General features: G+C 50.0%; 9 protein-coding genes and 1 non-coding gene across 12 annotated transcripts; 7 read left to right on the forward strand and 3 right to left on the reverse strand.

Moving 5' to 3' along the window:
- Positions 1-23418: 23418 nt before the first annotated feature.
- On the forward strand, positions 23419-60748 carry LRRC56 (leucine rich repeat containing 56). Its single transcript, XM_032188762.1, has 11 exons — positions 23419-23497; positions 30326-30386; positions 46570-46666; positions 47047-47244; positions 50710-50887; positions 52813-52869; positions 53865-53929; positions 55251-55381; positions 56129-56307; positions 58346-58727; positions 59488-60748. Exons 1-11 carry the CDS (start codon positions 23458-23460, stop codon positions 59678-59680), a joined length of 1581 nt encoding a protein of 526 aa, XP_032044653.1. The 5' UTR covers positions 23419-23457; the 3' UTR covers positions 59681-60748.
- Positions 60749-83092: 22344 nt separating this feature from the next.
- Positions 83093-101318, forward strand: RASSF7 (Ras association domain family member 7). 2 transcript variants are annotated; one of them, XM_032188581.1, is made up of 7 exons: positions 83093-83151; positions 95470-95623; positions 96494-97398; positions 98001-98169; positions 98523-98630; positions 101015-101167; positions 101263-101318. In XM_032188581.1, exons 2-6 carry the CDS (start codon positions 95521-95523, stop codon positions 101161-101163), a joined length of 1434 nt encoding a protein of 477 aa, XP_032044472.1. In that variant the 5' UTR covers positions 83093-83151; positions 95470-95520; the 3' UTR covers positions 101164-101167; positions 101263-101318. The 2 variants fall into 2 exon arrangements, with proteins under 2 accessions (XP_032044472.1, XP_032044473.1); XM_032188582.1 differs by lacking the exons at positions 83093-83151; positions 101015-101167; positions 101263-101318 and adding exons at positions 95259-95313; positions 99182-100820.
- Positions 101319-111529: 10211 nt separating this feature from the next.
- Positions 111530-136937, forward strand: PHRF1 (PHD and ring finger domains 1). Its single transcript, XM_032188294.1, has 18 exons — positions 111530-111599; positions 114715-114829; positions 115149-115268; positions 115592-115818; positions 116725-116808; positions 117788-117909; positions 120716-120813; positions 121373-121545; positions 123757-123886; positions 124263-124402; positions 125218-125405; positions 126306-126425; positions 128170-128324; positions 128752-131544; positions 132224-132300; positions 132891-133151; positions 134173-134301; positions 135977-136937. Exons 2-18 carry the CDS (start codon positions 114739-114741, stop codon positions 136109-136111), a joined length of 5043 nt encoding a protein of 1680 aa, XP_032044185.1. The 5' UTR covers positions 111530-111599; positions 114715-114738; the 3' UTR covers positions 136112-136937.
- A 2509-nt stretch (positions 136938-139446) lies between these two features.
- Positions 139447-146727, forward strand: LOC116489587 (malignant fibrous histiocytoma-amplified sequence 1 homolog). Its single transcript, XM_032188034.1, has 11 exons — positions 139447-139465; positions 140509-141385; positions 141759-142050; positions 142513-142699; positions 143519-143709; positions 143805-144292; positions 144863-145020; positions 145250-145409; positions 145874-145944; positions 146467-146573; positions 146710-146727. The coding sequence occupies exons 1-11, from the start codon at positions 139447-139449 to the stop codon at positions 146725-146727; spliced, it is 2568 nt and encodes an 855-aa protein (XP_032043925.1).
- A 964-nt stretch (positions 146728-147691) lies between these two features.
- Positions 147692-150704, reverse strand: IRF7 (interferon regulatory factor 7). The gene is made up of 11 exons (XM_032189029.1): positions 150624-150704; positions 150362-150524; positions 149893-150055; positions 149727-149812; positions 149532-149577; positions 149263-149385; positions 149017-149181; positions 148781-148906; positions 148340-148714; positions 148077-148195; positions 147692-147838 (listed from the first exon to the last, which is right to left on the reverse strand). Exons 1-11 carry the CDS (start codon positions 150644-150646, stop codon positions 147692-147694), a joined length of 1536 nt encoding a protein of 511 aa, XP_032044920.1. The 5' UTR covers positions 150647-150704.
- Positions 150705-154146: 3442 nt separating this feature from the next.
- Positions 154147-192522, reverse strand: SLC25A22 (solute carrier family 25 member 22). Of its 2 annotated transcripts, none has more exons than XM_032189155.1 (10): positions 192464-192522; positions 173990-174105; positions 171158-171283; positions 168893-168948; positions 165778-165868; positions 159301-159419; positions 158240-158411; positions 157772-157926; positions 156833-156908; positions 154147-156200 (listed from the first exon to the last, which is right to left on the reverse strand). In XM_032189155.1, the coding sequence occupies exons 2-10, from the start codon at positions 174007-174009 to the stop codon at positions 156047-156049; spliced, it is 969 nt and encodes a 322-aa protein (XP_032045046.1). In that variant the 5' UTR covers positions 174010-174105; positions 192464-192522; the 3' UTR covers positions 154147-156046. The 2 variants fall into 2 exon arrangements, with proteins under 2 accessions (XP_032045046.1, XP_032045047.1); XM_032189156.1 differs by lacking the exon at positions 192464-192522 and adding an exon at positions 179957-180016.
- Positions 192523-196588: 4066 nt separating this feature from the next.
- PIDD1 (p53-induced death domain protein 1) lies at positions 196589-208674 on the reverse strand. Its single transcript, XM_032188035.1, has 15 exons — positions 208413-208674; positions 206374-206787; positions 205612-205815; positions 204691-204745; positions 204279-204480; positions 203641-203769; positions 203174-203350; positions 202431-202578; positions 201917-202052; positions 201212-201362; positions 200176-200299; positions 199363-199436; positions 198786-198893; positions 197519-197724; positions 196589-196826 (listed from the first exon to the last, which is right to left on the reverse strand). The coding sequence occupies exons 1-15, from the start codon at positions 208672-208674 to the stop codon at positions 196589-196591; spliced, it is 2628 nt and encodes an 875-aa protein (XP_032043926.1).
- A 3175-nt stretch (positions 208675-211849) lies between these two features.
- Positions 211850-216707, forward strand: RPLP2 (ribosomal protein lateral stalk subunit P2). Its single transcript, XM_032189326.1, has 5 exons — positions 211850-211936; positions 212243-212366; positions 214207-214255; positions 215760-215858; positions 216261-216707. The coding sequence occupies exons 2-5, from the start codon at positions 212244-212246 to the stop codon at positions 216335-216337; spliced, it is 348 nt and encodes a 115-aa protein (XP_032045217.1). The 5' UTR covers positions 211850-211936; position 212243; the 3' UTR covers positions 216338-216707.
- Positions 214409-214541, forward strand: LOC116490413. The gene has a single exon (XR_004253370.1). It is a non-coding gene; the product is annotated as a small nucleolar RNA SNORA52 (small nucleolar RNA).
- A 4908-nt stretch (positions 216708-221615) lies between the features above and the next one.
- On the forward strand, positions 221616-238275 carry PNPLA2 (patatin like phospholipase domain containing 2). Its single transcript, XM_032188720.1, has 9 exons — positions 221616-221976; positions 231012-231244; positions 231457-231522; positions 234025-234234; positions 235112-235172; positions 236026-236193; positions 236609-236741; positions 237211-237333; positions 237977-238275. The coding sequence occupies exons 1-9, from the start codon at positions 221790-221792 to the stop codon at positions 238233-238235; spliced, it is 1440 nt and encodes a 479-aa protein (XP_032044611.1). The 5' UTR covers positions 221616-221789; the 3' UTR covers positions 238236-238275.
- The last annotated feature ends 13583 nt before the right edge of the window (positions 238276-251858 follow it).

Consider the following 251858-nt stretch of genomic DNA (forward strand, 5'->3'; position numbering starts at 1 on the left):
GCATCCTTGCAAAGGTACGGTATATATTGACCATGTGGGTACTGATGTGTGCGTGCAAGTAGTGTGTTCAAAATCCCAGCCTCTGTGTCTCCTGCTCAGACCTATCTTCCTACCCCCAACAGGAATGGTGCTAAGGGTTGTTCCCAGGAAAACAAGGAAAATCAGAGAAGTAAACCCTGAAAATTCACGCTTTTCACATGGGACTGCTGAGGGTGTGATCTCCTTTTCCTAGATTCCTGATTTATGAATGCTATATCCAAAGTGTGGAAATGTTGATTCTTCCTAACTGCAAGTGAAAATGATAAGAGCAATGTTCTGAATAAGTATATTGTGATGAGTCGGAAAGATCAGGTAATGTGTGTCTTTGAACAGGCAAATTTAATTTATGGACAGATGAGTCTGGATGATCGAATTAACCCGGTTTAATGAATTACTCCTTCTCAGTGGAGCTGTGAAAACTGTCTGTATTGTGCTTTAGTCCCTCGCTTTTTCAAATAAATCATATTAAGGCAAAGTAAACAAGTTTGGTTCAGAGAGTGGAAGGGCTATTAGTATGGTCAGTTACGATGGCCCTGCAGATGCCTGGTAAATTGTTGAATGGCAGGAAGTTAATCCCATACACTGGCCTGTCTGTGCCCTGGGTGCGTACTTAACACTAATGGCTGTGTCTTCATTCCCAAGCTCTTAGTTCAGCAGAAACATGCCATCATGCCTAACATACGTGGTACAAAGATTTGCTTTGGAAAGTCTGTGAAACATTCAGATGGTATACTTAGGAATGTCCCAGAGAATCCCCCCCAGCTCCCCCCAGAATTAGTAAGTATTCTTTTTTCATACCAGGGGCTGAATAGTGGAAAAGTAACAGGATGATGTGCTAGCACTGCCCACCCAGGAGAAGGTGAATGGGTTTGAATGGTGCATTGCTGCTCACCCGAGCATTGCACCGACAGAGCAATGGAAGTTGGAACATGTCTGCTGGACCCACATTATGACAAACCAAATGTCTAAGCTTTTTGGCCACTCTGCTGTGGAAATTTAGTCTTTGTTTCATTGGTTTGTTTCTTGGGTTTATTTATTAATTTTTTTGTTGGTGGTGTTTATTTTGTGTGTGTTTTAGCACTGAGAGCTGGAGGGGTAACCAGCCCTGGGAGAGCTGTTAGCGGTGCACAGGGTAGCCAGCGGGGTGGCAGAACCCCTTTTTACAGGATTCCCAGTCACGTGCCAGTCTGCAAAGCCGCCTTCAGATCCCGAAGGGCACAGCCATGCCCCCACAACCCCCTAATTTTTCCTTAATGCCCGCAACGGGCCCCCTGCCAGCCGTGCCCGGGGCCTACCCGGCGGCGGGCGGTTGCCGGGTGACGGCCGGCCCCGGGCCGCAGGTAGGGGCCGGCCCTGCCGCGGGGCCGGGCGAGGCGGCTCCCAGGGAAGGCTCCGGGGCCCTTCGTTTCACGGCTCAGCCCGGTTTCGGCAGCTCCTAACCCCGGGGGAGGCAACCCCGGCTCCTGGTGCCTCGGTCGGTCGCGGGGGTGGCAGCCCGGAGCAGCCGGGCAGCGGCGCAGGGCGGGGTTTGTGCTTTGTTATTAACTACTTTGCGCTAACTAGCGACAGAAGGCGGAGAGGGGTAGGGCTTAACCTGCTAAATGCCTGCTTGCTGTTAAAGATTTTCAAAGGGGCTTTTGTAGCGATTCAGTTGGTCGGCTGGGCTGCATCTGGCACGCTCCGAGGCTGGCGTTGCTGTAGCAAAAGGTTTGTTTGGGGCTGGTGGCGAGCCGGCTGTGCCCAACCGTGCCTTGGTGTTTCACGCTTCGGTAGAAAAAGATTTCGGTGAATGAACAGCCCAGGTCGCTTCCAAGTTGTGGAAGCATCCCTGAGTGTGTGTGTTTTTTTGTTTGGTTGGTTGTTTTTTTTTTTTTTTTTTTTTTTTTATGTTGAGCTTTTCCATAATTTTCAGGTCCTTCTGAAAGACACAACTTGCAAATGATGGCTGAGTAGGCATCGATTATAAAAATGCAGCTTCTTCGTATGGGTTTGAAGCCTTGTTCAGTTTCTTGCAGAAAGGGCTCCTTGTGTGTTCCTGGTATGCTCCTGGTATGTTCCCTACCTTAGGATCCATATGTGATACAGAGAGTGATTTAGGGAGGAACCCACTACAAGGAAGAGGCTTATGATGCAGGTGTTGCCCGTAGTTTTTAATAGACAGTAAATATACTGAACTGAATAGCTCAAGCTCTCCCATCAGCCTGTCAGTAAAGTCTGTGCTGTCATGGCTCTGCACCTAACCTGTAGCATTTGCTTGGAAAAATCACCATTCCGTGATAAATATGTTTCTCTTCACCTGTTTGTTCTTCATTCCAACTGCTTTTGCAAGGCAACATTTTCAGGTGCATGATACAGTGAAAATATATTCAGTGTTGCCTTTTACCTGTTACAGCCTGATGCCAAGGCTTTCTGTAACAGATTCTGCTTATTCTTAGAAGCTAGGAAATGACTGGTTTTTGAGTAAATAATTGTTCAGCAAATAAATTCTTTTTGTACATGTGTAGATTCTTCTGTACTAAATCCTTCATGTTCTTATGTTTTCCTTGGGAAACTTCAGTTACACTTTCATTAAGCTCTTCTAGGCTGTAGATCTTAATGTCCTGTTACACTTTTCAGACCTATGGAGCATGATCTTCTGTTTTAGCTGATGAAGTACTTTGTGTTATTAACTGTAGAATGCTCAGTCTGTGTCATGTTGTGGGTTTTTTTTTTGTGTGTGTGTGTGTTTTGCTTTTTTTTTTTTTTTTTTAAGACCATGTTCTTACTGTTGTTTAACCAGGATATGGAGTAATGAAACAAGAAATTGCACTATAAGCAAATGCGTCATTGAAGATAAATGGAGATGAATGACTGACTACTCAATGAAAGCCTCTACAGCAGTGGGATGGAAAGCAAAAGAGAAAGAGCAACAGTGCCATTGAAGGAAAAGGTAAAATAACTGAAAATGTATAAAAGACTGAAAATGCTTCAGTACTTAAAAAAAAAAAAAAAGGCTCCCATTTATTTTATTTCTCCATTTTATGTGTTTTTTCTGACAAATAATTTGCACAAGAGAACTTTCATTAAAAATGAAATGTTCAGATATGTCAGAGGTCAGGGTTGCTGTCGTTAACAGATTTTTTTTTTTTTATTATGTTTTTTCTGGTCTATGTGTTCTCTGTTGGCCTTAATACTGAGAACATGGGTAGGGAGATGAAACTTCAGACAGTGTGTACCATTTTTAGTGAGAGAAAAACGGTCAGTGCCCTGTGCTCCTCTGCGGGCTGTGCAGTGAAGAGTGGGAACTGCATGCCTGCACATTCCTGTAGGTCTTACCTCAAGAGATTGGTAAGTGGGTACATACACCTATGGCAGTTTGTTAATTCAGTTGTACACTGCTGTCAGTGGAAGAGAGAACATCAGACTCCGTCCTCAGCCCTTTGAAATCATCAGCCTGTTTTTCCTCAACTCTAGGGACCTGATTCCATCTGAAAGCAGGATTCAGATTCAATGCAAGACCAATGTGAGTTTAGTATGAGAGTAGGGTGATTAATTGTTATTACTATTAGTGTGTGTGTACTTATTTAACTGAAGCTTCTTAAGGGCATGGTTAAAGAAACACAATTAATTTCCAAGTTTGAAGTAGTATAAAATTTAATTCTGCAAAATAGTATCATTATGTGATAGACCATAAATTTGGGATTGCCAGATTTGTCACTAATGTGAATGGTTTAATATTTATTCAGGAGGAATTATGAATAGGTCATTTTTAAGTAAGAAAATTCACGAGCTTCTCAGAGAAATTAATGTGTAAATTTAATTTGCCAGTAAAATGGTTAGTGTCCTTATACTTTCAGTAGATTCTTAAGTTGGCTTAAAAAACACTTGGGAGGGAAACCTATTTTATATCAGTAGGACTGCAAGTCCCTGCTATAGTATAAATCATAAGTCCAGATTTGCTGTGACAGATATAATAAAAGCTAATTTATCTGTATTAAAAGAAAAAGATTGTAGACTCTGGCCAGTTCAAAGAAGCATTATGTGATTATTATTATTATTTAAAAAAAAAAAATTCAGAAAGCACTTTTCTTTTATTGTAGTATCTCACATGAAAGATTTGAAGTACAACAAACTCTGATTCTTTATTCTGCAGTTTTTGCACCTTGAGTTTTAATTTTTCAGCATTGAGTTCTAACACTACTTTGGTTTCTCTTTTTTTTAATGTTACTAGTATAAGTAATGTTTGGGTATGTTTTTGTTTTATTTTAATAGAGAATCCATCCAGGTTCAAAGCAATGAACATGGCGAGGAAAGGTGTATAGAATGGAGGGCTTGAAATAAATTACTGCTTCTTGGAAAAGAGCATTCAGCTACTGTGCTAGTTCTCTGAAAATATCATCTTGCAGCTGGTCAAAAAGAAACAGTGTTAAAACTTCTAAGAGAAGGAATCGAAAAGACTATGAATTCATGTCCTGTCTCTGTGCCTGTATCTTGAATCTTATGTGCAGTTCTGACCTTGGAAAGTAAATGGCAGAACTGAAATTGGTTCCATGAAATAGAACAAAGATGAGAAATGGAAAAGAGACAAAATAAAATAAGACTCTTCAGCTAGAAAAAAGATGCAAAAAAATGTATAAACTAAGGAATGGTGTGGATAGATGAATAGATTGTCCATAATTGTGTCTAACCATTTGTGACTTCATTTATAATTTTAGTCTTCACAACAACCCATGACAGTAACATCTACAATCTAAACAAATACGGTGCAAAAATACCCTTTTTTCCTTTTAAAAAACTGCTTTTTGTTAATCCATAGTCGTTGGATGACTGCTTGCCATAAGACGTGACAAATAACTGCTTCCCTAATTATTTTCCCTGGCTGTCAAACACAATACACCTTTTGGCTTGGGATGTTACTAACTAGCTGATTGCCAGAAATGAAGACAATATGTCAGAGGAAGGATTGCTTGGGACTACTTCTGTTTCTGATAGTATTTTTTTAAGCATCTGTTTCTGCCTAGAGTAGCTAGCTGGCCCTCTGCCTCGACCCAGCATGACAGTTATAACACAACCTAATTAGTAGCCTAAATTGATTTTATAAAGTCCTTTGCACTGTAAGTTGTCTGCTCTTGCTAAAATTTTAGGGCTGGGTGTTACTAAATAAGCTCCTGCACCGTCTTGCACTGCTTGGTGTTTTCCTATGAGTTAAATTAGAATTGGTTTCCTCTCATTCAATATACCCCATGTGAGCAACACATGGAAATCGGAAACATCCCAGCATTGAAAATGACTCTTTGAATGGCTTCGCATGCCATGGAATCTCTTGCTTCAATCAGTTTAATTACCTAATAAAACGGGCTGAAAATTGTTGAGGGGCAGCAGAGCACTTTAAAACTCAGAAATGCTATATGTGATGCATTTTCATCCTGCATAGAAGTTTGGATTTCAAAGGGCTCATAAAAGCAGTGCAACAGTAGCTAGAAAAAAAAATGTCTGTTTTTATTGTCCATTTCTGAGATGGAATCTGGGAACGCTTCTAAACGGTGGATAATAAAAACACTTTGAAGACCAAGAACAGTTTTTCTTCTTGGCACATTTAGACTGTCACCTTAAGTCCTGGGTCCAGGGGCCAGACTAGCCTGACAACAAGCAGCGATGTTGTAAGCTTGATCTGGTATTTTGCTCCTCCCTGGTACATCATTCACCTGTGCAGAGAGACAGTAGTGGATGCATCTCTTTACTTTGTGTCTCAGAAAACAGAGCAGCACTGTGACAGTTTTATTCTAATGAACGGAGAGAGCCTACAAGAGCTTTGGACATAAAGGAGAAAATGGGGAATGCATTGGAGAGACACCAGTGTACAGGTCACTCAGCTTCTTCAGGTGGGAGGGGATCAACTGATGTTAAAGTCTCTTGCATTAAGCCCCAGACAAAGACAGTAGGGCTAGGCTAAAAGCAACATTTATGCAGAGTGAGAAGGTTTTTTGTTTAACAGGACAAGATAATTAGGGCAACACTAAACCAAAAAGTATGTTTGCAATGCAAGGGAACACTTTCCTTCTTGATATTGTCCCTTGTCTTTGCAACACTGACATTGCCTTGTATATAATATTTTTCAGTGAAATTTTAATTCTCTGTGGGACATACAAACTTGCGCTTTAATCCTCTGCAACTGATGAGAGTGAATTTCAAACTACTTGCACAGCATGGCTACCAGCAGAATATGGTAGGATCAAGACAAATCAGCTGGCAAATGCGTTTAATCACTGACAAAAGCTGTATTTATTAAATACCTAGCTCTGTGCTAATAGAAGATATCCAAAGACCTCACCCGCTGGCACTAATTCAATGAGATGGTTGCTTGAATGATGAGTTAGCTGTAAGCCACGCATTCAGATCTTGATTATTTTTTATTCCCCCTTAAAATATGTTTTCGTCACGCTGCTTCTTACTTTTTAAATATATATTGCAGCCTGTGTATTTAGACAGTATTGTTTATTTTTCCAGATGTTAAACATCTTAAGTGGAGAGATCCCTGAAGATAATTTTTCTTTTAATGTACTCAGACTGGAATACAGACTGAAGGATGTGCAGTGCTGATCTTGGGCACTGAGGGTTGTCTGGCTGCCTTTCTGCAGCCCAGCTCAGAAGCAGTATGCTGGGATTCATGTTTTTAAGTTGTCTTAGTCAAATCAGAAACTAAACAAGAAACAGCTGGGCAACTTTTACCTTTACCCGTGGGACTTTTTGTTAACCAGACTCCCTCAGCATGCCGTGGCTGATTAATTAGAACAGGGACCGTCAGCCTGCTCGTAGACCACATGTCGTAGAGGTGTTGTAAAGAAGAAATACCTATTTTGGGGGCCTTGTGGGAAAGCCTTTGTTAATACCTTAAATGATACCAGCAAATACTTCTGTCTTAAGTGAGGTAGGTGATGAACATTTTTACTTGGGTACTCGCTTTTCACTAGGTGTAAAGTTATTCATGTAAATCTTCAGGATTAGGGCCTTAAAACAACAGTGCTGAGTTAGCTTTTCCTTTTGGAGCTTGGAGAGCATGTAGCACACAGATAATTGCCTGACACTTCAAGATGGCCCTGTGTACCCCAAAACTGGTTGTGATTTCTTAACCGTATTGCTCTTAATAAAGATACTCTTTCTACAAAATCTTGCTTTGTTATGTCCTCAGAGCATCACAACTACAGTAAAATACCTCGTATCTGCAATTTAAGTAACTGTTGAATATTTGCTTGTTATGTGAGAATACTGGTCCTTTTGAATGCTAGGAAGGTAAATGACGTGGCTGACATTTCAGAGAAAATAATTGCTTGGGTTATTGTCCTTTGAAGGTTACAGAATATCTGATGGATATTAGGATAATCAATGGAGTGTTAAACCTGAGACCAAATCTTAATTCATTCTGAGAGGATGCACGTATCTGTGCATTCTGTCTTCTGAAATAAGATAGGATATTGGAAATAAGGTCCAAAGAGAAAAATATTAAGCATTTTCTTATGAAAGCCTTCATTTAGGCTGGTACTATGGTTCAAATTAATATCTGTACATTGGGAATAATTAAAAAGAATAATTTACTTTAACAAAGCTGAAACTGTAATGTTAAGGACTGCTTAAAAATAATTATTTTCCCCAATTTTTGTCTCCAATGATATCTGTTACATTTAAGGTGTTGATGAAAGGTAAAATGGTGACGGGTTCTTCTTGTCTCCTCCACTGCCGAAAACAATCGTAGGAGACCTCCTGGCAGCACCTTGGGTGTGCTGTTTTTCCACAACGTCTGTTTTTAACCTACTGTTTCCACATCCTACCCCTTGCTTTTCTCCTCTTATGCTGATTGTGGAGAGGGGTGAGGACAGAAAGCAGAAGAGCCTCTTGAGACATTTCCTTGCAAAAGAAAATTATAAGAAAAAATGTATCCAGGGCATCTTGCAATTTCAGCCCAGGATTTAGGTAATCCATGCTCGTTCAGCGTTCATAGCCACGTTCATTCAAAGTGCATAACCACTTGCACCACAGCAGGTATCAGTGAATGTTCGTAGCCAGTAAGATGTTGCCGCTGATCCCTTCCTGCCACAAAGCTCTAAAACTAAAAACAATTGAATGGACTTTGGGAGTGTCTTTGACACGTAACAGCACATATAATAAAGAGCAATGTGCTTTTTATCCTGCTATCACAACATTTGACAAGCTGGTTCCAGAGTGATTTAATTTAGAGGCATTTCCAGCACACGTGATAAAAATTTCTCATCACCTTACAACCTCTTTGGCAGGATGTGGGAAAGTATTACCTATCTAGCTTTTTTAATAGATGCAATCTGTAGATATATAAAGGAAGAACTGGTGGCATTTAAATGCATTGCCTTTTTATTTATTACTGCTCTGTTTTGGAAGAATATGAAACACCTTTTACCTCACGAGTGTCGTCTCAAAGCCAGTCTGGGTTTGTAGTGTGGGCTTTCCTCTCTAGGGCCACTACTTCTTTGGATGACAGCGCAGTTTGAGCTCAGCTTTGTGCATGGAAGAATGCAAAGACCAGGAAGCTTCCAAGACCTTTTCCTGAGGACTAAGTGGGATGCAGATCCTGAGGCTTACCCACCATGGCCATGGCAGCTCTGGAGCAGGATTTACATGTAATACCAAGGGACCACTGGGTGCTTGTACAGCTTGTAACACCATAAATAAGGAGGGTCAATATGTTTGCTTCATGTGCAAGTTTGGTTGCTTGAACCAAGGCCTCAAACTGGCTGAAAGATTAAATAAAGCCACCATTTTAAGCATTTGAGTCATTCAATGTCATTGAAGTTGGTGAATTTTGAAAGATGTTGAATGGGAGGAGAATTGTACTTGATATTTCAGCATTCTCATAAAAACATTTCTTAAAAGGGCCATATAAATGGAATGTTTATGAACACTTTATAGTGTTTATGTGATCACTTAATATTACAGCAGCATTGCTGAAGTAGGCATTACCTCCTTCTGTTTAACAAAATCAGATGATTAAAACAATATCATCTACTCATATATGAGAAAAAAAAAAGATTCCCATTAATACCAAGTCAGATGTTTTATTTTCCAGCATTTTAAAGTTGCACCTGCTAAAGCAGAGTGCTGTGTTGCAGAATGCTTTATATCGCATAAATGGAGCAGGAACTGTTTTTGCCATTAGGGGTGGATTATTGTAACAGTAGTTTCCTGATGACATCATAGCAAATTCCAGCTGCCCAAACAGTTATTTTCCAGAAGAGGTTATCTGTAGTGCACTTGCACAAAATTACACTTAAAAGGACACTCACAGTTCCCTTAGGACTTATAACCCAGACCTTTGTCAAATCCTTAGTGAACACCAAATCCTTTGCGGTAAGTATGGCCCCTGCTGTAACTTCTGGTTCTGGATTAAACAAAAACAGGGCAGCAGAAACTAAAGCCTGCAGTGCGAGTTTCCTGTCGTGAAGGGGTGGTAAAATGGCTCTGAGATGTTTTTTCTTCTGGAGAATTTTTCGGCTGGTGACATAAAGATAAGGGCATACAGCTTGTGGTACCCTACCTGAAATGACACGCTCCTCCCTGTAGAGAGGAGCTTTAGGAAGCCATGGGTAGCCAAAGAGCAGAAGAGGATGGTGGTTTAGAAACTGGCTTAAGGGAGCAGAGATTCATTTCTGTGGGGGATGTTATCCTCCTTTGTTTGGGGCTAGGCAAGAAGAAATGAAATCAATAGGAATTTGCTAGGAGCTGGGAAAGAGGATCTGTGAAAGCCCAGGAAAGTGTTTCATCTCTACCACAGCAGAAAAAAGAGAGGTAGAAACCCACTCTCCTGGGCTCCTGTTCTCCTGCCTAAAATCATATGGGCTGTGAGATAATCTTGGTGTCTCTGAAGGCTAGCTGAAGATTGATGTGTTTTCTGTTTCCAGGTGACTCGGTATTCCAAAAGGGCTGGGTGGCTCGTGTGATGGCATCAATGCAATGCCTGCAGAGCTGCTAGAGGCAGCAGAAACTTACAACAATCATGTTGGGGGCTTTCAAATGGTAAACTGAGTATGCTGAATATTCCCTCGACCTTGGGGACTTTGCTTTTTATTTCATTTCCCAGTACGTCTTTAATGCACAGATTTATACATCTCTCCTAGGGTAAATCTTGGTTGATTACTGTTGTTTGTTTTTAAACAACAGTAGCCTAATTGTTTAGACAAGCTCTTTAGGTAATATCTTGAAGGCTGCATTAGAAATTATAATGCCTAGTCACATCATTCACGGGGTATTTCCCAGACTTTAAGGAAGACTTCAATAATACGGAGTCAGACATTTCTGGCAATTGCTGTATTCGAAACACATGTTAATACACATTTAATGAAGAATTCACAATTCTATCATTGACTCTTAGATAAATGTTGTAGGAAGACAATTAAGTCTTGGAGTTTTACCAGTTTGTTGGATCCTAAGAACATCAAATAACTCTTCTCTGCCAAATTTTTCTAGCAAATTACAGTATTCTGCAGGGATTTCTAATAACATGTTGTTCCAAGGCTCATTTAATTTTAATAATAATTTCTCTTAGCTTGGCTAATCTATGTATGTTGAAAGTGTCATACAGTTTTTAGTGGAGCTTCACAACGCACCCGTAAATTGAATAGCTTAGCGTTATCGTGCTCTCTGCAGGAGGGAGAGCGGCAGCGGTGGAGGAAGCTGGCAGATAAGCTGCTTGTTGGATCCGGGGTCTTCCAGCTCACTGGTCATTCATTTCTCCTGCACTCATTGATTATCTGCTCCTAGTTATCAATGCATAAGAGCCTGCGAAATCGAGACCCCTGATGCAAATCTCGCAAACACTAATTCACCGTCTTCTTTCATTGTTTTATTCTCAATGTTCACGTGCAGGGTAGGCCCCCCTCCTTTTCCTACAAATTTCTGCTATTACCCAAGTCTTCCATCTACTCATTGGCATTGCTTTGCTTTCCCGTTTATTTCTCTGAAGGTTTGTGTTAGGTTCTGTTAGCTTTCATTGTTTTTGGTCTCCCAGAGTCTTGCAGGAATGTTCTGCGCTACCATTCATATATATCCAAAGTATATCCAACGCAGCCATCTTCTCTGGGGAGTACATCTTCAGGTTCATGACTTTTCAGACCCCTTTAATAACAACGCAGGCCCTTGTGAGCTGTTCCCCTGAGGCATCAACTAACGTTGAGGTACCAATCTTAACTTTTCCCTATCCCTTGTTTTGAGGATGTTTTGAAGTGATGGAAGCACGTTCAAACGATTAGCTTTGTTTGCTGACAGTACCTCAATTTCATCCCAGACAATCTGTGATGAAAATACTTTTCTCCTTTCTAATCCATTGTTACAATAATTACAAGCAGCGGATCGATAGCAGGAAGTATAGAATTGGAAGTGTTACTTCAGGTCTTAGGCCACAAATTGATCTGCTTGTCAACGCGTAAGTAAGTGCTGTATCAACACATATTTCAAAGATTGGAGGGCATGCTGAAGTGTAATAGCGATGGGCTGAAGGAAGGAGAAAAATAATTTGTTTTATGCAAGTGTATTAACTCTTTACAGCCCAAATTTACACAATCTTGCTCTTCTCATCTGTTTTGCACTCATGTTGCATCAGTAATTTCTGACTATTGACCCATTTGGCTCCAGTAATGTACAGGATTATCTGGATAATAATGACTGCTTGAATTAGGAGGAGCCAACAGTATTACACATGATCCAATGTAAGTCTCTTATAATTGTCAAAGTATTGCAGCATTTGTGTGGCAGATATTCTAATCCAAGCCAGTTATTGAGCAAAATTTATTTTTCTTAGGGAAATAAAGGCAACACCACAAGACCTTCATATCATGTAAGTTTTTAGAATCTCCTTGGACAACTGATGACTGTTACAACTCAGTGTGGTGGCTACACCATAACTATGTGCTCTGAAGAACAGAGAGGAAAGAAACCCAGAAACTATGGAATTCTTCAGAGGAAGAAACATGTTAGAAATTGATAGGTTTGGTTTTGTTTCCCCAGAAAGTAAGAAACATGGTATTGTGAGATCACTTTTTCCTCTTAATGGAAAGAAGTGTGGTAGTTGTACTACTATGGGCATGCTGAGGTTTTAGAAGCTGCATGCACCACTGCTCAGCTCGTTTTGTGGTATTTATTTTATAAGCCATTAGAAAGATTGAAAAAAAGTTGTCTGTCTCTGAAGAATGTGTCCTTTTATATCTTTGAGAAACGAACTTTGTGATGGCTCAGAAGTAGCACACTTAAGAGGCCAGTTTCATCTTTGGGAATGCTTATCAGGTACATGCAGTGACTCCTGAGGAAGAATATTTTGGTTCCTCTCTTCCTAATGCAGGGAGGTACTGCAGGGAGAGATTTGGGGGATTGTTAGCTGTTCTTCTTCAGATAAGGGCTACTACTTTTTTCTGACTACTGAGTCTTTCAGATTTCTCTTGCCTGGGTGGAGATGAAGGCTTTTGACTGGACATGAGTAGTGAGAAAAGTCATCAGAGAATCACAAGGTGGTTTGGATTGGAAGGGACCTTGAAGACCATCTAATTCCAACCCCTACCAGCCCAAGTTGCCCAAAGCCCCACCCAGCCTGGCCTTGAATGCTTCCATGGATGGGGCATCCACAGCTTCTCTGGGCAACCTGTGCCAGTGCCTCACCACCCTCTGAGTAAAGAAGGTGGTAATTCTCAGCTCTCAGCCACCAGTGAAACCTCATCAGCCAGTTATAATTAGCTTGATTATTTAATTACTTTTCCAGCACTAAGAAAAGGTATTGCCTCACAGTGGAGAATTGGGGGGGAAACTGCAGGTGTCTCTTAGCTGAATGAGGAGGCTTTTTGTAGTCTAGCCTGTTGTTGATACAGCAGTGTTTCCAGCTGTGATGCTTCCTTGCTGCCAAGTAATAGTAAATAGCTGTATAAATCATAGCAATGCTTGTACCGTCTGGGTACAGCTGACTGCTTTTTGACTCGAGCTGGTATACATATGCTTAGTCTCTTAGTTCAAAGCTAATCGTTAATATTTCTGTAAAAGGAATAGATTCAGAAAAGGAAGAATAAACACTTTTGAAGTGTTTTGTCTTCAAACTCTGGATTTCATTCCTCACTTAAGGCATACACAGCTCTGTTTAAATTATACTTTATTTTTTTCCAAGGCTCCCTTCAGAACTAGCAGTCAGTAGCCATGGCCTGAGCAACCTCAGTATCAGCGCATGTATGTTTACCTTAGGCAAGGAAATGTACACTGCTGCTATTTGTGCTGCCTACGGGCAAAGCTCACAGGGCTGGAGAGAAGTAATGATGTCTCCTGGTGCTGACATTTGCAGCCTGAAGCCCAGCAGAGTTTTGCTGTGTGCTGCTGGCATTTCTAAGAGGGGATGGGTATCGGAAGCTGTAGGTATGCCATTGGCTTCTTGTACAGCTGCAAAAGATAGTTTGCTGTAAAAGCTCGTCGTAGGCTGGACAAGGCAGGGCTATGATAGCTCATGAGGGTGAAGAAAAAGAAGAATACATCTGATGTGGTGCATTGCATTGAGTTGTTTCTGATTAGAGAATCCTTTGTCTCTATAGGCACTAACTTGTGACAAGAATCAAAATAGCGTTTACTAAAAATAAATGTTTTTGCTAATAAATACAGGCAAAAATCAGCCTATTTGTTATCCTTATATTCAAAGCATATCAAGATGGAACTGAAGAGGAATCCTGGCAGAGCTTCTCGTCCGGCTTCAGCTGCAATCCGGGTGACTGACTTGAGTTGGCGAGGTAACCTAAATCCCCGTCCACTGATTAAGGGTGGTGGAGAGCTACTTATGGATGAATACCTTTCCCCCAGGAAACTGGTGAGTAGACATCCAATGATTTAAAGAGAAAAAAGGAAACTGGCATATAAAGAGCTCTATTAACATAACCTTCCAGCAGCTCTTGTGATGATTGCAGATTGTCGCATACTTGACAGACTTCTGCATAAAGTAGGTTCTGTCTTATGGAAATTTATCAAATGTTTGTCCTCCTTTCTCCTTGTTTCATATAAAAATATGCCCAGCGTGAATGCTACTGTCTTTATTGCCAGTTTTCTTGAAGCAGCGTGAAGAAAAGTATTGGTAGTACAATTATAATTTAAAACAGATCTTGTTAATGCTGTCTGAAGTACCTTCAATGTTAGCATTAGAAAAAGCTTCTTACATGAATCTTGTTCTACAGATTGAAAATGTAACTTTAAAAGGGCAACTTTTTTTCTGAATTAGTGAAATCCTCTGTCCTGCTAAGAAGCCAATTAAAATATTCTGCAAGTGTTGTAAACATTTTCTATATTTATCAAAGTGTGAGGTTTCAAAGTGCATTTGAAAGCTGTGTTCCGTTTTGACAAGGGGAAAATTATTTTGGCATGCAGCTTGTTGAATGAGAGTTATGTGTGGAAATGTCTAGTAAAGGAAGATCTTCTTGTATGTTGTGCTGTACTTGCTCAGGACTAATTAAGGGTGGAATCCTTTGGGAGCTAAAAGCTGAGTTGTAACCTTGCTTGGTCCTGCAAGAGGGAGGGAGAGCTAGGAGCAGAAGGTAAAAGGGAGAAGCTGCAGCTTTCCATGCTGCAGAACTGTGTAGAAATTTGTGAAACATGGATGGGGTCAAGGCTGTGTTTCAGATGCTCCCAGAGACTGGGGTGGTGTTCACTGCATCCATAACCCTCTGTGCATTCACATCCTGCAGGGGCCGTGTTCCAGCTGATGTCTCAAACAGCAGGTTTACTTACATGCCTTCCTAGACATTCGCCAATCACTATTTTGACTCTGCACTGGAGCTTAGATAGGAAGTTGTTCTCAGAATCTCTCTTCTCTTGGTACCTAACTCTTTTCCTAAGCAAATCACTTTCTGTAGAGTATGTATTTTAAACTCTCTGGAAATAAAATACAGCCTATAACCTTACGATCTATACCATTCACTTTCCTTTGGCCAATGTCAACCGCTGACAACTTCTTGTTTTTTTTTTAAAACTTGGCATGGAGTTTGACCAGTGTAATACGTTTGTGGCCTACAATACCCTGTATAAATCCAATAGGAAGTTCTCAGAGTAGTCTGTTTTCTTAGGGCATGAACCAAAGCCCATTAGAGTAACCAAAACAGCTGTCCTTTGACTTCCATAAACTCTGAATTAAACCCTTAGAAAGTTCTTTAGTTGGTAGTGTGTTTTTTTTCCTTTTCTGGAGCTGTGCCGCTTTTAGTTCACAGTAAATTGTAAGTAGAAAAGCATGCTAAGTCAGTGTTACCCAGTTTGTTATTTTGTCATGTTTCATTTTTTATACAGATCAGACATTAAATTCTCCTCCAATTCTAGCCTTTTTCTTAGTAAATGAAAGCAAATCTTTACGATTCATGTAATAAATTACCTCTTGAACTTAATCGGGTCTTGCCACTTTAAGATTGTGCATATTAACATTTGTAAGGGATTCACTTACAAAGACTTTTAAATGGCTGCATACTGTCCGAGTAATTTTTCTGGACAAAGTTATCTCCTGGCCCTGGAACCTGACATTTGTGTTGGCATAGACGGGATACTTCCTGTTGAGAGGAGAAATTATATGACATTGTCAAGGAAACATTAACAATGTTTATAGCTTGTTTTAATAACATTTCCAATTTATCTATTCTTTGACCTTTATGTTGATCAAATTGAGACTGCTGCTTCCATAAATTTACTTCCTCTGCACTTTCAAATGTAAAAATAGAGATACTTTTCAAACACTTCAATCTGGAAAAAAAAAAATCACGTGCGTATTTTTAAAGGAACCACATGCCATTGATAAGCAAATGGTTTGAAAGGATGTTTTGCTTGAATCAACACACTTACAATATCTTCTTGGTTGTCTTTCAGTTGTGAATATTTTAAAGTTATTGATTGTTTTCACTGAAGTGCTCTAAGAAGGAGCTAATAGATTTTTAAAATACATGCTCATTAAAGTTAAATTACTTCACATTCAGATAAGGACATAGGCCCTGTCTGTACCTGCATATTTTACTCATTTTGTCCTTTTTCCAGAGGGATAGCAGTAGCAGTCTCCATTTACTAAAGGAATTATTATTCTACGCTAGCAGTCTCAATTACTAAGGAATTTCAAAAAGGTGTGTGTATTCCTTCACCTTTTTTTCCAGTCGTCAGAGGAGAGCTTGGCCTTAAATGATTCCTTTATAAAAATGCTTTTTCCTTTCTTTTTTGCTGTGTTGAATGCCAAAGCACACGAGACAGACCACTACTCCAAAGCTTGCCCATTTTGCTCTTCTCCACAGCAGACTCACTGTGCTTCAATCTTACACTTGTTCACAAATTCTGTGTGATTCCATATTCTAGTCAGGTTAATAACATCTTCTGTAGCTTTTTGCTTGCTAGTACCTCTCCTGCTGTGATGTCACACTGTGGCCTTTTGTGTTTGAATACTCTTCATCCAAGCTACAGGTCATTTGATGCAAGGGTTGGTATCATTAGCTGTTCTTTTTTATGCTTTCTGCTGGTATCAATATCAATTTTCTGTTGTGCTGTTTAATCTTCATCTATATCAATAGTTGCTCTTGCTTTCCCATTTGTGCATGTGCTATTAATATTTCCAGCTCCCTTCTTTACCTCTTCTTTGTGCTGTGCTTGTGTTATTATCATATGATACAGAACACTGTGATTCTCTGTGATACTAGGGTGAGCAATTTTTTCCCCGTTTTCCCTTTATTCTGAAAACTGGTTATTAATGGAGAATATACTGCAATTAATTTTCAATTTTATTGAGGTTGTGGCATAGATTTCTCATTAAGTATGGAGGAACTGAAATTGAGTTTCACCTGTCTTGACTCAGATTTTTAACTATTAACCCTCCTATCTGTTCCCAGTATTTTGCAAAGGAAGGCTCTTTTCCTGACTTCCACAAGAAGCATTCAACTTCTCGGATTAAACTCATCTTACAGGGTAAAATGATCTTCCAGATATTGTCACGTTATCAAAAGTAATCGCTTCCATTCCTGAACTTGTCTTATCGTCATGGTTTGTATGTGATCTTTAGAGAACAAAGGAAACGTTCTTCTTATTTTGCTATTTATTGATCCTGCTCCAATTAATCATGTTTTTTAAACTTAGGAACATGTGTTCGGAAGTGGTGTTTAGTTTTGTTGCTCAGGAGGTTAGGGTGTATTTCATATGGTATGCACTCATCCTCATGGGGAGAAGAAAATCCTGGAGGGTCCTGGAACAACAGATTGGATTCTTACTGAAATGACTCAATCATTTCCTTTTTTTCCTTGGCAGAAAGTTTTCCTCGCAGTTGTAAGCTAAATGAATTTGAGAAGAAACTGGAATCAAGGGAGCAAGAGCAAAATTTTGCTAATTTTTCTTACATGGAGTCAACAAGATGGACCTAACTGATTTAATTTGGATCTTCTGACTCCTTCCTTACAATTGGGTAATCATTTAAAACTAACGTAACAAAAAAAAAAAAAAAAAAAGCTTCAAAGGGACTTCTGGAGGTCTTCTACTTCAACCTTCTACTACAAGCACAGCTAGTTTGAAAATTAGGTCAGATTGCTCAAGGTAGTAGTAAACATAATATTGTGAATAGGAAAGAAGCTATGAAGCCTCATTTAGTTTCAGAGCTTTCCTTTGGAATGTCCTTCCTAACTACCTTTACTACAGTGAAGGCTTGTACATGAGAGTGCTCATCCTGCTACTTAAATTCCCATGTTTCATGTCCAAATTATCACATTAGCAGTCTTTATGTACACATATGCATGCCTGTTGTAACAAACAGATTTTCATTTGCATATAGTAACAGCTGCTCAGCTGACAAAATTACAGAACAGAGCCTTGGCTTCTGAGTGGTAAGTGACACTACATTGAAATAATGGTTGCAGCCACTTGCTATGCACCTAATTGCTAGATAGGAGTAAGAATTAATATCAGTGTATGGTATATCCATGTGAGGGGAAAGTAAATCCTTAAACAAATTTGTAGCAAAAATTGATGTTAGGAGTATCTCCCCTCTTAAGTTTGTGATAGTTAGACAGAGATCGCTTAGCAACCTGTAGCATCGGACCCTTAATGGTGGTTTAAAAAAAAAAGGTGTCAGTACTGTGAACCCCCAGCATGGGTCAGGAGCTGGACGTTGACAAGGCAGGGATCTTGTCCCTTGAGCACACAGAACCATTTCCATGACTTGGGGGCTTCAGTATGGGAGAAAAGACATCTTTATTGATCCATCCATCAACAATTAAACTTCACAATTATTATCCTCATCTACCCTTTTTGTACTAGCCAAGAAGATTCCCAAGAAGTTCATCACAGACTGCATGCCAGGCTAATCTCTTCATCTGAGCTGGGAAAAGTGTGTCCTTGTATGTATATGCAGAAAGCAGTGAAATAAAGCTAAATATTGTAATTACAGGCATCTGCAACATGTAACCATTTCTAAAGGAAGATTATATGTAGGACCACAGAGAAGTTCTGTTCCCTTTCATTGAAAATCTCTTGACTTGGAAATACTTAAAACCTCATTAATGGCCTAGTAATTTTCTTCTCAGAAGAAATACGTTGTTGTACTTGTAGCAACATTTATTTATTTTATTTTTTGTGCAGGAAGAGATTATACTTGGATTGGGAATTAGAAATAAAATCCTTGTAAAAGCAATGAATGCATGAATCGACGTGAATCTAGTATTTGCATACAGGTGTAGTATTAAAAGAAAATAAGCTCACCACTCAGGAATTCCTGTGCTAGCCAAATTAACCAAGATCAGCAAAATAAACGCACAGCTGGAAATGCTTCTCTGACAGCTGCACGCAACATGCTCTTCAGCAACATATCTACTTTTCTTAGAGTATGTGAAAAATCTGGGAAAGAGCGAAGAAATCAGCTGTATACACCAGCTTTAATTGAACAGATATTATTTGCCAATTAAGGAATTTACAGAGAGGTGCAAGTGGGACTTGAACCGGATTTCCCTGCATCCCCAAGTGCCTATTCTGCCAGTTGGGAAGCTCTGCAAACACAGAAACATTTTTCACTTACAGTTTTTCACAGAATACTTATGTCTTTTCTTGTCAGTCAGAAGAAAAGCTTTCCAAACATGTTCTCCAGTTAGATATTGGCCAGACATTTTGCACAATGAGAAAGGTTTGTGAGCAGTTAAGGAGTTGCTTCATAAAATACTGGCAAAATTATTTACCAATAGCTTTTGCATGATCTCATGGAAAAGAGTTTTCCTCCTATTTTGAAGGAGGTGCAGAAATGTAAAGTGAACTTTGTCCATCTTTGTTTCGCTTCTCATTTTGTCTTTGAAGAATTGTGCATTGCTTTGCCGTGGAAATTCATCCTTTCAAATAAGCAATTTTAGGGTGGAGTGTAACACTCGCTGCACAGAATCAAGTTGTCAGGCCACAAGAAAGATTTTGGTATTTGATTCTTCAGAAAGCACCTGCCTTCTCCTTCTAACCAATGCTCACCTTAGTAGGCAGGTGGCAGGCAGAACTCTCTCTGGACTCGAGCAATCAACCTGAAATTATAATTCATTTTTTCCAGGCATTTTTCTGCTGTAAAATAACTCTGCGTGTATCCAGTTCTCTGCCTAGAGTAGATCCTCGGTCCCTTGCTGCAGCTGTAAACAACACAAGAAATCCCTAGATGGCACAGCGCCTTCATGTCTGTAAGCATTCCTGCAGCACAGGCAGGGAAACCTTCTGTCGCTGGCTGTCAAAACAGCCCGTGGAGCTTTGGGCAGGCGGTCAGGACTTGAAGCCACAGTAGGACACTTCTGAATTAGGGCAGGAGCTTGTTCTAGACCTGGCACAGTCCTAGGAGTGAAGAGCTGCTCAGTGCCTTTGCACCACTTTTACTCACATGGTGCCAGACATCTCTCTGTCCAAGCGGCTCATCCTTGTCAGTGCGTTTGGCTGGGATTTTTTTTACAACCTAATAGCAGTAAAATTCCTCCCAAATATCCTTCCTTTTAGATGTTGCTGCAAGTTCCCGTGCTTTGACATTAAACAGCAGTATAAAAAGGAGATCCTTATTATTTTTTTATTTTAAATGTTTCCATGTCCTTGCCTTAATCTCCTCCATTCCCAGTGCCAGAATTTTAGCTATGACATCCGAGACCTGTCCAGCTGCACCAGCGTGCCAAGAAATGGGTCTGGGGAGTGGGAGTGCCCTAACTGCCCACCCCAGGAGCTGCTCACCACTCAGCCTTCTCTTGAACTGCTGCCCTGACCTTCTGCTTGCCTACCAGCTTGCAGTCGCACCTGGGGTTCTTGTGCTTCTAGTGCAGTGTCTTGAAGGGAGCTCATATCCTCAACCTGAGAGCTTTTCGTCTTTCCTCTTTTTTTCTTTCGAGAATCTCCTCAGCATCAGCAGGCAGAAGGACAGTGTTTTTCACGGAGGTGGTTGGAAAAGCAGACCAGGGAAGCGGAGGCTGTGAACACGTGGAGCCTGTTGCATCTGCTTAACACATGCTTCAAGCAGCTATCAATAGTTCAAAGGGCTGCTGGTGGCAGCTAATAACCTTTTACAGCGTTGGAGCAGCAGCTCTGCTTGTTGCAGCACTAAATATTGATGCACTAAGGGACTCCTCTCTCAGCCAGGGGGGAAAGTACAAATAAAGGGTGGATCTGGAAGAGGAAAAGGAGAAAAAAGACGGTAGTTCCTAATACAAAGCAAAAGAAGATGGAAATGTAGAAGAGAATATAATCTTACACAGCTTTTATTCTTCAATTTTGAAAGAGGAGGACAAGGAGCAGAGCTGTATCTCTTGTGGTCAGAGCTGTGAAAGGAGGCTGTGTAGGATATTGCAGGGGGAAGGACGGCACAAAGGGAACTTGCAGAGAGCAAAGGAGAAAAGCAAACGCCCCTCATGGTGCCAGGGCCTTCTGCTACTGTACTGACAAAGTATATGACCCAAAGCTTATTACGTGTTCTGAGACCTCTTTCTGTTCTGTCTTTCAGGAAAGCAGGTACTCAGGCTACTTTGATGGGGATGAGGGAGGTGTTTTTTAAGGAGTTGGCTTTAATGACAATAAGTTTGCATCTAACTTCAGCAATTCGAGTGCATGGTTGTGTACCAGGATGTCAGCTAGCTCTCATTTCTCATGTGCTGTCATGCTAAATGACAAACTGTCATCTGCTGAAAAGAATTGCTGCAAAGTACGGCTTGCAGTGAAGGACCATGTGTTTACTTGGGGGAGAAAACTGTCTGTAGCTGGTAAGCTTGCTGCTTTGGAAGAAGAAAAACAGTTCTTCTGAGGACCACACCTGGGGATAGAAAGTAAATTTCGGGATGCCACTGAGCTCTGTCAAGTTTTCGCCTTAGAGCTTTGTTTCTTATGCTCTAGTGTGGTGGCAAGAAAGTCCAGAAACTTTCTTAGGCTCAGCCTGCTTAAAATCACAGTGTAAAAATTCATATTAAAAATAATTTTAAACACAATGTTTTAAAGGTGATTCAGAAGCAAACAAAGATTTGGGATAATTCTATTTCTCAGGAGTCCAATTCAAGGCCTCACAGAGGGAGCCAGGTTTTCAAAGAGGGCTGCTCAGCTGTTTCAGGAAACCATGCCCTTCTAAACTGTCATCTCAGCTCCACTCAGACTGTTTTGGTCCTTTGTTTGTTAGGGGATGTGGAGCCATTTGAGTGAATGAAATTGCAGTCACTTGTGAGCAATACAAATTTTACTTGATGAGCGGGAATGTTGCAACTGCCCTTTTTCCCTACAAAAATGAACTACATGTTCTTGCGGTTATTTTTTCCTCCCCAAACTCATAAACAGAGGTGGTCCTACACACATTCTCTTCTAATGAATCATTTCCCCCTTATTAGTGTTGGTCTCCAGATGAAAACAAGCTAAAGTATGTTGTAACTTTCTAATAGTAAGAAAAATTATCTCCCATAGGTAGAGATTATTTAACGTGAAGGAACAAAGTCATTCAACAGAGTGGCAAAAGGCAGGTGACAATACGTCTTGCCACCTGTGTTCTTGGTTGTAATGCTGAGGAGAAACTCAACAAAATCAGCCATTTCTTTGAAGCAGACTTTTTTAGCTGTAAGTCCTAACTCTTCTGGCACAGAAAGGTGAAAATCTAGCAGCTGTATCACTATCTGTAGCCTCAGCTCTTTCAGGCAGTCACAGTGACCTAAAGCCTTGTTCTCATCCCTCTGGAGTATTTCAGATCCTTCCATGAACCAGTAACCCATCAGGAAAAAGGGGCAGAGTTCCCTCCTGGTCTATTTAATTAAATTGGTTCAAGAAGGATTCACTGAGCACCCAAAGCTGATGCAAATGAAGCAGTGGGACAAGTAGTGGGGAAGAAAGGAGGGAACGGGGGATGAGAGCAATCTTCTGGCAGTGGTAACACATGAGAGGGTTTCAACTGCTTGTGGAATTGCAGCCTGGGACCATAGGACTTCACTGCAGTTTTCATTGGCTGCCCTAGAGCTTCCCTCTCTCATTTGTGAATAATTTCTGCTCGTTTCTGTCGTCATGCTTACCTTTGCCAAGTAGGTCACATTACTGAGTGGGCTCGCTCAGGCTTTTCCTTTGGAAAGTGGCATGCCAGGATTTTGGTTCAAGGCTGTCTCTATCATTTGTTGTGATTAACCTAGCAAACAGGTAGTCTCAACTGACCCTATATTAAGTACAGAGCAAAATCTGAATGTATGTGTCAATGCCAACTTCAGGATATTTAGGGAAAGAACCTGTGATAGTGAGTTGGATTCACACACACCCTTGCTTACTGCAGCAGTTGACCATATCACGAAGGTTTTGCAAAAACAAAAGGTTTTGGAGGCTTCCATTGACATTGCCTAACTCTCTTAAAAGAAATTTGTAATTCTTGTAATTACTGGTGTGTTCTACCAGAAAAGCAAACCTTTTAAGACCATCTTGAGCTAAAATTGTGTTCTCTTATGATAGTTTCTGATCAAAACACATTACTTAGCCTTTTACAGAGTTTTACTATCTAGCACCTTTTTGATTAGAGGTGACACTATGATAACATTTCTTATCTGCTGAGGATTTGTACAAGATTTACAAGTTTTTACAAATTTACACAAGTTTTAAAGTATGAACATGTAGTTCAAATTAATTTAATTGGCATGTAGGTCTTTTGTTTTGCAGCTTGAATATAATGCTCAGCCTGGATTCTGTGAGCAATGTAGAATTTATATGAAATTGGAATAATTCAGAGCTACTAGAAAGAAAGATCTTTGAATGCTAAATTTATTTTGATGTGATCACGTCTAGGCATTTTGACGTGGAGCACATGCTGACACAGCACAGCTTGAAAGCCTTTGTACACCTTTTTCCTCCTGTATCTGTTTTTCTTTCATGAGAATACACATATATCTCTGCTTATATTTACAGAAAGCTTTGACAGGGATAGATGATCTGCAGCAAGTGAAGGCCCTAGAGATGCGAGTAGATACAAGAGAGAACAGCTTGGGGAACTTCGGTAAGAAAACGATTTATCCTCTGCTTACTTTCTCAAATTTTCCTTTATTGTATCTTAGCAGGACTGGGGACTCAGAAATCAGCAGCTAGTGTGAAGTACTGTCCTGCTAGGGAGTTCTTGATCTCCCTTGTATCTCTCACTTGATCACTGTTTCCTTTTGTGAGGCACTACATAGGACTGAACGCTACAGCAATGGGATGAGTGACACCACTTCTGTCTAATGCCAATTAATTTGAACAAATTCTTCACAAATGACATGCCTCTAAGCCTTAAATGAGCATTTACTGATTACCTTGTCCCCTAGGGTACTTGATGCTACTCTAGCGAGACAGAATAGCCAAAGTTCAGTTTGTCTCCACTGGAAGATTCCCCTGTGGCTGAGATATCGCTAGTAGTATCAGGCTGCTAATATTTGCAGCAGCCTATATTTGCTTCCTGCACTGCCTCATCAAGCTGTGCTGGCAATTGTGCCTGAGGAAGCTCCTCTAGATACATCATCTGATGAGCCCCAGGAGGCCCTAATGCTTGTGATTTGTCTCTGTGTCATCATCTCTGCACTGGAGAAGTAAGAAAGTACTGAAGGAATTCCTTCTATAGAAGAGTTAACACTGAGTATATGAAAGATTTTTCCAGTACTGGCAGTCATTTCTGTCAGCAACATGTAGGCTTTCATCACAGTCAAGTCCATCTTCAGCTAAAATGAAGCAGAGTAACTACTGCAGGGTAATATTTTATGTGCCAAATGGAGTCACACCCCTGAAAGTGGGTGCTGGTATTTTCAGACAAGCAGTTCATTTTCCCACGCAGACCACCAAGGTATGCAAGTGACTATAATGTAACAGCTGAACAGCTTTCATGGGCGTTTTGATGACAATTTATGAAGAATGGAGAAAGCAAGTGCAATGGGGGGTGGGGGGGTAGAGGGGCGTGGGTATGTCTTGCATTGTACATGCCACTTTATATTGGTTATTCAGTTTATATTGCAGATAGGTCTCTTTATGATAAGTAGTTGGTAATTTAAGGTAAATTACATCTGTTTCTTTCGGAGTTCATGATCAGTCGAGTCATGTTTCCTCCAGTTGATAAGAAAATCTTATTATGTGCTTTCTACTAGTGCTCCAAAGTGGTGCTCCCATTCCTATGTCATTTTACATCAGATGTTACAAGCTAGCAAAATGTCTTACCTTATCCGTGACTTCTGTCATGGGATTATCTTAAATATGTAGTCCCCTCCATTTCTTCTTTTGAACTTTTACCTTACCGCCTCTTACTCCTTATGTGCTCACAAAACATACCACGCTCAATCTTGTAGATTTTCTGAAGTATTACTATAGAAGAAGAACAAAAAAATATGGATATAATTTACATGTCTCTGATCTCTCTTTTTCATGTGTCCTCCATACTTCCCTTTCCTTTCCATTACTGGAATAATTCCCTTTCTTTCTGCTCCTTTGGATAGGTTTTTGCAACTTCTACAGAATACAGAGCACTATTCCCATGTTGCAAACAATTTCCATCTTATGTCCAACTGTTTGCACCAGGAGTTGGACTTTGGAGGCTATAAAGAAAAATAAAAGGCAGCTCTGGGTCCCCACTGCTTGTGAGAATAACAAAACATCAACACTATCCTGTGTGTTTGTTTGTCTTTATGTGCATTACTGACTTTCCCTCCTGTGAAAGTCTCTTTGAAAATGCCACCAGATGGCTAGGGCAGAAAGTTTGTCACTTAATGCTTCCAGTGGTTTCCGGTTTGCAGTTTCTCCACAACTTTTCTGGGCAACCTCTTCCACTGCCTCACCACCATTATAGTAAATAATTTCTTCCTTATATCTAATCTAAACATACCCTCTTTTAGCTGGCTTATGTTGAGCTTCTCACCAACCACCACCCCCAGGTTCTTCTCAGGGCTGCTCTCAATCCATTCTCCCCCCCAGCCTGTATTTGTGCTTGGGATTGCTCCACGTCCCTTCCCTCCAGCGTGTCACCACCCCACACAGCTTGGTGTCATCAGCAAATTTGCAAAGGGTGCGCTCCATCCCACGGTCCATGTCACCAGCAAAGATGTTGAACAGTGCTGGTCCCAATATTGACCTGCGAGGAGCACCACTCATCACTGATCTCCACCTGGACATTGATCCGGTTACTAGAATGCACGTAACTCCATGGAACCTCGTAGCTCTTGAATCCCAAATTTACACAGAAATTTTCACTCAAGAAATGTTTTAAACTTCTTGGTGATGCACAGACTGTATCCCAAGCATTGAGGGTCTGCATCTCCTTAGCAAAATTTCCAGAGTGATTTAAAACTTGTTGCTTTTCTTATAAGCATTCCACTCATGAGATGTGATGAGCTTTACAGTGTAATCTTGTCAACCTTTCCCAATTTGCCAGGACAGCCTTTCCCCAGTGGTGTGACATAGCAGGAAGGAACAGTTATGTTTCTTAGGGACAGGGTGTGGGCTGAAACCCTAAAAGACTAATGTGAAAATGTTCTCATGTGTTCAGTATTAGAATAATGAAAGACTTCATGCCAGAACTTGAAATTGAGTCTTAGTGGGGCTGGGGGCAATTGCTGAAATCTCTAGCTATTTGTTTTCGGTGCACCTTGCTGAGTGACAGGCACAACATTGAACCTCCCTGGCAAGTCATATATCCAGCTTTGTGGAATTTGGATTTACTTCTGTGTTCTCTAACTGCATGTAGGCTTCAGCTTGTACTCAAACAGATGGGCTGTTTCCTTTTTATTAGCTTATCCCTTCAGTTTTGATTGCTGACAGATCTGGGACCGTTTTCATGACCAGCTCATAGAAATCCCTGTTGAAAGTAATGGTGGGATATAGTCATTTAAGACACTACATAGTTCTCTTATTTCTAAGTGATTTTAATAGCTACAAATCAAGTTACCCACAATGCTGTTCCCTGGTACTTATTCAATTGTTGCCTTCTGGCAGCCAGTCTAAGTTGATTATGTGTCTGGAGACCGCTGCTTCCCTTTGGTGAGGCAGCTGGTTTCTGCTGCGAGGGGACTGCAGAAGACTCTCTTGCTGCTCAGCAGAAAGCATTTTATCAAGGAAAAGCTCTGCTAAAGGTTCGGAAATAGGCATATGTTACTTTTCATACAGGGTTGCCTTATCTGTTTCCTTCTGTTCTATTTGTCAATGTTTCTTTGCAAGAGGCAAAGGCAGAAGACGTCCATCGGCAGGCACTGGCAGGATCTGGGGCAGGCCGGCACTGAGGCTGCAGGCACGGCTCCAGCACATGTTTCTGCCCAAGCTGCCTTTAATTGAGCTGGTATTAACAAGCTTCACTGAGGACATGCAACAGCACAGGGGTAGGCAGCCTCTCCAGGAATCAGAAATACATCCAGCAGTGAATTCATATTAAACCTTATGCTGATGCCTCTTTTTGTGAGGTTGTAATCTCAGGTAGCTAGACTGCAGCTAGCTCGGGTTTGTCTGCAGCTGCTGCAGTCTAATCTCCAGCTATATTGTCCATTTCCCCCCAGAAACGTGCAAAAAGGCACGCTTAGAACATACATGGGAGTAACATCAAGGTGATGTAACTTGATCAAACACAACTTAAGTGAATTAAATAGCCTGCTTAATTTACATATCAGGTTGCTGTTGCTGGAAAAGTGCAGCCTGAGTTCACATGCCTGTTCTGTACTGTAATGTCATCAAAACACACAGGTTCCCTGATGCCAAAGCCAGCATTTGTCAGTCCTTTCTTCTGCATATATTTTGCAGTAGGTCATACTCCAGGAGGCTTAGCAAGTCAAGCCAGGATGATTTTTTGCTAACAACAGAAAAACAATATACAAGGTGTTGCCTGAAGAATACATTGCAATATAAACAACAAGTGCAATTAATATACGTATTGTAGCTTCTGGAGTATAATTAAACCAGCAACCTGCCTGCTTTCTCGTTAGTCCTAATTAGTTATATAAATGTCACCTGCTATACTAAGGCAGCTCAGAGAGATATCTTCATTACTACTCTACTTGTGAAGTGTATTACTTAAGGCAATGCTGTTGAATGTGCATGTATCACTTTTATTCAGCAGTGCAGTTAGTAATCTGAGAATTGCAGTCTCTGGACCTAAATATAGCAGCTCTGAGGTAGGTGTTTGCAGAAGATTCATCTTAGAGAGTAATTAGACTTTACCACAAGAATGCTCGTTGTGTTGGTGGACCAAACTAATTTTCATGAACACATTCTGGGTACTACTTTGATTTAAGTGCTGTTTTTGTTTGTTTTAAATAAGTTTGGTTTTGTTTTGTTTCAAAGAAAATGGTATGAAGCACCTACCTTACACTTTGATTTCTTTCAATTCTTTATTCAGTTTTTGCTCCACTGGGATAGTATGGTTGAATAGTTTCACACTTGTGCGTTGTTGCTGGTTGCTAATTTCAAAGCCACATAGCAAAAGGCTAGTGAAAAGGAATCAAAAACAGGAGAGCATTGCTAGCCATTCTGTATTCTCAGATATTCAGACCAGCACTGTGGTCACCAGCACAGTGGGTGACTCTATTTAGAATTTAAATTATATAGTAGGAACACAGTTCAGAATGAGGAATATATTGGTCATACATTACATATCAGTATTTAAAGTTAATCATGTTGGTATTGTAGGGTATCTTTATATTCATATAAGAACGAATTGTGTCCTTGCTCTCAGGAAAGATGCCATGAGGGTTAAAATTAAGAAAATTAGAAATATGTTCTTGTGTTTGTATTGGACTCTTATTTTGTCATTCTTCTTTTACACTTTTTTCTCTGTATTTTAATCTTCTAGTTTCCAGTCTGTATGCAAGGAATTAGAACACAAAAAAACAAGCCAAACAAAAAAAAAATCAGTCAATGATTTTTTATCACTGCAGAACATTCATGTATCTAACAGAAAACTTAAAAGAGGGCAAAACCTGTGTAGCTGAAAAAAACATTGTTCGAGTCTTGGTGGCAGATTTTTGCACTGCTGCACATAGCTTACTTTTATTTTAGTCGACTAAACAGCCCGTTAGGGTTTAACACTCTACGAGTTCCCAGGGGTGGCTTGTGCCAAAATACAAGAAAATGTCCGAGATGGGGGATCGTGTTACAGTAATGAAATAACCAGATGTGAAAATTGTCTCTTCAGTCTGTAACGCTGGCTGCCACACCCCACTGCCTATTTGAGTCCTTTAATAGTATTTTTTTTTCCGGAACCAACCCTAAATGTATTCAGTAGAAAGCTTTTTTTCTTGAGCAAGTCTCTCAGTTTCTCTTGAGCTAGCCTTTTTGACATCTTAGTCAAATCTTCTGCTTCATACCACTTTTTAAAACCTGTTTGCTTTGTGATATTTTGCTTTTTAATATTTTGCAATAGCTTTTGCTTGAACCTCACTGGCTTCTGGGACTGAAGAGGCTAGATCCATCTTGTTCTTTCCTGAAATGCTTCAGGAAAAGTCAATTAATCTCTCTGTGCTTCAGGTTTCTTATCAGTAACATGATAGCGATCTTTTTTAATCATCTAGATTTTGATATATTTTTTTTTCTGTGAGGTCTTTCTTAGCACATGGATTATTTCTACAGAAATCTTTGCTTCTGTAGTGTATGTGACTGCTGTGAATAATTAACAGGGATATTAGTATCTCCTCTGTCAGGACTCTGAGGTATTTTGTTGCCATACCTTATAAAAACTTGCTCAACGTGAAAGAGTATGCCTTGCAGGATGGGGTGGTGTGTTTGTAATTTGTACTCTAATTTTTATGTACTATGGAATATGATTAAAAATAAGGCTAAAAACTGCACAATGTGTTTTGAATATTTAGTGTTTTCTAAAGAGCTTTGCAAAGAAATGAAGTTGTTTCCAGTATGGCATGAAATTCAATATGTGGATTATAATCACTCCCAAATAGCATTAGATAAAGATAATGCTTCTTCTGAAACATGATTTATTAAAATGTTTTTGCCATAAACATTGTTTTTCTGTTTGGGGAAATGGAGTGAACAACATGACCTTCTTTGTTTGCTTTTGAGATCCCACTCCTTTTTTTATCATTATTATTTGTTTTTCTTCTCTTTTTGATCCTTTACAAAGAGCTAGAGATAGAATGTCCTTCTTGCGGACACTGCTAAATCATCCTTGCCAGACAGGGATTAATTAGAGGGCTTATAAAAATATTTAAGAATAGACTTTAGTGTCTTAGTAACAATCCAGTCTGTCTAAAAATGGTGCTGCCTCTTCATGGTGACATATTAAACTGGAGGGTTCTCTGCTAATGGGAATGGGTAAAAATTTGCCCTTGTCAATAGCAAATGTTTCCTGTGACTTGAGATTATATCCAAATTATTCTGAGCTTGGAGGGATTTGGTCTGTGATTTTGGGTCAGAGATAATGTACATAAGCAACCAAAAAAGAAATTGTTTCATAGGAATAGAGGAAGATGTGGATGAAAATAATAATGAAGGAGTACTGCGTTTTTCATAGATATGAAACTTCTACAGTTGAATAGTGAACAACAAGGATTATGGGTTAGAATGAAAAAAACAGTCACCATGAAGCCAGTTTTTGTTGTTGTCTCTCTGGAAAGGTGCTGTATCAGGATTGTCAGAAAGGGGTCCAAAAATTATAATTCAGTAGTCAAGGTGACAATACATATCTGTTGCAAAAATGCAAAGGATGAAATATTTCCTGAGTGAAATAATCTCATTAATTTTCTTAGAAGAGGTCCAGCACAGATCTGGCAGAAAATGCATGTAAAATGAGATGCTTCAGTGCGTAACTGTCAGAACTTTCCTTTATTCTACTACCAGGTGTGCAAAATGATTCTTTATTCTCATCCTGTAGGTGCCTATCTACCTAATCTGAGAGAGCTGAAGTTGAACAATAGCTTGCTTGTAACTGTGAGGTAAGAAATGAATGATAACTGAAACAAATATATAAAAAAAATAACAGCCCTCAATTTTATTTAAATGATAAAATCTTCATTTATGCTGCTTTCATTTCTTCCACTTCCACATGCCATTATAATGGATTAGGCCCAGAATATATGCTCTGCAACCTCCTAAATTTAAGGATAGAACCTAAGCTGGAACAAATCAGTGTCGCTGCGGTGATGCCAATGAATTACCCTCTGGTCTGACACCAGGAATGTTCCTGCCATGCTGAAGTCCGTGGAAATTTGCTGTAAATTTGAAAGGCACTAAGATTTCACCTCTTGTGCGTGCATGCTTGGATTTCAGTGTGTTTCAGCCCTTGGGCTTTTATTGTGCACAGTAGTCTGTCCTATGCAGGTCAGACCAGTTCCTCAGCTGATGAAAATCTTCACTTGATTGAAGTCAGTGGAGCTGGGTTTACTGAAAGCTGCTGTGAAGCTTCATCTCCATGGCTTGCTGAGCTCCATGAGAGCATCACATATTTGCTCCCAGAGAACTGGGGAACTGGGAGGCGTGGGAAGGTGTAAGTGAAAACCTTCTCAATGAGAAGGCAGAACTGTCTTCTTTCCCCCATTTTGTTGTTTGTTTTACCCTTGATAGTTAATGTGTGATGGAGAAGTTCAGTTCATGTCAGGAAAGGGCTGTGTAAAAGATCATCTTTATGTTAAACAGGTCTGCTGTCTGGCTTTGCGTTGCTATCTACTAACTTTGTGGAAAAAAGTAGACATGTTACTAATTCTTGTTGGGGAGAACATGTTCCCTAATGGAAAGCAGCAAGAAATCCTTCTCTGTCCCATACATCATCACTAAAGTAGCTAACAAACTTTCATTTTTTATTACTGGTGATCATTATTAAGATCTTTGACTGAGCTTGTACTAGTTGCTAGAAGGAAAAAAATGTAGAAGAAAATTGAGCAGATTTGATCTGACAGCCATTATGAGAATGGATAACCTGGGCTGTCATTTGTTCTGAGTCAGAACACAAACTGCTTCTCAATCATAAATATCCTTTTAAAGAGAGGCTTTGAATCAGCGGGAAAAAATCTACAGATAATAGTCTTTAAAAATGCTACTTTATCATTCAGTTGTTACACTTTGATCATATTTTCCCTTGTTCTGATGATGAGATGAAGTATTTGCAGTCTAAATATTTTTTTTTTCCACTTTAAAATCTGTAACGTGGAAAAGCGATGAATCTACATTACTGCAAATATTTTAATGGCAACCAACCCTTGCTGGAAGCATGAAATTGCTCAATTTCTGTGCAGTAAGTAGTGAGTGAAGGAATTCTATTTTTGACAATATCAGAAGACATTATACTAAAAAGAAAAAAAATGGTTTGGTCCAAAAATCTGTATTCAATGGAAAATGTTTTAACCATTTATGTTAGTAATGAATGCAGGATGCAGTTCAGGAAAACTTTTGAATATGACCACCTAATTTATTTGACTTAAGGCTGCAGCAGGATTTTGCACCTTTCTTTGTATTGCAAGTCTAACTTTTTCCATGAGAAGATTTTGCAAACCGTCTTCTATGAGAAAATATGCCTCTGGCACTTGCTGCAGGTAATGTAGGCTCTTGAGTTTTGATTTGATCAATTATAATGTTGCTATGTTTTGGCTTGAAGTCTGTTATTGTGACAACTCCCAGACACACAGATTCCAAGCAAGGTCGCCTTTAAATACATACCCTCCTTTAAATAAGCATGCTTTCTATGTGCTAATTAAATGCAATTTTAGGGAAACAGGTAAAGGAAGAACAAGAATCTGGTAACTCTCCCAGTCCAGAGCTCAGTCAGTGCAGGACAGGAGCAGCTTTCATTTATTAGTTCCCATCTTCGACAATCTGTCACTGATGAACATAGATCACTTAAGGGCACAGCCTATGATGCAAGCACAGCCTGAGTACTTGAACTTTGTTTTTGGATGTCTGTATCATGTCAGTTTAATACCCATTAATGTAACGTTGCTGTCATGGCAGTAGCGATGTCTGCTACAGCTAACGTGGCGTAGCTGCTGCCATTCTAATGGGCTGTTTCCAGTTACTCAAAAACGTTTAAAAAGCTTACTTCCAAATTAAAATTGTTGATGCTTGAACTTTGCCCAAAAGCTGATTATTCTGTCGTATTCAACCAAACCCATGTAACTGATGGTTTTGAGGATGACAGAAGAATGTTCTTCCTTCTCAGGAAAAGTAATTCCTGTAAACTTTCTTGGGGATAAGGTCAGAATCATTGTGGCTGTAATTTGAAAATGGGCAGCAGATAACAGGAAATGTCTAGCAAGGACAGACTGTAGAAGATTGGTCTGTTTACTGAAAAGAAGGTAGGAAAGAAAAGCAGGCAAAAGATTGAGAGTGTTTGATGTATACTCAAGATGTTAAAAGTGAACATTCTTTTCATGCTATCTTACATGAGAAAATATAATGAAGCATTATGAACAAAAGACTATCTGTGTATGCACGAGTGGGTAGCAATACGGGAGACCTGCTTTTTGTCATTTGTTTTGTTCTCTCCTGTAAAGTTTTCTAATTATTTTAGGGTGAAAAAGAATTAAAATACCTCTTTTCAAATTTAAAATGGGAAAATTGTTTTTGATGGCAAACAGCAGATAGCAAGGTGCCAAAATAAGGATTTATGATCCTTGCTTTAGTCACAGATTTTTGTTATTTTATTTTTTTTTTTTTGAAATGTTTTGTCCTGTTTTTTCGTGGTAATTCCTGAAGAAGCTCTGATGCTATTGATTGGGAATGTGGTTGAGCTGCTTTACCTGTGAATTAATGGTTCCCCCCCACCTCCCCCAGAAGTTACTTTTGAATACTTGAAACTTAAAGGCTATATATAAGTGTAGGATATCGTTATCAACCATTTCATTTAATTCATAAGGAAAATATATCCAAGTTTATTTGCTGATAACCCACTTTGGCAGTTGAAGGGGAACATCTTTTTTTGGCTTTTTCTGGGTTTTTGTTTTTTAGTGGCCTTTTGCTAAAGGGGAACAGCTCTGGAATACTCAGTGTACTACGGAAAGAAATTACTTCAAACTCTTGTTAATTTTCTGAATTGCACTAAGTTTATTAGGTCCCCATTTGGTGACCTTTGCCCATCTGCTAGCAGCCAAGAAATTCTCAATTTATGAACTGATAATTGAGGACAAACATGGAACCTGTTCTGAAGAGAGTGCATCTTAAAAACCGCCTTTCTTTTGTGATGACACACGGTCCTTCTCTTGCTAATGTTTCCAGTAAAAGAGCTATATTTCAAGGCCAATGGAATTATTCCTTCTGCTTTGGCATATCTCCTGTATATTTTAATCCGATTGCTTTTATTCTTAATTCAGGAATGAATTAAGAGATATGTTTTAAAATGTTTGATAAAATCTTTATGAAAGGGCTTTTAAATCAGATATGGGAATCTCAGGACTTGGTTCCCATAAGGTTATAGCAGAAGCTGTTTCACCAGCTGAAGCACATTTCTTCCAGTTCAGCTCTGTGCATGGCAGCTAGCAGAGGACTGGGCTGCTCCCAGGGCTACTTAAGCAACAGTTTATAAAAGAGACTTCTTGAATTTCAAGTGAGATGAAAACCGACAGGGACAAAATAAGTATGAGGGTTATACTGAAGGGAAAGGAGTTTTCCTTCATCCAGATACAGTTTACATTTCTTCCCTGTGGTCTGCATTGTATTCAGTCTTGAATTGCTCTTGCCCTATTGCAAAAAGACTCCCCCAGAACGAGAGGGTGTTAATCTTGGGCAATTTGGGTCAGTAAGTCATCAAGGGAGAGCAGAAATGAGAGAGAGAGTTGTTGTGAAGGTTAAAATGAGCAAGGTGCAGAGTGCATGCAAATTTGTCAGTGCCCATGCTTTTATTCTGAGTGTTAAGATAGATATATGTATTTTACCACCAGCTCCAGGGGCCAAGACTGGCTTCATTGGAATCTGTGTATTCACTTTTTGAAAGGTTTCAAGCCCTCTTGACTGTGAAAAGATAAGTGAAAATGTGAAACGAGTGGCTTGAGTTGAGGGTATTGTTGATGATTTCATGACTTTAAGCAACCAGAACCAAACTAATTCTTTCTTAACTGGGGGCAAGGGCTTTAAAGCCAATGTTTAAAAATACCTTCATGACTTCAGTCAGGATCTTCAGGAATTTGCAATTAGCAATATTACACCCTGGTGCTCATCCAACAGAGAGTTTAGGCAAATGCTCACCTTTTAAAGTTGCAAGAAGTTTGACTTCGGTGAAACTGCTTGCCAGCTAGGACTGAACGTTATTCTAGGTGCTTTGTGGGACCTGGAGCAAGTTGCACCATCCCATAGCAGGCTCATCTGTAACAGAAATAACCCCAAAACTGAAAGTGCTGCTGATGGAGTGTCTGAGCATCTGCTATTCTTTGGATAGTTTTATCTCAAACAGATGTTATGGGACATCATTCCCTTTAATCTTTTTTTTTTTCTTCATCTTTCTTACTTATTCCTTTCCTTGCTATTTTTTCTCTAGTTTCCTTCTTGCTCTTCCAGTCTTTTTTTTTTTTTTTTTTTTTTTGCAATGAGGGAATTTTACGTCTGATATGTATGACATAGGTACTATGTATAAATACCTACCATTTTTTGTGCAACAGAGGTCAGCATTGCTGAGATAAAATTCCAAAATATTTTCTAAAATAATTCCAGATACTTAGTTTGTGTTAAACATGCCAGTGTTTGTCAATGTATGATCTGTTTGTATGACAGCAGTGCCTAGAGTGTTTAATCAGGGTACTGTTGCATTGTGTTGTGCTGACACACACAGTCAGAGAGCTGCTGCTCTGCTTTGGTCTGGGTGAATCTCTGTCCTTATTTCAGTGCCTACAGCAGCACTGTTTGCTTTTCAGCATGGAAAAAGCATTTATTTTCAAATGCAAGTTAGTTTATTTTATAAAATGTTTCTTTTGCTGCTTTTGTATAGCCAGCCTGAAAGTCTTGCAGCAGTTAAGGTTGCTGTGAAGTCAATCTTAAGAATATATTCTTTGAGAACTCAGTGTGCTTGCCAGGAGCTACGAAAGAAAGCATTTGAGTTGAAACTTAATCTCTGTATTAATAAGTCTTCTCTGTTTTAATGTCTGCGCATCCCTGGGAATATCATAAAACTTGGCAAAACTCCTGTGACCTCAAGTTTTATTTAGCAGTGATGGGTTTAAGTATTCATATTATTGCTATTAAAAAAATAATAATCATGATTTTGGGATAGAAATGCAGCTATTTTTAATTGACTGGATTATTTTCAGTAAAGCACAGTTAGCCAGTCTGTGTTAAGTCCTAGCAAAACCTGATTGCTTTGAGCATTTACCAGCATTTACCACCACTCAGGTGGTTGAAATCCTCTTATTTTCCCCTTTTTCCTTGTACAGCTTCCTCTGGGGTCACCTTCATTTGGCATTGTCCAGCCAAGAGATGTGGCTCACCTTGAGGTGAGCACTCAGTGAGCTGAGGATGTGCTGACAATACAGTGCTTTCCAGGACAGCAGACTAGAGGGGAGATGATGGGCGTTTTTCAGCTTTTCTCTTCTCTTAAGAAAGTCTGAGGATAGAGGCATCCTGCCTTCCTTCTCTGGCATTTGAGGATGCACAAGTGCTCCCACAGAAAGAATCCAGCCTGTACTTTCTCAAGTTCAGTGAGCAGAGAGAAGTGCATACAACCACACCTTTAAAAGCCACGTCTCTGGCTCTCACTATTTGTATACTATTTCTTTTCCTCATCCTTTTCCAAGAAAATACATGAATAAAAGCTTTTATCATTTCCAAAGAGCACCTTTGAAATTCTACATTAACCACTATTGCAGTCTTACAAGCATTGTTTGTGTGCAAGAATCATCTAGCTACGTGCTGATCCCTTCTAGTGAATGAGAACCTTTTAGGGGATCACAAACTCACCTGATTCAGGGCTTATGGGGGCATCCTTACTCTTTGAACCAACTGGAGATAGCAATGGCAGCAATTTACCCACAGACTAGAGGGAATCAAATGGTTTTGTGGCTGAGCCACTGGACCAGGATTTCAAAAATACAACTTAATTATGGGGTTAGCTATTGTTTCTACTGTGGGAACAGGCTAGCTGCAGAAATTCACCATGTTTTTCAATCTCAGTCATTTATTTTATATATTACTCAGGGGCAGACACAGTCTTTTCATGAGTTATGTGCAAGGCTTTTCCTGATGGGATCATGATCTCGGTTACATGCTCTGGACGCTACTATAATATGATAAATAAAAATGTTAGTGGTATCAAGTAGATTTCTGGCAGCAAATAAATGCTTTCCATGCCCTGTTATTAGGGTTTGCAGCTGCTTTGTTTCAGATGTCAGGGCTGGAGATTGCTTATGAATATATACACCTAAGTGATTGTTTTATTCAGTGATAAGAAAGAATGGTTATAACCACCATCTGAGAAAACCCAAAGAACTGGGTTGGGAAGCAGCAGTAATTACACCATTGCTGGTGGAGCTATCCAGGCTCCATAGTCTCTTTATCAGCTGTGGTCCAAGCAGCCATCAGGAGGGGTTGGCCTCACAAGTATAGGCAGGAAAATAATGTTATTGTCAGTGCAATGTGTTTGCAGGTTGCTTTGATTCCCTCCATCATGAGAGTTGCTTGTCTGCAGCTTGTTGGTTTGGACTTTTTTTGGGGAAAGAGAAGAAATAATTGGGTTCAATGGAAAATGGTGGTCTTGGAATGCAAGGTAAGTGCTGATTTGAAAAAGGGAAGGGTGGGAGGAGGAAATGAAGCTATTTGATTGTATTCATCAGTTGGTAACTGCCAAGCAATAAGTATACACAATGAAGAAATAAATAGGTTTTCATTGCACAACCGGTTCTTATAATCTAATTTCTATCAAGTATTCTCCATGTGGGATTTGATTTAGTTATTCTTATTTTCTGTGGATGCATTATTGCACACTGAGGGCCTGTTGCTATTTTTCCATTTGCACGCTTCTTTCTCTGTAGATTTATTTCTTATTTGCTGTTTGGCAAAGTTGTATCGCTTTGCCCTGAGATCATTGCAAACTGCATCAGGTCTCTCTGGGATGGATCAATACCTGCAAGAAGAAATACCAAAATGCCTTCATGTTTTAGGAAGTGAGATTTGGGATTCAGCTAGCAGGCATAACGCATGCACAGGTGTCCCTCTTTGCCTTAAGCTGCACTGCTTGTTTTTCACATGGAGAAGCTGAAGACAAAAGTTTGATAGTGAAACCTTCCACCCACTTTCAGTAACAGAAATTTTAGGAAGGATTGTGCATTTGACAGACCATTTGTACATTTCCTAGCTATCCTATCAATCTTTCCACAGACAGTGACTTAGAGAGTTTGCTCTGTTTATTGTTGTCTAGTTCATCTTGCCCTTAGGAATTATCCTATTAAGGTTCCACAAACTTTTTTTTTTTTTTTAACATCCTTGCTCTCAGCATCCAAAAGTAAATATAGTTTTAGAACACAATAATTGTTCCACAGGAATTTATTTAAGGGAAAAAAAAATGTTTATTACCATATTTTAAATTTTGGCAATAGAAACAGTAAGGAGGACTAGTATAATTTTCATCCTTTTTTTAGATAAACACATTAAAATATAGTTGCTAAATCATACTGAAGATTTAAAAATATTTGAAAATGTATTTATTTGTATAATGAGTCTTATTTTGTCATTTTTCTGTGTAAACAATACTGCCTCTATTGTCTGAAGGACCTTCTGTAAAGTTCATCTATGTGAATAAGCAAAGGCTGTATATTCTCAGTATTTGTTCTTAACCTGCAATAAGCACTACTTTAAACGACCAGTTTTTTCTGTTTTTTATTTTTTTCTTCCAAGAATCTCATTATTTTTACTAAGTAGTTTATGTTAAGTGGTATCTACTTTTAAATTCACAAAGCATGATAATTAGGGGATGTCATCTCTCCTTATACATGTTAGTACTGGATACCACTCAGAGCATTCTTATATTGAATTGTGTTTGGTTTTTTTGTTTTTTTTTTTTCATTTTTGCATTTCCAAGTGAAGTAAATGGTACAGAAGAAAAGTTAATTTCAACACAGTTTGAAAGAATCCTAGCATCACTTTGGTTGGAGGAGACCTTCAAGATATGATTCTGTGAAATTTATTTGTCTTTTAAACTATTATTTCACTTCCTACCATCCATGCTTAACAATAATACCAGCTTGGTTTTGCAGTATGAACTCGCTTATGCAAACATTCGTCAGTATGTCGGTTGGGAAACCTTTGTGTTCACCGGAGAGATAACAGAGAACCGCTAAAAATTGATGGTTTGAGTGTATACTTCTGAATATATATATATATATACTTCTGGGCTACCTGACTCTTGTCCAGCTGTTTTGGTGCGTATTTTTCCTTACTTCAAAGCCAAAAGTCAGCAAAATCAAACATAATAGCATCCGATAGGAATGCCTTTCTCGAGGTTAGTGTAGAAATTGTGGAATTTGCTGGAATTGGCATGGAATTTGCTGTACATCCAATCTGCACCTGCTTTTGCTGCACAAATTGGTGCACAAATGCATTTGCTGCACACACAGAAAACAGCTGCAGCAAATTGCTGATCGGGCTCCTGTGAAATAAGTATTGTGCTTCTGTCTTGTAATGTCCTCAGAAAGGAAATCTAATAAGGTCTCATCTGCCTCAGCAGTCAGTTTGGTGAACTGTGAGATCCCCCAAGGTTCTCTTCTGAATCTCCTTTGCTTGCTGTAAGACATCTGGAGGCCAACACAAGCACAGGAATTCTCCCTTGGAGTTATCATTGAAGGAAAAAGCCTTGACTCAGGACATATGTCGGAGAGTATTGTGACAAATCTGGAGTGAAGAGTGCAGCTGTATTAGAGGCTAGAAGAGAAGAAATTTGGAGGAGCTCAACTGGCATTTGTCAGTCATTCACAGACCCAAGCTGTAACCATATCAGTTCCTTGCCAGCTTCTGTGTTTTTTCTCTTCTTCTTGAATATATGAGCAGATAAAAAATAAAAGGGGAAAATGGTACAAAGAAGAAATGGCAGCTGTGGCAGAAAGTCATTGGTGCAGTACAAGCATGCCAGATCTAAATAATCTCAAGAACCTGCATTCCAGTATATTCAAATTAAATAATTTTAAATTACATCCTCTCTATGGATTTTCAAATCAGCCCATTTCTACAGTATCTCAAATGTTTCTTTCTTTAACTATTGCCACGACAAAAGATGAATAGGAACTCACAGCTGATCTAATTCTTTAGTTCTGTGTGGTCAACTAATCTAGAATTTCAGCTTTTATGATACTCAAGATTTTTTTGTTGTTTTTCTTGTTCTTTTGTTTTGTTTTAACAAAAAAGATTTTTAACAGCAGTGAATCAGTCAGCTGATTTGGATCTTTTACGAAGTATTCCTTCTGCTTAACCTGCAGCATTGAAAGCTTCAAGACTTGATTTTGAAAGATGAGCTCCACATTAAATCAAAGTTGCAATATATCTGTCGTTTGCTGCCAGAGCTCAGACCTGGAACGTACCGTGAAACAGGCACACAATTTGCAGAGGACTGCGGAGGTATTCATGCAGGAAATTTCAAGTGCTGTGGGATTCATTCCTGCAACGTAAATAACTCATTCTTTAACCACAGTTTCGTTATCCTTTACTATTTTTGTGTAAACTTTCAACAGTGGGAGTGGAGGACTGCCAAAACTATAGGAAGTGGCAGTAGCTCTGGGGCTAGACCGAGGGACAATTGATACGGGGCTGTGACAGTTTTATTTACTGCCTGTCTAAACTTTATTTGAAAATTTCCTTGCTCTTGTGGGGCGTGCAGTGCACTCAGTAAGACATAGTGCTGTGTGTTGGGTTTCTGCAGCATCTCTGTGGCACAGCTTCATATCGAAAAGGAAGGTCAAGGGCAGGTCTTGGCCTGTATAATCAGCATAGCAACCCCTACTGCTTCTACGCTGTGGGAGCTGAGGTAAAGCAACTGAGAGTTCATTGTTACCCATGCACTACCTGCTAAAATGCAGCCAGGTAACTAGGCTGACAAGCGATTTTAGTGATCAAAAGGCAATTAACACAAAATTTTGTTATCATTCCTGTGCGTGGTGTATATTGACAGGTTTGGAGGACCGCTCTTTGTGACTCTGGGTATGTTAGCTTTGATCAAGCCTGTTACTCTGCTCTGGGTTTTATGACAGCAGCTAAGAATGAAAGCATTTGAAACTGAAGCTACAGTTCGCTTTGCCATGCATATTAAATTTAACAGAAGTAAACACCTGGGCCCGCTAGAAACTCATTCCAGAACCGTGTGTATTGGTGCTCTGTTCTGTTTTCCAAGACCTCCGTCCTTTGGTCTCAACAGGGCTTAAAGGAGGTATAATCTGCCATGGAAGATGAAGTAATTGCAAGTTTAATCTTGCAGCTGCCACAGTGAGTTCAAAGAGAAGAAACAATACTGTATTAAAGTGTCTTAAGCAGGAGGAGAGGAACAGCCTGGAGATGTGGCTCAGAGGGGCTGAGATCTTCTGCTTTAGAGGGAAGTGCTGGCCAAAAGCACGTGGCCCCGTGATGATCGCAATGTCCTTTAGCAAGCCCATGAAAGCCGTGGCAGCTGGGTCTCGGTTTGGAGCAACCATGAAGCTGAGAAGGCAGAGTTGCTGACTGTACTGGGCTGGACAAGGCATAAAAACCTGAGTGCTCTCCCTGTTTTATCACTTGTGCATCACCAGGGGAGTTGTATTTCCTCCCTTGAGATCAGTTTTGCTGTCTGTGAAGTGTGAGGCAGAGATCCACAGGTTAAAAGTGTTATGCCATACCTTCATCCTCCTTTCAAACCTGAAATTAAAAAAAAAAAAAAAAAATCCTTGAATTAAAACAGTGAAATCTTTTTCTTGGGAGAAATGCTGCCAGTGCCATCAGCACTGCAGGCCATGTGGAAAACAGCTTTTTATTCCTTTGAAGGTTATCTCCCAAAAATGGGATAACAGACACCCACCCTCCTGCAAAGTCCCTGGGCAACAGGAGCTTTTCATTCACAAGGAAATATTTTTGTGAAAATAGCCATGAAAAAAAGTCACAAAAACAGAACTTCACGGCATGGTTGTCATTTAAAAAGACCACTGGTAGATGCAGGCTTTCTTTTCAGCCCTGGTGACTAAAACACACTTTCTTTCCTCTGTGTCTAAGGTTATGAATTGAGAATTGCCTGGCCAAGTCCTTTTTTTGCTTAGCTTTTGAAGTCTCTGACAGCATGTCTTGACATGGTTAGGAACACTTACTGAGAAAAAGCTCTGCAGTTCAGAAGGAAGAACGAGGCCACAGGATTAGGTGTTACGTTTCCCTGGCATTTCAGCCCAGAATCACGCTCCTGGCAGGAAGGACAGGCTGTGCTCCCTAGCCGTGCACCTTGTGTGAGGGAGCACAAGGTGCTAATGGCAACCTGAGCGCAGCGAGCTGCAAGACAGAGGGCATCCGAGCCAAGGGGCTCAGCACATTGCTACTTGAATTTGGAAAAGTTAGTACAAAAGCGAGCAAGGCTGCAGTCCTGCATCTCTGCAGTCAGGTCTTTGCATTCAGGTGAAGGTTGTTGGGCTGCAGGGACATGAGGACATGGCCTTAGCACTGCTTGCAAGGCTGGGGGCTGTCATGGATTTGATCAAGTAAGAGCAACACATGCGTGCAATCAGTTTTACAATTTCGAGTATTTTACAGCTATTTGAGAGTACAATGAAGCTATTATGTAAGCTCCCTATTAGAACATATGTTACTGATTTAAAGAACAGCCAGGCTTTGAAAGTTTTTTGCTTCTGATGTCAGAATTATCAGTACAACAAAACCATTGTGTACTGACATATGGGCCGGATCGTTGTTATCACTATTCGGTTTGATAAATTCAGCTTGATCTCTGTAGAGATTTTTTTGTCTTTGTTTTGTAAGACAGTAGTTCAGTCACTCTTTTAAACTCTTTCTGAACACCGGCATGTTCATTTTCTGAGTGACCTTTGAAAATAAATAATACCAGCCTGGATCACAATTTTAGATGTATTGCTACTGCAGATTGATTCAACAGATGTGTGTGTTTTAAGATATTGCTTGCAAGTTCAATGGATTTAGTGCTTTATTTATAGGTGAATGATTATAAAACAGTTTCCAAAAGAAATTATGGTCTTGAAGCTGACGGCTGTGCAGGACTGGGTTCTGTTCGGGGTGGTGCTGTCAAGTGTTTACTGGGTAGCCTGAGCTCAGTGGAACTATTCAAGATTTATTATGGTGAAACCAAGAGCAGGATTTGGCTCTCAAGGTCTGCTCTCCATCCAGCAGAATTTTGGCTCAAACGAGTCAATCCCTAAAGAACAAGAATGCTGGATTAATGGAAGAACATGTTCTTATTTCCCAAACTGTTATTAGGTGTTGTCAGCCAAACTGTTCCTTGCCCCTGTGCTCTCCCCCCAGTTTGGGGGAGTGATGACAGGATGGGAGCATCACATTTCATGGGAAAAAAATCCCATGGTTGCACACAAGTGGGGAGGGTGTTGCCAAGACCCTCACAGAAACCCAGAGCTGTTTGATGAGTTCCCTCCCCAGCAGCAGTATCTGGAGACAGCTGGAGCTTCAGTTGCAAACCCTTCTGGTTATTCATTTTAATGAAAAAATTATGATAATAATTATAAGTTCGTGGCTTCAAGGTGAAAGTAGGGGAGCTTTTGTTGATTTCTTAGCACTTTTAGGTATTAAAAGTGTGATTTGGTATTCAGTGCACGTTGCGTAGGCAAATGCGTATCTGTGTGCGGAGTAATTCCTCTGGAGGACACTGGCTTGGTGACCTCAGAGACTGTAACCCTCTGTTTATCACAGCCAGAGATATGACGTGCACATTCCCACCCCATGCTCTGCCTCTCCGCTTCAGTGCCCTGCGTGAACCATTGCAGAAGTGAGCAGGATTTATAGCTGCTTTGCCTATTAATTCCTTGCCCTTTTTGTAAAGTTAGCAGCTTCCCCATCGCTCAGGGTAGGACGCTCACCTCTTGGAATTGAGTGACCTGTTGAATGTATTAATGGGAGCTGTGTTTCCTCAGTAGTGTCCTCTGGTTCCTCCTGCGTGCTCTCTGTGCCTTGCACATCACCAGGGCAGTCCTGTGCTGTCTTACAACCTGCTGCCACAAGCTTTCTACAGCATTTCATCTTCTTCCTGCTAATCTCTATTTTTGGAGCAGGTGCTGTCATTTTCTGTACATTTGTACCGTACGCAACACAGGTAGCTTCTTGTCTCCGGTGTGTCTCATTAAGGTCAGTGCCAGTCAATGGTTTAGCTTAGCTTTGCAGCCTTACAGCAGCCACACTCCAGGGGGGAGTTATCCATATTAATTAATTTAGAGGGAGTTTTTTTCTGATAAAGCAGTGTGATTGACACAGCTTCCAAATGAGTCTTTTGTCAGTTTAAAACATTTGCAGGTGCACTGTGCTGCTGTAGCGCCTCTGACCAAAGATCACTCGTTATGGGCGCAGCAGCAAAGATCTGCAGGGCCAAAATTTGGCTGTGTGAACTAAAAACGTCAGCGGCTAACACAACCGAGTCAGTTAGGAGAATTTTGTTCCTGTCTTTAACTTGCAGCACAAGGTTTGCAGTCTGGGTTAGGCAGAGAGAAAGCTCAGTTCTGCTCTCTGCCATGGGCAGTAGGGAAGGAGGGACACCTGGGCACAGACACACAGTCACTTGGGGGGACACGGTCACTTTTAATAACCCTCTTATCAAATGCTGGGTTGCTTTGCAACATGCAGGAGTTCTGCCTTGTCCAGGTACCCAAGACATGCGAGATATCCCCTAATTCTTCTCTCTGGGCAGTTTTGATCAGTATAACCTCAAACATGCTACTCCTGATTTGCACCCAGGTTAGCTCTAGGAGAGTCAGAGCTGTAACCTATTCAATGAACAGGAATTGATCTGAGGCTCTGCAGCTTGCAGCATGAACTGTACAGAGTGAACCAAGTGTGCTTTAGAAATAATTGTAATTACCATATTTTTCTGGTTGTATCTGCCGTAGGAGAATGCTTGAAGATACATTAGCTAATAATTCATAGGGAACCTAGTGCTGCACGTGACTTTGCAGGCAGCATGAACAGGGACTGCTCACGTTCGTGTGCACTTGATTTATCTCTAGCTGGCAGTGGAATTGGAAACCGTAGCTGTCCCATTTGCACACGGGAAAATATGATTTAACTCTGGGACCATTGGACTTCTGAGTAGGAGCAGGGGACTGCTTCTTCAAAATGTATTAAGAGATCAAGGTTTTAGTGGTAGAAGGGATAGCTGTTTCTTCTCAGGGCCTTGTGTAAAACTGTGTAGGAATTAATAAATTGCTTTGGTTTGGCATCCTGTTTATTAACAGAAAAAAAAATTGTTAATAACAAGCATATTAACAAAAACTCCTTTTGTAGCAAAACACCTTCACATGAGAAGTACAAGACAAATAAAATCCCTGTCATTCCTTACTACACCGTGTGCAAAATAATAAGGTTAGGGTTGTTTCAACAACCTGAAGATAAGAATGACCGTTTTCATGTACCCATGACTGGTGGTTTACAAGAAAGACAATTCTGCCCCAAAATGATCCTGAAAATTGAAAAACTGATCGGTGCTTCAAGTGGGTCATGAAATGAGCAATGCCCTTCCTTCACATTACTTGTAACTGCCATATTTGCGTTTATTGATGTCTTGGCCTTGGTTGATGGTAGGTTCTGTTTTTATAATTTAATTTTTCTTATTATAGGCACACGGCTTACAAATCAAATAATAAATTTCTGTAACTATTGCTTTGAGAGGCATCTGTTCCTTAAGGAAGCTTTAGGACCAGTGTTTTGTTTATAAAATATGCAGTGTAAATGGTCTCTGGAAAATCTTTTTACAAGGTCTTGAGACATGAGGACATACGGGGATGCCATGGTAAACAAGGAGCAGCCTTGGACAGAGAGATGTCATATGGCTGAGGTTTTTTCTTACTTGCTTTGACCATTAGCTCCACAGCCCTGTCTGTACTTCAAAGGCTATAGAAGTATCCTTAAAGATGCTATACGATATATCCAGGTTGTGCTTACTTAAACCTGCAGCAGCCAGGAAGGAGACGATCAGAGGCACCACCAGTGTCTGGGGTCCCTGTAGCAGGTAGGGAAGGGATGAAGTGAGATAAATATGAATAATGCTGGTGGACAAACCATGTCACCTAAAGCAGAGGAGCAAAAAGGTCCCCCAGACCTGTTTATTTCATCCTGGAAGCTCTTTTTCAACTCTGTATTTACAAAGTGCCTGAGACAGGCATCTGGGGTTGTTTGTTTTTGGTTTTTTTTTTTGTGCAGCCATGCTTTATTTTGCCTTCTGCAGTCTCCTTTCTCCTGACGCAGCCTGCCTTAAGTGTTCTGACTGTGGACAAAAACCACAGATCATAATACCTCTGTCCCTACTTGCAAAAGCACTCATTCCTGACCTCTTGGGCTGCCTGCCTGTGCAATATCCCCGAAGCATGCAGTCTTTTTTGCTGCAAAGCTGCATCAAAGCTGCAAGAGGCTCTCTGAGGGCAGTGCAGAGCTGTTCTCTTTCCCTACAGCCCCTAGTGATGAGATATGAATAAGGGAACTGGTAGGTGTATTCCAAGATGAGAAGAGCCCCTGTGACCATACTGTTTTATCTTCTGCAAATTCTTTGAGGATGTAGCAAATTAGAATTTTCTGCTGATTGAAAAATAACCTTATCTGGTAAGAGTGCTGTTCCTTTCAACTGCAAAACACAAGAAAGGTAACTCCATGAAAGTACAGAGTGAGATGACTGTGCAGTCAGATCAGATATATTTGGGTTATAAACGTGGAGTAAATGGTGCCAGCATAAACAAACCTCACTTAATGAAAGAATTAGCTCTTGGAAGACTTTGAGTCAAACTGGACTGGAACTGACTGGAACTGGCACTGGACTCATTGGCATACAAGAACAAAAAAGTCTGTGGAAGAAAGGTTTGAATTACAGTTGTATTCTCCACCTTCAAAAGGTGACGGTTCTTAATGTGATTTCTTGTAAATGACATGTTTTGAAGCAAGAAGCAGCGGCCAAGTCTTAAGAAACATAAAGCAAGTCTCGAGTTCCTTTGTCCATTCAAATAGAGCCTGAATTGTTTCCTTCTTAAGGGATCTTGGAACCACATTGTCCCATCTCCATGTGCTGTGGATGGCTCGTTGTGGGCTCTCAGATTTAGATGGGATATCTTCCTGCAGCTCTCTAAAAGTAAGTACGGATGTGTCCTGCCAAATGATGATCCGATAACTATCTTCAGTTGATAATTCTCTCTTTAATTGCAGTCTTTGTTCTCTTCTCACCCTTTGTTTTTCTAAAGGACTTTGAATATATGCCTTGAATTGCACGTGTTGATTTAAAAGATGCTACAATATTTTTTTTACTTGAGGCATAGCATTCAGACCCTTAAAATGTCTGATGCAGCATAGTGTTCATTTCCATATTAGTCCTAGGTGGCAACAGCCACACTTGCAAAATGTTCACTTCCATGCTAATTTCATTCTGTGCCATGTAGTATTCAAATATTCTGCAAATCTTGGGTGTTACTTGTGCAAGCCTGGGGTTTATGTATTCTGCTTACTTCTGCTCAGGAACTCTACATAGCCTATAACAACATCTCAGACCTCAGCCAGCTGAGTTTGTTGGATCACCTTGAGGTTTTGGACCTGGAAGGGAACAATATTGAGGACATCAACCAGATGCAGTATTTGGGACTTTGTTGCAAATTGAGGAGTCTGACTGTGGAGGGTAATCTTATTTGTCTGAAGCCAAATGCAGAATCTGCAGAGGTGAGAACACGGTTTGTACACATTACATTAATTTTTTGCTGAGGTTCAGCCAGTGTCAAAAAAAACAAGAACAATTTTCAAACTCCTGCTGTTTATCATTTAGCCAATAAACACCTCTTCTCACAGCTTGCAGTGCAAAAAGGAGTCTTAAAGGAAGAGCAAGTAGGGTGTGGACACAAACTGTAGGGGTCCATCCTAGTTTGTAGGGGTTTTACAACAGGTTAAGGAGTAGCTGATGTTTTTCTTAGGGGATGTGCCAATTATAATGTCTCAATTAGATGTCTCTCTTTAGACTTTTGCATTTCTTCTGGAAAATCTCCTGTCCAACAGCAAGTTCTTCAGGACCACACTGCTCAAAAGCTGAAGTTGAAATGACTGGGAAAAGCTGTATTGTAGGAATTGCTTGTTGTCCTTTTCCTTAAAATGGTAAAATGAAATTATCAAAAACACTTTTTATAAAAACCTGAAGATAAAAAATATAGCATTTCACGTCGTACATATTGAAGTGATAAAATCAGTTCTGCAGGGGAATTTTGGTAAAAGCATGATATTATTTGTGTCACAGAGATGAAAACAAGTAATACATGATCTGCTTTGGGTTTCAGGATACTCCACAAGAAAAGTAAGGAAGATCTAGTTCTACATGAACAGTCTCAAAGCTTTATTAATCTCTTTCCCTGCTTTGAAAAAATAGCATAGGGTATTAATCCAAACATCTTGGCATCTACTCTGAAGGTAACAGGAGGAAAATCAGAATTTGAGAAACTGGGTCAAAAGAGACTGTTCTTCATTTTGGTCACATACAGTCAAATACATACCAGAGGATGGTTTGTAGCCAACACGCTATATACTCTCATCCATATTTTTTTGGAAGGTCATGAGCATATGCATACACATGGGTATGTAATGCACAGCATTCACTAGGGATGGCACATCCCATAGAGGCACCATAAAGAGCTGATAATGCGGGGAGTAAGAAAGCAGAGCAGGAGCTGGGGCTGTGTTTCCAACGTACCATGTTACATATCTGCCCTGTGCATTTCAAAGGAATTGTTTCCATACCGTTAATTGTCAGAAAAGGAGGGGTTTGGTGTCCAAGATTTGTCCTGGACTTAGTCTTGAAAACTGAGGTGCTATCACTAAAACTCAATCATGTAGTAGATAGGTGCATATTTTAAATCTCCACATTTTTTTTAGATTCGTGAGTTGTTAGTATTTTTGAGATGGAACTACTGGCTTGATCACATTCCTCAATAAAAGCAGCAGAAGGTAGGGCTTTAGTTATCATAATGTCATATTGCCTGTGATTTGTTTAGCTGAGGAAATCAGTCTGTGAGCTGCTGCAGCATGTTGTCTTGTAATGGGAGCTGAAAGAGGAACGTTACATTGTGGTGTGCCTTGTTGCATTAACCTGTGCTAACTGGTTGCCTCTACTTCTATGCAATCTGTTGCATTCAAATGCCAGCCAGAATTTGATGAGAGACTCTGCACAATAGTACATTTTACAGAGTGTAAGTTAACTGTGGACTCCCACATGTTGGGAAGCTGCTCTGCTCTAGGGTGGTTACAAAGCTGGCTCTGTCCCTGGCTGCCTAGCGCATCTTGTTGGGCATTGCCACTTTCTTGGTTTCATCTGACACTGTTTGCATTTCTTCAGGGTATAAAAAAGTCACCTAAATATAGAAAAGAGTAGATACAGACTCACTTTGGTGTGCCCTAGACGGCCAATTTTCATTCCTCAATCTCCTTGTTGTAGTGTGGCTCTTGCTACGGCTCTGTAAAAGCTCTCCTATTTATTTACTTCTCATCTACAGAATGGTCCAGCTAGATTTACTGCTCTTTCTTCAGACTGCCTGTTTGCTCTCTGTAATTTGATTTTCAGATGAGCTCATCTTCCTCTGTTATCTAAACCAAAAGCAACAACCTGATGATAAATTTTGTAGCCTCTGTTGCAGTAATGTACCATGAGTGTAACATGATGCTGCTCTCAAACAGGACATGGCTATAAATTGGCTCTAACCCAGGCTCTGTTCAGAGTACATGTGGTACGTGGTAACATGGCGATGGGTTGACTCATTTTCTAAATTAAGATTAAAGGCTCAGTTAGAGGAGTTCAGTGTCTGCCTCTTAACAACAACAATTACACGCTTTATTTGGTGAGTTCCCTCTGCCAGCCTTGGTGCTGCGTTTTGGGAGGGAGGAAGGGAGGGAGTGTACAGCCATCCAGCTACCACTGAAAGATTTCTGTTTATAATGGCTCTGAGTTGAAGGAGGACTTAGCTGTCTGGAGTTTTCTAATATTGCTCGTAATGTCCCGAAAAGCATAACATTTGTCTGAATAAAGCAATTGCTTTATAGGTAGCTGATCACTTTCAGGGAAGCCACCCATTCATATTCTGCCACTAGCGATGCACTCTTGCTTTATGCTTATTTGAGTAGGAAATGTATGAGATCACCATCATTGTTGCCATTTGTAATCTGAGACAATTTTCCATTGCAGTATTTCCATTGCAAAGCATCACAACCCAGTCTGCCCTGAGGTACTGCTAAGTTTTCCCAAAGAAGAAAGTGCCACGTGGAGATGCCTTTCCACTGCCGGCATCCACCAGAACAGCCCAGTTCACAATGTGCTCTGGGCACAATTGTCGCTGTTCTTCATTGACCTTGTTGCCTACAGGTCCCAGGCATTGTCACGGGTCCTTGAATAATTTTATTCAAGGTCACAAGCAGAAGGGAGCTGCATCTGTGCTTCACCCTTTAGGTGTCACAGTGAGCCCACATGCATTGGGGGTGACGATGTTGTTCTTCCAGCACACTGAAAAGCAACCACAAAGCAGTTTGTTTTAGCCTTTTGTGCACTTGCTATTGGCATGTAACCTCTTGCAGAAGAAAGTATGGTTAGAAATAAGTCATCTCTTCTAATGATGTATAAAATGATGTGTGGGTACCCTGAAGAGTGCCCCAGAAAGTCAGCGTAGTTCGTTCAGTGCACTGTAGCTTTATCCATCAGCAAGTGTAGCTGCACTCATAACCTGTTTTCAGTCTTCCTGTAACCTCACTGTTGATGCAACAACCAGAGAATCACAGAACCAGGCAAAGAGGCTGGACAAATGCTGCGGATGCCCAGGCTTTCCCATCAGTGGCTGCCTTCATTTTTGTAGCATACATATACTGTAACAAAGATAAAGACCAAAGTCATCAACACATAAACGGCAGAGAGGCATTTGGGCAGGAGGAATGTGTTTGCACTCAGAACATGTTCGTGATCAGTTTGATTAGAAATCATGTGAGGAGAAAGCACAGTGAGATGAAACTCCTGATGGTATTTATTTTAGTTGAATGAGGCAAGTAGGTTTACTTCATAGAAGTATTTCAGGTTATACATTAGTCATACAAATTGAACCCCATCATGCTTCTGAAGGACGGTCAGAACTGTTCAAGTGACCACTTTCTCAATTTCTACAGGAGCCAGGTTATAATTACAGAGCTGAAGTGAAAAAGCTCATTCCCCACCTGGAGTATTTGGATGAAATACCAGCAAGCCAGACTGCTATCCCTCCTTCCAAGAAGATGAATGAGGACTGGCTAATCATCAAGGAATCCATCAAGGAAGCTGGTTTAGCCAGCGACATTTCATGGTTAGGTACGTCAGATTTCCTATCAAGGTTCATTTTTCAGGTTATGATGTGTGAAAAAGAAAGATGAAGAGCAAGCTGGCCTCTTCAGAGCCAAAGCTTAATTATAGAGAAGGGACAAAGAACTTTGTCTTCTTCACTTGGGAGGTGGGGAAGCTGGGATTCAGTATGGTGCAGATTTAAATGAAAGCTGTCCAAAGCTGGCCACTAAGATCAGAGAAATGCAAACGACTTGTAAAGCATCAAGTGAATGCAGCAGTAACTGGGAGTCTGTGCTTAGCATTCATTCGGCATGATCAGAAGAAGCAAAGCTTGGAAAATGTTTCATCAACAGCTGTTCTCAGCCCTTTCTATGGTAGCAGTCAATCCCATGTCGTGTGGATGTAGCAGGATATCCTACTCCAATTTAATAATAGGAAAGGCAATTTGGTCACCACGCCTTAATGGTAGCAACATCCTAGCAACTGTGATTGTGTGGTCTTGTAATACATCTATTCCATTTTCTTTGCCTTTGTGATTAAGTCCATTACATTCATTAGGACAGAGTAAATGGTTTGAAAATAAATCTGTTGTCCCTTTGCCTGTAGCCTCGGTTATAGTTCAAATGTCTGTGCTTTTACATATCGTGCTGCATGCACTTTACCACATTCCATTAAATATTACAAAGTATTTCCTATAACTGCTCCTGTTGCTTCCCATTAGTGTGGGCAATGCAGTTAGCTTCCCAGCCCCCACGGCTGAGGTATGACTGCCAACTGTACTCCATTAAAAATTTAGTTTGTTTTGGAATAAGTACATATGTTTGTCATTTATTTAATCCCTGTAGGTCCAAATCATTAGATGTAGTAGTAGTTATGGTAGTGAAAAAATCCATTAAAATTTGATCCCTGAGTGATCCTGCTTTGGCAGCATCAGCTATGGTTCAGAGAACTAGTTAACAAAGTAGACTGAGAGAAACAATGGGGAACAAGCACATTTTGAATTCATATTGTTTTCTAGTGTAGCCAGACTTACGTTTTTGCCTTCAGCTATAAACTGATGAGTTCACTTGGTCAGGTTCAAGCATCCCCATATTGTCTTCTTTCCTATAGCAACGTTGACTCAGGTACTCTGCATATGCTGTGTGCTTCATGGCTTTGTGTGAGCAACGAGGTATTTGGAAGGCCTCTAACACTGAGCTCCTAATGAAATGGCCACATTATTACAGTGCTGATTGCTCCGCTGTGGAGCTGGTAGATGCTCGACATTTTAAAGAGCAAGCTATTCATCTAGGCACTGAAATGAAATTTGTTCTCCTATAAATTGGTGGCTGCACACGCTGCTGGTGCAGCTGTACTCTGCTCCCAGGACAGCAGGCCGTTGGGCAGGTAGGAGCTCACAGCTCTACCTCCACTAGCTGTTGTGTAATTCATCCTGTCCTGTACCATTATGAAACTAAATTAGTACCTTTCTTTCTGTGCTGGAGAAGTGTCTCTGAGATGATACTGGAAAAATATGTCACTGCAATTCCCAGATTTCCGTAAGTCATGGCACGTGGTTTGCCCTGGTTGACTAACAGCCCTGGGAAGGTGGCTGTCACCACCTGCATGGTGTCTGTGCATTAAGGAAAGCGTTTTAAGGCTTGGGGGCTTGGATTGTACCTGTGACAAGCCTGTAGTCATTCCGTGGGGCCAGGGGTGTGTTGGACAGCAATGAGGGGCAGCTTATTCCTGCCCTAGGCTCTGCATTGGCAGTGTGCAATGATGGTGTGGTTTACAGCCTGCTTACACTGTTGAAACCTTTCCCTTAGGTCCATGTCTTGGAGCTGTGGCAAAGCAGTCTGGATCCAGCCCAAGACCTCCCTCAGCTTCCAGCCCTGGAACTGCTCAGTGGTCTGCAAGTGCAGGAAGATGTAGCAATGCCCCCCTGTTTTATGGTGGCTCTCTTCTTTCAGATCCGATGGTTGCTGAAGATCTGTTTCCAGAAGATGACTCCAGTGATTTGACATATGGTAATATAATTTTTTAATCCTGTACTTTCCCACACCTCCACCTCCTTGTGAATGTTATTATTGCTGATGAAAGCCTGGGTGCTTTGAATAACACCCACCCATGCAACTGCTACATCAGGTTCGGCGCGTGTTTTCTTCCGTGGCACTTACCTGCTCTAGCGTGGGCTTTCCTTTACTTTCCCCTGCTGCAGAAGGTGCAAGTTATCTGGGCTTCCCCCTTCCCATACATCATGTCTTTTGTGACAGCCACGTGCTGCAGTGGTGCACCCTTGAAGTTCCCTTTGAGAGCAGAGTGTTCAACCACACCTTCACAAAAGCTGTCCTGCTCAGTCCTTTAAGTGACCTATCAGCCTTGATGGGGCTCACTTAAGTGTAGCTTATGTGAATAAATCTGGGCACATCTTGTTCAGTCGTTGTGATGTGGTCCATGCAGTGTAGTCCTCTAGAAAGGCACGGTGAGGCACATTAGCTCCCCAGTGGATTACATGCTGAAAGGTGCAGTGTGTGTACTGCAGGCTTTCAGCATGGCAGGGGCACTGCCACCAATTACCCCTTTCTTTTGGGTTTCCAGGGTTGGGTCAGTGAGAGGAGTCGGTCCCTTGACTTCACATACCTGATCTACAGGCTAGATAAAAAATTGTCTCTGCATAGCCACATGGGGAACCTGATCCTGCTTAAGATCTGGCTGAAGAATAACCCAGCAAAACAAAAAAATACATACTGTTTTATTCTGGCTCTGTTTCCTGATCTTACTTCCCATGTGACCACACCAGTGTTTGCACCAGCACAGTGGAGGAGGCAAGGTAGGAGCAGAAGGAAACAGAGAAACCGCCTCTTAGCATCAGCGTCAGGCCATGTAAGCTGGCACTGTGAACCTACATCCTGAATTATTACATCTCCCCTGTATGTAGGAAATTATGCTGACTGGTTTCAAAGACAGCACATTTTGCTAAACACCAGAGTAAAATATTTTCTTTTTCCTTTTTTTTTCTTAGGACTCAGCCAAGTTATTTGTGGGAACCCCGTCAAGGCCCTTCGTGCAAGGAGGCAAAAGCTAGGTGTATGTTTTTCTTGTACATGTACACTTCGCATTCCTGCCAGCTCACCCACATAAATTCCATGATAAACCGAGTTGCAACTGTGATTTCTGGTGGCTTACTCTCATGTACAGTCCAACCTCCAACACCTGCTCCCCTCAGCCTAACCCCCCCCCCCCCCCAAAAAAAAGGGAATTGTGCTTGAAGAGGGTGCAGAATCTTTTGCCCTGATGTTACAAAGCCTCTGTGCACACGTGCTAGTCCCTGCTGAGGCGGGATGGTAAAGAGCTGTGAAAGCACATGGGACCACTTTGGCCATGGAGTTCAGACTTCATTAATTTGTTTTCAACAAGTATTTAGTCTGGACGCAACCCCAGCCTGTGCTCCCTTGCACACGTGCCATGAGCCCCCAAATAGGGCAATTAGCAGACAGAAGTCATTTATGCCATCCTGGCTGGTCGAAGCACGGGGCAGAGTTGTGAATTTTGGTGGTATTTCTATAACAGCTGTTTAGCAAAAGATTTTGCAGGAGTTTGATGTTGGTGTAGGTAGTCAGGCCTAAAAGGTTGGGGCTGTTGACTAAATAAATATCAAGCCCAAGTTTGTTGTTCTCAGCCATGGGGTAGTGCTGTGGCCCTGCAGGTCAGCCTGTTCGTGTCAGTGGGCCAGTAACTTAGTGAGAGAACACCCGTGGGATTAAGGGTGGGCAGTCTGGCTCACCATGATTAGCTTTTATGGTCCCTGAGGTTCAGTACAGCACAGCCACATGTGCATAAGTTCAAACAGGCTGTGCTAAATCAGGGAAACAGCATGTACAGGACACCTGCATCTCTGCTCTGTCTGCAGCTTCTCTTAATGCTGACAACAGATGTTAAAGAACCGCTGGAAAAAATGCAGCCCTCCCTTTCTCTCTGCTGCCACTGCCCAAACACTGGAAGCTTTTCTGAAGCAAAAGTGAACATCTGATTGAATTACAGTGTGTTGTAAACTGGGATGTGAAAGGAGACTGCAGCCATACGCTGAGTGATGCAGTATCTGCAGTACTGGTCTTAAAATGCTCATTGGCATAGATGCTGCAGGCTTACACTTGTTTACAGGAGAATAATCTGCCAGAGGGATATAAATCAAACCTATTTGTTCCTTCCACTCTGGGTTCCTCCTGCTGAGGTCCTAAAACTATACCAGTGTACAGGGCAGCCATGAGGCTTCTTAAAATAGAAGAGGTGAGGGATGATCTCAGCACTCCGGAGGAACAGCATACAGATGCCTTCCGAAATACAAAGTCCAGAAACTGAGCTGGAGAAAGTTTCTGAGGTTATCAAGACTACTTCTGTCATTTTTCAGCCACCTGCAGTGAGCCCCTTGAAACAGCGCAGTCTGAAGATGGAAAACCCTTATGTCTCTGTAGGAGGAGAAGATCTGAGCCAGAAGGATGTCTTTTCTGAGCTCAGAGTATGGAGAGAACAGCATAAGCGGTGAGAGTGTGGGAGAATTCTTGTTATGCAATAGACCAGGGATTCACTTTCTGCTGTAAAATAAAATAAGCTCTTTGGCCACCTGGTGGCAGTTTCATGGGATAGCCCCTCATCTTCTGCCTTTCCTTCCCTGCAGACAGGGATGGAAATCCTTATGGTGGTACCCCTCCTGAGAGGTTTATGGGATGGGGAAAGGAAAAAGAAACCTTGGGGAGGTTCTGTCCTCTCAGAACATATAGGGTGGGCTTGCTTGCTTAGAGAGTATAAGGAATGACTTTTCATAACAAGTAAGATATTCTTGGTCCTGTCAGTGTTTGCATTCAGACAGTGAAAAAAAAAATGAAAGCACGTGAGGATTTTCAAAAGCATCACGCCAGCCTGACCAAATGGAAGGCTGAAAGGAAAATAACACCATGCTGAGATTCCCCCGTCACATAGACAGATGATAGTTGTTTTAGATGTAAAGATCACTTTGTTTCTCTGAACTTAATTCACATCCTAGTACTGCCCCATTTCACTTGGTTAACTTCAGGATGCTTCAGGTTAACTTCAGTCATAGGCAGCTTACATGCCTGATCCATTTAGACTGATTTTCCAGATCTCCAGGTAAGTGGCCAATCACTGTGGGTGACTAAATCCACAGTCTTAGCATTTGCCTGTGTGGCTACCCCAAGCTGCACTTAGCTTGCTGCATATTCTCAACTCAAAGGCTAACTAGATGTGTAATACTTACTCAATGTTGTCCAGGTGCCTGCAAACAGGTCAGCAAGACAAGGCTGGCCAAGCAGTGAAGATAACTGTTAGTGATGAAGAAGAGGATGAAGCCTTCAGCCTGGCTGCCAGCAGTGAGGAAGAGTTAAGGGAGACTTCTGATGAGGACCTCATTGATTCTTCCTGCCACTCCTGTGTCTCACAGTCGTCTTCAGGTATTGGGAAGGGTTGGCATTGTGTAGTGACAAGTGCTGCTAACTGTTCACAGGTAGATTTATCAGTACCTGCAGTGTTTTCTGAGATCTGGCATCCATGCTGTAGAGAGCAGTTTGGAAACCCTATTGTAGAGCCAGACCCTGAGTAAGCTGTTCTGTTGTCTAAGCAGGACATGGTGACTGCCCATCAGTTGGTATATTTCAGCACAGAACTAAGGGAAATAAACTTGATCTTCTACCAGCTTAGCATCCAGTTTAGAGGAAGGATATGCCTTTGTCTTTTACCTTGTGTAGTTGATTTGTGGCAGTCTCAGGTTAGTATAAAATACCGTTGTTCCAAATGAGCTATGTCTTACCCCAGTTGGCACCGATGCAAATCATGGTTGAGCTGATGATTAAGGTTCAATCACGCGGCTGGGAATTCTGGGAAGATGTTCAGGCAAGAGATTAAAAATGAAATGTGCTCTTTTACTCAGGAAGAAAGCCAAAGACCTCTCTGGAATTGCAGTTAGATGGTTGAAGGCAGGATTGTTGAATATCGTATTTAAGGCTATTAGAAAAATTAATAATGGTTATTCCAAATACATATCAGGTAGAAGAAATTGCAAAAGTATGACTTAAATTTATTTCTATTGTTAATAACCACATTTTTGCTTCAATAAGTATTAGCACATGAATTTGGGGTTTATATTTCTTATATGAGCAAAATGGATCAATAAAGAATTGGAAAAAGATAATAGTTTTGGAAAAAATGTAAGCATCATAATTAGTAAAATAATTAAATTATTCAAAGGCTCTCTGTATAAAATGTAAGGTGAATTATATCTCCTTAACAAGAACAGCAGCTGTTTAGAAAAATTCAAATGAATGACCTCTTGTCCTGTGACCACAAAAGTCTTCAACTATGATCTCGTGACCTCTTTAGATTTAATATGATTTCTTCAGATTGAGTATGATGTATTGTGATCTCATCATCTTTTTAGATTTAATAGACAATGCCCAAAGTACCTCTGTGTGCCTGTGTCATATCCCTTAGGACTGTAGAAGTGAATGGATTGGCTTAGATGTATGCGTTGAGATCTGTTGGAATTTGGTTATGAGATTGAGTGGTTTCAAATCTAGTATCACCCGGGGGTGGAGGGTCACCCAGATCACAAGCAACTGGCCATAAAAACCAAGGTTCGTACAAGATAATCACAAGCATTTATAGATGGGTATGTTTTGCAGAGCATATACATGATACAAGATTAGCGGTTGACTGACTGTTCAGCAAGGCAGTTAAACACACGCTTGATCTCTGCGACTTGAAAATATATTTCAAGGTTTGGAGAGGTATTTAAATGTCTCAGCACTGAACTTCAGAAGTGCCCCCTACCAGTGTGATTTTCTGACAGTGGAGCTTCTTGCTGGAAATAATCCTGACCAGGAAAGTACAAGTCATCTGAGCAAAACCAGTCCTATTTAAAAGTGTATGCAGCGTCAGATCTATATAATCTGCTCACTTTGGAAGTCTTTGAGTGTTATTTCAGGCTCTTGAGTCAGGCATACTGGTCTTTTAGAACATCTTTACTTAAAAACAAACAAAAAACACCATCAAATTCACGCATTTTAAAATCATACAGTGTGACAGAAACTGTTCAGTGAAAAATTTATATCAGATTTATATAGTTACCTAAACAGTAAAATACGTGTCAGTCAGTTAAAAGTTATAAAGATGAATTTTCTGTGCCTGGGTTTTGGTGGCACATTCTTTAGATAGTGTTCCTGCCCCGGACTCTGCACATCGGGTAATTAGGTACAGTTGGTTCTTTTAATAGACAAGAGCAATTGGATCCCTGCTGTGTACAGAATGGTTTTAAGCATATATGCCTGCACGTTCCCTTCATACATCACCAATACAATTTTTCTTCTGTGTATTTCACCTGAGGATTAGATGGGCTAAAATCTGAACAGAATCTTAGACCCTTTCATTCACTGGGTCAGCCATTTAGGAGTAAGACAAGCTGGTAAATTGCTGTGTTTCCCTGCCATGTTTCAGATTCATCACATGCTCAGGAAGGCACAGCGTCCTCCAGCCTGAGCCATTGTCTAATTCCATCTCCGCCGAAAAGCCCTTCGCCTGCCTCTCTAAGGGGTGTTGCAGCAAGATGCTGGAAAACGAGGAACCACAGGGTAAGGTGCCTAAAACTGCCTAGCCAAGAGGAGGACAGGCAGTGGACACAGCAATTCCAGTCAAGGGCTAGGGAAGAAACTTCAGCCCAGCCTCTGGGCAAGGAACTTGCTCTCCTGAGCCTGCACAGTGCACCAGCAGCACATGAGCCTTCACCCTGCGGATCTCGAGGAGAGCACCAGCCTGATGGGAGCATGGGCAGGCAGAGACCTATTTCAGGACCAGCAGCTGTTGGATCAACAAGCATCAGGTATGCATGCTGCTGGCAGCTCTGCCTGCAGGATGTCTAGTGAAAATAGAAGGGGCTCCACAGCAGGAAGAAGCAGAATTCTGTGCTGGCTCCGGAGTCCCCTGCCTGTTCTGTAAAAAGAACTCCTTTTATTTGTGCTGGCATTTATCTTCATCCTTCTAAAGCTAAATGAAACATTTTCTCATGCTACTTATAGCTTGAGCACTTGAGTTTTGTATTTTCTTGAAAAACGTCCCAGAATTTTCCTGTGTCCTTTCTGCTCCACTCTCATGTTCGCAGTGCAGGGCTGTTGTCTACGTCTGTGGCAGAGCTTTTTAGTAGTACTTGTTCAAGACTCCCTGGATAAATCCCAGAGTGAGTTCCTAATGTTCCACTGTGATTTTTCCCCTTGTAATTTACATCAATTCATGCTAGAAAGCACTTTGAAAAATCAAGTAGTCATTAGATAAGTGTCACATGCACCAAAACATGGTTATTTCTTGACCCTTTTACTGTAAGATTAACATCATATTGCTTCTTCAAAGAACTAAACCTGAAGAGTTATGACACCTTGATTTCTAAGTGAACGTAGCTATTACAACACAGTACGCACACAGAGCACGTGCCTTGTGTGCAAAGCTGCTGTACCTTGTGTGGATCCTGGGCCTGGCAGCTTTTGGTTCTGTTTTCAGAGTGGGAAACTGCAGAGCCTATGGGGAGAATGCAGATATCCAGCCCTGGAGTGCAATTTCACTGTGGTAGTTTTCTCTCTTTTTCTCAGGCCTGTCATGGACAAGAGTCCCCCCGCAGCGATCAACCATCACCTGCCAGTTCTTCGCTCAGCAACAAAAGCCTCAAAGAAGTTTGGACCAGCAAATGCAGTTTGGCCCCCGACTGCTAGGGTCACGCTGCAGAAGTTGCCAGACAGACCTGGTGTCTCGACAACGTCTCGGAGCAAGGGTCCCCAGTCCTAGAAGATAGCCTGGGTGTGTTGGAGCCATTTACAGAGCACGATCTTCAATCACTGCGTGCAGTCCTTACACTTGAAGGATCGATGCTGTCTTTCAGCTGTTTCTGCAAGCTAAAAGCAGAGCTGTGCAAGTAGAGCAGTTTAAACAAATGCTATGATTTGCCTCAATTAAGGCTACAGCTGGTCCAGAAGTGCTTTCTTTAAAGAGCACCTGCTGATCAACATAAGAGCTAATCAACCTCTTATTACAGAAAACATGGTTATTTTTGCAGAGTTCATGCACTAAAACAGAACAAGGCTTAACATATTTCCTCTCCTCTGCATCATGCGCTGCTCGGTGAGTGAGGCAGTGACACTAAACCAGACAGGGCTTAGAGCCTGCAATTTCCGGAGTGGGCTGGAGGAGGTGAGGGACGTGGGGCATTTCCTATCACACATGCCAGCCTGGCTTAGAAGCAGCCCCGTTGTCCTCAGTATTTAGGGACAAAGCCAAGGGTTCAAGAGGAATCCTTGACCTGAGTGTGTTGCAGGGGAGAGACACAATGCCCACATCCCCAGGACAGGAAGAGCCCAAGAAGGCCGGGTGGTTTCAGAGCTTAGCCCATTCGGTCTCCTTGCATTGCTGTGGAACCAACTGCTGAAGAAGTGACTCGTTGCTCTGTTAACACATTTATTTGCTCCACGGCTGCCTGGAAGGACTTATTTCATTTACTGTGGATAGGCATTGCACACCAGAATCTCATAAGTGGTGCTGACCTCTGCGAGCAGGCTGTGCCATGTCAGAGCCTCCTCTGTGTGCACTCAGGTGTCTCACCTCCAGTTCTTTAGGTCAAATAGCCTTTCCGATTCCATATGACCGTGTAATTTTAAATAATGCAGCAGCAAAGATGAGGCAGGAAAGTAAGGAAATGATCTCTTGTTTTTCAATAGGGCATCTACTTTATATTTGGGTGAGATTCAGAACAGCTGTTTCAGTGGCTGCAGACTGAAATGCTGATCCAAATGTCTGGGGCATGCAACTTCATTGAAGTTGCAGTCTGAAACCAAACATCATTACGTTTTTTATAGTTTAAATTACCATGTTAGATATATATGTTTTTAATCACTCGATAAAACAGTAATTACATGATGAGTTAATTAATTGTTTTATGTCTTCTTTCTACCGGTCAGCTTAAAGGAAAGGAATGAAATGGCAGAGAGAGCCCCAAACCTTCAGCTTGTTGTGGTGCTAGTTGCACCACTTTCTCATACAAAATAGTCTGTGGCTAGACACTAGTTTGCCCAGTTTTGGTGGGCACCAGAGGGAATTATCCACCAAAAAGCCTTAAAAACTCTGTGGCACATCATTCTGTGAAATACTATGGATGTAGGCAGGACTTCCAGCCAGATGTTGCCCAACAACAGTGCCTGTGTCATTAAACTGGCTACTGAAATTGACTCTTTGCCAGTGTCACTGGCTGTGACCAGAAACATCTGACCTTGAAAAGAAAGACGAAAATGGCAGCATAGTTTTCCAAAGCACTCTGCACCCTCCCAGCCTGACTGAAGTCCGCAGCCCTCCCTGGCAGTTGGCGCGGGTAACAATTCGCCCCTTCTCTGTAGCAGGGGTGAGGGGTAGGGCCATGTTCTCCACATACTCTGAGCCTCCTCCTCCATTTGCATCTTTGGTTTCAAAGGGGCTGAAAAAAGCACAAGTGGGTTTTTGTGCTTGGAAAATGGGGTGGCTTGACTGGTCTGCCCCTGTGCATCTGCAGATGTGAAACTCTGGGTGTGCATTTGGAAAGTACTCCCAGAAGTGCCCGTGAGCTCTGCTCTCAGCAAACGCAGCTTGGCTCTGTGCAGTTGTTGGGCAAGGAGCTTCACTGGGGTGCAGGAGAGGGCTTGGAAAAATGATGAGGAAAAAAAATGATTTTTTGTCCTTGCATTCCAAAATTACCATGAGCTGGTCAATGGTTAGAGGGTAAAAATGCTTGAATAATTAGTAATATGTGTATGGGTGTCATCAGAGCAGTCCTCACTACATCTGCCTTCTGTGTCATCATTTGTCTATCACGGAGACCCCTAATCTCTTGTCCTGCTGCCTGTCCGGGTCGACCCAGCCTTGATCCCTGCACCATCTCGTGGTGGAGTAACTCCTCGGGTGTGTGTGTGGCACTGCGGGCTGGGTGTGCGAGACATGTACTTGAACCATGTTCAGATCAATTGTTCTTGTGTTCTCTCAGCGTCACTATGGATTTTTTTTTTTGTGTGTCCAAAGGTGACTTGAAAGCCAGAGGAGTGAAGAGGTTGGCAGGAGCGCTGTGGCACCTTGCAGCAGGTACAAAGTGTGCTCTGGCAGGACTGTCCTGCAGCACACAGCAGCAGTGCCAGGAGCTAAGGCCCTGGGATATGCGGGGGATCTCTTGGCCCCAAAGGGAGGTATATGGGGGGGGGGGGGGTCATCATGGGTTCTTCTGTCACTGTTTCTTCTGCATTGATTCCTTAAATACGGACAAAGTCTCTTAAGGAACGAGTCCTTGCCTCCAGCTGGATGGGACCAGTTTTGGATGTCAGTTTTGTCTGTCCCTCCACGCCCGTGATGGCCCAGGAGCTGCCGCTGCCTTTAAGCATCGCTGCATTAATGGCTTCTGCTGCTGGCTGCCAAACTGATATTTAGTGTACGAGCAGAAGAGAGGGGCGAGATCTGCTCCCCACCACCACCTGTTAATAAATCAGCACCACAGGGAAGAGCTTTCTGCCAGAAACGAAGCCTCTTCAGCGCGTGCTCCTGGTGGGTCTGTTTATTTCTCCAAAGCACTTCCCGCTTAGCGGGGGCGAAGCAGCCCTGCTCCCCTGTGCCTTTTTCCTCCCTCTGATGCTTTTATTACAGTTGCTCTGCTCTGGCAGAAGCCGTCGTGCTCTGGGATAAGGAGCAGCTGAGGTTTTGCTAAGGGAGCAGAGGCAGCTGCACTGCTTGGGGCTAAGAGAAGAAGGATTTGGCCCCAAAGTGCTGCTGCTGGGCATGGGCTGCTTTGTGCTTGGAACAAATTCCTCTTCATTGTGAGATGTCTGTCAAGGAGGAGAGAGCCCAGGAGACATCTTCAGGGGCATGACTACTCAGATGGTTTGTGCTTTAGTCTCTGTTTATAAAGTAGGGTTTGAGGTGGTTTTGACACCTGCTTGGTGCCATGCAATGCTACAGGAGCCTGTAGCAGAGGCAGCCGAGCATCCTGCTCCATTCCCCAGCTGCTCTGGAGGAGCGGCACTGCAGTGTGGAACAGGTGGTGCTTGAGGGCCCCTCTCCAGTTTTCATCTTTGTTTTTCTCCTGCTGCCTTTGGGATGATCTGAACCGGGCAGCCTTGCTGGAAGGGCAGAGAGCAAGCTTTTCCTTCTGCTCTGAAAGAAAACGGGGTTAGCTCACAGACAGCATCGTTTTTTAAACCTCACTGTTCATCTCTAGCAGATCGCACTCCAAAACCCTAAATTGTTTTACGGCAGGCTAGAGGTACCAGGCCCCTGCCCCTCAGGAGGGCCTGCAGCTTCCCTGGGACCGCGCTTTGGTGCGTTGGGCTGGGCTGACCCAGGCTCAGTAGTTCAAAGCCTCCGAGCACTGGGTAGGCAGGGGGTTAGAGGCACAGAATCCTGGTCCTGAGCCTGGTGGTTCACGGTGACTTCCCAGCCAAATGCAGGAGGGCACTGCCACACACGAGTTGTCCTCCGGGATTAATTGGTGACACGAGAAGAGGCTGGGCTGCTGTGCAGGGCCGCGGAGGCCACTGTGTGTAATTACGGGGTGTCTGGTGGCAAATGAGCTTGGCAGATGGAGGAAGGCACAGAGACAGCTCTGCCATGCCCTCAGTACCTGAACCATTTGCTGCAGGGAGGCTGAGCCATTTTTCCCCATAACGGCTTGCAAAGCTGCAATAGTTCCAATAGTCTTTGGAGAGCTCGGCTGTAGGGTCCCGTGGTTCACCTGGGTCTTAAATCCCAGAGGTGGAAAATAAATGACCAAAATAAGGGGTCAGGTTCCTGGGCGCAGGGCTGCGGTGTTATTTGGAAGCCTAAAAGCTGCTGAGGGGAGCGGGGCTGGAGCCGCAGTGAGCCGAGCCGTGCTTGGTGAGCAGGAGGAATAGCTTGGGACGGACGCTAGAGGGGAGGAGAGAGTCTCGCAAGCTTTGACTTGGAAAAGTAGACGGGGAGACCAAAAGCAGGCAGTCTCGGAGGGTTTGGGGTCCACGTTCCCTTCCCTGTGCCTCCCAGCCCGGCCTCTCTGGGGAGGGATCCCGAGAGGGCAGGGCACCGAGGGTTTGTGCCAGCACAAACAGGTGCCCATGTCACCTCGAGGTGACCACCACCCAGTGCTCATCGCCTCCGTCCCTGCCATCTCCCTGCTGGGATTTCCTTTGTGCATTGCTCCAGCCCGACCCTCGCCCATCCCTGGGCCTCATTCTCGATGCTCCAAGGGATCTTCAGCAGGATTTCCTGGACGAGTTACCAAATCCTCTCCTTTTCAGAAGCTCGGGACCCTCTGGAGGACATCTCCTGGTCTCATCCCTGTTGGGCTGGGGCAGTGTTAGGCAGAGATTAAAAACATTGATTGGTCTTGTGGGGTCAAAGCAGCAAGTGAGTTTTTCCCCTGGGTGGTCACTAGGAGTTATTTGTCTTTATTGGGGAAAAGAAAAAAAAAAAAGAAAAAAAAAAAAAAAAAAAAGAAAAAAAAAAGCTAAAATGCTGTCTTTTCCCTGATCGTCCTATCACTTTCATGGTATCTAGTGTCAGATTGTGGTATTAAAGGGCAAAAAGAGAGGTGTTATTTTTCCCTTTCAACTGCTATTGCACAATACTGACTTTTTTTTTTTGGATTATGAACAGTCCAGGGGAAGCTGGAACCCAAACACAAATCTTCGGATTAGATTAGTGGCCTGGAAAAACAAAGGAGAGGCCCTTGTTGCTACGGAAAGAGTGACGGCTTCACCTTAAGATCGAGCAGACTTTGCAAAGAGGGGTTAGCTTGTCTTTTTTTTTAATATATATTTTTCTTTGCAGTTTGAACAAAGCAAACACACCAGCAGAGATAAGAGCTTGCGAATGGGTCAGCCCCAAGAGGGGAAGAAGAGGTGGAGCAGGTCAGCTGGCTCAGGGGATTTACAGGGGAAGATAAGCAAAAAGAGGGAATGTTTCTGGGAGGTCCCAGCTCCCAGTAACCACTTACATTCAGACACTGTGTGTGCCGGACTGGTGGCACCACCACTATTTGCACTGACAGTGTCTGAGAGTCTTGCAGCCCTTGGCCGGTTTAGCAAGGTGGATCAGGGTAGAAGAAACAGAAATTGTGAGGAAGGAGTTTTATCATAGCCCTTGTGACAGTGCTGTCCCACTGGTTAAACATAAATAAATGAATATGAATGTGTTGATGTGTATGTGCAGAGCTGCTCCTTCGCTCTGCAGGCCCCGCACGTGGCTCGGCAGGGATCCCGGGATGCCGGCAGGGTTTGCCTGGTTGCTTTTAATGGGCACTGGGGCTGTTCCCTGCCACATACGATTTATTCATGTTCTGGATCACGGAGCTTGAATGGTCTTTCCTATTTCCAGTGCCTCTGCCGTGGCCTCGTTTGCAGGGTGATTCATGAGGCGAGCTGCAACAAAAGCTTTCCTCCCCCTGCCCTGCTGACCAGCACAAACATTGTCCCTTGTCATGGGAGCCTCTGGCTTTTTGGGTCCCCAATCATCAGTCAGGGTGATTTGGGGCTCCTGCATCACCCCCGTATCCTGCTGCTCCAGAAGTGATGTCCAAGAGAAAGCTGCCCCCAGCCTGGCCGGCTCTCTGTGCTCAGAGCCACGCGGGGCAGCATCCCCTCACCTGCCTTCATCCCCATGCCATGGCTCCTGCTGTGATGTTGACACCCTGGGAATGGCTCCACATTTCCCAAGGCGGCCTGTCTGTTGTTTTTTTTTTCCTTAACATGAGCACATCACAATAACAGCCATGATTGGATAAAATGTTTGTTTTCTGCGCAGCACAGAACTGAAGGGCGGCTGGCACTGCTCCTCGCCTGCAGGCTGTCAGTCCTCTCCTTATTTCCCCTCTCGGCAGCATCCCCGCAGCAGGATGCCCGCGGGACACATGGGATGCCCCATGGGACCGACTGTGCCCAGGGCAGGTGTTCGGGTGAGGCTGAGCACCCGGTGCTGCCATCGCCCAAATTCCTGCCCCCTCACCACACGGCGGTGCCAGGTGCTGCTCTGCCCCCCTGGCTCAGCCCTGCAGCATCCCGCCTTTTTCTTGTTTGTTTTTCTCCCCTTCGGAGCTATTTCTTTACCTCCCATATGCCATAATAATTACAAACGATAACTTCACAGCTGCTCTGCTATTCCGGGCTCGGCAGAGCCGCGCGCCTCCGCCTTTCCTCCCTCCTACAGCTCCAGGTCAGCGTCTTGGCCCCAGCGCTCAGGGATTCCTGTGATTTCTTCGACTCCGGAGGATCTGGGCCCTTTTCCCCTCCATTGCCATCTGTCTCCCCCCCCACTCACCCCAGCACTGCCAAGGGGGACGGGGCTGCAGCATCCTCCTGTTACCATGGAGAGAGGCGAAGCAGTGAGGATTCAGCCCCCCAGCCCTGAATTTAAGGCCTGTGAGCCTTAATGCTGCTGCCTGGGGGTGACAGCAGCCGTGAAATGGGGCTCATGGTCAGGGGCTGTGTCCTGCGCCAGCCTGGGTTGACACAGGGAATGTTCTGCTAAAGAGATGGGGATGGCGAGGGGTCAGGGCAGCAGGCAGCGCTCCTGCCTCAGGAGAGAAGAGGCACGTGTTGCGTTCCCTGTTACAGACCTCATGGCTGGTGGCTTATGAGCACTGAGAACCCAGACTGGAGGTACAGGGGGACAACGAGTTTCTGCTGGCTCCTCCAGAGGCAAGCGCTGCCATCAGTCCTGCCCCAGTCACCAAGCATCCTCACCCCAGAAGCACAGCTCCAGCACTGCTGAGTCTTGGCAGAAATGTGTTCAGGGAGTCAGTGAGACGTGTGAGGTTCTGCCTGGCACCAACGTGCCCACGAGAGGCTGCTCCCTGCTTCCCAAGCCGTGCGAGACAGGCGTCTCCTCGCCTCGGTTTGCCAAAATCTGGGTGCGCAGCACTGATTTTCCAGCTCCAAGAGCCCTGCTGGAAGCCCTTGTTTGAATCTGGAGTAGAATGGGTGACATCAGGGGGTGACATCTCCTCCCTGCCAGACCCCACCGGACACCCATGCTGGGTCTCCCCGCAGGACAAGGCAGACACAACTCCTTGAGGTCATCCCAAAAACTGAGAGCAGGCAGGGGGGAGCAGGTCTATGCACCCTGAGGCTTTTCGCACAGTGGGACTACCACAAAAATCCCCACCAAGACTCTCCTGCAGTGTCCCAGCTGCCTGCAGAACCCCGTGGGGGCAAACCCCCTGTGGTGGCAGCGCCACGTGCATCGCACACGCCTTCCCCGGGGAGTGGGCAGCCCACGTGGGAGTGGCTCGAGAAGCCTGAGCCCCCGTGGGCGCGAGCTGCAGGCTCCATCTGGCTCTGCTCTCCAGCACCAGGAGGTGAGGGGCGGGGGGACACACGTGCCCCCAGCGGGCAGGTTCCTCTCAGAGAGCCCCAGCCCTTCACTGGTGCACCCGTGAAAGGGGATGGATGTGTCCCGGAGCCTGACAGAACCTTGCCAAAGCAGGGCAGCTGGAGGGCTTGCAGATGCACGGGGTTAGCTCCAAATCCAGGCTGATCTGCATCGAAATTGCAGCCCTTATCTCCACCCCAGCCTTGCAGCAGGGTCACTGCAGCTAGCTGGTTGTTGGTTTCTTAGCTTCAGTCTTCTGGATCATGTGCCACAATTAATCTGGTCTCTCAGAGGCGGGATGAGTAGGAGTCAGAAATGAAGCTGTAATCGTCTGTGCCTTTGGCACGGAGGGAAGGAATCATTTTGCAGTCTCATCTCCCCGCCGGTCGCTCTAGGAAAAGCCTCCATCGCTTCAGCGGCGCTGGGAGAATTATCCTAGCACAGCTAACGGGGCTAGGCAAGGCTGAAGGACGTGGGTGCAGAGGGAAGCAGTGGGACATGGGCCGTGTCACTGCTCCTTGCCTGGTTTTGTCTGAGTTACCAGGGGCGAGCACCGGGGCTCTGTCCCCAGGCAGGGTGACCAGGCTGCCACCAGCTCCCTGCTGTCACGTTGTGGTGCCAGGCTGCTCGTCCCCGGCACCGTTTCCTTCCCATGTCACCCGAACTCGTCCAGCAAACACGAACTCCAAGGCCAGGCCTGGTCTGACGCTTGGCCTCTCTTGCAGTGGGAAATATGAGGTCCTCCGGGGGTCTGCTGCTCCCCGTGCCCTGCTGTGCCAATCACTATCAGTAGAAGGCCCAGTGTGGAAAACAATTAGGCCGGGAAGGCCTAACGAGCCCTCATTAACATGCCTTCGGAGCGGGGTTGGCAGAGGAACTCGCACCTCACTGGGAGCGGTTCCCTCCACAGCCCATGGGGAGGGGGGAGGTGTTGAGGCCGAAGGCTCCAGAGACCCTTTGAATGTCCCCAAAAAGGGACGTTTCCAGTGCAAGCGGCCATGCCTGTGTCTGCAGGGAGTGGGCTCAAGTGACCGGGGTCTCCATCACACACCCTGGGGGCATTTAGGCTGCCCAGGGGGCTTCACAGGTGTCCCTGCCCCACTGTGACTACAGCAATGGGTGTGAAATGAGCCAGGAGCTGACATCCACACTGGGGACGTAACAGAGTAATGTTCCCTTCAATTTAATTAAGGATTTTTTTTTGATGAATTATAAATTAACCTGAATTAAAAGACCATTTATTTCAAATGAGAGCATGTACAAAAAGATTCCGTGCGGTTCCACTAAGCTAATCTAAACTTGCACTCTTAATTATTAGGGATTAATTTTCCAAGAGCGCACGCGATGTTTTTGCTAATGTAAACACCAGTCAGATAATGTGGCAGGCGTTCGGAAAGTGAACAGTTTTTGTCTTCTACGGGGTGCAATACTTGATATAAACACGTCGCTCAGGCATTTTGTATCACTGCCTCATTCCCTTTCCCAGGCAAGAATAAGCTATGCCAATGTAAATGGTACTGCTTTCATTTTACAGGGGTATGTATATGTTTGTCCTTAATAATAATAATAGTAATGATGATGATGGATGAGTTGTTCTGCTGTAATTACTCCAACAGATTTAAATCAGTGCAACTTCTGGGCACTAACAAGGCTTGAGCCTGTGGCCAGCAGATGATGGCAGAGGCACCTGTGACCCGTTTCTGCCCTTGCTCCTCCTGCCCACTCCTCTCCAAGCTGTTAGGTGCTTTCTTGCTGCTCAGGATTGATGTGCCCATACCAGAGCCAGTGGAAAAGGCTGGGGAAATTCCTTTCATCTCTGCAGCACCTCGCTTGGACAACCACATCCCCTCCAGAGTCCCCTGCTCCCCAGACCTTTGATCCCCCCTTGATCCCATTGTCTGTGTTGTCCCTATTCCATTTTGGTGCATTTGTAGCCTGTAACAGGTCCTTCCCTTTGTTTTTATCCTGGGCAGCATGTATAGACAAGATAACATAGAAAGAACAGAGAGCAAACAAACCTCACTGAGGTCAGTTCTCCTCTGGCTTAGTGCGTGTGATGGAGGTAGGGATGGGCTGAAACTTCCAGCCTCTCTGAAGGCATTCATACAGCAAGGACCAACAGCACAGCTTGGATCCTCAGATGAACTTTGTTGCAGGTAAAACCCCAACGTGAATCTGTCTTGACAAACAATAACTCTTTATTTTGTTTTTCTAAAAAAATGTTTTTCAATAATTTTCCTTCCTCTTGGCCCCACCACAAATCCACTCTCCCCACTCTCTTCTAATCTTTTCTTTGGCGGCTAAAACTATTATCTTTATTGTTTCAGGGCTTGGCTTCTTCCTGTTAGATCTCCTAATTGGATTTCTCCTCTCCAATCTACTTAGTCTCTTCTGTGCGCCCAGCAAAACCCTTTAACCCTTCGACACCCCTCCGCCTCGCTGAGCCGGCTGCCCTCGGATGCTCTCTTCTCCCGGCATGGCTCTGATTTAGCTCCTTCTTGGCAGCATCACTCGTTTCCCCCCCTCTGCGAATAACTGAGCTGTGCTTGATGTTACTTCAGAGCAGCTCCTCTTCCCACTTGGCACGGGCACGGCTTCCCTAAGCGACGGCTGTCCTCCCTCGTCTCGCTGCCCAAAGACAATGTGCTGCTTCCTAATCTCCTTCGCTATCTGCGGGCTGCAGGGGGGGCACAAAGGCTTATTTGGTTTTAACCAAGAAATAGCAAAGTGACCCACATCACCCTCCAGAAAGGCTAGCAGCAGCTCCGAGGTCACACCAGGGCCAAGCAGTGCTGCTAAGAGCTGGAGGGGACGGATCCGTCAAGCCCAGACTCTTCTTTTCCCCTCCAGGAGATGTGAGGCCATCTGATTTTCTCCTTCTTTCCCCAACCCGGACCAAGGTTTCCAGGAGAAACCTGCTGGTTTGAGGTGTCACAGGCGCAGGGGACAGCTGAGGACAGCTGCAAGTGAAATCACCCAGAAGTGACAAGACTTTGGCTGTGACTAACAGAAAGCTGGAGCTCTGCTCCGGGTATCAACTGAGGCAGGAGGGTTTCTGAAACCAAGCCTGGAGGTGCCAGAAGTGGTGGAATAAGATCTTCTACCAGCAAGGCACTGAGATGTGAGCGTGAAAGGAGGAAAAATAGGGAGAAGCGGTACCCAAGTCCCTCCTACCTGGCCTCTCAGCCCAGGTCCAAGTGCCTGGCTCTTGGCAGGCCTTGATGGACCTGGTCCCTCTCCTCTTTTCCTGCTTTTCCAGCTTCTTTGTGACCTCAGCACCTTTGTGCTTGTGATGCTGGAGCGTGTCGCCATGGTTAAGGCTGCTATTCCCAGCAGGAATATCATCCCACCTGTGAGATGGATAGGTTTGGACATCGGGGTGTGGATGAGCGCACACGATTACCCTCACTCGCTGTTCCCACTGGGCAGGTGGAAAAACAAATCTGCCAGGTACAGAAAGCCCTTCAGGGGAACGGCAATGGGGAGAGCCCTCCCGTGGAGGAGCTGGTCCGAGGGAGAGCGGGCAGGGATTAATTTGCTGAGAAAACCTACAGCTTCAAACCGGGTCTGTTTGAAGGGTCCATGTGGAAAAATGGTGGTCAGGGTTCCCTCTCTGTATCCTATCCTTGTGCTGGCAGAGCTAAGACAAGCTTGATCCCTGGGGCTTTCCTGGGCTCTGGTTGCTTCGAGCGCTCAAGGAGCTTGCAAGTTCTCTCTCTCTCTTTTTTTTTTTTTTTTTTCATTTATTTTTTCTTTTTTTTTTCCGAGCTGGGGGGCTCGAGAGAGGGACAGGGTCACACCTGTTGCACAGAGCATTTTGCACTGTTTAAGTGGGAATATGGAGCATGAATTGTCTGTTAAAATAGTAATAATAAGTTTAGGATTTTATGGGGGGCCTTACAGTGTTATAGGCTTTGCCTGTTAGACCCATTTATGGGATCCGTGAGACTAAATAATGCTTTTTGTGCCTAAATAACAACTAAAATGGTTTCTCTGAAGAGTTAGGCACTGAAGGAATAAGCACTGCCTGTTGCTCACTACGAGCATTGGCTTTTGTTTGACTGGGATCGTGTTTTATAACAACCCTGCTCAGTTTGCAGTGACCCCAGCAGGCAATCACACCGCAGCTAATAGCAAACTCACTGGCAGGGGCTTAACGCTGGTATTTGCTGCTGACGGTGGATGGTAGCTGGTTGAGGTCTGCGGCGGTGATGTGGTGATTAGGGTGGGTTGTTGGTCACAGCACAACCGGGTAATTGCTAACGATGAGCTAGTGAACTCCCAGGTAATTGCACCTTACCCAGCCAGGTGTGTTGTCACCAGCCGTGTTATAAAGGCAAAGCTGTGAGGTGTGTGAAGGGCAGTCATTGTCTCCATGTGACAGTGCTGAATCACGGCCAGAAAATGATCCCTTCCCCTTACCAAGGAAAATAATGCTTGATCTGTTTGTGTTTGCTTTATTAAAGAGATAATACGCTCCTGGTAAGTCTTGCTTGTATGTCAATTTGTGCCCCTTCCTTCTCTCCTTATCCTTTAAAAACTGCTCAGAATAGAGATGTTCTGCTCCAGGACACGTACCCACATCCTGAAAATAGGTCAGAAGGGGAAAAAGAGGCTTCCTTACTGCCTCTGCCAAGGGGCAGCACGGATCCCACCTCTGCTGGCCACCAGCAAGCCCTCCCAGATGCAGTACCTGGCTCACTCACCAGAAGGATTCAGCAGAAACCCAGGCTTTCCTCAGCACCAACAGCCCTAGGTCCTAGGAGAGTAGGCATCACTAACGAGGTTATTAGAGGGAAACGTTAATTCTACTTTTAATGAATGTGGGATCTGAGAGAGCTTGTGCGGTCACTCGCTAGAGCCCCAGTGGCCCTTGGGCAAGGTTTCCCAGCCCTCTCTGGGTGCGTTTGGGCTCCTCAGGATGTTATCCATCCTGAATGGACGTGGAGCTGGGAGTCCTCACCTCGCCCCCAGCCCTTGTGTCTGGGGCTGTGTCCAGCTCTGCATCGTCCCCAGCACCAGCAGCTTTGGCTCTTTGTGTTTGTCCACTGCGGTGGAGAAGCCCAAATTGCTTTGTCCTACACCGTCTGCTTGTGGAGGAGAGGGGTGGAAGCTCAATCCCTATAATTGCCACCCTCCTCTATCCCAGCAAGCAGTAATCACAGGACCTGTAGTGACACCAGAGTCCTCTAAAGCTGCTGGAGTCTTCACCAGCAGGTCCTGTGGGGCTCTGGGAAAGGCGCCGCCTGAATTACACCCATTTCACAGCCGGGAGGAAGGAAGCAGAGAGGGGGGCAGAAATGCGAGCAGGCCTTGTCACGCGCTGCCAGAAGCAGAGCAAACAGCAGGTGAGGGCAGGGGCTTTCCCCAGAGAGCTGAGGGCCAGTGGTCCTGTGCTCACCCACCCCACGGAGCAGCTCATGGGGGGGGTCTGCTGCCGGGAGCGCTCTGGTGCAGGGGCTCGTTATCTGCTGGAGCCTTCTCGTTTCACCTCATTATTAATGCAAAGCGGTGTCAGCGTCTTCACGTTACTTGTGTGGGCTGGTTAACTAGTGCCAAACTGGAGCAAATCCCTTGGAAGGACAGGACTTGCTCCCTAGTACCTAGATGAGCACAAGGCCTAGTGACACTGCTGTTGAGCCTGAGGGTAGCGAGGTGCAGGCAGAGGTCTGAGCACACAACTAAAAGGCAGGGTTGATCCGACCCACAGGCCCAAGGCAAATTATTTGGCTTTTCTCTTTCCCATTCCCTCTCCATCCGCTTTACAACTCAAAGATATAACTTTTCCCTCACATGAGGGCAGGGGAGAAACTCGCAAAAACGCCTGCTGAAGTGCTCGGGAGATGAAAAGCAGCAAATGATAAGTTGTATGGGCAATATAAACAAGCCTGGCTACAAATCTGCCGGGCCAAATGAGGGCCGAGGAGGGTTTCGCTGGTGGGTGGCACCCACCCCCTAATTACAAGGCTCGCCTCCCGCTCCCGTCACGGGGCAGCATCCTCTTGGCTGTAGGGTGGCTGGCCCTGTAATGCCAGAGTGGAGGTAGGTGGGGAAAAACTCGCCGTGCCGGTCACCTCCAGGGGCAGGAAATCCCCTTTGGCGGAGGTCGGTGTTTGCTGAGGGTCAGAGGTGGTCCCCTTGTACCCTGGGCAGGCTGGTACCCCGCAGCCCTGGGGGCTGCGCGATGCTCGCCGTGCTGCAGCTCCGAGTTACAGGGGACGTTTGCAAAAGGAGAAGCAGGCAAAAGGAAGCAGGAGCCTCCTCTTGCATTGCACCTCCCTCTTGACCTGGTTATTCCTGCCGGCCCCTGGCAGAGCGCTCCCTCTGCCTCCCATCCCGCAGCTGCAGAGCCAGCAGCCCTGCTTTGTCTGCTCTTGCTTCTTGTGGGGTGAGTTTTTCCCAAGTCATTGTCATGTGGGCTGGGGGTCCTGTAGGATCTGGGGAAGTCCTTCCCATAGCTGCTGTTAGATTCATTTCCCCTCTCTGACACCTGATTTTGGGGGGAGAAGCTCTGGCATTTACTACTCTGGTCCCACACCAGCTTGTCAGCTGTGCACAGACCTGTGAAAACCCTACTGGCATCATATGGAGAGACTGCTCCAACTCTTTATAAAGAAGCACAGCCTCAGAGTGAAGTGTAAGCTTTCAGAAGTAAATTTTGGGTACTCCGCTTTTTGAACCTTTGCAGTGTTTCTGGGTCACGCTTCCAGTGTGTCTTCACAGCGGTGGGAGCTAAAGCCTGGTGGTGTATGTGCTGAGGGAAGTGAGACACCCCTATCGTCAGCTCCTGTCGGGGCGAGGAGAAACACAGTGGCATCATCAGGGCTCCCGGATCTTCTGAGATCCACCAAGTCAGGTGGCTTGGTCCTCTTCCACGATGCCCATGGCTCTCCGTTCCCTGCTGCTGCTCGCGTTTCACCTGCACTCCTGCCCTGGCCCTACATAGCTCTTCCTTCAGGCAGAGCTCTGCAGAGCACCTGGAATAGGTTTCCTGGGTCTGGCTCCTTGTTTTGGCTGAGCACAGCAGCAGTTTTTGGCCTGGGCAGGGAGGCAGCCTGGGATCAGGGGAAGAAGTTGTCATTCTGTGCCTTCTGAGCTTTGTAGGTTAAGTAAAACCATCCGGAGCCAGCGGTGTGGAGATGTGTAGGTGCCTAAAGGTGCAGGCTGGTGTCTGAGCACTGCTTATTTTTAACCTGGCTTCGACACCTCTGTACTGTGAGCTTTGCAGCAGCCTCCTGAAGAAATCCTCTCCTCTAACTCAGCCCTACCCCTTCCTACAGCCTTTCCCTGCTGCTTTCTGCCTGGAAAAGCCTCCTGGGGCAATCAGCACCCCCCCAGGAGGGTGGCGCACAGAGGGTCAGCTCAAAAGCAACTGAGCTCTGAAGAATACCTCCTGCTTTGCTAGGAGATCTGGGTTTTCTGCTATTCTGTCTCAGAGCTGACAGCTGCTTTGAGACAGGACGCTGGGATGTTGGTGTTAGTGCAGGATGGTTGTGCCAGCCTCCTCCTGTTGGTACTTCTACCAACGCTGCACATTAAGTTATTTCTTCCAGATTTTACTGGCCTAAACTGGAATTTTCTATGGATTTTTTTTTCCCCTACTAGGAACACTACTGCTTGAACGAGGTATACTTTTAAGCAGCCAGTCGGTGAGCTTTTTTTCCAAAAATCTCCATTTTCCCTTGAAGTCAGGGCACAGCTCCGAGCACCTGTCTCTTGAAAATCAGGCCCCTTTAAGATATCTTGGGCTGCTTTGAATCACTAATTGCTTCTGAATACTTAGGCCAAATGTTTTATCACTTCAAGCTCCCATAGCAATGCAAATCTATACAGCCAAGCAGCCTCTCTCTATGCATGGTGGGGATTGGTATAGATAAGGATTAAAATGGAAACAAATTCAGCCCTGGGGGTCCTCTTTGTTCCTCCCTGCTCTTGGAGGGGTTGCCAGGGCTACATTTGTTCCCTCATCTTTTTGGATGGGATCCAGCGCCCCTTGAATGTGAAGGAAAGACCCGGAATGGCTGGAGAGGGCTGGATTAGGTCCTAGGTACATACATATTTCATTGGCCATGCCAGGCTGGGCATTGTTTTTGCTCCCTGGCTTTACAAAGGTGGTGCTTTCTGAAACTCCCCCTCCTCGAGGGCGACGTGCTCCAGCATTCGTCCTGTCTGAAGCTTCTGGCTCTTGGGTTATTTTCAGCTTTTGCTGAATACTGCTAGTATTTTCCCAGCATCTGCCTGCTTGGGGGAGAAGGGGATGTGAGCAGGACCTGCCAGAGAGCTGCTTGAAGGTGCCAAATTTAAGGGGAGAAGCTGCCGTGGCACGTCCTGTTTGGGTCGTGGCGTGTGTTTTGGGGCTCTGCTGGCTTCTGAGATTAGTAGCACTTTGCAGAGCCTCTTCCTTGCTCAGGTGCCACTGACATCTTTAAATAACCCACAGCCTAAAGGTGAATTGAGGTGGAAAATCCAGGCAAGCAAGGCCGAAATCCTCCTCTCTGCTTGTATCTCCTGTTATTGGATCTGCCTGCTGTACAACCACGTGCTGGGGATGGCTGTGCTCAAAAACTGCCAAGAGCTCAGCGCTAGGGAAGTGAAAGCCAATTTATTCACTTTCCAATAGAAAGGAAGATACATGCTGAACGTGCATCTGTCGGATGATATTTCTATTTCAGGAATGCTGTTAAGTGGAAAAGCAACTTTGTTTGCATGATTTATGTAGTTACTAGAAAACCTTGGGTTAAGTGTGCAGGGATGCTTTGTAGGCATCAGGTACCATTTACCCTCAGCATAACATATAATAAAACCTATCGTATCTTTCACTTTCCACGTGAGATGCAGTTGACTGAGACACATTATCTGACCTCCTCAAGTACTCTGGACATGAAGAGGAAATAAAGTATCTTGACAAACCTTGTAAAATCAATAGCAAATAAGAAATTAGTCTTCTGGGGGTGATAGCAATTCATCTTTAAAATTAAACAAAAACTGCACATCTTTGTCAGTGAACGGAAAAAAAAAAAATCTCTGCTCCTCTCAGACTATTTAGGCATTATTTCTGTATTTCAGTTGTTTATAAGGCTCATGTAAGACTCATGTAAGTCGGGATAGCTACTGTTATTTTCATTGCACTTCCAGCACAGACAGCACTTCCAGTATAAACAAGCAGCCAGCCAAAGCAGGTAGATGGAAACACTTTTCTTCCTATTTCACAGTTGGGAGAGTTTAAAAACTCACTGCTCAGGATTTATCTGTTCAAGAGAAACTCTAGAGGCCTAATTCCCTGGAGCTGCTCAGGTGCTTTCCCACCAGACTAGGCTTTCTAGGGAGGCACATGGGAGAGAAGGGATCTGCCAGCCCCCTGTCCCAGGCAGTGCTGGGCTTCCATTCATCCCTACTCCCCAAAGAGCTTAAGAGTTGTGCCCTTTGACTCGATGGGACTGAAACCGGTGCTTAAATCCTGACAGAGGCAAACACACGTGTGATTATCTTGCTGAACTGAAACCTTTGTGTGTGCTCTGGCTCCTGGTGGCAGCACTGCGAGGCCAGGACGCGGGGTGCGACAAGCAGGCGGTGGGGCAAGCAGATGTGGGGCTGGCTGTGTGTGTTTACGGGGATTTTACACTGATGCAGAACAACAGGTGGCTGCTGAAGCTGGTAGAAAGCAGGAAAAGGTGGCCCAAAGGGTGGATGTCGTGCTCCTCCCCAGCCGCTCCCGCAGGCCCAAGCCTCTCCGTGCCCTCTCTGTGCAAACAGGGCCGGGAAGGGGGGAGCCGAAGGGAGAACAGGAAAAACCTGCTGGTGCGAGGCCGGATTCGCATTACCCAAGCTGTTTTCAAACAGGTCACATTCGCTTTGGTTTCAAAGCAGCTGAACGGCCAAACAGCCTCGAGATTGTTTTCAGGCCAGGTTTGACCTGGGCAGAACGCGCTCGAGTCCCTGCAGGCCTCTGAGGTGCATCGCTGTCTCCCCGCACCCCCAATCTAGTGCCAGTGCGAGGCCATGCTGGTGATTTAAGCCTTCCTGAGCCACCGTGTTTGGCTTTGTGTTTGCCAGGGGCTTGCACGCAGGCATTTTCCCTGGCCTGGCTGCAGGGTGGTAACCGCACAGGGCAGGAGTGCTTGTACCTGCCTACCTGGAGGAGGCTTTCAGGCAGCTCGCTGGGCGTGAGGAGCGAGCTCTTCTTGGGAAGAAGGAGGAAAAAAAGAAGCTAACAGAGCCAGAGATCAGATTGTCCAGGGCTGTATCTGCTTATGAGGCAGTAACAACAATAATTTACCTTTTAATCGCAATAATTCATCACAATTCTTTGCAGTTACTTCATGAATCCTCGCTGCTTATCTCATCCCTCTTGTTTAGGGATCTGAAAGCGCTTCATAAACATTAATTAATTATTCCTCCACACCCCTGCAAGCAAAGCAAACATTATCCCCATTTTGCAGCGAGGGTAGCTGAGCTCCCTTAATGAGGTAATAGTCGAGCAGGCATAGAGGAGCTCAGAGAGCCAGGCCCTACGCTAACTTCTGCCACCAGCGTGCTGCTGCATGGGCGCTGGGGACATCAGCTTGCAGGAGCAGACTGAAGGATGGGCTGGAGGATGGGATGCCCCGGGATGGGTGTAATTATTTCAGGGAAATGCGACGATCATTTCGATCATCCGGAATAATTCAAATCTTTGGCCCCTCAGTACTGCATTCACAGTCCCTGCTGAAAATCATCGCTGTGCCACCACCCTGGCCTTGAGTGCTTGCAAACTGTGAATGGTTCTCAGGTGAGAGGAAAGGCACAAAAAGGGTGAGGACTGATCCTGCCCTCCAGCTGTCCCAACAGGGTGATCGCTGCCAGCTCCCAGCCTCCACCAAGGGGACAGGCACCTGCCAGCGTGAAGCACCCATCGTTATTCACAGGAGGACTCTCCCTTTCTTAATGACCACGTTAATGACCCTAATCTGTGAGTGTGAAGGCCGTTAATCCTGCAGTTGTGTGGGCTGACAGGGGAAAATCAGAGACCGTTCCCTTGCTGCCTCCTCGTGCATGCGTCAGGTTGCATCCCAGCCCAGCTGTCCCCTACCAGCAGTGTCTGGTCCCACTTGTGCAAAGGGCAGGGAGGAGGCTCTGACCCCTGTGCTGGCTTGGAAATACCCAAAGTCCAGGAGTTAACAAGTCAGGCCGCCTGTCCCACACGTTTTGGCTCCTACAACAGGGCCCAGCTGGCACTTGGGGCTGTGACACGAGTGGTGCCATCACAAAGCAAGGCATTAAAGCTCTGCTGAGCTCTTTGATGCCCTTGGTCCTTGAGGAAGGGGGAGGCTGGCACAAGAGCTCTTTGGTGGATGCAGTGAGCCACAAGGATGTAACTTCAAGGGAGGGTCTCCTCTGGAAATGACAGGGAGGACAAGGCAGCGAGGGGCTGCGTCAGGCCCCACGGTAGCCAGTCGGAAGGTGTTTTTTTTTCTCCCAGTTGACTTCTGGAAGCCGACTGGCTCCCAGCATCAGAGCGGGAGGAGGGTTGTGCTTCATGGGCAAGTCGCGGTGAATTAAACGTAAATGAATCTGCAGCTTGATGGACAAATCAGATCAGTGCTGGGAAACCCAGCTCCCCGCGGGGGACGGATTAGTGATGGGTCCTGGTGCATTTACGCGCCGGGAGGGAATGAATGGGCTGAGAGGGAGGCAGCCAGGGCTGCGCTGTCTGCAGCTCGACAAGAAAGAGACATCAGCGGGCTCAAAGAAGAGAGGTCAGCCCTAGATAAACACTGGCTCGGTCCCCCATCAGAGAACCACTGAGGCATGAAGAAAAACTTTAACAGCTGCAATGCTGCTTTTGAACCTCCTAGTAAAAGGGGGGTCGGGAGGTCAAAACTTTCAATGCCTCTGGGAAGGGGAGAACTTTTCCCGGCGAGGCTTTGAAAAACCCTAACTAAATTAGCATGACCACACTGCTAAAGGCTTGGGAAACCCGGATGGCTTAGGTCGCAGGCTCCCCCAGAAGCGGAGAGGCAAGGAGCTGTTGCATTCCCATGCTCAACAACGTAATTAATGGGGCTATTTCCTAGGCGAAGGCAGATATTGAGAAGCCTACCCAGCACCTGGCTGGGAAATAAAAGCCTGTGGGATGTACTCTGTGTATCCTTTCTCCCCCTGCTTTACCTCCTGACACCACTGCCCTTTCCCCTTTCTGTTTCTACCTCCTTATTTCTGTCTCTTTGCTTATATTTGCTGTCTGCTTGGCTTTCTCTGCCATTCCTGGTGTCACGCAGCACAACTCACTGTGGAAGTGGAGAGTTTGGGCGAGGGGGAACAGCGATGAAGCTGCAACAACCCAGAGCACACTCTCCCCTGGGGCTGCTGGATGGGAAACGAGAAGCTCCATTCTTAACAGCATCACTTTTTTTCTACTTTTATTGCTTTCTTTGTCAGAAATGGTGAGCCCTGATCCACACCCTGAGTTATTCATTCCACTTTAAATATAGATTTTGCTAGTACATTTTCCAAGAGCTGTTCTAGGAGAGAGCAGACAACACGGGTTTCTGGTGGATGATAGCAGCAGGGACCTTGAGCTTGCTGGCAATTATCCCATCGCGTGTTTTTTTAGCAGCACTGCCCTCAGCTCAGCTCCCGTTCACCTGCGCTGAGTTTCCAGGGCACCGCTTTCTGCGAGATCCTTTGCAGATCATCCCCCTCCGCTGCTCCCACCACCGCAGACAGGCACACGCAGACTCTGCAGCTGCTGTTATTGCTTTTGGAAAAAGTGCTGTATGCCTACAAGGTGCAAACCAAATACGTAGGAAGACCAATGTAGCCCTGTAGCTGTAAACTTTGCCATCCGGGGCTGCAATCCTGCAGGCTGCTGGTGAGCATCCCCCATTCTTATTGCAGCTGCAGGAGACAAGGGCTCAGCAGCTTCTCCAGGACTGCTGCAAAAGCAGAATGAATAGTTCATTGAATAAAGCCATGCAGGAGGTGTATCATGTTGCAGAGGCCTGCCCTTAAAGGAGAACAGCTAATCTTCCCACTAGGGCCAGCCGCCTTCCTAAAAGGCCCAAGCAAGACCAAGCAGGGCTGCAGGTGGATCAGCAGGGACGTGGTTCCTGGTGCACCCTCTGTCAGCTGCAATGGCTCTGCGGTTCCCAGCCCTGTTTCAGCTTTGCTGCGACGCTGCGGTATCTTTTATTTTTCGTTCCTCTTGTTGTCCTAGAAACAGAGCAAAAAATTCTTTCAGGCAGGCCCTTTTGTTCCACTCGAGGCAGCATCTTCTGCCTCTCAGTGAAACAACGTGCCATTACATAATGAAATCCCTGAGAGAAAAATAGCAGCGGGTTCAAAACCTCCTAAAGAAACCTGAGAAAACTTCACGTGCTCCAAACTTTCCACAAGTCCTAAGAGTGATACATGCCTGAAGGGGTCAGTGGGCACTTCCCAGCCCTGCTACAGGTACGGGCTGAGCAACACGGGGGGGTGAAATGGGACGTGGTTGGGGGGGTTTTGTGTTCAGTCCTGGCCCCACACATCTTGCTATTTGTTCATCCTCTTCTCCTTGGAGCGGGAAGCAGAAAAGCAATCTTTCTTCTGGCTGAGACATCACTGGGCTTTTGGTTAGGAACCTTTCAGAGGCTTTCTGGCTAAGGATGCTGGTGAGAATGCTAAAAACATTTGCAAATATTTCCATAGGAGTGCACAGCCTTGCCCAGACCGGATCAACGCTGTCAGCCCCCAGAGGTACCAGACACCCAGGCAGTATTGCCCAGGTTTGCCCTGCCTGCCTTTAAGACAGCCTGTCACACAATTACATGCAATGGTTTATTTATGGCCAGATCCAAGGTCACCGTCCTCGCTTCTGGCTTTAAATTACAGCTTTCAAGGTTGGGGGGGGGTCTGCCGAAAGAAGCAGTCAATGTGCCACATGGCACATGGCAAGAGAAAATTACTCCTGTTATCTCCCGAAGCCAGGGCTCCCTGGAAATGCTGAGATTTGGGGGGTAGCTGTATTTATCAGAGAAGGGAGGCCTTTTTCTGGGGAAATGTGCCCTTCTGTGTGCTGAGCCAGGCAACCGATGCGCCGGGTAATTTATCCGTGGCAGGTGAGGGCAGTGGCTGAGGCAGGGCAGGACAGTGACACACATTTTGGGAGGCTCTGCAGGACCAGAAGCAACCCCTCAGGTCTCAGGTGGGCCATGCAGCCCTCCAGGGGGGCAGGAGAGCTGTATCCCGTCTTGAGCTGGTCATAGCAGCCTCGAGCTAGGTGAATACTCGGGGGATTTAATTCGCTGTGAGGCCAAAGCTGCCAGCGAGATGCTGCTGCGGCCCCGTGGGATGCCAGAGGGCTAGCAGGCGAGGTAGAGGCTTGTTTATTTTTCGCAGTAATAGCTTTACCTTTACAAGAGATTTCCAATCTTTTTACAAGGTGCAGAAGGTGAAAAGATTTAAAACTCAAAATCTTTTTATTAAAAGACAGGGAAAGACAACCGTCCTAACCAGTGGCAAGCGAACCTCTGCTCAGCTTGCATCTGATGAGGATCTGAGAAGATTATCCAAACTAATAAATAAGATATATATCTCCTGAGAAGAACTTTTGTTGTTTTCCCATATAGATCTTTGTTTCTTCTGCACCGTGAGCTCTCCAGGGCACGGCCTCCGCTGCAGATTGCCAGGTGTATTATCTGATTTGGGGAGATAATAATTATGGAGAATATGTCAGAACAACAGAAAACTTCATCTCAAAAACCAATTAAAGCTGCCGAGTGACAACTACATACTTAGGTATTGCATCATGTACTGATCCCAGGGAGAAGCAAGCGGTTAGGGGCGTCCTGAGCGCGGCGAGGTCACAGAACCAGAGGCGCTCAGGACGCCTGCAGAGGCCGTTCTGCACCGTGGCGTTTGCTCAGCTCTGAGGCTCAGCACCCAGCCCCGTGGCCTCATGGCTGCAAGCGGGGACCAAGGGCATCGGTGCCGACCTCTCCCCTCGCTGCCATTGACTTTTGGCGACATGAGGGGTGTTTTTTGGTGACATGAGCAGTGTGCAGCGCCGGTTCCTTCAGCAGGGAGGGAGGCCCAGCGCCTCTGCGAGGCCTCCGGCATGTCAGCAGGCACCTGCTTCGTTCCCCAGACCTGCCCAACCTGTCCTTGCCCCGGCGTGCCTGCTCCTCACAGCACATTTAGGGCTCCCCAGCAGCCAAAACGCGTGGGCCGGGGGTGCTCTCGCCCCTTCCCCTGCCCAGGCTGCCCCCCGGGCCTCCACCTGCTCCGGCCTCCACCAGCAGCCGAGCAGCTCCGCGGCGGGGCCGGTCCTCAGGAGAGCCTGGGGTTTTAATTGCCGTGATGAAGGAGTCCTGCCCCGCCGTGCCCGTGCTGCTCGGGTCGGCAACAACCCCGATCCCTGGGGAAAGCAGAGGCTGGAGCCTCCACGCTGGGAGATGGGAGGCCGCCAGTGGTGGCTGGTTCGGAGGGCGAGGGGTGGCACAGCCACCTCCTGCTGGAGCCTCCTCCATGCCCAGGGCTCCCCTTGGCCTCACCCGGGCTGAAGCCCCTCCAGCCTCCCCGGGAGGCACGGTGGAGGCTGGGTTGGCGGAGGCTGCCCGGGTCTCCCCAGGCTGAGCTTCGCTGCCCTGTCCTCCTGAGGACACAAACACGAGATCTGATGCGGTCGGTTTCCCCTCGGTTTGCTTATTCCAAAAAAAAAAAAATAATAAAATAAAATTAAAAAAAAGCCAAAATTTAAGAATTGGAGGCCAAGGGGAGGGGGAGGGGCGGGCTCACCTGGGCGGGGGGGCGTGGCCACGGGGCAGGAGGGGGGCGTGGCCACGGGGGAGGGGGCGTGGCCAGGAGGGCGCGGCGTGAGCGGCGCCGGAGGCTGCGGGCGGCTGCGGGGGCTCCGCGTCCTGCCCGGCCCCCGGCGCGGGGCTGGGCTGCAGGTGAGCGCCTCGCCCCCACCCCCGGGCAGCCCCCGGCCGCCCTGCAGCACCGCCGGCACTGCCGGCACCGCGCTGAGCCTCCGCGCCGGGCAGCGAGGCCCTGCTGCTGCTGGTACTGCTCTTACTGCTGCTGCTGGTACTGCTGCTGCTCCTGCTGGTGCTGCTCCTGCTGCTGCTGGTACTGCTGCTGGTGCTGCACCAGGGCTCGCAGCAGCCCCGAGGCTCGCCGCCTCTCGCCCTCGAGGCTGCCGGAGGAGCTGGTGCCAGGGCCCGGCGCGGCGGAGGCAGGTGGCGCTTTGCCAGCCTCCGTCCCCGAAATAAGTTGGGAGCAGTCTCCCGGAGCAACCCGCAGGTATTCCGCTCCTGGCTGGCGCTGGGGCTCCGAGGGGCTGGCTGCGGGAGGCTCCGAGCCCATTATTGGGAAGCTCTGAGCCCATTATCGGGAGGCCGCGAAGCGAAAAGAGCCGCCCCGGCGAGGCCAGCCTCCCTCGTTGGCGCAAGGAGGCAGGGAGGCCGCCATCCGCTGCTCGGGGCCGTGGACACCGACCTCTGGTAAGGATGGTAGGGATGGAGAGCAGGGGCTGGGGTGGTTCGGAGCAGCTTTGGGCTGCGCAGGGCTGCTCCAAGCACTGGGGACCCGGTGTCACCCGCGTTGTGGTGGCAGCAGGACCTTGGGGACAACGCCGCGGTGCACCTGATGTCCCCAGCGCCTCCTGCCACCAGCACGGCGCCCTGAAACCCGCCTGCAGGAGCAGCGGTGCAGGGCAGCGTCGAGTGAAGCAGCCACGGGGGCTCAGCTGTGTGTGTTTGGGGTGTCAGCGCTGAGCCTAGCCACAAACGGGGTCCGCGGCCATGCGGGGAAGCCGTCTGTCTGTCTCCCTCTCCTCTGCAGGGAGGAAGGGCAGAAGCGTCTCCAAATCCGTGGCGCAGAGAGGGGTTAAATTCCTCAGGCACTGGGCTAGATAAGCGCTCGGCTCCTGGCTGCATACTTCTGATGCCTTTGGTGAACTCCAGTGGCACTCAGCAGGTTGTTTTGTAACTTTGCTCGTAGCGCGCTGCGGGTCCAGAACCAAACTGGCCTCTGCCTTCTCCCTGCCCTGTGACAACGCTTTGCACTGCACCCTAAAATCCCGGCGGGGAGCTCGGGCGGGGGTGGCGTTGCTTTTCCTCCTGCTCGAGCAGAGCAGGTGCATCAGCACAGCACACGATACTCCCCCTGGGACAGCATCGGCAGCGTTTGCAGGGGTTTCTTGCAGAGCGGTGACCAGAGGGGATCCGAAGAGGCGAGGGGAGCTCTGGCTGCTCCCTGAGTAGAGCCGGGGCAGGCTCCAGGGGATGCCGACAGCACCGTGCACGAGCACAGGGGCTCAGCTGCAAGCGGTGCTAAAGGCACCCCCAGCCCCGAATGCTGCTCGCCTTGCTTATCTGGCGGTGCTGCAGGGGTGCCGTGCAGGTTGGATGGGGTGGAGGAGCTCACCCCTCCCCGGAGCCAGCTGGAATGCCAGGAATCCCCCTCCCCGTGTCCCCACGCTGCTCCACCGACGTGGTTATCTGCTGCGAGAGCCCAGGCATGGCGCCTGGCCCCGCTCGGCACGCCTCCCTGCCGGCCGCCCCACGCTCCCCTGGAATAAATAACGCGGAAAGCGAGGGGTCCCCACGTGCAGAAGCCTTTTGGCAACTTTTTTGGGAACAGCTGCAAGGCCTGGAGTGCGCGGCTTGCAGCATCCTGGGGGGATGCTCGGGGCAGCCTCGGCAGGGTTTCCTCAGCCTCGTGGGGATGCAGGGCTGGGACGGGGCCGTGCCATGCTCCAAAACCCCCATCTCCTGGCAGGAGGGTCTGGTGGCTCTAAGAAACAAACCCTGCTGACCGAGTGTGAGACAGCTAAGACAGCTAACAGGGAATTAGCTTTCCCTGGATGAAAAGGGGTGGGGGGAAAAGGGTTCCCCCTCTGAAGAGGGCAGCCTGAGCAACCGTCTGTCCCTGAGATTGTAAGCCAGCAGCGGTACCAAATCCACTTTTTATTACTATTTTTTTTTTCTTCTCTTTGAGAAGAAAAGCAATTCAGAGCTGTGCTCGGTAGCTTTGGATACCTGCAGGCCCAAGTGAACGTGCTGGGGAGTTTGCCAGCCTTGACCAAACCTTTTGGCAGCGGGCTGCGGCTGGTGAAAGCAGGGAGGCAGCGGCGGGGCTGAATCATCTGAGGGCACTTGGTTCCCTGCTCTCTGCAAGGCAGCTTGGCCAAAAAAGGTAGAGCGGTGTAATTAGCGAAGATACCGAGGTTATACCTGGTGCATACGTGCTTGGATACCAAGTGGAGACATGTCGTGGTTGCCCTTGCGCCACGCTGCAGAGAAACGCTGCCCGAGTGTGTCAGCTGCAGGCCTCGCTGGCTCATCCTCCGTGGCTTTCCAGCCTCTCTGCCCCGTCCCCTTCACCTCTCCTGCTGGGGGAGGAACCTCAGCGGGGGCTTGGAGGTGACCCAAGTGTTCCCCCTGCGGGCAGGGGAGCGATGCTGTGGGACCGCGGGCTTGAGGTGCCTGTGCTCAGCACCCTGCCCTAGAAAGAAGTCCAGGTGCTGATCGGGGACGGGCTGGCCTGTGCCTGGTTTTAGAGGTGGGAGGGATGTTTTCGGAGCTACCTCTGTGCATGTGGTTTTTAAGAGCATCTTTTTAAAGGATGTTCCTTTATCTGTTGCAACTTGCCTGTGCCCTTGTAAACCTGCGCAGCCAAATTAAGGCGTAAATGCATCTACACGCAGGGTTTTCAAGAAAATCCTATTATCGTAAATGATTGCTAACCATTTTATGCCCGTCCATTTTTCAGGTGCCAAGCTCATGAGCTTCTAAAAGCAGCTGATTATCTTGCTTTTTGTGGGCTGGAGTCAGCACTTTCTTGAGGGTGCTGGGGTGCTTCCAGCTGCCCTGGGCTAGTCATCTAGAATAACTCGTTGCTTTAAAAAAAAAAAAAAAAAAAAAAAAAAAAAAAAAAAAAAAAAAAGAAACCTCTTACCTGAAGACATGGGTGGGTCAGCCCTGAGCTGGAAGTGTGGAAGTGCTGGGGCAGGCGAGCGCTGCCTGGGTTTGGGGTGGTTTCCTCTGCCTCTTCATAATCCCCATTGCAGCACAGGACCTGCTGGAGCTCTCGGTTTTAGGAGCTGTGTGCTAAAACCTCCCCACGGCCCCAGGGTGCCTCCTGCGTGCCCAGGAGGACTGAGGATGGGAAGGGCTCTGGGACCAGTTCCTAAGTTGAACTGGGTCGGGTGTCGCTGGTGCCACGGCACTCTCAGCAGCATTTTGGGGCCAGATGTCCTGTACCGCGTGGCTGATGTACTGAGGGAAGCTCTGGAAGAGCAGTTTTTTAGGGTTTTGCTGGTTCTGTGATTCCTGCCAGGGATTGCTTCCCCCAGGAGGTGCGAGTGCCTGCTGGGGAGCTCGTCCCTGCCTCTGTATGCTTGCCTGAGGCCGCTGGTGGTGTGCGGGGAGTTGGGCGAGCACCAGAGGCATCTCTACAGGATAGAGGCGGTGTGGCTTTGGAGGCTTTGTGCTTGCTCTTTTCACGTGTTGATTTTTTTTTCCCCTGAGTTGTGTTTGGAGGTGGCAGCGCTCCTTTCTGTGAAGAGGCAGATACGCCTGGGCTGGACGAGGAGAGGCTGCTTCGCCTCTGGTAGTTCGGGAAGTGTTGTAATGGTGCTTTGGGAATCGCGGAGGCTGTGCTGTTGGACTCGGTGCTGTCGCTTTTGGCTCATTTAGGCTCTTAATGACCTGACAGCACAGACAAGTCAGGGTAAAAGGCTCTAAAGGCTCGGTTTCCAGAAGCGACCTGAGATGAGCCTGTATCGCATACAGCTTAAACACCTAAACACTTATGGGGGGCAAGGGGGAAATAAAAAAAGGATTTTTACCCTTTTGAGCAGCCCAACCTCTGCTGCTTCCATTTTACTTTAAAACACCGTCTTGTAGAAGACAGCGACGTGGACCCCCGACGGATGGCTCTGCTCCCTGCCCTGGCCCTCGCCAACGTTTCTTTCTGCAGAGCTGTTACCCGAAAGGCAAATGTTTTTTTGCAGATAGCCCCCTGCGTTTGTGCGCCAGATAAGGGACGGAGCTGGCTCTCTGAAGATGCACCCACCTCCATCTTAGTGCTTCAGAGAGCTCGTTATCTCTGCGTGGGTTCAGGTTGGGACTGACGGCACCTTCGCCTAATTAATCACACGCGAGGTGCCGTGAAAGCAGAGACTTCCAAAATACACAAGCGCCTTATCAAAAGTTTCAGCCTGGATTAATTCCGCCTCTTTTGTTTGTTTCGCTCCGTGTCTGTGTGAGACAGGGAGAAAGAAAGGAGCAATTTCAGCTCCCCACAAGTGGTCATTAAAGGCCTTTTTAATCCTACGGGGTTATAAATAAACATTGGTGGCGGCGTGCACCTGCATATTCATTAGTGCATCCTCGGCGCTCCCTCCCGAGGCCCAGCGGCACGTCCTTGGCGCGCGGCTGCTCTCCGGAGAGGGAAGGAGCCTGGGTTGCTCTGCGCGTGGAAAACAAGCTGGAAGGTTGCCTCTGGTTTTGTAGTTGCCAGTTTGATCGTCTTCTCTGCTACCATGAGGGTTTTGGTGGGAAGAGGATCGCTGGTGGCAGTTCCTCTGAGCCGTACGGGGATGCTGTGACTTCAGGGAGCCACAGGTGCTGCTCTGCCTTCCCCTGCTCAGACGGCAGCAAAACCAACCCCCTAACTCAGGGGGCTAAGCGGTGCTGCTCTCAAAATCTCAGGTTTCTCTGATAAAGCAGCAGATGCCTCTGGTGGATGTCTCCACGTTGGCTGCCTCTCCCTAACACTGTCCAGACCTGCTGTCAGGATGCTCTCTCGGTTATCTCCTTCCCCTCTCTGTTCACCACAAGCGGTGACTCCAAGCAGCGTGAGGACCCTGGGTGAAACCAACATTTGGAGCAGCAAGGAAGCCAGCGTGTAGGGCAGCAGGAGCAAAGCCGTGCCCCAGAACAACGTGAGATGGCTGCTTGAGGAGCAGAATCATGGGCAGAGTGACCCATCTAGAGAAATGATCCATCCTAGTGGAGCTGATAAAGCCAAACGTTTGGAGCAGATGCAAGAAGTGGCCAATGGCCCATCAGAGCTCTGCTGCCTAATAAGGGCTTTTAAAACTTACAGGACGTTAAAGCTTACAGCTGGTTCCAGAAAGCAGTGTGAGTAATTGAAGCGGAGCAGCAAAAATATCCCTTTAAAAGTTTTATAGGGACCATTTCCCCCCACCTTTGGCTGGGGAGGAGCAGAGGAGCAAGCAGGTAGTTTGGGTATTTCTGAGCATTTCCGAGGCTGAACCGGGCTCCTGCATCTCAAGATTTGCAGCATTCCTCCTGCATCCCGTGTCATGATAAATATAAGCTGTTTTCTGTCTTGGGGAATGGTCTGTGTGTAATAACAGGGGAATATTCATGAGTTGCATCATGCTTTTCGTCCTGGCTGCTGTGGGAAGTGGACGCGGTGGAGATGCTGGGGTTCCTGGCAGATGCACGCTGCAGTTACGTTGTCTGATACCCCTCAGAGCCTGGCTTGTATGAGCTGCATTGTGAGTGCTCCCCAAAAACCTGTCCCCTAAAGAAGAGTTTTTGGGCATCCCAGAGCTGCTGTGCTGGGGCTTACAGCTGGGCAATGTTTGCAGGTTCAGTGTTGCTTCTGACAGCTGGAAAGCAAGCTTTTTTTAATTATTATTATTTTATTAAAAGTTAAGGCAATAATTTCAGGAAAGGAATGGAGGGGTGCAGCCCTGAAAAGAGTTGAGTTCCTGTCCTCAGGGCTGATCTGGCTCAGTCTGGATCCCAGCCTTGGCTGGGAGCTGGACACCTAAATGCTTTCCCAGCCCCTCCTCCCAAGGGCTTAGCACCTGGGCGGGCTCATTGCACAAGAGAAAATGAGCATGGAAGTGCAAGGTCTGGCTTACATGCAAGAGCCTTTCCTCTCTCCTCTCTAATCTAGATGCTGCTGCTAATTTTGCTTCACCCCCTTGGGAAGAAACTGCTAGGGATTCACTCTCGGCTGCTTTCATGAAGGCGCTCTCTGCTCATGTGTCTGAGGTTGATCATAATGATTACAGCAATAGCAGGTGCTGCTAATGTTTCCCTCGTAAACCTTAATCTTTATGGCTGGCTTTAATAGCCAGCCTTGCTCTTCTCCCCCCGTGGATAGCTGCCATCAGTGCTGCGTGGGAGAAATGCACCGCGTTAAGGTGAGGAAGACGGCTGCGTGCGTGCATGCGCTCACCCATTACAAATCCACCTGGCCAGCTCTCGGTGTTTACAGCAGTAGGTGTTATTTTTTTTAAATTTGCTTTAATTTATAACGAGCTTTCGGTTGGTGCCATGGCCTGCACCAGCCAAGACTTTGCTCATCTCTGGGCTCGGGATTTGCAGCCGTGTGCTTGGCATGGAGCCCGCCCGCATCGCTGGTCCATAAGGAGGTTGCTGGGGGGGCCGTGTGGCGAAGTGAAAAAGAAAAAATCCCCCTCCTGGCCCTGCAGCGGTGATTGAATCAAGCGGCAGTGTTTCCTGGCGTGCCTGCAGTGTTGTCGCTGCCCGCGATTATTGACATTTCGACACGGCTCCGGCGTTGCCAGCCGGGCAGGAAGCGGTTAGTCATTAATTCACCCGCTGGCCTCCATCAAGGCCGCCACAGGACCCCAGGGAGGGTGTCACGGTCACCTCCCGCCTCGGTGGCCACCCCGCTCCCCTTAGAGGGGGCCGCTTGGATGCGATCTTGGCTTGGGTAAAGAGAGGTGGGGGGAGAAAAGCTGGGTTCGATGCCGTGGCAGACCCAAAATATGGCAGCTGGGAAGGTGGGGCTGGCATGGGGTGAGGCTTCTGTGGTTTTGGGCACATCAGTCGGCCTGCTGGGGCTTGAGCCTCCCTCGCCCAAATCCCTGCCTGAGGACATGACCCCAAGGCAGTTTCCTGGTCAGGAGGAGCTCAGGCAGCCCCCGGCTCTTCCAGGCCTCATGGGTCCGCCCCGGGCACGCTGGCCTGGGTTTGCTCCTCCCTGTCATTTGGGAGAGGAAGCGGGGCAGAAAATCCCAGAGCCTCTATTTTGTTCGTAATGGGGGGTTGTCGCTTGGGACGGGCATCCAGGGCGCCGCTTAGGGAGCCCTTGTTTGTGGCTGTTGGTGAATGAGTCTCGTGGCAGTGCTCGCGCAGGCGCGTTGCTGTCCCTGGAGCTCGCGGCGGGTTGGTAGGTGGGCAGGCAGGATCGATCTCTTCCCTTGGGTGCCCAGGAGCTGGGCTGCTCCCTGGGGTGGGGAGGGACCTGGGGAAGCATTAAATAGCTGCTGGATGTGTCAGCGCAGCAGCTGATCACGGGCGGTGAGTCACTGCCAGCACTCAGACATGCAGGATGGCAGCACGTGGCTGCTCCTCCACTCCTGCCGCCACTTGCTATTGACTTGTGTGGTGTTTTTTTTTTCTTCTTCTTCTCCTTGAACAGTTTCCTGTGCTCTGGGTTCACACGTGCAGGTTGCTTCCTATATGCCTGTCTTCTCCAGCTCTCACACCTTTCCTCTTGTCCCCACCTCTTCAGGCTGGGCTTTGTCTCCAGGTACTGGCCACAGTCACCCCAAAACCACCTGGACATGGTCCAGCAGGGTGCTCCTGCCCCAGCCCCAGCAGCTGGGTGTCTGAGACCTCCTCGTTGGGCTCCTTGTCCGCTGGAAGCTCCCAGCGCTGGTGCAGGACCTTGAAACCTTGCAGCATTTTCTCAACCTGCTGGCTTCGGTCTGTCATGAACAGTTTGGGGCTGGAAATGAAGAGGCAGTGGCCCTCTGTTTTCAGGCTAAGGGAGCTGCGGTGTGGGGTCAGGGGACGCTGAGAAGACATGTGAGAAGTTCAGGTTGAAATCAGGAATGAAATGAGGGCTGTTTGGGCTGGCTGCTCCAGGTGCAGCTTTCCCATCTTCTCTAACTTCTCTCATATGACCTCCAACTCCCTGCTCACCACAGGGCGCTGGGGATGCTCCTGCCTGCATGCAGACCCCTTTCAGGGCCTGGTGGCCAGGGGTCAGTGTGGGACCCGGAGCTCAGCGATGCTGGGCAGGTGAAACTGCAAACCAGGCGAAACCCTGCCAGCCCCGTGGGCAGGAGCCGGGCACAGGGCCGCTGCTCAGGTTAACGAGGGAAGAGCAGAGCAGTCCAGGAGGATTTCATCCGTGTTTATCAAGCACGGCAGCCCTAATTACAGACTTCAAAAAAAAAAAAAAATTGTGTGCGTTTGAATTCAGATCCAGAGGCACTCCTGTGGCAACCGTGGTGCAAACAGGGATTTCAAAGCCTGGCCGATGGGCTCTCTGCAGACCTCCCCCTGCTCTGGAGGGGCTTTTCAAAGCGGGACTTACTGACGGGGTTTCTCCCTGCTGCCCACGTTTCGGCTTGTCGGTTGGTAAAGCGGCGTGAGACCCCGGCACTGGGGCTGGGATCCTGTGCTGGTGCTTTCTGGGTGCCAGCACCGCTCCCTATCCCCAGCCAAAACCCTGACCTGTAAGCTGGGCAAAGGTGAACTGCTGGTCTGCTGGCCGTTTGAAGTCCTAATGAGATTTGCCCAGAAGCTCTGCCTGTGCTGTTGCTTTCCTGCCAGCCCAGCCCTAGCCCCTCACCAGCCCCTGGTCTCTTGGCCAGAAGCTTCTGGGAGCCCCTGCAGGGGACAGGAGGGATCCCTGCAAATCGGTGGAGGGACGTGCTTCTGTAATCGGGGCAGCCAGCTGATTTTCTTGGCTGGCCGCGTGATGTTTCAGGTCCCAGGAGGTCACGATGCCATTGCGAGCAGCTGTGGGGTGTTGATGAGCCGGCTGGGACATGCCCTGCTCGTCTGCAGGGCACCAAACCCAGCTATGCAAAGCGTGCATCCTCTCACCTGCAGAAATAACCCCTCCGCCTCCTGCTGCTTTAGCAGGTCCTGCTGTCAGCCGAGGCTCGGAGCACCTGCAGCCTGCCCAGCTCCCTCCTGATCGCCCACACTCAGCCTCGCCACTGCCAGCTCCGGGGAGCGAGCTTGGTCAGCCAAAGGGTGAGAGTTAAAATTCGGCTGTTGCCTCTGCTGCAGAGCTGTGTCAGGCTGCAAAACACCTCAGTTAGCAGGAGGACTGATTGCTCCCACTTTTAATCAAGGTAACCTGAAGCTGGCTTCAGACCCTGAGCTTTAAAAGCAGCCTTGATTTATGTGAGGTTGCAGCTCTGTTCGAATAGAGTCTGAACATTTTTTTTTTTTTGAGCTTTTTTTTTTTTTTTTCCAATTTAGACTAAGATGCAGCAAAAAATAAAGCTGCAAGATCTGGGAGCATTAATTTATTTATTTTTTATTTTTTTCAGTGCCAGCATTTGAAATTCCAACTCCCAGTTAGGAAATTTGTCGAAGAAGTTGTGTGAATCATCCATACCATCAATTTAGGACCGATCACATGGGAAGGGAGCAGAAAATTAGTCACTTCGTTAATCTGCTTCCAATAAAACTGACTTAGAAAGACACGGGGGGAGGTAAAGCATAGGAGCAGCTTGTGAGAGCGGCTGTCACGCGTCCTCACACCGGCGCAGCAGCCACCTGCTCGATTCCCTGTGCTTTTTTGGGGTGGCCAGCGAGGTCTCACAGTAAGGTAAAGGAGGAAAATGTGAAGGAACAGCCTTCTAATTGCTATATGCACATGTTCTTCTGACAGTAAGGGAAAAAAAATTTACAGCTAAGAGAAGGCAAATAACTTCATAGGAGAAATTAAACAGCAGTGGCTACACAGGAGGCGATGCCTTGGGATGAGGTGGAGGTTTGTGTTTTTGAAAGCTGTTATAGGAGCAAGGATAACGCTGCAGTGAAAGAGCAGATAAAGTCCTGTGCATAATTATGGAAACAAATTTATTTATATTTTTTTCCCAAGTCTGGAGTGAACTTTCAGGGAAAGGAGAGGCCGCGGGGCTGGTCTGGGTTGCAGCATGTTGGCGATGCTGATGGAAAAGGTTTGGAGAAGCCAGGAAGAGTGAGCGTGGTCTGCGAGAGCTGAGGAATCGCTGTCCCTGAGATCCAACGGCAAGCTTCAGCCTCTCCCTGGGTACAAACTGCTCCCTGCGTTGCTGCTGGGGGAGACTCAAAGGGTTGCCTGCCCAAGTAGCCCTGTAGGGATTTCCACGAGATAAGCTTCGAAGCTGTGTTACCCACGGGCACTTCCCCGGCACAGCACAGTTTGCTAGCTGCTGGCGTTGTTTTTGGTACAAAACACTCCTCCTTCGGCTCTCCCTCCAGCAGCGATGCCACACCAGGGCTGAGCTCCTACCCCAGCCCCTGCGTCACCACGGGCAGCTCGAAGCCGAAACTCCTCCGTAAGAGGAAAAGCGCCTGCTGCCGCTCCCTGCTTCTCAGTTACGTGCCACTCGCCGTGGGCCGGACGCTGGTAAATGATTGCCAGAGGCTGGCTCTGCACCCAAACGGGAGCCTCTCAGCCACGCGGGACCCACGGGCGTCCCGTCCCGCTCCCGGCCCCACCATCGCTCCTCACCCCTCATCTTGGGTCACCCCTCGTCTCAGCAGCCGCCAGTGCTTCATGTCAGGAGAGGTGAGGCCGCTGCTTTTCTCATAACACAGCCAGCTGCTTATATTTATTTTCAAACCACCCACTCCTGGCCTCCGCCGGGGCCGTGGGGTAGGACGGGGGAGGAAAAGCCCGGCTCCACGGGTGGTTTTGGCGCTGGCGGTGCCCGTAGGTGGCACGTCGCTTCCCAGGACACCCTGCCACCCAGTGCTGGCCTTGGGGTCCTGCGTCCCGGCACAACGGTGTCATTGGGGCGGCAAAACCCAGCCGGGTGGTGCCCGAACGCAGCAGCGACGCTGAACTTTGCTCTGTGGCGGGGGCGGGCGCTGGTTTCGCTGAGAGTTTGTGGCCATGCAGCGGGGCAGAACTTTGCTCTGATAGGAGCCTGGTCTCCACTTCACCAATACAGCATTTAGGGGACATTGGTGGGAGAAAAGGGCAGAGTCTGAACTCCTTGGTGCTGCCAAGGTGAATAATTTTGCCCATGGTGGCTGACCCGCACCCGCTGCCCTCGGTCCCTGCTGTGTTCCGCGGGTGAATCTGGGAGCAAGGGATCGATAGCGCTGCTGCGGCTGACGGGGAGGCTGGCATTGGATCAGCTGCTCCCAAGTGCTCCCTGGGGGATGGATTTGGCTTTCGGGTTTGTTCTCTACCAAGTCGTTCTGCCCCAGCACCGCCGGATCTCGTGGTGGGAACAGCGCCGTGGGGTTGTTTCATTTCCTAGACTCCTCCTTTGTCTTCCTTGTGTCATGGCCGAAGCCTCGTGTTGCTCAGGGTGGGAGCCTTCGAGCCCTTGCTTTGATTCCTCAAGGTGTCAAAAATAATAATAAAAAAGCTGTTTAACCCAAGCTAAAGCTTTTCTCCCCGCACTGACACCTGCTCCTTCAGCCTGCTCCTTGCAGGCGCCCCCTGGGGCGATATCAGCGGTTGTGGTGTGTCCCCAAACTCTGGGGAACTGGGGAGACTTGAGAGCTGGGCTGGGTTTGGAAAGTAGTTCAGGACCCTTTGTGCCTTCCTCTGCCCAGGTCCTTCAGACAGGCTTGATGCTTGAAGGATCTGGAAAAAATGTTTTGAGAGTGTTTAAAACCAGAATAAACCCAGAGATCTGAGTTCTTTGCAGATTACATTGGTTTAATTTCATTTGTTAAGCCTTGCGGTCGTTCGGCTGCTGGCAGAGGCAGGAGTGCTAAACGAGATTTTGCTGCAGTTAATTTTCCCCATCTCTTAATCCCTCTCAGATTAACAGAGGGGAAGGTAAACAGAGCACAACGTGCGCCATCCACACCTCTCAGTTTCCCTCTGCACAGCTGGGAAGGGTGGGCGGGAGGGCGGCCAGAGGCTTCTCTGCCTTTTAGATATTGTTTGGAAAATCCCCAGTGCCGCACTGCCAAATTGTTGGGGAAATAGCAGCGAAAGTCCAACAAATCCATTAGAAGGCTGCGCTCTCAGCAGAAATAGGCAGGGTGCTTTCTGGCTGCCCAGACCCACCACGCACACGGGCAAACCCCCGTGCCTCTCACCCGGCGAGGACGTGGCCCCGCTGCCCAGAGCTGAGCCGTGTATGGGGTTTTTGGTGAGACAGCAGGGTTTTACTGCAGGTGAACACTGGTATTTTAGCAATAATGCTGTAAATCCGATCTGTGAGCAACAGCAAGCGTCTGCTCCAGGCGTCCAGCAGACCTAAAAGCAGGGCTGGTGAAGCATCGGCCCTAGACCAGGCTCAGCACTGACTCCTTGTGTCTTCTCTCCCGCAGGGACCCCGTCCTGCGATGCCCCAGTGTGCCTGAGGCCTGGCAGCCGCGGGGATGGAGCTGAAGGTGTGGGTGGACGGCATCCAGCGGGTGGTCTGCGGCGTCTCGGAGCAAACCACCTGCCAGGAGGTGGTCATTGCTTTGGCGCGGGCCATAGGTGAGTGAGCTAAAACAAAGCTCTCGAGACCAGAGCAGACTCCTCACCCTCCGTTCGGCATGGCCGTGTGTTTGTGTCCCTCCTCACGGAGGCTTGCTGGGGAGATGGCCAAAATAAATAGCTTGCAGGCGGCGTGGACAGCGTGCCTGGATGCCGGTGCCTGCCGTGCTCCCGCCCGTGGTCAATCCTGCCTTCTAGTGGCTCGGCCTCAAAATGCTGCGATCCTGTTTGCGCGCAGGCTTTGCACTGCCGTGTTTCCCCTCCGTGCCAGCTTTGAGGTCGAGCCCTGCAGATCAAAGCCCTCATACCTCCAATTCCCCTCGCACGCCTTCCAAAAAGAACAGCAGGCTGATGTCTCCTCCACCTCCGCTCTCCAGGGCGTGCGTTCTTCCAGGCTGAGGGAACAGCGGGGCAGCTCCAGGTGGTGTCCTCAGCTTTTTCACACACAGAAATGTGACTGCGGAGGCGCTGAGCTTCGCAGAGAGACACCCCGTCCTACAAAGAGGGGCAGCATGGCACCCCGTTAATGGGGGGATGACTCGTGCCCTCAGCTGCTCGTGCTGTTGGGTGTCCCTGGGGAGACAGGTGGAAGATTTGGGTGATGGCTGGGAGATTCGGTGGGAAGGTTTGGAAAGGGAGGAAAATGAATTTGTGTGGGTTGCAGCCTGCTTCCCCGGCACCATCCGCCCCCAGCGCTCTCACTCATTTTGGTGCCCAGAGCACAACAAAAATGCCCCGTCCTTGGTGGGTAGGGGTGCCTCCGGGTGCTTCTTGGGGAGAGGGAACCTCCTGGGTGCAGCGGGGACCTCACTGACCCCTGCTCGCAGCCACGGCTTTCCCCCGGGTGACGTGCTTGTGTCCTGCCCTCAGGTCAGACGGGGCGCTACGTGCTGGTGCAGAAGCTGCGGGAGAAGGAGCGGCAGCTGCTCCCGCTCGAGTGCCCCTTGGAGTCGCTGGCCAAGTGCGGGCAGTATGCCAATGATGTGCAGTTCATCCTGCGCCGCACGGGCCCCAGTGTGGCCGAGCGGCCGTCCTCGGAGGGCGCTCCCCAGGCTCCCGAGAGGACTTTCATCCGGGCCAGCCTGCCCATCAAGCCCCGCACCGTGAGCACCGAGGCGCCCCGGCCCCGCGAGCCCAGGAAATCCATGACCTTCAACTTGGGTCCCGTGGGCTCCGGCGAGCTGTTCGCCAAGAGCCGCTGGAGGCAGCACGCCTGGGAGGGGATGGAGCTGAAGGACGGTGGGGCCGGCCAGCTCTCCAAGGAGGAGCTGTTCAAGACGGTGCTGCGGCAGCAGGAGCAGCTCAGCTCCTTGGAGGCCCACGGGGACACCCTGGAGACGGACCTGCGGTTCTGGGAGCACGGCCGGGCCCCCAGCCAGGAGGACGAGATCCTCTACCTGGAGCACCTGGTGCGGAGGAACGAGACGGAGCTGGGCGAGGAGGAGTTCTGGCAGAGCGAGCTCCGGCTGGAGAAGGAGTGCGAGCGGGAGAGGCAGGAGCGGGTGAGGAGCCTGCGGGCCAGCCTGGAGGAGTACACGCAGAGGATCTACGAGCTGAGCGCCCGCACCGAGGCCCTGCAGAAGGAGATCCAGTGGGAGATGGCCGAGAGGGCCAAGAGGGGCAAGGAGAGCCCGGTGCCGAGCCCCACGGACCTGGAGGACATGGCTGCCAAGATGAAAAGGGATCTGGAAGCTAAAGTCAAGCAGGGCACGCAGCTGGAGAGCAACCTGGCCAGCGTGGAGAAGGCCCTGGAGGAAGCCGAAAGGTCCCTGCAGGTGGGTATGGCCAGATTACCTGGCCCTGGGGGGTGAGGGACCCTCGCGTGGGGTCGGTGTGGCCAGGCAAAAGGCAGGGATGGGCGGTCAGTGTCCCCGCTGGCATTGCTGGTCAGCGTTGTTTTTATGTCCGAAAAAAGGAGTAGCGGAGGGGAAGCGCAGGTCTCGGCGGTGCCCAGGCACGAGGCTTTTTGGCACTGCTCCGGGCTGGCTGGCTCTGAACCAGGAGCTGAGCTGTGCCAGAACTGTCGGGCTCGAGGCACTGAGACCTGTGGTTCTCCTGTCCCACTGGGGTCTGGGTGCTGTGTGATGTGCTGTCCTTGTCCTTGCTGCCCGAGCATCCCCATCCCCATGCAGCTTGGGGTTGCATCCCAGAGGAGCTGGCAGGCTCCAGAGCCGTCTGGGGGCCTGTTTGCAGCAGTTTGCCCAGCACTGCGTGGCTGTTGCTGGCCTGGAGTCCCCACAGGCGGTGGCGTGGCCTTGTCCCCATGGGAGACGAGTCCATGACATGAGCCAGGGAGCGGGGCTGGGGCCTCGGGAGGAGGCGCAGAGCAGCGTGGGGGGCACGCAGCTCACCCTGTCCCCCCCAATGTGTTTTGCAGGCCCAGAACCAAGAGCTGGAGGAGTTAAATAAGGAGCTGAGGCAGTGTAATTTGCAGCAGTTTATTCAGCAGACGGGAGCCACGGTGACGGTCGGGCAGGCCAGGTCTGAGGAGGACGCCCAGCCGGAGCCGAGCCCGCGCGAGCTGCCAGCCTGCCGGAGGAACGGAGGTCAGCACGCCGGCTCGGCACGGGGGGCTGCCCTGCGACCCCAAATGTCTCCCCAATGGCCCCGGCTCCTTCCTCCTCCTCCCCCTGGGCTCCATGCAGCTCAGCTCCCCGGGATCCGTGCCCGTGCTTTCATGGCATGGCCCTCAGGACGGGGCGCTGCGGGGATGGAGGCCAGGCCGGCAGCATTGTGTTAGGGATGGGGGAGAGACCGAGAGCGGCTGCACAGCCTTCCGTGGAGTGGGGGACAGGGGAAAACGGGGATCTGGTCCCTTCTCCCAAGGGATTTCCACACTCTGCGAGTCCCAGGTGCCCGGCGAGCTCCGCCTGAGCTGGGTGTCTTTCCTCTCCTGCAGGGTTTCCCCCCTCCGGCAGCGACTCGCCTCCCCGCGTCAGCACCAAGCAGCTCCTCGGCCATCCCCGGACCCTGCCGGAGCCCCTGGTGTCCAGCCTGAACCCCGAGGGTGCGTACATCCCCGGGGAGGGCCTGCAGGAAGGGGAGAGGGGTTCGCTGCGTGAAACGGGCCGTGGCAAGCGAGCCTGCGTGCGTGTGCTGGGAGTGGGAGGCCGGAGCTATTTATAGAGGCCATTAGGGGAGCAGTGCCTGTGCCCGGCCAGCCTGCGAGGCGGTGAGCCCATTGGTGTGGCATCCGAAGCTGTCCCCGGCGTGCGGGGCCATCTGCGGTCCTCGGGCACGGTTTCCTGGGATGCTGCCGGCGGCTTTCAGGCCGTCGGGGGGGCCCTGCAGCGCTGCGGGGGGAAGGCCTTGCTGAGGTTAGGATGGGGAGGATTCGGCTTCCCATTTCTGCCCACCTCGGGGCCAAACCATCCGTCCTCCATCTCACCCGACGCTGTGACCGTGGTGTCTGTGTGTCCGTCTCTGCTGGGTGTCGTGCTGCAGGCGCACGGTGCTCACACACGTCACGTCTGCTGTGCTGTGCTGTGCTGTGCTGCTCTGTGGGAACACTCACCCGCTGCCCTGGGGTCACGCCGTTTATTTTTGTCTGTCTTGCAGTCCTATCAACCAGGCAGAGCATCTGGAGGTAGAAGGGCACAGCCAGTGGACGATTGATTGCCTTGCAAGTGTAACTGTATAAATAAACCCATATTCCATATATATATATATATATTATATTTTTTACTGCTTTATATCGTGAATGGATGTGGATGGCCAGACAGAGTATTTTTACAGACTGTACTATAAGACCAAGACCGACCAGACAAAGCAACCCTCTTCCCCTGTGGATGAAACAAGCCCCTTCTATTTTTTTAAAGTGCTCTCCGTATTTAACACACCGTGGCAGCACTCACATTTCGTGGGGCTTTCCCAAAAGACCCGTGGTGTGTTTTGAGAAGCCCTCGTCCATTTGGCTAGCGGGGCAGAGCTGCATCGGGACAGCTGGGCTGACATCTCCTGTGGCAGAGACCTGCCCTCGGGCTGCTTCTGAGCCTCGCCCGATGAAGCAGGCGAGGCGAACAGCGGGACCTGGTGCCACGTTTTTGGTGTGCTTTCCCCAGCGAGCCCCAGCGCTGACGACGATGAAGGAGCTGCCGGAGTCCGGGCCGCGTCCCATGTCATGCTGCGGCATTCCCTCAGCTGTGCTCGCTCCAGAGCAGCCGACCCCTGCCACGAGGCACGCACCCGTCCTGGGGCCAACCTGGCTGCCTGCGACCACCAGCACCCTGCCCTGCCTGTCTCACGCAGAAGCACGGCGTGGATAGTCCATTTGCCAAGCTGCCCTCCTTGGGTTCGACCCCCTGCGGATGTTTGCACCACCTGGAGGGGCTACGTGCTCCCCAAATCCTAAAGCAGCCCCAAGAAGCCCTGTTTTGGGGCAGAAGAGGGAATTTTCTAGGCACGGCTGCCCTGCTGATGTCTCCATCCTCGCCACGCACCTGCTCCAGGGTGGCTGCCTCAGCCAGAGACTTTTGGGGGAAGCAGAGAGCACAGAGATGCCCTGGGACGGGTTGGTGGGTTTTAAAAACAGCCTTTATACTGGCCAGGGGGCTCACGAGCAGCTTTTTTAGACAACTTTCTGCCCCCCTTTTTTATTGTAAGAAACCTGTACTAGAAACCCCCTTTCCATGGTGCTAAGAGGGAGGGAGAAGCGAGCAGCCGTTCCCCGGCCACAGAGGGGACAATCAGGCTTCGAGGAGACAGGGACACATGTGGAGACTTTTTTTTCTTAAGGCCACTTAGTTTTAAACTTGTTCTTAAATCAGTACTCTGCCAGCAGGATGAGCCCCTCCCTGGCTGCCCATGGCCAGAGTATGCAGGACAGAAGCGCTTTTGGTGACATTTCACTGAATGTTTTTTTTTTTCTTGGTTTGTGTTTTTTTTGTTGTGTTTCTTATTTTTTTTTTCCTTGATGGCCAGTAGTTCCTCTTGTTTCTGTTCACCTGTCCCACTGGGTTCTGCTGCATTTTTAGTTGTGAAGCCAAAGCGGCCAAGGGGGCCCGGGGAGGGGACAGGTTTGTCCGGGGGGTCCCAGCGCTCCGGTGTCTTTGTTTTCCACGTGTCCTCTCCGTTGTATGCAAAAAAAAACGTGACTTGGACGCTGTGTTCACTGTAAAACACACTTTCTGTGTATGAATGTATCCTGCGCGCTACGGCATTGTCTGGTTTCAATTTTCAATAAATCTTTTGGAAAGGATTTGTGTAAAGCGAGTGTGCACGTGCTGCTGGAGCCAAGCCGTCCCCGCGGCAGGTACGGGGCACGGCGAGCGCTTCACGTACCCCACGGCGGCCTCTTTCCGCAGGGAATTAAAGCCGTAAGTATTTTATGACTGAATGCTGCTTATGCACATGCTGCTCTTTTTTTCCCCCCCCCCCTTTTCTATCACAAAGTGCTTTACAAACAGTGGATGAAGCTGGTGTCCGCCGAGAAGGCAGCCGTCTCCAGGATGAAACATGGCAGCTTGTTAATAATGCACAGCAGCGGCGCGGAGCATTTTAGGACGGGAGGAGAAGGGGACGGCACGTGGCTGCAGATATGAGCAGGTAAGGGGCCAGCCTCCCATTCACCTTTACGCCACCCCATCAGTTCCAGCGGCATGGCCGGGTACACGTGGTAATGCCGGCTCTCTCCCCACCAGCATCTCCCCGAGGGAACCCGAGGGTGGACCAAGGCTCTGCTGCTCTCTGACCCCGCTTGGACGTGCTCGCCCGGCCCTTTTCGGAGGTGCCCGCGAGCCCCCAGCATGGCTGTGCCACCGCAGCGGGCTTGGGGACGGCGGCTGCTGGCGTCCCGCAGGATTTTCCCTGTGCTGCAGCAAGGGGCGGCTGCGGGCGAGTGAAATATTCGTGGGGGAGAGGAAAGCTGTCGAGGGCGGCGTGGCAGAGCCCCCCGCTCGCTGCGTGAGTGCCTGCTGCCCTTCAGCAGCTGGTTACGCGGCATTTAAGGATTAGTCTGCTTCGTTTGGAGGCCGCTGCCAGTGCCGAGTCTCCGATTAGTCCTGAAGAACAGCGAGGAGATGCGATTTCAGGGTTGTCCTTTTGGAACTGAGATTTTCTTCCCTTTTTTTTTTTTTTTTTCTTTCCCCTCGAATCGCTGGAGTTGGAAACGTGCGTTGGGAAAAAATGTGTTAAAAATACGTTTGCTCCGTGCAGCCGCATGATGAAGTCTGTCCCCTGCGGCCAGAGCGCTGATTGCTTGTTTTTTGAACTTCTTGCTACTCTTGCTTTTAAAACAAGACTCCGAGGGAAGTGCTGGGGCATGATGGAGGTTGTAAAGAGCATTTCAGTGCTGCTTGTGGAAAAACCCCAAACCCTAGGTTCAGAAAAACTGCTTGCCTTGGACGCAGCCAGGTTTTCCTCTGGGGACACGCGGGCTGTTTGCCCCTGCTTGGCCGAGTACCTTAGCGTTGGCTGCCTCGTTTCCCCCTGAACCAGCCCTGAGAACTCGAGGTGTTTGCAGAAATGGTCAGCGTGCCTGAAAACCTGGCATCTGCGGGTTAAAAAAGGGGGTTCTTTCCTTTGGGGACCCTATTTGTAGTTCTGCTGTGTGCAAAGCAAAGAGGAATAAAGAGAAAAGCTTCGTTGCTGACAGCACCTCCTGCGGGGGGGGGAACCACAGAAATAATTCAGCGGCGGTGGAATCTCTGATTCTAGCCCTGCCTTACCGCTTACTGGGTGGTTGTTTGGGTGTTGTTTTGTTGTTTTGAAGATGGTTTTCTGCGGGTTTGGGTGTCCCTGGGGAGAGAGCGCTGCAGCCACGTGCTAGCCCTGGATTTTCAGCCGTCACCAGCGCCCTGAACATCTCTGCGCTGGGGGAAAGGCAGCCCGAGGGCTGTCCCGCGGGGCACGCTGCGTTACCGACACACGGGGCAAGAGCCTGGTGGCCTTCTGCGGATAGATTGATTTATTTTTCTCTACAAAACCAGCAGCCACAAAGGCGGCGAGTTCCTTAAGGTAATGAACGACTGACTGCATCCAGCCCCCGGACCCCCGCCCTGCCGTGCCCCCGCCACGCGGCTCAGCGGCGGTGACCTAAATTCGTCGTGGCATGAGGGGCCCCGCGCTTCGGGGAGGCGGTGGCACGCAGTGGCACCCCCTGGGCTCCCGAATTTGGATCTGGCCAAGGAGCACCAGGCTGCTTATCCTGCATCCAGTGCCGCCAGCCTGCGCTTAACGCTGCGCGCGGTGTTTAACTGGGTGAGGCTCGCCGCCCGCCGCAGCTCTCTGCCTTCCTGCTTTTATCTGCTCTAAAGGCTGTGTCAATAATACATTCCTGCCATTGAATATTTTATTGATGATTTGACTTTTCGCTGCTTGCAATTCCCATTTCAAGGCTGCATGATTGTTCCTAATTAAAATTTTATGCCCTGGGAGAAGCCTTCTTGCTACAGTGGAGATGATGCTGTCCTTTTCTAGGCCACTACTGAGGGGTAGGAAGGAATTACTCATTGTGAGATTAAAACAAAGCAAATTATTATTTTTTTTTTTTTTTTAAAAAAAAAAAAAAAAAAAAAAAGCAAGCCCAGCATACGACGCCTCCTGGAGAGTGAACAAGTGAGTGGCAGGCGAGGCAGCGATCCAAGTACGTAGGGTGGCTTGAGGATGCTGCGCCTGGGCGAGCCACAGTCGTGTCCCTGCATCCCTGGGGCACCGCAGGCAGCAGAACAGCTTCTTCCTTCCCCTGCCGTGGGGTGCGGCTCGCTCACTGCTACCCAAACACCCCAAATGAAGCACAGGGTGCATCTCCCATGTGCAGCCTTTTTTTGGTGGTGTTTCCTGAGACCTGTGAGGTACCCGCAGGCTCTCTCAGCACAAGGCACGGGGCAGGAGCGGAGTTCAGCCACAGGCTTGGTTCAGTCACAGGAAGCGAGTTCAGCCGCTTCCCTGTGCCACCCCTGAAGCTGCTCAGTGTGTGACAAAACCTGATTTATTTTTCAGTGCTGTGTGACAATGATTCTCAGTTTCTCACCCATCTACCCATACTGTGTCTGCTCACAAAGCCAGGCATCCTCCTCCCTAAAGGCAGCTCGGGGTACCAGTGCTGCACCAGGCCAGGCTGGCTTCTCAAAGGACAACTCTGCTGCAGCCACCTGAAATGTCCTGTGAGCAGCTGCGTGTTTGGATGTGCTCCCCGGGGTTTGGGTGTCCTGGTGGGTTCTGTGTTTTCTTTTTAAATTCATCTAGAGTGCTAGAAGCATTTCTGCTTCCTCCCAGCCCCTGGATTTGGCAAGCAGCTTTTAAAGCACACGCTTCAGCACCAGTTATATAAGGAAAGGTGTGAATGACTGGAGGAGAAACTGCCTGTTGGTTTTGCTCTCTGAATGATGTGCAGATGCTCTGGTTGTCGCTCCCGGGTGTGCAGATTCTGGAAGGGCAGCTCACTGAAGCCAGAGAAGGGAAACTACCTGAACTGGCATGTGTGCACGTCTCTGTCCACGCAGAGCACTGCCTGTCCTCACAGTGCTGGCTTTCCTTTCTGTGTCTCACAGCAAAGACCAAGCACATTCTACCTTGCCCTGGAAAAAAAAAAATCACAGAGCACTAGAGGAAGCCGGGAAATTTTCGTGTTTATGGATGAGCAAGTTTCTTTCCCAACGGAACCTCCTGCCAGCAGAAATCTTTTTTTTTTTTTGAGATGTATTATATAAGTCCCTGCTTACATGTAACTAACCGGCTTCCTCTTAAACAATTCATGTAGCCCTTCTTTTCCTGACAGGCCAGCTTGCTTCTTCGGAGAGACTCACAGCTTTGATTTGCCCCTGGCACGCTATCGACAGAGCACGCTAGGTGCTTCCTAGCCCAGTGCACGACAGGTTACAGCTGCTCGCTTCCCTCTGTGAAGTGCTGAAATAGAAGAGCGAAATTTTTGAGGTGCACAGAGTCCCTTTGGCTTAACAGGCCTGCTTGACTTTCAGCATCTGCCCTCTCCCCAAAATCTTACCGCATCACTTCTCAGCAGGACCTTTTAGCTCCTGGATGCTCTGGTTACCGAAGTATCACCTTACAAATCTGGTTACTGGCTGCTGAACAAGCTGAACGCTTAAATGAGGGGACGCCCCAGCCCTGGTGTATTTTCTCATCGCTCAGGAGCACTCTTCTGAGCAGCCCTGGCTCCACAGGCTCCACATTTAGAAAAGGCTCCCGGGCTAGGGCAGGGGCAAAGGCACCAGCACTAGGGTTTTGGCTTGAGAGACGGCCAGGTCGCAAGGGTACCTTCCCCCTTCCTTTTCAAGCTGCCTTCTCTTGCTAGAAAGGCAAAATCGGAGATGGGAGGCACGCAGCATGCGGCACACATCAGACAGGTACTTCACTGAGTGGGCACTGTCTTCCTCTACGTTTGGTCAGGGTAACCAAAGCCACCTCACGGAGCTGCTTGGCTCTGTCCTGAGCCCCAGGTTAGAGTAATGAGCACCCAAACACTGGTTTTGCACCATTTATTGAAGATTTCAGGTGACAGCACAGCAGGTTAGTTTTGAATCATGCCAGAAGAATGTTAAAAACAGGAATTCAGCCGTATGCTTTCCCCAAATACTGAAGAAAAACACACAAAAAAAGGGAAAACAAACAAACCTCGTTTCAATCCCTCGCCTTTGCTTACTGGAGCTCAACAGGATGGTCTCGTAGGTAGTGGGAAGCTGCAAGTTTTCATAGTGAGTGCTGCCTGATGGGAACTGGGACAAACATTGCCAGAGCAACTGGGCGACCTGCAGAGCCATTTCTGCTGGTGGGACCTCCAGCAGTTAGGCAGCGGGCAGCGCGGGGTTAGTTCTTCAGAGAAGCAGAGCACCTTCGTTTTCGAGCGTGGGTTTGTTACCTGTGAAATAAGGTTGTACAGCGCTGGCAGACTTCAGTTTCAGCATGCAGATGCGCTGTCAGGACACAGCCACCCTATGCAGGTACTGGTATCTTGCAGGTTTCCCCCCACCCTGATCTCCCCATGGCTACACCAGTGCCCCTTGCCAGCTCAGAGAGCTGCAGCTCTGCAGCTGGAAGCGCAGCTGGGGAACAGGAAAGCTGTCTGGGGCTGGGAAAGCTGAGAATTTGTTTTTTCCCTGTCAGACATGACCCGTTTGGCTCCTGAGCAAGTGTGAAAGCAGCTTTGGTAAACTCAGGCAGTTCTCCTCACTTTCTGGTGTGCCTTGACTCACCTAGTCAGCACGAGGCACGCAAGGAACTGATTTTCCTTTCTGAAGAGCAGATGCTCCTCTGGGACCTGACGGGAGAAATGTCAAATGAGCACAGGCAGGGGAGATGGGGACAGGCAGAATTTCTCTGTAAGCGACTTGCTCTGTAGGAAGGATGTCGCTCTGCTTTTCTGTGTGGTTAAGTACTTACTGAGCAGAGTGCTGCTGAGTCCTTCAGGAGATTATGCCTGTACAGCAGTCCAGGGTTACATGCCAGCAGCCCAAGCAAGAGAGGCTACCTTTCAGAAAACCCTTTCAGGAAACCTGGGAGGGCTGCAGCGAATCCTATCTGGTTATTATTAGCTTAAGCAGGAGATAAAGCCGAGCCATGCTCTAAAAAGACACTTTTCAACCACCCAGCTCCTTCAATGGGCTCAAAAGCGAAAGAGAGAACTTTGCTCAAGAAGCAATTTGCCTCGTCACTTCCTCGATTTCAAGTGACAGCTGCCCTGCACAGCTGGAGGAGTCCCTGCCCGTTCGCCTTCCTGCTCCTCAGGCCATGAAGTCAGAGTCCCCCGCGTGATATCACAGCGTGAGCGTGCAGGGCAGCCCGGCTGGGACCCAAACACCCCCAGTGCCTGAAGCAGAAAGGAGGGAGCAAAGGTGAGGGGTGGGATGGGAAGCAAGCAACAGCAAAAAAGGAAAGCAAGGCTCCTTTCTGCTTCTCATTTAACAGATTACAGAGTCTCTCTTTAAAGGTGACTCATCCAGGGCAATACCAGGCATGGTTTCTTCTATTAACACACCCTTGGCAATAGCAGTTCAGTTAGTCACTGACTGGGTATCAAGACGTCACCGGCTGGGATAAAGCGCCTCTTTAACTTGGTACGGCGTCCACGAGCACGTATTTACTTTGGAGACGAGCAGGGGCGGAGAGAGGGGGGGTTAAAAAAAAAAACCCTCTCTCCTTCCCCCGGCCGCTCCAGCCCGTGCAACTTCACCACCAACTCCTTGCCTCGGCCGCCCGCTGTTGCTGGGCAGTCGCTCCGGGTGGGACGGATGGATGGACGGATGGACGGATGGATGGGGGCTGTGAGGCTTGGTGTGGCTGGTGATGGGCAGTCACTCACAGGTCGGACGGGTGGCGGTGAGGCTTGGCAAGGCTGGATGGACGGACGGATGGACAGATGGACGGACGGCATCTCCTGGGTGTGCCGCAGCCCTGCGAGGCGTCGTGCCGGCGAGGCGAGGCGCGGTGAGGCGTGGTGAGGCGAGGCGGCGGCCGCCCAGCGGTGCCCGAGGAGCAGGTTAGCCGCTGTCACACGCACAGTGGGGTCGCCGAGAGCACAATGTGCGTTAGTCAGTGGCTCACCTGCTCCTGGAGGGTGGCGGCGGGGCCCGCCTGCAGCGCGGGGCAGGCAGCTCCGGGACCGTCCCGCCGGGGGCTGCTCCCCCCGGTGCCGGTCCCGCTCCCCCGGCCCGGCCCGGTCCCGCCCGTCCCCGTCCTCCCCGTCCCGTCCCTCACCTGCCCCCTCCGCTCCGCGCTGCCCCCGCCGCCGCCGCCGCCAACTTCTCCCTTCTGCCCCCGGCCCGGCCCACGCCGCGCGCCGCGGCCCCTCGCCCCGCCCCTTTCCCATCCGCAGCCAATGGCCGCGCCGCCCGCCCGCCGCCGGGACACGCCCCCGAGGCGCGCCGGCCAATAGGAATCCTCCTCCTCTCCCCCCCCTCGCGGCTCCGCGCTCCCTCGTTACCTACTCCCCCCCCCCCCGGTGACAGCGCGTTCGCTTCTGCACGTCCGTGAGGCGGGGAGGAACCATTCGGCCCCGCCGGCCCGCCCGCCGCGCTCACCCCGCCCCTTCCCCGCTCCTTCCCCGCTCCGCCGCCGCTCCGAGCCCGCCGAGCGGCCCCTCCGCGGCCCGCCGGGAGCCCCCGGCCCCCCCCGGCCCCTCCGTTATCCCCCACAAGCTCCCCGTGTCCCTCCCGGTCCCCCCCCCCCCTCCGTTGTCCCCCCCCCGCGCCGGCCCTTGGTACGCTCCGCGGGGCCGGGCCATGAGGGCAGTGGCGGGGCGCACGTAGGCGGTGGGGGGGGGGGGGGCCTGTGTGTGCCCCCCCACTGCCAGAGGGACGTTACCTGCTCGGCATTAAAGGCTGAATTTAACGTGGATTGAGGGTGTTTGGGTGTTGTTTTTTAAAAAAATTCGTCCTCCCGTTTTGGGGTGGGGTGGGACGGGAGTGGGTGTGGGTGCTGCGCCTCGCTGTGGTGGCACCCTGAGGGGGGACATGGCTCTTGGGGGGTCATAATGGCACTAAAGGGGGACAAGATGGCACTGAGGGGGACACAGCACTGAGGGGACACACAATGGCCCTGAAGGGGACATGATGGCTCTGAGGGGGACACAATGGCTTTGAGGGGGACACAATGACTGTAAAGGGGGACATGGTGGCTCTGAGGGGACACGTGATGGCACTGAGGGCTACGGACCCTCACAGCGCCATCACAACCCCAAAACACACCACTGAGCCTCCCCTCAGGCTGGCTGGCCCCCAGCACTTTGCAGCCCAAATGCCTTTCCCCCAGGGACGGGCGGTGAAAGTCCGTTTTCCCCAGTCCCCCTGGAAAGGCCGCTCTCCCTGAGCCGTTCCCCACCCGGCAGCACCCATACGTGCAGAATTCACACTCAGGCACCCCTCAGCAGCACGGCACCTTCCCCAAAACGCCTCCCAAAACACCCCCCCCAGCCCTCTGGAGCTTTGCAACATGTCACCCTCATGCAATGGCCTTCGTGCTGAAAATCTGTGAGTGCCTTAACGAAGAATTGCTGAGCAGCAGAGATAGATAGGGCTTTATGGTGGGTGTGCCGGTGTCCCGCGGAGGTGAGGAGCCTCGCTCAGATAGACGGTGAGTCGGGCGCTGGCTCCTGTCTGCCCTGCCTACACGCCTTCCTCAAACAGATCCACCACGGGCTGGACACGGCGGGCACGTCTGGGGGGACACCAGGGGGAGAAAAGGTGATGGGGAGGTGAGGGTGTCTGCAGGGCACCCTGCCACGCCTGGGTCCCCGTCCTTTGTAGGGTGCCAGCCGTGTTGAGCAGCGTGCGACCTGTCTACTGCTGGCGGTGAGAGAAAGCCTGTTGTGTGCAATCGTGGCTGCTGGCCCCACAGCGGCATGCGATCTCGCAGAAGACACCGGCTCTGCATCCCTTTTAGAAACTTCCTTGGCAGCTTCTTTAGGTTTAGTGGGAATTCAGCAGCCTGCCGCTCTTCAACTTGGTCCTGGTGTGGTTTCCTGCACAGCCGTGCACCCGATGCACGTCCCGCACACGGCTGGGGGCACGCCAGGATTCTCCTCTCACTCGCAAGATTTGAAAGCAAAACCTTACAGCACGCTGCGATTCTCTACCCAGCTTCCCTACGTGATTTGCTGGAGTGCTACAAGTCGACGGCAGCTCTGGGCTCTACCGCATTGCCAGAGGGGGAGGCCGGGGGGACAGCCCCTCTCCTGCGTGACAACCCGCATAATAACAGCCTCTGTTGTTTTCTGTGCGCTATGTGGGGGTTTTGTTTTCACCCAGCAGCTGTACAGAGAAAGTCACGTATTTTATGTCTCTCTCCGGCGCAGGGCTCGCACCCAGGCGCGAGCAGCGCTCCTCGGGAACAAAATCAGCCAACGAGCACGCTGGCCCCAGCGCCCTCCCGGTGGGCTGGCGTTGCCCGCAGCAGGGTGAGCCAAGGCAAAAAGCTGTGGAAAATACTCGTTTTGTTTAACAGTGAGTATCCGGTGTGGAGTAAGGTGGTCAGGTACTGCCCTGACACCTCCCCGCCAGCACTGCTGCTGCCAGTACGGGGCTGCCTGCACGGGGAGCAGCTGCCTGGATCCTCCAGTGGCTCCCATCTGTGAGCAGCAGCATCCTGTGCTGCTGTGCTCCTCTGCATCCCCTGACTCTTCTTTACATTTCAGGTTTTGTTAAAAAAAAAAAACAACAAACCTTTCCCCACCCGGGGAGAGGCTGTGCATGCGCAGCGGAGGAGCGTGCTTCACAGCGGTGCTTGCACAGCTGGCTGCTTGCAGAGCCAAGTCCTGCACGTTGCTGTGGCCGCCCTGGGTACCGTGTTCAACTGTGCCGCGTTGGAGCAGGGGCTGGGGCTGTGCCAGCTGGAGCTGCGGTGGGCAAACCGCTCCGGTGCAGCCCTGTGAAAAGCAGGATGGGTGTTCGCTCTGGCACTGCCATCTTTCGTGTGCTCAAGTGAACCGCGAGATGCCCCCAGGCTCGGAGGACGGTCTGCTGCTGACATTGCCCTTGCGAGCCTCCAGGCCCCGGGGGGCTTTGCAGAAATGGTGGCTGGTGCTGCTTGTCCCCACTCCCCCCTCCGGCTCCAAACACGCGCTGTTCAGCTCGTAGCTCAGCCCTTAATCTCTGGGATGAAATTTCCTGCTGACATTGACGGTGCTGTGCGGGTAGGCTGCTGGAAGAGCCCCCAGTTATCCCAGCCGTGAAGCTCTTCCCTTTGTTCCCGGCTAGCTTTTAGTTGACAGCGCTGCCAAAAAGATGATGCTTACAGTGGCTTACGGGGAGCTACGTCCTCTGATAACAGGCAGAGGCTTCCCTGCCCGTGCCACAGGGTGCCCCTGAGCTCTGCCTGCCGCAGCGTGCCACTGCCAGCTGGGGACTGCCCCCAGGAGCAGGGGTGGGAGCAGAGGGCAACGCGTGCCCTTTCTACCTCCAGGGACCAGCAAATTGGCAAAATGTGATTAAAATTTCATCCCTTAACAGCACAGGGCCATCGCTGCCTTGGTGTGGATCTCTTTCCAGTCTGGATGGGCTGTGCTCAGCAGCTGCTGCTGCTTCAGTGGGGTTTTCGCCCCACAGCCACCCTTCGCTGACCCACAAGCGGGCTGCGGCGCTGGCACAGGTTTCGCTCCGCTCTGCGATTTCAGGAAAAGGAGCTTGTTTTCTCCCCCTGTCTCCTTTCTGACAATGAGCCGAGTGTTTGCGAGGACACGCACACAGCTCCCAGCCGCGTTCATCAGCCGGGGCCGTGCTCCTTTTCCCTGAGGCCAGCCGAGGCGGGCAGAAAACCGTGGCTGAGGGAAGGGCACTGAGAGGGGGGAATATCCTTCCTCCGTTACGTGCCTGCCATCACCCAGCGGAGCTGGAACATTGGGGTTGGGATCAGACACGCAGAGTTAGGAAAAAAAAAACAAACAGCCAGGATCCCAGCTGCCTCGAAGACGAATGTAGAACTTGTCCGTGTGCTCGTACGCCGTGCGTGTGCCTCCCACGCCATGGGCTTCACTCCTGGGAGCACAGCGTGTGCCCAGCTCAGCTCGCACCCTGCGCCCTGACTGCGGTGTGAGTGCTGGGCTAAAGGCTGCACGGGGACAGTCGCAGCTGGGGTTTGTGTCACCACAAACCCGTGAGGGCTAATGGGGCCAAATGGAAACTCAGTGTAAAATCCAGGTGTGTTTATGTGCACTCTGCACGGCGAGCACTCTGAGCCCTGTGAGGTAACAGGAGGGCTCTGAGGGAAGCACACCACTCTCCTCTTCCTCTCACTTTTTATTAACGCGCAGTTTTCCCCATTTCCCCATCATTTCCCCATTTCCCCATCCCTTCCCCATTCCCCTCACAGCGCCCCCCCCCGCCGCCCCGCAGTGGTACACCCCGCCCCTAGCCCGCCTCTCCCCGCCTCCCCCCCCCCTCCCCGCCCCGCGGTGGTTCGCTCCCGCCGCCGTTTCCCCCCCGTCCCACCGGCGGGGCCGCGACCCGGAAGAGCTCCGGGAGCGTTTCCGGCCGTGCCTCCCGGAACGGCGGCGGCGGCGGCAGGGCCCGGGCCCGGGGCCTCCTCCTGCGTGAGTGGGGGCGGCTCCGGGGGGCTGGGGGGGGCTCCGCGGCCTCCTAGGGGAGCACCGGGGCCTGCTCCGGGGGCTCCGGGCGCTGTTGCCGGGGCCTGGGGGGGGCCCCCGGGCGCTGTCAGCGGGGCCCCGGGGCCCGCCCGCGCTGCTGAGGCCTGTGGGGCCCCTGCCCCGCGCCCCGGGCTTGGTTATCCCCGCTCCCAGCCCCCGGGGTGGGCTTGTGGGAAACTGCGGCCTCCGAGCCCCCGGGGGGCGCTGGGGGGGTTGGGGCCGGGCCCTGGGGTCTGGGGTAGGGGCAGGGGTAGGGGAAGGAGTAGGGGTAAGGGTGTGAGCGCGGCCGCCCCGCGGTCGGTTTTCAGGTCGGTTCCTCAGGGCTCCGAGTGGTGGGAGCCCTCGCACCGTTTTGGTATCGGGCTTTAGGAGTTAATCTCTTTTGTAACGCACACGGGGGAAAGGCTAAGCGGGATGCAGGCCTAGAGGGCTTTTTGTAAAGCTTCCTGGGCACGTTAGGCTGGCACAGGGCTATAGGGCGCTCGTTAAGGTGCCTGCTGTGCCTGCACAGCCCCTCTTAACGTCCCTGTTCGGAGGGTGCTGGCAGGTGCCAGGTACAGCGGGCACCCTGTGTATAAAAACATCCTTTACAACACTTTTTTTTATTGTTATTTTTTTTAATGTAGCAGGTGAGTTTGTGAGCATTTGGCTTCGATTCCAGGTGTGTGGCATCTGCCAACTTGAGACAGAAAAGGGTGCGCTGGGGAGGGGGAATAATAATAATAACAAAGCAGCTATGGCAATGCGAGTGCATGCTGGAATATTTAGTAGCCTTCGGTTTAGTTACAAGTGCTCTCCGGAACAAGGCTGCGCAATAATTACCCCTGAAATTAGATCAGCATTCAGTGAGGAGACCCAGCTGGCTCCTTCTCTGCCTGGGCCCTGTCCCCAGTGCCCCTCCTGCAGGTTAAAACAAACGCCTTGCCCAGCAGATCTCCTGCCTCTAATCTAGCGCATCCCTCCTGGCTGCGGCGTGCTCTCAGCCGGTCAGAATCCCCATTTGTGGCAGTCCGTGGGGTTTTAGAAAGCCGGGGTGCTTCTCTGACAATCCCCTCTTCTAGAGGAAGCGTTCAAACAAATTGCTAACGCAGCTCAAGGAAAGTGCTTGCATTGCCTTGGAAATAGGGTGGTGCTCCAACACATCCTGGCCCTGTGTTGGACTGGGGTGACAGCTGCACTTTTGTACGGGTTGGGCAGCCCTGACGTGTGCCATAAATGTTGACACATCTCCCCTGAGAAGAAAAACTGGGAAGTGCTGCTTGTTGTCCTCAAGGAACAGGATGAGCCATCGTATGGAGAGCACAGCCCGCCTCGCTTCCCTTTTCCTTGAGAGCAGCTCAGGTTTGAGAAGTTTGTTCACGCAGTGAGATCTTTACCTTCACCTTTGCCTGGCTCTTCCTTACCTGTTTCAAACTCTCCACAAATCAGACTTTTGTTTTTGTTTTTTTTACTGCCCAGACCTTGAGGCAACCCCCCCTGGTTTTGCCAGCTCCTCAGTGGCTGGGGAGATCCATGGCTGCTTGGACACGGTGGTGGGGTCACAGAGGCATTCCCACCTCCTGCCAGATGAGGAGGTTTGGGACAAACACAAGTCACCCCTCGTGAAATTGTGCTGCTCCCCAGCTCCAGCTTTGTGAGCTCCCGTTTGGAAGGTTCCCTCGTGTTGTGAGCTCACGTTTGGGAGGTTCTTATGTAAGCGGCTTCGCTCTGAATAATTCATCCGTGTGCAGTGCTGGAACTGGCGCGTTTCTGGTGGAAACCAGTGGTTCTTCCCAGTTTGGTTTGGGTACGTTGCAGCGACTGCCTTTTGATGAGTCTGCGTGTTTTCTGCCAACGAAAACCATTTTTCTGCACTCCTGTGAACAGCCACGAATTCAGCTAGGAGTTTAATCCTCTGCTTAGGCAAGATTCTCACCGAAGTTAGGAGAAATCCTGACCAGGAACCCGCTCGTCCTGGAGCTTGATCTTTTTAGCCTTTTTTCCTGAGCAGCGAAGGCTGCGTTTCCAACTCAGCCCGCCTTAGCAAAGGCTGCATTTGTAGGGCTCTTAAGTGCAGAGCTGTGCTACGTGGCTCAAAAAAGGGAGTGAACGAGTGAGGATGTGCTTCGAGAGCTTGAATAAAACATAACGTTTTGTTCCAAAAATGACTTTAATATGTAAGCTGCATAATGCAGAGCAGGGAGAGGGGGAGAAGAGCACCCGAAACTTCTTTGCCACGTTTGCAGCAGAATCCAATTTCTCCTCCTTGCTGAGTTGTGACAGCAAGCTTTGTGAGTGTCACTTAACTGTGTTCAGCCACGGCTTGTTTATGGAACAGCGATCCTCCTTCCCTGACGCTTTGTAGCACCGCGTGCTGAAAGCTGTGGTTTGGTCGTCGGTATGGATTTGGATCAGGAGCCGTCTCGGTATCTGCCAGTTTTATTGCCAGTCTGCTAATGCACTGCAATTAATTTGATTGCATTAATATGCGCCCAATGAAGTGGCCTCTTTGCTGCGGTTGTGTGCTCTGAGGCTCTCCTATTTCACGATGGAGCTGTGAAAAGGCCTTTGTAGAAGAAGACCTAAAACGCATCCTCTTTGTTCTCGTTTCGTTGGAATTGAGCAGGATGAAGTGTCTTGATTCGAAACCTCTACTTTTCATCCTGTCAGCCCTCATCCGAAGGGCAGGCTGACCTCTGGCCCCTTTCGATGCTGCTCCTTACAGCTAGTATGCAGGATGGTTTTGGTGTTGGCAGGTTTTCTCCCCCTGCCTTTAGTGGGGAGGTCTGGCTGTGCTTTTTTTTTTTTTTTTTGGTCATCCAAGACAAAGCTGAATTCTTCCCCTGCACTGAGTTGCACAAGGAGCTGGTTTCAAGGGAAACTGGGAAAACTAAATGGGTTTTCTTCCTCCTCCTGCTGTAGGAGCTGCTTTCCAGCAGCACAAAGCCAAACCTCTGTTGTTGTAGATCGAACCAGAAGAAAAATAAAAAGAACGAAGTGTTGCTCAGTGCCTGTGCGGTAGCGATACCCTCTGTGCTCGTTTAGGTGCTGTGTTGCCTCACCGCCGTCTGCCTTCTTGCAGGGAGCGGATTCCCAATGTCCTGCCATGGATGATGACAGCCAGGATGAGCTGATAAACAAGAACGCCGCGCTGGGCAAGGGCAAAAGGCAGAGTCTGGCACTCCTCAGTGAAACAGGTAACCAACCACAGGCTCTCTGTGCCTCCACCTTTCCATTTGGAGGTCTGAGAACCGATTTTTTTTTAACCTCCCAAAAGAAGTGAAGCTGTATTTGTGACCATTTTTCTCTTTGCCTGAAAAATGTTTTGTTTTACTTCTAAACGCTGCATCTCATGCCACTGGCGTGCTTCCTCTGAGTTGCCCCGAGCTGCTGGCTTTGACACTACTGCGAAGCTCATGAGGAAACCTGGGGTTTCACTTCCTCTATAACATCCTGAGCAGGAATTCTGGTGCTGTACTCGTGTTTCAAATCCCCCTCTTCTTTTTTCTTCCTTAGAAAGCAACGGTGGGAACAGCTGCGAATCAGAAGATGACACCGGGAGTGAGGAGGAAGATGACTCTGAGGAAGAGGGAGGTGAGGAGGACAAAGAAGAAAGTGAAGATGAAGAATTAGAAGGTAAGGGCTGTTAATGTGCACAACAGTGTTTTTTTTTTTTTTTTTTTTTTTAACAACTGAAGGAGGAGCGAGATGAAAGTTTCCTTCCAGAAAGTAACCATGAAACATAAATCCATGCTGCTCTGTAGAGTGGTGCCCAGAACCTACAGTAATAAACACGGACAATGCCCAATTTCTAGCTGTTTATAGCATTTGTATGTTTGACGACTATCTACTACCAAAAACGGTGTAGTTACAGACTAACATCGCTTTATGAATCCCCCTGCACTTGCCTCCCCTTGCCCTGCAGCATGTCAGTTTTTTTTCCTTTCTTGCTTTTTAAGATTGCGAGGATGACGATGAAGAGGAGGAGGAAGAAGCTGAGGCCACTGGAGGGGGAATGACTGATGCTCTGAAATTAGAGCCACACCTAAGCGTAGCAAATGTTTCCTCTGATGAGGATGGTGAAAACTGCCCCATTTGCCTCAACACGTTCAGAGATCAGGCCGTTGGGACTCCTGAGAACTGCTCCCATTACTTCTGCTTGGACTGCATCGTGGAGTGGTCAAAGGTGAGCTGCTGGGACTTGATTTCCTGCAGCATTATGATGTGCTCTGTTCTCTCTGATCACACTGTTCTTCTTTCATGAGAACAGATCCCTGTAATATTTATATTTACTTCCTTGAGCTTTTCTACACAGGCTTAGGTGACTGCTTTATATGCCAGGATTCATGTTTGAGAAGTGTGGATCTGTTTCTTGTACCCGTTCTGATGTGTTCTGTTCTCTGAAAGCTGTGATACTGTGAGCAAGTGCATTTCTAGGCATCTAAGAATCTTGTTTTCAAGTCAAGACACCAACAGTATTGGTTTTCTCTGTGTGTGTGCGTGTAGACATATATTTATCTCTCTAACTTCTGTGCTGTGACAGCAGGATCAGGGTCTGTTGCGACAGCAAACATTTAAACCCAAGAAAGACACAGAAGATTACTAAATCAGCAGTTTGCTCTGAATTCAGTATTTTTCAGTCAAAGTTACTGCCACTTAACTGCCTAGTTCCTGTAATCATAGTCCAGGGTGAGAATTACACAGTGCCTGTGGTAATTAACATCAGAGTTACTGAATGGATTTGCAGGTAATTTTGAGTTGCTCATTTTACCCAAAGAAAGAAAATTTCCTCCAACGTGAGCAGTATTTTAAGGCCATGTTTGGAAGAACTTTGATATTCCTTTGGAAATTGAATAATAATTAAATGATTTCAGTGATATAATAAATGTTTTTCTAAAAAAGTGTCTTCTCTGATGAAAAAGGTTGTTTGACAGATGTCAGATTTAACTGCTTAAAATGTCAATACCCGTAGCTTTTAAAAATGCTTACTACGTTAATGCTGGTCACATTAATAATTTAAATTTCGCTTTTTAGGAATGGAATCAAGGTGTGTGTATTAATTGTATGGGAAAAATATTTTGTTTCCTTCTAGAATGCAAACTCCTGCCCAGTGGATCGAATCCTCTTTAAGTACATTAGCATTCGGGCGCATTTTGGTGGTAAAATCTTAAAAAAGGTAAGCTTTACTACTGTAGTACAAAACCAAAATGGCCACAAAAAAGCTATTCAAAGGCTTACTTTTTTAGCATGTGTGTCTGATACTTGGTAGCCGGGTGAATTATTTCCTTCCTGATCTGAGATTGCCTTTTAAGGCACTGTTATAAATTTTCCTCATCTTTAACCACATTTCCTACATCAGAGTGTGTGGATTGAAGTGTGCTGGCTCAGAAGGCAAAAAGGATTTTACAGCTGTGTTTTTGTATAGTTTGCCTCTAAGCTGTTCTGCACTGATAAGCCAGTTCCCGAGGGGAAAGTGCCCACTGTTGTGCAAGTACTGTACAATACCAACAGGAACAATGTGGGTTAAACGTACCTGACCTGTTCCTTATGTCTTGCTACCAGCTCTGTTGTGTAGCAGCTGGGTTTGTAAGGGGAGAGGGAGGTAGAGGAGGCTGCAGTTGAGCTCGTAAAGGCACAGGTTGAGTGTGGCGATGGTCTCTCACAAAACAATATTGAAGAGTTGTCGCTGTCCTTGTTAAATCAGTATCTGAAACGTACCGTGTTTCGGAGGGCATCTGAGTTCGTTATGTTTTCATAAATTGAAGGTTTATTATTGCTTACATTTTAACAGAGGTATGATTACTGAGACTTAAATAAATGATAATTTAGGAAGGGAAAGATAAGCTTGCTATCTTAGGTTTTATTTTGGGATTTTTTTTATTTGTTTGATTACTTTTGATCTTATTCAGGTTCCACTGCTTCTTAAAAGAGTTTTCTGTGGTTGTCAGCATCTGACAATAGACAAGCCAAGCTCAATAGATCTCAAAGTATTTGATCACGTCTGAGATGTGTTGAATGAACTCAAATGAAGGATTGGGTTTGTGGTGGCCACTTGGTTCACTCATGTTTAGGTTTTGCTGCTGTTACTGCTCATGTGGCAATGGATTTTAAAAGTGGTGCATTCTGCATGCAACCTGAATCCCTTTTTTATCCAGATTCCCGTTGAGAACACACAAACTCAGGGTAACGATGGAGAGGATGATCCAACCTTCTGCGAGGTGTGTGGCAGAAGTGACCGTGAGGATCGCCTGCTGCTGTGCGATGGCTGTGATGCAGGGTAAGAAAGATGTGAAGGGAGTACAGCACCTGTGTGATTGACACTTGCATTCTTTATGCCTCCCTGAAAAGGTGCGTGACTTGTCCCAGTTGACTAGGCTTTAATGTTGCGTGCGAGAGCTTGAGATTTACAGTTCCATGAAATGTTGAGATATTTTCTGTATAGCCACATCTATTAGATGATTATTTTAGTCTTGCTTACTGCTGTGTTTACCTGACATCTTTTTTTTCTTCCTCCTGGAAAAATAAAATAACTTTTCAACTGCTCAGTAGAGACACCAAGGAGCTGATACGTGACTTTGGGCCTATAGTCTCCTGCTAGAGTTTCAACTTGTTCTACTGTTTGAATCAGTCTTGCAGCATTGTCAATTTGATGGCAGAAGTCCCCTGTTGAACAAAATGAGATGCTTCTTTGAATGAATTGGTAGAATAATCTCTTAAAGGTGGCTTTTATCAAGCTTACAAGATAACTGGTAGGTTTAGTTTTGTATTTGTGTTCTGTAGCCTCTGTGCATTGATTCACCTTCTAAACAGAAGACACAATCAGGAACACTAAATATTGTTAAGCGTGTCATCAATACACTGAGCAACAAGTGCAGTTTAAAATACTTGGGGGGGAAAAAAATTTGGCTGAGATCATTCCTAGGAAAACGTGGTATGGCTCGCTTCAAACCCTGGTTTTATTCCTACACGTTCTCTCTGACCTGACACAGCATTGAAAACTTCATCAGTTATTTTTTCCATCAGGCTTATAGCCAAAGGAGTCATCCTGTCTTTCCATAAATATGGAAGATAGCACTGGCTTCAGAAACACTATAAAGTCCTGATTTTTGTCATTTTAAAGAATTGACTGGAAGATGGGTATCAAAATGAAAAACAGGGCTAGCTTTGTGGCCAAAATTCCTGAATTCCATAGATGTCATTTTTCTTATGATTTGTGAGGACTGAGACGGACTAGTAAGGCAGAAGATTCCCTAGTGGCCCAGAAAAGAAGTCTGAAGCCAGTTCACTACTGGCAGTCACAAAGAGTCCAAGAGAAGTGTAGAGAACTTGACTGCTGATGTCTTTTTTCCCGCTGTTTTGCACAGGTATAATCCTGGCCAGAGTGCTTGGGTGCACAGAGCATTTGTGCTTGTGAGTGGGTGGGCACATGAGTACATGTAAATGAGACTGAGAGAATGAGTGTGAATAAAATCAATTTACCTCTGAGTTGCTTGCAAAGCAAATATCACCTTACTCTTACATGAGGTCTGGCACTGAGTGTTGTTATGATGTTTTTGTATGTGATTGGGTTCTTTCAATATCTGGGGAGCTCTTAAATAGCTGTTGCAATAGGTTTTCCAGTGTCCAGGGTTTTCAAATGCTACTTCAGAAAGCCCAGATAATATAAAATGCGTTTAACAAAGCTCTTGCTATAAGGACTTTTGTTACGACTTCAGCCTGAACAATGTTACTTGTCAGAATACCACTTTAGGGAAATTATCTCATACCTGGTAGCTGGCAATTGGAGAAAAAGCTCTCCTTTCCCAGATAAGGAAAATACTTTGCTACTCTAACATAGCGATTTTTTGCAAACATCATTTTTCAACTTCCTCTTCTTGTGTTTCTGAAAGAGTGTAAAATCTCATCTGCTCAGATGTGCTCTTCCCTGCAATAAGGACGTGATATTCCATTTTGTGTTTATAATTAATACATTTTAGCATAAACATAATAGCAGGTTTTGCAATCTAGTCACAAATTGAGTTAATCACAACTTCATGGAACAGGTTTGAAAGACAAAATCTGAAATTGGAGCAGTGGGTGGGAGGTGAATGAGCAGTTGCATTCTCTCTGCAGTTTTTTTTGTGCATGCATCCTACTGTTGCTCGACTGGGGATCTTGTTCTATACACTCGGTTTTGATGGGAAGCATCTCATTTATTGGGAAGCCTGTTTGAGTTCTTTTTGGCAGTGTAACTTGAAGATGAGTTGCTTTAGAAATTCTGGGCTACTAATGTGTTCCTTTGTGTGTGTGTTAATTTAATGGCTGAAAGTGGAATAGAGTGAATTATGGAGCCAAAATTGGGTAATATTAAAAGGTTTTCCAGGATAGCTTCTCTTTGGCTAGAAAACACTTCAAAATGCTGAAGGGTGGTGTTCTCCAGGCAGCAAGCAGGTGTATGAAGGCAGCCAGCTGCACAATGCTCTGCAACCTAGTTCATCTTGTGCAGAAATCTTCATCACTAGGTGTTTTCTTAATCAACAGCTGTGGGGGAGGGATGAAATGCGTTTATTTAAGATAAGGCATTGCAGCTGACCGGTGCCCAGTCATGCAAAGTAAAATGTGCATAACTCTCAGTTACAGTGATGCCGCGTTGGTTCTCAGGAAATTGATGTCGTTTCCAGATTGTCTGTCATGTCAGTGCTTCACCAGCTCCTTTGTTTTCTCTTCTCCACCACCAGTTTTCTCTTCTCCACCACTAGTCTTGGCTCTGGCCACTTGTTGTGTTCGAACACTTGTTCAGTTCAAATGGTAAGCACGTACCCCACCATGAGGGTTAAAACAGGCACTTTTCACGGAGTTATTTGGGCCTAAAATGATTTAAAAATACATACTAGAATCAAAGACCGTTATACAACTATCAGGTAGCGTCGTTTCTCTGAAGAATGGTAGAAGAAGATACATAGGCTGTAGTTTCAGGCTTACGGAAATGCATCCGCACTTGGGGTTATGGTCTTATCTTTTCTGTAGTTAGACATAAAATACTCTTTTCCCTTGGTAAGGAGCACTTTGTTTGATTTTTGTTTTGTTTCTTTTTCTTTCTCAAGGTATCATATGGAATGCCTTAACCCACCTCTGAGTGAAGTCCCTGTAGATGAATGGTTCTGTCCGGCCTGTGCTCCCATGGGTATCAGTGCTGCTGCAGGTGAGGGTTTGGTGGTGTGCAATAAGAGTAAACAAGTTTCTCCTGACTTAAATGCTGTGAAGCATGTCTTGTTTTGAAGAGATGTTTAACCCCTGGTTTGATCTGCTTTAGAATAACTGTTGGGCATTCTTCTCTTGAACCTGTTGATTGATACGGGGTTTTTGTAACTGCAAATCCAAATTTTAATAAAAAAAAAAAAATAAAAATAAAAAACCTACGGAGTTTCTTCTTATAAGCATTCTTCAACCTTTCTGAAGCTAGCCCAGGACCTTAGTGCAATTGCATTGCCATACACTGCAAATAATTTATTAGCACCCTGATCTCAGATGATTGCCAAAGTGGCAGTGTTCTGTTTTACCTAGAAAACCTTGTTTCTGTATCACGGTCTGCAGTAGTTAGTGTTGGTGGTGTCTGTATTCATTTCTTTTGGAGAGGATGAAGTCCATGTTTGGAGGCCATTTGGCTTAAGAAGGGGAATGCAGATTGTTGTTGTTGTCCCAGATTCTCGAATGCTTTCACCTGTAGAGAGAGAAGTGACCTGGACATCTTTTCTTTCAAGATACAGATCACGTGAGTGAAGAAGAGGTTGCTGCCCTCGTGGCTGACGTTATTCCTACCACTAGCAGGCTACGTCCTCACGTCCGAACCCGAGCTATAGCCAGGACTCGGCAGAGTGAGCGAGTTCGGGCAACAGTGAACAGAAACCGGATAACAACTGCACAACGAATTCAGGTATGTAGAATTATTTGCTAACGAGCTTCTAGAAGAACCTTGTGGAAGAGCTAAAATGCATCCCACCCCTCACATAGCTCATCTGTCTGAGTGCTGACCATCCATAGCAAAATGGTCAGTAGTTGTGGAGTTCTTGTTTTTTATTAATTGAGACATAACACAAGAGGCTTTGCAGTACACAAGCAAGATTGTCTCTCTTTTGAAATCTGTAGTAGCTTCTTCTCTTAATCTGCATTTTTATTACTTCAGCCATTAACAAAATTATATTCTTATTCCCAGCAGATGTTAGTTCATAATTTGTGCACCGTTCCTATTTTTTAGTGTGCCTGTTTATTTGAGCTTTGTGGATTTGCTTGTTTGTCCTCCTACCCCCTTCCCAGTAGCAGTTGGACCTGTTGGCCACCTTCAGCCAAACTGGAGGGGAAAAAAATATTAAGTTTTACTTTTTTGACAGTTAGCCTCCTATTAAGCAGTGCAAACCCAAATTCTAGTGTCCTTGCTGATGTGGTGGTGTGAATTCAACCTCATTAATAGATTCCCCAGAATCTATGCAAAATCCCTGAGGTACTTGAAATCCTTTACTCATGGACCTGCTTACTGAACAAATAGAGACGGGTGAGGTGACGCTGTCTGAAATAATTGGGATCCTTTAGGTAACAATTACTGTGCTGCAAAGTGAGCACTTTGAAACTGGGGATCTCCTGCCTGGCCTCCCCTCTGGCTTTAGCCAAAGTACCTACCCTTCACTTCCATAAATATAAGAAGCCTTAATTTGCACAGGAACATATTGTGATTTAGAGCCTGTAAATAACCTCTGTGGGACTAGTGATATGTTAATTGGTTTTTCATTAGTGCCCTGAGATGGAGAAAGCCCTGAGCAACCTCGCTTGAATTCAGTGTTGTCCCAGCCATGAACAGAAGGGTTAGACCTCCTTAGGGAACCCCTTGGTTCTGTCCAACTTGAATTGCTCCATAGCTCTACGTAAGCTATCATCCGACAATAACATGCTCTTTTGGTTTTGACTGTATTGCCTTTTTTTCCAAGGATAAGAAAATATATTAAAAAAAAAAAAAAAGAAAAAAGAGTGGATAAAACTAAATGTTTCTTCAAGTCAGTCAGTTGGCTGTGGATTTCAGGCAGGGTTAGGTGCAGAGGCTTTTGTTAGAGTGTGAAGTACAGATAGGCAAAAGACAGAGTTAGTGGTGAGAGGTCTGGTGGCTAAAGGTTTCCTGTATAATCCAGTTGTAATGGTCAGGTGAGAAAGAAAAAGAAAATGTACTTAAGATTGTGAAGTGCCTCAAATTCATGAGCAACACTTCTATATTCTGTAAGTTCAGGCAGAAAAATAACTTTCCTGAAGGGTGGCTTGAGGGAAGCAAAACAAATGCCAAAATCTGGGCAAGAAAATATGTAGGCTTTCTTGTCATCTTACTTTCCTACTGGTTGGGAAGAACAACAGACTGTTAATTAGCTCTCTGGAGTATGCATGTTGAATCTGTCATCAAAATCATTATAATTGGAGGAGAGAAATTTTTAGCGAAACCCAAATGGTCTTTATTATAGCTGTTAATACAGGCTGAAATCAGTGCCTTAGGTTTTTGTCATGTCTGTCCTGCCACTGTAGCGCTGCTAGAAGGAAGGAGGGAGGGGGGTTAGAGACATTCTAGGAATATGGTTGGCATGGATGTGACGTGCTTAATGTAGCTTTTGAGAGAAACCTGCTTGTCACCTCTTTCCAACCAAAGGAAGGAACCAGTGCCTCAGAATCCATACACTTATTTCAAATATGTTAAACATATTTGAAATGGGGTCGACCCTTTTGTGTAGAGAGGAAGAGGAAGGTGAACCTTGGTGGGGTAGCTGTACTACGTTGGCTTTTTGGCCTTCATGCTCATCATGCCTTGTGTGATGGGCCAGAGGTCAGTTCGGTGGACTTGTGGAAGTTCTGCTGAGTGGGAGTACTCTGTTAACAAAGTTGGCATTAAGCTAGCCATGGCTTGTGATGGTGAGGGAGCCTGAAGGGCAAGCAGGTTCTCCTTAATCCAACAACCAATAGGTGAGAACAGTGCCATAACTGCTTTACTGGCAGCTTGGGCTGCCATCAATGTTTCTCTCCTGAATGTCAATTCGCTTTCTCTTCAAATGCTTTTATACCGAACTTGCTGCTGATCTTCAGATACCTGTATCATCTATCTTCTAATCCCCTCCAGCATGTGCCGAGGTACCTCATGTCCTCTCTTCTGGATGAAACAATTGAGGCAGTTGTAGCTGGCTTGAACACAGCCATTTACCAGCGTCCTCTTACGCCGCGGGCTCCTGCTAGACAGAAAAGAAAAACAGGTAAGGGCATCAGAAGCCTTCTGTGGCTCCCACCTGCAAGAATAAAAGCTTTGGGAAAATAAGCCTGAATCATAGAAAATTCTTTAGAGCAGCTGTGTGCTGCTGCACCTGTGCAGCTACAGAAGTATGCCCAGTGCGTATGTACACGTATAGGTCTGTGTAATCCCCTCCCCAAGATGTCTTTTCGTTGTAAAGATTACTTTTAAATAAATCCTGATGTCTTCACTCTTTTCTGCTGCACTGTTTTATCCTGCTGCAGCACACAGTAGATCACTTTCAGCTGCTTTGTGTGCCATGGGGGTATGGAAGGGGGAGTGCAGGGTACAACACAGCACCAGCATTTAGCCAGGTACTTGGTTGTCTTGTGTCCCATCAGGTAGGAGGAAGAAGGTAGCAGGCAAAAAAAGAGCTCAGACAAAATCTTCTGTTGGGAAGAAGACGTCAGGGACGCAGCTGAAGAGACGCAAGCGTTTAATGAAGAAGAGAAGAGGGAAAAAGATAAGAGTAAGATCGCATGTGAGTCTCTGCCAGTATCAGAATCTGCCAGTTTTCTGCTGTTTTATCTATCAGAGGATTATATCGTGGTATTCCGTGGAAAAATACAGTTTTGTAATGATAGCAGGTAGGGCTTTTTTTGTGGTGGAAGTATGTACAGGATGTTATGCCCAGGGTACTGCAGAAAAGTGTGTGTACCTAGAAATGAATTGCAACTTTCAAGCAGGCTTGCTGGATTTGCTAACAAATCCCGTTACCTGAGCTGCAGGGATCACACTAAAGCGCGTCCTGCAGGCTTTGTGTTATGCTCTTACCGTTAAGCTCTCGTGTTTACTCGGTACTGGTGTAAGCTCAGCTGAAATTGTCACCACCCACTTCTTTTAACGGACTGTGGTAATTTGCATCTGTGTTGTTGCAAACCACGTTAAGTACATGTAAGGGCTCACAAAATCCCTTTCAGTTGTGGGTAGTGTTCTCGGATGAACTACACTGAATACTCTGTACCAGCTTGACTTTTGTCCTCAGCCACCTTAGCTAGAGGTTACGTTCTACAGACAGCTGACCTCCCAGCCTTTAATAAGGAAGTGACAATTTTGAGTGACTGTCTTACAGATTTGTAGAAATTTCCCTTGTCTGATCATTTAAGTTACTATATGCAGTCTCTGTATGGAGTGGCATACAGGCTGTGGTATGTTCTATAAATGCTTTAAAGCAAACAGAAAATAAATGCGTACTGCTTCTGCTGCTGACAGTAGTAACCTGATCACTGCATTTGCTAAGTGAAGACTTTGTACCTGCCTCTAGCATACAAGTAACCCACCTCTGTATCTGTGCAGGTAAAAAATGAGGTTTCTACTCGCTCCCGTATTGCACGAACTCTCGGTCTTAGTAAACCCGTGCGTGGGGCCTCGATTCCTTCCATGTACAAACCAACGGAGCCCTCACTTGGTCTGATGAGGGCAGACATTGGTGCAGCTTCTCTGTCTGTGTTTGGAGATCCATATGAGTTGGATCCTTATGAGAGGTAAGATCCCAGGTCCCTGACCACAATCCAAAGTTAATTTCACTAGTGTTGAGTTGTTTGCACGTGTGCATGGATGTATTCCTATCTTCATGAGTATTTGAAACCTGGGATGTTAGGATACAGGAGAAGTTCAAGAACTGGGTTATACTTTGGAAAGGAGCTTGTGACTTTCTGCAAAAAGTGTAAATCTCGCACCCGAAAATGACTTGGGCTACACAGCTCACAATAATGTAATGGTGTACTTGTTCTTTCTTCCCCCCTTGGCTGAGTTGCTGAGCTCTTAAAGAATCAGCTGCCTTTAAAGGGGTTTGCTGAAATAAGCCGCATGAAAATCTTTAATAAGATCTATGAGGCTATTTAAAGGCTAGAGAATGAAGGAGCCAGATCCTAATAATTGTTTGTTTACTTTAAGTAAAGGTAGCTATCATTTGTTATATGATAAACGGTGACTTCGTGTAGAATTAGGTGGACCTGTGGAATTTTTGATGTTTTTCCTTTCCAAATCTCCCCTTCTTCAGATGCTTTAAATTCAGGAGGAATCTCCCTGTGCCATAGTTTGTATCACTCTTAAGCTCTGAAATTTGGTGAGGGAGGTATCTGAAGTTATTGCTGGTGAAATTTAATTTTCTACTGAACAGACCTTTTTTGACAGTCTCTTAGAAGGAAACTACCCATTTAATATTTAAAAAATCTCTCACGAGATTCAAATGTAGAATTCTACTGTGTAACAGTACGCAGTAACTGCTGTTACACAATTCTGCTTATTAATCAAGAGAAAATAAATATATGGCACAAATCTTTTTTTATGTACCATGCTCTCTAACAGTACATCTTCTAATCATATTATCTGCTTCATCCATTTGACAGTAATTTCAGGGTGTGTGTGTGTTTTATCCACAGCAACGAAGAAGTTCCAGCAAATCCAGATTCACCAGTGAGTGCCAAAAGGAGAGTTCTCTCCCAGTCAGCTCTGAGGTCTCACCGTCCAGTAGCTAGACCTGTTTCTGTAGGACTTCCCAGGTAAAAATCCATCAAGTGCTATTTTTATTTTTTAAATTGTATAATGACTCTAAGGACAGGTGATCGTTCTTATTGAACTTTTTTCTTACCAAATGTATTTTGTAAGTCTTTCAAGTTGGGATTTCAAATATACCAATGGGGTTGCAAAACAATTCTTAGTCTCATTAACTCTACAAAAACAATCAAAATGTCCTGCTCCCGTATCTGGGTAGGCAGGGGAAGCTAGGTGCATATCCAAAGGAGGGAAGGAGGGGTGTAGCCACATCACTTTACTCCTGTCATCTGTTGGAGCTCAGAAAATTGGAAGAAACTGTTTGTTTGAATCTATAATTGAACAATTGCTCTGCTGTCTGACAGGTGATTTGTGTGTACTTGCACGCACACACGTGTGTGCACCTGCCGCTACCAGCCCCAGTGGGGTTTCAGGACTGGGGCACAGGATGCAGTGCAGAGAGGTTGGGCACAGGGAGAGGGGTGTGGTGAGAAGAACAGGGATGAGGAAAACGTCTGGAGCAGGTACCAACCAAGTCATGGAAAACTGCAAGGCTGAGGGAGCTGAAGGCTAGGAGAAATACAGAGAGCTCATCTTAACCTGTTGAAGGGCGTAAGAGATTTATGTGGCTGTCTTCTAATGCATCTGACTTAAAGCAAAGGTTTGTTTCCTGGGATTCAGATAGGAAAGGTACAGAAATATCCCAAGTTACCATGGAAATGTTATCTCCATCCTGAAGGAAGCCTTCCAGAAAGCTTTCCATGTCCTCTGAAGTAGCTCAAGTAATGTGTTCAGCTGAAATTCAGCTTTCCTAAGGGTTTGATTCGCCTGAACCACAGTGAGTTTCCTTGTCCAACTTAGGTGGCCAATGCTTTTAGCCCTCCCATATTCTCTTTCTGTTGTATGCTGCAGATTTTTGGTGTGTATTGTTTGGAAACCTTGCTTTGTTGTACAGAAATGAAGTCTAGCTCCCTGAAAAAGCCAAGTCTATTCGTTCCATTTTAACGCTTCTGGGTTTTATGCTTGTCTTTAAAAAAAAAGAACTCCACTAAACACACAAGCAAAGAAAAACAAACCACCAAAAGCACTCAAACCTTTTTAATCCCCCCAGAATGGTTCATAAAACATTAATCCAGTAAAATCATGCTTTAAGCCCAGAGAAGCTGCAGTTAAAACTATTTTCTTAAGATTGTGTAATGCATAAAGGGGAGTGTTTGTTATCCCACGTGTAGGAATACTGCTGTTATTTTTCAGTGTACCTACCCTACTGGTAGGCACTGATGTGCATTCCAACAACTTATGCTAAACACTTCTATGAGGTGCGTCAGTGTTTGGTTTCTTTTTAGATAGTAGTGTAGGTCTGACTAACACAGTTGTGATCCTGTTTTGGTGGGGAGAAGAGACAGCTGGGATGGAAGTAGCTCTGCGTAGCACTGAACAATGCGCTGTCCTGATATGTGACAACGTTGAGCGTCATTCTTAAATAAGATGAAAAGCATTTGCTTACCAAAGGTCTCAGGAAGCACATAATCATACCAATCTGTAAATACTTTTACAGATAAGTAAATACTTCAACTTCTGTGTCGGAGAGAGATGGGAGCAGAATTATTCTAGTGAAGCCAAAACTATCAGTGAACTTCCCTGGCTGACCTCTGTTTATACCGTTGGTTTTGGTTTCTTTTTAATGTAATGTGTGTGTGTAGAACAAGTGCTGTAAGAGTAAAGGAAATGTAACCCCTCTGAAACATGCAGAAGCAGTGTACCTGCCTTGAGTCCTGATCACGAAGCAGAAGCTGCCCCCGTGCCTGATCTATTGGGAAGTATCCTGTCTGGACAGAGCTTCCTCATGATGAGTAGTTCTGACGTGGTCATCAACAGAGATGGTTCTCTGACAGCAAAGAAGGCAGGTAAGGGTTTGGCACTTGCTGTTGTAATTAGCCTGTTTTATCCACGCCTGCCCAGGTCCTATGTCAAAAGTACATGCTCCATAATATATAACCTATATACTATATAGTAGTATATAACTGATAACATCCTATGTTAAAGTCATTTTTATCAGTTGGCGACTACAGGATAATACTCACAAATCTAGTGAGACCCACAGAACAGAATTATTAATTTCTTAAATATTGGCATTTACCTCAAAGGTGCCATTGTCTGACAGTAACCCTTGTGCGTCTGACCGAAATAACTGTTGGACTGCCTTATTACTGTGTGGTATGTCTACAAACCAAAATGGAACTTAAAATAATTACCTCTGTACTTCTTTTCATGTTGGGGGGGAAAATGATAAATACGCCTTGAAAAGCTTAATTGTTTGCTTGTGTGCTGTAGCTCCACTTCACAGAAAATCAGCAAAAGACTCGAGACCGGATGATGATTCGGGACGTAAACCCCAGCTGAGTACAGTGCACTCAGGGACCATGGCAAGCAGCTCCATTCCTGGACCTTCAGTTTCCTCGGGGCTGAATACTCGCACTAGACCCACCTCATCAAGTTTGTTTTCATCACCTTCACCCTCCCTCAGCAGGGTTGAGCCCACAGCAAACCCTGCACAGACCACGTCAGAAAAGGCAACTGTAAAATCGGAATTTTCAATGACGCCCAGGTCTGTTCAGACTCACAGTATAGCTAGCTTGAGTGGGCATGGCTCCAAGTCAGATGAAATGCCCAGATTTAATGGGAACTCTAAAAACTTTGCCCCCACCAATTCATCTTCAAAGCCCCCGAGCTGTAACTTGAATTCTGGTTCTAAGGCTGTAACTGTGAGGCAACCATTAAAACCACCTCTCAAGAGAGTTGACATCTTTGAGCTTCCCAGGATACCAAAGATTAAAAAGGAAACCAGCAGCAAGCAGGTGGAGCCAGAACCCACAGGAAGCCAAAGCTGCGACATCCCCAGCTCCTGCATAACGCAGCTGACTGGCAAAGAGAGCGCTAATCAGCCGGGAAAGGGCAGCAGGGTGGAAAGTCAGAAGTCAAATGCCAAGGAATCTCAGCAGCAAACACGTACGAGCGGGGCATCTTTTTCTACCAATGCAGGTGTGTATAGCAGTTCATCACTTCTGGGCACTTCGAGGAGCAAAGGCCCGAGCTCTTTTGAGAGTTTTAAAATTAATATTCCTGGAAATGTAGGGACTTCCAGCAGACTGCCTAACCCAGGGTTTTGTAACACCTTTCGCCCTGTGGATGAGAAAGTGCAACAGAAAGAGACTCCTTCACCTCTTTTCTCAGTTAAGAAGAAGCAAGTCAAAAGTGAAATATACGATCCCTTTGAGCCAACAGGGTCAGACTCGAGTTCAGCAAGCAGTAGTCCTGAAAGGCTCGGCTCAGGGATCCCACTAACTAATATTACCCGGACTATTTCCATCGAAAATCCAAAAGTTCAAACATTTCAAACTGTTCGTCGTTTCACTCCTTACACGGTAGAAAATATATTTGGGTCTGGTGCTGAATCTGATGTACCGTCTAGTAACACGGAGTCTCATGAAGACGTGCCAGCAGAAAGCAGGATTGTAGAACAGATCTCTGATACGGAGGAACGAGACAATATGGATGAGGAAGACTTTCTAAGCAGTCCTTGCACTTCGTCTGTCGTTAAGCAAATCTCTAATGCAGAGCCTTTAAAGGAAGAAGGTAGAGAGGGCCCAAATGTGTTCTTTAATGCTGAAGAATTAATCAGACCTAGTATTAGTGTGAAACTAGAACCAGAAAGTCCCTCAAAGAATGATGGGCAGCAAAAAGGCCAAAAGACGGAACAACCAGAGAAACGATCACGTTCCAGATCCTGTTCAAACTCTAGCTCCCGGAGCAGGAAGAAGGTGAAGAGGAAAAAAGCAGTTGTCAAAGACCGTAAGAGATCCCGATCAGGGTCTAGGGACAGAGCACGCTCGAGGGACCGAAGTTCCAGATCTACGTCTTGGTCAGGTGGAGAGGAGCACAGCAAAACACACACCTCGAAACCCAAGAACAAGAGGTCTTCTACTGACCGTTCCAGCAGTCACGAGCGATCCAAAAAAAAGAAAATGAAGGATAAAACTAAGGATAAAAAGGCAAAATCTTCTTGGTCTAGGGAGAGAAGGAAATCGAGGTCACGTTCAGGTAGTCCTGGAAGTAATTCTGAGTTTTACGAAAACAGGAAGAAGAAAAGGCGGTCTCGGTCAAGATCTAGACGGAGGGATCGTTCCCGCTCAAATAGCACTGAAAGGACTAAGAGGCGGAAACACAGGAGAGACAAAAGCTATGAGAGGTATGAAAAAGATAGTAGCGTGAGGTCCAGAGAGAGAAAGAGATCAAGATCCAGGTCTCGAGAGAGGAGAAAGTGGAGGTCTCGGTCTCGGTCTGCATCTCGATCTCGGGAGCACAAAAGCAGCAAATCAAAAGAAAAAAGACCACGATCGAGATCACGTTCCAAAGAAAGGAAACACAGGTCAAAAGAGACCTCGCTTCCTCCCCAGCCAGAAAAAGATCAAAAGCCTCCAGCTGAAGATGTACCCAGCTGTCCAGAGCAATCCCATTCCTTCAAACAGGAGCCGAAGGAAGAGCTAGTACTGGAGCAGTTTTCCATAACCATCCAACCCAATGTCAAAGTTGAGGAAGTACAGGCTGAGACCTCCGTGCAACGGAGGGAGGCCCAAGAAACTATAAAGGTAGAGCCTATTTGTGAGGAAGTGGCAAGTGAAGCTGCATTCCTTGTGCCAGAGATCACAAACAGCTGTGTTCCAATTGGTAGCATGGATTCTTTGGCTGAAACTGAATTAATGACTAGCAGTGATCCAGCATTGCTTGGTAGCTGTAGCAATACGAACCTGGAGATTACAGTTAAAATAGAAAATACTGCGCTGTGTCCGCCTCTGATGGAGCCACCTCCGAAGAAAGAGGTTATCGTGCAAGTTCAGCCTGAGGCTGAGCCAATTCAAAGCTCATCCAAAAGCAAAATAACAGATTGTGTGAGAGAGGTTAAAGATGAGTGCCTTGTGTCAACGGAGAAAACCAGTGATTTCACTAAACCTGAACTGGAGGTGGTACCTCAGGGTCCCGCGTTGAAATCTAAAGCACCGGTGAAAAGAGTGACCTGGAATCTTCAAGAGGAAGAGAGCGGTGCGTTGTCTGCTGGAAAAGCTCCACGTAAGTCTCTTGGGGAAAACAAGCAGCAGTTGGAGCAGGCTGCATAAGGCTTAGGGTTTAGGTGCCTGGCTAAAGCTGTAAGTGTAGTAGCTCTGTCATCTGAGCTGGGGTGATGCTGTGGTTCCCAGTCCTGAAAGCCTGCGTTTTGCACCTGCCAAAAACACGAGGTGAATCGCGTTAATGAATCGTTGCTGTCACTTCAGCAGCTTGACTAGCCAGTGGCAACTTGTTTGGCTGTGAAGCAAGTACTGCAACCTGATCTCTGAACTGGCAGCCTGCATTCCATGCTTCCTGCGTTTAACTAGAATGATTTATCCTTCAGAAGTTAAGATTATTCAAAACTGAGTAGTGCTGCAGATCTCTACAGCTTGCTCCTGTGAGCTCTGCTAAGCCAAAGCTGCTCGGAACAGCTCGACTTTGGTGCTCTGTGCTGTGGGTATTGACAGTTGTGTGCTTCTCAGTTCCTCTCACAGAAACCCACTAAAAAACAATTGCACAAGTGAATGATAAGCACTCTTATCAGCTTTAAAATGTTGATGATTACTAAACTAAGTCCTTTAATAGCCAGCCTTGTTGTTAGAACCATCTCCACTATTGGTTTTTTATGTATAACTGCTTTGAATCTTTGACCCACAAGGTTTATTTTGTTCTCTTTTTTTTCTTCTCTTGGGGAACCTAGGGATGCCGTTTTACAAACTTCAGCGAGCAAAAGAAGGGGCCTGGAAGGCAGAGGACTTGAACCAAACATTAAATCAGGTGCAGTTAAATGAGCCTCCTCCAACCAATTATATGATTCCCGAGCCTATGTTTCCTGACCTAGATTCCTCTCAGGTTGGTTCCTATTCTGACAGCCCAGTGTCATGGAAGGCATCCCACCTCATCTGTGCCCTCGTTGTACGACACCCTTCCCTCATGGCAGAGCTCGCCTTCCTCTGCGTGTAGTGCATTTCATGAAGCCCATACGCCTCAGCAATCCTCCAATCATTTAATCTTTCGAGCGATTCTTACAGCTGAAGAAGCACATCTCCCTTTCATTCTGCACCATGTGTGCAGCTTTCATTTTCAGCACTTCCCTGATGAACAACCATGTTGCTCCAGAAGCTTTGAGCATCTTGCTAATTGCAATCAGGCTGTGAAAAATATATATATAAAAAAATATATATAATAATAATAAAATGGCCTGGTGGCACTGGTGTGTGCCAGCCTAGCTGAGAGGTGGACTGCAGCCTCCCTGATTCACTCTACTAATGACTTGCCTGTTTCAGTGGATAAAAATTGCTCTGAAAATACCAATCTGATGCTCTCTTTCAAGGACAGGCATTTACAAAACGGTCTCTGTTTCACAGGTGTTCTGTCAAAATCTACCTTTGACGCCACCTCTGCCCTCGAGCCTCCCCCCCTACGCGCCCGTCAGCCAGCCCACGGTTCAGTTCATCATGCAGGGCAGCCTGCCAGCGCTTGGCTGCGTGGCGGGGCAGAGCCTGACTCCAGAGCCGGGCAGCCTGGCTACTGCCTCTGAGCCAGGAATTCAAGCTGCTTCTGTTGGAAATGCAGAAGAAAAGATCAAAGTACCGAAACCTCCAGTGGATAAAACGAAGAATGAGGAAGTGAGTAAATGCTCTCAAGTAGCAAATGCATAACTGGAATTGCACATGCAGGCCACGGTCCTGTTAGTTAAGATATTACCCGTTCTTTAGAAATTAGAAATAATATGTTAATAAGCTGCTTATTTGGAATTTTAAAGGTTTTTTTATGACTTAAAACCTAGGTTTTATAACTTTCTCTGTACCCTCTCTGAGAGGGGTGAAAGCAGCTAATTTATCCTTACAGTTCTGAAACTTTCTTGTGTGAATGTTTGAAAGCTGCTTTCAGAAATCCAGAATGTCCAAACTCCAAACACCTGGTGCTCTCCTCTCTTGTTCAGTTTTGAAATGAGCATTAATTCTCATGACAGTCCTATGGAGAGGTAGGACTGCATCCTGCTGTTAATCAGCACTGAAAAAACCATTAGAGATCTAACAGTGCTAGTCCCTTGCTGCTGAGTTTTGGATCTGCTGTACAGACCATCTGCTGTAAACTCACATTGCACGTTAACAGAAGATCTGTCATTTAGCCAGTTATTCTATTTTCTATCATAAAGTTAAAAACAAATTGGTGGGAAGATGTTTTCAACTGAACCTCCATTTCAGCAGCAGTTTCTGTGAATTTGTCTTGATAGAGTATATTCTTATGTCAGAGTACCTTTAGAGCTATGCGAAGCTTTGTATTTACGCCTCTGACCTGCTGCTTTTAGATTTTTAGATTCTGACAGCCTCTTTGATTGATGGATGTTTACTCCAGAGCTGTTGGAATGGGAGGAGGAGATGAAAATTAAGGTGTCGTGTTTGCTTTTTTAAAACGTGTTCTCTAAGACAGAATAATGTTTCACAAAACAAGGTTTTCTCACTGCATGAAGCGTGTTTTGTTTCAAGACTGCAAGGTACGGTAGAGGAGATTGCTTTGAGGCTAGCTCTTGGTTTGTTGAAAAGTGAAATGGGTATTTTCATTGTCTGAGCACTTCTAAGAAGAATAGGTTCTGAAAGTATTCCCAGGCTAAAACAAGGTAATGAACTTCTCTTTGCTGTGCAGTACATGAAGAAGCTTCACATGCAGGAAAGAGCTGTGGAAGAAGTGAAACTTGCCATTAAACCTTTTTACCAGAAGAGGGAGATTACGAAGGAGGAATATAAGAACATTCTTCGAAAAGCTGTGCAAAAGGTAATGTTCCTGTGAAGGGGAGGAGCCGTGCAGGTAATTAAATAGTGGCAGTACTTTGGATTGCACTTGCAAGCTTCAGTAATTATGTGGTGTTACTGAAATAGCAGATTTTTGGACTCCGACCTGGACTCGACAGTCTTATGGTGAAGTTGCTCCAAGCAGGACTGAGCAGTGTCATTGAGAGCTGTCAAGGCTGACCCTTTTATAATATGTTTTCAGCGACATGGAACATTGAAGCTTAAGCTGCCTGATCTCAGGTGTTATGTGGCACACGCCTTGGGTGGGAGTTGTTAATTCCCTTTCATTGAGAAATTCAGCCTGAATTGTCAAGCTGCTTCTCCTAAAGTTAGAAAATATTTTGTGTATTAATTCCTTGGACACCTGTGATGTCCCTGAACTTTAGAAGAGGGCTTTGCAATTTGGCTGACGCTGACTTTTGTCTCAAATCTTAGTGCTGACTAGATTGTGGCTGGAAAAAAATACCTTATCAGCAGACAAATGCATGTTGTCTTGTGAAAGCAATTAATGCTCTTGCGATTGAGGCAGGTAAATGATACCCTGGAGAACTGTTATTTTTCTCCCTGCTCTGCCTTCCTGCTATCACTAGGAAATTCCATCGTAAACAACAATTCCTGAGATAATGTCTGCAATTTCACATCTTCTGCATGACCAACGTGAAAAGCAAATCCAGTTTGTAGAAGACCTGAGCAAAACCAGTTGCAGCTGAAGTCCCTGTGAACAACGATTAAGTTCTTAGTACTTTGGGAGAAAGTGAGCAGACACTACATATCTCAGAATTGCCCTTCAAAAGTGCCAAATTCTTTCAATCTGAACATCACTTCCTCAAAACCATCAGAAAAATGGGAAATAAACATTAATTTACCATGTATTATATAGGATTTGCTGGACAATTGCAGTGCAGTTTGGTATGTTAATTAGAAACCACAGAAAAGCCCATGATAAAAATGAATAATTCTACTTTGAGAGATGCAATCAGTTAGTGCTCAGTAGGGAAGTGCTCGGGCTGCTTCTGGAATGCATGAAGGAAAATATTACCAGTGAGCACTGTTCATCCTGAGCAATGGTAGAGGGGTGGGAGTACAACAGTATCCAGCTCTTGAGGCTAAATATTACATGTGCAGAAGAAGGCCAGCTAGGGTTACAGGGTGTCTTTGTTTTCTTGAAGGGACTTCTTAACTAGTCTTTGATCAAGCGTAACTTCTGTGGTGTTCTTTAATACAGTTTGTGTGGGGATAGTAATGTGCTAATGATTTCTGCAGAGATGTGTAAGCCATCATGCCAGGTTGCTCTGACACTTGGATATATCAGAGCTGAGAGCTTCATTATTGCAATGCAACAGAGGCTGAACTCTCTCAGACAGAACACAGATGCAGTTACCACAGCGAGGAAGGGTTTGTGACTTGCCCGAGTGCATTTAGTCCAAGATGCATTGTAGGTTTTACAAATAACCATAGAGGGTTAGACCTACCCCAGCGTTGGCTGAAAACACTCTTATTCTTGTTGAGTCTTTCACTTTGTGTCCTGGTCTGAGAGTCTAGGAGCCTATGAAGGAATCAGTTCTCCTGGGAAGTTCAGGGTTTCTTGATCACTACTTGTCTGCCTGAGCTGCTGTGATACCGTTAAGTGACTGAATGTCTTCTCTAATCTCTTGCAGATCTGCCACAGCAAAAGTGGAGAGATCAACCCTATGAAGGTAGCTAATCTGGTGAAGGCATATGTGGAAAAATACAAACATATGAGGAAACATAAGAAGTCTGATGGTGAAGATGCACGTGAAGTGGAAAACTGAGAGTAAGCTGCAGCCAGAATGACTTGAATTGAACTCTATGAACTGAGAACATTATTCCAGAAGAAATAACAGATCTGCAGTAACATCTCATCAAAAATAAAATGCAGAGAAGCAAGATAGGATTTATCTGCTGAACCTACTTTTGAATTGTTTCCATATGGGAATGAGCTTGGGTTTGTTGGTTTTTTTTTCGATTACCTACAGATGTAGAACTCAATAACAATCAAATGCCTCAGACCAGCAGAGTAATTCCAAGGGAAACACAGAAGAGATTGATGTTTGGGACTCCCGGATTGCTACCATTTTCAGGGTTATTTTGATCACATTTTTGGCCCGTGCACCTGTCTTGCTAAAAGTTTGAAACTGGACACCACTTTTCATATACAGTATATTGAGAGCTATATACTGTTTCCCTTGTGTTTATTTATCAAAATATGGATTGTCTTTAGAAACTTCTAATTTAATACTTGAAATGTGGTATTTTTAGCCTGCTCGATGAGGAGCGAAGCTTTACTCGCTCTGTCATTTGGGGATTGCAGAAATGAGCTAACCTTTATAAAATGACTTCAGAAACACTGCTCAACCCGTGGTGTTTATTTACATCCTGTTGGAAATATCCTGTTAGTGAAAAGTTTAATTTTGGGGGTGGGAGATTATGTTGCACTTCTGTAAATAATGCACTGATGGCTGGTTTTGTGTCTGCCTTTCAGGAAAAATGAAACAAAAAGCAAACATTGTGAATTTTCAGTAACAAGCTTGAGGGACAAGGTTGAACTGATGTACAAAGCAGAAATGTGACAGAATTTATAAAGTTATTTTGAACGGTTTTAGTCCTATAGCAGGTGTCATTTGTTTGCCTTTACAGCTGCCCCTTTCCGTGACCATTCTGTATAAATGTGTACACAAAGGAATACTGGGTTTCTAGGAGAGGACTGGATTTGGATAAGTAAGTGTTCCTCCTATGAAGGAGGGGGAGTGCTTTCCTTTTCAAGAAGCAAGGACGTCTTGCATGTGTAATGGCTCTGTGTTGCTTTAAAAGCACTTTAAAAGCACTCCTTGTTCACACATACTGTAGAGCAACTACTGTTTTAAATGGTCGTCTGAAATACAGCAACTTAAAAATATATTCAGCACCTTTTGAATATGACAAAAAGCTCCTTTTTCCTGTGTTAGGAAGAGAGAAGGCATTTTAATAGGGAAGCTGGAGAAAAAAACAGTAAGTTGCAACTTACAAAACAACATAGAAAGTGGCTTTTCCTTTCAAGGGGATCTGAATATAGGTGGCCCGTTAGACCAGATATTAGTAACATTTGTGAAGTGCAGATAGGAACTACCCTCTTTGAGGGTCTTGCTGCTCTTCTTCAAAGAGAAAGTAAGCTCTTGGGAGTGTGTTTTTGTTTTTGTTTTTAATGAATCAAGTAACTTTTCAGCTCTTATTTTTCCTGGTGAGCATGGGAAGAGCTCACAAAAAAGAACTCCCATCCATTGCTGGCTTTCCTGACTTTTTAGCAAATGCTGATCTCTGTCTTGAGCTTTGTCGGCATATTGTAATTCTGATAGGTTCTAAGTATCTGTTCTGTGTGTGTGTTTGACTGTTTAAAACAAACAAACAAAAACCTCCACCAGTACTGCCTGACCTCCTACACCACTTCACTGCCACAATTTGCTATCTCACTATCCTAGAGCTGTGCTTAAGGACAAGCCCTGAGCATTTTGGGGTTGGTCTTCCCTGGTCTGCTCTTTGTATGAAAGTGCAAATTGAATGGAGGGGTTGATGACTTCCAAGATTTTGGAAAGAAGCCTCTTTTTTAGGGAGAAGAGTTTCAGTTTTACAGTTAAACATGTAGCTAGAATGCATGCCTCACAGGTGGGTGTGGGGTTATGAACAGAAACACTTCTGCTAGGTTTCTTGAGAAAATAAAGCCCAGAAGCCTTTATGGTGTTGATGAAACAAAAATGAGAGTGTTATCCAGTTGAGTTTCCATATAGGCTGAGAATCAGACACTTTGGGATTTATCAGAGGAACAATTCAGGAGTGAACAGCCTGCACCTGACAAGAGGTTTGAATGACAAAGCTTGACCCAGTAATGGAAGCAACTATGTTGGTGACCAGGAAGACAATAACTTCCTGCTTTGTTCCCCAGACAGATTCACTGTTTTCAGTTCTTGGTTGGTACTAGTCTGAATTAGCTGCAAAGGTAATAGCCTGGTGCAAGATATATCAAATGTGTGTACAGTCTAGGAGCTGTTAAATTTCACTCACATCTGCACCTGCCCTTGCCTGGAGAAGCATCGAAGCTGAAAAACACGCACTGTGCAAGTGCTTTCCCCTGAAGTTGTGTGAGAAATAATACTGGTTCCTTCAATCTGCCTACTGTGAAAAATAAATTCGTGAGATTGCCTCTCCCAAGGGCTGACTTACATTGAGCGACGTACCTTAAAATGCCTTTCTGAGCATGTTATACAAAACAATTTTCCTAGTATACTGCATATTCCATGTGCGTTTTTTTTTCTGGTTGACCTTCTCAGATCAGGTGCTGCCACCCATTCAGTGGAAGAAATCTCATTTATTTGACGTGCGCAATGACCTCCTGTTAATGTTCTTCCCCTCCTCTACACCAGTGGTAACACTTAAGCTAAAGAGAAGTTCCTTTAGCAAGCACAAGGATTGCTGGAGGTTGACACGAGCCCTGCTCTGCCACCGTCTTCATCCCACAGCGTTCCCAGCGCTCGTTATAGGAATGAGCTCCCTGGCTTGTGTCAGGTAATGTTGAAAGAGGTCACTGTCCTCCTTGTAGGGGTGAAGGCCTGTCTTACACAGAGCCCTTGTCCCTGCATTTTAAGAGAAGAGTGTTCCTTTGGGGTTACAATGGTTTGGGTGGTGTACAGCACTCTGAGGCCAGGATCTTGGGTGGCAGCTCGTTTCCGTGTGGGAAATGCTTCATAATTACAAAGCAGTACAGGTAAGTACCCTTGCCCCACCATAAGGATTTAAAAGCAATTAAGTTGTTCTGCAATTTAGCTGTTTTCCTGACCAGTAAGAGAATGCAAATAGGTGAGAGTGTGAGGAAGAACTGATCGGAGTCCTCTACGTTACGGGCAGCTGAAAACAGGAGGCTGGGATCCTCCCGTCATTTGTTGAGCGTGGTGATCAAGGGCTTGGTGTCTGCCCAGGCGTGCTCGAGCTGTTGGGAGCTGCTCTGGGCATGGATGGAGAAAGAGAGGGTGGGGTTCCCGTGCAGAGCCCGGGGAGGCGGGGAGCCACACAAGAGGAGGAAACGAAAGGGGGAGGCCGAGCGATCGGGAGGATCCAGCCGGTGCTGCGCTGCAGGGCCATGGCCCAGCCCAGAGCCTGTGAGTAGTTGCCCCGGCTCTTCGTGCTGCCCACGGGGCCCGGTTTGGATGGTGGTGGGAGCCCTTTGGCTTGTCTTTCTGGAGGAGAGAGGCGAGAAGAGGTGTTTGGGAGTGGGTCAAAGCTGGCTTTCCAAGCAGGCTCGTGGCACGCTGCAGGTTTAGGTGGTGATGCTGAAAGCTCCTGAGTCCGGCATCTTGCGCAAGGGGGTGCCACGCGCGGCGTCATCCGGCGAGGAAGTGAAACAAGGGAGAGGAGAACGAGTTCATCTCTATTTGCTTCTAGTCCTGACCCCCGGCTCTATTCTCACGTGCAAATCCCTCTGCCATAAGCACCCTCCTGTTGGGGCTGCTCTGGCTCGAGGCCTTCCGCAGCTCCCATCTCCTGCTCCCTATCCTCTGGGACACCCCTGCTCTCCCTGCCTTATTCCCTGGCCTCCTTGGGCTGGCAGCAGTGATTTGGGGAGTCGGAGCCTGCATCTGGAGAGGGAGGATGTGAGAGAGGAAGTGTCTGATCTCGCCAGCCCTGGCCTCAAAGCATCATTGCCTTGGCTGTGGTCTGGCGCTGGGGGCGGGTGGCAGCACAAGGGTGCTCTGGGCAGGTTATCTGGGGAGCAGCTCTCCGCCACGTGCCGGCTCTGCCCTGCCAGCCTGCTGCTGAAATTAGGGCAGCTGCATCTGCTGGCACAGCTCTCACAGTGCTCTAATGAGAGCAAAGCTGTTACTGCGACCCTGGGGCTCCCGGCTGAGATGCGGTGGGCATCATTTCTTCTACCGCTTCCCCCATCTTCAGGCCCAGACAAGATCCTCTCGTCTCGGCTTTGTTCCCTCTCCTGAGCGAGGCCAGGAGCTGTGGTCACGCTGCTCAAACAGCTCTTTGCGCTTAGCCTCAGCTTTGTCTTACTGGACAGAATGGTCTCAAATTTTGCCAAGCGCAAGGTCTCAAGAGAGCAAATGATCTGCCCCTGTGCAGCTGAAAGGCTCTCTTCCAGCAGGCCGGCAGCTGCGTGGTGTCCTTACAAACCTTTCCTGTCCCACGTGTCCAGGTCCGGAGCAGGACGGCTTGCGGGAGGTGACTCTCTCCACCCAGAGGCTGCGGGTGCTGCCCCCAGCAGTCCTGAGCAATCCCGCACTGGAGAGCCTTGACCTCGACAGGAACAAACTCAGGAGCATCGCCGGCGTTTCTAAGCTTTGCAACCTGAAGAAGCTCATACTGTCCAAGAACGAGATTGTGGACTTTCCCAAGGAAATCCAGAGACTGGTCTGGTTAGAGAAGCTCGAACTGAATCAGAACCAAATCCGGGTCATCCCAGAGGGGATTTTCTCTCATCTCCCCAGGCTTAAGCACTTGCGGCTGAACAACAACCGTCTGGGTGCTCTCCCCAGGGACCTGGCAGCCTGTCGAGGCAGCCTCCAGTACCTCAACATCTCCAACAACCTGTTTCGAACCTTCCCCCAGCCTGTCCTGCAGCTGGCAAACCTACAGGAGCTCCATGTGCAGAATAACGCCCTTCGCCAGCTCCCCAAGGAGCTGTTCCAGGGGCAGTCCCTGAAAATGTTCAGGGCCAACGGGAACCCACTCAGGGAGCCACCCAGCGAAGTGTGCGCCGGTGGCATCCAGCAGATCCTGAATTACTTCAATCAGCTCCAACACGGTTCGGGGCAGGAGGACAAGAGGGTCAAGACCATGTTCCTGGGGGCCTCGCTGGCAGGGAAATCCACCATCTGCAAGAGCCTGAAGCAGAGACAAAGCAAACTGGTGCCCAAGGAAGAGCGGACGGTTGGGATAGAGATCAGCGAGTTCCGGATCGATGACTTCACCTTTCTCTTCTGGGACTTTGCTGGCCAGCTGGAGTATTACATGACTCACCATGTGTTCATCACCCCACAGGCACTTGTCATCCTTGTCATCAACCTCCACAGGTAAGTGCTGAATTCAAGGCAGAGTGGGAGCAGACCAACGAACCTGGGTTGGGCAAGCTTTTCCTTTCCATTTCCACAATTCTTGCCAGTTCCATTGTACCTTCATAGCTGTTCTCTGCTGGACTAAATAGATCTCACTCTCCCCCTTTTTGGAGATCACATTTTTTATTAAGCCACTAGATCTGGCATCACCTTACTAAAGCCCCATGTTTTGAGAGGTTTAAGCATTAACTTCTCTTGTGGCAAGTGATCCCAATTTATGTGGTCCCCAGCTTTGCTTTCTGCCTCAGAGATTCCTCTTCAAGGATTCAGTCTTCAAAGGTTCAGAGCATTAGATGTGAATTTGGGAATTTTTCTCTCTCTCCCTCCCCAGGTACCAAACTAACGATGAAACGTTCAAGGACCTTGTTGGTTTCTGGATCAACAACCTGTCCATGCGAGTCCCAAACTCGGTGGTGCTTCCTGTGGGAACCCACGTGGACTGCTGCCAGGAGGGAGAGGTGGAGGAGAAGAGGTCTGACATCATGTCCAAGATCGCGGCCATGCTGGTGGAGAGAAAAAACAACCTTGCTCACTTCATCAACAACCTGGAGGACAGCGAGGAGCCTGAGTTTTATGTGGACCAGTGGGAGAGGCTGAAGGAGATGGAGAACCACATGTTAACCGTAGGGCCAATTATTGTGGATTTGCTGCAGCTATCAGGGGAGCTGGGCAAGCTCGCAGGGTTTGGGGTGCTTACACAGGCCCGTTTAGTGGGGTAGCTGATGCCGTGATGGTACCTCGTGGTCTGCGTTCACCTCTCTCAGAATGCTGCTGGCGATGGTTGCCCACCGCTGCTGCATCAGACTATCCCCACAGCAGCTCCATGGGGCTGGGGCAGACAAATTTGGTTTGCAAGCACCAAGGTGTGGGTGGGTGGTTTTCTGGGGCGGCTGCAGCACAGGGCAGGTGTCCTTCCTGTGGTGCTTAGCACACTGTTCGGTGTGGCAAACCTCCGAGGATGCAGAGCTTCACTGGGCAACCAGGAGCGCGGCTTGGCTTCCCTCAGCAGGGTGTCCACCATTTTGTGTGGCCCTGGCCTCCGCCGGTCTTCCCTTTGGCAGGTGCGTGTGCTTTTTCTCTTCCAGATCTTAGACTTAGTTGCTGTCAACTGCACAAACAACCATGACATCAAAAGGCTCGAAGCCACGATTCTGGAGCACGTGAGGAACGAAGAGCTCTTCCCTGAGGTGGTCCGGGTGCTGCCGCCTGTCTACCGGCAGGTGGAAGCCGCCATCATGGATATCGCACAGGGCGAGGAGGTGGCTGAGCACGGTGAGCGGTTTTGGTTTCCAAACCTATGCCTTGCCAAATTTATTTTAACGCCCCTAGCCCCTTCTCTGTGTCTTCAGCGACAGGCCTAGCAGGCAGCCCTGGCTCCTCACCTACATTTCCAAAGCAAAAGAAAAAAATTTCCTGCACCACCTGAGTGCTCTCTGGCTCCCCTGCAGCTGCAGGGCTAGAGGATGAGGAGCAAATTCCTGTGTGTTGTGGAGATAAGCCACATTTTGTTGTCTGTGTCCCTGTGCTCTCTGCATGACTAAATGACACTGAGATTAAACTTGCCATTAGAGGTCTTCTAGTGGGAAACAAGCCATGCATTCAAACACTGAAAAAAGCAGAATCAGCCTCATGTTTCAGATGCTCCGCTGAGGTCCTGGCAGGCACCAGCGCTGAGGCAAGGCAATGCCATGGGAACTGGAGGGTGGCGGGGCGAAGCATTGCTGCTTCCTGCACGGTGGCTTCGCTACAGCGCCCCAAGGGACGTGTGTGCAGCTGGGGACGCTCCCCTGGCACTCATCGTGAGCGGCGGCGGAGCTGGTACCTCCCTGGGGATGCCTGTGCACACCTTTCGCACACCCTCTGAGCTTTGCTTCTCAGGCCTCTGCTGCAGCACCACAGCAGGACAGCCCAGGGTGGGCAAAGTGCCTTGCGCCGTGGGCACCGAGCATCGCTCTGGTCCCGGCTGCTGCCCTAGGGGTGGCACGGCCTGTGTGACCATGGGTACTGGTGGTGCTCCTTGGTACTGCAAAGCCTCCGGCTGCTGGCTTGGCAGCTGTGGGCAGCGTGCTGAGCACCAGCGTCTCCCTCTAGGCATGATGGACCTCCAGTACCTGCTCAGCAAACTCTCCCTGCGCGAGCACCTGGCCAGCCTGGACAGAGAGCTTCTGCAGGACATCTTGCGGTACCTCCACCGCATCGGGCTCATTGTGTGGTACGAGGAAATCAAGCACCTGGAAAGCACGGTCTTTCTGCAGCCCACCTTCCTCATCACTATGTTCAGGGTAAGCACGGGGACGAAGACCACGATCTCTGCACAGCCTGAGCTCAGCAGTGCTCCTCTTGCTGCAGCCTCCTGTCTCCTTTTCTTCCTGCCCAGCTCCTCGTGAGGTACCGCCTGGTCCAGCAGCTGGAGAGCATCTCCGTGGACACGCTGATCGCAGAGCACGCCACCATCAGAGACAGGTCCAACTGGGTGTGGACCTTCAAGTCAAAGGCAATGCTGTGCCACCGGGCAGTGCGGGCTCTGGTGAAGTACCAGCTCTGTTCAGAAGGGATGCAGGACGTCTTTGAGGAAATCATGGGGTACAAGCCCCACAGAGGGAGAGGGAAGCTCTTCAGCCTCCTGGAGCACTTCGAGCTCTGCCTGGAGGTGAGGCACGCCAAAGCTCTCAACCCACAGGCCTGCGAGTTTGTGCCTGGGAAGCTGTGGGAGACCACGCGGGGCCAAGGGGAGTCCTGGTACTTGTTCCCAACCTACCTGAACCAGACCGAAGAGGTTGCTGAGGTGTGGGGAGGAGATCACCCCGAGGACCTCCACATCCGTGCCTACTTCTCACCTGAAATACCTGAGGGTTTCTTTCAGAGGTAAGCAGTTGTTTCTGGCCGTGCTGAGGCTGGCGTTGGGGTTGGTTTGGTACACAGCAGCTACGACAGGCTCTCAGCTGTGGCAACCATAACAGCTGAGGCACAAGGCCAGGACTCAGGAGACCATGGTGGGACCTCAACTCTTCCCCACGTACGTGAATCGTTTTAATATTTGCTGGCTGGATGTGAGCAAGGAAAACAGTCCTTCTGCTTTACCTTTCATGCAGGGTGGTTTTTGGCAGGCCACAGGGCTAGTCTGCCTATCCAGGCACTTGGAGATCTCCCAGTCCCACTACAGCAGAGAGCTGGGAAGGGTCCAGTTTCCACTGGGACAGTTCCAGTTTCCGGAAGGTCTCCTGGGGTTCTTGACTTGTACCCAGAGTTTTATCTGGTGGCCAAATGTGGAAGCAGCTCTTGGCTTAAGAGGCTGCTTGAGCTTTTGAGGTCCTCTTTTGTCTTCTAGCTCGATTCTGGCTGATGTTGGCTCTGTATTTCTGAGGCCCACCAGGTGCCACTCTTTCTCTATGTGTGGGAGGAAGGAGATTAAAGCCCCAGGCAATCTACCTGCAGGTTCCTGGTGAAAGCTTGTTCCTTCTACTCCACACACTGGGTGGCCAAGGTGACCTGCCTGCTCATATGCAACGGCAAGCCTCTGCTGATCAAAGAGAACAACCAGAGGGCGTACAGCTACCTGGAGCTCCGAAGCAGAAAGCCAGCAGGAACAACGGGTAAGGATCCCTGTCCCCGTGCAGCCTGTGTGCTGCGCTGGTGCCATGGCTCCCAACCAAAAACCTCTGCAGAAATTCCCTTTGAAGACGGCTGGAAATTGGTTAAGGTGAAAAACAGCCGGCACACATGTTCTGATGGACACAACCAAACTGGAAATGATCCATGTTCACCCAGGCCACCGCTCTGGGTGGTCATGAGTAACTGTGACTTTCTCCTTCTGTCTGGAAGGATTCCAGTTTACCTGGGACTTCCTCATGGCCGTCGTGTTCATCGTCCAGAAGCTCTCAGAGGAGTGGCCAGGGCTGCACATGTGCGTGAAGACGCCTTGCCGGACTGCTGGCTGTCCTGCGGAGCTGGTCTGGCCAGACATGGACGGCAAAAACGCTGTGTATGTATGTGCTGTCTCGGCAGGCACGGGGCTGGAGCCTGATGGCTGCTGTTGCAGTGCCAGGGAGGCTGATCAGCTTTTAAAAGATGTGTCAAATTCATTGCAATGCTGCTGGGCCCTGTGCTGCCCTTCTGAGCCTGTGCCACACAGGTGGTAGCATTTAATGGCACGAGAAACTCGAGCAAGGAAGGAAAGGAGAAAAAAGTTGAGACTTGGGGGCTTAGGGAAATGTCACATAATGTCCTCTCGGGCTTGGTCTGGGACAGGGCAGTGCCAGATTTCCCCCATTTCATAAGGAGCCGGGGGCTCAGGCACCCAGGGAGGCAGCCCCATCCCACCAACCATGGGGCCCTACATCGGAGTGGGAAGAGGCATCCTTGCCCACCGCCTTGGCACCATCTTCCATGGGAAGTGCTGAAGGCAGATCCTGCTCATTCTTCTCCTCGGGGCTTTTTCCCTTACAGGACGAAGGAAGAAGTTAAAACCTGTGGAACGTGTGGTCATCGGTTTGGAACAGAGCTGCTCTTACCAAAAGGTGAGCCTGGAAAGGGCAGCACCACAGAGCAGCCAGACGAGAAGCAGGGGCTTAAATGGGAGGTGTGGGGGTAAAGGGGCATGTTTACTGTCTTTAAACGGTGAGGAGCTTGTAGGGGAAATCCCATGCCCGGTGCCTGCTCACTTCACGGCCCTCTCTTCCTGGCCCAGCAGTGGCAGCAAGCAGCCTTTGTGCAGTTCGGTGGGTTGCAAACCCTTTTGGTTCGGGGCGTCTCACCCCATGGGCAGGCCCTGGCCACCATGCCGACGGTGGCTGTGACAGCCAGGCCTGGGAACACGGGCTGTGCTCCCCCTTCCCACTGCCCTTCGTGCCTGGAAGCACATCCCCCGACGCCCAAACCGCAGCAGTTTTTCCCCTCACTCTGAGCCCAAAGCAGCTGCTACTCGCCATCCTGTCACCAGTGGGGCTCCCTGTTTATCTTTAGGGTTGAATAACTCAGTTGCTGGGTTTATGGGAGCGGAGTTGCCTAACAGCTGACGGTCCCCTCCCGCGTCCCCGCAGTGCCCACGCACCCGGAGGCACCCCCGGCGCAGCCAGCCGTTCACTACTACGTGACCAGCTACGGCACCACCACCTTTGGACCCAGCAGCATCCACGTCAACCGGCAGGTAGGTGGGGGCCGTGCGTGGCAGGTCCCCTGCCCGTGTCCCCGTGCCACCCTCCCCACACAGCTCCGTGCGGCTGGCTGGTCCTGCGGCGCTCCCCCGTGCTCTGTGTTGCCGTGACTCTACGTTTTGTTTCCAGAACATCTCAAGTGAGTAACCTCAGGCCAGCAGGGAGGTGCTTGTGGAAGACATAAATATTACTTTTAAGGCAGAGACAAGCTGTCCTCAACGCGTTTTCTTCCTGGCTTGCAAGTCCTGCATGCATCCCTGATGCATGGAAATAAATACATAAATAAATGCGTCCTTCATGTGTGGGAAGTCGCCTCATCTCCGGGGGACAGCATGCTCACAGCTGCTGCCCTACGAGCCCAATGTCAGCAGCTACGAGATAAAGCACAGCAGCTTTTGGTGCCCCAAAGGTTAATAATTTAGCTGCAAAGGCCACTTCTGGTTCTTGAGCTGCACGTCAAGCAGCCTACTCCCTGCTGCCGGGGTTAACCCGTGCCTCGATCCCTTTCCCAAAGGGGACGTGGTCACTGTCGGGCTGTGGCTGGCCGGGGCTCTGCTGGGACAAAGCTGGCCCGGGGGCTTCAGGGCACGAAGGGCTCGGGGCAGATGTCTATGCAACACCAGCAAGCAGGAAGCACTTTTATATATACATATATTTAAACTTAAAAAAAAAAATCAGAAAAATAAATCTATAAGTGACCACACTACAAAAACCCAGGTTAGCAGCTGCCCGTACTGGCTGAGAGGAGCTGAGTGTCAGTTCCAGCACCGGCCGGTGAAACTGTTCTTGGGGGTGGAGCAGGAGGGAGCCCACCTCTGATGGGTAAAGTGCCGCACAGCCAGAGCAGAGGCTCTGCCAACCACTTCTGGAGCTTTTAGAGCTGCTTTCTCTTGGAGGGCGGGACGTGGCTGGCCTGCATGGCCCCAGGTGTGCTCTGCTAATTCTCAGTCAGCACCTGCGGCCAGAGCAGGGGTGCCAGAGTGCCCAGGGAGAGCTTACGCAGCTCGTTCCTGCTGTGCAGCGGTGAGATCAGTCCGTCCAGATGCAACAGCACCCGAAAACACTCTGCAAGCACCGCAGAAGAGGCCGGAGGGGGCAGGGGCAGGGGCTGTCAGTCTATCTGCATGTTGTACTGCTCGATGAGCTCGTAGAGGCTGAAGGAGTCGGAGAGCTGCAGGCTGACGTTGCCGCTGTTGAGGGAGGAGGCTCCCTGCCGCTGCACCTGCTCGTACCAGTGCTCGCAGAACTTGGGCACCAGCTGGGGCAGAAAAGGGGCACCGTGTCCTGCAGGCAGCCCTTGTGGCCCCGTCCCCCTAGAGCTGAGGAAGGAGGCACCCAGGGCACCCCTGTCCCCGAGGGGCCCACTCCACATGTACCCAGCCCCACATCGCCCCCAGCCCCTGAGGGCTCCCCCCCCAGCTTCCCACCTCCCGCGGCCCCCAGGAACACCTCCCCAGGCTGTAGGGGTGGCCGTCAGCCCCCTCGGGGCCGCTCACCTTCACCAGGATGAGCTTGGACTCCTTGGGCTTGCAGTTGGAGAAGCACTGCCCGAAGCAGAGGAAGATGGTGAAGTCGGGGGAGCGCTCCCTGCGGTTGTCGCGGAAGTCCCTGAGGTCTGCAAAGCAAAGGTCGAGCTTGGCTTCGGGGCGAGCCCAAGAGACGGCAGCGGGCACCGTGGGGACAAAAGGGACGGGAGGGGTCGGGTGGTGCCCAGCCTGGGGCTGCCCCCTTCCCACCACCTCCACCCTTCCTTCCCTACCTGTGCAAAACCTGTGGAAGTCGAAGATGGAGGTCTCCTGGTCCCGGCACAGGAGGTTGGGTGGGGGTTTCCCGTTGTCGAGCTGCTGCGACAGAGCCCAGAAGACCTTGCACTTCTTCAGGCGGGTGGCGAAGAGCTTGCCAGCGCGCTGCTCCAGCCGCAGCCCCACGCCCAGCAGCAGCTCCTCGGTGTACTGCCGCTGCTTGCTGTCGGCCAGGCCCTCGGGGCTGGGGAAGAGGACGTGCTGCCCCGGCTGCAGGACCACCACCGGGTCCAGGGACTGGTAGGTCAGCAGGCACTGCCTGTCATTCACCACCTCCTGGTGGACCGTCTTCCCCCGGTAGTAGATGGTGACATCCAGGTGCGGGGGGATCCCTGTGACAAGCAGCAGTCAGCGGCGGCTCCCAAAACTTCGACCCGCTCCCTCCTCCAGCCCCTCACCTGTGTCATCCGTGGGTGGCGCGGGGTTGGCGTTGGGGTGGAAGAGCAGCTCCTCGCCCGCGGACAGCACGGGGACAGCAGGCTCCGGCTCGGCGGGGTGCGTGTGGCACGGCAGTGACACGGCTCCTGTGACAGCACGGGGACAGCGTCGGCCTCACAATTTGGGGACATCCTCCCCCATTCACCTCTCACCCCATTACGTTGGTTTCCCATGTCCGGAGCCCTGCAGCACCCACCTGGGATGGTTTGCTCCCCCAGCAGCATGTGCTCCGAGGGGCCGTAGGCACCCAGCGGGGGCTGCTCCGCCACGGGCCTCCACTCCTGAAACACCGTCGGGGGGAGGCAGCTGCCTTGGCCAGGGCCGGGCTGGAGCAGAGCATCCTTGTTGTGCAGGACGTCCCCTGAGGAGACAGCATGGGTGGGGACAGGGTCACCCCCACCCCTCTGCGCCTCCCCCCGGCCCCGAGCAGGGCCAGTCTCACCTGCGGGCGGCCAGGGGGACGGTGTGGGGTCGGTGGTGGAGATGTTGCAGTGCTGCAGCACCCACTGCAGCATGTCCAGGTCCTCCTGCGTCAGCGACTGCGTGGTGGGAGCAGTGGTGCTGCCTGGGGGGGCATGGCGGGGGGAGCTTTACCAGCCATCGGCGACCCCAAATTACAGCCCCCGCCAGCCAGCGGCACCCCGCGGTTGCTCGGCTCTGGGGCAAACCCACCCAGGTGCCCCCCCCACGAGCTGGGGGACCGGTGCCTACCTCGGGGGACGATTTGTAGGGCCACATCGTGGTGGTTGAGCTCCAGCTGCAAAGGGAAGCAGGAGGGGGCTTTACTGACAGGGCCTGGGGCACGGGGTGGGTGCTGGGCTCCAGTTCTGGAGCACCCCAAGGATTTGGGGGACGGGGGATGCAGGCCCTGGCTCCTTCCCCTCCTGCCATGCTGACCCCCAGTACCTGTGGCTGCTGCTGTGGCTGCTGCTGCGGCGGGGCGTCCACCACGGGGACCCCAAGCCCTGTGTCCTGGCCGTGCTGGGGGGCAGCTGGAAGGAGAACGGGGTGAGGGGGGCGCCCCGAGCTCAGCCTCCCCTTCCCTAATTGCTCCTTGCGGGCCTGGGCTCACCTGAGGTGACGGCGAAGACCTTGTGAGGGTCGTCGCTGTTCTTGGAGTTGTCCTTCAGCAGCGTGAACATGTGGGTGCTCCTCAGGGCGCAGCGAAAGTTGGTCTTCCACTTGGCCGGGTCCTCGGGGCTCCCTTCGTACCTCCCGCTGGCCTGCGCCCAGGCCTGGGGGGCGCGGGGGTGAGCGCAGGGACCCCGGCCCCGGGGGCACCCGCTTTGGGGGACACTGGTGCCCCCTCCCCAAGTCCGCCCATCTCACCCACCGTGGAGACCTCACGGTCACTGCTGGCCTACACCTGTGCCCCTGCCTCGTGGTCAGCCCGTCCCCCACACTGAGGAACTTGAGGTCGCTGCTGGTGGCCTCCATCTCACCTCCCGTGAAGGCTTTGTGGTCTCTGCTCCCTGCACCCCCTCCCATCCAACCTCGACAGCCCAGGCGGGGTGGCCACCTCTCCCCTCCCTCCCACCCACCTTGAAGATCTCGATGTCGCTGCTGGTGACATCCTTCCTGGCGTTGTGCTTCCAGGGGATGCGGAAGACCTTCTGGGCCGGGTTGGTCCAGCAGAGCCCCTGGTACAAGCCGCTGTCGATGGCGTTCAGCAGCCATGGCCCAAAACGCAGCTTCTGGGCGTCCCTGTGGGGGCACGGGGCCGTCACCGCGGGGGGCTCGGGGCTCGCAGCCCCCCGGCCCGGTGCTGGGCCCCCTGCCCGGCAGGCGGAGGCTGCCGCTTACCCTTCGCTCTCCGCTGTTGCCATGGTGTCCCCACTGCCCTCACTCCCCTCCCAGAGCCCCCAGCAGCAGCAGGACTGGCTGTGGGGTCCCGGTGCCTTTCCCCCCAACCTGTTGGTATCGGGGTTCCCTTCCGCGGGTGCCGGCTCTTATAGGATCGGCAGTGGGAGCGGCTTTCCTGGAAATCACGTGGGGATCCCGAAACTGAAACTGGCTGCTTGGGTGGCTGGGGGGGGAGGATGGGTGGCTGGCTGGGGCGTCACGGCACCGAGCTGCAACCCCTGGGGTCCCCTTTCACAGGGTCTCCCCCTTCCCCTCCCCATCCCTGTCCCCATCCCCGTCCCTGTCCCCACTGTGCAGGGGGCTTGGCTCAGGATAGGGGTGCACGGCCCCCCGAGCACCACCGGGGTGATGGCGGGGGGTGAGCAGGAGCAGCTGCCAGCCCTGTTGTGCCCACCTGAAAGCAATTAGTGCCCTCGGAGGTAATTACTGCGCTGACCAGTGCCGCGCTGCAATATCTGTGACTCCACCCCTCAAACAACAACAACAACAACACAGCAAATCCAGGCCGAAAGCTGCACTTGTAAAAGCTGCAACCCCGGGGACGGCAGGCCTGGAGGTGATGAGGGCTGGCAAGGGGGTCCCGGGCAGGATCAGGCCCCGCTGTGCTGGGGGGGAGCTTGGGGTGCTCAGTGCGAGCCTGGCCTTGGCGGCTCCCGGCCCCGGTTTCAGTGCCGTGGCTGTGGTTTCCGTATCCAGTACAGCTGCCGGCTGCTCTCGCTCCAGCCCCAAAGAGCCAAGGCAAGGGAGGGCAGCACCCCAAAATGGAGTAATGGGGCCGGCCCCTGGATGCCCCAAAACGCCCGGGTCTGGCTGCGCCCGCCGCCACCGGGGCTTTCCAGGTGCACTGGCGGCTTGGTACAGGCACGCAGGGCTCAACCTTGAGGCTGGAAACTCCCGTGCCTCCTTTTTTTATGTTTGTTTGCTCGATACTTATTGCGTGCCTTCTCCTTTCGGGCTGCCTGGGTTTGCACGCTAAGGGCATGAGCAGGGAAATGGAGCTCCTGGGGTGAGGGCTCCCCACACAGCCCGAGGACAGCACAGCTGCAGCACCACAGAGCCTCCTGCCACCTTGATGGAAATACCAGGGTTAAACATTAAAAAAAAAAGAGGGGAAAATAATAAATCAGGCCTGATGCTGTGCATCCCCACGGGGACATTTCTGATGGGGTGACCGCCTGCAGCTGCTGCGGCCCCGCAAGCCCCTGGGAGGGGGATGGAGGCTGGGGGCAAATTCCCTGTGCTGGAAAGGGGAAGTGGTGCCCGGGCGGGCTGCAGCTGGTTTCCAGTAAGTGCCGGGGGCCCGTCACAGAAAACAGCCCCCCCTGCACCTCCGGGACTGGGGAGGCCACGCGTGAGACGAGGGAAAAATAGGGAATGGCATAGCTCAGGGCAGTAGGGCTGAGCACTCGCTTCTCCCTGAGCCTGGCCCAGCTCTGCGGGGAGCGTTTAAAACCAAGAAGCCCCCGGGGGCAGACAGGCAAAGGCCTTGCCCCAGGCCTCGAGTGCTGACACCCTGGGGCCCAAGCACCTGCTCTGGGCCCCTTTCTCCTCTACATTTCTCTCTTGTGAGGAATTTTCCTCTTCCTTTCCAGGAACTTCTCCCTGTTGCTTAAGAGGAAGTGCTGAAAGGCTCCTAATAATTTCTTTGCTCCCCAATAATTTCTTCTCCTTCCTTGCCAGGATTTCCCCCCCGGTGCATTGTACAAAGTTCCCCCGCTGTCCCTCTCTGTTGCCCTGCAGGAAATTTCCCTGTTACTTCCCAGGGACCCCTTCCTTGTCTTCCAGGAACGTTCCCCGTGGCTTTGCAGGATATTTCCCTCCCATTGGTTTTTGGGAAGCTCCTCCCTTGCTTCCTAGGAGATTTCCTTGTTCCTTCTCAGCAAATATTCACCTTCCTTTCTGGGAAGCTCCTCCCTTGCTTCCTAGCCTCTTTTGCTCCAGGAAATTTCCCCTTCATGCTCCGAAAAAATGTCACTTACTTACTAAGCATTTTCCCCCTTCGCTTTCCAAGGATTTTACCAATTTTCCAAAGGTTTTTTGTTTGTTTTGTTTTTGTTTTCAGAAAGACATTTTTTATTTTTATTTTTTTTTTAAATAAATGTCATTGTTGCTTCCTAGCACTTTTTCCTCTTTGCTTCCCAAGAGACACCCCGTATGGTTTTCTATATCCTCCAGGAATTCCCATTGTGTTTTTGAGGAAATGCCCCTGTTAGCTCCCCCATTACTTTCTAGGCACACCACCTATTGCTTTCTACAAAATTCCTGATGATTCCCAGGAAATTTGGCCCTTTGCTTGTGACGAATTCCTCCCCCTAGAGCTTTCTAGGGCATTCCTACCTCGTCTTGCAGGAAATTTCCCTGTCACCCTGCAGGATATTTCACTGTAGCTTTTAAAGATTTCTCTCTTGTTTCCCCAGACTTTTCTCTTTTGCTTTGTAGGATTTTCCTCCCCCTGCTTTAGGACATTTCCTCCTTGCCTTCCAAGCAGCTGCACTTCTCAGCGCATTTCCCCCCTTTCCTCCAGGGCAGTTTTTCCTTGACCAGACCAGGCACTAAGCACCAAAAAGCTCCAGATCCAGTGCCAGGGCAGGGACAAGGTGACACAGGACTATGTACGACCAAAAGGGCCCTGTGGCCAAGGGGAACCCCATGCTGGAGCAATGGGGTTAGGTTGCTCCAGGTGCCACCCCTGCTGTCCCCTGCCCTGGGGACACGTCACCTGCAGAGAGGGGAGCAGAGACCTGGCCAGGGCGGGCAGAGCTGTGTTGCTCTCAGCACATTTGTTTGCTTTTCTTTCTTAATACTGGAAAAAAAAATAAACATTTAGAGGTTTCTCTGAATAGGCGATTAACTGACTGGAATCCCCCCACTCCAACCTGTATTTGGCTCTTGGCCGGTGACAGCCTGCGGGGTCACAGCCACTGCCACCTCCCGAGCCCCTCAGGTGCCCTCCAGCCCTCACCCCTCCGAAATGCAGGGTGGGGAAAGCAGGGAGGAAAAGAGCTCCGAGCCCCCCCAAACTTACACCTGGGTTTGGAAAACCATAAACGTCGGCCTCTCAGCAAGTGGGATTTGGGGTAGTTTGCTGCTTTCTGGTGTGCATCCCACCTCCCTTCCTTATTTTTGCAAAGCTCAGGCTGACTTCTTTCAATTTCCCCGTGAGGCACCAGAGGAGCTGGAGGTTTCAGGAGGAGGGAGCAGTTCCATGAAGAGGTTTTTAAAAGCATCTAAAAGAAGGGGAACTTTCCCTCGATTTCAGCCCTGCACCTGCACCAAGTTTCACCCCCAGCTGCCAACACTCAGACAGCACAAGGGGGGGGTCCCTGGGTCACCAGCTTTAAGGGGCAATCCCCGTGCAGAAGGGCGAGCAGAACCCCCCTGCTTTAGATGCAGGGTTTCTCTGAGGGACCCTCTTTGTGAATCACAAAGCAGCAAAGAAAAAAAAAAAAAAGAAGAAAAAACAGAAAACCACAAATCTTTCTCTTTTAATCCACCCAGAGGAAATCCAGAGCAAGAGCAGCATCACGGCACTACACACACCACAGACATCTATCGGACTCAGAGATCATCTCTGCACAGATTCCTTCCCAGGTACAAGGAAAAGTCATAAAAAAGGAAAGTGATTCACAGAAGCAAAGTGACAAGTAACGAATCAGCCACAGAACAACTTTTTTTCTAAGAGAAAGGGGACACATCTAGGAAGAAGGCCCTCAACGCACAGCTTTTGAAAAAAAGACTAACCCAAGGACATTGAAACAGGGGTGGTTTTCTCTCAAACATTAAAAACATGGATTTTTTTGTTAAATTAATTTAAATATACATCTGAAACACAAACACCAAGCAAGCGCCTGGAGAAAAAAAGTGAAAAGAAGGAATGAAAAGTGGATTTGACTGGTTTAATTTAAACATCAAGGTCAGGTGGATTGCAGCAAATGGAATAAATAATGGAGATCACGCTGGGTTTGACGATCTAGCACTTAAGATAATTTAAGCTAGAATTAATAACACAGCCCAAGAGAGTACTTAGCAAGGAAGTCCTCTGACAAGTGATTTGAGCTGGGCAGTATCCCTTTGACAGCGTGGGTTCTTCAGTGTGGATTTGCTCCCTGCCACCCAACAGCGATCGCGACCCCAGGAACGAGCAGGATGATGAGATTTTGTGGTCCACAGGCCTCCATCCCGTAACCACGCAGGTGCCAACAGCTCCTCGAAACAAAACCAGACCTTGTGTTTTCACCTGGCGAGGTACAAACAAATGCACAGCCCTTACAGTGTGGCTCCTGGAGCTTGGGCCCTATGGAAACAGAACAGGTTCCTCCTTTCCTGCACATGGGGCCAGGCCAGAAAATGTGCACGGCTAACCGTGCACCCGCTGCGGCCACCACTTGATGCTTGGGGCGGGGAGCCTGAAGGAATGTGAGTGGTTTCTTTTTACTTGGTTGGTTTTCCCTCCCCACAGCCCCTGCTTATAAAAAAAAAAAAAAAAAAAAAAAAAGTTGATCCCAAGTTCCTCTCCCTCCCCTGCCTGCAGCCAAGCAGTGAAGCACCTTCGGACGTCCATAGGATCCCACGGACATGTTCCCTGCAGAGCAGCCAGCTCGGCTCTGCGTCTCGCTGATGTGCGTGTGACACCTAGCTGGGAGGGAAGTCCCTTTGCTTTAAAACAGAAATCATTACAAAACACTAGCAACGAGCCTCTTTCCCTTCCTCCAATCTCCAAAAGATTCAACTAAGTCTAACTCAATTTTGAGCAAGGGAGAGGGAAGGGGCGGAGGTTTCCAGGCCAAGGAACTTGCCAGCTCCAGCATCCCCTCCTGCCGCCCCTCCAGCAGCACTGGGCCCCCTGTGCAAAGCACCTGCCCCAGCTGGGGCCCAGCACAGCCAAGGAGGGGCTGAGGGGACATGGGACACTGCTGCCCCTCCAGCTCCTCCTCAGCCAGCTGCAGCCCCCAGGAAGGAAGAGGGAGCTGAGGTGGACGAGGGCTCAGGTTATTATTTCCCCGTCCCTCTTCCTTCCAGATGCTGGGAGGAGACTTAGGGGTCTGCAGGCCCAGTCTGTGCTTACCAGTGTCCTTAAGAATGACAATTAAAAACAAACAACAAAAAAGGAAAAAAAAAAAAAAGAACAAGATATGCATAATTAGGTATTGTCCGTGGCAGGAGCAGGAGGGGGCAGGTTCCAGGTGAAGACAGAACAGGGACTCTCTCCCTCCCCATGCTTGCTCGCCTGGAGACCACCTCCACTCGGCGCTCCGGCACAAACCCTTTGTGCTGTTGCTCTGACACCAATCGACACGGATGACAGACACGGGGATGAATTGGGCTCGGCAGAGGACGGGCAGGCACACGCAGGCATGCCGGGGCTAGGCCCGGTGCTTTGGGAGCATGTCCAGGAGGAACTCGGCGATGCCGATGAAGTAGACGACTTGTGCGATGCCGAAGAGAGGGGCGATGACCAGGGCTCGGCAGTACGCCCCTTTCAGGAAGGCCGTGGGCCCTTCCTTCTGCCAGATCTTCCTGGGGAGAGACAGCACAGCTCAGTGTCCACCTCATCCCTCCACATGGTGGGACAGCCTCTGGCTTTCCACCTCCCCCCATTACTAAACCCAAGTCCCCACACATCATCTACCTCTCCTCACAGGGCCCCATTCACCTCTCCGGCCAGGAGCAGAGGTGCCTGCACAGCTCGGGATATAAAACCAAGAGAACCCACTGCTGCAGCCAGTGCTTGGAGCTCTCCCGAGAGGGATACGAGGCTGAATGCTGTCAGATTTTCAAACAGGGCCTTGGGAGGCACAGCCACGCCAGTGCCTCCCTTTGCAAAATTAAAAGCTTGCTGTTGTGACGGCTGCGGCTTGGACAGAAGAGGGCCCTTTGCTATATTTGCATTGCTTAAAATAGGAGCAAGTTCCCTTTTATGTACCTATATATATGGCCAGTATATATCTGGTCTCGTATATATTTATATACCTATATACACAGGTATCTGCATATACACACAGATATCTGCGTATGTGTGTATCTGTTTGTTTATCTATCTATATCTAGGTAGATAGAGGGAACCTGCAGTGGGGAAGCAGCTGGCTGGGTCTAGAAGCAGCACCAGCAGGTGCCGTACGGTCGATGATCTGTCCCACAAGGACACTTACTTGGTGCAGTCCAGGATTCCTGAGTACGTGTCCTCGTTTACTCCCCTCTGCAGGGACTGCAGCCGTGTTTTGATCACTGGGGAGAAAGAGGAGAGACAGCGGTGAGTGAGTGGCTGCCCTTCCACCTGCAGTCACTGGTTTCAAAGCAGGCAAGAGCCAAACCTGCCAGCAATGTCTTTAAGACAGCCAAAAGGAGATCACTAGGAACAGACACCATTTTCATACATTTATCAGCAAAATGGGGAAAAGCAAACCCATTGCTTTACAAGCAGACAAAAATAAAACACAATTACCCAAAAGCTAACCACCCCTTCTCCTCACTGTGACCTAGGAAGCCTTGCAAAGCTGGCCTAGCTTTAAATAATTCCAAGTCAGTATTCGCATACAAAATGGTAGCTCATTTTCAAATGCTCAGCTCCGTCTGGAAGAGCAGACCAAAGCATCGAAAATACATGGTGCTGCTCTTAGATGTCTTCCCACCATGAAGCGTGTAATGTTGAGAAGAGTTGCCTTCTGCTGTTTTTCACAGCAGAGCCACCAGGAGGTGTCATTTAAGGCAGATGTTGTGGGGCAGGAGGAAAGGGATACTGCCCACGACCTCTGGAACGCGTGTGAGCGGCTGGCATGGCATCGCTGCACGTGGCAACGTGCCTTGTCAGGGGCACATCCTTCAAAGAAAGGCTGAAACAAATGGCATCCTCTTCCTGCTGTGCCTAGCCAGCACTGCGAAGCTCTGTGTAAACAGCAGCCCAGGTCATGCCCAACTGCAGGAAACACCTCCCGCTGCGGGAGGCAGCTCTGGCAGCAGGGCTCCCTTCCCACACCTCCCTCAGGCTCGCGGCGTGTGGAGGCAGGCCTGGTCACCCTCCTCCTCACCTCGGCGACCCCAGGGCCTCTGGCAGCTGCTCTGTGGCTGCAGGCGGCCAGCGGAGCACTCACCATCACAGGGGTTGACAGCCACGGCGGCCGTGCTGCCAGCCACGCAGCCGGAGAGGAAGGACACGTAGAAGGGGGCCTTGACGCTGGGGTCCTTCTGGCCCAGCTTGTTCAGGTTTGCAAACAGCGGGAAGTAAACGATGGAGAACGGCACGTCCCTGGTGGAGGACAGGAGGAGGACAAGGATGAGCAAAATCAGCGTGAGAAAGTCAGTGAAACTCGGCAGGGTCAAAGCTGACTGTGTGGGAGGTTCCCATGCAGGAAGCCAAACGATGCCACCCCTCTGATTTCTCAACGCCCAAAATGAAGACCCCAGCACACTCAGAGGTCAACATTTTTCAACTGAAAGACGTTCACAGCCTGCCCCCCACTCCACCAGGCCTTGCTCTTGTTCTGCCCTCCTTAAATCCGCGTGTGAGCCCAGGTAAAGGGTGTCAGAGCGGGCGCTGGGCCCTGCAGCCAGCCTCCTACCTTAGCAGCGTGGCCCCCAGGCCCTTGTAGAGCCCCGCGATGCCCTTGCTGCGCAGCAGCTCCCTGGTTATCTGCGTCGCCGTGGGCCGCGCTTCCACCACCGGCTCCGCTGCCCCCGCCGCAGAGGACGAGGAGAGCTGGGCCTGAGCCGCCATCAGCTTCTTCTGGGCCGCTGGGGAGAAGCAGAGAGAGCTGCTCTGCAAGGTGCTCACCGTGCTTCATGCCCCTGCTCTCGGCCTCCTTCCCTCGGAAGAGATCAGCAGCTCGGCAGCTCCTCGGCTCCTTCCAGGAGCCCTTTCAGGCTGCGATGCGTTTCTGCTGTCTGGCCAGGAGGTGGAGAGCACATCAACCCGTGAGCAGCGCTCTGGCACGCCACGGGCCCCTGGCCGCCCGGAGAACAGGCTGTTCGGGCAGCGAGAGCCTCTTCTGAGCCCTCAAACTGCGGCTTAATTCCTTCAAACATTTCCAAATGCTACACACAAAGAGGATAAGGCCTGCACTGCAAACAGCAAGCAGAAGAATGGGAAATAAAGCTGTGATTATTCAGAGCCTGGCCCCCAACTTCTTCCAAACCCAGCACGCCGGGAGCAGTTTATTTACCGGTTCAGCCACAGCTGCTGCTTTTGTCAGGAGGAAAATATTGAGCAAGGGGAGAGAAAAATCATCTGCTAAGGACCCTTGGAAGCTGTTACGGGGGTGCTATCACACAGGGGGCAAAAGAGAGAGAAAAGACACCAGAAAACACAGGGACGGATGAAGTGCCATAGAACAAGGGAGGATGCTAACCCCTTGGGGATGCAAAAGAACTAATTAGTCTTAATCACGCACAAGCTGAGCACCCAGCCACCTCCGCTGTCTCTCTCCACCCACCAGCAGCGTTTGCTGCTTCACTCCCCAAGCCCTGAGCAAGAAATACCACCTCTTGTAGCCATAAGGGCCTCTGCAAGTGGGGGAGGAAACGAGTTGGAAAGAGAAGGAGGAGTTTCCACCGCGACCTGAGACACTTCTGGCCCGGGAGGGTGGGAGGAAGGAGAAGGGTTTCGGAGGCCAGGCGCACGCACCAATTCGTCCCGCGTCCTGCAGCTGGATTTTGAGCATCTCCATGGGAGTGGTGACGATCACCTGGCAGGTGCCTGCGCCGCAGCCCGCCAGCATCTCCCTCAGCAGCGTCAGCTTCTTCCTGCCCAAAGGAACAGAGAGGCAGTCAGAGGAGGTGGCAAGCATTCAGGAAAAGCCACAAGCCCACCCCGACCAGCCCCAGAACCCCAGGCGCCAAGGCTGCATGTTGTCACGCCGTGCCATCAGGGCACAGCCTTCAGAAAGGGGCATGAAGGGAGACAAGCAGCTTTCCTCCTGCCGGCCTCATCCTCTGAGCACTGACAGCATCCCCACAAACCAAGGCCACAGGCCGAGGAACAGGGCCAAACAATGCAAGTTACTGCTTTCGACTTCTCCGACAGAAGCAGGGTATGTGAAAAGTGGATCTGAGAGTAGAGGAGGCAGCTCCCTGTGGTTTGGCACCTCCTCACCTCACTGCCTTTCCCAGCCTGCGTCCCAAAGGCAGGAACAGCACCAAACTGCTCCTGCCTGAGGGACGAGGGATGGGGCAGGCCCCCAGCACTGCAGCACTGTGCTTTTCTGAGAGCTGGGGACATCAGGGGCATGTTCTTGCCTTACAAAACATAGCTGTCCCCCTGCCAAAGCCACGAAACATCCCAGCTGAGACTCAAAGAGGAACTCAGAAGGCAAATACTCAGAAAGGGTCATTTTTCAGAAACCGAGGAGTTCTCACCCTACAAAAATCTCACCCCCGACACCAGAAATCACTGACTTCATTAAAAGAAGAAAAAAAAAGTGCTTAGGATCTGTTCCTTTTTTAAAAGAGGAAAAAAAAAGCATAGCTAAATCACACAGACAGAGGAAACGGGCTCCTTTTTTGTTGTTCTAAATGCAAGTAATAGCTTTACTTCCCCCAGCCCTGCTCCTGCAGCAAAACCTCACCTTAAGCAATGTGAGGCAAGCCTCATGCCGTGGCAAAGGCAATCTGCCAGCAGGACACCCTATCCCCTTGCAAAACCAAGCCAGGGGTTTCATACGCAAGCACACACCGCACAGCTGCAGCGCTGCGTGCCAGAAGTTTCAATTCCAGCCCTATAGGAAAGGGAGAGGAAATGCCTTTCAGTCTCTGTTGGGTAAGAGGGAAGCATAGGTTTTGAGCCTGTGACTCTTTCCTAAAACGCCACGAACGTGTTATTGATGACGAGACGCACGAGCCTGAGCCTTCGGATGAATCCCGCGGGTGCAAACTGCTGGGTATGAGCACAATGAGCAGCGTCCGGACTGCTCCCAGGAGCTGTCAGCACTGCGTGCTGAGCAGCACACAGCATGAGGGATCTGCTCGGGGTCCCCCAGGCTGGGCACGCTGCTCTGCTCCGCTCCCGGGCTCCCTCCAGCCCCGCTCACACCGCCACAGGGCACCCCAGGACACGGCAGGATGCCGGGAGGCTGACGGCGCACGGCGAGCCTGCTGCCTGCCACGTCCACTGCGCCCGCTCCCCCAGCTCTCATCTTCCCCAGGCAGGGCACCAGAGCAGGGGATTAGAGGCACAAAGCCACGGCAGGGATTACCAGTCCCTAAATATAGAGCTCTCCTTTGAGGCCGAAGAAAGGAACATTTCACAGCCCTCCCTTTCCAAATTCACCCGCAGAGCTGAGCCCCGCTCCCTGCTCTGTGAGGCAGAGCATCTCCCGCTCCAAAAAGAGCCCTGGGGCACACAGCTCCTGCCTTTCATCCACGGGAACACCTTTGATACCCAGTTCAAAAGATCAGGAAGCCGTGCCCGCGTGCTTCTCTGCGGAGCAGCACCCCAACCCACAGAAGGCAGCACAGCTCGGCTGAGCGCCGTGGAGCTGCGCCAGCACGACCCGGTGAAGGATCAGCGTGTGTGGGTGTGTTGGAGAGAGATGCTAAGCAGGTACATCAAAAGCAGCTAGAAAAAGGGCTTCCGGCTTTTCGTTTGCATCTCCTGGGAACCTGGGGAGAGTCCAGGAAGAAAAAAAACCAACAGACCAAGATAAGCAAATCTTCTGTCAGGAGGCTTACAATTTGCCACACAAGGGTCAAACTTCCATTGCAAGACTTCACCAGTCTGCACATAAAATGAGTTGGAAAAGGGTTCGTTTCTGGATAACAAGGGGTTTCAGCTTTAAGGCACCACGGTCCTTGTCCTCAGTGCCTTAAAGAGTGGCACAGCTCAGCCAGCTTCAAAAGCCCCAACCCCAGCAAGGAACTAGCCCTACAAAGGCAGGACCCGCCTTTTATCCCAGCAGGAGGGTGCTAAATCTAACACATTCATGTTTGATATAAATTTCAAAAATATAAAGTTTCAAACTGGAGCCGAAAGAGCATAAGACAAAGTCAAAAAGCAGAAACTAAAGATTTTTAGGGCTTTCCAAGAGGAATGCAGCAGTCCAAAGGCAGGACCTCTGAAAGCATCAGTACGTCGATACCAAGGGGCAGCAGACTGCTGCGCGTGGAAGTGAACGTGGGCAGAGCAACGCTCCTGGGCAAGCTGAGCGTGGGCACAGCCCCGTGTTTCGTCACAGGATGGGCACCTGGGACTTAGCAAGGACACTGCTCCCGTCGTGGGTGCCTGCTGTGATTACTCAGCCCATCTCCAGCTCCCTCCAGGTTACCAGGCGAAAGTGCACTTACTTTCTGGCTGACCTTTGGGGACTACGATTTCAATGCACTGTAACCCCCTGTGCCTCTGTGTCCTAAATAGAAGAGCATCCCCAAAATAGTTCTCCCTGAATAGACACGGTAAGATTAGCAGCTCTTAACTTGCTCTTTCTCTTAAGGAAGGGCTGGATCCTCCCTCCTACAGGTCCCCGGGGGCTGGATGAGGGTTATCAGCATTAAAGACATGTCTGGACATCCAGAGGAGAGACTGCCTTGGCCCGTGAGAGCGGGCAAGATGACACAGCAGCTCAGCAGCAGGACTAATGGCAACATCCTTCCTCCTTCCTAAGCCAAAAGCCTCTCTCTGAAGCCTGTCTACGTGTATTTTGCAGCTTAAGGATCAGCCAGCTGCTTATACAGATGCCACTGAAGAGGTGGTCTGAGTATTTCAGGAGAGCCTGAAAAAAGAGTATATGGAGGAAGGAGCCCTGGGGAGCTGTACCAGCCTGCAAGGGAACAGAGAACAAGCTCCAGTCTCCATATCTGCATGGGAGAGCAGGAAAAGAGCCCTGTCTCTTGTCTCTCTTGGCTACTTCTCCAAGCAAAGCTAGAAAGGAAGAGGGACAGAAAGGAAGAAAAATTGCTGACACTGGCAAAGAAACGACGCAATTGTACCGGCCTTCCTAGGAACCTGAGCTGCTCAGTCAGCAGATTGCCAGCAGATTTGCTCCACAACAGCAAACAAAGTGAAGGTAAAGATTAAAGATGACAGGAGAGGTTAGGGAATACATAACACACCTTGAGGAGGAGCAGCAGGAAACCCATCCAGGAACACTGAATGGAGTTTTTATGAGCAAGAAATCTCTTTTATATGAAGACATGAGACACATTTTACTACAGCCAAGGCAGAGTATTTAACCATGAGCCTTAGAAATGAGCAACAAAACCTGGCAAACACGTGGCAAACAACAGCTGTCTGGCACTCAGCGCTTGGGAGATAAACGTGAGACCTTAGAGGACACTTTAAAGGGAGCGGTGTTTAGGCAGTGCTTAACACCCGAATTCAAAGGGGACAAAAAAACTATGGGCAACACTTGCATCTATAAAAGAGTTTAGGGGTCTCTCGATATGGCCAGCTTCAGAAAGCAGAGAGAAAATCTTATCTGTTTCCTGAAGCCTAAAGGTAGGAACTTTCCCCTCTCCCTCCATCCTCTGAGGCAGGGAGCAGCCAGCACGGAGCACAACAGGAATGAGGACCCGTGAAGACTTCTGTGGGTCCCTCCTGCTTGTTGTCCTGGGGACTGCAGAGACCCTAAGGCCAAAATAATCACGAGACGAGGCCACGTTAGCAAGGAAGGGGCTTTCCAGCACTCACAAAACTCGCCCCAGCCTCCTTGGTCCGAAATGATGAGGACAGCACGGGAAGGCGAGCGCAGTAAGTTTTGCTTCCTCTGGAAACGAGAAGTGCTAGCAGCAGGCTGCCACACTGGCCTCAACATCAGAATAGAAACAGGAAAAGAAGCAGAAATGAAGTCCCCTAGCCTCTGAACACACATTTCTGGTACCAAAAGAAGTGGAAAAGCACTGGAAAAGGCCACCTGAGTTGATCCCAGGGTGGAGAGGCCTGCGGGGAACAGCCACCTCGGGGAGACAGCTCACCAGCAGGGGCACGGGTCCCACCTGCAGTCCTGCAGCCCCAGTATCCCACCTCCTGAAGCATCCAAGAGCACAGCCAGAAAAAAAAAAAAAGGGAGTCTAGCACAAACCTGCAGCAATGCATCCCCAAAATACTCGTTCAGCAATTCGCAGCCAGGAGCTTCCTACACCACGGGTGTTTTCCATCTGGCCTCTTGGAAACAGGCTTTGTGCCACTTTCTTCTTCTAGCAGTTTAAAAGCAGGTTCATTTCAACACAAAGTGTTTCAAGGGAAAGAAAAAAGCACGCTAACAGTTGCTGCATGTCTTGAGGCTATTTTGGGTCATGCTGGATTTGCTACATCCTCTGTTGCCCACACGTGCTTCTTCCACTTGCACGTGGAAGACACACACAGCAAATTTTAATCAGCAAATAGTGATAAAACATGCACGTGTTATCAGACACAGATCTGATCAACAACGTATTTCAAGCAAGACAAGTGCTAGAAGCTTAGCCGTGAAGGCATTCAATGTCAAATAGGTCTAGGAGACTTCTGCAGCTCTCCAAGTCAGAAAAGCACCAGCCCTGACGGCAATCACATCCTTTAGGATGCTGGTCTGAGAGCACGGCATGCTGTGAATGCACAGCCTGCCTTGTGCAAAAAGGGCTTTGGTGAAGCTCAGCCAAGATCTTGGTGGCCAGGAAAAAACACTCACTGTGAAAAAGCAGTGCTTACACCGAGCCGAACTCCCTCAGCTGTACTTCACACCGTTTAACCATAATTATATACCCATAAGTGAAGCCATATCCATCAACTGACACACCGAGCAGCTTTGGTCCTCACCTCTCTACCCCCAGGCTATTCTGTTGTTTGTGCCTGGGCTTTGGTTCAGTTGTGAAAGAGGTATCCCTGCCCTGAGGTGTGTTAGCAGGTACACAACCTACTTCACCCTGAGCAGGAGGAGAGGCGTTCAGATGCTGTCCTGCCCTGTCTTCTATCCAAACCAGCCCGGGAGGAGGGGACGGATGCATCTCAAGGGAGAAACCTGCCGACTGCAAAGAGCTTGAAAGATCAAGGCAGGGATTCAGACCCAGCACTTGGGAGCAGCAAGGAGGACATCATCACCTCCCACCCCCTGCACAGGGTGCACGGGGATGGATGCTATTTGAAGAGGCAGACAATCGCAAACAGCTGCGAGCCGATGAGTCACGCAGACACAGCAAGTGCTGCTCAAAAATGCTGCAGAACAGAAAGGGAGGTGCATGAAAGGCCCAGATCCTCAACCCGTGACAGCCTGCAAGTGCCCCTGAAGTGGTCGAGCCCCTCTGACCTGCAGCAGGGGAGGTCAGCACGGCACGGGGAGGTGTTAAACCAAGTGATTGTGGCAGAGCTCTGCGTTTGCAGAGTTAGGCTCATATCCTAGGCAGGCTGTTTTCTAACCCTGTCACTGAGGACCTGAGGCAGTGCCCTTGCTGGGCCCTTCACTGGCTGTTGCTGGAGAGAGCTCTTGGCCTGAAGGGGGACACAAGCGTCCTCTGAACTGCAGGGGAAATATCTTGGTGAAAACAGCATTAAATATTCAGGATCCAGCCCCTCTCAAGTGCCCAGCTAGCATCTTTTACTGCCATTTAATTCACAGGAACTACCCCCACCCCACTCAAACTGAACAGATAATCCTACTCCTTCGGCATTTACATGCTGGGCAACACTGCCAGTGAGTGCCCTTTGCCAAACCTGGGTTCATTCATCACCTCTTCTCACCTCCCTGACATTATTTTCAAGCTATAAAAGGATGAGAGGAGAGAGTTCGGGGTCTCCAGAATTTGGGTTGCCATCTGTTTGAGCTACAGTCACTGAAGAGCCAGAAAGAGCAGAGCAGCGCCCACCGGGACGCTGAGGACACGGGGCCTCCCGGCAGCTGCCTGAGCAGCCATCCCACCGGGCTCCTCTCAAACACGCTGCTTACAAACCATGGATCTGTTAACCTTGACTAAGATCTAGGACTATTTTTAGAGGCTCGAATAAAAAGCAGTCATCCAGTGAAGTGCTTTTCGCTTCCAGTTTTAGATATGACATCCTTCGCTCAAACGCAGTGGCTGGCTGAGCTGCCCAAGGTCAGCACATCACCCCGTTCCACCTCTGCCCGGACATCTCACCAGCCTTGTGCTGAGGGCCGGTGGCCTTTCAGGCGGATGCTAAAGGCCTGCAGCCCCTGCTCACCCATCTTTGGAGAGGTGATGCCGGAAGAAGTCGTTGGCTGCCAGCTTGATAGCCTTCTCTGGTGTCACGAGAGTCAGGTTCACCGCAGCTCCTAGGAGAGGAAGAGAGGAAAAGTCCATTGGAGAATGCAAAGGGAGGGCTGAACAGCTCACTGCAGCACTCGGGAACACGTTGCAGCCCATGCTAAAAAGCAAGGCCAGCTGGGAGAGAGCTCCCAACGGGATTTAGCCACACAGAACACCTCTGGAAATGAGTGGGGTCCCTGCCTCCCACCAGGCTGGAGTTTTGGAGAGCTGTGACACGGCTCTGCTCCGTCTGTAACCTGCTTCTTGACCCCCACCACGCCTCCTTGTCCCCCATCCAAGGATGCATTGCTATGAATTCAGAAGGGTGGAGGACCAAGAAAGGAGCACAAGCTGGATTAAAACCCAGTCCCAGCTCCTTTGCAAATACTTTGTGGTACCGGGAAGCACAACTTTCCCCTTGCATGTGCTGCTGCCTTGTCTCTGAAGGCCACCAGTTCCTCTGCAGAGGCTCCAGCCAACTCTGCACCAACTCCTGAGGTCTGATGATCCCGTTTGTACATCACCACTGGGTGTCACCCTCAGAGCAGCTGCTCCGTGGGGCTGTTGAGCTTTTTGTCCCCACGAGCCAAGCCCTGGCGTGCAGAAATTCCCTTCCCAGCCCCATGGCTGGGCTCGCTGGGGACCAGGGGCGCACGATCCTTCGCTCCCCCCCGCTGAACTCCCTTTTGTCCGGAGCACCAAGCAGCAAATCCCTGCATTGTGCCCGCCACAAAGAAGAGCTGGGGCCATGCAGCCGGGCATTAGTGACATCCAACAGCAGGGCACGCAGCCTGCAAGCTGCCCCGGGGGAAACTGGCCGCCCGGCTAGTCCTGTCTGGGCACACGGGGTTTTGCACCATCAGGTTAGCGCTCCAATATTCTCCTCCCTCAAAATCTTACGGCTCAAAAAGTCCTGCAGGGGATGACTACGATTCCCCTGCCCAAGCTGAAGCACGCTGAGCTCCAGGCATCTTGGAAAGCAAAGCAGAGCTTTGCTTGGTGCTTGCAGACAGCATAAACACAGGCTCAGGGCGACTTCTCCATGGCAGCATCACATGGGCATCCCTGAAGCCATCTCCTCTGCTCAGAGCACACATCTCCACCGTGTGGGAAGTCACAGCAAGAAAACGGCTGTGCCTGGGCACTGCGACGTGGTTCTCCCTCTGCCCACCACAGCCACAGAGCAAGGCTGCGTGGCAGCAGGCAAAAAAGAAAATACAGGCAAGACAGGGAAAAGTTAAATGAACCTGGGTTTTCTCCTCCATCTCTGATACTATCAGCAAAGCTGCTTAGCAGAGAATGGATAATCCCTGCCCTCGATAATCCACAGCAGCATCGAGCCACTGGAGGAGGAGAAATTAGATACTTCAGCTGCTGGCTGTCTGCTTTCCAAGGTGTTTTCTACCTCTTCAAAAAACCTCACAGCTCTTCAAGTTAGCTATGCCAACAACCGTGTGTTGCTAATTAAAAGCTAATCGTGGCCTATAGGCAACGCGGCATGGACCTGAAGCAATGGCAGGCAACCAGAACGCGAAATAAATTGCAATCATTAAGAATAATGCACTTTGCAAAGGAGCAGGGAAGCACCACAAAGAATGAAATCGGGTAGGGAGAGGTGCAAACAGCTAGCTGTGTGCCAGCAGAGCCTCCGAGTGCCCTTTTCTCCCCGAGCCTCAAGTTTTGTCATTAACCTCACTTTTCATGGAAGCCCTAGGGAACAGCAGGGGGCTTGAGTCACTCTTCTGACCCCGGTGCAGGACTGATGCTCTTGTTTGTGATCCCTAAACTGAGCTGATTCACGAGCAGGGGAGGAGGACAGACCTCACCTTGCTGTACCACCTCATGGAAAAATACGGCTCGTGCTTCCTGGGATAGAAAACGGAGGCAGCTCCGCACTGAGGATGTCAGAAACAAAGCAGAACTGAGCAAGAGGGGGAGCGAAGGGGCAGAGCCAGGCTCATACAGAGATAATTATCCCACATATCTATAGGATACGCCGAAGCCTGGAAAACTTAGCATGACCCTGGCAGTCCAGGGTAATTTTGGCAGGCAGTGTGTGAATGTGGGGGGTGAGACAGGAGATATTATTAGCAGAGGCCAGGGAAGGCTGACACACCGCTGTGGCACTGTGCTGGGAATACATTCAGCCGAGGTGCAGCTAAACACCACACGTCACCCGCAGCAAAGGGCATTTCCCAGCCTGGCCCGGGCCGCTGGCTGCTGCCAGCCTGGCTGAACGGCTGCGCTCAGAACAGCCGTGGGACTTGTCTTCTACACCAGACAATTCCCTGTGAGCTACTCCAACAGAGCGGGGAGCCTCTGTCAAACGTACCCCATGAAGGTATCACACGGCTGAAACAAGAGCTTGGGAGTCACAGAGCAAGCTGCTGGGGCACGGGGGCAGAAGGAGGGGGCAGGAAGCAGTCCCACCGTCTGATTTCCCTCTCCCACTGCCTGCAAGGCTGAGCCAGCTCTTTACCTTCTTCCCACAAAAGCAGTCGTGCTTCTCACGAATCTTGGATGTGTTTTACCTCTGAGAGGACTGAGAGGTCTCTCCCAAAAGCCCTGATGACCCCACCATCTCCCCTGTAGGTTCCCAGGAACAACTTCTTCCTTCCGCTCCCCAGAAATTGGCCTGCAGCTGGATTTTTATGGCCAAAGCCAACACAGGCTTTGTTCCTGGCTGGGAACCCAGGAGCAGCCCGCTGCTGGGGAAAGCCAAGGGGCAGGCGTTGTGCTGGCACTCAGCACGGAGCGTGCCAGGGCTCCTTGGGGTTATTTGCCCCCGGGAGAGCTGCCCCAAAGCAGCCAATCCATCCCCAGCATCCACCCCACTCCCCCGAAACGCCCACCAGCCAGTTGGGCAAGAGCTGCTGCTGCCTCAGCAGCCAGTGCCACATCCCATGTCCCGTGTCCCATTTTGGGTGGCCGCAGCGTCCACGTTTCCTCAGGAGCTGCGGAGTTGCTGCTGACAGCAAGGCGTCAGCCCAAGCCGAGGAGGCAGATTTACAGCAGGTCAGCACACAGGGCCCTGCCTCAGCTTTTCTCACCTCTGTACATGCCGAAGTAGCCCTCCGAGCGGATTGTCTTAATGAGGCAGTCGGACCTGCGAACAGAACAGGGAGAGATGAGCCCCGGGAGCCCAGAGGCAACAGACCAAATCTCTCAGAGCGGTTTTCATTTCCAACCCATCAGCAAAACCCCGAGCCGGGCAGGGCCGGGCGTCAGGCGCTGAATGCCCCATTGTTCGGCCCCAAGCCCGACTTCAGCCCCTAATTCAGCGGGGCTTTGAAACCCCCGTCTCGCCCCGCACGCGCTGTCTGCTTTCTGGACACACAAAGGGAACAATGCCGCTGCGAGGGCTGCTTATCCAGGCTCCCCGTGGCACTGCACGCGAGGTGCTCTGATGATCAGATCCCCGTGCGCGTGTTTTTCGATCCGGCTCAGAGAGGGAAGCGGGGAGGGGGCCCAGCCCGCCTACTGCTCCGCTTACTGCATGAAATCTGACGCAGGGCACGCAGACACCGGGTGCCCTGAGCGCCCAGCCAGCCGTGACCTCCCCCTCGGCCCAAAGCGCTGACTTCCAGCACGCTGACGGCCAGGGCAGGCAGCCGTGGGCAGCTCCCAGGGGAAAGCTGCCACCTTCTGTGCCCCCACGGCGTTCCCTTTTAACCTACAAGCTCTGCGGGCTGTTGGAATTGCTTAAAGCCCTTTGAAAGCATGGCTAAGAAATTCAGGTCCTCCACGGCTGGCTGGAGGTTGCTCCGGAGTCTCCGGGAGGGGTCGGGTACTTGCTGTGGCTGCAGCAGGAGGGAGAGGTGTGCACGCATGCATGCACGTGTCAATTATTCAGGAGCAACAGGCTTTTTTTAAGGAGCAACGAGCTGATTAAAATGGGAATATGTTTCTGAGAGACTTGGCAGCATAAGGAGGAAGGCTCACGTCCGCTCTGCAGTAAAGCTGAGGTGGGAGAGAAGGAAATACAGATTTCTCTCCAGGGCTTTTTTGCCTGCTTTGGCCAAGACGGTTTCTAGGGTAACACAGTGCCTGCAAGGAGCCCATCCCGCAGTGCTGCCGGCCGAGGCAGTGAGCCTCCCTGCCCTCCAGTACCCCCGCATCCCTTGGAGCCCTGCCTGTCCCACTCCCGCAGATTGCACGCGCCCCTCTCTTTCCTGGGGGCACCCCCACGTCCATTCCCAGCCCCAGGACTCGGGGCACCTCTCTCCTGTAACCCATCGGGCCCTTCCATCGTGCTGCTGGAGCAAGGCACCTTCCCCGAGCCAACGCTGCTGCTTTGAGCAGGCCGTGGCAGGGAGGGGAGCGGGAAGAGCTGCCTCCACCCCACGCAACCTGCCATGGATCTGTAAGGCCTGAGCAGCGCTCCCAGCCCCCTGGGCTGCAGCAGGGACACGGAGCCCAGCCTTGCTCCCTTCCTCTCAACGCAGGGAGCGTTTCCTTCCTATTCCCACTCTGCTCCAAAATCCCCTGGGCAGGGAAGGGGAAAATAACCAGTGTGGAAGGGCAGGGAGCAAGTGGCACTGCTTCTGAACAAAACAGCACGAGGATAGGACACACATCTTCAGTGCCAGACCCCTCTCTCCCCTCAATGACACCAGTTTTTGCAAAGCAAGGCCTGCCTCTGGTTCCTGAGCTAAAGCAGCTTGTGCTAAGGGCAGCGCACGCTCCTGCAGCAGACACACAGCCCTGTGCACCTCACAAACCACAGGGGAATTGGGAGGGCTGAAGGCATTTGTGCCTTCTTCTCCTACAGCCTGCAGCATGGTTTTTTGGACACAAGACCTCATCATCCCGAAACCCTCTGCAGCCTGTGAGGCTTCAGAAGGGCTGCACTGCGGTGCTCCAGCCCAGGAATGGGTTACTCTGTCCTTTTCAAAGCTGACAGCATAGGAAAGGATTGTTCCCTCTGATATGACAGGCACAGAAGTGGAAGAGAGCCAGAGACTCCCTCGTGCACCTGGCTGTGGCTTGGCGGAGAAGTGAACCAGGCTCCTTGTGCTTTGGTCCCGAGCCCCCCCTGCCCTTTTGGCCGGTGCTGACAAGCAGGGAACACGCTGCTCCCCAGCAAGGGACACAAACAGACATTTGCAGATCTGCAAACGTGAGATCTGCAAAGATCTCACCTGCTGGGCTGGGCAGCCGTGATAACCGCTCTGTTTGCTCCAGGGCAGCGTGCTCTGAGATGGTCCCCTGGCTTCCCGGGGGAAAGCCGAGCTCCTGGAAATGCTGAGCTCAGCTGGCAGAGGTAACAAGGAGGAAGGGTTCCCCAGCGAAAGCCCCGCGGACGCAGTACTCACATGCTGGTGTACATCCGCTGGCCATTCTGCTGGTTCTGCAGGCGAGTCTTTGCCAGGTCAATGGGAAACACGCAGGTGACCCCGATCAGCCCAGCTATCCCTCCATTGATCAGCTTGGCAGGTAAACTGCGAGGGGACAGGACACAGAAACAGATGTCTCAGCGCTGGGCGTGGAGACTCCGGGCTGCTGCTCGAGATCTCGCCGTGGGGAGCAGCCAGACGAGGGCTGGGACAGGAGAAGTCCTGCCCGCCGGTGCTAAGCAGGAGCTCGGCGCTGCAGGAAATTCCTTCCTGCTCCCTGGCAGCCAGAGCTCCTTCCTCCTCCCCAGCAGCCCCGCGGCTGGCGCAGCTGGAGGAAGAGGTGCCAAGGATGGGCAGCAGCCCCAGCTCAGCCCACACCCAGGAGCCAGGCGGTGCTGACTGAGATTAAATCAGGCACGGCGTGTGTGGAAGCCAGGCCGAGTCAGTGCGTGAGCTCAGCGCTGGGCCAGACTGAAACCTCACCAGCCTGAGACTCTGCTGCCTCAGGGATCTTTGCACCACAGCTGGAGAAGGGGAGAGATGTGCCTGCAAGCTCCTGTGCTGGTTTTGTCTCAGGACACGGGGAAATGTCAAGCAGTAAGCAAGCTTCACAGCGTTCTCATCTAACCCCCGGTTACACTGCAAGGGCAGGCTACAGATCAAACAGGAGTGCATCAGGATGGAAGCTCCGTTGGACAGGAGGGTATTTCAAGAGAGGATCACATCAGCCTCCCCAAATTCAGCTCTGAAGTCACTGCTGGCAGGTTACAAATGCTGCCCGTGCCTCTTTCCAGCCTCAGAGCTGTCACCACTTCTCTAAGTGTCTCCGAGACACGTGGGGCAGGCAGATGCCTGCTCTCAGCCTGCTCCAACAGCGAAATCATCCCAGGGTTTACATCAGAGGGGAGCAATGCACAGGCACACGGCAAACACCTTGCCTGCTGGCACACCGGGGCCAAAGATTCACCGATTTCAGCGCAGACCCCAGCACAAAAGGGGGATAGTTTGATAAATCTGGGCAAGCCAAAAACCTGAGGTGGGGCAACATGGGCTGCAGGGCTGCACAGAGCTTCTCGCCCTACGTTTGGATGAGAAATCCTTGCTCACCCAGGCATGCAGCTTCCCCCGGGAGCACTGCAGAGGGAGCCTGGTGCAGACAGCGCGTGGCGGCGGCTGGTGAAACCCTCAGATGAAGTTAGCCGAGCACAGCTGCGGGAATGCAGTGCCCTCCGCCTCACCTTGCAGCAAAGTGCTGCTGTGGCTTTGGGTCTTTTGGTGTTAAGCCCATTTTGCTTTAGCATGACAAGGGGATGTGCCATCCCCCTGCGCTGCAAGGGAGGAGGCGCTCGGTGTGTTCCCCAAGCTCAGAGGGATGTCCTCAGCTCGGCTGGCTGTGACTGCCACAGACTCACGGTCCCACAGACGGCAGGGATGACCTGAGCAGGAAAAGGGGAAGGAATCGGGGCACAGAGAGGAACCTGAAACCAGGGATCAGACGGAGCTGGGCACCACAGCTGAAGCAAAACTTTTTTCCTTATGACTGAGTCACTCCGTGTTTTACCTTGGCGCTCTCTGCTCTCTCCCAGGATGACTGCCCTGTGCTCTCTCCCCTTTTTACCTTCTACATGGCCCCTGCCTCTCACAGCCCACGTGCACAGTGCTTGTGGTGCCCTGCTGGGGCTACCAGGGACGTGCACCCGGCAGGATTCACGGGGGTGAATCTCAGCTTGCCCTTCGTTGGCATAAGAGCATGCCAAGTGCTCTCCAGATTGGGTAACTGGCGGCAGGCAAATCTAGGCACATGAACACCCTGCAGTGCTGCCTCCTTATCAGCACAGCTCAGGACCGCCTTCATTTGCTGGAGGATGGTGGGCAGGAAGATATCCTAATCATGGCAAGCCCTAAGATGGGGCAGCCCTCTGTCCTTTAGCCTTCAGCTGTCACCAAATCCCAGTCCTCTGTCACCAGGTCTCATTCCCCCACTGGTCCAGGCTAGCTGCTTCCCTCCTGTCCTGAGCTAATTACCTAGATAGGCAGCTATCAGAAAAAGGTGATAAAAAAAAACAACCAACCAAAAAAAAAAAAACAAGCAAGAGGAATCCCGTGGCAGACAGGAGTCATTCATCTCGGACAACTTCACAACCAGCAGAAAGTTCAACCCAGCTGTAGCACTGGCACAGATCTTAGGGAGCTAAGGGGAAGATGGTGTGAAAAAACACATCCCAGTCCATCCCCAGACCGGACTCAGACCCAGCCTTTGCATATGCTGGATCTTAAGCTCCTGCTGTGCACTTAAGTGGCACAAATTATTATTGGTACTTCATGTTCCTGCAATCACTCAGGCGTTGAGTGGGTTTAGAAGAAGGGCACAAGGCTGCATCCACACGGACCTTGTACTGACAAGCACTGGATCTGCAGCTGGTCAAGGAGCCTGCTTTGCTCCCTTGATGTCAGCAGCTGAAGTCAGCAGGTCAAGCTGACCTTTGGAAGAGGAAGCAGAAAGCAATGGGTTCATGAAAGGTCAAAAGCAGAGGAGGGAAATAAAAAGCAGTGAGAAAAATAGCTTGAGAAAGCAGAGACATAACAACATGGCAGACAAACTAAGAAAAGGCTGAGGAAAAATAAGTGATGAAAGAAAAAAAAAAGAAGGTAAGAAAGGAGCAGAGAAGGAGTTAAAGCTCTTTAAGGTCAGAAGAGATGCTCAGGTGTTTTTCCCCAACCTCCTGTATCACAAAAGGGATTGAGTTGGAAATACTTCAACAGAAAACTCCAAAGCACAGCCAACAACTTAACATTTTTAAAAAACGTTACCTGATCTGTTTATCAGCCATTTAATTCCAACTTGATCTTGTTAAGAAATGGATTTGTTCCTTCAAACCGTTCTTTAATTTCTTTTTCAGTCACTTCTTTTCCAGTTTGGTTTCTTCCTGGGAAAGGAGAGAAAGACACCAGAGAGACACAGTTGAGAAGGGGCACTGCTCTTCTTCCAGCTCAGTCCTACTTGGCAGGGCGAGACAGGCTGAGGAAGGAGTGAGTTGGGAGAGCACCTCGTCTCCTTTGCTAGAGGAGACTGAGCTGCTGACTGGGCTCCCGAGGGAGCCGTGTAAAAATACGCCCGCATACACATAAATATAGATGCACAACTGGAAGGAAGAGCTGCCAGAGCCGTCAGGCTCCAGCAGCACGTGAGGAAGGGCTGCAGCAAGGCAGTGCCCGAGCTCTGCCTGGCAAACAGGAGAGCGGGGCTCATCGTCCTCAAACACCAGGACCCCCGACCCCAGCCCTCTACAGGTCCACACAGCCACCCCAAGAGGATCAAATGCTGTGAGACCCCTTCAGCCCCTCCCTCCAGCACAGACACACCACTTCTGAAGGACAGAAGCAGAGGAAATCCCTTTGCCTCGGGATTGAAATTTGCCCCTTGATTGCAGATGATTTCCTAAGCCCTGCAGGATTTCACTTCCAGCAAGGTGGCTTTCAGGATGACCTGCTGCTGCTCTGGAGATGCAACCTGAGGGCAAGAGGCTCTCCTGAGGGTAAAAGCTCCCTGAAAGCCTAACCCCGAGGCAGGGGGAAGGTTGCACACTCGGTTCAGTGCTGACCTGCACCACTCTGTTATGCCAAGTGTCACGGATGGGGCAGAGGGAGAGCGCTTGTATTGCCCCAGTTTGGCGGTGTGGGACTAAAGCTGCCTTTGGCAGCCCCAAATCCAGCCCCAGCCCCGAGCGACCAGCACACGGCTTGCTAAGGAAAGGGGCTCCTCTCCAAACACTGCATGCCGACCTCACCTGCTGCATCATGTTACCTTCCTGCTCTTCCACAATCCCTCTCCAGAGAGTTTGCCTGATCCTGACTGCTCTGAGGAAGCAGGGCTTAAAAACATCCAGAGCTGGGTGCAGCCTGCACTTCCCAAGCGAGAGCTGCTTGCACCTCCCTGTGTGCGCTGTCACGTCTCCCAGAGCAACTTCCTTCAGGTCGGCTTAATCTGATTCCCCATCGCCTTAACCAGAACAAGACCAGTAGACAAAAACAAACGCAGGCAGGCCAGCTCCAGCTGAAAGCCTGTTATCCCGGCGTAAATAAGCCCTGAACCATGAAAGCTCGCTTGATAACATCTACACCCTCCACAGGATGTTTGTGCTCCCCGCGCAGCAGCTCGGACAGAGCGCGCTGGGCCATCCTGACCTGCCCGGCTCAGGTGTGCTCCTCCTGCCACGTACCTGAGGACCACGTACCCAGCACCTGGCTCCACAGAGGCCTCGATGTCCGTGGCCAGGGGTTTTTCATGCACTGAGGGATTTTAGTGCACCGAAGCAGAAAGCTTGCGTGAGCTCTGTTTGTTTAAGCGCGGCTCCAGCTTGCACAACAGGCGCGGTGTGACTGCACACGTTGCCTCAGCGCCTTCCCGGAGCCTGCAGGATGTCCGAGCCCTTTAAAGGGTGGTGCAGGATGAGGCCCTCGGTGTCCTGTCAGGGAAACTCCTGGGGAGAGCCAGACCCCAGGGCAGCACAATAACTACTGCAGCCCGAGAGGAGCAAAACCATCGGCGGGGAGGAGAATGCTGCTAGTCTTATGGGACGATAAAAAAAAAGAAATCCAGGACAACATCATGCTTTTATCCTAGGGAGGAGAGGCACGAGGAGCCTGGAGGATCTGGTACAGGCGGGCTGTGGAAATGAGAGCCACCAGAGGCCTGCCTTCGAGTGGGAGAGGCTGGGGAACCCCAGCGGAAGGGGGTCCCGAAGTGCCCGTGCCATAATTACAGCAAGGAGAGCTGCGCAGGCGATGAATTACGTGGCGGTAATTCCTTCCTAGAGTGCTGTTAGCACAGCTAGGCGTGGATTAATGCCCCATTACTCGCACACCACGACGTCCCTTCTCCATTTATTAAAATGATCAAGCAAATTAGTTTTAGAGCGACGTGCCCGGGGAAGCACCTCCGTGCCAGGCAGAGAGGCGCCGTGACAGCCCGCGCGGCCGTGCAGACAGCCCGGGAGCGCACTCGAGCCTTCCCCAGCTCCCGAAAGCACAGCTCCAAAGAGCGATGGAGGAGCCGGACTGAGGGTACCACAGCACAGACGTGGCCAGCTCTGGATGCACCCAGTCCTCGCAGCTTCCCGTCCTTGCTGCACGCACATGCTCATCCTGTAAGGTTTTCTCCAGGTGGCCAGCTCTGCAGCCCTCAGACCTGCTGCTGGGGGCTGGACTCTGAACCTCTGTGTCTCCTCGCCTTATCACTCAAAGAAAAAGTGCTTACTCCAGTAAGCATCCCATCATTATATCGTAATTCTAGGATTTACAGCCCAGGTGGGGGAACGGACAGGCGGATTTTCCCCTCTGCTCCTCTCTAGGCAGGTGGCAAGGGAGGCTGCAGTCGGCTGTCCTCAGCCTCACTGAGACTTCAGGGGTCGCAGAGGGGATGGGGGAGGCAGAAGGAGCAGGGAAGGGCGCAGAGCCTCTTCCACAGCACCTGCACGCAGCCACTCGAGCCATCTGCTCATGTTCCCCCCTACAAGCACAGGATCAACTCGACGCAGAGTCCTTCTCCCCATATTTTTAAGCACAGCTGAAGCCTTAAATCTGGGCTTTGATCAGGAACCTCGAGCAGCTGCAGCACCCACAAAGCTTGGATGGAAACAGAGGTGCCACCGCGCTGCCCCATGGCCGTGTGTCACCACCACGTGCCCGCAGCTCTGCCCCTCTGTCCCATCCTGCTCTCCCCCTGCCCAGCTGAGAAATGCTGATTTATCTGAGCACACACGGGCTGCCGTTTGGAGGGGAGACCTCCAGCCAGCGTTATCTGGCGCTGCTGCCGAAAGAAGCAGCCCTGTCCTCTCCCAGACATGTGTTCCCGGCCCCGCTCCCGTGCCAGCACAAACATTTGCGCAGGGCGGTCAGGCAGGGATGACAGAGCTCGAGGCCAGCACATGCTGGAGCTGTCACTGAAAGCAAACACTTGAACTACAACCTTGACTGGAAAATAAACAGCAGAAGGGGAAAACAGGACTCCCTGCCACGCACTCCCATTTGTCTGCAGAGCAGACACAGCTCCCCGGCCCCTCCGTGCCGCGCTCCACGGAGGCACTGCAGCTGCAAACCCACTCACCTCGTGGTCAGAAGGGATCCCACAGCCGGCCCCGTCCCTGCCGAGCCCTCGGAGTGCCAGGCCCGGGACAGGTCCCCCTTGGCCCAGGTGAAAGCAGGACAAAGTCCCCGCGGGGAGGTGCCGCGGGCCCGCCTGCCCCATTGGCTGCCCGCACGGTGGAGGGGGCAGAAAGAAGAAAAAAAGAACGAAAGAGCAGCAAACTCTGCCCCAGCACCTGCCCGCCCTGCTCCCTGCAAGCTCCCCCATGGGTGCGGGCTGCCTCTCCATCCCTGTGCTGCCCTCGTGGCGACAGAAATGCCTGGGGACAGCTCCATCGTGCTGTGAAGACATGGGGTAGTGTCCTGGGGATGCAGAACAGCCCTCAGGGTGAGGGCACAGCACAGGGGCGTTTGGCCTGGCAAACACAAGAAGAGGCAGCACAGACGAACCTGGATGTCCCCGGAGGGGAGCCAGGCCTCCTGATCAGCCGCAAAGGCTCCTGAGCTCTCATTCCAGCTCATCTGCTGACTTGCTCTTTGCCTTCAGACAGGATTTCCAACCGCAGCCAGCAGGCTGAGGAACACCCTGTTCTCCAGACAGCGTTTGGGCTTAGGAAAAACAAGCCACGAACACAAAGTGTTCAACATCTCGGCAGAAGTGCCGCTGCCTGCCCAGCCCCGCGCAGCTGCCCATCCATCGCAGCAGGAGAGGAACCACGGCGGGGAACAGGGGCACACGGGGTGACCCTACAGACCCTAGGACTACGGCCACGTCCGATGCTGTGCCCCGGAGCGCAGGCTGGGATTTACAGAGCTAACCTCCTGCATTTCGGACAGCTCCTCATGCACAAAGGCAACCTCTGTCAGCTCCCCGCGGCGGACACAGGAGCGTGGACAGCGCAGCACAGGAGCCAGAGGGACACAAGCCCCTTCCAGGCGTCTCCTACCGTAACGCTTGTAGTGACACGGCGAGACAAGGCCAGAGCACAGCAGCAGCAGAAATTCAGGCCCAATTTTGCTCGAATACAGCAGAAGGATCCAGCCTGTGGTCGGCAGACACCTGCAAATCCATGCCCTGATTCACAGGGATCTTGAAAAAAGTGGCTATGGAGCAAATAATCCGTACCCAGACACAACGAACAAGCTATGGGGAAGCTCCCAGAGCCAATGGTTATCGAAATTAAGTTTGCAACAGCCGATGGTATTTTGCAGCTGGAGCAAGGAGTGGAAGCAGAAGCTGGCTGACAGACACTGAAGCAGCCCAGACATGACCACGCTGGTATTCAGGCGAGTTCACAGCTCGGACATCTCGAGATGACAGCATGTGTGCTTGTTGCCAGTGAGCCCCCTTCCAAGAGCTGCTGGAGGAATCGTGTAGTCACGCACCGAACCGGTGTGATTCGCACACACTGTCACGCCGTCTCACTCCGGAGCAGTTCCCCACACCAGTTTGTGTGAAATTACAGCTTTGGAGAAACACGGCGTTAGCTGGAGAAAGCAAACTGACTGAGGGGAAAAGAAATCAGAACTTGTATGAAATCTGTCCTTTCCACTGCTCTGCGGCGGCCTTGTCCATAAGGAAAGGCAGAGCCGGAGCCTGGCGGCACAGCCAGACCACTCCTCTGAGCTGGCAGGACTTGCTGCACCCTGGGAAGCGACGTGGTGCAAAGCCCTCGCCTGGGTGCTCTGCCAAGAGACTGGCAGAGTAGAAAAAAGGTACAAAGCAGTAACTAAAAACTACCAGCCAAGGAGCCCAAGGGAAAACGAGGGCTGGATTCAAGCTCGCTCAGTAGGAACGAGGCAAACAGGGCAGAGCTGAGGACCCGGGGTGTGAAAGGCCCCATTCATTCCCCACGGGCAACAAAACCCGGGCTCCTGGCTCTCAGCAGATGGCTCCCCTCTGCAAGAACAGGCCTTCAGCAGCCCTGCTGGGGGAAAAGGAAAAAAAAAAGCATCTCTTCTGGCCGCTTCGTGGCATTACCTCATCAGAGCACCACCTCCACACCCCCGGAGCTGTTCCTGTCCGAGTCCCCCAGCGGGGGCTGCAGGAGAACGGCAGGCTGGCTGCGGAGCGAGTGCGCAGGGCGAGCTTCCTTCCACCTACCCTGCCTGCTGCTAATTCCCCTCGCAGCCCTGCTCGTTAACAAAAGCACAACACAATAAAAGGGAACCGCACGCGGATACCTTGCCCAAATTCCCTCCATCCTGCCCCATCCTGAGTCACCGCCAGCCGTTAACTGTTGCCATGCGCCGAGGACACGGTTATTAAATTAATAGGGGCTGCTTAACCTGGCTACAAATATACACGAGCTCTTTGTGCCTTAGCGAGCTAATAAGGCATGTGCTAATTACATTAATTCAAACAAGCCCAGCGTGCCCCCAGGGCAAAGGGAGAGAAGGGTGCAACAAACCCAGGCTCTTTCACAAGAGCTGTGCAGGAGGGGAAGGCGCTTGCCTTGACAAGGCTGCAGGAGGAGCAGCACAGCAGCGCTGCGACTCGGCCCTACAGCTCGCCCAGCCCAGCTGCACGGCTAGCGGGCAAAAAGCCCGGCTCCTCCATCCAGCCCTGGGTGCAAGGAGGGAAAGGGAGACGGGGAAGGAGGGCAGGAAGGGCAACGCACGATCCCGGCCAGGCTGGGGTGTGCTCAGAAAGGAGCCCCCCCCTCGCCAGCCCCCGAGACGCGGGTCCCTCACCTCTGCCATCACCGGAGGGGAGCCCTCGGCGCTGCCGGCCACGCTGCGGTGCCTGCCTGCAGGCACACGAGGCAGGGAGAGGAAGAGGAAGAGGAGAGGAAGTCGCTCGTATTGCTTTGCATCTCCAGGGACACGTGCTCGCCGAGCCCTTTGCAAAGCCTGCGCATGTTCCTGCCAGGGGACACTAGGGGACCGTGACAGAGCACAGCAGCAGAGGGGCTCTTCCCCTCTGCTCCCGCTCCTTCCAACACCACGTGCGTGTGGCAGCAGCAGAGCTGTCCCCAGGAGGCCCAAAGCAATCACCTTTCTCCAGCAGCAAGGACCACGCCGTGGGAGCTGCGCAGCGTTTTAAAGATGCTTTCTGTCCCCAAAGCCAGCAGCTCCTAGCAGGCACCCCGAGGGACCCAGGGCTGCAGGACAACGCGGCTCGTCCCCTGCACCGAGCCACGGGTACAGGCTGCACTCAGCCTCGGCAGTGAGCTGGCAGAGAAGACGCAAATATTTTCACGAGGAAGCCATGCGAGGGGTGTTTAAGCCCCTGGAGGGGTTTTTAGCCCTCTTTCAAGCCGTGTCAGCCTGTTTCCCAGCAGAGGCTGTGGTTACTCAGGCACCAGCCCGGCACAAAGCCATGACACTGCCAAAGAGGAGGGAGCTCTTTGTCCCCCAGCAACCAGCCAGACCCCTTTCCCACCAGGCCTTTCCCCTGGCTCCCCATGCCAAAAAAAAAAAAAAAAAAAAAAGAAAAAAAAAAAACAACAAACAAACAAAAAAGCACTGATGAACCTCAGGAAAACGGAACAAGAATCCCTCCTGGGAAGCCCAGGACATGAGCGCCTCTGGGTGCTGCACAAGGTGCTTTGAAGACCTAGAGCCCCGTGGGGGCTGTGGGACAACTGAGGGCTGTCACTCCCCACGGAGGGCTCCCCTGTGAGCTCGTAGACGCTGGTGTGCAGCCTTCACGCCCGGCCACGGCTGCGTGGCTGCTGCCTTCTGCACCAGGATGGGTGTGGAGAGCAAAGAGGCTAACACACGGATGTTCTCCCAGCCTCCCAAACCTTTCCGACGACGGCAGCATATGTCCTCACCTCCCACTGCCGAAGGCAGGCTGTGACTAATGCTCCCAAACGCTCCGAGTGCCAGCTCAGTGTCACGTTGATCGGTGTTCCTCGCCTCTCCGCCACAGGGCAGCCCTCCCGGGACACCGCCGCTGCTGCTGCCCGTCCCTCTGCTGTACCGGTGCCTGAATCTACCTGCTCTGCTCCTGCAGCACGAAGCACGTTTTTCTCCTCCCCTCTCAGCTGCTGGCTCACGCCAAAGCTGTTGGGAGCACAGCAAAATGGTTCCTCGCTCGCCAGCAGCCCCGCACGGGTCACGCTGCTCCTCCAGAGGTTAGCAGCTCCTCACAGAAACTTCCCCGTGCTCGGCCACGGGCAGGAGGATCGCCAAGGGGCTGCAACTGCTGTCTGACAGCTCCGGAGTCTGCGGCGTGATCCATCCCTCCTCGCCCAGGGTGCTGTGAATCAGCAGAGGCTCCAGCAGGCTGCAAGGCAGGCGAGGAGTACCCGGCAGGGAGAGAATATATTTAGGAGGCTCCAGACAAACAAAAACACAGGCGGTCCTGCTCATCCGCTTGCCGGCACGGCACAGAAGGAGACAGGTAATACAAGAAAGGAAAAAGCTAAAAAAAAACACAAAGTCCCTCTGTCGGGCAACTGGTGCCCATGGGCATACAGTGAGCTGCTAACAAAGCACGCAGGACAGCTCAGGGAAAAGGTTCAGGCCAACGCAACGTGTTTTATGTCCTGTAGAAGAATTGCTCCCCCGACAAAATAGCCTTCACAAACAACAGCTGCTCCCGAAGGATGAGATGAACCAACAAGTGTTGCTGCTGCCTTACAGAGAGGAGCTCAGCTTACGCAGGACATGGACAAGGGAGCTGTCCCTGTGCTTGGGAAGACTGACATCAAACGAAAGAGGAAAATGAAGGGCCCAGCAGAGAGCTCTCATACTGTTGGATCACACCTTCTGCAGCAGCTGCTGTTGCAACTGCATACAACAGGCAAAACCCTGCGGGGCTGCTGCTCCTGCTTGTTGCAGGCTACAGAGGCAGAGGGACGTTTTACCACTCATCCAAGGTCACGCTCTGAGGCTGTGGCAAAGGAGGGAGCAGCACCCAAACTCACGGTTAGCGCCTGAAATATCCTGTCCCAAAACCACACCTCCTTTGTTGTTTTTGGAAGCAAGAGCTCCAGCCACCGAGCCAGCCCCCAGGTAGGGCAGGCACAGCCCAGCACTGGCTTTGACGGGACTTGGGGCATCTCCGGCTGCTCAAATTCACGCCATTCTGTCAAATTAATCTCTAAATTAAAATAAATAAATAAATAAAATCAACAAATGCCACACAGCCAGGAAAGGAATGAAATCCAGACGGCTCTGCTGGTGCACCACACACCAGCAGCAGCGCCAAAGGAAGGCGCACAACACAGGGAGACTTGACAAGGCATCGCCACCCACCCACGACAGCACCACTGAAACGAGAACGAGAGCTGATTATGAGAAGGTTTAACAAAACAAACATCAAATTGCCTTCCTGGGAGTAGCTCGCCATGGGCTGCATTCAATCAAGATCAACATAGACCTCACAAACTAAACAAACAGCATCCCATCACGTTTCCTCTGACACTAAGAACAAGCATTCCTGCCCGGGTGCCTTTCCCTTTCCCCAGCAAATAATCTCCGTGTGGGCAGCCCTCGTAAGAGAGCAAGTATGCAAAGCTTTCTTATGTGCAGATGCGTCAGAGGAAACTGCCAGACAGAAATCCAAACCACCCAGGGTGGCAAGGTCTCTTCATCGGGTTTATTTGGGTTTCTGCCTTGTTTTCTAAAGCTTTTGTGCCCCTCTTGGTTTATCTTAACAACTGGAACTTCCCAGCAAGCCATACCGCAAGGTTACAGCAACACCCTTTGCACAGCGGGTGCTCAGCCCGCTCCTCCTGCACCCTACCTTTGTGCTTGGAGGCAAACAGAAGGGGGTAGGAAAATTCTGCCATGCTGGAGTCCTTGGGAATGCACCCTAAAATAGAGGTACCGTGTGTGCTGTGTGCCAGAGTCACGAATAAATACAACGCTGGCTTGCACAGGCAGCATCTGTAGCTCGTGCATTGCTACGCATCCAATTCTGCTACCTTCTCGTGGTGCAGATGTCTGGGTATTTATTTCTAAGCAGGCTTTTGCATTTCCCCACAATGCAGTGGTAAGGCATCAGGTGACGCAGACGGAAAAGAAAGAACCAGTCCTTACGTCCTTGCAAGAGCAGGAGGCAGGACTCGGAGACCGAGAGATCCCTCCCCATCCTGGAATCTGCTGGATTCCTTGCAAACTGTCAAAATTAAATAAAATTTAAACTTGGCAGCAGAGTTAGGGCTGTGCAGGCAGCTGGGACATAACCACGTCTGCCTGAAAGCCTAACAGGACATTGACAAACTTGTAAGGGACAGACTTGAAGAGGCTTTTCCCCGTAGCCTGAGGGCTCGCACATGATGACCCGGCCTCAGCTGGTGCAAACCGAATTTGCTGCACTGCCTCTGCCAGAACTACCTCGATTTACTGCAGCCAAGGGCACGGCGCACAGCTCTGGGACGCCACTGACCAGCCAGCAGATGTGTGGAAACTTCCTCCTGGGGAAAAACAAAATAATTAAAAAAAAAAAAAAAAACACAGAAAAACAACAGAAAAAAATCTGATAAAAGGACAGCCAGGGAGTAGGCGGGCTTAGGAGAAATGCCTATCTGCACTGAAGCAGCCCAGAAAAGGAGGACTTGCAGAAGGTCCCCTGATGGTGTATTTGCACCCTGCTATGATATGCATGAGCTGCAGCCAGCAGGACCACAAGGAAGCTCAAATGAGCTTCCCAGCCATTCCAAACCTGGTTTGGCTACACCTCATCTCCCCAGCACGGGATCTCCTAACAACTGAACAAAAATGTTTTGCATTTTTCCCCTCTTCCTTCAGCCTTGGGGCCTAGTTCAAAGCTCTTTTACGTCGTTCTGGCAGCACAGCGTGCTTCCAGGCAGACAGAAACAGCCCACCGCAAGATCCACCCTGTGCGAGGGATCTTGCTGGCGCTGGGAAGTTAGCGGGGCAAAAGTTTTGCAGTTCCCTGCCCAGGTTAGCTCAGGGATGGAGTGACAAAGGAAAGCACTGTGCTGGAGCAAGGCAGAGCTGCTGTGGGCCAGCACCGAGGGGCACTCGAGTGCCTTTGCAGATGCATTCAGTGCTGCTCAACTTCTTGCCACGCAACCAGCCGCCCTCGCCTTTCACCCCAAATATTTCACAAGGGCACGCTGCCTTTCAGCAGCTACGGTGAATTTGGCAATTGCTCCCCCAGAGCATTGTGCTTCCAAAAGACACAGAGAGGGGTGAAAGAGGTGGTTCAGAGGTTTGCCAGCATTTGCAGAACAAGTGTCCCCCAGCCCAGCACACAGCTGGCTCCTGCCAGGCAGGACCCAAAGGGAAGACGAGGCAGCGCTACACCACACCTAGGCGCTCCTTGCTGAGAAAGTATTAGTCACGTCAGTCACTCCAGAGTGTCAAGGGATCATTAGCTATTTCCACAGCATTGTGCAGTCGTCACACACCTAGATCAGGCTTCACTCCCCACGGAAAATCTGTTCCTAGAGGAATCTGTAAATTGGTTCCCTCATCAAGAATACGACCTCCAAGCACAGCGCAGTGTTTTCATGTCTACTTTTCCCCCTAAAAACGTTGCTGCCCTAATCCAGAAGAGCTCTCCCTCCCGATATTTCACAATTTTTGGCACAAAGACAGTTACGTAAGAACAATTATGCAGGCACATGAAACGCTCGCAGCTCCTAAGCGAGAATTTCCCTCTCGTGGCACCCTCAATGGAGCACAACTCCAAAAAACGCCCAGAGCCTCACGGCTCCCAGGCTCTCAGGGCACACCAAACCCCAGCAGCTCTTCCTCTGTCCCTTGTCTCCATCACACCTTCGCCCTGCCAGAATCCTACGACACAAACATGAAGCACAAGTGAGCAGGGGACTGCTTCTACGTATACATGTTGCTGTCACCTTGGCCAGCCAGGGTCAGGTAGGTGTTTCCCCCTCTCTTCTCCACTACGTGTGTCTTGGCAGGAAAAGGGGAGCATATGACCCTGCCAGGCTGTCAGTGGTCTCTACCTCCTTGTAACTTAACACAGCACACTATCCCTTCTTAAAATGGCAGCGGGAGGATCGCACGGGGCTCTGGCATCTTAGTAAGACATTAACAAGATTGTTGGGCGTCAAACAAGACAGCAGGCTTTCCTTCTGAGCTGTGCCGTGCTCCAATTTACGAGGCAGGCTTGCTCCGTATTCCAACTCGGCCATCCACCTCTGCTGCGGCTGCCAAAATCCAGCGTGCCTCACCATGGTGGGCTTCCTGGAAACAAAACTCAGGGAGAAAAACTGTACCTGCACAAACGACAAGAGGTAGCAGTACACGATTCAAGATCCTACAGGCACAAATCCTCTTTAAACACTGGTGTTTGTTTTCCGGTGAAGAGGTTTGAGTATCTCCCTCCATCAGGCCTCCTCTATACCTTATAACAGCTTTTAACAGCCTGGAAAGCAAAACACAAGCTGCGGCTAAGAAGACAGCCCCACATGATATATTGTTATCAGCCAAGTACCACTCTAGTTTGATTGCCTTTTGCTTCCCATTGCCAAGAACGGCGTGCAAGAGGCGAGCCCCAATGGCTTGCAGTGATCCCAATCACTGCGGGCACACCGCGACGGGTCACGTCCTCGGGGCAGCGAGCGTGGCGGGGATGAGGCCCCTTCCCCTGGGGGGCTACACAAAAACCGCTGATGCTGACAGCCCCTGCCCCACCTGGCCCCACCGCTTCCATTTTTGAGGAATTCAAGGAAACCAAGATTTCGGGACAAGTAAATCCAGTCCTGCCCTGCTGTCTGCTGGACTCTGACAGCCCGGCAAGACGTAGGAACCCCATGCAGAGCACCCCTGCAGGAGACAGGCCCGCGGCACTGGAAAATCCAATATCCACGGCTGTGCCCTCGCCCAGCAGGAGCCCGGCAGCTCTGCGGGGTGCAGCGACAGCAAAGAGGATGCCTGGGGTCTTCCCTTCCCAGGGTGACCTTGAGGAAACCCCAAACCTACTTGTCCTTCCAGGCTGCCCATCCCCGCGGGGCAGAGCACGATAACCTTGACCCACCTCCACCAGGCGCCGAGCTGGCTTAGGACAGCCTGGCGGGATCCCGGCGGCGCTCGGGCTGCCCGTCCTCCTGGCTCGGGTGGCAGCAGACGCTCTGACCCCACAAACAGCCCCAGAAAGAAGCCAAGGAGGCAGCCACGAGTGGCTGTGGGTGGCGGCGAGCGGCGGCCGTGGGCTGTGGGGCACGGCTCCAGCCGCACACGTGTCGCCCGCAGCTCTCCGGTGTGGGCAAAGGGAGGACGGGGCAGGTCGCCACTGTCCCCAGCACCCACCCAGGGCGACCCCAGCCCCGTGGGGAGATCCGAGCGAGCCTGGGGGGCCCGGGCACCATCCCCCCAGTTTGGGTTTCGCCCCACACGTGGCTCCGGCCCCACTCTCCGCAGCGGGACCCGCACCCCGGGGGCGAGGGGGGCGGCTGGCAGCCCTCGGGGCGAGCCGGGGGGGCAGCTCACAGCTTTGGGGGATAAAAGGGGATAAATGGGGCACGGGGGAGGCCGCGGCGCCGCGGTGAGGGGGAGGAAGGGGGGATCGGGGCGGGCGCGATGGGGTCGGGCGGGGGCCGGGGTCCGCCCGCACTTACCGGGCCGGGCGGCGGCGGCTCCCGCCGGGGCCGGGGGCCGGTGCGGAGCGGGGTGCGGAGCTCCTGCCTGGCGGCTGGGCTCGGCGGGGCTCGGCGGGGCTCGGCGGGGCTCAGCTCTGCCCTCTGTGGCCGTGCTCGCTGCAGGAAAAGCGCCGGGCCCGTCCCCGCCCGCCGCGTCGCCCTAGCAACACGGGCCCGGAGCGGGCCGCGGCCTCCGTGCCTCCCCCGCTGCCGGGAAGGGGCCGTGGGGAGCCCGCTGGCTGTGCCGGCCACAGGCGGCCCCCCTGAAATAGTCCCTGAGGGATCTCACGGCAAATCGCTTACAGCAGGGGGGGGTGCGATCAGCGCCGGCCTCCCCGGGGAGGAGCCTGGCCCCGCGGCTGCGGGTCCTGGGGCATCGCCCCCCGAGTCCGTCCCCAGCCGAGGGCTCCAGACCCAACAGCACCCACACTGAGCCTAATCTCTGGAAAACTGACATTTTTCTGGCAAAAAAAAACCCTCCTGGCCATCCATCCCCCCGTTAAATGGCAGGTGGTGTGCCCACCAAACCCGCCAGTCCGTCATCTTGCTCCCTGGCGAGCATCCTTCCAGCCCCGGTAAAATAACAAGCAAAACCCCCAAAACTTGCTGTTGTCCACAAAATAAAGGCCAGGCTGGCTGTCATCACATGGGTGATGATATTTTGTCCCTTGCTGAGCATGGCTGCCCAGCTGTAACGTCTCCAGGCCACGTGCAGGCTCCGTTTTCACATTTCAGTAAGCTCAGGGCAGTATCGGGGTGGTGCAGGGGGGTTGAGAAGAGCCCCTTGCTCTGCCAGCAGCAGGTGACACCCTACATGTCCTGGCCAGCGACCACCGAGGGGCCGTACCCCTCTTTTAACAATTAATTCAATTTTCCTATGTCTCCCCCAAGCACCAGCTCTGCCAAAACACCCGAGGTGCTGTGCGGAAAGCGCTGTTTTCTGTTGTTTTTGCCCAGTTTTTGCACTGGAACAGATGGATTCTGATTTTCTCACTTCTGCAAACTGGGAACGACACCTCTGATGGGCACTGAGGAGGCGGAAAGGGCTGCGGCACCCTCACGCAGGCACACACGTGTAGGGCATTGGGGAGACAGGAGCAAGGCCAGCCACGGCCAGGCCTCCTGCTTTGGGGTGGCCCCACAGCTGGCCAGCAGAAAGCTGATGGGGTTTTGGAAAGACAGCTCATGTCAGGCAAAGGGAATCGCTTTTTTAAGCAGAATTAAAAGAAAGGACACAGTGGGGTTTTAGTGTGGTGTCTGAGAGCAATATGCCTGTGCTACTCCAAGGATTTCAGACAACCAGGGGCCCAGAAACAAGAACCGGGCTCTGGGCTCCTCCAAAAACTGTTCCAGCCACACACAAATGCAGCCTGGGCCACAAACCACCAGGTATGCAAGGAATAAGGAGCCGATGCTTTCTTCAGGGTCAGGCTGGGTTTTCATGGAGATGAGCTGCAGATGGAAAAACACGACACAGGGGCTTCAGACTTGACTCCTTTCACAAAACAAACAAGCAAACACCACTGAGACTGTTTCAACAAGCTCTGGAAAATAACGGAGGAGACCAGGAGGACAGCAGCAGCCAGGCAGACCTCTGTGGCCCTTGGGATGACAGCCATAACGAAGGGAAGATCTCCAGGGAACGCTTCTGTAACAGCATCGTTCACCTGGCACTACGCTGTAAAAGACACCATGAGTTCACCTGCAGGAGCTGGCAGAGCACTAATACACAGTCAGGGTGTGCAACAAATCGGGGGTGATCAGAGAAGAGCAGCTACAAGGATGGGGGAGCACCTCAGGCTACCAAGAACGCTGCACACACACAAGGGGCAATTACAGGGAGACGTGACGAACAGCCCAGACGTGGCAGAGAGGTGCATGTGCCTGAAAATGAGAGGAGCTTGTTATCGCAGCCAGACCCGTGACCCAAGGTGAGAAAAAGATGTTAACCAGGGGCTGGTGAAATATCACAAGCCAATGCTAATGAGCTGCATGCGAGGGGACACAGGGCTGCATCTGGCCCTGCCTGTGCCTTCCTTGGGTCCCCATTCTGCCCTGATTCACAAAGACATCAGTAGGTTTCACACGGACAAAAGCCAAACTAAACTCAGTGTGGGTAGCTGGGGACAGATTTTGCCGTTTATCGTATCTTGCCATCCTGTAGATGGGCTGGTTGGACAGTGCCGTCCCCTGGCACAGAAGAGGTTAACGCTGGCCTGCTTTAAGCTGAGTTTTAATAGGACTGCAAAATCACCCGTTTTTATTTTTGGTTCTGCTGCATGAGAACAACTGCTCTTTGTAACCTGCATGGAGCAAAGGACCCGCTTCCTCTGGCAGCCTTCAAGAGAGGGGATAAAAAAAAAAGCAGAGGAAGAGAATTCGCATTCAGCAAGTGCCAGGTTGTCAAGGTTTCCTGTGCTCTCAAACATATTTTTTTTTTCTCCTGACAGAGCACAAGACAAAATTTTAAACTGCTGGGTACAAAGTGGAGCTTCACAAGCAGCAGCAACCTGTGCTGTCTGATCTGCGACAAGGGGTCCGGGCGAGATCGCAGCGGTGGGCTCGCACCCCCTGCCCTTCCACACGTGGCCAGGAGCAGAGCTCAGGCCCTCCTGTGCAGAGAAACCCACTGCGTGGCACGGTTCAGCCACCCAGAGAAGGGCAGGAAAGGTTTCGTGTTTCTCTGCCCCATCCCTTTCCCCGTGCGGAATTGAGATCTCAAAATCCCACCTGGCTTGTCGGAGCGGAAGGCGAGGAAAGCGTCAGCCTGGCTGACAGAGAGGATCCGGCTGTTTTGGTGCTGCTGAGGAAACGGGGCGAGTTCAGTCTGCTGGCAGGGGAAGAGGCTTTCACGAGGCTGCATTTTGCAGCTTCCTTCCCCATTTGCATTGCTTTCTGTTTTAATAAATCACAGAGTGCCCGTGAAATCCCCAGATGCGCGATGAGTGTGGGGATTAAACCGACACTAAAAAGACAGATCTGATGAGCTTGGTCACTGCTGCCTTGGTGGCCACCCTGGACATGGTAATCAGAGTGCTGGTAGACAATTCAACTGATAAAGGTTGGAGAGGCAGTAACGTACTGCTAACACCAGTCAACGTCATTTTCAGGAAGAATCAATCTCAAACAAGCTCAATCTCATTCTTCATTAGGATCATAGGGTAGGCTGCCAGAGTTAACAGCACATGGGTGATGTGAGAGGCATCCGGCATCCGACCGCGAAAAATGCAGCGAAGGAGTGTTAGCTGATTCAAAGATGAATCCAATGATTCATGGATTCAAAGCTGGCAGTCAGCTTGGACGCTGGGAATCACCCAGAAACCACTGCCCCAGCAGGTCTGGTTTCATTTTCTGGTGCTGACACTCAGCCTTACATCTACACCTGTACGAAAGGAGAGAGGAAGAGGATGCAGGTGAGGAGTGACTGGGGCACAGGAGGGGACAGCTCTGCCCCATGCCTGCCTCTGTCATCCCCAAAGACCATAGGACTGCCAGCAAGGGTGGTCTGTCTGTTCCCATGGAGTGATGACTCGGTGGAGGGAGGCTGCAGCTGTATTTTTAGCAGCTACTTGATTCAAATGCCCGACAAACAACAGGGGGAAAGTCCCTGATGCTTGGATCACACAAGTGTTCCTCGCTAGCTGGCCAGCAAACCCTCCTGCCACTGCTCTCCAGCAAAAGCAGGATTGAGGCTCAGCATCGTTAGGCTCTGAAAAAGAAAAGAAATTTAAAAAGCAAGCAGAAAGAATTTCAAGTTCCCATCACTGACCATAAAGAAGCCAAAAAAGGATAAAAATTCACAAAGGGGATTTTCTCCCCTTTGTGAAGCGGCTTCTGGTGCCGGCAATGCCTCAGGACCTGACTCACACCTTGGCCCAGCTCCTGCAGCGTGCCCGCAGGAACAGCTACCCCAGATAAGCATCTCTCCATGCCTGCCACCCCGTGACCCCGTTCCCACACATCTCTCCCCGCTGGTTCCTGCAGCAGCGGTGCCTCGGTGCCGCTGGGCAGCCGGGGCAGCCTCCCACACTCCGCACAGGGAGCACAAAGCAGCCAGTCTCCTGCCCTGCGCGTTTATCTCCCCGATAAAGGAGCGGGGCACTTTTGTTTATCGAGTGCTGATGAATGGAGCTGTCTTGGCTGCGAGATCGGCTGCCAGGTCCCACTCCAGGCCTGGCTGCTGGCAGGGAGCTGGCGGCTGCGGGCGCTTATTGCCACAGGAGCCTTTTGGCAGGGCTCAGCCCCTCGGCCCCTTGAGAAATTGCCCCACGGCGTCCCGCAGGCCCCACCTGCCCCACTGCAGAGGGATTTATGGACATGACAGCCCAGAGGAGCATCGTGCTCTTCCTCCAGGGCATGCGGCTGAGCATTTGCAAATGGTTTCGTTTACTCTGGGATTTTACCCTGCTCCCTTCTCTCCCCAGCTTATTTCTTCATCTGTCCTTCCAGCAACTAAGAGAGTCCTATGGCTGCATTAACCCTCCTTGAAACACCTCTGCAGGGAGGGTTACAGCTTCCTGGGCACGCTGCCTCACCCAGAGCTGGGAGATGCTGCCAGCCCTTTCAGAGCCATGTTACTGAGGGATCCTTAGCTCCTTCCCCAGGAAGCTGATGGATCCGTCTCTGCCCGTCTCTGCCCTCCAGCCATCATCGCCACACAGCGGTTGTCAGAAAATATCTTGTTAAGCAGCGGGATCTTCTCTTCTCTGCCTGGGCTGTGACCAAATCATCTGTCGTAAGGGGTTTTTGAGGGTGTCTTCTTGCTCCTCTCAGCACAGCAGGATCAGAGCCTCAGCAGGATCTTCTCCAGCCGCCTGCTGAAGGACACGCTCAGCCCCAGAGGCCAGCGACCTGCCTGGGAAGCGGTGCTGGGAGGGAGCAGCTCCAACCAGCGTCACAGCACCTGCTCGATCTCAGCTCCGTCCCTGGGGAGAAGCTGAGCATCACGAGGATTGCCTTTTTCTCCAGCTTGGAGGGAAGAAAAGCCAAAACATCTGTCCCTCTTCTGGATAGGTGTTACTGCTTTCAGAGGGAGGGCGAGCCTGCCCTAAGCAGCAAGGGGAAGATTGCAACATCCCTCAGCCAGCTCGCCTGTCCTACCCGCTGCAATCTAAAGCTTCCCTCTATCAGAACAACAAAGTGCAATCAGGAGCCTAATCACCCAGGTGCCCAGTGGGGAGATAGGGCCCTCCAGAGGGGCTGCAGCCACACCCTGCACGAGCCCTGCTCTCCTGAACACACAGAGCTGCTGTGTCTAAACCTGGGGTTGCTCAACACTTCCAGAAGGCCGGGTCTGAGCCCCAGCAGAGCCCTGGCAGAGCTGTGGCTGGGCTGGGACATGCCCGGGGTCACCCAGAGTGCTGCGTCCTCACCTCCTGCTCACAGCCAGTGCTGGAAGACGCCTCCAGCTACAGCTCTCTGCAGAGACATTTGGTAAAATCGGGGCAGAGCAGATGTGTCCAAGCTTAACGTGCCCAGGGTGGGAATCCTGCGTCTCCTCTGCCTTTGGATGGTGCTGCCTGATTGTTAGGGGCCACCACCGAAATCCTCCCGGCTCCGAGGAGGGATCGGGGCAGCAGCCACCCCTGCCCGTGGTCTCCCCGTGTCCCCGATGTCTGACGCGCTCCCTCTGCCCGCTCCAGCTTCCCTCGTGCCCCAGTGCTGCCTGACTCACCCCCTGCCTGAGAAAGCTCCGCTCAGCGCTCCGTGCTCGCTTGGCGCTCAGCGGCTCGTTTTCCCACCAATTTACCCAATTACTTTCCGAGCACAACGTTTATATTTTGACCTCAAACATTTCACAGCAATGAGTCAGCTTTAGAACTATGCACAGCGGGGGAAAAAAAAAAAAGTACTTCCCTTTGGCTTTTTTGGCAGGTGCTGTTGGACTATTTCACTTGCTGCCACCTAGTCGTGGAACAGCGGATGGCAACCACCTACTCAGCCCTCATTCCCTCCCGAGAGTAAAAAATGCTCCGTGATATTCTCCTCCGAGCATCCCTCCTACCCTGTCGCATTTCCCAGTTCCACCGTCTCCTCTCTGGAAAAGGCAAGAGCTGCTCCGCTGTTCCATGAGCAAATGGTGCAGGAGGATCCTGTCCCGCCTTCCCAACGCAGCCACCAGCTTGTGTCAAAAGCACGGGCCTACTGCGAGGCAGGAAGGATGGAGGCCAAATTTTCCACCTTCACCATGCCTGCCTGGCTCCCACATTTCCCAGGCACAGAGTTTCTTCAAGGGAGCTGAGATCTGGGACGAGCATCAGGCTCTCCCCATGGGTCTTCGGGCCACACAGATTTACAGGAGAAGAAGAAGAAATTGTGAGCTTTAAGAACACACAATTTATTTCTGCGGAGTTCAGAAAATGGACACAGATTTCTACCAAAGGCTGTTTGCTTTATTTTAACAACACACAACCAACAAGGATGGCGGGCTCAGCTCAAGGCAGCTCTGGGCTGGGGCTCTGCCCCATACCTTTCCCAGTGAAAGCTGCTGTGATCCTCCTTTTGGGGGAAAATGGTGCATTTGAAGGGATTTGGATTTTCTTTCCCTTTTAAGAGCAGCATAACACAGTCAAGTATGGGCGTGAAGAAAAACTTTAGGGTACCAATCAGCAGGAAATCTTATCTACTGGCGGGGTAGCTTCTGTGCTGCCTCCTAGCAAGCTCTGTAGGGTCACGGCTGGACCAGCCAGTCCTCCAAACACCACAGCTATCACCTGTCCCTTAACAGAGCCGTCCCGTGGTTGTGTGCTGCTTTGTAGCATTTTTGTCTGGCCTACAGCAGACAAGCTGAGTGCAGCCCCTGCAAGCTGACTGCCCCGTCCACGCTCCCTTCAGGTCCTTCACTGGGAACTGTGCACCCCTTCACTGTTGGGGCTGTGTCAAGAGTGTAAAACCCCTGTCAGGGCACAGCCAGGCTTTGTCTGTGTTGTTTTATAATTAACAAACCCATCTGAGCTTTGCTTAGGCTTTCATTTCTCACCAATTAACTTTATTAATTTTTAAGCCACGTATGGGCTGGAAGCACTTTATCTGAGCCTGTTAGCCCCTGGTGGCTAGAGGAGTGCTGCGATTAGCAGGAGCTGGAAGCAGAGGGCATGGGATGCTTGGGAAGTGCACTGTTTGTGGCCCTGGGTCATGCTGCTGGAGGGCTGTAGGGCTCTAGGAGGTGGAAGAGGGTCTGGCAATGAGAGTTACAGAGGTGTAGACGTTGCAGTCAAAAAGGAGGAGAAAAAAAAAAGAACAAATTTCCCCTGTATTTTATTTTGACCGTCTCTGATGACAGTCAATTTCAAGAATTGTAATCAATTTGTGAAAGAAGAGAGGAAAATAGGAACTAAAAAATAAATGCCAAATATTTTTTTTTCTGCTTCAACCACGTATGGCAATGTAACCAGCATTTCCCGGCCACAGCAACTACAGGTTTAAAGAAGGAGTTACTGTGCCTCAGAGAGATTATTGATAAAGATAACACGCCTGCAAATAGCATGCTTTCTGTTGACTTCATCCAGCTCAAATATTTGATGCCAAGTCAGCTGAAGAAAAGGGCACTGGGGCAGTTGCTCTGATTTTCCATGAGCACCTTCACATTCCCAGCCCAGCATTTGCTTTGGTGTTGCTACAAGAAGTTCTGCTGCCACCAGGGCCACCAGCCCAGCGGCTGCTGCTCGGCAGGGAAGCACAGACACCAGCACATCTCTGGGGCAGTGACTTACCTTCCCTTTCATTGTGTGATCTGCACAAGTCCTGATGATCCCCCTGATGATACTGCCTAGGATTTGGCACGTGTGTCTCCTGTCGCCTGGCCTGGTTGTAGCACAGACCTTTGGTAACCGTAACGCTTGGCACTACCCTCCCCCTCTCGTACTGCTGCCTGGACCTGCTGCCCCTGGACTCTCCTCCACATTTCCATGCAGCATGGCCAAGCTCACCTCCGTATTCCTGCCCGCAGGTGTGAAGGGACCCAGCTGTAACACAGCAAGTACCTCGAGGCACTTATGGGTTAGCAGATCATGCAGAGACATGAAACAGGTAAGTGCTTTTTTATTATTATTATTATTATTCCCAATGAGAGCAATATGCCCTAATGCATCTCTCCAAAACTGGAGGAAAAACCAAATACCCTGTTGGCGTACATCAAAACTACAGGCAAGAACAAATGACATGGGCTACCAGAGATTCCATGTACACAAAAGAGGACTGCTGACAAACCCAACATGAAACTTGAGGGGCAGCATGGCCTAAGAAATCAGATCCGAGTCCATCTGCAAGTCCTTGTCCAGTGCTGTAGCACCCAGTCCATGTGCTCTGTGGCCTGAGACGTAAGAATGTCCTTTAAAAAAGAAAAAAAGCAACAGTTTTATTCTCCTCTTTCAATACTGATGGGAGGTCTGAAGCACAGCATCAGGGAAATCACTGGTGATTCTTCACTGGGGGAAGAAAGCACAAGGACTTCTCAGACCCGCAGCTGCAGCCTGACTTTGGGTGTTACAACCTGGCACTTTCATACAGGTTTGCAGACTGAGAGCAGCCCTTTAAATATTGCTCAGAGTGCAATATACTGAGTCCAAACGTGTCCTGAAAGAGCTGAATACACTCAGATTACAGCGCTGTCCCAAACAGCTTGCATGCAGCTTCCCACTGCCCTCAGTGGGCTGTCAGCTAAGGCACACTACGAGATGGGTAACAGGAGGAGAAGGGCACCTCAGCAGTCAGCGGGAGGACAGTTAAATAACAATAAATACTTACAGCCTTTTACAAGACGTTCAGATTGCAAAACCAGGAGGTTAGCTCGGCACAGTTCAAGCCAACCCCATAACAGTGCTTATCTCGCAGCTGGCCGGGCCAGTTTCTAAAATGCAAATTGATATCATGCTTTTCACCAGGCTCTGCAAACTCCTTCACTAGTACACGGGCACATTTCACAAAGTGGCTGTGACCAATAACCCTTTGAAACTGCAAGGGAAATTTTACTTTCAGCCAAGTTAGAATCTTTCCAAAACTGCGGGGTTATTGACTTTTACTTATTTGTGAAATAAAACTGGCACTCTATCAAAGACCACCAGTTTGTAGATCTCATCTAACAAGCCTGGCAGGTGCAGGAGCCTAGGGACAGCGTGAAACTTCCTTACTTGCTCCAGAATAGCTTTTGGAGACCCCCAAAATGCTAGAAATTATTTTCTTCTCTTTTCCTCACAAAGACTTAGGTTTTGTTTTGGCCTTGAGGGAAAGAGAAGAGATTTAGCAGAAAACAGTAAACATTTTCATGGGGAGTACAGCTCACATTTTCGTGTGAGCAATGCACATAATGGACAGAAGCAGCTGAACAGTCCCCACTGCACCATTTGACTTCACACCATGATCGCACCTCCACTTTCTCATCAAGCACCGGAGCACACACAGACCTACTGGCAAATGCTCACACCCTGTTTTTCCAGCAGAAGACGGTTCCAGATATATATGTAAAATCAGTATTGATTAACTGAAGGCTACTTTAGCCACTACTCAACTGGCAGACACTTCAGGCTCTGAACGTCTTCCTGTTTCTGCAACCTAAAGCTTAAGGTTGAGAAGCACAGGAGAGGCTCATAAATGCACTATGAACTGCCTGGCCACTACAAATTTCCACCAGTAGAAGTGGCATGCAGGTATAGACCCAACAGAGCTCGGTAGTCTGCTCACAATTAAATCAGTGGCCAACTCCTCAGGAAGACGCTGGCCCTTGGGGAGCAGCCCCAAGGCGCTGTCACCCCAGGGACACAGAGGGAGCCCCCACACGAAGCCTGCTCCTTCCTGCCAGGTTCTACATCGCGGCTGTTGCAGAGTCCTCGGTGCTGCTCTCCTGCTCCAAGCCCACCCGGCGGATGGACTCCCTGTATTTGTGCCGCCCCAGCTCGATGATGCTTTCAACCTCGTCGGCGATGTCCTGGCGGCCGCTCTCTTTCATGGCTTTGATCAGCTTGCTCACGCAGTCAGGATCCTCGGAGTTTTGCTGAGCCCATGAGAAAAGCATGTCCAGGATCTGCTTATCGAGGTCCTCTCTGAAGAAAGGTATAAGTGCAGAAGTAACCAAGACACTCTCCTGGCTGGCAACCCAAAGAGGCCTTACCTGAGTCCAAGCCCAGACCTGAAGCCCCATAGGAAGCCATCCAGACACAAACAAAGCCCTTAGTGGGGCTGCCTTTTCCCCACCCATCACACAGCAGTTGTAGTTCCTGCACTAAAATCTCCCCAGAATATCTTTCCCTACCAGAAATTTCAAATTAAAGGGGTAATTTTTTTTCTTAATGTAAATTTCCCACAGGAACAGTAGTTTGGTCATAACAAGCCCCACTCTCTCAAGGTTTTGGTCAGACCGCATGTCCTACAACATGCCACAAGACCTTTCTGAATACAGATATTCACACTTAATGCCACGGACAACTGCTCACTGTTGGAGATGGAGCCTGGCCGGGAATGCAGACCACAGAACACAACAGGAATGTCACGCAACTGAACTACAAAGCTCATCAAGCTGGTAATTTCTGAATTTTGCTTTTCAAACGTCAAGCTTTGTTTTACAACAGCAAGAGAGAATAATCAGTTTTCCATGACAAAGTCATGAGAGCTGTTACTCAACCCATCTTTTATCCAGCGAAACAATTCCAGTGGGGAAACTTTCCACCACCTGAGCATATGTTTACACTATTGCACTGCAGCTGCCCGAGCTGTTGCTCACCAAGTCCCCGCTTACCTGTGGTTGTACCCTATGCGCTCGATCTGCTGGTAGGTCAGGCCCAAGTTCAGGCCGATGGTCTGCCAGTCGGCTCCCACGCGCCTGGCGATGCTCAGCAGGTTTGCCTGGGTCAGGTAGCCCGTCTCAGCATTGCCCAGGTTCAGAGGAGAGAAGGAGAAACCGTTCTGGGGACTGGGGTTCTCACCCCAGCGGGGTTTCAGCCTCTGTCATAGAGAAGAGAGAAGGGGAACCTGCTCAATAAATTGATTTTTTTTTTGTCTGTCTGGCCATTCGGCCTCCACACTGAAAATTTTTTCCTCCTAAGAAGGGGAGATCTTAACTTGAGGCTGAAGAGACAGATGTAAGAAGCAAGAAGCACTCACACTGGCAGTGACCAGCAATGCTCAGTGCTTCTGAAAAGTGTCAAATCATAATGCTCGCAGTCACAGCTCATACTGGAAACTTTCTTTCTTGTCTTCACAGAGCACTTTTTGGTGAACCATCTCCCCAGACCGTATTTGCCTTGTCACTAAGAAAGCACTTGGCCTAGATTCCCAGCTGAGGTTGTATGTGTCAAAAAAGGATCAGAGATCATGGCACACGATCCGAAGGGAAGCATTCAGACTACACAGGTATTTATTGCTTTAAGCTTCTCAAAAAAGCAATTAAATTCTGTAAGATAAAGTGGCTCTCTCACTGGCCTTTTAAGCCAGTAGCTCACACCAGAATACTTAAGCCCAACACCTGTAACTACCTCATCCTAGACCTTTTTTTTGGCTGCCAGTAAGAGCTGGGTGACTAAGAAATTTAAAACCAAAGCAGACACTTCCCTTAGTCACAGCAAGCTTCCTCCTCCTCCACATGCCTCATTTATATAAAGGATCCACCCTCTCTGACCACCTCCAGTGCCTGTGCTAGACTGGTGAGATGAGCGTGAGAGATGGAGACTGACTCATGTTTCCCTTTTGGGAAGTTCTCATGGGGAGCGGGAAATCTCCACCGTGACAGGCAAAAAGCACACGGGAGATTTCGGTGCACATCTGATAGGACTCTGGCCCAAGAAGGTTCATGGAATTGTGCCTGGCTGTGTTCCAGCGATCTGTCACCACAACCCTGCCCTACGCTTCGTTTGCAGAAAGCTAAGACCCTTCCTTTACACACAGAGAGTTCTTAAAAGAAAGAGAAGAGGCTTTCCTTTCTTCCACACAGTTGGGCAGTGATTTCGATAATCTAGATTAACTAGATAATCTGGATTAATTTTTCTGCAGGAGGCAGAATAACTCACAGGCAGTTTGATTGGCAAAGTAGCGAGCCAGAGGGAGTCTGGTCCTTTCCTCCTCCTGCTGGCCTCTTCAGGGATGCTCTCGGGAACTGCCCCTCGGTAGAAAGAGACCTTGGCAAACAGAAAGCACACAGTGAGACTCAGATGCCAGCACAGAGGGCAAACCTGTTTGCAGTATGAGTTTTCTCTCTGCGAAAGAATGAATTCAGCATTCCTCACCCATCCTCAGTCCATAAACTGCCCAATTAAGTGTGACTGGGAGGGACACTGGGGTTCTGCCATAAAGGCTGGACTCTCTGCCAACACCCCGGGAGTTAATGGCAGGAATGTAAAGGCAGCGAGCTATCCTGATGAGTGATCCTTCCAGACTCTGCTCGCCATGTGTTCAGGGGTTAGTCAGTGAAATGCAAAGCCAAGGGAAAGAGGGGAGGAAGAGTCATGCCCAGTGCTCAAGAGATTATCACGCAGCGCATCGTAAAAGCAATGATGATGATGAAGGAGGAGGAAACAAAATGTCAGTGTCACTGTTGCTCACCTGGCCCTTTACAGCTTGGCCTTTCCTGTCTACAGGGGAAGTCACGTAGATTTCCTTCATGTTCTTCAAGTGGGAGTAAAAAATAAACGAGAGACGTCCATCCACACAGTCAGGGCGATCTGTGTCAGAGAAACAGCAAACACTCAATTTGTGCAGAAAGTGTGCACCTTTTCAAGGCTGGGCCACAGCCCACCATCCACTGGCAGCCTCCATGCTACCATCTACTCCTTCTACTCAGGCCTGAAAGAGCTGTAACCCTCCTTTCCTCGTTGGGAAAGCAGAAAAGTGGCTGCAGAGCACGCAGTTCCTACAGGTGAGAAAGAAGAATGGCCACAAGGTGGAGGCCAAGTTCAAGAATGGAAGGATAAAGCACAAGGGTCTTGCTCCCTCTTGGGATACACATTAAATTTGGCAACGGGAATTTTCTGCTCTGGATTGTTTCAGAAATATCCTCTCCAAAAAGCCTCTTTTACATATGTTCACCTAGAAATGGACAACACAAATTAGATCACCCTGGGCATTCCAGTGCACTGCCTGAGATGCCAGGAAAAGGGCATAACTGGCTGCAGAAGCAGATCAGTCACAGAATAAACCCTTGTGGAGATTGCCCTTTGAAGGCTGCAGCAGCATGACAGGAAATTAAAGCCTGCAAACAGCATTTTTATAGGGAAAAGCTGACACAAAAGTTGGGTGACCAGAGAATGTGACAGGTTCAGCATCCAGGGGCTGTGAGCGGAGGGCGAGCAGTGCTCTGGAAACAGAGGGTGCACAATGGAGGAGTACAGCCCCCAGAAAAACAGGCCTGGGACGAGGGAAGCAGAAGAGGTAGGAGCAGAAGGGAGCCCAGTGCTACCGTACCCATATCGATGCTGATGCCTCGCTCAAAAGCTGCAAAGAACTGCTCTCCTTCAAACATCTCCACCATGTCAGATGGCTCGGGTCCTCGGTAGCGGTCCTGCAGCTTCTTCAACACTGGGTCAACCTGGCAAGGTGACAACACAGGGCCCCATGTTTGGTCTGATGCAGAAGTCTGTCCCCAGAGCTGTGTCCCTATGCCCACGAAGTTCCTCTCACTCACCTTCGGTAGGGAAAGTCCATCTTCAACTGAAAGGATGCAAACAAATGAACAAACACCCACACCCTATGTCCCAGACACATTGACAACTGAAAAAGTGGTGCTCTGGGTTTCATGGCTCCTTTATTTCCCAAGTAAAGAGAAGAAAATCCTCTGTGGGCTAACAAAGATAGGCCAAAGCTGCCATTAAAAAAGGGTTATCAGCAACTGCTCTTTTTTTAACAGGTCAGTAACCTTCAAAGACAGGGATTTATTTTCTACCTTTTCCTCCTTGTAGTATGCCATCAAAAAACATTTTCTCTGCAAAAAGCCACGTGCTACAAGAACACAGCAGAGGAGGCACCAGAAAACTCATTCTGGCATTGCAGCCTGGAATAACAGTGTAAGACCTGGGGTCTCAGAGGCAGTGCAGGTGTTAAGCTAGAGCTGAGGGGTCTGTTTTTCTTTATATTTGTCACAGTAAACCTTCTCTCTTACCCCAAGACCACCCCTGGCAGGAAAGCAGACACTTAGCACCCTAATCTCACTGTGAGTGCCACTGCTGCTTTCCCTGGAAGCAGAATTTTCGTCCAGGATCCAAGATACAACCCTGACAGATTTTCTTTCCACGGGTCATTTCAATACAGGAGAACAAATAAAGGAAAAAGAAGCAACCAGGTCAGAGGATTATGCGAAGACTTGAATATGAAGGCCCAGACCATGTGGTGACAGCATACCCCTGTCATGACCCTGGAGCAGTGAATGAGACTCTGTTACCCTTAAATCCTACAAAGAGAGGCCCAGGGAGCTCAGGAGCAAGGCAATGCAACCATACCAGACCTTGTGCTTGGGGAGACACTGCAGCAGGACTTGCTCGGGGTCCTTCTTCCTCTGCAGAGCAATGAAGTTCACCTGGTACATGCGCAACCGCTCGTAGACCTTCTTGGCAATGCCTCCAATGTAGGTCTTGGTGGTATACCACAGCCAGTACCTGGCACAAGGTATTAAGAAACATTAGAAACATTAAGAAACAAGGGATTAAGAAACAGGAGGGATCCTGTCTGAGAAGAGAGGCAGGCATCATGTCCACAAGAGGCAGGTACTCACACCAGGAGGGAAGGATAATATTTAAAGTGAGGGAGGCTGAGGCCAGTAAGGAAGAAAAGGGAGCTGAGGGAATGTGGTCTGGAAATCTGTAGCTGAAAGACTACAAATTCAAAGGGGAAAGGCACTAAGTGGAATGTATTTCCTCCGAGGACACCCTGCTTGCAAATCTGACTGGACTTCTCTGCGTTAAAAGACGAGAAGGGCTGAGGGCATTGTGAGAAGAGCAGAACCACAAGCTTTGCTCCAGTGAACCTGTGCAATAGGCAAAAGGATCTGGGTTATTATCAGCAGGTAAAAAATGATGGCTAAAGTGCAAGGCTGGGCCTGACTCGCAAAGGGAAAGAGAAGTAAGTAGGACTAATTGCATGACCCCTGCTTGGGCTGTGGGAAACGCAAGGCAGAGAAACATCTTGTCCTCAGGACTAACCCTGCACTTACCAGGAGAAGTGGGTGACTTCAAACACTGCGTAGAGATGGGTGAGTTCCAGCACCACCTGGCTGGTAATGTCATCCCAGGTTTGGCCCTGCACATCCCCACGGAGCAGATGCAGCCTTGACCGATCCAAATTTAACCCTAATGACAACAATCAAGATATTGTATGCAGCAGAAGACTTTAATATGAGGTGGGTATACGCATCTCCCTTGCTACCTCTGTTCATGGCTTTACATACCCAGCTGCAGGTTTGAGTGATTTACTTTTTATAAGTGACACATTAAGACTCATGCCCTTCTCTTGAGCATCCAGGATTGAGCTTTGGTCAAAGAGCAGCAATAAAAAAATGAGGCTGTCTGAATATTTCTAGGATATTCTGGCAGAATATGCAGCCTTAAACTGAGGGTGTGCTGATCGCCAACATCACACATTCACTATTCGATTCCCATCAGCAGTAGCTTGCCACTTGCTTTTTTCCACACACAATTTTTCTGTGCTGGTTTGGGGAATAAACTGACCTGTGACCCCGAAGGGGAGGGGGAGCTGAATTCTCACAGGCTTGAGAAAATCCACCAGGGAGTCCTGGGAGAGGCAGAGCAGAGGACTGGCTCTGCACCCCGCGTCAGCTGTGAGTTCTGCTATCTCCTCCGTGGAGACCGGCAGCACCTGGATGTGGAGCGCAGCGCGGTGAGCTGAGCAGTCAGGCACCCAAATTCCCCAGCTCCTGCTCAGCACCCCTAGCACTCAGTAAGCAAACACAGCTCTCGGCTCAGGACACGGTGGGAAATGGAAGCACAGTGACCTTCGGCTGAAGTTTGCTCTAATACTGCCAGCTGGGACAGACCGAGCTATTGCAGGAGCATTTTGCAGCACCCACCAGCTTTACAGGGCAATTGCTTTTAGTGGGACTGCTCTAATATTAGATCTGCATAAATAATTCCCCCAAACCTCGCTTGCTGAGCTGTTCTGCCAGGCTTGGTGTGGTCTGTAATGGAACAAGAGGCAAAGGCTTCCCTGCTGCAGGGATCGCTGGCGGAGCTGCAAGGAAACTCCCTTTCCCCCTGGGGCAGCCTGGAGCACAGCCCGTTCTGCAGGCAGGGAAACTAAGGCAGAAAGTGATCAGAGACAGGTCAGCCCATGAAGCATCCACGTCAGACAGGAATTGCCCTAGGGCAGACGTCTCTGCTTCTGTTTTGCCCCTTGGCATGGGTCAGCAGCTGCACCAGGGCTTACTGGGGCGCGTTTTCTCCAGCAGGCGTACCTGGAGTTTGACACTGCGAGTCTCCTCCGTCACTCCAGGAGGGAAGGTCACCTTGATGTTGGGATCCACGCTGGAAAAGAGCAAGGTCCCCTCTGTGGACACTTGGCATTCATTTTGCACAAGTCGAGACACAACAAGGAACCAGGAGAAGTGAAGGACACGACAGTGAGCCACGTGCTTCTGTAACAGAAGACAGAGAAGAAGAGAGAACATAGACAACACAATACGATAACAGCAGGAAAAAAAGAGACAGCAACACCTGGGCAGGTAGAGTATTAGGACAGGGATGGAGCATGGCATGCAGCAAGTCATCACCTTCAGGACACACACCTCCGTGACAGTGCAACCTTAGAGCTGAAATCCACTCCATTTTACAGCAGCCACTTGAATGCTGAAACTCGTGGCTCGGTAAAACCACGGAGAGGAAGAGGAGCAATGTGTGTCACTGGTCATTCCAACCTGCTTACCTTTGATTTTGTCTCCTGCTCCACCTGTGTTCTCAGATCACTCCAGCTGTGCCCGCTGAAGGTCCGAACAACCACCTCACGCTGCTGGAGGCTTTGCGGGGAGGCATACGGCATCCAGATCTGCACCTCCTAGCACAGAAGCAGTAAGGCACCAACAGAGAGGATAAAATCAGGCCTAGCTGTGCTCTGTGGCTTCCTGCGCAGGGTAAAAGGGGAGGCAAAGCACAGCCTGTATGCGGGGAGTGGGGCAGGAGCTGGGCATCTGCTCCATCCTGCAGCCTCAGGAGAGGTGACAGGAGACATGGGGTGTGCTGTGCGCTGCGACTGCAGGGAAAGTTCAGCAGCTGCTGGGCAGAAAGGACAAAGCAACTGCTCGGTGAGGTGCTGCCAGCCATGCAGGGCTGGTGGTGTAAGTATCGACCAGCTTGAGTGGAAACCACACAAGCAGACTTTTGGGGGAGGATGTGGACCATTTGCCTTACAGACTAAGCGCAAATGCTGAAACAGCACCTCTCTTCTGGGGGAGAAAAAGGGTAGTGAGTGGGGAAGGTTATAGTATTGGGAAGTCCCTCCCAAAGGACTCCGCCAAGCCACGGCAGAGGCAGACTGCTGAGCGGGCAGCTTGGCTGCGCCCTCACCTGCTGGAATGTGACCCCGTGAGGCTGCAGCTCCAGGACCCTGCTCAGCAGGACGTCGTGGTGTTGCAACTTCACCCACCGAGGGTCTGGCTCCAGGCTTCGGAAGTCGATGCGCACAGGGTCAGAGGCAGCCCCCGGTGGGAAGTAGAAATGGATGCCACAGGCCAGGATCACTTCGCAGCCTTCCGAAGTCACAGTAAAGCTTCCAGAAGACATACATGGATGTATGACACCACGCAATGACTTCAACCCTCCAAAAATCCAGCAGAAGAATCTCCCACCTTGTGTACAACTGGCCTAGTGAGGCATTACATTATGCTCCCCATGCACACGCACAGTATCTACCACGCACAGTTTTGTCTGGGGCCTCGTTACACTACTGTAAAGTAAGTTGTTAATAAGAGAAGCTTACCTGTCCTCTCCTGATGCAAGGAACAGTCTTTGTAGCTCTGTGGCACTGGATCCCTCTGCAGCAGTAAGGTTTGGTTAGGTTATTTACATCAGAGCAGGCAAGAAAGGTTGAATTCACCTTTCAGTGTTGGCTGAATCCTAATCTGACAGAAGCTGCTAGAGGAACCCTGCTCACACTGTGGTGGGCTTCAGATCTGGCAGCAGCAGCAGGAGGATGGGAAGAAGCCTAGGAGTCCCCAGCCACGCTGGAAATGCTGGCTCTCTCCCCCAGAAAAACCCTCAGGAGGTAGAAAAGCGCCTCCTCCACCAGTCCTGCAGCTCTCAAGGCCATCCGTGGTTGATCACCCAGGTCCACCTGCTGGAATCGGTGCTCGCTCTTGTGAGCATGAGCACCCCTGGGGAACCCTGCTCGGATCCCTGCCCATCCGTTACCTTTCTGAATCCTTCAGAGAAAGAGCTGCTGCTCTGAAGCCCGGGAGCAGGGGGGAAGCAGGAGCTAACTACAGCAGCATCACCTCTGATTGCCTCCTCTGCCTCTAGCACGAGCCACCACGGCCTGAGGGTCACGCAGCACATCCAAGAACTGGGGTCCTCCTTTGCTAACAAGGCCAGACCCCTTTAGGGCCCCACCTGATCCATTTCTTGTGAATCCCATTTTCACTTCCACTGTGAAATGTTCCCAAAGAGTGAGCCAGGCTCAGAGGACCCCCACTTCCAGGGACCTCTGAGCCCTTCAGAATAGGCTCGGACTCCTAAAGCCAGCCTGCCTGTACCGTTACAACCTCATAATTACACCAGACAAGTAAATACTGATCTGATTGCCCCCTGCTTCCCTTCCCTAATCCAAATCCATTCGCACCACGCTGGGCCAAGCGAGGGGACAGCTGGGCAGAACGTGCAGAAGCAGAAGCCCTGCAATTACCGGCCTGCGGGGACGGCTCCGTCTCTCCTAAGGGGTTGCCTCGGAGGTGCACGAAAGGCAAGGTCTGGATCTCGGGGGGGACGGCCCGGAGGCAGTTGTTCCGCAGATCGAGCCTGGACAAGTTGGGCAGGCTGGCGAGCGACGCGGGGACTGTCACCAGGAGATTGCTGTGGAGATGCAGCTGCCGCAGCGCCTTCAGATTGCCTGCAAGTTTCAACAAGCACTGACTCCCCAGCCGGGCTGCTAATTGGGCTGCAGTCAGCTCTCCCCACACACGCGCTCCTGCCCTCCTGCACCGGGTCTCCACTCGCCTCCCGCGTGTGCAAAAAGGGGAAGGAAGGCACAATAGCTCTGCCTATCTTTTATGGAATTCAGAACCTGGCTCCGTGGCCTGCTCCGCAGCAGGCAGCCTGATTTCAAGCCCAGCTTTGCTTCCCCTTAAGCCCCAGCTTTACTGTTTCCAGTCCCGGATGCTTCCCAAATGCAGCAAGGCCAGACCCTCAGCTGCTGTACATTGTACCTAAATCTGAGGAGCCTTTCTGAACCACGGAGCAGAAAGCATGGTCCATGGTCACTAATGCCCACAGCATTGACTGAACCAACTATGTCTCTTCTGGTTATCCTTCCCATTTTGGCTCTTTTGGGGAATGGGCAGCTCCTGCTAGCAGCTCTGGGGACAGAGAGCAAGGGCCCCAGGGGTCCTAGCCTGACCAAAAGCTCAGCAGGCCCCCATTGTTCTCACTCTCCCGAGGAAACACATACCTACAGAGTCTGGGATGCTCGACAGCCGATTCCCAGAAAGATCCAGTTGTGTGCAGCTGTGCAGATTTCCAACCTCTTCAGGGAGGGCTTCCAAAGCATTTTCTGAAAGATCCAGGTCCTTCAGCGCCGCCAGGTCCCCAATGCTCTGAGGTAAGTCCATCAGCTGATTTTTCATGGCGGAGAAGAAAGTCAGCTTGCTCAGGGAGCCGAAGTCATCGGGGAGCGCCACCAGGCTGTTGTGGCTCACCGAGAGCACGCGGAGGCTGGGGAGGCGAGGGATGCAGCTGGGCAGGGTGGAGAGGCTATTGAAGCTGAGGTCCAGGTGGGTGAGGCACCTCAGGCTCCCAACGCCTGGTGGCAAGCTTGTCAGGGAGCCATGCTGACACGAGCCGAACTCGTCCCTGGCATGGCCACCTAGGTGTGGAGGGGAGTGGAGGAAGAGGTCAGTGTGCTGCATGGACACCTCGCCAGCCTGTGTGACACTCCTCAAGCCATGGTGCAGAGGCTCAGATGGTTACCACCAGCAATATGAAGCACTGATTACAAAGTTTTCTAGGTTGTCTGCACTTCAGCTCAGTTTCCTGACCCATGAGAGGGTTGTAAATGTGAAGACCCGCTGGGAAATCAAGAGATGCCCCAGTGAGCTCGCAGAGTCCTGCTCAACAAAGCCTCCCACTCTCCCTCCCCTCCACCACTTTTGGACACCACACACCACTGCAGGGATGGAGGAGACCTCCTGACCCTCCGGGCTCTGCCCGTGCTGCTGGGGACCAACAGCCCCAAGGAATGAGACCTGCCCTGGCGAGACGGGAGCAGCTGTGGAAAAGCAGAGAAAATGTGGCAAGAAGCAGGTCGTTCGGTATTGTGCAGGCTGGATGGCAGCACAGAGAGAGAAGGGCACGGGTCCTGCCCCAGCTTGTAGCACCCGAAGTGGAGAAGGGTTGCACCCAGGAAAAAGAAGCTGAGCACACAAAAGCAAATTTCCCGAACCCTCCGTTTCTTCCCCTTCCACCCTGGTCTGATGGTAAGCACATACAGCAGAGGGCACCAGACGTTTGTCATGCTGCATAAGGGTAAAAAATGTAACCAAACAAACAGACACCCTGCACTTCACACAGAAGGAAAGCTTAGCTGAACTGTTTTATTGCACCTGAGGACGCTCAGAGGACACATACAGCTCACAAAACAATTCTCCGAAAATGCATTGCCATTATCCTCACCTTACGGACGGGGGAAAGACAAATGAGATTATCTGTACGAGATTTTATGGGTAGTCTGCGGGAGGCATAGAAATGACCCTCATCCTTTAAAGTTTGCAGCTGAAAATTTCAGCTGTAAGCCCTGAATTTTGGCTACAAACCCACTCTTTTCTCTACCGTGCTTTTCAAATGTTACCTCCTAAAGGTGAAATGATTCAGTCAGATATAGAAATTTATCATTCATATGGAGCATCTCCTACAGGAAAGAGATAAGGAAGTCAGGGACTGAGATAATAGCCAGACGTATAACTGTTATTACAGAGTGCCGAACGGCAGGCACTCCGGGTCATGCCTTTGGTACAATGTTGAGCAGAGGCTGCTCTGTCTGTGCCGAGCCCTGCTAAACCTCCGTTCCCTGACACAATGCAAGGATTAAGCTAAGGCTGATTCAGAACGACCTGCAGCAAAGGCAGCTCATTATACTTCCAGAAATGAAAGGGGAGCTGAACATTTATCAAAAAGTCAAGCGTCTTTCAATCCCCCTCTCCTTATATAACTTCTGCAAAAAATGCTCTTCTTCTAGAGGATGGATAAAGAAAATGTTGCAGCATCAGCCTCACCAGACCCAAAAACCGGTCCCCATGCAGCCGTAGGGAGAAAGGAAGGAAAGAGGAGTCTGGAAGGTAATTCCTGTTGAAATCCACATGCAGCTCGGAGCAAGGCTAAGAGCCAAAGCCGTCACACAGGGCACTAGAACTAAAAAAGCCCCAGAGGCAGTTTGGGATGTGGAGAGAAGGCAAACCCAAAACCCGAGCCTAGGCGATGGGTACAGGAACTCACCTTTGAGCACCAGGGACTTGAGGTGCTTCAGGCGAGGCAGGACGCCCAGTGCAGCGCCCAGCAGGCGGTCGTTGGTGCTGAGCCGCAGGAACTCCACCTGCACCACCTCTGCCCGCCGCCCCTCGAAGAGCTGCAGCAGCCGGCGGCAGCCAGTGGGGTACACGTCCAGATTCAGCCTGTTGTCCGCCAGGCAGCAGTCGGCGAGCGTAGGAGCCCCCGAAGCCCCCTCCCCGCGCTCGTCGAGCCCCGGCAGCTCTGCCATCTTCTGCGTCTTGCCCACAGGGGATGGACATGCTCCGGCTTGCCGTGCAGGCAGGCACCGGCGGCACCGCCAGGCAGCCGGGGCGAGGAAGAGGAGGGAGGACGGCTCTGAAAGGGAAGGCGAGTGCACAGTGAAGGCCTCCGGCCCCAGCGCAGGGGGGCTGGAAGCAGTTTATAACCACAGCAACGGGGCAGGAGGGATTACAGACGTGGTACTGAAGGCTTTGTGGCAGCGGGGACAGAAATGCAGGTGAGAGACACCGTGGGGGCTTCTCCGTCCCCGTGAAAGCCTCCAAGTTTCCCTAGCCAGCACCCATTATTCCCATTATCCCCCAGAATAAACAGCAATAGGAGCGTTAAAAGACATAAACACAAGTGCCCATGCTTGATGCAGATTGCCTTAGCAGGGAGTCAGGAGCTTTACAAGCACAGGGCAAAAGCAGGGCAGGGAAAGCGAGCCAGCAGCAGCGCCCCACAGCCCGGGCCTGCACGTTGCTCGCAGGCTGCCACCAACCCTCAGCGAACCCGGTTGTGAAACTGGTTGCCAGTGGTTTGAAAATGGAGATGAAAATGGGCAAAGGGCAGTGGAGCAGACGTGGCAGGGCCGGGGAGAGGGGGCTGTAAAAGGCACGGCTGTGGCAGGGGCACTGCGCGGGGGAGCGGGACCAGGGTCTGCATGGGGCTGCCTCCGCAGGGCTGCTCTCACCAGCACCCTCCACTGCCAGGGAGACAGGGAAAGTATGCTGAGAGAGGTTTCATGCTTAAGGAGCAGAGGTGTGAGATCTGAGTGCATTAATTGCTGCTCTGCCACCTTGGTGCCCTCATACTTTGGGACTTTCAGAACGGGCACAGTGAAAGTGCAAAGATGAGCGCAGGCACTTCCTTTGTTTTTATACCAAGTTACCCATTTCTAAGTCTCCCATTAGCTGTTATTTCCACTTCCTTTGTCTTTTGCAACTCCTCCTGAGCTTGGTAATTGCAGTGGCTTATGATGCAAACATCAGATCTTTTTAAGCCCTGCCGCTGCTGAATAGGTGAATAAATGTTTTGTTTGAGTGAGGGGTGCAGAGCCACAAAAACCCTTTAGCAGCTTCAAAATCCACAGGCAGAGGGAGCAAGCCAGAGTCCCTGAGGCACCCCAAACGTGCTCCTTTTTACCCTTAAAGGGTGGGACACGTTGGGACTTATGCTCCCCAGCACATGCGGCTCCATGTGGGAGTAGACACTTTATGGGCACATCAGGACGTGAAGAAAGAGCAAATGGAAACGACTGCTTTAGTAAAAAAGTAAGCAGTTCTTACTAAAAACAGGAGGCAACACATACACAGACCTCACAGCTCTCTGACAGACAGGTGTGAGTGAAAAGACAGCTTTGTAAAGCGGCTGATGGTGAAGAGACCCAAGGCCTCAGAGCCCACAAACGCAGCCCCACGTGTCCGCACGGGACAGGTGCGCTGGTGCACGAGCACACAGACACGTGCGTGTGCACACAACATGGTGCACGCACACCCACTCGCCCCAGGCTATCCTCACCCACCCTGCTGCCAGCTCCGGCAGCCCCAGGACCCCCCACCCCACACCCTGCAGGGCCCCGAGCCCCCTGGATCCCCCAGCTGAGAGCCCAGGCGGAAGGCGCTGTGTGTCCCGCTGAGCACGCCCGCGCTCATCTCACCCCTGCGCCCGTCCCTGGCACACAAAACCCGCGTCCCAAAAGCCTGGCCTCCCCTGTGTGGCTCGGCCAAGCCCGGCACGGCTCGGCTCAGCCCAGGCACTTCCTGCAAAGTTTGCTCAGCCGGGGCGGGCCGAGCCGGAGGAGGTGCCGGATGCAGCAGGGCGAGGGGCAGGCGGCTCTGGGACACGAGCAGGAGGCTGGAGGCAGCCCAGAGCTGCAGTCGGGGCCCACGTGGCTCTGCTTTGTGATACAGCTGTGCCAAAATGCGAGCCCGCAGGGAAACCGCAGCTGGGGTTTGCGGTGCCTGTCGTGCTCTTCGTGTCGTTGTCCGTAAGGACAGCTGGCATCTCAGCGCTCTGGGGCAGCTCCCAGCACTCGCTGCTGTACAGCTGGGAGCCTGGCAGCGCCAGAACTACCAGAAGGAAGTGATAGTTATCATCTTTAATATCTTTATATCCTCTTTAATAGCTTTATATCCTCTTTAATATCTTTACTGATGACTTGGATGAGGGGATTGAGTGCGCTCTCAGTTGGCTTGCAGAAGACACCAAGCTGGGGGGCAGTGTTGATCTGTCGGAGGGCAGGAAGGCCCTGCAGAGGGACCTGGACAGGATAGGTCAATGGGCAGAGGCCACTGGGATGAGGTTCAACATGGCCAAGTGCTGGGTCCTGCACTTTGGCCACAACCACCCCATGCAGTGTTACAGGCTTGGGGCAGAGTGGCTGGGAAGCTGCGCAGAGGAAAGGATCTGGGGGTGCTGATGGATGCTCGCCTGAACGTGAGCCAGCAGTGAGCCCAGCAGTGAGCCCAGGTGGCCAAGAGGTCAGCGGCATCCTGGCTGTGTCAGGAATGGTGCAGCCAGCAGGAGCAGGAGGTGATCGTCCCCCTGCGCTCTGCTCTGGTGAGGCCGCACCTCGAGCACTGTGCTCAGCTTTGGTGAGGGGTCTGCAGCACAAGGCCTGTGGGGAGCGGCTGAGGGCACTGGGGGAGTTTGGTCTGGGGAAGAGGAGGCTCAGGGGAGACCTCACTGCTCTCTGACAGGACGCTGTGGGGAGTGACAGGACCAGAGGGAATGGCCTCAAGCTGTGCCAGGGGAGGTTCGGGCTGGCAATGAGGAGTCATTTCTGCTCAGAAGAGCAGCCAGGCACTGGGACGGGTTGCCCAGGGGGGTGGTGGTGTCACTGCCCCTGGGGGTGTTTGAGGAGAGGCTGGACGCGGTGCTTGGGGACACGGCCTGGGGGTGGCAGTGCAGGCAGGGCCGGCAGGGCGGGAGGGGGGCTGTGTCTGTGTGTGTGTGCGCCTGCGCACGAGCGGCCGGGCGGCACGGGCAGGGTGAGCGCTGCCCCCCCGCACAGCCCACAGGCGCCTGAGACCGAGCACCGAGCGCTCTGCGCATGCGCCCTCACCCCCCCCTCGCCTCACCTCCCGAGCCCCTGGATTGGCTCTCCCCCGCTTCCCTCCGGCCCAGGCCCAATGGCAGCGCGCCTTGTTGAGGGGTGACGGGAAGAAGGCGTCGCCGTGGGGCCGCCCTTTCCCTTTCTCCGCCCGGCTGCAGCGGCGAGCGCACGTCCCGGGCCCCGCTCCCGCAAAGTGAGCGCGGGGCGGCTCTGCCCCCCCTCCCGGGCCGCGCGGCGATGGACGCGCCCGGCGGGGCCCGGCCGGCGGCCGCGGGGGGCTAGGGCGGGGCCTGGGCGAGCCCACTCGGGGCGCGGGGGGGGGGGGGGGTGGCGGCGGCCATGTGCGCCTGGGCCTGCGGGACGGGAGCGGGGAGGGAGGTGGAAGCGCGGCCTCGGCTGCGCTGCGTTTAAACGGAGGGTGGAGAGATGGGTGCCGGGGGGAGATGGGGGTTGCGGGGCCTTCACCCGAGCTCGTGCGCTGAGGCTGTGCGTCTTGCAGGATGCGTTACGTCGCGGCCTACCTGCTCGCCGTCCTCGGCGGCAACGAGGCGCCCACGTCCAAGGACCTGAAGAAGATCCTGGACAGCGTCGGCATCGAGACGGACGATGAGCGCCTCAACAAGGTGCCTGCCTCCTCCTCGCGGCCGTGCCCGCGCCCAGCAGCCCCCCAGCCTGCTGCGTTACCGTGCTCTGTATTATTCTCCTTGTTTCAGTCAGAGCTGGGCTTTGGGGGCCCTTCCAGCCCCGTGACTCCGTGATCAAACCTCGGGGCTGCTCCCTGGTCTCTAGTACCCTTGTGTTTCCCTTGCTCTCAGTCTGCTCTGCCTTTCTTTCAGGCTCTCACAGATAATTACATCTGTGATTTCCTAAACACTGCTTAGCCAATCAGAGCTGCTTTGTGCAACGTTATTGTAGAACCCTGGCTTTCTAGTTTAGCTTCTGTCGTCTGGAAGTATCTCTGTCAGTCATTGATGCCCTCTGACTGTTGAATCTAGTAATGTTCAGTGGGGTCACAGCTACACATAAGTATCTACTAAAGTTTGTTCTATTCTAATCTAAGGTCTAGCTTGCATTTAAGTGTTTAATTTTGGCTCGCGGTCAGTTTCTGATTGAAAGTGAACACTCCTGAAGGCCTGATACACAGTATTAAATTCTTACTTAGCATGCTGCAAGGAAGCATTTATATCCTCACTAGGAAACATAGGAAAACTTTAACATGGGCAATAAAGATTTTCAATAATATGTAGGGAAACTTTGGAAATAACTGCTGGAATGATTATGTTGGAAAGTAGCCTTTTTAAGAGGGTGTCCTGCTGGGAATGTGTGTTGTGATGTAGCAGGCTTTCAGTCTGTGGGGAATGAAGAAGAAATAACCCTGGGAGTGGCTGGGGGAAGTCTTACCTCCTGCCCCGTACATCAGCGCATTTCTGGAGAGATGGAGGAAGAACAGTCACTTTCCCAGCTGGAAACTTTTTTTTTTTTTCCATTGGCCCAACCCAGTATGAGTTGAATCTGCTGAGAGCATCCTTGTATGATTTAGGACGTTGGCTTGAAGTTGTGGTGCTCCTGTGAAACACGAGGGCCTTTGGCCTTGGCCTGCTTACGTCTCTTTAATCCTTCCGTAAGCTCGTCGGTTTCTCTGATATCCAGAAAGTGTCTCTGCAATTTGTGCTGATCATGATTAATTTATTCTGTTTGTGCTGGCTGTATCTCTTGCGAGTGCAAATCTAGTGGAGTCTTAAAAGCACCTTGTAGGTGAAGCAAGTGTACAGGCATGACATTTTGCAGGCAGTGTAATCAGGAGGTGAACATTGAAAACCTCCCAAAAGGCCTTTGAGCACTCAGCAGCGTTCAGCACTGACCCCAATGCAGGAACTCACTAGGAGGCTCTGTGGCATACTCCTTTTTTTATTACAACTGGTTGCATGCTTTAGCAACTTGTATTTTCGTGTGTTGCTTTCCTCATCCCTGCTTATACAACAGTGGTAGTAAATCTGGAGTTAGGACTCTGTGTCCTAAGGATACAATAACCAGCGTGGCTCTAACGTTTGGTAATGCTGGGAACAGGACCCTGCGGTTGCTGGTTTGGTGCCCAGTGCCTCAGAGGCTCCCCGTGGACATTAAGCAAGAGATGCTAACAGTCCCTCAGCGACTAACAGGCTGTTAGTGGGGTTTCCCAGCTGGCTCCACCATGTCTGTGTATCCTGCCTTTTGTAAGGCCCATAGATTTGTTGTGAATTTATCGTAACAGATTTCACGAAAAAGCTTTCACAGAAAGGTAGGAAAGATGTAGATGGAGTTCTTGTTCCAGTGTTCTCTTCCTTCCCCTGAGAAATAAGGAATGTGGGAGCTGTGCGAGCAGCAGGATGGAGGCGTTGCGTGTTATGATTAATCACTGCTTGTTTGAGTGTAGCTCGTACTCAGCTGTTTTGAAGCTATTAACATTTTAAATCTAATTTACAGGTTATTAGTGAGCTGAATGGAAAAAACATCGAGGATGTCATTGCTCAGGGTAAGTACAGTCCCTGAGTGTCACAGATAATTGCCTCTGCTACTTCAGGAACTTGAGAGCACAGAACTGCCGCCAACTCCCCGATTATTCATGTTTCCTCGTGCAGTTGAGGGCTTCCATGCCGGATCCCTGTTGAAATGGCTGGAATCCAGCAGGTCCATTCTAATGCCTCGCAGGTTGGTGCCAGTACCTGCTGGGTTTCGCTTGTGGACCACATCAAACTGGAAGACTGAAATGTGTCTGAGCTTACTGGTAGTCTGCTCGTGACATAGTTTTCTGGACATGCTGAATGAAGGAGGAGTTAGCTCTCCTTCCATACTCTTACAATAATTTTTTTTGCAGTTACCCACTTGTTACACACTAATTACGTAAAATAGGAAGAAGGGACTGTTAAATGTAATTAAGTGCCAATTGACTTCAAAGGCACAGTTACACCCTCAGTGATTAACACAAGCATCTCCAGCGCGTCTCTGCCGGAGCTCCCTGTGTCTAGCACTTCCTTTTCGTGAGGGCAGGACTCTGGGTGCTGATCTGTGCTCCTACCTGCTGGCTCTCACTGAAGCTGGGGCTTACAACATCGTCTGACTGTGTCAGAGGGCTAAAATAACGCAGAGCTGAGGTAGCGCAAAGGTCTTGATAAAATTGCCTTCTATTTTTGCAAATGCTTAGGCACAAGGGAACTCTTAGGCATATGTTGGCTTAAAGGTTGCCAGCACTTTGCCTGGCGTTGCTGTTTTGAGTGGTAACAGGACATTTCTGTCCGTGTGGTCTGAAGACCTAAGAGAGCCATTATGCGTGTGCTTACAACACATTTAAGCTCCCTCTCTATGTAAGGGTTTTTCTTAAAATAAATTGCTTCCTAGAACATATTGACATGTATATGAAACATGTTTGTTTACTTGGCAAGCTTATTAGAGCTTGAAGTAACAAGGAATTATTTAGAAATGGATTCCCAGAAATTGGAATACAGGCAAATGTACTGTGTACGTGACCCCTGAGTGCCAAGGGAGCCCTGGTATGTGACAAGCAGATGCCGGAGAGCTCGCTAGTGTGCTGAAGACGAGCGTAAATCAGCAGCGAGTTTGCCACTCTCAGAGGAGATGCAATAGGTTTCATAGGGTGTTGGAAAACTTGGTTAAAATGCTGTACTCTTTGCCATAAATTTCTTCTCCCCTGTATGGCCCCAGCCATGCCCTCAATTTTCTATATCCTTAAAAATAAAAATAAGTACTTCTGTGTTTGAGGGGGGGACTGCATACAGCAGAAGGCTTATTAATGTGCTGTTCATGTTGTTGGGGTAAGCTGTCATTAGGAATGATTTTCGTGAGGTTTCTTTGTTAGTTTTTACTTTCTTACAGGCGCAGCTTCATGCTCCTCTCACTAACAGTGACAGTTTGGTCTGTGATCTGCAACCTGATTTTTTTTTTTTTGCACTCATTTCTTTTCCTCTTCTTGCCTGCCTGTGCTTATGATGAGCATTGAAATCACTTCTCTTCTCGTTCAGGGAATGGCAAGCTTGCCAGCATGCCAGCTGGGGGAGCTGTGGCAGTCTCTGCTGGAGGGGTCTCCGCTGCTCCTGCTGCAGGTGCTGCCCCTGCTGCCGGTGAGTATGGATGGAGAGGGGTGGTTACAGGGCAGTTCCCTTTTCCCTGTTAAAATCCTGATGCTGAAGACCAAATCTCAAGGTCTTTCCACTTTGGCAATTCGCTGTGTGATTGAAATGTGAACTAAAAGGTTATTTTTGCCATGGGCACTGAGAAACATCGGCTCTTCTTTATTCACCGTAAATTTGTTCTGGCTTAGAACTGAAAATCAGACTTCACTGTGTAAAGGGCATCCCCTTGGTATTGGTGTTTGTGTTCCCCTATTGGAAGGGGATGGCAGTTCTGAAGGTGAACTGTGGAGGCTGAAGTACCATTAACGTGGAAGCTGGGAATACCAAAATGTTGCTTAAAAGTCTCTGCAAAAAATATATATACTGACCGTTATCTTGTCTCTCCTTCAGCTGAGGAGAAGAAAGAAGAGAAGAAAGAGGAATCTGAAGAATCTGATGATGACATGGGATTCGGCCTATTTGATTAATTATTTGTTATAGAGAAATTATTAAAACTGTTTGTTTTAAATGGTTTTTTTTTGGTTTATTATTATAACCATGCAAATGCTACTGGATTCAGACAGCTGTTCTTTAAATAGCTCTGACAAAGCTTTGGTTTTTGGTTGGACCAGATGATCTTGAAGGTCTTTTCAAGCCTTAATGATTCCATGTTTCTATGAATTTTATGAGCAAGCCATGGGACTGTATTCTTAAAGTAGTCAGGAACTGGTAAGCTTGTCTGAATCGGGATGCTTGTTTTTGGTGCTCCCATCTGTTAAATAGTGTGTGACAGCTGAATTTACCAGACACCAATTGAAGTTCACCTCCATATCCAGCAATAAAAAAGTTTATTTGGGGGTGTCTATTTAATCAGTTCCACAATGTACAAAACCATTTGAAAGGAGAACAAGTCTAAATTAGAAATTAGTCCAGCAGTGTAACTTCAGAGTTAGTTATATTTCTTGTAAACATCTAAAACATCCCTGAGTTCATTGCTGCTTCAGGCTTCCATGATCCAGGCACAACAACACTAAAATGCTTCTCTATACTTGGATTTCATGTGACATCCAGAGGGTTAACATAGAACCTCTAACAAAACTCTGCTGTGTGTCTTGTTCTTCTCAACACCCTGAGATCAATGCCAAGATGATCTCCTCATATTCAGTGTCTGTTCTGGTGGCAGCTGAAATACCAGGACGCGAATCTCCTTGATGAGGATAAAAACCAAAATATTTGATGACGAAAGTAGTATTTTTGGAGAACTGAATGTGATCTCTGGTGCACGCAGAAGAATGTCAGCTGGGGAGGACAGTAAATGTTGCTTTTATAAACTGCCTCGTGCTAGGAAATGATTCCAGCAGGCAACTTCCAGTGATTTCTACAGCAGTCCTGGGCTGTCACCATGAGTAGGTATTGTACATGTGATGATCTCCCCATGCCAAGTCTCCACAGGTAAAGTCAAGAGAGAGACCCTGGAGCACTCTGTACTGTGAAGCTTTGCCAGCGTAATTAAGTTGTGGAAAAAAAAAAGGCACTAGCTGCTGCTGCTATGTTGGCTATGAGTCACTGGACAAAGCATGGCAAGTACTTCTGAGAGGGCAGATGGGTGAAATCCAAGTAGGAAAAACTATTTTATCTCCCTCTGGTGTACTGAGGGAGAACGCCCTTACTTTGCAGCAGCCAAGGGAGAGGGCAGTTGAAACTTTGATCCTCGGGCCTCAAAATGGCTGTCACTTAAGCAACTAACCCTTCCCGACCTGTGCATGCTGCCAGGAGGAATTGCAGGGGGCAATGCCAATGGTTTTCAACCTCTGAAGTCCTAGCGCAGTGATTCGTGTAGCAGTAATGAAAATTGCTTGTGTTTGCTCAAATTCCCTGTGAGATTGGCTGTGGTTCAATACTGGAAAGGGTGCAGGTATACCTGTGCTCCTTCCTCGCCGACTGCTCCATTTCAGCCCCCTGGGAAACAGCGGTTCCAGGCTGTGGTTTCACAGGGAGCCTCCCCCGACCTGCTTCCTTCCCCTTCTTGGCTGCTAGGACTGAGTGTCACGCTACGAGCCCTGTCATCCCGCTCAGCGAGGTTTTTCCACGCACGAACTAATTTGTTTCTGTAGCACAGCACTTCCTCGGGCTTGTGCTGTGCCCAGGGCTGTGCGATGAGCCAAGCCTGTCAGCAGCTGCTGGCTACTTCGGTTAGCTACTGCTGCAGAGGAACAGACCCCAGGAGGGCTCCGGCTACACCCAGCCTTCTTCCTTCCTCTTTATCTTTTATTTCTTCTCATTGCAACCTCTTAGACCTCGAGTGACAGACGCGATCCTGTGCTGTGTGTCCTACGATCACCCTTAAGCACCTTCCTGAAGGTGCATCGTCCTGATGAGAACTATCGCTCCCTCTGCTTCGAGGAGAGGGGTGGTTTGAGGGAGAAAGCACTGAACACACAGCATTTGTTACACTGCTACAGGGAGGCAATGTGTTTTACCCAATACCCTGCAGGTTTTCCTTATGAAGCCCAGATAATTTCTACTACCAGAATTTTCTACCAGAATTGTCTGCGCTGAGCTTTCACACATTTTTTCAGAATTTGGTGACACCTCTTGCATGGTGAACCTTTCTTCCAAGTGCAAAATCCAGGCGTTTTAAGCTTTCTTCCCCTGTAGCCAGTATGAGGTGGTTGTCACCTGATCGGTGTGTACAGAACCCCGTGTGCCTGGAAATCTGCTGCAGGCTTGTCTGGTGCGCTGGGTGGAGTTCACCACTGATGATCTCAATGAGCTTCTAGGCAAAAGGAATTGGGATCCCTACTTCTGCTCTTTGGATACTGTTCCAAGATTTCAAGTGTCGCTGTCTCCTTTTCAGGCTTATCGATGGTTTCCAGCAGCAGGGATGGCAGTGGGATAGATGTGCTGTCTTCCGGGATGCTCTTGGAGAAAATGAGTGCCTATAAAGACCTAGAGAGGTGGCCTAGTCTGTCCCCCTGCAGAATCAGTTTCATAACAGATTTTTCCTGACTTTTTTAATATAGAAACCTCAAAGGTGTCAAGGGGAAAGGGAAGGACAACCTCGGGCCTGGAGATTGCACCGCTAACTGATTATTACTAAATTGATTGTAGGGGAGAGTGATGTAGTCATAGGCTTGACGTTGAAACACGTGAGCTTTCCTCACTGGGACTGCTCCATCTCAAATCAGCTCTGCCTGAAAACCATTCCTTACTTCCTCACAAACCCCACTGGCCAGGGGGTGTGACATGACATCTCCACTACTTGGAAAGCAATGAGAACGTCCTGGGCACAACTGGGGAGTAATAAGCAACGGATCCCTGGGGGGCATTGTCAAATTAGCTGGTTTCACTCTTCCTACTGAGGCCCAATTTTGCAAGCTGTTACATGCATCCCAAACGCAGTAGCTTGCACTTACGTAGAGCAGCGATATCTGAAGCAGCTTTCCTAGAAGGAAGAATCCAGTCCCCAGAGAGCAGGACAGACTGCCCCACTGCACCAGGAGATGCTCCTGATCCGTGGATTGCTCTGATACATCTCACAGGTGAGAAAAAGACATCAAAGTCAGGCTTGCCACTGACCTTCACAGCCTCTGGGGTTGGGCTTCATGACCAGTGCCCCAGTCCTCTGACCACAGGCCACAGCATTAAACAAAGTAACATGCTGAAAACAGCAATACAACAGACTCTCAGCTTCCACTTAAAATTATTAATTCCCTTTTGCCAACCAACAACCAAGGTCTTGCCTGAAAACAAAACAACACAACAGCAGCAGAGACTTTGCCTGTATGTAATTATCTCATATGTAGTATGTTATCATCTCAACCTACTGACTGCTCACAATTCAAAACTAGAAAAAAATAAACCTAAAAAAAAAACAAAACTAGAAAACCAATACAACAAATAGGAATTGCATGAGAAGTTTTCTCAGTTCTATCACAACATGCAAGGGCAGGAATGAACTTGCAGTGTTCTGATAGGAGTTTAGTACATGTGAAAATCTGCTTGACCTAGTTTATTGCAGGATTATGAACATTTCTCTTGCTGTACTTTCTTACTGAGGAGAAAAAGATTAGTTTAGGGACATAATTTATTTTGGAGGAAAACGCAGTTGCTTTTTGCCAGCTTGCTAGCACCTGTACCCAGGAAGCACTCAACAAGACATTACTGTTCACAAGGCTTATTTCATCAACCTGTTCCAATAGTGCAGCAATAACCTCCTCAGATAGGCAACACTGAGAGGTAACCACTCAAGGCAGAGTGGTGTAAAAAACTAAGAATGAGGCTGCTACTGAAAACTAAAGTGAAACTAACCTCGTTATTGTCACAGCATTGTTTTTGGTTTCCAAACACAGCAGGAACGTTATGTTTCATGAAATGCTGACAAAAGAGGAAGCAATGTTAGCTCGAGAACAAAGCTGTTCTTGTGGTTGCCAGTGTTAAGGAGGTTTCTGCTAACAAGGTTCAGCTCAGCTTTAACACAGATTTCCTCTAATGTTACAGACCAGTGACTAGTTGTCCAGCTGCACAGTTCTGAAAAGTGCAAGACAATGTTTTCTTTGGATTTCGCTACATGGAAAACGTCTTTCAGCATCCCCAAAGGAACAAGGTGAAAGCACCATGATTGTCTTGATGCTGAGGGGTAAGAAGGGCCTTTAGGAGGGATAAGACTCAGGTGTCCCAAAACTCACCTCTCCAGGTGGAGGAGATGAAGGTTGACAAGGGTCATATAAAGATACCCAACGTAAGGGAGGAAGGAAATTGCAAGACTAAGTAGAGGTTTGAGAGGAAGTCAGAGAGGGAGGTTATTGTGTATAAACAGGAAACTTGAGACCTTTGAAAGGCTGCTTCCAGGGGAAGGAAGAGGAGTGGGGGGCCACCTTGATGAAGCTCACTAACACAATTAGTGAAAGTCCTGTGGGGAGGAAGGCTTAGTCTGAGAGCTCTTAAGGACAGGTGTAACCCTGAATGAAGTCCTTCTCTTGATAGAAAATGCCTTTACCCTATATTGGTGCTATTAAGAAGTTATTTATGCTCTTTGTACCTCCAAGCCTCCCTCCTGGTAATAGTTTCCTTACCTAGAGTTGAGCAGCGGCTTCCCTTGCCACGCTGAGCCTCCTGACGTCCCTGTAAACTCTCACACTTATCTAGTGAGTTGAGTGCCTGCAGCCTGCCCTAGCTGTGACGAGGGGATGGTTCCACCTTCTGAGACCTCTGCTGAGCTGACAGCGCTGCCGTGGGCTGATATAACACAGCCTTGTTCGGAAGCGCTAATAAAAGTTGTGGTTACCTTGGTGAAAGGTAAGTGACTGTGTTTTGGTGAGCTCGGGGCAGGCTCAGGGAGCTGTTAGGAGTGATGTGCTCTGCTGTTGAGATGTGGAAGCCTCCCTGTGGTTCCTGAGCACTCTGTGAAGAGAAAAGCTCAATGTTTACATTTATTAATCACATTTATTGCCTGTATGTTGCTCTGGGGAAGCAAAGCGCCGTGTTGGTGCGACATCCCACGGGCTGGGAGCACAGACCTCCGACACCCAGCACCGAGGCTGGGGCGCTAAACCCTGTCCCCTATGTTCATGGGTGGACCAGAGGAGGCCCAGGGGGCTGAGGGGGACACCCTTCTCGGTGCCCCCGGGCCCGGAGGGGTTCACGGGAGGAAGGGTTGTGAGGCGGAGCCGCCGCCCGCCCTCCCATTGCTGCCCGCGGAGGGGAGGCGGCAGCGCCGCCCCTCAGCCCGGCCCCTCAGCGAGGCGGGCCGCCGGCAAGGGGCGCCCCATAAAACCGCGGCGGCGGCCCCCGGTCGCCCAGTGGCAACCCGGAGGGTCTCGGCAGCCTTTGTCCTTCCCTCATCTCCAGCCTCTCGCCCCCCGGCCCGCCCGCTCGGCGGCGGTGGGGCTGTGAGCGGGTCCCCCCCTCCTTGTCCCATCCCACCCCGTGTCGGAGGCCATGTTCCCCACGGACTCCACCTGGAATATCTCCTTCGCCGGCTGCGGCTTCCTGGGGGTGTACCACGTCGGGGTGGCCAGCTGCCTGCAGGAGCATGCCCCCTTCCTCGTCGCCAACGCCAGGAAGGTCTACGGTGCCTCCGCCGGGGCGCTCACCGCCACCGCCCTCGTCAGCGGCGCCTGCCTGGGTAAGGGGGTCCGGGGGAGGCTTTGGGGGGGATTTGGGGTCGCTGGGGGTGGCCTTGGGGCCCTGCTGGGGCGCCCATGGGTGCAGGGCTGCCTGTGGTGTACCAGCCGGCTGGGACCCTTCAGCCTTCCCTCCCTTCTCCGTCGTCTTTATTATCTTTTTTTTTTTTTTTTTTTAGTGTTGTTTCTGTCTTAGGGCAGCAGCAGGGATGGAGGCAGCGCCCTGCCTTCCTCACAGCACGCGTGGTGCTTTGTTTCCAAGGGGTTTTGCCTCGCCACTCGCGCCCTCAGCTCCCTGCATGCAGGAGGTGGAGGCCAAAGGGCTAAAAAAGCCTCTCGGAAATGGGTGGCGGGGGTAAAAACCCCCTCCGAAATGGCCCCCCGTGAGGAAGGCGGTGGGTGCTGCCTATGGGGCAGGTGGCTGCCGAGGGCGCCTTGGAGAAGGCTCCCCTCGGTGGGAAAGCAGCCGAGCAGTCCCATGTTCACCCCCCTGGTATAGGGGGAGATCTGTTTTTGGGGTCGGCTGTGTGCAGGCTGGCCTGGTGAGGTGTGGGGTGGAGAGACATTGACCTCTTGCTGCATGGGTGCAGGTTTTTGGGTGCTGTGAGCAGGCAGCGAAGCAGCCGGAGCCACCGTGCAGCGTGTGTGTGCGGGTCGGGGCCGAGCGTCTCCAGGCACTGCATCCCTGAGGCAGCCGCGCTTTATTCTTAGCGCTGTTATTTTCGGAAGAGGGCTATTCCTGGGGCTGCCAGGCACTGGGGAATCTTCTCAGCCTCTGTATGCGCCAGATCTTCAGTTTGCCTCAATGTTATCTACGTTCTTCACTTATAGAATAATTTTATTTAAAGTGGGCACCCAATGTAGGTTCTTCATGCTTAGGATATGGTTTGGGAACAGCCAGCTGAAGGTGTGTGTGGTGCCTTGTGTTGTTTTGCTCGCCTGGCAGCCTAAAAAAGCTGCTGGCTGTCAAGTTCAGCTGGTTTACGTAGGGGGGGTGGGGAGGCCAACAAGCACAGCACAGCTTGTTGCCCTTGGAAGTTTTTATTCTGAGAACAGCAAATACATGCAATGACCTTAAACATGAAATGAGGGATATGATGTGAGGGAATCAGGTGCATCTCTTCAGTCTCAAATAATTTGTCGGTGGGAAGGCTGTTTCTGAAGTGAATATAGGAGCCTGTCCTGGAGCAAAGTGAAACCAGAGCTGTTTACTGCTTGAACTCCTCTCGCCTTGATCTTTCAGGGCACTCCCTGTTCCTTGGGGACAGGTAGGGTTTTGTGATGCAGCGTTCGTGCAGCAAAAGTTATCTGTGTGGTTAGGCTTGAACTTTCCCCCTCCTGAGCATTTCGTTTGCAGGAGCGACCGATGGAGCGGGGCCGCTGCTTGTGGAGCGGCGTGGGGAGCTCTCACCAGCTCAGCCTGGCATTTCTGGGCTGTAGTCACGCCGCTTTCCTCGGGGACAAGGGAATAGGCCCCCTCTAACCCCTTCTCCTGCAGGGGTCTGTTTGCTGCCAGGCACTTGGCTGCTTCGCTTGCTGTTGCTTGTGCTGAAGAGGTGACTGCATGGCCAGCCTCCGCACTGGGAGCGCCCCGGCTTGCTGTCAGGTGTGGCAGCGCCGTGGGACAGGCTGGCAGCAGCACCCCAGCCCTTCCCCTGGCCCAGACACCACTGCCGCGTTGAGCAAGGCTCTTATCTTGTCTGCCTTCTTTCTGCTATTTATACGTCCGGAGCATCCACATGTCTTGGGTAGGTAAAACAGCAGAAAAGCCAGCAGAGCTGACTTGTGAAAGTAAAAGCAGAGGGGGTGCCCAGCTGGGCATGGTATCGCTGCACTTTGTCCCTGTTATAAAGCTCCCTGACAGCTCAGGCCGAGGTCCAGGGGTTGGGATGAGCTCATGGGGAAGAGGTACAGCTGCAGCCTGTGCCGGCCGAGCAGTTCATCCTGGTGCAGGCTGCTGGGGCACCCTGAGGATGTTAGTGCAGCTGGTTTCACTTCATAGCAGCCTGTGAGCATTAAGGCTCATGGCATCCGTTCCCTGTGCTCCCTGCTGCCCTGCCCATCAACTGGGAAGACTGAAGGGCATCTCTGGGTGGGTGGCAAGCACGGGACTCCTGCAGCAGCCTTGCTTGTTTGGCTGAGTGTAGGTAAGGTTAGTGCCTGCCTGCATCTGCTCTTGGTTGTGACCTCTGCGACTCTGCTGTGCAGAGAAGCAGTTCCTGGGCAGGAGCGGAAAAAAATTTTCCTTTGGGTTTTCTTTGGGTTTGAGCCTTTGAGGCCCTGACCAGAGAGAACAGAGCTTCTCCTGGGCTTGGGAGCCTAGGATCCCACTTAAGGTGCGTCCTGCAGCTTTTTTCTTCTTGTTAAGCACTTCACTGCAGGCTGTAGGGATCTCGGATGTGTTCTCCGGGGCTGCAGCTGGGGTGTTGACCAGTGTTTGAAGTGCTCTCTCCAGTTTTGAGGTTCTCTGGCCTGTTGGCATGAAAAAACGCTGCTACTTCTCCATTAGTCACGTGTGGATATCGAGGTGCACTTGCATGTTTACGAGGTGCTTGATCATGCGTGCTACGCTGTTGGAGCATGAATCACCTCTTGTCCAGAGGCTTTTCTGCAAAATGGGCTTCTGTGTCAGCTCCAGTGCTGGAGTCTGGCCTGATAGGAAACACCTTCATGTGCCAAGCAGGAGAGAGCTTGGTGCTGGCTTTGCTCTGCCTTATGTGTGCCTCAGCTCCTGTAGCCCTTCCTGAGCTAGGAAATCAACCTAGGGAAGCTTTTCCTAGGTTGATTACAACCATTTATTATTTTTCCCCTTAGTATCTAGCCAGGCGTCTGTCCCAGCCTTGCCCTGTGATGCAGTAATTGTTACCTGAGTCAGGTTTGCTCGCTGCCTGTCACTGTGTGATCCCCAGGAGCAGTGTGGGCTCCCTTGCACTGGGCAGCGGAGGGGGGAGGAAGGGGTAACCTTTTCCTTTTCCCTTAGAAGTGGAAACCTCTCTCAATGAGCGGCAGAGATGTTGTTAGTGGTGGGCTGCTGAAGTGCAAGTGCGTGCAGGGGCTTAAAGCCTGATGGCAGAGGTTATTTTCTCTGCGTGTGTGGAGCCCGGTGCCAAATCCCAGATTAATAATAAATAAATCAGCTTGGTTTCTATGGAGTCCGCGGGGCACTGCCCGGCTCTGCTGGCCAAGGCTTGAGTCGTGCCGCCCGCTGCAGGGAAGCGCATGTGGTGCTGCCGTGGGAAGGGGTCTGTGGGGCTCGATCCGTGGGGCTCCCCTCTGCTGTGGGAGAAGGGCTGCGTGTGCTGAGCTGCGGCTGAAACGCTGCCCAGAGTGCCTGCAGATAAACTGTTCTTAACTCTGCTAAGCTCGACGTGCTCTGTGCTTGAGGATGGCCGTGCACAAGAGGTAGAGAGATGGCCTTTGGCTTGGCGCTCCTTTCTGGAGCTGGGCATGGCCAAACCTCCTTACAGGGGCTTTGCAGCTGATAATCCTGGCCGGACAGCGGGCTTTGTGCTGCCCTCTGCTGCTTGCCCAGCCTTACAGACCGTGATGCTTCGTGGTGCCACTACGGGCCGGGTCTGCGCTGGTGCCTCCTGCCTGCAAAACCCCCACCAAGCTTCATCAAGTGGCCTGAGCAGCTCGTGGTTGGAGTATTTCTCCCGAGAACAAACCTTCCCCTTGATATGATGCGGTCTCAGGATGGATGCTGGGTTTGGAAGCCCAGGATTTAAAGGGCTGAGCGCTGCTTTCACGTGGGACCTGGCAGTGGCTCTGCTGCCACCCCCGTGGGTCATCTCCTCCATCCTGAGATGGGGAGGTGGCAGCTGGGGGTGTAAATGAGTCAAGGAGCGCTTTACATATGCAAATCACAGGAGCTGCTCTTGCTGGCTTATTTGAATGCTGCTGATTCAGGGCTGGGCCGGGTGGGAAAGCTCGTCCTGTGCGGGGTGTGGGCTCGGGTTGTGTCAGGCACGGAGAAAGTCAGAGCCCTGTCGCAGAGCAGGCTGCAGCACAGATGTCTCCGTGTATCCAGCCAGCGGTGCTACGTTGTGGGCCTGCTGAAAACTCTAAGGGACCAAACCAGCCGTTTAGCTCCTCGCCATACTTAGAAATAAAGAAAAGCTTGTGTGTGAGTGTCAGGGGATGTTGCTGCTCCTCTGGCTGCCTCCCTGCTCCTGCGCCCTCCGCCTTGCTGTGAAGCAGCTCCTGTCCTGCTCGCGTGGCTGCTTCCTCCAAACACAGTGCCCCTGCCTGCCTCCTGAGCACTGCCTTGGAGCACCTCTCATCCCCCTGGCTCGGAGGGAGCCTGCTCTGCTCCTGCTGGGGATGGTGGGGGGTGCTCAGCAGGGTGAGGTGACGCCGAATGCGATGGAAGGGCAAAGCGGGCACGGCGAGCAGGGAGGTGCCTGGCGTGGAATGGAGCATTCGCTGGCAGCACAGACGTCAGGAGCAGGGCACGATGCAGGCTCGGGGCCAGGGGTGGACTTCAGAGCTATTCCTTTCATTCCCTGCCAGGGCAGGATGGTGCTCCAGTAGCAGCAGGGCTGTACAGTGAGTACGAGCGAAGAAGGAGTGCGCGATGTGTGTGGGTGCCCCTTGTGCACAGAGTCCTGTTGGGGATGACCCCGGGGGGCTTTGTTCATCCAGGTGACAACAACTAGCACACGGCAAGAGCTGCATGTGGTTCCTGGCCTGCCTGCGTGCCGGGCAGAGCAGAAAGGCAGCTTCACAGTCATGCAGCTGGCTTTTGGTCCTGCCTGCAGAACCACTGGCTTGCAGGACACCTGCTGCCTGGGGAGGCGTTGCTGTGCCAGCGCTTCCCTAATGCCAGTGCAAAGGTTCAACTGAGGCATAACCAAGGCTGGCAGCTCTTGTGCCTGCTCTCCCAAAGCCTTTTGGCTTGTGCCCTAAGCAAAGTAACCTCAGACATCCCAGGGACTAGCACGTTAGGAAGAGGGAGGCCTGGGGCTCTGGAGCAGCTGCAGGCGATGGGCCTGGTGAGATGCCCTCCTGCTGCAGGCTGCATCTGGGCTCTGCAGTGCTGAGTGCCCAGGATCTGGGCCAGCAGCTGGTGGGGGCTGAGCTCGGGCTGCAGGAGCTGGTCCTACTTCAACAGCTGTCTCTTGGTGCCTCCACTTGCCCCACCTGCCAGGTGAGGAGAGGGGCTATTTGCCAGCCTGGAAGGGGCCTGAGGAGTCACTCTGATTTTTTTGCTGAAAGATCTTTTTCTCTGCAAGAAAGAAACCACTTCCTCCCCAGCTGTTACCTGGAGCTGAGGCAGCTCCTTGTTACCTGATGACAAAACAGGAGGAGAGAAGGAATAACTGATAACTTATAGATCACATAAATGCTCCTCACAACCACAGAAATGAGGGGAGTCCCGAGGAGCAGCCTGTCCTGGTACGTGTTTCTCAGCGTTACCTGCTGACAGGATGATGTGCATGGATGGGAAAAGGCCCAGTGCCACTGGGGATTCCCGTGCTGGCTGCCTTCTCCCAGCCCCGGGCATTTAAAAAGGACTTTTGTGTGTGTTAAATAGTGGCATTTATACAAATTCAGCCACATAAGGCATAGTGGCAGCGGATCTTTCCCAGGCTGAGGTCAGTGCCCCCGAGGGCTGGAGGTGTCCCTGGCTCACCTGCAGGCTGCTATCTGCTGGTCCTCCTGGGGAGCGAATGGGCGCTGAGGAAACGTCCAACAAAGCTCCCTTGGTTAATTATTTTCTAGCTGTCAGCCTGCAGACTTTTCTTTTGATGTCCCTGGTTTACAGCTCAGTGTTTTCAGGCTGGTGAGGGGCTGGGCTGTGATTAGGGCTGTGCCCTCTCCAGGCAGAGGCCGGGCAGGAGAAGCGTGCACCTTGCCTGCTGTCAGCGAGGAGGCAGTGCAGGGGCTGAGCTCGGGAGGAAGGTGAGGCAGCTCTCCCGAAACCTGTGCCCTCACTGGTTGTCTCCCTTGCAGGGCTGTCCCTGTGCCCAACCTGCTGCTGTCTGTGCTGTCCTCTGCCCCCTGCCTGGTCTGGCTGCCTTTCCTTCAGCCCTGCTCCTGTTTCCCCCCCGGGGAGCAGGAATGTCCCTGGCACAGGGGGTGATCTTTGTGCCCATGTGGAGCTCTTCCAGGGGAGCCGCGGCCCCAGGAGCTGGAATGTCCAGCATGCCCCCTCCCTCCTCGCCCTGCGCTGCTCCTATTTTTGTGCCTGCCTTAAGCTCTTTTTTCCCACTTGAAATACCTCGTGGGTCAGCCGTCCCCTGCCTGGCTGCGGGATGGTTACCGGCGTGGGCAACAGGCGAGCGCCGAGGTGCCCTTGGTGCAGAAGACAGAGGTCAGGAGGGGCCCGGGGCTGCTTGCCTTCCCCCAGCAGGTGTGCTGAGCATGACCCATGGGAGCAAGAGCTAATTCTTTAAGGAAACCAGGCTCAGCAGGGCAGTAAGCTCATGTAAAGCTGGCTTGGCAAAGCTTAAAGATGAACTGGGATCCCGCGGCTGCCTACAGGGCTCTTCCCCTGGGCAGCCATCCTTTGCCTCTCGTGGCTGCTGCAGAGGGATCCCAGGCCCGAGGTGGTCCAGCTGGGCTCCCTTGTGCCTTGTGAAATATTTCTCGTTGATACAGGTTGTTTTTTTTAGAGGGATAATGGTTTAGTGAAGTCTGTACGGGGAGAAGCGTTGGATAAATGGGGTGGTGGGAGAAGAGCTGGTGCCAGCTGTGGGAGGTTGGCAGTGCTCCTTGGGATGTACCCCAAGAGAGGAAAATAAATATTGTGGTTTTCCACGTGACCCTGTGCCCTGAATCATCAGAGCCATCAAAAACAAACTGCTCTGTGGACTGGAGCTGGCACAGGATTACCCCAGCAGGGGCAGGCAGTTGGTGGCTGACTCCTGCAGCCTTTTTCTCTACCACCTCTCGTTCAGCTGCTCCCTCTGGCAGACTCCTTTGATCCCCTCACTACCAGAAAAGCTATTCCAGGAAAACCAGCTCCAGTTCTGTTCACTCTCTCACCTCCCTGTTCTCCTCCCGGACTGATTTCCAGGAGGGCTTGCCATCTGTCCTGGATCTCGCTGTGTAAACCTGACTCCTTTGGCTGAGCCCTCGGCTGGCCTTATTTCCAGGAAAGCCGGCGGTGCTGCAGACCGCCCCGTCCTTCCTCATCCCGCGGGGCTCCTCTGCGCTCGGTTTCGGTGCAAGCGAGCCAACAAGTCCAACGAGATCAGAGCTGCCCTCAAACTGGAATACCTGGGAAGCAGCTTTTGCACAATCTGTTTATAAGCACACGTTTAAAAAAAAAAATAATAATAATAATTCAAAAAATGCGATTGCTAATGATCAGTAATTGTTGTTTTGTCCCCAGTTCTCCCATGTCCTGCTTGGCTGGGTAATGATGACAGAGAAGCAGCTGCAGCTGAAGTCCCTCCTCAGATGTTGAGGCAGTGTTTCCTGGCATATTTGGGACTTTGTTTTGTTTTCCCTAAACTCCCAGCTCAGATTTTTTGCTCAGACGTTAGTCATAAGCTCCATGTAATTGCAGTTGTCCCCAGTATCGCTGTCACATCTCTGCAGGCCGAGGTGCCAAGTCCAAAGGCAAGTTTCTCTAAGCACCATCCCTGAGCCACCCTCCCCAGCGTGGCCCTGTGAGTGGGGCATCCCCATGGCTCAGCACCCACCCTATTTATTATCGGGGTTTCAGCAAGACCAGCAGCGTGCAGTGGGGTTTCCAGGGCTCGTGTGGCCAAGGTGCTGGAGTGGGATCCAGCCATTTTGGGGCTCTGCTGCGGGTTCTTTGTGTGTATTCCTTCCTCTTGCTAGGCACAAAGGTGTCTTAGGCATGGCGTGCTAATAAGTTGTCATTTTTGGCTGTCGTCCTTCACGTTGGGAAGGATGTTGAACTGCAGCTACTATCTGGAACAGGCTGGGCTCAGTGGCTTACTGCTAATTGAGTAAGTAAGATCAGAGTTAGGCTGCTAAACATTGCTTTAGGAAAGAGCAGAAGACTGGGATTATAGGGCTAAAAATTGCTTCGGAGAGGGGAACTTGGATTTTCTGCTCAGTTGCTACCTCACAGTACCCAAATCCTGACCCCAGAGCCTCTGGTCGTGGTCAAGGGTCTCGTTTGGTGCTCGCTTGAGCTGCTGGTGTCGCTGGCTTTCCTGTGCACACAATCACATTAACAGGCTGCCCTAGTGGAAAACATGCTGCAGGCACACGTGTTGCAAAAGAATGGGATGTGTCAACACCCCCGGTGCGCCAAGGGTGGTGTTTCTCTTATCTCTGTCAACCTGAGCCCAACTCGTTGCCTCCGTTCTGCAGTCACAGGGCTGAGAGGGACAGGGAGCAAACCAGAGGGATTTCAGGTTGGCAGGAACTGACAGCAGCTTTCATCTGTGCCCAAGAATCAACCTGCAGCTTGGGAATAAGATTTAATTTGTGGAAGCGTTGCTGTTTCCCCTCATTTCTTGAATTCCTGCCCGGATACTTTCCTCACCTGTACATTCCCCATGCCTGGGACTGCAGTGACTGGTGCTCGGAGGAGGCTGGGTCTCAGCACGGCTCGGGCTGCATGTGGGAGCAGCAGGCAGGGCAGGGTGTGCAAAGGGCAGCGTGCTGGGCACGCAGGGGTTGGCTGGGGGTGATGTTTTTGTTTTGTTTTCTCCCTTCCCTCCTTTCCCACCGCAAAGCCCTGAGCTCTTGCCAGGCTGGGCTCCGAGTGACTGTGAGCTAACGGGCTTAGCGGCCGTGCAGATGTCCCTGTTGTGCTGAGGGGACGTCTTTTCCCCTCCAAACCCAGCTGGGTCACTGTGTGAAAGTGTCAAGCAGGCTTGCTTCTGGGAACCCTTCCATCGGGGCCTGGTTTAGTGCTCTGGAGTCAGACACGGGCAGGATGGACACCAAAGCCTCACTCATCTTGAGCTATATCCACAAGCAGCGAGAAACCTCTGAATAAAGCTCTGCATGAGGTTTTTCTACGCCTTTTTTTTTTTTTTTTTTTTTTTTGTGAAGAAGGCTGGTTTTGCTGGCGTTTCATGGGGCGTTTTTCTTTCTATCATTGCAGGTGAGGCTGGCGCCAGCATCATTCGAGTGTCAAAAGAAGCACGGAAGAGGTTCCTGGGGCCGCTCCACCCATCCTTCAACTTGGTGAAGATCATTCGGATCTGCCTGTCCAAGACCGTGCCGGAGAATGGGCACGAGGTCGCAGCAGGACGTCTGGGGATTTCCCTCACGCGGGTGTCTGATGGAGAAAACGTCATCCTGTCGGACTTCCATTCCAAGGAGGAGCTCATCCAGGTGACTGGAGACTTCTTGCAGAGGGCTGGGCAACAACTGCGAGCTGGTTTGTTTTGCCTTGGACTCCCAATGTCCTTTATTAATGAACTCTGTCCTAACTGAAACCAGGACAGTAATGTAGCTTAATTCTCAGCACGTGCCAGTACAACTCTCGTTCTAACTCAGTAGGCTTTGACACGATCCTTACATGCTGACTCTCTTTTTTTCCCCAGGCCTGTGTTTGCAGCACCTTCATCCCGGTGTACTGTGGGCTGATACCTCCAACCTTGCGTGGAGTGGTAAGGCTCTTAAGACATTTCTTCGTTAAATCATGTACTGATGAATAAGAAGGTAGAAATGCCATACTCAGTTCTGATAGTCCTGTTGCCCGTCTGCTAGCAGGAAATATTGTGAAGAAGCATGAGAAATTCCCAAGTAAACAACTTCAGCAGCAAATAGATCTTCTTTTCCAGTCCTGCAGTTGGCTACAAATGCCCCAAAGGCTTGATGGTTTAACAGGATGGAAATATAGAGCAATCTGGGCGAGTGCTGGTTGACTTAGCAGATGGTTCCCCTGGCTCCTTGTTACAAACCTTTCCAGCACTAAGGCTCCAACCCTGTGTGCATGTGGAAAGAACTTGTGTACAGGGTAGAAATCGTGATTGTAGTCCCTCTTCTGCGTGCCTGATGCTCTTTGCAGAGCTTTGACAAGTGGTGCTGATGCTGGGCCTCTTCTCCGTGACGTTCTTCCTGTCCTTCCTGTGAGAAAAATGTTCTCTGCCTGCAGGAGTTCCTTCTAGCTTCCTGTCCAGGAATGTTCAGAGCAGTTTCTCCCTTTTTCATTCATGTTAAAAGTGAAAGCACTTGAAAGCTGTAAGAGCTGGAGCATCTCTGGGTATGGGAGTCATGGCTGAGGGCCTCGGCTGAGCTCGGACTCCCCTTGTGCTGCGTAGGTTAATGCACACACTGAAAGGCACTTAGTGTAAACTAAATGTTTGTAAGCTAAACAGCTGAAAGGAAGAGCTGCTGTTAACGTCTGCGTGCCTTGGTTTCACACGAGACCTGACCAAGGTGCTTCAGTCTGACAGGGCATCAAGTCTGCTCCCGCTGCTACCAGTGTCCTGAGAGCGAGGTCGGTTCCGCTCCTGCCCAACATCCAAACAGGCTGCTTTAGTGTTGTGCAAGCGTGTTGGGCAGGGGAATGATCTAGAGGAATGTTCAATGTCCAGCCCTTCAAAGTGACAGAATCAGTGCTGGTTTGGCTTGTGCTCAGCAGCCACGGGCTGGGGTTTCGTCCCGCAGCTGGTGGGAATGTCTCAGCGGCTCTTGCATGAGACTCCATGGTGCTAATCGAGGTGAGCCTGGCTCAGGCAAAATCACAAAACTCCAGACCCGTGTCCAACACCAGGGCTTTTGGAATTTGCAGCTGCCCGACTTCTCATGTCGAGTTTCCTCGTGGGGAAAGGCGGTGGCAGCGGGGGTATGTGTGTGAGGAAATCAGATTTTACCTCTTGCCCAGAAAATAATGATCCTTTCTGACTCCGAAAGGGCGTACGGTGAAGGAGAGGCTACAGTAGATTGGGTATGAGCTTAGGAAAGGCTTTGAAACGGGGCTGTGTGATTCCTGGCATACCTGTGGTGACTGTATTTGCCACGGGACATGCTGACAGGCCAACTCAGATCATGAGGACCAGTTTTCAAGGCAGTGCGATTGGGAAAGGTATGATGTCCTTATCCAAATCCTGCCTTCCTCATCTTTTTCCTGTGTTTACTTCTCTGAGCTCTAGCAGCCTCCTGGAGTGGATGATGAAATAAATGGGTGGGAGGGAGAGGAAAAACTAATTCTGTGTTGCTTGGGGGGGTGATGGACCAGAAAGCAGGGTCTGCATTTTTTTCCTTTCTTTCCGTGCAGGCTTTGCTTTGCTAGCTTTGTTGGAGGCTTCTGTCTAGCAGCATGTTGACTCATGCTGCCACTCTCAGGGAAACGTAGGTTTCTGCGACCTTACCACAAACTAGCTGTTTTGGCTAAGTGGCCAAAACACTCAGATCTGAACCTTCTTCAGACAAAGCAGGTGTCTGGCACCGTGCTGCCTGCTCTGCTCTGTCCTCTGCCACTCTGCATGGCGTGGTCTTTCCTTGCAGGGGGCGTCTGTCTGTCTTGCCTAGCTGTGTCTGGTTGCCCTTCCTGCAAGGGGAGTGCCACTGTGTTTATAGTACATACAGAACGTTCTCTGATAAGAGGGTGCCTGTTAGGAGCAAAACCCAAGTCCCTTACACTATATCACAGCACAGCGAGCCGGTTCCAGATGTGTTGGGATTGCTGCTCAGTTCCTCTGCTAGAAACAAACCAGCTGCTTTCATTCTTAGTTAACCAGCTTTCTGACGGGGGGGACGGACCTGTGTCTGAGCTATTCGTTTTAAAGACGAGTAAAGCAAAGTCTGATGGCAGTGTGACAGCTCAGACCAGTGCGAATTGGCATTGCAGGTGGCTGTTGGTGTGTCATGCTGGATAGCACTGAAGCCCCACAGCAGATATGTCAGCAGTCACACAAGTGAATTTTGCCTTTCTCCTTGAACTTTAGTGACCAAAGCACTCCTTCCTAGGAAGAAAAGCACGTAGCAAATGGTGACTATAAATAACACAGCTGTGCTTTTGCTACTTTCAGCTCCTCTGGCACTGGTGGCTGTTGCCCATTCTTACCTGAAGTTGTTGGCACAAATGTTAATGGGGGCAGTGTTTCTACTTGAAGCCGCTTGATCAATTACAAGAGTGAAGAGTGATTCGCTTCTCTTTATTTCAGAGATACGTTGATGGCGGGATTTCAGACAACTTGCCCCGATATGAGCTGAAGAACACAATCACGGTGTCTCCGTTCTCAGGGGAGAGTGACATCTGCCCTCGGGACAGCTCCACCAACATGCATGAGCTGAGAGTAACCAATACAAGCATCCAGTTCAACCTTCGCAACCTCTACCGCCTCTCGAAGGCCCTGTTTCCTCCGGAGCCACAGGTGAGATTGCTGGCAGTGCCCAAAGCTGGGGACAGTGGATAGATGCTGGCTGACCTCTGCTCTTCATGAGCAGGAGGATTGCAGACGCTTAGTTTTGTATCTCTTGTTTGTCTGTTTTTTCACCTTGACATTTAGCAGCCCTGTGAGCTGGCAAACCTTGAGCATCTGCACGAGGTCATGTAGGTGGCTTGGTTTTCTGTTGATACTGTAAGGTTTGGAACTCAGGTGCTAGCAGTTGCTTGGAAAGTATTCCCACATGCCTGTGTGGCATCTGCCAGGAAGCCAGGCTCGCTTCTAAACAAGGGCGTATCAGCCTTCACAACCAATGTGCTCATGATGTTTTTTAAGGTCACACTGGAGCTGCCAGCCTGAAGCCAGTGACTGCCTCCTAAAAAGTGCCACTAGAGCAGGTGGCACTGCAGACAGCTTTGCATGCTTCTGCTGCTGGGCAAATACAACCTTAGCCCTGGCATTTGAGCATAATAAACATGCATCCGTGTCCTGAATCACTTGGACAAGTTTTCTGCTGCCCCATTCCTAGTCCTGGCTGGCTTTATCTGTAAACACAGCGGCCCTTCCTGGCATCTGCAGGAAGTATTTTGGGCTGCTTATCAGAGTGACTCCCAGAAGGCTGCCCACAGCAGTGTCGGCTCTAGAGGGGCAAATGAAGTAGCTGCCACTCTAAGCCTGTACTAGGGTAGGATTCCAGCTGTCCCTTCCAACGTGAGTTATCTTGTGATTCCCATATCCAAGGCTTCCACATTACGCCTGTTCTGCTCACAGCCAGAGTTCTCTAAAGGCAGCATTGAGCTGAGTGCTTGCTCTGCTCAGCCAGGCAGTCTCCAAATGACCTGCTTTTGCCTTCCCCTGCCCACAGGTGCTGCGGGATATGTGCAAGCAGGGCTACCGGGATGCGCTGCACTTCCTGAAGAAGAATGGTAAGGCACTGAGTGTTTGTGGGGCGCACTGACCTGCTTCTCTGCCAGGCTTGGTGGTGTGGCTTTGAGGCCAGTTACTGCATGTATAAAATGTGGGAGGGTAGAACCGATCAAGGTGCGTGCCTTGGATACCAGCGTATGGGATTTGGGATTTCTATCTGTAAGTATATTTTAGCACTGCAGGAAGTAGAGTTGGAGTGGACACCTTCTCAGTGCAATGCAGTTGAAATCACACAGTGTGTGCTCAGCGCTAGAGCAGTTGTTGGGCACCAGTGCCATTTGGAGCTTCAGCAGGTACCCTGCACCCTCTCATGTGCAGCCAGGCTATGTGTAAGGAGGCAGAGCATGCTCTCAGCAGTCTCTGGAGCCTGGCAGTTTGACACTGCTCTTAAACCTTCTGATACATGAACCCCAGACTTCCGTATCTCCTTGACCTCCTGTTGCTGTCTGTGTGTGTGTTTGATGCCACCTAGTGTCAATTTCCAGCAGACCGAGCACGGTTTGCTTTGTGGTGCATACCTTATGGGATAAGAACAGTCACGCAGCTCTGGATTAAGCTGCAGGAGGGAAATTGAAATTGGTTACTGGCAGAGTATATAGCAACAAACCCCTGTGAAACAGCACCCTGCAGTATGTAGAGGTGAAACATTAGATTTTCTGGTGGGGAAAGAGAAGATGGCTTAAAGCAGCTGGTTATTAACTCGTTGTGGTTAGCATTACAACAGATACAAGCTAAAGAGGCTCGATGTAATGTCTGTCTGGGTGGTGAGTGAAGTGAAGATGAACATTTAAGGGCCAGGCAAGGAAGGGCAGCTATTTTTTATCATCCTTCTGATATGACTTCTCTTCTCAGGTCTCCTTAATCGCCCGAGTCCTACCCGTCCTCTCCTTGCCATAGAAGCTCCCCCAGCAGAGAAGAAAGAGGAAGAAACAGAAGCTGAGGACCAGTCAGAGGACAATACAGCTCTTGCTGTTGTTGAAGACCACATCTTTGAACACCTGCCTCCCAGACTGAACCAAGGTATGATCCAAAGGAAGAAAGCCCTGGCAATCTTCCTGTACTGCCTGGTCCCTGTCAGAGGATCGCTTGGATGTAGGGTATTGCTTGTGGTGGTTGTTTTGCTGCACTCAGGGATTGAAATGGTCCACACAGGTGCTTAGCTGTAGTTGGGACCCCTTAGATAAAGGTGCGGAGGCTGAACTGGGAGAGGATTCTTATTTGACTCTTCTGCATGGTAGCACAAGGACAGGATCTTGATGCTTGTTCCTTTGATAACCTGATAAAATTAAAAATTGCTGTGCTCGGGGAATTGCTATCCTGAGTGAGACTTCCTTGAAGTGGGAGGTGGGGAGAGAGGTTGGGTAACTTATGGGATATGGCAAGGAAAGGGATAATCCCACTGCAGGGATTCAGCTGTGTCCTCTTCTGTCTTCAGCTCTTCTGGAAGCTTGTGCAGAAAGAAGAGGTCTCCTGACTGGCATCACCAACATGCTGCCTATACGTGTGGCCACAGCGATGATGGTCCCCTACATGCTGCCCCTGGAGTCTGCAGTTTCCTTCACTGTCAGGTATGCTTCAGCTGTTTCCTCCGGTGGTTTTCTTCCCCGTGCAGCCAGCTGTTTGTGGGAATCTCGTGAGAGGTGTCTCTCCTCTGGAGTGAGAGCAGTTCCAGTCACTTTCAGCCCTAAACTTCCACAGTTGGGAAGGCAAGTCCATCAGACGTGTTCTTAGTACAAAGTACTCTATAAAAGGTCTCTGGAAGGAGATTGTGATAGGAAGGCTTGAGAGAAAAACGTTTTCCAAGTCTGATAATGAATGGGAAATACAGAAAGAGCAGATTCAAAACTTAAAGAGTAAATCCTGGGCTGTTCTCATCCTTCACAGCTTCTCCCCCTAAATTCTCTGAATGGTTGTGTGAATGGCTCGTATTGCAGTTGTCACTAAAAAACAAATAACTGTTCATAGGAGGCAAAACTGTTTCTTTCTGTCCTATCCTTTGTGCGAGCTGAACTTAGGTTTGTCTCCTGTCTCTTCCAGGTTGCTGGAATGGCTTCCAGATATCCCTGAGGATATTAGATGGATGAGGGAGCAGATGACTGAAATCTGCAACTATCTTGTGAAGAAAGCCAAGAAGAAACTGGGCAGTCACCTTTCAGCCAGGTATGGCTGCTTTCTCCACAGCCCTGTTTAGGAGGAGTACTGTTTCTCTTTCCTACTTCTGAAAGGTGGCATCTTCTCCCTTGGAGCAGAGCAGCTCAGATTAACCAGAAGGATTTGCTGCCTAACTTCAAACACAAATCTGCTCCACAGTCTCTTGGTTTCTTTAACTGTGGGATAGATGCAGTGTGTGGTCTGCTTCTTCCCATTACAGGGCAGCCCCTGTGATGAAGCTGTTATTGCAATAGGTTAAAAGATGGAGGTCTAAGTAAAATGATATGCTAGCTTATTCCATTTTCCCTTTGTAGAAGACAGGTGCTTGTCTGTGTGGCATTTGCCAGCCCAAGGTTCCCTAAAAGTTCCTTCATAGGGGTTCTTGAGTTCAAATTACTTTTTTCTTTGGGTGAGAATAGGAAACTGTATTACAGCTGTGGGCAGAGGGTCCCAGCTGTGGTTCAGGTGATGGTATGAGGTGGTGATTCTTTCCACGAGAGCTCATGGTCTGTATAAACAGGAGGTGTGAGCAGGGGGACTGTGACTGCAGCCAGTTAGTGGCAGAACCAAAACAGCTCTGCAATTCTGGAGCTCTGCTCTGGTGACTGCACCAGGCATCCCACATCCTGACCCTCTGCGTTCTGTCTTTCAGGCTTTACTTCGAGCTCGGAGGGCCCCAGAGTCTGCCAATTCCTTCAGCACCTGCCTGTGGCGAAGCAATGCCCATGTGGATGAGAAGCAACCGTTCCCTGTCCGATGTCATGCTGAAGTGGGAGGAGTACCAGCGCCAGCTCATGCTGGGCTTACTCTGCATCAACGTGGACATGCAGGCCTCCCTCTTCCCTCGGGAAGGGTTTCAGATAAAATTCCCACCTCTAGACTGTGCGAAAGAGTGCCTGCCGCTCTTCTGAGCCTGCTGCCCTGCGGGGATGGGGGTGGGTGGGAAGGGAAGCACATGTAGGGTGGGACCAGTCTCATCCCTTGGCAGCAGGCTGCCCTGTGCTCATGAATATGCTGCAAAGGGGGTTTCCCCGGGATGGAGACTGGTGGAATTGACTGTAGTCATTTGTTGCCCCCTGGGCCAGGCAGGAGATCTCTGTGTTCGAGGATGCAGAGGTGGATTCCTTGCTCTAGACTTGTGCTGAGGCCTGGCCATTGCCCGTGGCCGTGCTGACGCTGGCCCAGCTGGGCTATCCCAAATAATGCACTTTGAATTGCCGTTGGCTTTTTACCGCCAAATAATCAGGATGTAGATGACGCTCTCGAGATCACATAGCTTTTAGTTTGGATTTTTAGAGCATATCCATCTGCTTTTCTTGACTTGTCTGACTTACCTTTGTGCTACTGGAAGATGAGGTAGCCTCTTGCCAAAACAGTTTTTCTTAGGGCTTCCAAATCTCCTTTTGACTTTATTCTTTGCTGAAGGCAGATCCTTCTGTCCCTTAACTGCATCCCCACTGGAAGCCAGAGCTGGCCCTGCTGCAGACTGCACTGTGACTGCAGAAACATAGAACACGTGTATTCACCCTGATTTGTATTACCATTTACTCTCCCTATATGATTTCCAACCTGATAGAACTTCTGCAGCTTGAATTTGAAGTATTAAATGTCACTGAGCTTATTTGGAAGAAGTAATTTAGACTGAGATTTTTTTTTCTCCATGGAGGTTGAGGCCCCATTCCTGTCACTGTGAATGGAATTAGTATGGGATCATGCTGGAAAAGCTCAGTCTGACTGTCTCAGGATTAGTTTAGCAGCTGACACCAGGGAAGGAATGTGAAGTGTTTGTAGGAAGGTGAGATGGTGTGCGTCATGTTATCTTCGAGAGGTTTGTGGTGGAGTGTTGCAGCAAGCGTTGGGTAAGTGGCCACCTTTGACAGGGGTTGGGCTTCACCCCTGAAGGGACCATACAACTGAAGGATATTCCAAGTGGGTGCCACGTAAGGGATCTCCTGCCAAGCTGGGGCTTGACCCTGAGGATTCGGGGTGAGAAGGATGTAGGCTTGCAGTTACATCAGCCTTGCAGTTTGCCTGTCTTGCATTGTGGCTCACCGGCTATGCAGCTGGCAATAGCAGGAGCGCAAGAAGCAAAGTGAAATCAGGAGTGCTGGTGCATGTTCAGCCCTCTTGGAACTGGTTGCACTTGTCTTGTCCCTTAAAAGACCAGAACTAGTGGATGTACAGCAGGGTAAGACTCTGCCTTGCACAGTTCTGCCTTCTCAGTGATGGTCTAGTTGTGACTTGCTGTGCAGAAATGCTCTCTGCTCTTCCCAGGGTGAGATATGGCTTCCTGTGGGGATTGCATGTACTTCAGCCGAAGTCGTTATGACACAAAACCAGCTCCTGGTAGCTTTTTCTGCAGTGTCTTGCTGCACGAGGCGTCTTCTACCTCTCCTAGCACAAACAGTATGCAAACTGGCCAAAGCTAACTTAGGTTCTCCTTCCTGGGGAGCAGGCAGGGTGTCTGAGGCAGGTACATAGCCTGTGTGCAGAGTAGTCATTTATAACACTCTCATTTCCCCCTTTGATGTGAAAAGGGAAAATATCCTCAGAAACTCTACTAATAGCTGGAGAAAGTAGTGAATCTACTCGATCGCATCTTCCTGAGCAGTGTGGGTGAGGTGGTGGGTGCTGTCTCCTACCAGCACAGCTGTGCACTGGGTGTGGGTTTGAGTGCTTGTAGCAGAGGCTGATAAGCATCAGGGCTCTCCCGCAGGGGCCACTGCAAGCTGGGAGGCAATAAATAGACTGGGCGGCTGCGGTGCTGACCGACTGTCTGTGAGACACCAGTGCAAAGACGAATTTGTGACTCAGAGTGTCACCCCACTGTCCTTCCTGGACGTAACCTACCTATGTAACACAAGGGCCTGCATAGCTCATGCAACAGGCCTGCACTTAGAGTCAGATTTATTCTTAAGCTTCACATAGTTAAGGCAACTGGGGAACAGGAGTCACTGTGGGGGGGAGAGGTAAAGAAAATAGGATTCTGAAACCAAAATGGGAATGCTGGGTTACAAAGCAAATCAGTCTTGTTATTTCCTAAAGCTTGTGGGAAAAGCTGAACTGCCAGATGAACATAACTGCAGTGGAGGTGAACCAGCAACAAACTGCTGTCAGTTTGTGAGAGAAGGATAAATTTGAGAGTTGGCATAAAGAAAAGGGGGTTATCTTGTGGCGTGCTGTGAGGGCTCCTTTTCTGCTGCTGCTCTGGGCTACCTTCTTAGTTTGTTGAATGCCTGTCTCTTGTTCCTAATGCACACAGAGCAATTAGCAAGAACACATAGATGTTTAGTGGCGTGAAATTAAAATAGTTCATCCAGGAGCAAAATGTCTGCAAGGGGCAAAGCCAGATAAGAAAATTGTGTCTAGAAGCTGCTGCCCTCTTGACTCTGCCTGGTTTGTGTTAACGTATGGGTGGAGAAAATGATGTAACTATTTTTTTCTTATTCCTTCTTCCTGGACTGGCAAAACCACTGTATGATTATGTAAACCACTAAACTGTGAACCAAATTCTCTTGGCAGTAGTGTGTGCTAAGAAATTGCAGCTTGGCACCCTCTTTCCCTGGATCTCCTCAGCTTTCCTCTTGCATATCAGAACCAGCCCAGCTGGTGGCCCTGTCTTCCAGCACTCTGATCCAGGAGGCTTGTTGGTTCTGGTCCACGCCTTTCAACCTGCTGTGGCTGGTAAAAGGCCAGAACTTCATTCTGGTTCACCTCATCTGTCATTACTTCATTATATTAACCTCTCAAAGAGAAACTCGTGTGCACTGCTGACTTTAACCACAAACCAAAGCCTTGCTTTAATTGTAAAGGTCTAACTCTTCAGGGAGGAAAATCCTGCTTTCCCTATGCTAATTTGCAGGGTGTGAACGGATACTTGGGAAAGTACCACTCTGTATTAACCCTCTTTTTGCCTCTATTCACCAAGTGATGCAGTGGCTGTTGTGCGATAGCTTGTTGGCTTTAGAGATTTAAGCTTTGATAAAGAAAAGGCAGATCTGTCAAAAATAAATACCCCGTACTACCCTCCTCTTCCTTAAGAGAAGTTTCAAGCATTTGCTTGAAATTCTTGCTGCTCATGCTGCAGATTGCTAAGGATGCAGAAGTTAGGAAAGGTCTTCTAGCTAGCTGATATAGAAAAAGGGCTGTGGCTGCTTCTGGAGATTAGCATTTTGTTATCCAGTGCTGCCTTGTCTAGACCAGACCCCGCTTTGAAATAGCTGGAAGCCTCTTGCTAGGCTCTGTATTGGACCTGGAGGTGTTTATTGTGATACTGCTAACTTGAATTCTTCAAGCATTTGTTCTTTGTATACCTCATGGCATGTGTTATCTTCAGGTGAGCAGATGCTGATTAACCTGCACTCATCAAGTTCCTCTGAACAAGGCAGGATCACCTGCAGCAGTCAGTCCTTCAGCAGAATGTGTGGCAGGGAAGCCCAGCAGGTGGTGGCCAGGGCCTATGCTCTCCTGTACGTGGTATTTGAGAGGTCAGGTTCCTTGACCAAAAGTTCATCTTGCAGCCCACATCTGAAATCCGTGTAACATTCACTTGAACTCTGCAAGAGTCTCAACCCTTGCAGTTTCCACTGGTTTGCATAAAGGGTCTGTGCATTCAGGAATCCACTTTCTTTTTCTCCTTCCTGTGACATGGTTACTACTTGCTGATTTTAACAAAGCTAACAGTGAACTTCTCGTGCATCTAACCAGTCCCTAACCTATACAACAGCGTAGTTGTTTGATGTTGTGCACAACAGTGTGTATCTATGGCATGCTCTGTAAGCCACCACGCATGTGTGGTATGTTGGGTTTGGTTTGCTGCCTGACCTACTCTTAATAGTTCAGCAAACTGACTTTTCAAGAGGTAGGAGGAAATATTTCTGACCACAGTCTGTAGGACCTAGGAGTTGGTTTCTCGTGACTTCCTGGGGGGACTGTACCTGCAGCACTCAGACCACTAGAATAAAAGAATTGTGCTGTCTGCCCCAAGTGCTTGCATATCCGCTACTGTTTTGTCCATTTTCTTAAAATTAATCTAGTAATCCATTTTCCAAACTTTCACTCCTTCCCTTGAGAGAAGAGCTCTCACTATCACCAAAGTGGTTGGGGGAGAAGTATTTGCAACTCCCTGTGTGTATCTGCTTTCCTTAGGGGTCCATTTCTGCTAAATTCCTGGTGGAGGTGGTGGGTTGCCAAAGTTAAGGGGTCTTGCCAACAGTTCTCTCAAGCTGTTTCCCTCTTCCCCTTAAACTGACGAGAGAATGGACCATCGCACCTGGCTGCCAGGTCAGCCAGTCAGTTTGTGCCAAACTCACCTTGTGCCTTCACAGGGGGCTCTGGCCTGCCTGCCCTCTGTGTCCCTGCGGTGTCTGCCTTTCTGAATGCAGCAGTACTCGTGCCCTTTCCTTCTCCTCTTTCCCCTTGCCCCTCTGTGGGACATCGTTCCCAATCCGTGGGTGGCTCCACTAGGATGGTTGCTAACTGCATCCATCCTCCTGTGTGGATCCATCTCAGCCCCCCTGCAAAAGGAGGGGGAACCTGTAGTTCCAAGCAGAAGACAAGCAATGTAACTTTGAAATAAACACATTTTAATTAGGGGGCTTTCTCTTGCTCTGGGGAGCAGCATCTTAAAGCAGATTTTTGAGCTAAATTTATCCTGGGATTCTGCTGTTGCCGTAGAGTTGGAGAAGACCCTTAAGAGCACAACGCACGTGGAAATCCTGTGGAAATTACTCATGTCAGAGCAGCAACTTGACCAGCAATAGTATATGCAAGTGATGTTATTTACATAGCAATGTCTGTAGTGCTCACAGTCACTTTAAAAGTTCAGTATTAAATTGTTGATGCTTTTTTTTTTTTTCCTCCTGTTTCCCCTTTTCTAATGTTTTGCTGAAGAAAATGTAACTATTTATTTTGGCAGAAATATATCTTCTAATAAAGACTTTCTCAATATACTCACCTGGCTGTGGGAGGTTGCTTGCCTTGCTCTTTAAAGACTTATTAAAAGTTTTGGAGGCGCTGTACTATGTGGATCTGCTTTGCTGGGCCCTATTCTCTAAATAGTCTAAAATATGTGTCAGCACGTGATGATGGGGGAGGATTGCTCTAGAGGTGAAAAACTGAGTGCTGTGCCCAGTTCTGCCCCCCATTAATCAGCTTCAGCGGTTCTGGGTAGCTCCTGGCTCCCAAGATGGGTTAAGCACCATCCTGGGGGAGCTACAGGTGTGCAAGGAGGCCTTGCACAGGTCTAAACTGCAAAATTCTCCCTCGAGGAACTGACCCTCACGTCTGTTTTCCCCATGGTGGCAGTGAATGCTTCGAGCAGCGGCTGTTATGTACCCAGCTGGGGGAGAGCCAAGGGCTGGAGCACTGAGCTGCGATCTGCCCGGGGTCGTGCCCAGCTGGGGCCGGCAGAGGCTGACCCATTTGGTGTTGGGGCAAGCCAGGGGCTCGCTCTCCTCGCTGTGAGCCCACAAGCTCTGTGTGCATCGCTGCTCGGCTTGGGCTGCAGCCGCTGAGGCGGACCAAAACCCACATGGGGTGGTTTTTTGCTGCTGCAGGTGCCTGCTGGGGCTGCAGGGCTCGCCCTCTGTATCTTTCCCAGCCTTCTGAGCGGAACTTCAACTCTCCTAATTACCAGCACAGCGTGCAGCTGACGAAGCAAGCGGCGGTCTCGCCTTCAGTGGCGGCAGAACGGAGCGCCACAACCCGCTGCCCTGAGCCTGCCAAGTTTTTATTTCTCCACCAGCCGGCTCGGGCCCCGGCGGGGGAGCGCCTGAGGGCGGCGAGCCCCGGCCCCACCTCGCCCCCCGGGGCAGCCCCAGTGCCTCGGCTGCGGGCCCCCAGCGCTGCCCTGGGCTCCCTTCTCCCCGGGCAGAGCCGCAGGTGCCCGCTGCGCTCCCCTTTGCCGGACCCGGTAAGCGGCGAGGCGCGGGGGGCTTGGCGGGGCGGGCAGCGCCGGCCGGAGCTCCGAGCCGGGGAGGGGGGCTCTGTGGGGCCGGGAGGGGGTGAACGGGGACGGGTCCTCCATGGAGCCGCCCGGGAGCTGCCGGTGCCCGCCCCGAGCCGGGCCGGTCGCCCCCCCGCCCCGCCCGCCATTTTGCCCCCTCCGGCAGGTTGACCTGGCGGCCCTGCGTGCTGCCCTCCCCTCTTCGTGGTGCTGTCCCCGCTCCGTGCTGTCCCCTCGCCACGCTGTCCTCCCTACCTGCACAGCCCGGCTCTGCTCCTTCGCAGGAGCTCCCCGGCTCTGCGGTGCGCTTGTTGAGGAGGCAGCAAGGAGAGGGGAGCTGCGAGCCGAGGGCTTGCTGCCTGCTGCGAATGTCCCTGTGCGCTCAGAGCTCCATATCCGCCTCTTCCCCAGCTGTCGGGAGTCTCTCGCTAGTGAAAGATGGGGATGGATTCGCATTCCTTCACGAAACCTCCTCCCTGACCAAATGCTGCTTCTGAAGGTATAGCTGCAGCCGTGGCTGGGCAATGGGGAGCACGGTCCTGGTGCCTCTGGGCTCGGGAGCTGCTCCCCCTTTGCCTTCTCCCCCCTCTGTTGCTCTGTAGCCTGCAGGCTCCTTAGAAATTAGGAGCTTACAGCCCAGGGACCTTGGTCTTGTATGCAAGTGACTGAACTGATTGAAGATCTTTTATTTTCTCTCTCTCTCTTTTTTTTTTTTTTTTTTTTTTTTTTTTCCATCACCCTCTGTTCTTTCTTGCCCAGATCCAGGTGCAGATGACACTGGGCCTCTGTGGCTCTTGTGCAGCAGGGATGCCAAGAGTCTCTCTAGCAACTACGTTAGTGCTTCTCCTTCCCTTTTGAAGAGATTCCAGAGCTTTCCCTCCCAAAAGGGAAAGCCTTACCTTCAGACTGCAACATCTTTCTCTTTAACGTCCCGTGAGCATGGGCTGCACTTCAGTGAACTTGTGTATGAAACCTCAGATCCTTCCTGTAGGACTTCCTGAAACAGCAAGGAGAAAAAGAGGCCAGTGATTGCCTGCCTCAGATAGAGAGAAATGGCTGTGCTCAGGAATGTCCTGAGGAGACATGATAATCAAAATACAATTTCCTTGTTTAAACGTGACCTACTAAATCCGTACTTATTCTGAGGGAGACGGTGGTTGTTGGGACTCTCGGAAAACTGGTAGCTTCTAGGCTTGCTTTATCCAGGTTCAGGAGCAATTCTAACCTTACTTTTCATGTTCTCAAGCTATATTTATTTATGAGGATTATATAAGCAGGTATATACATACAAACATGCATATTCACCTGCCGAGAGCTATGGGAATCCCTGTGCTAGATCAGAGAGGGGTATCATTCTTCAGGGTATCATTCTTTCTGTCTTTCTGCTGACAGTGGCAAGCTAAGCTGGGTACCAGAAAGTGTCTGGAAAGTCTGCTTGCCTGTTTTGTTTGTCCTTATCAAATAGGACAACCCCCAGTCCCAATTCGGTGCATATAATGAATCAAGACTTTCATCTACTGGTCTGAAAGTTGTATTGCAGATGAGGGCTCTGTGTGTGGTTGTCTTCAGCAGTCTGCAGGCATCGATGGGGTCTGCTGTTACTCGTGACTTTGCTAGGCAGCCTCAGAGAATAAACTAATGGGATGAGGTTCAATTGACAAGTAACATAAATCAAATAGGCACAGCTCCTGGCACTGCGTTCTTCATGGTCAGAGAGTTTTGCAGATATCGATCCTCATGTACAGTAAACTAGGTTTGGTTTCCATAATATAGCCCACATGTTATTCACTGCCTAAATCTTTTTGATTTGATAAGGCTGCCCTGGGGACTGAATCCTCCCACCTCTCTTTGCCTGCTTGCAGGAGCTCATCTTGATTTTAAAGACAGTGACAAGAAACTTCAGCTGTAATAAGTGTGTTTTCTTCCACTGAGCAAAGAAGCATCTTCCCTGTTCCTGCCAGACACAGTTGCTTGTTGTCCATATAAAGGCTAAGGTGGAAATATTTGTTTTACTTCACAAATCTGAATCCCAAAGGATCCGTTTTGTTGTAGCACCCAAAGAGCAGTGTTGAAACAGTAAGGCTCTGTCCTTTGTCGCTGTGGTCCCATTGCGGTACGGCATAGCCCAGCAGCTTGAAATGGAGATACTCCCGCTCAGTGTTGTTCCAGTTGCCTCTCTTAGTATTTTCCTAACAGTTTTCTCTTTCCCCCATCCTGCAGTCTAAAACCTTTCTTGGCAGATCTCGAGATGGCTTTCACTGTGCATGGACCTAATTACACATGCTGCTAAGCAAACCTGACCTCTGCAGCTGTTCAGGGAGCACTGAGGTGGGTTCACTAAATGTTCCCTGTACACTTCTGCTGCAGTAACAAGCACAATGTGCTCTTCTCGGGCCATATGTTCACAAAGTTTGGCAGCCCTAAGTGTTTGAAAATCACCAGGCAGACATTAAAAAAAAAAAAAAAAGTGCCATGGGATGACTTAAGTGTTGGCTTTTTTTTTTTTTTTTTTTTTGAAAGTGGTGTTATTAATTTGTTTTCTCATGCTGATCTGCCTTAGATATTTCTGGTTGTTGTGGATATTTCTGTGTCTCCGTATAAGCTGCCAGAAATGCTTGAATTCGCCTGACTGCAGGACCTAAGCATTTCAAGCGGAATAACAAACTGTGTAAGCTTTGGGAGAAAATGATGCCAAACCTGATGTTAATGGCTGTTACGGGTTGTGGTACTGTGACTTTTCAAATGATGTCTGGAGCCTTGGTTATCTTTCCCATGCTTCATTCGGGTTGGGGCAAAGTGGATGGGAAGCCCTGTGGACATTTTAACCAAGGGTTTTCCTCTTACCTTGTGTCGTAGAGCACTAAAGCGGGGGCAAGGATTGTCTTGTGTTGTTAGAGAGTGACTTTAATCGTGGGGTTGTTTTGAAGGAAGCGGTGTATGGTGCAGTGCACTGAAAGGGTGCAGTGCTCTTAGCTGATTGGCATAACTAGGGGAACATCTGCCAAGTCCTAAGATCGAGAAGGAAGAGGCTTGTAACATCCCTTCTTTCTATCTAGTCGGGCTACAGTTGGGATAATGGACAGTGAAATGTGTGCTTGAAGAGCATCTCTTTAGCAGAGATGTCATCCAAAGGAGGAGTTGTTGTGTGTCTGCTTTTAGCCTTAATCTCTGTGCTGGTACAAGACTGTATGGCTTTTCTGCACAAGATAATGGTCCTGTCCACGTGGAAGAGACTGCCTGATTCGGGAGGATGTGTAACAATCACACAAAACTAAAAGTCCTACAGGTGCATGTGGTGTTGTCCTGAGGATGGCAGGAGACCTCTATACATGTAACCAGGAGTCCTGAACCTCCTGAGGTCTGCTGTGACAGTACAGGGCTGGCCTGAGCTTGTAATGCTGGGAAGGTCAGGCAAGTGGGAAGATGTCAGCATTCAAAGCATGAAAGGTAACATGGGGCAAGGCAACCTGTGTTCCTGAAGAGGAAATGAAAGAACGAATAAAGGCAGCTCGTAAGACCTCTTCTGCAGCTTTTTGAAAGAATTAGCCTTCAGCATGTGTGCAGGTTGAAGGCCAAAGCAAAGCTGTGAAGGTTTGAAAACATCCACTCCTGCTGCTGGAGCTGTGCAATCAAGGTAACAGTACCCAGCCATTCACCGATTCCTATCTCATGCTCTTCAAACGAATAACAAGTAGGATATATCTGTAGGCCTTTGGGGGTCTAAGACTGCTATCCAGGTGGTGTAAAAAATAAAGATGTGACATGTTTAGGCTGTGCAGTGTTAGGGACCCATGCTCAAGGTGTAATTAAAGCAGTTAGCCAGGAGGGAGCTGTGTGAGCCAGTCTAAGGGCATGTGCAGGGAGCTGTAGGAGTGCAGCTGGGGTTCAAGTCGCCGGGGTCTGTGCGTGCTGGCGGATTGCAGGAGCAGGGTGCTACATCTGCTATCTGCCACGCTTCCCTGAAAGGTGGAGGAAAACAAACTGTTAGGGAATAATCCAGAAAAAGTCAGTGTGGGGGCTTGGGAGAGGTGCAAGGAGGCACAACTGATACTTACTGCAGGAAACCTTGATGGCCCTCGCTGTTGCAGTAGCTGAATATGCTGAATGCTCCGCCACGCTCAGCAAAACATCTCCAAGCAGGGCTTTTATCTGGCTTAGTTTCCCCTCTGTAACACGGAGAAGAGGAGACTGAGCTCATCCAAGCTGTGGGCGGCCTGTGGGTTGGCAGTGTGACGGATTTGGAAATCTCCTCTGCAGACAAATGGTCTGACTCCCAGAAAAACACCATCAGCCGGCCCGGGCCTTATCTGCCGGCGAAGACTAGCGCGGCTGCGCTGCGTCTAGAGCAAGTGAGCTGCGTGAGCGTGCCCGGGGCAGCTGAGGTGAAGGGATGAAGTGTGCAAACACTGCCGAGACATTTTCCACCTCGCTCTCGCTTGTGGGCCAAATGCAAATATCCGTGTTGTTCGGCAGGTGGGACAGGCTGCCCTGTGGAGCGGGCTGGCCTTCCCTCTGTGCTGTGAATCACCACAGGCCTCCTCCTGGACGCTGGCCTTTGTCCAGCCGCCCTCCTGGAGCAGACACCGAGCTCCTGAGCTTTGCCCAAGGAGGAAGGCGCGCGTCATTGCTCAGATAAGATAAACTGTGCCCAAATAACTCCTTGTTACCCTTGGCAGGTGCGGCTAACCACCAGCCAGGGCTCGCGCAGCCCTGAGGAACCGCCAGGCCTCGCCTCCAGGCAGCGTGGAGGCTTGACGCCAGAGCCCAGGAGGCAAGGTGGGTGTGACAGCGGTGTGGTTGTGCCCCCAGGGATGGCGACAGCAAGGCCTGAGGGCTGTGAGTGAGGGAACAGCCACCCGGGCGCTCTGCAGGCAGAAGGACCTCTGCTGTGTGCTGCTGTGCTGCTGAGGGCTGCAGCTGCAGCGCTGCGAGCAGTGGGCCTGCAGAGCTCGGGGTGGTCTAAACAGGGCTGTCCCGTGGGAACTCGGGAAAGAATTTGGATTTGTTGGAGGGAAAAAGGACAAACAGTGATGCCCCTGCAAATGCATGCTGCTTCTTTGCTACTGTGCGTGAGAGCTTCCTTCCCTCCTCTTCCCCCTCTTTGCCTCTTATAGGAGTTTGCAAGGTTTCTCTTCCACCCTCCTTCCCTCCCTCCCAAACTGTCATTTAGACACACTGCCAGAGGAATAATCCCCTGCTCCACACAGATGCACAAAACCCTTTGATTTAATGCGTTTCCTATGGCACAAAAAAGTCTTTTGCTTCCAATGCAAATCGGGTTGCTCACTCTAAGCTGCTAAATGCAAATGCGTCACTTGTAGTTATTGGCTCTGGGAAGAGCGGTGTGGGCTTTATGTAAAACATAAAGATAAGATGTCAGGAGCTCGTCAGCAAGCACAGCAACACGGATTTGTGCTGGAGAGAGGTCAACGTGGCAGCGGTTCATTCACGATGATCCCATAAATAGCTCTTGCCAGCTTAGGGTTGGTGTATCATTATCTGCTGTGATGTGTGGCAACCGCTCCGGGCCTCTTCTCCCGTACGGGGGATCCTTGGTCTTAAAGGACGGATCCGCAGGGAGGGAAGTGAACAAGCCTCTGCTATTACACTTAACTCAATCCTGCTTTCAACACGATTCCTTTAGCTGGTTTAAATTGCAGACAGCTAATCCAGCTGAGGTGTGCTCACCATTCCCTTTCTGCATCACCTGCATGAGGGGAGAGAGAAGCTGCAGTGGGCAAACAGCTGCTGCAGGAGGAGAGCACTGCCTTGGAAGAACACAGCGTCAGCTAAGAGGATTCACCGAGTGATATTAATATGGAAAAATACATTTCTCTCTGTTTTGTTGGTCCCCTTCTTTCTGCCTTCCTGTGGTGATGCTGCTCGCCTCCCGTTTTTGAACTTGTGAGGTGGGCTGCTAGGCAGGGGGATGTTTCACGCCGTTGGTGTCAAACAAGTTGGTGTTTGTAGAAATGGATTCACACGTCCTAGCTATGGGTGCACTGGGGGTTGGCTGGTTATTCTCTCCCCTCTCTCCTTGTGCAGGGTCCCCCATCCAGGTGCAGGATCAGTGCAGGCTGCGGTTTGGTGACTCACCCTGCTCTGACGCCTGGGTCTCTCTTCTCTCTTCAGGCTGGGCGAGTAACACGCAGTCTGTAATTGTGCTCGAGAGCCCTTGGATTGCCCCAGCTCTGGGGAGGCTGCTACAATGCTTAGATTGGCTTAATCCAATCCGATCTGAAAATCCACTTCTCTGAACAATGGACGTGTGGTGGGGTGCTATTCAAGTGTCTTTAGGAAATGAGAAACCTTCCTGGCAGCAGTGGATGAAGGCTTTTTCTTTTCAGCGCGTACAACTGAATGCACAGGACGTGCAGTATGGCTGAATTAGCATCACTATGGGAACCATAACTTTTGTGTTCCCTGACCTTTACCTGTATAATGCTAAAGATTTGTTAACGTGGCTCCAAGATGCTTTTTTTTCTGTTGTTGTTGTTTAATAAGCTTTTTGTTGCGGTCAGTACTAGAAGCGGCTTTATAAAGGACTCCAGGAGGAGACTAGAGAGGAGGCAGGCCCCGAGGTGCCTCCTTGGTGCTGTGTTAGCAGCGCCCCAGCTGAATCGAGGTGTGCAAGCGGGAACCACGGCTCAGTGTTAAGCGTCACCTCTGCACCAACAGTAAACAAACTGGTGAGTAAATTCCCCAGCTCAGAGGCAGGTAACTCACTCGGTCTGATTTTTTTATGCCTCGGCTGCACTGCTGGAGCCTGCCCCAAGCGTGCGTGGTCCTGGGGCTGAGGCAAAGCCAGGGAGGAGAGGAGTGGAGCCGTGGAAGTGCTATTTGGAGGGGAGCAGGGCTGCCGTCCTGCAGCAGAGCCCTCTCGGGAGAGCTGGCTGCAGGGAGGGAAGGGGCCTTGTGGTGCTTCGGGCTGTGGAGCTGAGGAACTGCCATGCGTTAGTGATGGCTCGTGTGGAGCCTTTCCTCCTCGTTTTGTCGTCTCATCCATGGGACTGCAGGGAGGCGTTCTTGTCCGGTTGTGCTCCTACCCTCCTCTAAGGGAGGAAAAACACACGAGGAAGGACCCACCTCTGCCTTTGCTTCCTGTGGATCCCCTCATTGCTTGCTGCTGGGAGGATGGGGCCGTCTGGAGCTCCCCCTTCACAGCCCATAGGCTGATGAGGTCTCTGCTGATCAGGTGCCAACCAGAGACTTCTCAGTGGCAAACAGGTGGAAAAAAGGGTTTGCTCCCCGTGGTGACTTGCACAGCAAAGGCTGTTTGTTGGGCAGAGAGTGTCCTTGAGGCTGGTGCAAAGGGGTGTTAGGGCTGGGGGTGAGCAAAGGGGATGAAACCATGCCGAGTGATGAAGAGTTGGCACACTGGGGTCTCACTGCACTCGCTTTTCCTTCCTTTGTCACCCCTTGTCACTGAGGGGAGGTGATGCAGCTGGAGCTGCCTGTGAGCGACAAACCCCCTCACCATCGTTCACCCAAACTGGCAGAGGGCTTTGGTTCCTTTTGGTGGGGCTGTGGGATGCAGGAGCACTCCGGCTAGTGCTGGGACAGAGGGTGGTGGCATCTCGGGCTGCTT

Source organism: Aythya fuligula, chromosome 5 (genome assembly GCF_009819795.1).
Source record: "Aythya fuligula isolate bAytFul2 chromosome 5, bAytFul2.pri, whole genome shotgun sequence".
Taxonomy (NCBI): Eukaryota; Metazoa; Chordata; class Aves; order Anseriformes; family Anatidae; genus Aythya; species Aythya fuligula.

Excerpts from the sequence above, each read along its gene's own strand:
- LRRC56 (XM_032188762.1), top strand. The coding sequence starts at position 23,458 with ATGCGAGTAGATACAAGAGAGAACAGCTTGGGGAACTTCG. Across the intron at positions 23,498-30,325 it reads GAACAGCTTGGGGAACTTCG|GTGCCTATCTACCTAATCTG; the intron begins GTAAGAAAACGA and ends CTCATCCTGTAG. Across the intron at positions 47,245-50,709 it reads CAAATGCAGAATCTGCAGAG|GAGCCAGGTTATAATTACAG; the intron begins GTGAGAACACGG and ends CAATTTCTACAG.
- RASSF7 (XM_032188581.1), top strand. The coding sequence starts at position 95,521 with ATGGAGCTGAAGGTGTGGGTGGACGGCATCCAGCGGGTGGTCTGCGGC. Across the intron at positions 98,170-98,522 it reads AGCCTGCCGGAGGAACGGAG|GGTTTCCCCCCTCCGGCAGC; the intron begins GTCAGCACGCCG and ends CCTCTCCTGCAG. Across the intron at positions 98,631-101,014 it reads GTCCAGCCTGAACCCCGAGG|TGCTTTACAAACAGTGGATG; the intron begins GTGCGTACATCC and ends TCTATCACAAAG.
- PHRF1 (XM_032188294.1), top strand. The coding sequence starts at position 114,739 with ATGGATGATGACAGCCAGGATGAGCTGATAAACAAGAACGCCGCGCTG. Across the intron at positions 115,269-115,591 it reads TGAAGATGAAGAATTAGAAG|ATTGCGAGGATGACGATGAA; the intron begins GTAAGGGCTGTT and ends TTGCTTTTTAAG. Across the intron at positions 116,809-117,787 it reads GTGGTAAAATCTTAAAAAAG|ATTCCCGTTGAGAACACACA; the intron begins GTAAGCTTTACT and ends TTTTTTATCCAG.
- LOC116489587 (XM_032188034.1), top strand. Across the intron at positions 142,700-143,518 it reads CGAGGAGGTGGCTGAGCACG|GCATGATGGACCTCCAGTAC; the intron begins GTGAGCGGTTTT and ends GTCTCCCTCTAG. Across the intron at positions 145,021-145,249 it reads AAAGCCAGCAGGAACAACGG|GATTCCAGTTTACCTGGGAC; the intron begins GTAAGGATCCCT and ends TCTGTCTGGAAG.
- IRF7 (XM_032189029.1), bottom strand. The coding sequence starts at position 150,646 with ATGGCAACAGCGGAGAGCGAAGG. Across the intron at positions 148,907-149,016 it reads GGGGGAGCAAACCATCCCAG|GAGCCGTGTCACTGCCGTGC; the intron begins GTGGGTGCTGCA and ends GTGCTGTCACAG. Across the intron at positions 148,715-148,780 it reads GCCACCCACGGATGACACAG|GGATCCCCCCGCACCTGGAT; the intron begins GTGAGGGGCTGG and ends TGCTTGTCACAG.
- SLC25A22 (XM_032189155.1), bottom strand. The coding sequence starts at position 174,009 with ATGGCTGATAAACAGATCAG. Across the intron at positions 165,869-168,892 it reads CTACTTCGGCATGTACAGAG|GAGCTGCGGTGAACCTGACT; the intron begins GTGAGAAAAGCT and ends TTCCTCTCCTAG. Across the intron at positions 157,927-158,239 it reads CTGGGGGCCACGCTGCTAAG|GGACGTGCCGTTCTCCATCG; the intron begins GTAGGAGGCTGG and ends GTCCTCCACCAG.
- PIDD1 (XM_032188035.1), bottom strand. The coding sequence starts at position 208,674 with ATGGCAGAGCTGCCGGGGCTCGACGAGCGCGGGGAGGGGGCTTCGGGG. Across the intron at positions 205,816-206,373 it reads GAGCATCCCAGACTCTGTAG|GCAATCTGAAGGCGCTGCGG; the intron begins GTATGTGTTTCC and ends TGAAACTTGCAG. Across the intron at positions 203,351-203,640 it reads AGCAGGAGACAAAATCAAAG|CACGTGGCTCACTGTCGTGT; the intron begins GTAAGCAGGTTG and ends CTGTTACAGAAG.
- RPLP2 (XM_032189326.1), top strand. The coding sequence starts at position 212,244 with ATGCGTTACGTCGCGGCCTACCTGCTCGCCGTCCTCGGCGGCAACGAG. Across the intron at positions 214,256-215,759 it reads CGAGGATGTCATTGCTCAGG|GGAATGGCAAGCTTGCCAGC; the intron begins GTAAGTACAGTC and ends CTTCTCGTTCAG. Across the intron at positions 215,859-216,260 it reads AGGTGCTGCCCCTGCTGCCG|CTGAGGAGAAGAAAGAAGAG; the intron begins GTGAGTATGGAT and ends TCTCTCCTTCAG.
- PNPLA2 (XM_032188720.1), top strand. The coding sequence starts at position 221,790 with ATGTTCCCCACGGACTCCACCTGGAATATCTCCTTCGCCGGCTGCGGC. Across the intron at positions 231,245-231,456 it reads CCAAGGAGGAGCTCATCCAG|GCCTGTGTTTGCAGCACCTT; the intron begins GTGACTGGAGAC and ends TTTTTTCCCCAG. Across the intron at positions 231,523-234,024 it reads CTCCAACCTTGCGTGGAGTG|AGATACGTTGATGGCGGGAT; the intron begins GTAAGGCTCTTA and ends TCTTTATTTCAG.